The 288358-nt window shown below is 39.3% G+C and overlaps 3 protein-coding genes, 1 long non-coding RNA gene and 1 pseudogene across 5 annotated transcripts; 4 read left to right on the top strand and 1 right to left on the bottom strand.

Moving 5' to 3' along the window:
* The first annotated feature begins 3621 nt into the window (after positions 1-3621).
* On the top strand, positions 3622-62460 carry clmna (calmin a). 2 transcript variants are annotated; one of them, XM_088087419.1, is made up of 13 exons: positions 3622-4017; positions 40627-40688; positions 46091-46186; positions 46945-47028; positions 47839-47931; positions 49472-49668; positions 49920-50113; positions 50384-50466; positions 50579-52774; positions 54989-55167; positions 56979-57069; positions 57182-57243; positions 58391-62460. In XM_088087419.1, the coding sequence occupies exons 1-13, from the start codon at positions 3933-3935 to the stop codon at positions 58512-58514; spliced, it is 3546 nt and encodes a 1181-aa protein (XP_087943545.1). In that variant the 5' UTR covers positions 3622-3932; the 3' UTR covers positions 58515-62460. The 2 variants fall into 2 exon arrangements, with proteins under 2 accessions (XP_087943545.1, XP_087943546.1); XM_088087420.1 differs by having other exon boundaries at positions 3623-4017; positions 50579-52768.
* A 2956-nt stretch (positions 62461-65416) lies between these two features.
* dicer1 (dicer 1, ribonuclease type III) lies at positions 65417-114410 on the top strand. Its single transcript, XM_042500226.2, has 30 exons — positions 65417-65554; positions 72565-72612; positions 73470-73580; positions 74109-74309; positions 75976-76138; positions 76301-76431; positions 78119-78253; positions 80726-80886; positions 81081-81249; positions 82540-83012; positions 83330-83462; positions 85248-85490; positions 85680-85834; positions 87197-87329; positions 87813-87888; positions 87986-88125; positions 90462-90641; positions 90763-90976; positions 91781-91934; positions 92041-92223; positions 92770-92875; positions 93649-93824; positions 95938-96688; positions 98581-98733; positions 101337-101972; positions 102124-102379; positions 104295-104563; positions 105887-106049; positions 106206-106281; positions 106815-114410. The coding sequence occupies exons 4-30, from the start codon at positions 74196-74198 to the stop codon at positions 106978-106980; spliced, it is 5709 nt and encodes a 1902-aa protein (XP_042356160.2). The 5' UTR covers positions 65417-65554; positions 72565-72612; positions 73470-73580; positions 74109-74195; the 3' UTR covers positions 106981-114410.
* A 68520-nt stretch (positions 114411-182930) lies between these two features.
* LOC148187564 (uncharacterized) lies at positions 182931-189099 on the top strand. Its single transcript, XR_015778666.1, has 3 exons — positions 182931-183069; positions 188492-188580; positions 188764-189099. It is a non-coding gene; the product is annotated as an uncharacterized LOC148187564 (long non-coding RNA).
* Positions 189100-215230: 26131 nt separating this feature from the next.
* gsc (goosecoid) lies at positions 215231-218678 on the top strand. Its single transcript, XM_042501496.2, has 3 exons — positions 215231-215727; positions 216567-216826; positions 218036-218678. Exons 1-3 carry the CDS (start codon positions 215412-215414, stop codon positions 218183-218185), a joined length of 726 nt encoding a protein of 241 aa, XP_042357430.1. The 5' UTR covers positions 215231-215411; the 3' UTR covers positions 218186-218678.
* Positions 218679-242413: 23735 nt separating this feature from the next.
* On the bottom strand, positions 242414-244659 carry LOC121953656 (uncharacterized; annotated as a pseudogene).
* Positions 244660-288358: the final 43699 nt, after the last annotated feature.

The raw sequence follows: 288358 nt of genomic DNA on the forward strand, positions 1-288358 counted from the left end.
GACACCAATGAAGACTTCATTAATCCACTGTCTGTCTGTCTGTCGGCACCTCTTTGCCTTGTAGCTTCACTGTAAACATGGAACATGTCTGTGTGTCTGGAAGTGTATAAACAGGCTTCACTAATATGATCCTCATTTCCCGTGTAGTGACAGTGTACAGAGAGCAGACACAGCTTCAGATGACCGCAGCACAGGAAAAGACGCATCGCAGTTCTTCACTTTGAAGCCTCGTTTAGCTGCTGTTTATGCACAAATTAAAGGAGGAGATACACCAAACCTCTGCTCTGCACAATATAATGACTTGTTTTTACATTATCCAACTTACATGTGTTTAGGAGGACTTGTTATGCCAGTAAAACACAGAACATAATTATGCTATGTCTTATATAACACACACACAAAAAACATTAGGATTTACTGTCAAAGGTTTTTATTTTTTATTTTTTTTAAATGTCCAATATACATGTATATTTTTTGACCCCGAAAAAGCCATCAGTTTATATTCTGTGCCTACAGGTCCCTTGACCAAGTTCAGAACTGCTCGGGGCCAGCTGACCATGACCAGCTCCCTCACTCTAACAGCTCTCCTGCTGCATGCATGTGGATACTCTGTGTGTGTGTGTGTGTGTGTGTGTGTGTGTGTGTGTGTGTGTGTTTGAGAAAGAGAATATTTCAGAGTGAAAAAAAGAATGGAAGAATGGAATTCCCCCCACAGTTTTAATAAAAGTCATTCTCTTCAAGTGTTCAGTGAGACATTATGAAACCAACCAAGATTAAATTTCTTATGTTTTAAACTCTTACAGGAAAATTAAAGTGGATCTCCTGTTTTACAGAATGTTTCGTCATGGTATGTTTTAATTGAAAAGGCTTAGACATAATGAAGCACCCATATATATATATGTATATACAGCTAATGATTTATTAGTGCATTTAGGGAACAGATCCATCATTATAATATTTTTTTGTGTTTTACAACAGAATTGGGTTCTGAATGGGTTAATCAGGCTGTATATAACCTCTCCATGTATACAGTGAAACCACCTGTTTATCAGCAGGGTCCCCCACATACTAAAGTTACATGTTCACATTTAGTAATTAGAATTATTTTAGTCACATTTATCTCCGCTTATTATCTGGTATATTTATAATGGCAGTTTACATGTTCACAAGTTCATTTGTTGCCTTTTAGTGATTTGTAATGATGATGATAAGGATCAAGTGTCTTTTTCCATCTATTGTTGAAACAGGAGTCAGTTGGTCCAGTGTGCCTGATGACATATTGCCTCACACCCCAGGACATTTAACATGTTTCAGTCATGTTTCTAACACATGTCTGTGTCTCTCCAGCAAGAAAACACTGGCATTATCTGTAGATTTGGAGCCTATTTCATGTACAGATGAAGAAATTCTGTCCATATGTCACACCTCAGCACAGTTTCTGACACTCTGAAGTCAAATATAGTTCTGACTGCATTCAGGAGAGTTCAGTTTTTGCTGGAGTGAATGAAGCTGTAGATTCTCATTAGGTGATCAAGACACGCACTGATCATTCTAACTCTTATTAACATCACACAAAGCAGTTACAGTGATTTAATGTCAGTCTCTCACGCACTGTGAAGACTAACTGTCATTGCCAGCATCACTTAATTTGTGTGTGTATGCATTCATGTGTGCGTGCATGTGTGTGTGTGTGTGTGTGTGTGTGTGTGCGTGCGTGTGTGTTTCATCATTGCAAAACACTATCTTGATGACACATATTGTAGTGGATACTACCCTACAGGCAGTTTGGAGTATTTTGCCAGGTATTTATACGTCTGTTTGTCTGTGGACAGATTTTTTCAACGCGATAACTTCACAACAAAACTCTACAGGTGTGTAGTGAAGTCGCTGTTTACACAGCAACGGTTTTTACATGAAACATTAAACTTTAGTTGTCGTGTACATCAGCGTTTTGGGGGCCTGAAAACTTTGAAACCGGGCTCCAAGTGTAATCATTTGAAACCACCACAGCATCTGTTGCGGTGTTAACTGGCAATGTGCAGATCCAAAGTTACACCACCAACTACTGGCCTGGCATGCATGCTACAGTATTTTTGGTTGTTTTCGCGGATCCACATACAGGAGGTTCGATTTCACAATGTTATATAGAGCCACGCCCCCTTGTTATTACAAGCATGGAGGACTGTGAGAAAAGGAGGAAGCATGTTTCAGTCTCTAAGTCACATTGATAAAATACATGCTTTGTGTTTGAACAGTCTTTAAAGAAAACACAAGAAGTCATATTACTTATATATGTCAAAAAATCATGAATCTTTTAAAGGTTTCTCAGATTTTTTTCAAAAACATCTTTCCTTTGGAATGGTTCTAAATCCAAAATATAACAGGAAAATGAAACTGGGAAATACGTTTCAAAAAGGAAAAAGCTGCTTTGATATAATTTTCTAATAATACAAATGGCTTATTGTGAATCGTATTTATTATGTTCACAGAATATTCATTTCAGGAGGTTCTCAACATACTGTTCTTCAGAAATTGTAATGGAACAATGTAATGTGTGTTGAAACATCACTTTATTCTTTGACATGGATTTATTATTTAAAAAATTCAAATGCGGCTGTCATCTTCTAAGCATGAAGCACTTTAAAAAATGTATTATAAAGTTTTACTAAATCATCATTAAATGATTAATAATATCAATAAACATTGATGCTGGTATTTATTTCAAATAGGGATGCACAATATCGGATTTTTTGCCAATATCCGATACAGTATAACAATTGATTTGGTCAATAACCAATAGTGATATCGATATATCCACTTATCAACTTATTTTAGTGATCATAGAGTCTCTTCTACAGTGACATTAACATCATATTATGCATACTCTTATCCTGATGTCCCACCAGCAGATGGAGACATGAAATACAATGCATTTACTCTATGTAACATTCATTCACTGTGCAAAAAAAGAAAAATGTATCAAATAAGGGTTGATGTTTTGTCCATGTACACTTTGTCAATAAAAAAAATACATATTTATTGGTTTGTAATGTCAGCAGAAATCATCATGTTAGTAGATTTTGATATTTTTATTTGCAATATTTTTATTATCGTAAATGGCGTCTATATATTTTTTATTAATTTAAGTCAAAATTAGCTACTGATACTGATACTGATACTGATGATGCGTCGATATCGTGCATCTCAACATTTATTTTTCCTTTAAATTAGGCTTCCAAAAAAAGTTGTGTGGGGTGTTTTCGTGCTGAAACAGTCAGTACTAATGCTGGTGAGTTCAAATAAAATTCTCTACATGAGGGCATGATGATGACAGTATTTGAAGGATGTCTCTATAATGGCTTAAATATAAAGCAAATGCAATAAAAACTGGGTTTAAATACATGTAGGAGTCCTACTTCTTCCTGCGCTGTTGATCACAAGCGTATGTATGTGTGTGTGTGTGTGTGTGTGTGTGTGTGTGTGTGTCTGAGAGAGAGAGAGAGAGAGAGAGAGAGAGAGAGAGAGAGAGAGAGAGAGAGAGGGGTGGGCGGGTCCTGGATCAGCTCCATCCCACCTCGGAAATACCAACCAGGTGCTGCGGCTCCTTCCTGCCCTGCTCTGCGCACACACGCTCGGGCTTTTCTCGCGCGGCTCCATCGCTCCGCCGCTGCGATGTGACGGACAGAAAGCCGCAGAAACAGCAGCCAGACACAGTGATCCCTCCGGTGTGCCCCCTCAAGCCCTCCGCCGTGTCCCCGGCTCGCATGGCTGTGTGTCGGCCGGTCGGACAATAGCCCGCCGCCTGCCCGCTGCAGCAGCAGGAGCAGCTTCTCCTCCTCCTCCTCCTCCTCCTCCTTCTCCTCCTCCTCCTCTTGCCGGGGGAGCTCTGAGTGTTCCTGCCCGGATCCCTGCAGCTCTCTCCGCTTCAACAAATGGCAGGACACGAGTGGGAAGACTGGTTCGAGCGGGAGGAATTTATCGGACAAATCAGCGACATCCGAGTGCAGAACCTGCAAGGTAGGAGCATCCTGCTGCTGTAGATCCTGCTGCTGTTTGCTGCTCCGTGGCCTGGCCACGCATGCACAACCTCAGTCAGTGCACTCTGCGTGGAGCGGTCTGCTGCTGGGGACCGTTTGCTTTCCGCTTTGGGGAACTTTGGTTAGTGTTTGGGTGCTTTTTCAGCACGCGCTGCGGTCCGCAGGGTCCCAAACTTTGTGTTGGGGGCTGTGAGAGGTGACGCTGTGTACTCAGAGAGCCGTCTGTAACTGCAGCGGCTGCACAGCAGCTCACACACTACAGTGTAACTGGCCCCAGGGCTGTGTGGAGCTGTTTCATTCATCAGGTGCACATGGACACTGTGTTTTTGGTGTCTGTTAGACACTCTGTCCCTGTGCTGTTTAACCCTTTGGAAGCTGGACAAATTGGTTTGATTTCTCCTTCAGCTTGACAGGAATAATTCCCCAAAAGAGCTGCTTAACATGAATTCATCCAAAATGTGTAAGAAATGAATAAAAAAAAATACAGGAAAATAACCTGAATTGGTATTAAAAACAGAACAAACTAAAAACAAAACAAACAACAGCAAAATTCAAAACAAACAAACAAACAAGTATATGCAAATGTATTTATGACACAACTGAAAATTTCTAATTATAATAATAATAATAATAATCTCTCTCTCTCTCTCTCTCTCTCTCTATATATATATATATATATATATATATATATATATATATATATATATGAAAAATCTGTTGCATCCAAACATCCAGAATCAGCATTACTGGCCAAGTATGCTTTCACATACAAAGCATAGGACTTTATTGCTCTCCGTGTGCATGCACAGAACACACATACATCTGAAAACAAGGAAAACAAAGCTGAACAAAGTGAACATAAACATATGACTGCCATAAACACTGACTGCTGTGTAGCTGCAGAGTGCAAAGGCTGCTGGAATCAATGTATAATGATAATTCAAACAGGTTGCTTACTTTGTGCGATAGATGGATATGACTGTATACAGTTTGATGGATTATGTGGGACAGATGTCTAGCCTATATGTTTTGCACTGTGTATTTAAAGTGTAAGAATATGTAATCCACTGGTAAGATGGGCAGGCTGCTGTGTGTTGCAGGGTTATTGCACAGGGATGGTTCCTGACACTGTGGACAGTCAGATAGATTACATGCATTGCACATCAGTGGTATGTCTGTGTGGGCTTTAAGAGGCATGTCACATTTATTGGTTTTAGTCTTACATTTGACAGATGGAATTTGTCGTTATTGTTTGTTTTTATGGGTTTTATGTGCATGAAGACAACTGTCAAATCAGCAGCACAATGAAAGCATTAATATCCTCACATTACATTTGTTTGGCAAACCATTTTGGTCAATCAGCGACTTAAGTACTGTTGCCTTAAATCTCTTTGACCAAAAAAGAAAAAAGCAAATAAATGTAACGTATTGATTAGAGCTGTTTATTGGATGCTGTAATAGCTCCAGAAACCATATCACCCAACAGCTTTCCAACATCAGAACTGAGAGAGCTGCACGAAGCCGACAATTTCAGTTTCATTTAAGCAATATTACACGAGAGGGCGGCACAGTGGTGTAGTGGTTAGCACTGTCATCTCACAGCAAGGGTTCGAACCAGGGTTGGGGCAAGGTTCGGACCTTGGGCAAACTCCCTTCTGTGTAGAGTTAGGATGTTCTCCCAGTTGTCCCAGTTGAGTCCGCTGGCTGACTTGTGCGTTTGCTTTCTAGTGTGAACATGAAACTGTGAGCCGACCAGCTAGTTGGTGGTGATTTGTGATGGCCTCCTCAGCAGCATCCCTCCCTGCTCTGTAGCTGCATCATATTGTGGTTTATTTTCTGCTTTGGTGGGTGCAGAGATCGTTCTCTCTGCCTCTTCTTCTCTGTTGGATTTATTCCTGGATGACTGTAGGTGCAAGTTAAAAGAAGAAGAAAAAGTTGCTGCTTGATTTTGATGGACTAACACCAGAACCTGATGTTGGCTGCTGATGACATCAGTGAAACATTTTCAGACATGAAATTCCACTGTAGACGCTCGATATTCTGGAATAGGAGTTGACTGATATTGGTTTTTCAGGACCGATACAGATACAGATCATTAGTCGTTAATGGGACCGATAACCGATATTTTGAACCGACATGCATTCATAATAAAATCGAAAATCTTTCTGTCAGTATTTAGAATTTAGAATATAACAAACTCCAACACAAAACTTTGTTTTTTGTTACTTTTTTTGAATTAAGTCAAGTGGCAATTTAAATAAAGTTATAAATAAATATAAATAGCTCCCTGAGGTTTACAAAGTAAAAGTTCCTCCCATGCTGACACTCTCTTTGCACTTTTTAATTGATTAATTTTATTGGTAATAAAATTAATTTTAAATAAATATAAATCTTAAATTTTTTAAAATTTAATTTAAAGATTTAAAAATTAAATTCAATTAAACTTTAAAATTATATTTAAGATTTTAAATAAATTTGAATTCTGCATTTTTAATAAAATACCGCAACAGATACTCGGCAAAAAGCCAAATATTGGCCCCAAAAATTGGCCAGGCTGATAATCTGTTGACCCCTATTCTGGCATGATGTCACATTGTCTTTAGCCAGTTATTCATACAAGTAAGAGCAAAAAACAAAACAATATCCAAAACAAAATGTTACCAGAAAAGCAAGTTACATCACAGTATTTGAAAGTTTAATGATTCATTGGTTTATTTAGGAATACATTGCTGTAGATGCACCTTAGGTAACGTCCAAAGACTGCGGCCAAATAAGAAAAACTTGTTGAAGTATTGTTGTGCAATTTGCAGACCACACTGAAATACAAATTACAGGCAGACATTTAAACAATGAGCAACAAGTGTGAGATCTGCGCCTGGCACTGCTGTTTGAACTGGAGTGTACTGTAAGTTTGCAGAACAGGGCGTTTCAGAGATTAGAGGAGCAACAGCAACTGCTCTTTAAAGTGGAAGTAATTGATTTAATGAGACTGGTGAGAAAGGAGGCTTTGTTCAGCTGTAACCCACTTTACCACAAAGCCTGAAACAAGCAACAACAATATAGCTCCCAAATGGTCAAAACACGATTTCATATTGTTGGCACAGAATGCCAATAGGAATAGTGTAACAGCATGCAGAGGTGGACTATTAAAAACAAGCTGCTACTCATTGAGCCTGATAAGACAAGCATAGATAAGACACACATATCAGCCTTACTAAGGTGATATGGCTTATCATTTTTCAAGGCATAAATCATCTATTGAAATTAAGAGTTTGCGCCCTGTATTTAGCATGTCAGACTTTGTTCTGTGGATGTATTTTTTGCATTTATAATGGTAAATAATTTTGCACGATGGAGGTGTTCTTTAGTTTCAGAGCTAAAGTTTATCAAAATTGAGAAAAATAATTCCAGAGACTGAAAAAAAAAATCTGATCTGCAGCCAGGGTTCATTCTGGGAACAAAATTCAGCTCTCTGGACAGAGCCCATTGCTCCACCATCCACTATAACATTACTCCACGTCTTTTCTTCAGTTGGTGCTGGTGGACTATTGATGTTAGCATGAAGCCAGCAGGATTTTGCATGGCACTGGCATCTGTAATGTTGTTATTTAATAGGGCTGCAAGATTTTGGACATTTTTGTCAATATCTAATATGCTGATATATAACAACGTAATTGGCAGTTACAGGTACCAATATTGATGTATTCATTTTTTTTCTCACCTAATCTTGATCATCAAGTGTCTCCTGTAGTGGAATTAACATCATATTCTGCACTTATTGTGATGGCCCACCAGCAGATGGAGACATTAAAATACAATCAATTACAATGTACTTTGTGTGATGTTTCTTTATTGTGCAAAAATAGAAAAAAGCATGTGGGTGATGCAATTTAAGCCAATATTGGGCGATACCAACGATGTGCTGATATTGTCAGAATGTTGGCTGATTTCAATAGTTCATTTTAAAGGCGATATCAGCCGATACGGATGATATGCCTATATTATCGTGCATCTCAGCCTCATGGTTAGTTTTCTCTCAGACCTTTTCCACTCCAACTTTTCATTTTTTGATCCTTTATTATCCGTTGAATTTGGATTTTACATTCAGACAATGCTCTTTCTCTCTTTATCATTTGCATATTTCTACTTGACCTCTGACATTACATGGATGCATCTTCTTGAAGTGGTGTGGAGACATGACATTGGCTGGTACCACTGCACCTGCCACTATATGTAGGCTGATGACATTTTTGGGACTGTGTAACCCCTTATCATGTGGGCTGTTCAAACATCAAGTGGGCTGCAGCCAGCAGGTGGTTTCTTTTTTTTGCTTCATTATTTTTACAACGTTGCTAGTAGTTGCCTTGCACCCCGTCTGGTATTTTTCAGGTTTGCTTAATGGTCAGTCCCAACCCTAACTTCAGCCATTATCCAGCTAGCAATGTTTGGTTCTAAAAAAAAGTTCTGAGAATGGTACAATGCAGTGTTACAGTAATGTTTTTAGAGGCAAGTTTTCTTTTGGTTCTCAGAATGTTCTCACTAAAGTTAGAATAACATTCTCACTAAACATTTAAAAAAAGTAAAAAATGTTTTACATTTTCTTTTAAAAAAGGTTCTATAAACTCAGGCCGCGATAACGTGTTCTGAATAATGCTTTGAAAACGTTCTTCTTTTGTTCTTATGTAACATTGTGGGAATGTTTTACAAAAAGAACATTCTATGATTTATCACCTCTCATCATCACCATGCTAGCTGGGTATGGTCACAACAGAATAATATTAAAGGCTAAGACATAGTGTCAGAGAGGCACAAGAAGAATCATACAATCAGAAAAGTAACTAAGCAATGTGTGTTAATCTCTATCTAAAGTTTGCCAACATAAAATCAGACTACATAAGCTCCTGCAAGGCTGTAACAGCAAACCCCCTGAGTGTCCTGAACTGAGCAAGAATGTATTGGTATAATAAGTAAAAGTGCTTTTTCTTCTTCAAAAGTCACATAATCTCACTCTAAATATCCAAATCTTACAAAGGAGGATCAGTGTGATGCCTCTTAGCACTGTGACTGGCTGTACAGGCAGGTGATAAAAGTTCTCTCCCCCCTAATGGGTGTGAAACATGATAGAAGATGGATAAAGTGGTCTGCCCCAGTGTGCCATCAGCAACACACAGAAGTGTGTTACAGTCAGCTGTGGATCTTAATGCACCTGGTGAGCAACTGTTGCCCTGGAAACACACAACTCCGCAACACAATCTAGGTTTTGAAGTCTGAGACAACAGAGAAAAAATGCACCAGAGTGTGTTACTAATAACAAATGATATTATTATATTTCATGTCATATGTTTGTGGAAGAATTAAGTAAAAATGTCAGAGGTTGGTTGGTTGTTTTTCTCTTCAAATCCAGATTAGGTGGTCAGGTCAGGTGAGGTTCCTTTATTCGTACCCGTAGGTAGATTTAGGTTGCAGTAAGGTGGAATGTAGAGGGATTTAGGCCCTAAAGTCATTTGTGCATTGTGCTCTTGCAGTGATTCAATAATGAGTTTGATAGGTCAGATATAACCGCTGCCATATCTGTACAACAGGACAGAATTGAATATTTTGGGAGTTGTGTGGCACTTTGCAGTCAGTGGAAATGTAAGTGTCTTATTTTTACATTGGATTAAGAGGCAGTACGAGCAAGTATATTCCCTAAAAATGTGATAAACTTCCTAACAGGGCTGTGTGATATGACAAAATATACAAAAAGTCTTTCATTTCATATTATGCTATATTGTTTACTAGGGCTGTGCAATTAATAGAATTTAAATTTCGATTACGATTTAGACTTCCCTCTATTTTCAAAACAAGATAACTGAGATGAAACGGTTTTGTGCAGCATGATGACTAAAAATGCTGCTCCTGTTTTGTCTTTTATTTTGTAAATCAATTGCACCCTTTTTCATGGGTCCAAACAGAAGTTTCAGCTTTGGTTGCCATAGCCTCTCTGGTTGTTTTGAAATTTCTGTCTCACTTTGGTTTTAGACAGTGTGCACAGCAAGAGAGAGAGTGCGGGCGACAATAAGCACAAGCGGGGAGAGCAAGCGTGTGTGCCGGTACATCCATGGGTGAAAGTGACAGTGAGGCTAGCGGCAGGAGCAGAGGGTATGACGTGAAACGTGGCTGTGTAATGCGTCAACAGTTGAGGCTGTTTGTCAGAGGCCAATGAGTAATCATGTTGAAATAATTGTTGAATAATCGTGATTTCAATATCAATCAAAATAATCATGATTATTATTTTTGCCGTAATCAAGCAGCCCTATCATCAGCATAGTTGGAAGTTTTAACATAAGACTGTTCAATGTTACATCAGTGGAAGCATTTTGATTGGTTGGATGTGTACTCATCAGAAACGAAACTTTTGGAAAATCGATCTTGGTATGGAAAAATAAAAGCCGCAATTTTGCTTGTAGAAAATATGTTGCTGGTGTGAAAGCTTGCTTTGACCTGCTATAGGTTAAAAAAATGTTATGACCTGCGATTTAATTGCACGAAAAAAAGCGTCTAGTGGGCCTGAACTTACCAAATTCTCCTCTCTTTTCCAGAATGTGATGTTCCCATTTCTTTCTTTTTTTTTCCTCTAATTTTATCAAGTAAAATTGATACCAGGTCATAATCACTGGATGTAGAGTCCATTTTGATTCTTTTTACAATGTTGTGCTGTTAATTCGCGTCACTCTTGGTGTGGAAAGGTCTTAAGATTGGACAGAGGCAGCAGGAGCTAGTGTTTGTCCAAAAGAATGTGATAAACTTCCTACAGCATCTCCACAGCCTGTGCTGTCTCTGCAGGACTGTGTGTACTTGCATGAGCTTCAGTGCTGCGCATTCCGTATTGCCACTAATTTGAGCTTTTCCTGTGAACCTGGACGTTTTCCAACCACTCGAGAAGAATGCATATTGCTTTTGTCCGTATTCTCTGCAAGCGCTCACAGACTAGTCCGAGCCATCTGATGAGTGGCTGTGATCCTCTGCATGAAAAGTGGAATAGCGGGGAGTGCTTTAAAACAATGGCCTGGAGGCTGTTACATAACACCATGAGATGAGGAGAGGGGGAGAGCAGTTCCCTCTGCAGTTACAGTGCCTGAGCCCCTGAGCTCAACATTCCCACATCACACTTCCCACACATGCACACGCACACGCTCGCACACGCTCACACACACACACACACACACACACACACACACACACACACACACACACACACACACACACACACACACACACACACAGCCTCCCACCTGATTGGGATCCGGGTTTCTCGCTCTGAGAACAGTTACCGTAACTGCTGTGAGGTGGTACTGCTGTGTTCTGCCAGTTTCTACAGCAGTTATATCATGGTATAAAACTGGAGTGTGATTAATCGGTCAGAAAATGTGCATTTTTTTAAGATGACTGTATGACAATGTCATCAAGGTTATCCAGCCCGCTCTCACTCTGAACTCATCTAAAAACGTCCACTCTGTCAGCGCTTTCGGCATACGAGGATGACGCCAAAAGCTCACTTCCATGTCCAACCGGAGTGCGGCTATATGGCATCAGATGAGAGCGCACTTTGAGAGAACCAGTGGTGTTGCTATTAGGACAGCTGACAGCTGGACAGCACCGGGTGCATCCACATGCAACAAGCACAGGTGGTGTCACTTGAGACCACGGCTGGATGGGACTGATTAAATGCGCATGAAATGCTGAAGGGCAGAGTCATAATGCTGTAGGTAATGACGCGATATAAGGACGCGTGCACTTACAGGGCAAGCAGATGGGGAGGTGGATGAGTCCCACTAACACCTGACTTTTGTGCAGGACTCCAGAGCTCACTTTCCATGTGGGTGTGACTTTGTTTTTTTCCTACGCCTTACCATGTGCTTGTTTTGCCTAATCCTAACCATCCTGACAATCTGTGTTTGTTACCCTGTACTGTTGTGTAAACATAAGGACCATCCAGTGTCATCACACCATGTGCATTTGTTGACATCATGGTAATGGCATCCTGCAGCGTAAACAGCTGATGCTGAAGGATACCTTAAACATCATATGTAGAAGCAGAAGGTCACTGATAGAGTGGCACCATGTGACAAGTTTGGATGAGAATATGTAGTTATTTTGGCTTGCAAACTTCAAAATTTAAAACCTTGATGGAAGCACCTACTCGCTTGTGTGCCACTGTAAATTTATTGGAAATATTAAACTACATCAGAAGAGATGTCAAATAAATCAAGTATCCTGATAAAGGTACATTTGATAAAAGAGGAACTGACCAAAGTAGAACAGAACAAAAATGAAAGTTAACAGGACTTGATAGGTCGGAAAAGGTTGATAAAGACGTTGCCAGAATGTTTGTTTTTGATAACAGCGTGGCTCAGGATGTACTGTCCTGTACTTGACCTGTAGTTTCAAAGGCTTCCAGTGAACATAATGTGCATCATTGAAAATCCATATTCAGGGTTTTTTCTGGACACCATCTCTGCGTGCTGTCTCGCTCATTGACACTAATATTCCGCTTTTACTCCAAATATGACAATATTCTTAATGTGACATCATGGAAACAGCATATTCTGTTGGAATATTCCAAATTAGGCCTTTTTTCCGAATGTGGAGAAGATAATTAACCCCATTTAAGCAGATAAAAAGTAAGATAAAACAAGAATCACATGTATAGGCATATAAGATGCTAATAAAAGAAATAATGTCATATAAAAAGAAAGCCAATAAAAGAAACTCGAATTTAAAACTGGTAAAAGTGCAAAGTACATGGCAAAACTAAAACTGGACCACTATAATATGCAGCAATAACAAGTTAAAAATGTAAAACCATCAAATAATATTTTTTTAAAAAGGCTTACTTATAACAGTAAGTTTTGTATCTGTTGTTCTATCTGTGTCTCAGTTCTTAGCATGTTATTTTTAATAAAGATATTTTTATCCCAAAGAAATGTTTTTGTTTTTGAAAAAAATTCCATCTTGTACTCAATTAATATCTTTTTGTGTTTTCTATTAGTTACATAAGTGCTGGACACAAATATACCTGCATATCTCTCTATAACTTGCAAAACTAATGCCCTCTTTTCTGTGTGTGTGTGTGTGTGTGCGTACTTGTTGAGACCGTGTGAAGGTCTGTGCAGCCACCATCTGTCAGTGTGTACATGTCCAGCCATGTGCAATATACACCTCATATCTGTATCTATTCTGTGTGAAGGATTCCCTATAAAGCAGCATGCTGAACAGCAAACTGCTGGGTGTCAAGCAGAGTTCAGACAAGCCAACATACAGGCTTCTCCCACTGAGCTCTGTTGACTCTCCACTGTCTGAGCGAGGTTGTCTGCAAACAGCAGTGACACACAGCCTCCTCTGCTCACATTGAACTCAATGTGGCGTTCCTGAACATGCGCCCAGTCCCCCTACATCCAGCAGGCTGCATGGCACAGAGCCTCAGCCTTCACAAACTGTGCTTTGAGTTTCCTGGAGGTTTGTGAAGGTGGTGATAACAAAGGTCCCCATTTTTTAGTTCCTCCCCTTATTCTTTTTGGATGTCCTCTTTCAGGCCTTCCCGTGGCTAAGCTTTTATAGACAAAAGCACTGTCAAAGCAGTGGTGTTTTACAATTTTGGAATGAGATGGGGCTGGATTTATGCTATAGTAACATTACCACTAACCTGCATATTTAATCTAACTTGCCTTGATTCTTGCAGCATGTGCAGTAGCGAGGATGCAACAGTGACTGTCATGGTCAGCTGTCTGGTCTGTAGTCCAAAAGATTCAGATATTCTCTGGGTGCATCTTGCAACAGAAAAGTGATTTTGTCCCCTCTCTGTTTTGCACATGGTGCAAAACACTTTACCCCTGCTTTTGTGCAGAACATCAGGGAATTGTCTTGTTGATAAATGTGAGAGGTTTAACTTGCACATGTCTGCATCTTCACAACCAGAAACAAGGATGTGATTTTGATGGTATTATGCAGGCAGCTGTTATGATTGGTTAAACTCAGTGGAAATTCTGATGATTGGTCAAATTTGTAGAAAGGTTTCTGCGATTAGACAAACTTACAAGGTGGCAGAATTCACTGGGACTGTTTGAATTGTTGGGATGATGCAATGGCAACAATTAACACAAATTCAACCAATTCCTGAGAATTCCCCCAGAGGGACTGAAATGGGCTTCCTCTGCACAAACCCTCAGGCTGATATTCACTGAGAAACAGCAGAATTTGTGATGAGGCAGCACATGTTCCACACATTCCGTGACTGAAAACTGCAGAGTGCTGCAAATGAAATAGCAATTTCCATGTTCCTAGATAGCTTTTAAAGACAGCACTGTGTAAGATGCTGATGCGCATTCTGCAACGCTAGTCCGTATTCACAAAATAGCCCTAATGATTAATGAAGATCCTAACTGGCACAGTAATGGGGGTGTCAGTCCAAAGTTGCATAATATCAGTCAATGCAGTCATCTTATTGTATTTTATAGACATTTCAAAAATATTGCTCAAGTTTTGCACAAATCTGTAATGGAAACCTGCCTTTTGGATGACTTGCATCAAACCAACAAAGTTAACTAAATGTACATAAAATAATCCCTAACTGCATAATGCACCATGGTCATTCATGCTCATTTAAAAGGCACATGTAGGATTACCCTGTCAGAAGATAAAGGTTTAGTCAAATCGCAGTATCAACATGCAGATGATTTAATAGAAATCAATTCAGATGTACAAGGTACAAGGTACTTGTTTCACTTCATGTGCACCTGACTCAGAAAGAAGTCATTTGGAAATCCTGTTAGTCGACCATAAGTCATAACAGAAGAAAAATTACAATAAAACTCGGATGTCAAATACCTTGAATAGTGTTTCTGGATGGTGCAACAGACTAACCACCAGTTAAAGAGAAAGTATGTTCAGTGTGAGTTCAGTTGTTAACAGGTGTTATTAAAGGATCTGTTGCTACAGAGCTGTACTAGCATGTTATCCCCACAGTAGAATCCAAAGGACTTTATGCAAAGTACTGCAGCAGGCTTTTTTTTTGTTCCAGACTTTGCATGTAATATTCATTTGCTTAGACAAAGTAGCTCCAGCTCCTCTGTGGTGATGTTTTATAGTACAGAGATGGAAGTCTGTCAGAATCTCTTTCAGCCTCTACTCCCAATAATCAAAATACACCTATTAGCCACAACATTGAAACCACTGACAGGTGAAGTGATTGACATTGATTATCTTTTTACAATGCAATGTTCAGCTGGAGAACCTTGCGTTCTGGCATTCATGTGGATGCTTAATGACATGTACCAGCCACAGAAATATTGTTGCAGACCAAGTACACCCCCTCATGCCAAGCGTTCTCCCTGATTGCAGTAGTGCCACTATCAGGACAATATACCATATCGTGGAATAACCTGAGGAACATGAAAAAGAGCTCAAGTCATCAAGCTGGCTTCCAAATTCCCAAGATCCCAATCCGATGATGAAGCATCTGTGAGATGTTCTGGTACACCATATCGCAACCCAGGGGGCTCATGGATCACCCTGGTGCCAGACACCAAAGGACATTCCCAGAGGTCCTGTGTCATTGTCTCGACAGGTCAGAGCAAAGTCCGATCCAAAGAGACCCCACTGTGCATCTCAATTCTCAGTCAGATTGGAATCTGGGCAATTTGGAGGTCAATGTTATGCCTTAAGCTTTTTGTCATGTTCCATTTTCCCCCCGTCACCCTGTTGGTCCATCACTTTGGTGCAGAGTGAAATATCTCAACAACTATTGAATGGTTTGCCAACAAATCCAGCTTAAATACGTTGGTGATCCCCTGACTTTTCCTCTTAACTCCACTTTGAGGAGGATCTTTCTGGTTGAGTGTCTCGGCAACTACTGGGTGGCCATAGCATTTGCTACAAACATTCATTATCTCGGGAGGATAAGTAATTACTTCAGTGATCCAACTTTGCATCTAGTGCCATCATCAGGCCAAAACTTCAGTCTTTTCAATACTATACAGGCTTCTGACTATACCTGTGAAGCTAATCAGAGCACAGCTGTACTAATATATTAATATCAAGGGATTTTAAGGGTTAAATGAACAGAAAGTGATAGCTGCAACAGCAGCAAAACCACATTCAACAATCTGCAATTGTGTTTTATTGTATTATTGTGTTGTATATTGTGTTAAAAGTTGAGACAACATGTTCAGATTACATAACATGCATTCTCTCACTGCGAGTGATGAAGTGAAACTGGAGAGTGAGGTATAAAGTCTGTCTCAGTGCTCTGCGTAGGTGTGTTGATGTGTGGGCTGACAGGTCACATGGTGAACAGGCAGATGATGAATAAGCACCTGGTTTCTGAGGAGGAGGTGATAAGAGATCAGTGTCACCTAACAATAAGACACTGATGGTGCTACACAGATTCCGTTGAAGGTATACTTTTCTAAGGTATTTTCTTGACTTCCAAACAATGTGATCTTACAACAGGTCTTCACTTCCTGGTTTGCCTCTTTCCCACAGTGGCTGAACGCTTTATTTTGATGTCACTGACACATTTCTGAGCAGAATCTTTTATGAATAAGTGAAAAGAATTGTGTAGACAAAAGGCAGACAGAGTTAGAGGTATATGGCGCTGCACATGTGGAGACTAGCAGTGGTGGCATACTCTGTCCTGTTTAATCGTCTCTGTGTTGTCAGGAGTCCTCCTTAGATCACTCCTTTTATTGACATTTCTAAATTTTATTTACAATTTTCATTGGTTGACCAAGCTTACTCCTTTTATTGACACTTTTAGATGACTTTTATTGACACTTTTACTTAGAATTTTACAGTTGATTGGGACCGCTTTTCATCAAGTTTGTTGTCTGTAATGTTCTATGTGCCTTTTTATTGTATTTTTAAATTGTTTGTACCACCAACTGCAGATCAAATTTCCTCTGAGGGACAATAAACGCTCTGAACTCTCTGAGTTCAGTATTGAACAGGTATGCTGCCTCTGAAATAAAGTAAAGCAATGATCCGTCCATTTTCATAACTATGACAAACATCTGCGAGCTTTTATGTGCTTTCATCTCGGTTACGCAGTGTATTTGTCACTGTAAGTCACTGAATTTAGAGGGCAGCTAAGTAGGACGCTGTATATCAGATACACGCATCCACCTTAAATGATCTCTCAACATCAGTAAGGGCTGAATGGAGCTGGAGAAGATCCAAAACAGAATTGCCCTTTTGGGATAAATAAAGTTCTCTCTCTCTCAAAATCACAGACTACAGCTGACAGAAACCCTCATGATGTTAATCTTACTGTTACCTGATGTAAGTAGGTACTAAACTCACAGACTGCTATTAAAAGGTCAGACAGACTGGAATAAGATTATTTTAACAACCCTTAAAGCAATTAAAGGGGAACACTAGATGAGGTAAAAGGTTATTATTGCGGTTCTTATTGAAAAATATCGACCTTTACACATTTCACAGATAATGTCTACATCGTTGATAGATATGTTTTTGGCCCCAGTCCCAATCTGAGTCCCTCAGATTTTGTCTGCCAATACTAAGGGAAATGCCATATTCATATTGATCATTTGTCATGACTCAAAGACAGTATATGTACTTATCTGCATATGAGTGAAGATATGTTTTAAAAAAACAAACAAAAAAATGTGAATATAAAGTATGTCATCTTTAGACAATCGCTGATTGATTCTGATATTACATTTCAGCCAAAATGTTCCACCTGCATGCAATCAAAGCCTGCTCAAACATAAATGGTCAACATTAGACTACAAACAGAAACCAGAAAGCTTCCAATACCAAAATCTAGTCCTGTTTCCCAGGGATTTTGACTGTCATGACTAATCATAGACTGTTAGCAATTTTGAATGCCTTTTTTATGCATCTGCATTGGCAGGAGCCATAGCCGTCCATCCAGTTGTTGTGAACACGGTATTCTTAAGAAAGCATTGCGAGAAGTTCTTCAAATTTGGCACAAATGTCCACTTTGACAAAACAATAAATGTATTTGATTTTGGTGGTCAAAAGTCAACACCACTGTGACCTTGTGTCTGTCTTATTTTCATAAATCTCTTGAGAACGCCTAGAGTCAATTTCCTCAGATTTGGCACAAACATCCACCTGGACTCAATGATGAACTGATTAGAATTTGGTGGTCTAACATCAAGGTCACTAAGACCTCACAAATAATGTTTTTGGCAACTGAAAATTTGTTTCCACATTTTAGAATATGTAGCTACTTTACAGAAACTGTAGCATTGTCTGCTGCCATGACTACAAACGAGTCTGGACAGACATTGATGTCAACTGTAACTGCAACCTGACTGGTCTGGGGAGGCACACAATTGCAAGGCATTGATTGTAGTTTTTAAAATGCTTCTAAAAATTTCAAAAACTAAATGATATATTGATTATTACAGATGATTATAAAAAATAATAGGTTTAGAGGTTGCAAGGGGTGGGTGGTATATTGAATAAACTTGAGGTTTTGTGGCTTGTTTCACTTGCAATATATAAGAGGACTTTATCTTGAACATTGGGTCCAATCGCGAATATATAGTCACATTTTGCAACCACGGAGCACCGGTGCGACTTGCAAATATTAGTAATATATGAACTGGTGAGCTGTTAGTTTGTTGTTTGCTCACAGTGAATAAGTATCGCAATATATAGCCTTAAGATATTCATGATATTATTTTAAAACCATATCGCTCAGCTCTAGAAATGAAATCTTAAGTCTTAATACAAACAAGTTGTGACATCTCTGAACATCCTTTCAAGTATACACACCTTTACCATTAGGATTTAATGGGAGCAAATATTTCAGCTATTTTAATAGAGTATCTTTTTTCTGTTCGAGTGCATTGTGTCGTAAATTCCTGCGGACTTACTCCCACTATCCTCACCAAGCAGTTACCTGTAAATCCTTTAGAAGTGCTCTGAAACAAGTCAAAGAAGTGCTCCTTTTATAAAGACCACCCCCCCCCCTCTAAAAATACCCACTCTCTTTTTTAAAAGGTCAGTGGTTATATTGTGAGATAAACCTCAAGCGGTGGTGATGTAAGCCGGGGTTAGCTCGCTCTTTGTCTCCAGTCTATGATTGGTCTGGAAGGCTGGTTTTTATGAGCTGCAGGTGGTTCCACTGCTTGGTCAAAGAGGTGGCACAGTAACTCTACACTGGAGCTGCCTCCACAGGGTTAACAGCAGTGATGACAGGGAGCCATGTGCTTTACCACGCACTGTTTCTAAGAGGCCATGCTCTTGGTTGACCCGCGGCCCTTGGGGGCGTTGACTGAGCAGGTATCAGCAGTGCAGAAAAACACCCACCCACCAGGGATTGCTTTTCAATTTTCCGGCGATTCAACCTGAGCTGCTGTAACTCTCTCTCTCTTCCCTCATGTTTGTTTTCCCTTGCGGTCAGAAAAGCTTTTATGCTATCATTGCTTATGTTTTTCTGTCATTCAAAGGAAGTTAAAAGTGCACAGATAATGCTCAGTTTACCTTTGAGCACTGGCTGAAAACACATTTATTTTTCCACGCAAATCAACAGCCCCACCCATGGTTTTTGGGCCGGTTGCTTTTCGTTTCTGGCCCTCAAACTGTTGCTGCCCACCCTCAGGTGTTCTGTGAGCTTATCAGTTCAATCGTACCTATAAACTTCCTTTGATGAGCTGCTGCTCTGTGTAATCTGCTGGAATGTGGATGGCTGTTTGATGCACAATGACATCAGCCGGCGTGTGTTGTGCTGAGCTCTTGGTTCAGTCAGGAAAACAGTTGAGACAGGAGGTTTCTCAGAGGCGGTCTCTGTGATTTAATGTGAGGGATCAAACAGCTATTATGGCTTTGTGTTGTCTGTTAAGTGTGCCGTGTCTGCAGTCAAGTAGAAGGAGCTCAGAAGATCTTTGTATTCCACTGTAAACACACACCATCATATCCATCATCTGAGGATACGACCACACTTTATTTTCTTTGCCTAATCAGAGGCTGTGGGAATGTAGAGTCAGTTACATCATCCGTGGGTACCAGAAATCCATATTTTGGGAAGGAGGGTGAGCCTGGGTGCAGCTGAAGAGAAACAAATGAGCAGCCTTCACCTTAGGCCACGTTTAGACGAGAACAGCCCTACTAAAAACAGAAAAATCTTTCCTTTGTGTTTTAAAAAATCAGCTTTCACATGATAACATTGTTAGAATGATCCTCGTGTACATGGATCCCCCAAAACTCTGTAGTATGCATGCCAGGCTAGTAGTTGGTGGTGTAACTTCGTAATGACACACCATAGAAGAACAACACCTGCAAGTGTGAAGCTGTGACGTCACCATTGCATTTTCAAAAGATTAAACTCTGGAACTCGGTTTCAGAAGTTTGCATTTTAAGGCCCCCCAAAACCATGGATGTATTAAAGAAAGTCTGGATACAGCGATGGAGGCGGGGCCTTGTTCACCCCCATGAGAGCTGCTCATTGGCGCATGAAGCAGAAAAAGCTTTTTTTGGGGTATAAAATACTCAGATCAAGTGGCTCATGAGGCATACGCACTAGAGACTTCCGGGAGCTGGGTGTGTCTGAGCGGATAACTTCTGCCGGCAGAGCACCTGACTTCCCATTTAGCACTTTGCTGGCTTGTATGGCGGCCTAAAAAATGTTATCTTGCGGCTCTATCAGACTTTTCCAAATGTTATCGAACTGGATGACTTAAATCTAGATAGTGTAATGAGCAGTTTTATGATCCTCATAAAATTTCTTTTTACTTATTTACAGACATCTCTTTCCTGATGTATGTCATTGGGGAAAAGTTTTCTGGGCCATTGTGCATCACATGATCGACCCTGACGGTGTAATTCCACTTGTGGCCACTATGTAAAATTTGCATCAGAGCCTGAACTACTTCCTAGTGCCCTCCCAAAAACGCTGTTGTCATGTGAATGTGGGTGCATGTTTTTCATATAGTTAATATAGTCATATAGTTTCATATTGTTTTGAGAAAGAAGTTGAGAGGAGTCAGTCTGGGTTATTTGAAGCCATTAGTTGGCCATGAAACTGCAGGCTTTAGCTTTCAGCTATGGCTGTTGTTGCCTGGTAGAAACTAGGGATGCAAATTGTCAGCACTTTCCTTAATTGATTACTCAGTAAAATTAATGATTGATTAACATATTGTTATTTGAAAAAACAACATAAAAACGTTGTCTAGTTTAGACAATACCAAGCGCATTTTATCCCCAATCAAAGCTCACAGCAACATATTTCATATATTTTTGTTTTGACATGTTCGATTAAATTTTTAATGACCGACTAATCAATCAATGATAAATTGTTATCACCCCTAATAAAAACCAGTGTGGAAACAGTTACTTTGTTGCACAATCTCATGATTTGTATACATTTTTGCATTAACCCTTAAATCGTCTTTTTCGGGGTCGTATGCTGTTGTTTTTACCTCTCATGAGCCACAATTTGGAAACAGACATCCACATTTTCAGGTGTCTGTGTGTCACTCATCTCTGCACAATATTTTATGTAAATGCACTCTGACTGTTAACATATAAGTCAGTGGTTCTCAAACTTTTTTCTGGTGTGTACCCCCTTTAAAATAATTTTTCAAGTACCCCCTGACAAGCGCAAAACATTTTTAGTAGAAAAAAAAATAGGTGCGCTGTGTCATCAGTGTCTGATTTATTAAACAACATTGTAACTGAAAAACACTTTCAAATTTGGGGTTGCAACTTGTGGACATAATTCTCATTAAAACATAATCTTCTGCACATTTATGGTATTGCGTTGGTTCTGATATCGACTTCTTTGTCACTTGTCTCCGTGTTTTCAGCAGCATTGCTGCTACACTTTAACCCTGACTCCATTGTTTGTGCCTTGATGGCGGCAAGTAATTGATTGACAGGTATTTGACAGGTTGGGTCACACTATCCTGATTTGGGCAGGATGTTTGTTTAAGGATTTTGAAATTGAGTATTGAGTGTAAAATTCAGTTTATGAACTTAGATATATATTTTACTGAACTTTTTGTAATATTATTTTTTAGGAGTTATGTATAACTGCTATTTTTTGAAAATCTCACGTTTCCACTGGAGTACCTCCCGGTAACCCCAGGGGTACGCGTACCCCCATTTGAGAAACAGTGATATAAGTGGTCTCCCTGAAGCAGTATTATCTAATATGTAAACTAGTCTCTGATGTGTCAATGGAGACGTCCATAAATGTTATGTAAGGTTAAACTAAAGTGTTAAATTGCATGTGGTGATGGTTTCAGTCCACCCACACTAATGGAACACCATAAAGCATTACATTATTCTGAAGTAATTATCAAAGCCACTCTGAGAGCATACTCTGTCCTAACAGAAGCTTTTATCTGATATTTAGTCTGCTTCTTGTAGCTGCTGCTCTCCTAAACAATAAAGCGGCAGTGTTTCTGCGTGCAGAAAAGCAATTACTTTGTAAGAGTTAAATTTAGGTATTTATTGTCCTTTTCAAGGCCTGAGCAGCGTGTACTGATAATAGAGCGTCGGTGCTTTGGAGAAAAACAAGGCTGACTGAGTTTCAGTGCAGACAGTGTGTGGTCCAGGGGCAATGACATGAGGACAGGCACTTGGCTCAGGTCATTGACTAGTGGTTAAACAAACATGCTGACTAGATTACAAAGAAATACCACATTTCTGTTTTGCAGTTATAAAGATTCAGGAGGACTTTGATGACTATATGTATGTTCTTTTCTGTGCAAAATTCTCTCTTTACCTCATATCTGGGCCGTTTCCAGCTCCATCAACCCTCCACACACTTCTTCCAAGACACATTCTGACTCAATTTAACCCCAAGTCATGAAACACAAGGGGCGGCGTTGATGTTCGCAAGTCATTTAAGGCACAATACATGTAGATGATGACATATAAGATCCAGGAAGTCCAGTTTTAGTGAGACATCCATGAGTTTTTGAAGACCTGTAGTTGACATCATGCACAAACATATTTGTAATTTTTTTTAAATCCACTGGAAACTTCACTTGAAATAGAAAAAAAAACATCTGATATCAAAAGGTGAGTGTCTCATTTAGAGGTCATCTGATATTGGTTTTTCAGGGCCGATACTAATGCCAATAATAGTGCTTAATGAGACCTATAATTCATATTTGGAACCAATATGCATTTCTTACCAAGTTACTAATCATCCTTTTTTTGCCAAATTTAGAATTTGGAATATAACAAACTCCAACACAAAACTTTGTTTAAATGCCTTTAGCAAAGTTGGCGGGGCTGATAATCTGTTGACCCCTAGTCTCATTATGCATCCACGTAAATCTGATTGAAAATGAATAAATATAAAATCCATCACTTTTCTTTATGAAGCAAGGGAGCTGTGGAACAAGAAATGTCTGTATAGATTGTACTGCTCACTTGTAATGCCATATACTGTATGTCTTAGTGATTTGAAGATGTTTTATCAAAAACACTAGCCTATCACTAAATGTGAGAAAAACATTTTTACTTTTTAGTCCACTGAAGAGTGCAGCTGCTGCTCAGCCGCTGCCTCCATCACCTGCTGTTGAAGCTAAAGAGGAGACAATATTCAAATATATACAGCACTTTAACTGATAGTGATTTTTAAAAAAATTTTTAAGTGGCTTAAATATGTTTTGCTGCGACCCCGTCCAAAGCAGGACATCACTTAGCTTAGTGTTGTGGGAATGAAGGAGGAGGAGGTGGCATTGGTGTGACTTTTTATTTAAAATAAATATAAAATGCTACATTTTGATGCTGTATGTCCCTCACCCTAAGCCAAAATTAAAAACACAAGTCCCTCCTCAATGCTCAATGTTTTTAAAACAAATGCCTGAGCCACTTTTGCAGCACCCCTTCCCCCTCATAAATGACAAACAGTCCCTATCCCAAACCACCGAAGAGGCTGGTGCAGCGACTAGGAGCACTTGCAGAACATCTTCTTGCTCCCCTGTCTTCTGCTTTATTTTTTTTGTCCACAGAAGCTGCGTCGCTGCTGTGGTCAGCTTGTGTAAGTTTGTTCGTTTTTTGCACATTATGATGTAAAAAACTTTTTTTTAAAAAAAAAATTAACGTTTAAATGCTTGGCAATTTTTCTTAAAGTTTAAGGATTTTCTTAATGTTAGCGTTTAAACGTTTAGATGTAACAACCCTAATTTCCATTTATTAAGAAAAAAACACTACCCACCAAGTTAAAAGCTGAAATCTGGAAAAGTGGTAACATTGCTCAGGAAGACAGGTGCAGAAATGTATGTTAGTTGTGTTATGTTATCTGAAGCAGTGAGGTAGTTTAGATAACCTGGATAAACTGCTGGTTCATTTAGAACCTGTTGGATTTTGTGTGGCGAGCACACACCATTACTGAGACTCTTTGGAATACTCGAATCAGGACAACTCACACGCCTTGTGTATGTGAAGTAAATGTTCTGTGAAATTTCCAATTCTTCCCCATTCTGCGTTTTAACCTTAACTTTTTATTTGGTTTTCTCCTCTCACCCCATGACTTATTAACCCTTTCCTACAGATAAGCGTGGTGAGTAGCCTCAGCTGCACAGATGGTGATAGGTAGAGCTTATCTTTCAGTTTCCATTCCATCCAATCAGTTGTAGACATTTTCCAGTAAAATTGTTTCTTTATGGTTCTATTAACCTCTTTAACAGGTGAATGTGATTTTAGTCATGTGCCAGCATCAGTGACCACACACCTTTGCCCAAGTTGGTTTTGTTTGGAAGTCTTGATGATTGATTAACCATCCAGAGTCTTTTTGTCTCCTCAGTGCTCAGTTATTCTGTAAAGCATGATGCAATTAAGTTCTTAACATAACGTGTTTTTTTTTTTTAATTATTATTATTGCATTAAATGTCAGCTGACGTTCCTGTTTTAAAGAGGCTGCACCAGGCTGAGTTTTAAAATCAGGGTGAAGTGGTAATTAAAATGTGTTCTGCGTTTGTCACATCACAGAAATATGTATTGTTGAACACCTGACCAAATTTGAATGAAAAAATTGCCAAGTATGTAAAAGAAGGTCTCAGAATCATGAAAAAATGCACAGTATTCTCTGATCTGAAACGCTAGGGGTGTGTCCACTAGGGCGGGCACGCCCAATCGCGGGACTATGCCAGTTATGTTTCTCATTTTTATACTGCTACATTGTCAAAAAATCTTTAAACAGTCAACTGTCTCACTCCACAATTCAGCACTACCTAGTAAAGGGTCTTTGTAACGTGTTTTCAACAATCAGTTTCCAACATTTATGATGTCTTTTGAAACAAATCTCTGAATTCACTTTACCCGGACTTGAAAGCTTGAGTGATGATGCAGGTATCATTTAAAACTAAAATACCTAAGAAATCCAGGGGTTCATGTTATGCTAGTGTTCCACATTAGGCTAAATTTTGGCGATGGAAACATGGCATGGCCATTTCACAGGGGTCTCTCGACCTCTGACCTCAAGATATCTGAATGAAAATGAGTTCTGCGGGTTCTCATGAGTCTCCCCTTTACAGAAAAGCCAACCTATTGCTCTTCCATGCAGTTTTTGTCATTTGTATTCTAATCAAGACAATCTGGTGATATTTGCTTCAACTTGTCAATATGGACTTCATAACTATTTTATAATGCAAAACAATGGAATTGAAAATATGGGATTAAAATTGATCAATCTGATCAACTATTGAATTTCTGGGGTGCCCAATAGCTCCCCTGTTAGACCATGGATGTATTATAGTGAAATCTGGATACAGCCGTGGGGGCGGGGCCTCGTTCATTCCTATGAGAGCTGCTCAGTTGTGCATGAATCAGAAAAAGCTTTTTTTCCGGGTTTAGAAATGTATAAAATACCCGGATCTACTGGCCCATAAGAGCATGTAGAGATTAATGGCAGCCGAATGCGGCCGAGCTGGCAAGTGTGCCCAAGCTGGTAACTTCTGCCGGCGGAGCGACCGACTTCCAGCGCCTTGGCTAGCTTGAATGGCGGTCTAAAAAATTCAATGTTCCGGCTCTTTTAGACTTTCCAAATGATATCGAACTGGATGGTTTACATCTAGACATGGATAGAAGATGTTTCACGGGGGTTTTGATGCTCACAAAAAATTATTAACTGATTTACAGATGTCTCTTTCCCGATGTATGTCCATGGGTAAAAGTCCTTCTGGGCCAGAGGTTATCACGTGACTCACCTGAATGGTGTAATCCACTTTCGGCCACTATGTAAATTTTGCATCAACACCTGGCGCACTTCCTGATGGCTTGTCTTAGGCATGTGGAGAGGTTATGTCCTGGCAGCAGAAGCCACTGGTTTGACCTGTGGCTCTTTTCTGCATGTTATCCCCTCTCTCTCTCTCTCTGTCTAAATAAAAAGGCAAAAGCCAAAAAAAAACAACAAAAAATAAATTTGACAGTTCTAATGATTTCAAAAAGACTCAAAAAGCCTCAGCACAGCCTGTGCATTGTTTGCATTGTGAACAGTGATGACAAACGAGTAAGCTGATGATTTCTCTCCAAAGACGAGAGGAGAAAGAGCCTGTCAGTGAACTCTGCCGTTATGTAATACCTCTGGATGATGAGGCAGCGCAGTGAAGGGATGCCCCTGTCACAGCTCCATGAATATTTCAATAAAAGAACTTTCCTGTATTTTTCATACTCTAACTGTTACCTCTGGCTACATCCAGACACACACTCACAGTCGTGCTCCCCGTCTGATGACGATGTGGCAGTGGCACAAAGGGCCTCCCATACCAAACAATCAGGGGACATCTATCACTCGCTGTCTTTCATCTCTGCAGTCTGTGTTCAAAGTGAGCTGGGGTTTTGCGTAGGTGGTTCCAGAACATCTGCAGGCGTTCCTTTTTAGTGTTTTTTTTTTCCCTTCTCTGAGTGGAAGAAGTCGCCTCTGTGGCTCTAATTGGCACCCGGGTAGACAGAGCCCTGAGCTAGGTCGCTCTCAGTGAGACACTGTGGCACAAGAAAGACTGTCCTCCGCTTCCTTATGTAATTTCATTCAGACACTGGACTGAAAGCAGGGGAAAAGAATCTGAAAAGAATTTTGTGGATTTCAGGCTGTCACGGTGGACGTGATCTTGTCCTAAGTATTAAGTTATTTCAAAAACATGGGGAGAAGGCAAGGGGCAACTTAACTAGGCATACCCCCCCAAAACAAATAAAGTAACAAATTAAAAAAATTACTAAAAAAGTTCCAAGGGAATCACCTGAAAGTAAGTAGAAAAAAAGAGGTAAAAAATTAAGATGCACTAGAAAAAGTGCTGAAAACATTTTTATTTTATATATTTTATTATATTATTGAATAATTTTAAATATAAAATTATTTAAATCAATATAAAATATATTTTTCCTATTGTTTGGATATATTTTTAATAATCCTCCCCTCTTTTTAAAACCAAGTTTTAGTTAATTTTGGTATCACCTTTTTGTAGTTTCTTGCAATTTGTGGGACATTTCTTTTGCAGTTGGTCATCACTTTCTTCCACGTTTTTGAAAGAAATCAAACCAATTTGTTCTGATTTTAAAGGGTCAGTTAGCTTGTAAAAGGCAACAGCACAACAAAACTGATATTGATCCCAGTTTCAAAGAGTTAAATCAAGCCTAACCCATATATACTATATAGCCTCAGTCAACCCTGAGCTACAGAAGTATACTGGAGAATAAAATGCATACAGTGAGTCTTTGATATCCATTAATCCTCTGAGGTCAAACAAGACAAATTAACTCGTGCACTTTGGTCTGGATTCATTAGGCAGACACTGACTCTGACGCCACAAAGCCACACAAAAGACTCACTCATTGCCCGTCTAGTTTTTCCCTTTTACAGATGTGTGTTCATTTATTGCCTCCAGAGCTAATTGCCACTTAATTATATTTGCTCTGTGCCTTTGTGTCCTCCCCTCCACCCAGAAATGTAATAAAAGAGTTGTCATGCTAAACTTGTACTGGTGAATTCAGTATACTCAGCTGAGCCTGTATTTGCATGGCAAGAGAAAAGACCAGTTAGAGCCTAGAGTTGGGAGGAATCCATCAGCTTTTTAATGTTTGTAACCTGTAATCAAATAATAAATTGATTCAGACGCTTCAGTCAACTTCCCACATCAAACCCAATATGTCTGAATGCCAAATTAAAGAAGGTTTCTGTTACAGATTTGTGCAAAAATTCAACAATGTTTTGTAAATGTCAATAAAACACAATTGCGAGGTGACTACTTTTCCACTGATGTTCTGCGACTTCTCCTCTGGTTATAACATTCCAAGAAGCATGGTGATGGATGTTCAAAACATTAGCAGCTTTATTTCTATTGCAGCCACCACACTAGCTGTTATTTACAATCCAAGGCCACGTAGGTGTGTTATGGAGCCACAATGGAAAGGCGAGCCCTGTATACTTGGGAGTGGTCACATATGAGAGATTTCTGGGTGGTGATAGTCCACGATTTCACAGAGGAATTTAAGAATGTGATGACTAGGCAGTAATTAACTGCAGCATTGAAGAACAACAGGCAGAAAGAGAACAATTTTGACAACCAGAGGCAGTTAGACAGGCTAACACAGAAGGTGTGTTGCTGTGTCATTGGTTGCTGTGTCATTGGTTGCCTGTGATCATCTGGCAGGTGGCATGAGAAATAAATGACAGACCTAAACATGCAAATGTATAGTCCTCCTGACTGAACTTTTGTTAGAGCCTCATAACCATTTGTTTTTTTTTTTTAAACAAATGGTGCACAGCAGGGAAATACTGACTTCTAGCAGGCTCACCTCTCACTCACAATATCATTAGTGGAGTTAATCTGTTGTGTTTGAACATCCAGTCATTGGCTGAGAGCCAAACCACACTGTAGAGCTTATTACAACCATCATAATGGGCAACATAACCCAGATAAATGTAACCCTTGGGATCTGCTTTAATATTACACACACTCGTACCACTCTGTGCATAAAATGCGCTTTTCAAAATCAGGCTTTAAAAAATATTACACTTTTTTTTTGTTTTCAATCGTTGAGGTTTTTTTTTTTTTTTTTAACCATCAATCTTAATCATAAATATCAAATTTTCATAGATTTTCAGAACTTTAACCCTTTAAATCCCAGGTTTTGTCAGGATGCCACTATGTTGGAACCAAAGATGATTTTCTGTCACTATGTGATAGACAATCGTTTTTTTTGATTCTTGATTGTTTCTTGATTCATGTTTTTGGATGAACAAAAACCCAAACAAAACAAAAAACACTTTTTTTTCAATATACTACATGCTAAGTAGACTATTTATTTTTTTATTACAGCCTGGGATATACCAGTGATTAGCAGCAACACTGTTTTTTATACATTATTATTTTTAGTACATCTGTTTAAACATAAATGGAAGATTTCGGATATTAAACTGTGGCAGCACAGGAGGTGTCGCGTGAGCAGCAAGTTATCAGAGCAGCTAGTGCTTCATCTAGGTCTACAAAGGATGCCTACAGGCACAGTGTTGAGTGTAGGTCACCCTGGTTTTGGCAGCTCTCAGAGCCTAACACATAATCACTGTAATTATGCTGAGAGAACAGTGTAAAACAGCACAGAAATATGCCTCGGGTAGTGTGAGGCCTCCTGTGTAGACACACTGTTTGATGTTATCTCTCTCCACCATGGTCATCAAACATCAATGTTTTTCAGGAGAACGCTGTTGATCCTCTGTGCTGAAGGGAGTACTCTTGAGAGTAAAAGAACAAGTACAACAATCTAAAAATATGTCATTACATGTAGGTTATTTGTATTCAAACTACTTCAGTACAAGATGTAAAAGCAAAATGTACTTTAAGTATTAAAAGTCATTTTGTCATAAATGATTGTATATTATTAGGTTGTTAATGTGATACATTCACGTATAGTGCCTTGAAAAGTGGTAGTGTGAGCAGCATTTTAGAGATTAACGGCAGCTGAGCGCGGCCAAACGCAGCCGAGGGCGGCTGAGTGCAGCCGAGTGCTGCCGAGCGCGGCTGAGTACGGCCAAGTGGTTAACTCCTGCCGGCGGAGCGACCGACCTCCGGATTTGTGCCTCGCTAGTTTGAATGGCGGCCTAAAAAATTTAATGTACAGGTAAGTAATGTACAAATTTACATCCAGACAGGGATAGGGATATCATGCTGAACTAACGTGTAAGTATCATAAACTTGTGTTCGTCCCAGAGCTTCTTTTTGGCAATATTCGAAAATCCCACTCAAAAATCCCATAAGGTTTTTGATGAGAGAATTATTTACTGATTTACAGACGTCTCTTTCCTCATGTTAGCAAATGGGGGAAAGTCTTTCTGGGCCAGTGTGCATCACATGACCGACTCAAATGCTGTTATTCCACTTTCGGCCACTATGTAAATTTTGCATCAACGCATGCTGCACTTCCTGGGGGCTTGGCATGAAGCAGAGAAAGCTCTTTTTCCGGGTTTAGAAAAGTGTAAAATACCCGGATCTACTGGCCCGTAGAGCATGCATGATTAACAACAGCCGAGCGTGGCCAAGTGCGACCGACTGTACCCGAGCACTGACTCTGACTCACTGGCTCGCTCACACAGATGGCCCGACTGCTCTAAGCGAACAGTGCTCGTCCACGAGGATTCTTCTCATAGTAGCTTAGCTTATTAGCAACAGGAGCTAATCAGCGGTATAAGGACAGCGGTGCTGTTGGTTTTAATATTCACGTGATAATCATATAATGGCATGGTATCTGGTATGGTATATACACACACGCACACACACACACACACACACACACACACACACACAAATATACATACAACTTATCAGGGAATCATATTGTAATCACGACTGGAAAAATGAAATTTACAGAATCATAATGTGTTGTGCCCACAAAAATATAATAAATGGTGGTGCCTTGTAACATTGCCCTGTGTATTACTACACAGCTCAACTTTGAGTAAATATACTTATATATATGTTATATATATGCATAGAAATTATAAGTGCATACATATACATATATATATATATATATATATATATATATATATATATATATATATATATATATATATATATATACATACATACATATATATATATACATATATATATATATATATATATATAAGAAAAGAAATTGTGATCCCTCTGTCAGTCGTTTGGAGAGGCCCACTGATGAATGACTGAACTTTCAGCTTGTCAAGTCTGTTAAAAAGTTCTAAGAAATCTTTTTTTAAAACAGATTATCCTCTCCTGGTGTCAGCGGCTCCCACATGCACGATGACCTGTTTGATTCCAGGGTGGTTTGACAGCTTCTGGGAGAGAAGTCCAGTTATGTCACTGACCTCAGCACTTGGATAGCTGCATGTGATGATCCTGTCATTGTTTACAGCACTGATAGCACTGTCTCCCACAAGCAGGATATCTCTTGCCCTCACCTCTGGCACAGATCTTTTACAGCCAACAGTGTATGGATGTGTTGTAAGATGGTAAACATGATGAATTATGATTCTAAAATATCCATTACTAGGGCCGGCACCAGGCCTGTGTTGTGTCATGGACTTGTGCACGCGGTGGAGTCCCATGGCACATTTTTACATCTTTAGGACTTAATGTTTTAAATAATGGTTATTTAAAAATGTTTTCTGAAAAGTCAATATGTCTCAAAAAAAAAATTATCCAGTGATTTTACGACATCTCTTTCCCAATGTTAAGCAAATGGGGAGAAGTCTTTCTGGGCTAGTGTGCATCACATGACGGTGTAATTCCACTTTCGGCCACTATGTAAATTTTACATCAAAGCGTGGCGCACTTCCTGGGGGCTTACTTAAGCGCTACTCATTCTGTGGCTCACATTTCCAGCATTCCAGCACATTTCAACATTATCACGATATATTGATTATCGATTATTGTGATTATGGTAGCCAAATGAGTTGTTTTATATCAGCATATCGGATATCGGGCAATTGATTTTATTTTAAGGAAACCCTAATTCAGACTTTAATGAAATCTTAAGTTTTTTGTGCAATCACACTCTGATTTTTATTCTTTTGTTGGACATTCATTAGAGTTGGCAAATGTATATAACTGTAAAATCAAGCAAAAGTAGGAGGAAGGAAAATTAAGAAAATGAATGTTTGACTTTCACTTTGCCTACATAATACAGAGTTAGTTTTGTTCTTCCACTGTATGTCCAGCTTAAGAAGTGGTGATCACAGATTCACTGCAGCACATATAGGCACTGTATTGCAACGCTGCCATTTTCCATATAACATGAACAAAAAACATTTTGTGAGATATTATGTAATTATTGACTGTGGGGAAACGTAGTCAGACTCAGAGGTAAAACTGTCAATAACTTTAAGAGTGGCCTAGAATGTGCAGTTAAAGCGATGTCGTCAGCTGATGTCATTTTTCCAGGTTTAGGATCCAAAGCGGAGTTCTGGTTTCTGTTGAGGAGGGACCACTGAGTGCACTCCGTCGTCAGTGGTGTATGTGTTTGAGGCTTTTGTGAAAGATTAGGTCACCATATCCGGACTCACTCACAGTGTGTCCTTATGAGTTGCCATATTGTAAGATCTGCTGATTTATTTCATGCAAGTGGCCAAGAAAGTAGTCATTTTACGAGTCACTGCACTGTTGGATCTGGTCTCATACAGGGTTTCCTGTTCAAGCCAGTTGTACCTCAGTTTCTACCACACTTTGTTACTGGCTCTGGCATTTTTTCACTTAGAAAAGAACATGACCGCTCCCCATCCCAGAATGCAGCTCGCAGTAGGATCCTATCAGCACTAGCATTGAAACCTTTCCCATGATACCTATCCCTAAAGAGGATAGAGACTCTTTCACTAACTGTTCATTAGTCTTTGAAACTTGAGCGAATTGGCTTGATTTCTTTCAAAAACATGGGAAGAAGGCAATAAGCAACAAAAGGAGAAATTATTTAAAAAATATCAAAAAATTAGTAAAAAGTACAAGAACATCCCAGGTTCCCATGCATCTTTTTGTGAGATTTTATTCATAACCAATAACCCCCCGATCTGAACCCGAGTGGTGTTTTGTTATTGGACTTCTGTGCTCGCCACAGATTGTCCATAACAAACACCATGTTCAAGCATAAGGGTGTCCATATGCGCACTTGAGTAACCACCTGGTGTTGAGTTGGCTCCGATGGTGGGGAGGATGCCGGTCAGACCCGGCAGACCCAAATACATTGTGAGGATCTGCTGGGCAGACAGACATCTGTCAGAGTCTCCCGTCAGAGGGAGCTTCAACTCCCACCTCCTGGAGAGCTTCAACCATGTCCCGAGGGAGGCTGGGGACATTGAGTCCAAATGGGCCATGTTCTGTGCCTCCGTTGTTGAAGCGGCCGATTGGTGCTGTGGCCGTAAGGTGGTCACTGCCTGTCATGGCGGCAACATCCGAACCTGTTGGTGGACACTGGTGGTGAGGGGTGCCGTCAAGCTGAAGAAGGAGTCCTTCTGGGCCTTCTTGGCCTGTGGGACTCCAGAGGCAGCAGACAGGTACCAGCAGGCCAAGCAGAGTGCAGCTACAGTGATTGCTGAGGCAAAAACCTGGGCATAGGAGGAGGAGGAGTTCAGTGAGGCCATGGAGAACGACTTCGGATGGACGGCTTCGAAGAGGTTCTGGACCACCATCCAGCATCTCAGGAGGGGGAAGCAGTGCTCTGTCAACACTTGTGTATGGTGGGGATGTTGCTGACCTTGACTCAGGCCGTTGTGGATCGGTAGAAGGAATGCTTCAAAGACCCAAGACTCAATCCCACTGACATGCCTTCCAGTGAGGAAGCAGGGCCTGGGGACTCGGGTGTGGACTCTCCCATCTCTGGGGCTGAGGTTGCCGAGGTGGTCAAAAAACTCCTCGGTGGCAGGGCCCTGGGGGTGGACGAGATCCAGCCAGGGTTCCTTAAGGCCTTGGATGTTGTGGGGCTGTTCTGGTTGACACATCTCTGCAGCATTGCGTGGACATCGGGGGCAGTGCCTCTGGACTGGCAGACCAGGGTGTTGGTCCCTCTTTTTAAGAGGGGGGACCGGAGGGTGTGTTCCAATTATAGGGGGATCACACTCCTCAGCCTAATAAAAAACTGGCAACAGTGGTGCTTTGAGTTGCAGAGAACTTGTTGCTATTAGTCAAAGTTGAGTCAATATGTTTCTTGAAAGCTTGTTCATTTGGCATGGTTTACACGATAAGTGTTTATAATTGAAATCATTCAGTGTAATTATGTGGTTTTATCATTCTGTGATCTGTTGAAGCCTGCATTAGTGAATACTAGGGGTTGACAGATTATTGACCTGGCCGATTATTGGAGGCGATATTTGGCATTTTACCCATTGTCTGTATCTGCATTTTATTTTAATTATCACCAATAAAATGAATTAATGTAAATGTGCAAAGAATGTGTCAGCATGGGAGGAACTCTTACTTTGTAAAACTACAGGAAGCCATTTTTATTTATTTGAATTTTCACTTGACTTTATAAAGAAGTTTCAGGGAACTTGCTGTATTTGTTGAAAGTTTCAGTTTTGTTTCCACAATGCTAAAGGCAATAAAAATGTTTTTTGTTGAAGTGTTATATTCCAAATTCTAAATATTGACAGAAAGATTTTCTTTTTAATTGTAAATGCATATTGACTCCAAACATCAGTTATCGGTCTCATTGAGTGCTCATAACTGATATCGGTCCACACCTAGTGAATACCTAACGTCAACAACTGGTAATTTTTTTCCCTTTAGTTTATAGTGTTTTAGTTTGTAGCGATGATTATTTCAGTAATGTCCATGAACGTGCTGTCCATTTCATCTCTCATCTTGCTCATCTTCTTCCAGGCTGTGTCTCTCATTCTGTCTCCCTCATCTCTCCTGTTTCTGTCATCCTCTCTCTCCTCTGTCCTCTCTCTCCTCCTCCTCCTCCTCCCTGTGTCTGCTTCGACAAACATTCATGCGTTAAAGACTCAGCTACGCCTCTTGAATACCAACCCAACTCCAGCATTGTCTGACAACAGTGGGGGAAATTCTCTGTACTCAGGGTGTTCCCCTGTGAGGAAGCACTGCACGAGACACACTGCTGCGCCATTAACGGGACACAGTAACAAATCAGAGGCTGCGCCTTCCACATGCCACCGCTCCACAAGCAAGAGGACAATATACTCTGCAACCTTGACCCCCCCCCCCCATGGTTAGGAGAAATATCTTCCTCTCCTGTATCTGTGTGTCCTGTTTTACCCATCAGGCCTCAGTGAAGCAAACATGATTCCAAACAAACAATCAATACCATCAGAGCAGCCAAAGCTCTCCTCACCCATGGTGTGTAGATAATGCAGAGTTGGCCCCAGTGCCTCCAGTGAGCCACACTGGACATAAAGATGAATAACAGCTGACGTTGCTACCATGGTAACCTCTTCACAGTTCCTCCCGCCCTTTCTAGTTGCCATTCCCCCCATATACGTCTGCTTTCTGTTCTCTTGTGCTGCAGAGTCACTGTGGACTGAGCGGAGTAAAGCTCCTTCAGGACTCAACAGAAATGAATGGAGTTCTCCAAGGAAGTCAACAGTAAACATGCTGCAATCCTCCGCCCTATCCAGAAAGAAATAGCATCTTATTTCAACGTGTAACAATAATTACTCAAGAAAAATATGTACTACTTGTATAGTATATTAACTAAACTGAGTTGGTAAAAAACTGCCATGCTAACTTCCCTTTACCCTGTCACACTCACTGGTGAGTGCATCATTTAGTTATTTTATGCTGTCGTGCACAGACACAAAACAGCTGTCCACACCAAGAACAAGAACTAAACCTATAACCATGTGAGTATGCACATAGATGAAGAGTAAGATTCTTAAAACAGACAGTTGTCTTAAGACTACCTGAGGTAATGCCACATAGCCTTCCCTCTAACATTAGCTATTCATAATAGCGGTCAGTAGATTATCAATCTGGTCGATTATTGGAGCCGATATATGGCATTTTGCTGATTATCTGTTTCGACGTTTTATTTTAATGAACGCCCATAAAATTATTTGATTAAAAGGTGCAAAGAAAGTGTCAGCATGGTAGAAATTTTTACTTTGTAAACCTCAGCGAGCTATTTTTGTCTAATCATTTTTAATTTAAATTTTCAATTTGTAAAAAAAAATAATAATAACTTGCTGTACAAGTTAACTTTTCTTTGTCTGACTTTGTTCTATGTTTGTTCTCTAGTAGAGATATTCTTAATGTACAAGTTTGATGCCACTACAGATATATAGGAGATTTGATTTGTGTCAATCAATAGGCAGGTACTTAAAGTCATTTCATTCAATGTGAAAAGAATTTCAAACCCAGTTAAGCAAAGTCAAATACTGTCAAAGATGAAAAGGGAAAATGCTCAGATTGTATTCCTACAAGAGACACACCTCACTCCCATCAGAACACAGAACGGGATTTTCAAGGGTATATTACTCATCCTATAAACCAGGCTGTAGGAGAGGCGTAGCAATATTAATATCACAAAAGGTATCTTTTGAACAATTGTCAGAGATAACGGACAAGGACGAGAGATATATAAAGAAAACATGGACGGTATTGTGATAACATTATGCAACATTTATGCCCCTCCTGGAAGTGATTTTGTTTTTTATAGAAAAATGTTTCATTTCATGATAGCGGCCACAGGAACTGTCATATGTGAGGGAGAGTGGAACGTTCGTCTTAACCCAAAACTAGACTCATCAAAAAATTTAACTGCTACATCACTGCATAGAAAAATTAATGTTGTAATTACAGAACTGGGCATATTAGATCTCTGGAGAGACTCTTACCCATCAGGTTGGGATTATACTTTTTACTCATGTCCCCATGACACTTATTCAAGAATAGATTATTTTTTTGTGTTAAAGAGGGATCGCTTTTAAATTCAGAGCTATGATATTGGAAATATTGATTTATCTGACCATGCGCCTCTCTCTTGCACTGTATATATTAATGACAACCTGGGTAAAACGTTGTGGAGACTAAATACAAGTATTCTCAGCAACCCAGAATTTGACTCAACTGAGAAGGGAAATTAAAACATATTTAGAAGAGAATGATAAGAAGGAGGTTGATACAGCCATATTATGGGATACCTTGAAAGCGGTTGTCAGGGGGAAAATTATATCGTACTGCACCCATCAAAAGAAAGAAAAACAATCAAGACTAACAGACCTTAATAAAGAATTAAACGATCTTGAGTCACTGTATAAAAGGGAACAAAAACCAGATCTACTGACAAAAATAAAGAAAATTAGGAATAAAATAAATATGTTTTACTCGCAGGAAACTGAAAAAAAGATGATATTTACAAAGCAGAAATACTACGAATTAGGCTCAAAATCTATAAGACTTTTAGCCAGAAAGCTACCAAAACAAAAGGAGGAAAACACAATATACAAAATAAGTGACCCAGAATCTAAAACTACAAAGTGTAAAAAAAGATGAAATACAAAGAATATTTAAAAAGTACTACAAGCTTTTGTATACGCAACTCCACTTAGAGGGTGAGCAACAAATTAATGAGTTTCTTACTTCTCTCAACCTACCTGTCTTATCTGAGGAAAAAAATCAAACATTAACAGCAGCGATAACTGAGGCAGAGCTAAAAAGTGCCATCTCCAGATTGAAAGTGAATAAATCACCTGGCCCAGACGGCTTTTCTACTGAGTGGTATAAGGTTTTTCAATTTGAGTTAATACCAACCCTACTTCAGGCTTGCAATACAACCTTAAAGGATGCTAAAATGCTCCCATCATGGAGTGAGGCAGTGATCTCAGTTATCCCTAAAGAGGGAAAAGACAAATTAGAATGCAGATCGCACAGGCCAATTTCAGTGCTGAATGTTGACTACAAATTATACACTGCTATCCTAGCTAAAAGATTGGAAAAGATTCTCCCCCAGCTTATACATAATGATCAGACGGGGTTTGTCCCAAAAAGATAAACACATGATAACATCAGACTATCATTACATATACTAAACCACATTTAGTGGAATGATTTCAAAGCCACCTTAGTCAGCCTAGACGCTGAGAAAGCTTTTGATTCAGTGAGCTGGCCTTTTTTAATATAAAGTTCTTGAAAGATTTGGCATGCGCAAAAACTTTGTAAGAGGCATTATTACGATATATAGCAAACCAACGGATAAAAATAAATGGATACCTCTCAGATACTGTCATTTTAGAGCGCAGGACGAAACAGGGATGTCCGATTTCACCATTGCTGTTTGCTCTCTATATAGAGCCCCTCGCACAATGGATAAGGCAGACAGGGAGCATCGAAGGTATCGGCATAAATGGAGATGACCACAAGGTGGCCCTATACGCCGATGATATTTTGATCTTCTTAAAAAACCCTGTTAAGTCATTCCCTGAATTAATAAACCTTTCAGAAAAATTTAGTAGATGTACAGGATACAAACTAAATGTACAAAAAACACAAATCTTGGCTTTTAATTATACACCCTCAAAACACCTTAGAGAGAAATCGGTCTTAATTGGGATAAGACCTCTAGAAATATTTGGGAATACAGTTACCAAAAAAAAAGATAAATTATGCCCCTCTCTTAAAAAAATGAAAGATGACATATAAAGATGGAACTCCATTTCCTTCCTCGGTCTTAGCCATAGAATTCACTCTTTAAAAATGAAAGTCCTTCCACAATATCTCTTTCTATTTCAAGCACTTTGTGTAGATGTTCCTTCAAAAGAATTTAATGAATTGAATAAAATAATTTCTAGATTTAGCTTGCAGGGTAAAACAAACCCGGGTGAAACTTAAAACTGTAGAACTCTCAAAGGAGGAAGGAGGAACGGCCCAGAAAGACATTGAACTATCTATAATGAATGATCCTCTTGTCCATGCTGTATTGGCTCACCAAAGTCTGGGAAGATATATTGATAATTTGAAAAACCTGTGGATGAAAGCCCAATTACAAATCTGTAATATGATAAAAGGAGAATATAAACTTGATCAAAAATTACAAATACTTCAATGGTGTGCTTACGATCCTGGGTTCATGCCTAATAAAATGGATCATAGGTTTACGGCTTGGATCCCGAAGGGAATAAAAACATTATAGTCCCTAACAGAAAAAGATAGATAGATAGAACGATAGAAAACATTAAAAATAAGACAGACTTTGATGATCCAATATTGAGAGTATTTTGTGATGCTTATAAAAATGTCACAAATAAAGATGCTATCTCTAAACTTTATAAAGGCCTTATGATAATGAAACCTCACTCTACACAATGCATAAAAGAAAAGTGGGAAAAAGAAGGTAACTTTTCAATATCAAATGAGGACTGGCTGTATGTGTGTAAATTCCATGCAGTTACTCACATGTGTGGCGTGAGTTTGGGTGGAATTGTTCTGTACGTTTTTTGTCACTCCGAAGCAGAAGGCACATTTTACTGGAGGGGACACTAGATGTTGGAGACAGTGTGGGTTTCAGAAAGCCAATCATTGGCATGTTTTCTGGGAGTGTCCAGTGATTAGAGCTTTCTGGATAGAATTTCACAAAGCATTAAAAAACATACTCAAAATTAACTTGTGCTTGCAGTTTTCCATACTTTTCTTAGGACATGGTGATTTTCAGGCAAAGCGCTCTGATAAATATATGTTTGGTATCCTAACCTCTGCCTGCAAAAAAGCCCTCATAAGGCGTTGGTTCCTTCCTGAACCCCCCACAATTCAGGAGTGGATAGATGTAGTAAATCATATTTACAGTGTGAATCACTTTATTTTTATTGTGAATCAGAAAATGATTTGGGGGGCACCCAGCACCGAATTTTGGCCCCCATGCCTTAAGTTGAGTATCATTAGCAGCTTTATTTCTATTGCAACCACCACATTAGCCGTAATTTTTTCCAATCCAAGGCCACTTAGGTGTGTTATGGAGCCATAATGGAAAGGCGAGCCCCTTATACATATGGGAGTGGCCACGTATGAGGGATTTCTGGGAGGTGATAGTCCACAATTTCACAGAGGAATTGTGGATTCAAAACTTCCAGATGATCCGCTCGACTTTTGAAGATTTATGTGATGCAATAACAGCTCTTGTAGCTCCTGCTGCATCATGAGGGAGCCAGTTCCTACTGACAAGCGCATAGCCATAGCATCATATGACCTAGAAAAGCCAAGAAACGTGTTTCCATTGCAGTTTTGCAAAATATGGCTTTCATGAATCACCTGAAATACCTCCTCATGCAATGTACTTACGCAATAAATAGGAGTTTTCTGGAAATTACGCATTTCCATTGGGTGTATTTTATATTCGCAATTTCAATTTGTGCAGTTTGAGGGTTAATGCAAACCCGCCTACTGACAGTAGTCTGAAACTGGAGTTTTGTGTCACAGTGTTTAATGTGTGAGTGTCAGAGATGGAAAGATAACAGTGTTACAATTCTGTGTGTGTGTGTTTGTGTGTGTGTCCCATGTTGTGTCTTTGCCATGGTGATACGCCTTTGGCGAGGGGTGATTCATGCTTGCTTGCATCTCTGATGAGCTCTGTGGCCACGCCGGCTCGAGTTTCCTGATGACTGAAATCTTTTTCTCTTCTTGTGTTGCAGTTGAGAGAGAACTGGTTCAGAAGAGGACCTTCACCCGATGGATGAACCTGCATTTAGAAAAGGTTTGTTGAAAGCTTTATGAAATGCAGAGAATACACAAAGAGGGGAGACTGTAATCATGGTCTCCATGCTCTGTTATTACACCTTTTTTAACACCTGGGTGGAACAAGACAGTCTCTTTTATGGCAACTCTGACCAAATTCCCATGGTAGCTCCATCTTTACCACAGACTACATCATAAAGTAAAGATTGTCCCGCCACGCTTTCTGTAAGTGTTTTACACTGCGGCGCAGCCACATGCTATACATAAACAACTGCTGCAGTCTCTCCAGCTCACTCTATGAATTATACATGTGTATGTGTGGAGCTGCCTGTGTGCAGCATTAAACTATCATCAGGCTGTTAAGTGTTAATCTGAGAGAACAGTGGCAATGTTACAGGTCTAGCTAGCCCAAGGTGGTCGCTTTCCTCCTCAAACTGCCACCCAGTGAGCTGCTGCATGTGAACAATAGCTGGGTGGATGAGGGGCCCCTCCTCTGCGCTGCTGGTCACAGCTTTGGGCCAAATACAGAAGAAATCCCCCAAGGTAACCAGTGACAGGCCCGTCAATGAAAGGGACTAAAAACTAGGCTTCTATGGAGGCCCAAAGGGGACTGTAAGCTAAATGCATAAATATACCACTGTGACAGATAAATTCAGAGATAGATGAAGACAGTACTTTATTAATCCAGGTGTAAAATTTAACTACTAGAGCAGTTTACGCAACACAATACATAGATTTAAAAAAAATAAAAATAAAAAAAATAAATATTTAAATCCAATAAAAAATTTTTGAAGGGGGTTGAATGGTCAGTGAGTCCAGGCTGATGTTATGTATATATAAGATATAGTTTTGTCAAAACTAAAAAACTACATTTTTAATTTTAAAATGTAGCTAAATATTATTTTATAAATATTATACTTATAAATGTAGCTATATATATATATATATATATATATATATATATATACACATTTTTTGTTATTCGTAATTATTTAATTATTTATTTATCCTTTTGATGAAATAATACTTTATTTACGCTAAGACTGTTCTGTCCCTTTTAAAATTCTATTTTTCATTTTATTTTATTTATTACAGTACCAACAAATAGATTTTTACACAAAAAAAAAGGTTTTGCTAAGTACATGTCTTGGTCACAATTCTTTAAGAAGACAGAGAAGGAGGAGTCCTCAAAATCTTAGTTTGTGGTATGTGTTTATATAAACAAATTAATGTTTGCCAAGATACTATTTTGAAGTTATTTGACATACAGGTCAGGTTGATTGGTGACTCTAAATTGCCCTTAGGTGTGACTGTGAGCGTGAACGGTTGTCTGTCTGCGATAGTCTGGCGACCTGTCCAGGGTGTACCCCGCCTTCTGCCCAATTACAGCTGAGATTGGCTCCAGCCCCCCGGCGACCCTTGTGAGGACAAGCGGTTACGGACAATGAAATGAGTTATTTAAACTCTTAAATATCAATATTATCTGCTCAAAATTTCAATATTAGTCAGGGTATAACATAACATGGTTTGATTAATCAAAACTAATATCATAATATGCCTTTGAACAATGTCGTGGCTATACCTGAGTGGCCCATCTTCTTAGAAATGTATAAAACAAAAAAAGCTCTTGTAATCTAGTAATAAATAAATACAAACAAAAGCTGAAATGGCAGAGAAGTTACCTTGGTTTCATCATTTTTAAATGTTTGTTGAAAGCATGAGTTACAGTCTGGCTGACATGGTCTGATGGAGGAATATTGTAAAAAGGCTCAGTGACATTAAACATGTTGATAAAGCCTGTGCTTTCCTCTACAGAGCAGTGCGCTGATGTAACCTGCTGTCGTGTAGCAGATGTGACCTACTGTTGTTTTGTTTTTATTGTTGTTGCTTTATCATGATAGATGCTACGGGACATGTTGCATTCAGTGCTATAGTTTTCATTTTAAAATGACATAACATTAGATTCATATGATGTAAAAAGCAGCTGTCTGCAAAGTCACCAAAACATTCCAAACCTAAATTCTAAATCTGGGTTTCAAACAGGGGACGTAAGGCGAAGATACAGTGTGAGGTGAAAATGATGGAAAATCAGTTGTTGTAGTTCAGCTGCCGATTTGATCCTCTTATCAGTGCAGTTATCAGCTGCAGCAGCCATGGCTGCGACACACGACTCATGGCGGCAGTTATGATGCTATAAAAACCTCGGTGCTGGCTTGCTGCTATTTGCGTCATAAATCATACTCCCTCGAGTCAGGTCAATTTCATTTATAAAGCCTGTTCACCTCAAGGGGTTTCACAATCCACTCAGCATATGACACCTTCTGTACTTTCACCCACGATTCAGATCAGGAAAAACTCCCCAAAAATGCCTTTAACCCTTTAAAACCTGAGCAAATTGTTTTGATTTCTTTTAAAAATATCAGAAGAAGGCAATGAGCAACTGTAATCTTTCAGTCAGTCAATCTTAATTTAGTCTCGATGGATCATTGAGAGCAAGCTCACATTTTAAATCATGATGAGGAAAATGCATTACACAAAAACAAAAAGTGCACAACTACACAATTGAAATAAATTAAAATAATTAATATTTAAAATGAGATCAGAAAAGATTTTTAAAAAGTCATTTAAGAAAGCTGCAACTCAACAAAATTGCCCCAAAATTAACCAAGAAATCAGTAAAAAGGTAAAAATAAAAAACCTGAAAATAAGTAAAAGCAAGAAACAAACAAACAAACAAAGATATGTATAAAGAAGGAAAGAAAGAAAGAAATGTATAAAACAAAAAGAGACAAGAAAATGACCTATGATTATTTTTCTTTAACATAATTTTAAATATAGAAATAAAACAACAAAAAATATATTTCATTTTTTCATAAAAAAAAAACAACCTGAAAATCAGAGATTTTTTTTTAAAATAAGGAAAAGAAAAGAAAGAGAAAAACAAAACAAGGAAATGAAATGGTAAAAAATTTGTAACTTCATCAACCTAATACAAAATTGAATTGATTGTTATTATTATTATTATTGTTATTATTATTATTATTATTATTATTATTATTATTGTTATTATTGTTATTATTATTATTATTACATAGAACCTTTAATAACATAGTTTTACAATGTACTTTGATAGAAACCCTTACAGTGAATAATGGGGAATAATGACCAAAATGCTGCCGTCAACACGAGTAGCGCTCACTGCAGTGAGTCTTCTCACTGACAAGCGTGAGTTACTCTGAAAAAAATCAGCTCTCAAAGTGCTTTCCAGCCCGAGTTACCAGGTATTGCATGGTTATAAAAATTAAAATGTAATTAATTCATTAGGCCCCAGCGTATCTATCTATCTATCTATCTATCTATCTAGTTTATTTCCCTGGGCTTTTATTGTGACATGGTTACTTTTACTTCCTCGTCACGTGAGCGCCCTGATTCATTTCTTCACTATTGTCCAAATCACAAAAAGAAATGGACATAAACAAAATTCGACCATTATTTTGAAATTAGTTTTCTCTATTTTAGTTTCTGACCAAACACTGGCTCATGGAAAAATGGCTCTGAACTTCAGTTTTCTCGTTTTTCATGCAGTTCAATCCCGTCTTTAAACGAATTATACTTTCATACCCTGACCACCCAACAGGTTTCACTGATTGTGAAAGGCTTCTGAATGCAGCACAGCAAAAGTGATGTTGATCCAGGCTCTGACTGCAGTTTCTTCTATGTCGTCCTTGATCCTGCACCAGCAGATGTGCAATATATGTCAAGTTTACAGAAAAGTGTAGTATCAGTCAGTAGGATTCATGTCAGACAAACCATAACTATCAACTGACTGCAAGGTCATTATGAAATCACAGTAATGGTGTCACTGCCTGCCAGTTCACCTGTCCATTTGCACATGGTCTTTACATCACTGTGTTTACACTGCAGACGCTGTAGTTTGATGCCTGTCTCTGTTTTCAGTCGCTGAGCAGGGGTGAGTCCGGGTGAGCAGAGTCTGAGCGTCTGATCATATCTTTTGTTTTCTCTCACACAATGAGCCTCTCTTCTCTTACTCACTGTTTGGCCCCACATCAAATCTCTGACCCAATAATAAACAATCATACATTTGTCTTCTGTCATATTGGAAAGTTCCAGTCACTTCACCCCCCCGCCACCGTTCACCCATCCACCGTATATAGACAAGTTGACAAATGCCTGAGTTAGTAATCGCTTGTTGTGATAACAGGGCTAAATGTTGGCTCGGGCTGTGCATGCTGTGGGTTACTGACGGATTTTAGATTGAAGATAAATCTGCATAGTTTTCTCTTGTGTCAGCTGGTAGTGTATCTGACTATGCTGAAATTTCTAGGGCTGCACCGAATGTCTTTAAATATTTTCTTTAATAGTTTCTTGCTGAGGTTTTTCGCAGAAAGCTTTTCAGCAGAATATTTTCTCAAAATGTTTGACTTTAGAACACACTGCAGTTCTTGGAAACATTTAGATCACAAAAGTAATAACAATAAGGGCTACACGGCATTGTTTTTTTTATTATTGCAGATATCCGATACGCCGATATGTAAACACTCATTTGGCTGATAACAATACAGATATTGATATGTCATTTTTTTTCCCAAGCTAATTGTAGTGATCATCAAGTCTCTTTTGCAGTGTAATTAACATCATATTATTCATACCTTTATCATGATGGCCGACCAGCAGATGGAGACATTAAGTATGATGCTTTTCAATGTATGTAATATTCAGTCATTTTGCAAAATAAGAAAAATACTATAACTTAGGGTTGATGTTTTGTACATGTTCAATTTGTCAGTAAAAAAATTAGTTTGTTGGCTGATTCCAATATTTAATTTTAAAGACAATATCTGCTGATGCTGTTGATATTATCAAGCAACCCTAGTGACAATCCTACAGAGCCACCATTGCAATCTAATTCTTCAAAGAGTATAATACTAACAATACTTGTGCAGTTTATTTTTTTGTTTTTATCTTTCAATCTTCATCTGCAACTGCACAGAAATACAGAATGAACAGACATTTAAAAAAGAACAACGTTGTAGCATTTAAATGTTGATTCAGAATCCCAATGTCAGCATCATGAGTGAAGCTTTATAACCATCTAATCGGTACAGCTCTACAAATTTCCCAGTATAAACATCTCTGTGTATGCTCTTATTGTTACTAAAAGTGTGCCACAGTGATTTTTCAGTGGCAGTGATTTGAAACAGACAAGTGGTGTTTGTGGTGAGCTGAAGAACGTGTTTAAAAGGAACGGCTGCACAATGTTGGAATTTAGAACTAATTGTGCCCACTGTGTTCTTAGACAGATACATTTGCACTTGTAAATTTACCAAGTGTTGCAGCTCTAATTCTCACCTCTCTTCTCTCCCTTCTCTCTCTTCCATCTTTCTTTCCCTTCATTTTCAGTGCGACCCACCCATCGAGGTCCATGACCTTTTCCGGGACATACAGGATGGACACATCCTCATGGCCCTGCTGGAGGAGCTCTCCGGCTGCAAACTGGTGAAACTTTTTTAGTGCCAGATCATTTGTCCACCAATCAGCCAAAACATCAAAACCACTGAGAGATAAAGTGAATTACATTGGTCATCTTATTAAGATGCAATGTTAGGCTGGGACACCTTTGGTCATGGTATTCATGTGGAGGACACATGAGACGTACCACCCGCCCAAACATCATTACAATCCAAGTACAGAAGGACAATGCACTATGTCACACCACAAAAACTGCTCAGGACTGGACTGTGAGCAAGGAATGTGATAAATAGCTCAAGGTGTCGACCTGGCCTCAAATTCTCCAGATCCCAATATGATTGAGTATATGTGGGACATGCTGTGATGATGGTGAGGCCTCCTTGGATCGGACTCGGTTCTGAACTGTCATTGCATGAGCACAGGATGTCTGTGGGGTGTCCTGTGGTGTCTCGCACCAGGGCTCCACAGGGCTTATTTGAGTCCTGTGGATTGCGAGGTGAGGTATCAGTGCATCCAAAGAATTCTCTTTTGTATTGGGATCAACAGTGTTTTGGCGGGGAAGTATCAAATGGCATTAACATGAATGCCACAACCAAAGTTTTCCCAGCAGAACACTGTATTGTAACAAGATGCTCATCGTTATTAAACTCACCATTGGTTATAATGGTTTGGCTGATCGTTGGCCTACTCATATTACCAGCTTCTTCATTCAGCATTACTGGTATTAAGAGGGGTTGTGTTGATTGGAAAATATAATACTTTTATTGTTCTGAATGATCCTCCAGCTTCATGGGTTCAAGAAGTCCTCCCATCGAATTTTCAGACTCAACAACATTGCCAAGGTCCTGTCTTTCCTGGAGGAGAGAAATGTGAGTGCCACAGCAGGTAGCATGAATGACTGCAGCTTGATGGGCTGTATTTTTAGCTAGGCTGGGGCAGTATATCGTGTTTCATACCTTGATGCCTTCATAAAATTTCACTAGGGTAAATGGTATGTGCCAGTATAAGTGTGTGGCGCTAACAACCCCCACTCCACCCCTGACGGTGGGTGCGCTACTGACTTTCAGCCTTTGGACTCATCAATGCACAACACAAAATGTTAAGAAAAGTAATATTCTCACGCTATTTTCTTTATTAAATTGAGAAATACGACTGTGCACCTTTTGACTTCAACTTCTCTCGGTCACAGAAGACTGACGAGGCTTAGTTGCTTTGTTAATTCATCATAAAACATATTTTCTTCAAATAACAAAAACAAAATAAACCTCAAACCATCTTGGTTACTCTTGCTAGTTATCCAGTTGATAAGTCCACTTTTCCAACAGACACCAGATTCGGTTTGGTCGAAATAAATCCTTAATTTACCAAGTTAGATGTAAAATACACAGTCTCTGCTGTTGTTGGGTGCCGACTGTTCACAGTCCTGTAACTTCTGCCTCCACCTCTAGATACAACTGTGTCTTTCAGCTCCTTTAGCCTGTTCCACCAGTAGAGGCCAGAGACTGGGCTCTGGTGGTGCATGCTGTGGACTAAATACAATGTGTTTATGAAAAGAGAAGCACCTATATTTCAGACGATATTGAAAAAAATACCTTTGAAATTTTTAAATACCCTAGTATACTGTAATACCGTGATACCGCCCAAGCTTACTGTTAGCTCATACATCCATGTGTTCCCAGGTAAAGCTGGTCAGTATCGATGCAGCTGATGTGGCCGATGGAAACTCCTCCATCATTTTGGGACTCATTTGGAACATAATCCTCTTCTTCCAGGTAATCTCATTTTCTCTGCCATTTTTTAAAAAATATATCCTCTCATTTAATGTCTTTATCCTCTCTCATCTGTACTTTAAGTTTCCATTTCCCCACCTTTCCTTTGCCTCTACTTTCACTCAAAATTAGGTCAAGAGTTAGAATAAAGTGTCTGCTTTACAGCATTTGGACTTTCCATTCACAAAAGCCCATCAAAGTGCAGCTCACTGGGTAGTTTATGTAATACTCACTGCGGTTCAATGCGTTGGACAGACACCATGAGGAAACAATTATCTATGCAGTTCACACAGACTGTCCTCTCATTGTGGAGGCATTCGACTGTATTAAGCCGTCTGCACTGCCAGGTCTGAGCTGGGATGAATGGTATTAATGTGTAAGATACTCTGATCTTCTTTAATGGCCTCAAAGAGGTTCAGTCATTTAACAGCTCAGAGGAACCAGAGTGTCCTTATAAAATGAAATCATCCCAGTTGAAATGAATCAGAACTAATAGCTCATAACCTATGCCTTACCCCCAACCATTCACCAGTTCTCTGAGTCTAACTTTACTCTGTTGGCTTCAAATTGATTGCATTGTTCATTGATTGGAAGTTCGTTAAAAAGTACTAATGTTGGGGCGTCAGTGGCTGAGTGGATAAAGCAGGCGCCCCATGAATAAAGGCAGTGTCCTTGCCACAGCAGCCTCAGGTTCAACTCCCACTCAAGGCCCTTTGCTGCATGTCATCTCCACTCTCTCTCCCTCCCTCACACTGTTGATCTGTACTATCTAATAAAGGCTAAAATGCCAAAAAAATACCAAAAAAAAGTGCTAATGTTAAACATCCCAGTAGGGAAACAAATTATGGTCTTGTGCCCCTCAATCATGGAATAACTGTTTGCTTCCAGTAAGTGTGGAAATGCCTGTCTCAACCAGTTGATGTATAAAAATATGAAGATCTTGCATGATGGCATGCACAAAAAACCCATTTTGGTCAACCAGTTTGAGATACACCTTTGTCACCAGGGATTGTAGTCTTCAGTCTTCAAGTCTGCATTAAGAGTTACTTTCTCAGACTTTATAAAGCTCTTTCAAAGCCACACAAGACGTTACATGACTGTTTTCATAGGCTGAGTAGGATAACCATGACAAGTAAACTGATCCTGTTCTAGGGTCAAAAAACTTGTTCAGCACTGAAAAGATCCTCTGAGTGCTTAAAGGGCTTTGATTCTGCATTAATGTTAGTCATCTGTTGAACTGATAACATTGTGTGTCATGGCCATAACCACGCTGTAGTAAATCCTTTTATTGACTGAGCCTTTTACCTGTTTGACGTCTTTTCACAGAATCTTAAGCCAGAACAGATTCGACTTCATACCTGCAATAGTTTCTGTTCAAAGTCAGTCTTTTTGTGGGTATTGTGTATAAGACATAGTCAGCATTATACACTTGGATAAATAATCTGCAGGAGAGACATTGATGCATTTGATACCCAGGAGTTGAACTGATGGAAAAAGCAGTTGACTAAAGGGAAAAAGAATCCAACTCTTTGTCTCCTTTTAGATTAAGGAGCTCACTGGGAACATCAGGAGCCAGTTCCCATCCACATCCAGCCTTTCGTCCATCCCCACCAGCTCTGACTCTGACACGTCCTACAGCAACCCACCCTTAGACGAGAGAAAGTCGGCATCGACGGCCATGCGAGAACACAGCAAGGCCATAAAGAAACTGCTGCAGTGGGTACAGAAGCGAACACGCAAGTGAGTTTGGTCTTTCAATAAAAATGTTTAGATCTTCAAAATTTGAAAAAATATAACAATTTCATAGTATTACAGTGTTTTCCGGTGAATGTATGGTACATAACGATGGACTGCAAGCTCAGCTTCACCAAAACAGTAAGAGGGGACAAGCATAACTTTCATGCTTCCTTCTCCACTAGCGTGTCTGCGTCTTAGAGTTTGTTTGGTGGTTTTATGGACCGGCCATGATCACTGAATTTGTCTTGTCATAGGTATGGCGTGGCAGTGCAGGACTTTGGGAAGAGCTGGACAAGTGGTCTGGCCTTCCTGGCTGTCATCAAGTCCATTGACCCCAGCCTGGTGGACATGAGGAAGGCACTACTGAGGACGGCCAAGGAGAATTTGGAGGATGGTTTTAGGATAGCCCACTACAGCCTGGGTATCCCACGCCTATTGGAACCTGAAGGTAACAAGAAAATATCTATTTTTACATATTTTTTTGTACCAGGTTGTAAACAGGTTTATTTCTGCTGTAAAAATGTAAAGTGGTAATTCAAGGAATTGCAGTTTTTGGCACTTGCACGTTGGCTACATCTGCTCAAAACTATAAAAAGGCAAAACCAGATGTGCATTTTACAGAAAAATGACACATGGTTTTATTTAGACATGTAAAATTGCCAACACTGAAAGAAAAAATGCCACTGAGGTACGTGTTCTTTTTCTGCCCCATGCCCAGATGTGACCATCAATGCACCAGATGAGCAATCCATCATGACGTATGTGGCACAGTTCCTGGAGCACTTCCCCGGCATAGAGGAGGTGAGAATGATTTCTTCAGATGACATGTTTGACGTAAACTTTTGGCAAAACAATACGTTCTGAACGTGATCACAGATAAACTTCTGCCAACTTCTTTGTCTCTCTGTCTCAGCCTGAGGAGCCCAGCCAGCTGATTGAAAGGAGTGTCTCCATGGGCCGACTGAACTTCCATGACAGTGACTCCAACCACATAAGAAATGGCGCTCATCGAAGCAGGGTGAAGGAGAGGTCCTACATGTACCAGAGGGCCTGTGCTCATCCCCCACCCAAAATCTTAATTTCCTCCATTTCAGAGGACAGGAGCACAGTGACACACCGAGTCAGGCCAGCAGCAAAACGCTCGTGGTCCAGTGAAGACGTCTTAGCAGATTCCCCCGACATGGAAGACATCTCCAGCAGTGTGGCTGAAGAGCCTAAGGACTCTGCCAGTGAGGTGTTAACCAGCTCAACCTCCAACTCCCCAGTACTGTCCTACTCTCACTTGCCCACAGGCTCATCTGCGCCAGAGTCCGTAAACACTGAGTCCATAATTGGTGACTCTGCAATCAGCTCACCGGACTCCTGGGTGGACAGTGAATTTGGGATGACGCCAGAGAAGTTTTGTGAAAGCCGAAGTGACAGTTCTTTATGTGACAGCGGAACGGCTTGGGATGTGTATCGTGCCACCCCTGTGGAGGTCACTCCTCTTGATGAAGGATTTGTCCCATCCACAGAGGATAAAGCCATCGATGAGCAGTCCCTTTCGGAGTCGTATATTGATGAAGGGATTTACTCACTGAGCTCACTGGAGAGCACCCAGGAGAGAGTCCAAGGGCATGCTGAGAAAAAGCAAGCAGAAGTAGAGAGGGAGAAAGAGGCAAACCTTGAGATGTTCAACCAGGACATAGATCAAGGAAAGGTCCCTGATAATAGCAAAGCGGAGAATACAAAAGAAGTAAACTCTAAACAGATGGATATGATTCAGAGCAAAGAGCCTTCTTTTGAACTGCATGAGGCAGAAATACAGACCAACTCAGGTGTTGAAAACCACCTTGAAAGCAATAAATCTAACCAGTCCCAACTCAAGCAAACTGGAGAACCGGAAAGTTCAAAGAAAGCTGTGGACTTTGCAGGGGGTGCAGCAGATCACGAAGGAAAAATAAATGGCCAAACTGAAAGTCAGAAAGGGAGAAATAAATCTGAGGAGTTAAAAATGGAAACTGAATGTCAGAAAAAAGATTCTTTGTCAGAGGAGACCAAAGCAGAGTCAAGAGAGGATTCAGAGATCTCAAAGAAAAAGGACACAGGAATTGTAGAAAAAAAAGATGGAGCAAGTGAGGGAGCGCGAAGAGTCGGCCTAGATCCTCAAGAAAGCTTTAGCTCAGATACTTTAGCACACACACATCCAACAAACCAAGATGGAGCTCCAAAAACAAGTCTGGACCAAAACACGAGTATAAATATTCCTTTGATCTCTATTTCCGGTGAGCCAGAGAAGCAGGACGAGGAGGAGATGTGTGACCCAGAAAGACAAGACCATGCTGAGGATGATGAGGTACATCAGGCAGAGAGAACTGACTCAGATGTCAACAGCCCGCAAAACTTACATGACTTGAGTTGTAACTCCAGTGACAACGCTGACAAAGCCTCTGTTGAGATTCCTTCCTCCCTGGTATCAGAACATGTTGAACTAAAAGCTTCCAAACAAAAAAGGGACACAGAAAGTGGACATTTGGATGACATCAGTGCATCATCCAATGCAGGCACAAGAGATAACATGGAAATAAGCGAAGCCAAACAGGAATGTCAGTCCCCTGATCATGACTTCCAAACAGGTAGCACTGAAGACTTGATTTCTCAGACTTCTTCTACAGATGCTAAATCTCAGCCTGTGAATACTGAACAGGGTCCAGATTCAACTGGTCAACCAGATGGACACCAGGACAAACTGGTTGACATCTTTTCTGACAATGAAACAGCGACCACACAGGATAAAACATCAGATCCAGTCAACTCGAAACTAAATGGTACAACAGGAATTTCATGTAGCCTGTCAAGAGACATGGACTTGTTTTATACAGACTTTGATCAAAATCCTGCCACAGAGGATCTAGTTGGTGACCCTATCGAACCCATGGATCTGTTCTACCCTGATAAAGAGGAGCCCATGTTCACAGAGCCACCTGACACTGAAATGCAGAGTTGGCCTTCAGTTTTGAGTGTATCTGCTCTCCAGCCGGCACCAGTTTCAGAGATTCAGTCTGACCAATCACTCATCCTGCTGGATGAAGACTGCAGGAATGGAGTGGATTCCAGTGACAAGGTGAATGTGAGTCCAGTACCTCACGACAATCAGACCATTTCAGTTTCAAATATAATTGGGCTTTTTAACAATTCTTGGTTTTTCAGTTTAATTTCAGTGTCGTTTTGGGCCATTTATAGGTGAGTCTTAGGCCCCATTTAGATGAGAACAGCCCCACTAAAGACAGAGATTTTTTTCTTTGTGTTTTTTAAAATTTTATTTTTTAAACCTGCGTTCATTGTGAAAACAATCCTCGTGTACACAGCTCCGCAAAAATCACCAAAACGCTATAGTATGCATGCCAGGCTAGTAGTTGGTGGTGTGACTTTGTAATGACACACATGCGCATAAAGGCGTTCTTCTAGAGAGGAGTGAGTATGAACAAACAAAAAGACGATGGCGAATGCACGCATGAGAGCCGACAGTGTTAATAATTTCAGTAGAGTCAGCAGCACAAACACAGCTCTATAGTCCACCATTGTTGTTATTTTTGTCCTCCTACTTGCACACTTGTCTGAAACGTAATGCACATGCACAAAGTGCGGCTGTCTTAGTTAGTTATTTTAAAATATTGGTTGTGAGTGAATCTCTCGACAACTTTTGGACTGATTGCCATAAGATTTGGTCCATATATTTATGTTACCCACAAGAGGAATTCTTCTAACTTTAGTGATCCCCTGACTTTTCATCTAGCGCCATCATCAGGTCATAATTCTAAGTGCTATATCGTAGGCAGCTGGACTTGCCTGAGTTTCTTGAAAATGAACAGACACTGATGAACAAACAATCCTAACCAGTCTGTTGGAACTGAAGAAACCTCTTGGATGAGAGGTGAAACATCTTCAAGAAACGCAGGCAAGTCCAGCTGCCTACAATTTAGCACTTAGAATTACCATAAACTGGATGACTGAGAATTTTCACCAGTTTATCAGGTTGAAAAATCCATTGGTCTAATACTTTGGTTTATGACCAGATACGTGGAAAAACAATTAAATTCCATCTCACCCTAATTTTTTTAAATCTTAACTGTTAGGGGTCCATACTCAGCTTTATTTATGTTTAGCATGTTTGCTCAAGAATGCACTAAACTTAGTAGATAAATATGGTAAACTATACGCTGGCACCATTTGCACGTAAACATCTTTAGGTTTATTGGTAACTCCTTTGGAAAAAAACTGTACTTATTATGATTATCTATTTTCAGTTGGTGGCCTAAAAAGATTCAGTGAACATTAACATAAAAAAGATAAAAGCTGTAAATTTTCACATTTTAAAATCTAAAACAGGTGAATGTTTTGTAGTTTTACTCGTACTTGATAAATAAGTTCATTGAGTACATCAAAGTTAAATCAAGACAAGTCTTAGTTTTCTGGGTAGCTTTGCTGTGTTTTTTTCTGTCAGTGTAAAGTAAGTGACCTGTGTGTGTGTGTGTGTGTGTGTGTGTAATGTTCCAACTGCCCTAACAGGAACATGAAGCGATGTGACATTTCACACTTGCACAATATTTCACCTAATGACCAGATGAGCTGACATTTATCAGCAGCAATCACATCATTCTGTTCCTCTGATGCTGCTTTAGGCTGTCACTGTGATACATACTCATGCTCATGTTCTCTGTATTTATTAATGATTTATAGTAAAAACCGAACATACAAAGTTAAACCAACAGTGAATGCTGCTTGAAAACTGCAATTAGCAGTTATAAGTAGCAGCAAGTTAACATGACAATTCACAGAAACAGGAAAATGATCTTAACTCCTGTTTGGGCCGTTTGTGTCTGGTGTTTTTTGTGTGCACATTTTTTTTTTAGATTAAAAGTCCATACGTTTCAACAAATAAATGTTCAGTCAATAAAAATGTCACACTGTGATAGACTTGTATACATTTCAACTGGTGCTATGACATGTGGGTGGCTCAGATGTGCACACAGCAAGAGAATTCTGGGTTATGGTTACAGATAATACATGAATGAATGATTTATGACATTTGAATTGCAAAAATTATCCTAAATAAGGATTTTTTTCTTTCTTTCTGGTATTATTTGTGTGTGTTAGTCTAATTTGAAGAAATTCAATTTAGTCCAATATCAGTTTGATTAACATGTTTAGATGTATTTTAAAAGTCCAATTTTAATCAGACTAACCCAATACTTTGACTTTTTTTTCTAACATCATGTAAACAAACTGACTGTTGAGGCTGTTCGGACAGCAGTTGTTGAAATGTCTTTCTCACTCTTATAAGGTGATCCCCATGACCAACGTGGAGGCTGACAAAGTCTCTGAATCCCAGGAACACTGTTTGCTGCCCGGAGAGAAGACAGGAGGACTCAGGGGTGCTGATGCTCCTGCAGACGGCAGAGATCTCAATCAGGCTGAGCAGCAGAGTTCAGGCTCTGCCAGGGAAAACACAGAGCCTGTGAGGTAGGCTTTCTATTCTTAGGCAGCTCCCGGGTACATGAGAAACACAGTGGACCCTGGGGGAAAGCAGTGTTATGGCAATGGATGGGACTGCTCTGACCTGCGCTCCCTCACTTTGCTCAGATATCTCCTTAAATGTACTCAGCACAGTTATGTATGGAGGCTGCTGATGGGAATGGAGACAGGCCTTATGAGGGTGGAGAGACTGCAGTATGAAGAGAGGGGATCAGGGTCACACACATTAATGTGGTCCAGTTAATTCGTACAAGAGAACCTGATTCTGTTGATGTTTAGCAGTTTAATTAAAATTATAATCCTTCAGACTGTCATAAATCAAACCCTAGTTTTCTCAGGAGTCGGAGGAGACCAAAACAGAGCTAAAAGTGAGTGAATGTTGGTGCCAGATACACTACTACAAACAAATGTGAATGTTGGTCAGTTTGCTTTAACCTTTTGAAACCAGAGAAAAAATATCTTGATATTTTTCAAAAGCCAGAAGAAGAAATAAGTAAAAAGTACAAAAAAACTACTTGAGAATTAGTATTGAAAAAACAAAAACAATGAAATTGCCTTAAAAATGTATTATATTATTATTCATTATAGTTTTTCCCTAGCTTTTTTCTTTTTTCCCCAAGATATTTTTCCTAGATTATTTTTTTCTAAATTTGCTAAATTCTTGCAATTCGTGGAACATTTCCTACCATAAGGGTGGATGTTCGATCCAGACACACAACCACAAATAAAAGCTAATGCTGGTCTGTCTCCTGGATGCTTAACCCTTTGAAAATGGAAAAAAATATCTTGAAAAACATTGAAAGAAGGAAATGAACAATGAAAGAAGAAACTACCCCAAATCAGTAAGAAATAAGGAAAAAGTACATAAGTTATTTGAGAATTAGGAAAAAAAGTAAAGAAAGATAATTTAAAAAAACAACAACAACAAAGAAATAACATGGAAAATGCTCAAAAGTATAAGTAGCTTATAGTATAACATCATTTTAAATATGTAATTATGGCAAATATAAATGTAATTATAAATTTTTGTCTTTTTTTCCTAGATATTTTCTTTTTTTAAAGTTTAAAAAAATAAATAAATAAATTTGCTTACGCCTTGCAATTCATGGAAAATTCCCTGCCAAATGAGTGAATGTTGGAACCCTAAAATTAACAGAAAATAATTAAAAAGTACAAGAAAATTACTGGAAAATTCATTTGAGTTTAAAAAAACAACAAGTAAATTAACTGTAATAAATGCTTTAAAAATATAGTAAATATGTAACATAATATAAAATATGTAATTATGATAATTTTAAATATAGTTTTTCCCTAGCATTTAAAAAAAAATAATTTTCTAAATCTACTAAATTCTTGCAATTTGTGGAACATTTTCTACCAGTTGCTCATTGCCTTTTTTCCCATGTTTTTGAAAGAAATCAAATCAAAATGCTCTTGGTTTAAAGGTTTAAATACTTGTGAAAGGCAACTAAAAGCAGCACAAGGATGTCACTCCAGGTTTCAAAGGGTTTAACAGACATTAGCTTGCTAACATGTTCGCCATATGAACTTTATAAAGCCACAATATGTCAGACACTTGAGAATTTCAGCTTGTTGTGAATTTCAGCTTGTTGTGAATTTCAGCTTGTTGTAAAGTTCTGTGGCCACAAAAATGGCAAAGTAGCTTTTCAGTGTCGATTTTATATTCTTATTATTTGTTAAAGGTCCACAGTCAGAGTATTGAGAATGGCTTTCACCGTTCATTTCCTGTTCCTGCTCTCTCCTGTCAAGACCTCAACTAATAGACTGTGTGTTTTCAGGTGTGACAGTAAAAGTTCCGGCGGACACGATGAAAGCCAGATCCCTCCAGTTCTCCGCCACAGAAAGGGAGCTCGCTTCACTCAGTCCACGGTTGGTTTGACGCTCCATTTCCTCCTCTGTGGACTGATTGCTTTGCTTGGCTGCATGTTCTCTCTGATGCTCCACACTGACGCTGAAGCTTGTGTTTCTGTACCACTCACAGGACAATCAGACAGCTGGGACTGCAGCCACCAGACAGGCTGACAACACAGACTCTGATTTCTGGTAAGATCTCTGCTCCTCTTTAGCTACGTGTACTAAACCAGGCTTTCACGACTTTTAAGTGAAGAGTCATTTATTAGTGTTAGTCAATGAAGTATGAAATTTATGACTCATATCAAACTCAAGTCATTTTTTTTTTTTTTTTTTTTCCAAGATCCCCATTAGCTTCTGTTTTAAACAGTAGCTTCTCTTCCTGGGGTCTCCATTATAGTCATTTATAATAATTCATTTACAAGATTACATAAATACACGTAACGCAAGGTAATGTAATGTAAGGTAAGGTAACGTAACATAATGTAAGGTAACGTAACGTAAGGTAATGTAACATAAAGTTACGTTCATACTCACAGTTTGACTAAACACATTACAACACACAGCAATCAACCCAAATTCAAATACTGTCTAATATAAACAGCAGCTCTACAGAATAATTTATCTCTATAACAGTTGATAAAATGACCGTCAGCTGAGCTTTGGGTTGGTGTGCCAGGGCCTTTATGTGTGCTGGGAGATTTAAAACCAAATAGGAAGAACAGCGACAGATAATGTCCACAAACGACACAAAGATTTAGGAGCTCCTCACCCTCTGAGCAGAGGATGAGATCAGCCGCCATATAACAGGGACTGTAAATGACTGTTAATGCAATGTTTTGCCACTGTTAATGTTTATAAAGTGCTACCAACGCACAGCAGTACAAAACAGTTTATCCCTGCTTTTGTGCAGAACATCAGGAAATGATCTTGCATGGTCTTTAGCAGTCATTTTGGTGAATGTGAGATGTTTGTGTTGCACTTGTCTGCATCTTTAACCAGAAACAAGGAAGGAAATTTGGTGGTGTGGAGGGACTGCTATGATTGGTGAAATTCATGGGAAACCATGATCATCAAATTCATGGAAAAGCTGTGGTGATTGGACAAAATTGCAAGGTTATGTAGAACTCACAGCGAGTGGTTGAATATACGTTAATTGCTGTGATCGTAACAACCTGGAGGGATTGTAAAAACAGGTTGCTACACTTGCAAACATTATATTTACTTTTTTTTTCCTTTCATGACCTTTTTCGGACCTCTCCCCTTTCTTTCTGTGTGTGTGTGTGTGTGTGTGTGTGTGTGTGTGTGTGTGTGTGTGTGTGTGTGTGTGTGTTCATAGGTGGAATGAGAACTCAGAGCTCTATCTGCTGTTGCTGCTGTGGCTGCTGCTCTACTGTTTCTGGCTGCTGCCACAGATGGACCTGAAGACACTGCCCAGCCTGCTGCTCAACATCAACCACTGAACACACACACACACAAACACACACACACACACACACACACACACACACACACACACACGCACATAGTTACAGAATTTTATCAAATATGTAAACTTTATTGCACCATCACCAAAAAAAACATGCACACAAACACACACGTACAGCTCAACTGCCACTCCACCTCCTCCTCCTCCCTCTTCTCCTTCTCCTCCTCCTCCTCTCATCACACTGACTGTACTCCCAAACCAGTGAAGGCATTTAAAACATGTTGTGTTTCAAACTATTACAGCTTTTTAGGTTTCTGCTTTTTAGCTTTTGATGTGGCTTGAAGTAATCTGTATGACAATGTGTTAGGGCCTCCGCTGGGGAAAATCATGTCTGAGATTTTAAGGAAAAACACTGCAATGTTTTGAGTTAAACAACACTGAGAGAGTCAAATTGTTATTTTACAAATAGAAAAATGATAATATTACAGTAGCCTAAAAATATAAAGTGAAAAAGTGAATATTTTGAGAGGAAAAATGTGTTAGGACAATGAAGTATTCATTCTTAGAAAAATAATGAACAAGGGCAATGTATTACAACACAAAGATGTAATTTTACAAGTCATAATGTATCAAGAATAAAATAGTACAAGAATGAAGTAATCATATTTAATAAGTTAAATTATAAATTCAAAGAAAAAAAAAGTCACGTTAAAGGGGGAAAAAATATTACAAATTACGTTTGGTTTTATGAAGAAAAAAACTATTTTGCGAATAAGTCATTCTATTTCAAGAGACAGTGTCAAGTCAGTGCTATGAAGAGAAATTGGCATTTCTACAGAAAGTTCATAATTAACACATTGAATTCCTTATTCTAAAAGTGTGACCTTGAAGTCTTTTAAGTGCTCAAGGCATGATAAATAGAATTTTATTAATAGTTTTTCTAACATTTCATTATAAAATCTCAAAATAAATAGTGACTTTTTTTTTTTTAAATAATCTACCAAATGCCCATCGCATTATTATCACACAAATCAGGACAGCCAATAGAAGAAAAGAAAACATGGGCTATTCACTATTTTTTATGTCACAATACACATTTGCGCAAAAATGTCCCTAAATCAATGATGATGGATCATGGGTTTTTTTTTTTGTATTTTTGTTTTGTTTTTTTTATAGTAAAATTGGTCTTAAAGTTCATTCCAATTGGCATAAAAAAGTCTTAAATTATTTGCCTTAAGCTGCAGGAGCCCTGTATAAGAAATAACTCATTACTCCTTGTTAAATCGAGACCTTTTCTAATAATTTGATTTTTTCTTATTAAAATAATACTTTAGCTCTTAATATTAAGACATTTTTTTCTTGTAAAGTTGTGACTTTTTTTTTTTTTTTTAACAATTATTGACCATTTAATCATAAAGGAATGGCTTTATTTGTGTGACACAACATTGTTTTTCAAAATATTGCAATTTTATTCTGAAAATCTACTACCTGTGGTCCTAACATTGTGTTGGAGTTTTGCTCCTGTTTAAAGACACGACAATATAGAAGCTAGTGGTTTATTGCTGTGCAAAGCCGACCGAGCTGAGTGACACTGTAGGACAATAAGACTGTACAGCATTCTGATTTGTAGATAGAGATATATATTATGGATTTATCTGAATAGCCATTTAACCCAGATGAAGATGATAAAGTAAAGGTACTTTAGGCTGATCATAAAACTGGAGATAGCTGATCTGAAGCAGGACAAGTGAATATGAGAATATATATGATACAGATGTGCTTTTTGAGCATATGTACCTGTACTATTTTATGAAGTAGAATTCTGATCTGTTGCACTTTGGGAAGGTACTACAAACTGCCAAAGATAGTGGTGGAAGTGCTCATACAGAAAGGACACAACTCACCAGTATGGAAATGTTTTTAACCCGCAGAGAGTCCAGTCTAACTCTTGTACTCACCCCAGCTCTATATTGTATAATAGTTGAGGCAGATTATGTATTTGTAATATTTTATGGCTCATAATGGATTTTTAAAAGGTTTTATGACAAAGATATGTTTTATGTGACTGCTTGAGCTTGTCCATGGAAAGAGAATGCTTTACAATGAAATATCTTTCTAAATGTTATTTTGGAACAATGTCTGTAATGAAGCACTATGACAAAGTGAGCATCCTTCGTTAGATCATTCTTCCTCACCAGCCGACCAAGTCTCTGTTTACTCTGGATATTAATACAGCTCCTCCGTCCCCTCACTGAAGGGCAGCAAAAAACCCATTCACTCCAGCTCAGTACAAAGTGGGTCAGCCCTATCTATGGCACACTGCATCAGAGTCATGTCTGTGTGTGTGTGTGTGTGTGTGTGTGTGTGTGTGTGTGTGTGTGTGTGTGTGTGTGTGTGTGTTTTTGTACTTTTATCCTTGTGAGAACTAGAGCTGAGTCCTAATTTCATACTGTTTACTAACTGCATGCAGTGTAGTCTGTATGCTAATGGTCCTGGTACTCTGTTTTACCAGCACTATGAAAAAAAGTCCACCTACTTTTGTACCATCTGGAAATTATGCAATCTGTGCAGCGCCAGATGTCCATCAGTCTTTGAAATACCACTACCTTAAAATTGTGTGTGTAAGCACAGTACTTGATGAGATGTATTTAGGAGGAAGAACTGGTGTAATTAACTGACAGAGTTGATATTTTGAACATGAACATGATGCAACCGGATCAAGTATTTTCAAGTAAAAACACTTAAGTCCAAGTAAAGTCACGAGTTGTTCGTGAAAAAGACCAAGTTGCAAGTCTTTTTTTGTTTTATTTTTTGTTAAAAAAGTCTAAAGTCATCAAAAAGTCTGGCTAGAGTCCAAGTCATGTGACTCAGGTCCATGTGGAAACATACTTTTTTAGTCTGCATATTGACTGATCTGAAAAGTCTACACAGTTAGTATTCAGTATGGAAACACAGCTTAGTTTTACAGCCTGTCATTACTTACACAAGGGCTCATTCAGGTTTAGGTTGTTACCTGCAGTGTTTGATAGTGGTGAATGGTGAATTAGAATCTAAGCTAAATTAATGCTGAAATTAAAGCAGATTCATATATTGTTTGGATGGTGACCAAACCAAGCTGGAGATAATGAAATATGTTACACCCTGTTCACCCTCGAGATCAAAGCATAATTGTTTCATGATGATGACAATCATCTTGTGATCCCAGAGAAAGAATGAAGACAACCATTTATTTTATGACCTAATTTAGAGTTAAGATTAGCATTAACATTCATTAGGTAACTATTACATATAATGTATAATATTATTTAGATAAGAATTAGGTCTGGATTAGAGCAATATGTAACTTTATGTTTGGAATTGAACCTCCTTTCAAATTCAAATAACAATAAGAGTTAGGTTTAAGTGACTCAGTGTGCAAGAAAACATAAAGGTTTGGATCTATTTCACACTGACACCCTTAATATATTTTATTAACCCCTGCTCTTCAGACAGCCTGAGTCTGGTGCTGCTGGGTGACATCACCCGTTGGCCACAGTCCTAAAACACATGGAAGGCCCTCAGAGGTCCCTCAAAGGTTTGGATCTATTTCATACTGACACCCTTAATATATTTTATTAACCCCTGCTCTTCAGACAGCCTGAGTCTGGTGCTGCTGGGTGACGTCACCCTTCGGTCACAGTCCTAAAACACATGGAAGGCCCTGGGATAGGACTTAAGGAAAGACAGTTTAAGGTCGTTACAAGGATACAGTAGACTTTGTGTGTGTGTGTGTGTGTGTGTGTGTGTGTGTGTGTGTGTGTGTGTGTGTGTGTGTGTGCGTGTCCAGTAACCATGGCCACAGTACCATCCCAGCCACCCCCAACCACCAAGACACTGAAAGGCCTGACCTAGTAAAAGAATATTAGCTTTTGTATTGGAACCTCATTTGTTGTAATTGTTTCAGCAGCACCAGTCAAGTGCAATAAAACCCTTTGTCTCTTGTTGTTTGTGTTTTGTTTTGACTTCCAAGATGTAAAGTTAGAGTTAAAAATAAGATTGAAAAGTAATGAAATACATAAAATGCGAGCCTACATATTGACCATGTTGTAAAAGTTTGTTTTTTATTTAAAGTTTAATCAATATTTTACATAAGCTATGGCACAAATGACTGTAGCACCTTTTCCACTTCACAAAAAACAAACAAGCAAGCTAACAAACGCTTTTTAACCCTTTGAAATTGATGTCTTTCCATGGGAAGAAAGCAACGAGCAACACAAGGAGAAGTGATCCAAACAATTTGCAAGAAAAAAGTACAAAAAATTCCTTGAAAAATAAGTAAAAAAAAAATAAAAAAAAATGTATATATATATATATATATATACACATATATATATATATATATATATATATACATATGAAATGGGGAGTAAAAACAAACTAACAAAGAAATTTCCCAAAGGTGCTTAAAAAATTATAAGAATTCTGTAACATAATTTTCAATATATAATAAAAATCTCATAATATAGTTTTCCCTAGCTTTTTGAAAATAATTTTCTATATACACTCATTTCTTGCAATTTGTTGAACATTTCTTGTTGCTCGTTGACTTTTCCTCCATGTTTTTGAATGAAATCGCACAAATTTACTCAAAGGTTTATAGGTTTAAACAGTTGTGAAAGGCGTCTGAAAGAGCACAAAAAAGTCACTCCAAATCATCCCAAACGTGGCATGATTGTTAATTCTGTGGTGATGAACATATAGGGACAGTGCATTATGTTTTGGGTAATGTTATATGTTTCCTATCATGCAGTTCAGTGCTAACTAACTAAAATAATTAAGCACTGGCCAACTTCTAATCCCAGTAACAATAGCACTAAGATAGCATCGTCGGCATGTAAATGTCTTGCAATAGCTTGCAAGTTAAAGCAATAAGTTTGTGACTCCAAGAAATGTATATTATACATAATGGTTTGATTTTATGAAATAAATAATGGCTATGCAATGCACATTATGACTGACATTACTTGTGATGTTTCTCAGGACTTGGTACGCTGTTGCCCTCTATGTTTGCCTCTGGGGAATGCGCATGCTCAGTTGGAGGAATCGCAGATCGATTACTCTCCCTGAGACCTGACTGTGACCTCAGTTTCAGCACTTTTGGATTCATACCCATAAACTTGGATTCGTGCTCACAGTGAAGACTTCGTAGTAGTAGAAATGTGAGTTGTATTCATAAGACTTTGCACTCAGATTTTACACTCCTACTCATAAAAACAATCCAAACTCAAACCCAATTTCACAGATTCATGTACATTACAGCAGAATTTTGTGTAAAACAACTTTTTTGAGATAGAAATTGTTAAAATTACAAATAAGAATGATTAATTATGGCTACATCTTTTTGACAGCTATCTTACACCATTGAAAAAGAGTTTTCTCTGCTTCATGCCCCACTGAGCCATGGATTTATTATAAATCTTCACATTTTTGCATTTTGTGTTGGCCACCATACTTCCACATGCTTGGCACATGATAGAAGTTGCAGTTCTGTTCCTTAACCTCTAGCTGCCACTAAATCTTACACTGGACCTTTAAATGGTCCTAGTAGTTTGCACAAGTATGTGTGTATTATTTTGTTCTTATATTTGTTTTAATAAAAAGATATGTAATTTATAGCTCAAAAAAAAAATTCCAGATTTGATCTGTGTATAGGCTATAAGCACTTCAATGCCATTAGTTAGGAAAATACAATATGATATCTGTCATAGTTTTATCTTAAATATGGCCTTAAATCAAGTTTATGGTCGTGTTTTAGTTCTGTCTCTTCTGCAGGCTGTGGAAAGGATGAAATACATTTTTCATTTGTAAGGAACTTGTTAGGCCCAGTAACTCAACAGAAATGCCTTTTTGTAGTAATGCCGCCACCTAGAGGACATCATGGAACACAGTCAACAACTTCAAGAGGGCCGAGCGTGTGCTGCTTCGCTGTAGGTATGTCCTGACCCTGTTAGGTTGGGGGGAAACCCTCTGTTCTCTTTTTATCTGTAAGTGTAAATGAAAGATATGTTCAAAGTTGTAACTTGTTGACAATCACAAAAGATCTTCCTCAATATCTGATTCAAATAAAATTCCTTAAAATGTAGAATTAAAAATTCTGGTGATGGAGGTGAGGAATAACTTTAACAACCCTACACACACACAAACACGCACACACACACACACACACACACACACACACACACACACACACACACACACATACTGTCATACATATAAACACATTACTCAATTATTATTATTACTGCATCACTAATATCAAAGCATATAGATAAAGAAAAGTTTAGAAAAAACAAAGAAAATAACCCCTCCAGCAGAAAAAAGGCAAAAATATAAATGCATAAATGTTGTATATTTATACACACACACACACACACACACACACACACACACACACACACACACACACACACACACATATGCCTTTTTTTGGAAGGGTAATTTTTTTATAAAGTTTTATTTATTTATTTTCAGGTAATATGCTTTGATGTTTGTAATTCAGTAATAATAATAATAATCGAGTGACGTGTTTAATTTTTATTCTCTTTTTTTATCTGTTACTGATATATTTAATTTCAGTGTTTGTTATTTACCTAAAATCAGGTTGCTCATTAATCTTCTGTAACTGATGCTTTTGTGCAATGAAAAAAGAGATTTGCATTATCATTTAGAAGAGCTGCTAAATTGTGCTTTTGCTGCTTTCAAATAATATAAAATAACATTACAGCCTTCAGAAGTAAGTCAACGGTTTGTTGTATAGCCCCTGATATGAGGCCAGCGACAGTCCAGACTCTCAACACATTACGAAGGGCAGGGATTCACGTTCACTTTAGTTCCACGGCGTGCCAGATTGCGTCGGGCGGTTACGCAGTTTACGTTGATGTTTACGCACAGCAGAGGCCCGGGTGAAAGGAAGTGGTCCCACCGTGAACAAGTAGCCACCAAATCGGGACAGCAAGAGTGAATGGCAGTGAGGATATCCTACGAATTGTTTCAAGGGGTTTTAGCCAAGACTATCAATTGAAAAACATACATCAGGTGAGATTATGTACTGAATTATATGATTCATCTTTGCGTAATAACGTTACTCTGCTGCATGTGTTGGCCTCGCTAGCCGTTAGCTACCTAGCTAGCAGGCAGGCTGGCTGACATGGTGATGGTGCATGGTGGCTGCAGTCACTGTACAGACGCTGTGTTGCGTTTACACGCTGCACATTTTGGATGAAGTCATGTTTCACGTTAGATCTGTAAGTCACACCATGCAAACACATCCAGACATAACTGCATGTCTTCGGCCATTAAAATAGTGCAGTTAATAAGTGGTTCTAGACAGGCGCGAGCCGTTTGATTTAACATTAGCTAGCCATGCTAGGTTCGGTTACCCTGTTGAACGCTGCCATAAGGTTTCCATTGCGGTTATGTGGGTCTTTGCCCAGTCGGTAACGCGTTTTACTCGGCTAATAGGCTGTCTGAGACATTCTTTGTTTTTTTTTAATCTGTGCATAGTCTTTTTATAATCTAGTATAATCTAACATAAACAAGCTAATGTGTCGTACGGTAACGTTAGCGCCCAGTTGTTTGTTAATGGAAGCTAGCGGTTCATATTTGACCACCAGTAATGAGGCCAAGGACCTCCTGAGGCTTTGTTGCTCTTAAATGTGCAGATAAAAACAAGCAGTCACCAAATATTTATTAAATTCGTTTAACATTATGGTCATGTGTATTGACTCAGCTAGTTATGTTTAACGCCAATTGCTCGACATAAATTCAGCTGTTTACTTGCTAACTAACTAATGTTAGTCACATTGCTCTCTAATATTAACTTTAGCTTAATATCTAAGTGTTCAGCTAAATGTTTTTTTGACACAGATTTGTTCATGCCTACAGTTTAAGAGAGGAAGCTGTTTATGTGGTGGAAACACGAATGTGTGATACTGTGTGTTGAGTTCAGAGGATTGTAGAAATGGTCACACTGGCCCCTGTCAGTTGCGTTAATGACAGCCACTGGGTATGGGGCTATACAAGTGAATTATTCTGGCTAATGCTGTGGACATTGTGTCCTGCATGTATGTCTTGCTCGTTGTCAGAGACCCTGTCCTCTGTCTGGCAACTGCAGCCAGCCTGGTTCAAAGCTGTGGGACGATGGCAGGTGTGTTGTCATGTCAATATGAGCTCACAGGTTTACAAGTTTCAGTTACTCAAAAGTGACATGAGGATCAACCCCTTTCAGATCAACATTTTGTTATAAATGTTCTTGCAATTTGATATGTCAATGTCAGATTTTAAAACAGACTTAAGTCTTTTTATTTTTTTGCACTGGCATACTAATTGGGACCTAGCATAACATGTACACAGACTATGCATGATGTCAGGGTAAATATCTTAACACATGAAGACGTGAATGCATTTTACACATAGGCTAACTGATCAGTTCTGATGCAATTCTGTTTCATAGTCATTTTAGGAGCAAAATGTGGTGATTGTGCATTTTTTAAGGCCATGTTTAGACAACAACAGCCCTACTAAAAATGTAAAAGTCTTTCCTTTGCGTTTAAAAAAAATCCATGTTCATATGATAACATTGTGAGAATGATCCTTGTGTACATGGATCCGCAAAAACAAAAACGCTGTAGTATGAATGCCAGGCCAGTAGTTGGCGGTGTAACTTCGTAACGTAATGTAATGACACATCATAAAAGAGAGGGCCTGCGCATAAAGGCGTTCTTCTACAGAGAGTTGAGTATAAACAAACAATTAGACGAAGGCGAACGCACAAACAAGAACCAACAGGAGAGTCAACAACACAAACACAACTCTGTTGTTTGCCATTGTTGTTATTGTTGTCCCTATACTTGTGCATGGCTATTTGTCTGAATTGTATTGCGCATGCCCAAAGTGCAGTTGTGACTTCACCGTTCTCACAGGATCCGTGCATTGCCAGTTTGCAACAGCATGCAGGGTTTCCCACACATTTATTTATTTTAGGCAGCCCCAACACAATTAAAAGCTCTGCTGTCTTAAATAGATTTTTTGTTTTTGGAGCTGGACAGTTCATTATGAGCGTTATTGAAATATATATACCATTTGTTTATGCATCACACCTCCTGGAGCATAGACCTAACCGTGGGCACAGATGAAGCAGCAGAACGTCAGACACTTATACTGTATTTGTGTGTCGTATGTCAGTAGAACAGCAGCAACATACCAATAATAAGAACAGTGATATAATTGGCATCCAACTCAGATCATTTTTTATGGTATGGGGAGGGTAGTTTTCAATTTTATTTTATTTTTTTGTTTCAAGATAAAATTCCAGCAAAATGCTTCGCCTACAAAAATATGTAGCATGTATGGAAAACAGAATGTAAGAGCCAAACCTCAGAAATGACATCCTGTCCACTTTCCATGTCTTCCTCTAGTTGTTTTATTGAAATAAAGATAGGCAGCAGGATTCTTTAACAGTAGCATTAATCACAGTACAGTAGTCTGGATGTGGCTAAGTAGGGCGAGTGGGTTAAAATGGTGGCTTTTCTCGAACATTAGCACTTGGAAGTGGGACACCGTTGTATCTCGATGTGATCCTGCACATCAAACTGTGATGACACCTGTCCATGCTGCCTGCTGTCTGTGCAGGGGGACACTGTCTCCACTGATTATATATCAGTTCTTGCTGTTGCATGATTGGTCCAGACAGAGTTGATGGTATCTTTTTTTCACTGGATTTATTTTTTCTGGAACACTTTTGGTGGCAGCAATTTAAAAAAAAATCAGGTGACCCAAAATTCTGGTGGCAGCATATTCATTTAAAACTCACCAGTTAGTTCAAGGCAACAATAAATTCAGTCAGGTTCCACAGAATTATATAAAGTGGTATTGGTAATATACTTAGGGGCTGTTTACATGGCAACAGTTCTTGCATGAAATGTTAAACTTTTGTTGCGATTAGGCCTTTTGTTTACACGACAACTGTGTTTTGGGTGCCTGAAAATGCAAACGTTTGAAGCTGGGTCAGGGTTAGTGTTAGTGTAATCTTTTAAAAATCTTTTGAAAACACAATCCCTTCAGTCGCCATGTAAACTGGCAATGTGCGGATCCTTTGGGAACAGTGACGTTGTGGCCACGCTTCAGACATGTGCGCGGCGTTCTTCTTTGGTGTGTCCTTACAAAGTTACACCGCTAACCACTGGACTGGCACGCATACTGCAGCAGTTTTTGCTGTTTTTGCTGATCGTTTTCACAATGTTATCACACAGTTTGTTTTTTAAACACAAAGGAAAGACTTTTCTGTTTTTAGTAGGGCATGTTCTCATCTTAATGTGGCCTGAGTAGTGCTAACACAAAATGCTTATATCCCAATTTGATATTGTAATGGTTCTTGGGTGCATTAAATGTACTGGCATATTTAGGTATTGGGATTTTACAAGTATAGTGTTATGATATCACAGTTTGTTGTGTTTTTTTTAATACTAGACCACAGAACAAAGTTGAAGTATACACTTGTAGAGACTGGAGTCCAGGAGGCATAGTTTCAAAAACAACGCACATCTCATGTCAGTCTGTCTGACTTTTATTTCAGCGGTATCATATATGCAATGACAATTGTTCACTTAACTAATATTTTTTATGAAATTACCTGACTTTTCTTGACAGTTTTATTCCTGTGAAGCACTCTGTGTGAAAGGGGCTCATATAAAATAAAGTCTGCTTTCTTACTAAAAACTGTACATGTACAATAGAAAAAATAAAAAGTAATTTTTGAAGTACATTTAAAGTGCCACATTTAGCTGTCCCTGCAGTGTTTTCCATATTTGATTTACTCATAAATAATTTGCCCACCTCCTTGCTCACCTCCGTGCTCAGCTCTCTCTATTTACAAATCAGACCAATTAGGTAGATTAAGCATCGTGCAGTCCCTCTGCTTACACTGCATCTAGGAGGCTATTTGCTGGTAGGAGAGTAGGCAAAAGGCATAATTTAGTTTAGCCAATGAGGACATGTTCCTGGACCAACTTCCCACATTGTGATTCTGTACCAACATTGCAGTCAACCAATCACAGCCCTCTGACATCATCAGTCTGCTACTGTGCTTTTGGCACATCGTTTTTATAAGTCACTGGTGTTGGTTCCCTGGTTCTGCTAAGGCTTTTCTCTCTTTCTGTCTGTTTCTCTCTTTCTCCCTCTCTTTCTCTCTCTCTGTCGCTTGCTCTCTCTCTCACAGAAGACAAACACACATGAAGCAGGGCTTTTGCAGGGCTTTTGCAGAGCTTTTGCAGAGCTTTTGCAGAGCTTTTGCAGACCGTGATTATGTAGTCACATTTTGCGATCATGGAGCAGTTCTGCAATTTGCAAATACTATTAATATATGGACTGAAGAGCTGTTAGTTTGTTTCCAGCTTACAAAGAATAAACCATCATGTCTAACAGCCTTGTGGTAACAGTCTGACTTAATGAGTGGTAGTGGTGGTTGTGTGAGCAGATGAGTGTGTGTTTGTTTTTGCAGAGTTCCGATTATGACTATTCAGTCACATTTTGTGACCAAAGAGCACCAGTGCGTCTTGCAAATATTAGTTATATATGAAGTGTAGAGCTTTCAGTTTGTTTCCAGCTTGCTGTGAATGAATTGTAATGATTAAAGCTGCTGTGGTATCTGTTTAACTGTCTGCAAATGCTAACATCCATCTGTTGACCTGAAACTTCAAGCCCACAGCAAAAACATCGACACTTCTGGCAAAGACGAACCAGGTCTTTCAAAATAAAAGCACCATTGCTTTATTTAATTATAGCAATACCTTGTTTAACTTCCTTTAACCATGCTTTATTAAATGTTATTTGAACAGTTGTGTATGTAACTTTATTCTATTTCAGTAGCTACTTTATAGATTGCTGTTGTCTTTGTGTCTTGTGGGTAAAGCAAATTTAGCAGCCAATTCCATATTTTACCAGCATTTGGCGGGTGGCTGGTGCTAATTTCCAACCTTGGAGTTCACTGACTGAATTGTAGTTGCTGTTCAAGCAGCTGAAGGTCCATTTTTTCAGACTGTCTGCTATTTTCTGCTTTCTTGCTTTGGCCTTTAAAAAACAAATAAACAAACAAAAAAGTAGATATTAGTTTTATCACTTCTGTTATTTTTGACAACTGAAACACAACTGACTGACGTTTGTTTATCGGTGCTCTTTAGTGACTAATCATGATAATAGTACTGGTGATACAGGTATGTTTTCATTGTGACAGTAATGTAAAAGTTGTTGACAGTCGATGGTGGCATAATAAGTCTTACCTGTAGGTCTTAATCCTTTTTGAATTTCTCAAAATGGGTCCAACACGCCCAGATAATGCGATTGGAAGTAAAAGTATTCCATCACCTCAGTCTGACTTTAACTGGACTCGGCGTTCTGTGCATGCTCCTAGTTGCTACGCCGGCCTCCCTCTGTGGTTAGGGATAGGGACTGTTTGTTACTTATGATGGGGTAAGGGGTGCTGCAAAAGGGTTAAAAAATGTAAGCACAGGTGAGGGACTTTTGTTTTTAATTTTGGCTCAGGTGAGGGGCATACAACTTGAAAAGGTAGTCTTTTATATTTATTTTAAATAAAAAAAAAGTCACATTCCAGCCCCCCTCTTCCTCTGATATATAAATCACAGTCGCACATCATGTGGGATGTGGGACCCGGTCTGTGTCTCATAACCTTCCACAACAGCCGATGGAGGCAGTGGTAGAGCACCAGCTCCGCTGTTCAGTGGAGTAAAATGACCACATTTCTCAGTGGAGACTGGGGTTTTTTGATGTAACAGCTCCAAATCCCTGTTTGTAAAGGCTGTCTTACAGCAAGGTAAAGCAGTGAAAATTAGGGCTACACCTAACGATTATTTTTTATTGATTAATCTAACAATTATTTTTTCTATTAATTGTTTAATCTATGGATTATTTTCTTTATTGATGTAACTATTATTTTTCTTATAGTAAAATTAGTGCAAATTGAATAACACTATAATGTTCTCTAACAGAAATAATTATAACTAGGTTTCTTTCTGCATCAAAATACTCGGGCGAGCAGTGTGCACGCTCTGACTTGATAACATGAGCGCCGAAACAAAAAACAACACACTCAACGCTGCTCACGCTCTCATTACTCGCGCTGTGTGAAACGGTGCGACACGACGTAAATCGACATATTCACGTAATCGATTAGGTCAACGCGTTGCCCCAGCCCTAATGAAAATATTTTAAATATAGTGTAGGATACACTTAAACTAATATTGTTTTTTTAAAAACATTTTTATGTGGCTTACAATAATCAATTATGGCAGAGTTTGCTCAGCGCCGTTTGATTATATGTATGTGACATGGTAGTTTTCTACCTCAAAGTTATTGTTAATTGACCGTTTTGATTGGGATTTGGTCTATGGCACAGACTATAAATAATATAGGTTTATAGCAACTAGCTGAAAGGGGGCATATCTCTACCTGCTGTGGTGAAGTTGGACATACTTCATCAATAAATGGATTCTCCCATGGTACTTGTATACTGGGACAAGGACAGTACTCCAATTAAAGGCCTTATCGAGCGCTAACCGTAGCTCGACTAAACTGCATGGAAACATACGGATTGTTCTGGTGTACTGATTCAGTTGTGCTTCTGGTTCCATGCATGTCTGTGTCAGAGAACTGACTTCACAGCAGTTTTTCTTGGTTCTTGGCTCAGACCAACAAATCACCAGTTTAGATTAGCTGCTTGACTGAAGCTCCTCAGATGAGCAGGATGTTTTTAATTAGCAGTAAATTTGAGCTGCTGCATTATTTTAAAGACTGTTGTGTTTTTCTGCACCGAGCTGACTGCTGGGATTGGTTCCAGCTGTGGGGCTTTGCACTACTCACAGTCGAGGCGTGTGCTGTGGGGGCGAATTTGGACTGTGTCAAAAAAGTGTTAAAAAGCTTGTCATTAGTCTGGTGATGGATCCTTGTTCCCTCTGCTCAGCGTTCCCTTCATCAGCATGTGGCACCCAGCAGCACCATACCTTTCTTATTCTGCTCTCTGCTTTGTTTTGCAGAGCTGGAGGACCCGCTCACAATCCCTGCCACTTCCTGTCTGTACAGAGGTGAGATGCTTAACCTGTGTGTGTGTCATACTATCACGGTATCAGCACTTGAGTAACTGAGGCAGTGTCTTTGGAAGCCAAGATTACTTTCATGCTTCCTCTACATTTTATATTCATTGTGGAAGAGATTCTGGAGTACTGCAAAACGTAGAATAAAAGACTAGCCCCAATTAAAGGCCTGTGGCAAAACTTTTTGACAAATAAAGACCTGTCTCAGTTAGAGTCTGGTTACCATGTAGTTCATTTTTATAGAAGTTCTTTGGATGTTTTAAACCAGGTTGTTGGCTACCTGCCGGAGATAATATTAGTTAGCTGCTTAGATCACACACACAAATATGTATGTTTTAACTTTTGTCAATGCGGACATGCTACACACATCATTAGCTTAGTAAGATTCTCTACAATTCAGTCATTCGGTAAATTTTACTGAAACCACGAGCACCAAAGAAGACAGTATTATCGACAGTTAACAAGAAAGATGCAAAAAAGAGATTAGTGGATGTAGGAGACTATTCTTAAAAAAAGATAGGGAAAATGTCCAGTGAACTACATTCATAATTATATATTGAAAATTCTTACAGAATTATTACAAGTTTTAAGCTTTTTTCCCAGGTCATTTCTTGCTTTTTTGGTGTGTGTGTGTGTGTGTGTGTGTGTGTGTGTGGGTGTGGGTGTGTGGGTGTGGGTGTGTGTGGGGGGGTGGGTGTCAAATTTTCAGGTAATTTTTTGTGTTCTTTTCACAGATTTCTTGCTAACCTCTGGGTCATTACATATACTATTATAAAGACTTGCATACCCCTGTGCCATGTTTGAAATGTATGTTTATGTGCTGTATTCTCTGTTTTATGTTTCCTCAGGTCTGTTTCCAAGTGCATGTGGGGGAGCATCAGGAGTTGATTCAGAGATATTTTATCATGAAGCCCAGATTAAGTGTTGTCTGCATATTCAGAAAGTCTCACTTATTACCTGTAAGTATATTATTTAAGGCTTTTGTTTTTGTCAGCATTATTTCAGTGTGTTCTGTATTCACAGTACAAGAAAATATGGTCCAAAACTGATTAAAAAAAAATATATATATATATATTTTTTTTGTTTGCTTTATGTGACACAGATCTGGTTTTTGTAGAGTAGTGTGAACAGAAAAAAATCACATTTTTCCCAGTTAGAAAATAAAAGCAGTTTATGAGCTTGGGAAGTGGATGAAGAAAGTTCAAAGATCAAAGTAGCTAGCCCTTAAACCTGTTTAAGATAGTCAGCACCAGACTAGTTCACTGGTTAAAAAACATTGTTCCAGTCACTGTCTCTAGCTATCTGTGCCTGAAACTTCTTGTCAGGGGTTGATGTGATTCATGTGGCTGTGGTTTATCTTCTCCACCCCGGCTTTACTGATGTGGTTTTAAGCTTCTTTAATAAAGTTTGAGACAAAGTGTCCAGTGTTGTATCTGCAGTCTACATTACATTGACCCAGTGTACGTTGTCCCATGTCCCCCTGCCAGTAAACTTGTAAAAAGAAGAGGATGATGATATGAGATAAAGAGGACGACTGGAGGAGCCCAGCCCCCTCACCTCCACCTCTTTGAAGCATGGCAGGCCTACAGCTTGTCACCCCTGCCACTTCACCCATGGGGCCTTTCTTTGGTCTGCCGTGGCAGCAGGAGGCTATCCATGATAACATCTACACACCTAGGAAATATCAGGTAAAGTGGCTGCCATATCCGGTTTGAATCTTCAGGGTTTCTGTGAGGTCTTAAAAGTCTCAAAAGCCTTGAATGCAGAATTCCCAAATTTAAGGCCTTAAAAAGTCTTAAAATGGTCAACATCATTTTTAATTTCATTTTTTTTAAGCTTGTCCTCTCACATTAATGTTGGTCGTAAGGCTTCCTGCTGTGTTTTGGATGTTACAACAGACAGTCCGTGATGGTCAGTGTTTTCACTTTGATGCTCCGCACACATCTGACACCTGTCCGCCAGCCGTCACCCTGGCTCTCTCATCTGTAGGCTGAGGCGACGGCATTGGTGGCTGAGCACAGAGTTCCCGACAGTACAAGACAATAACCTTTTATCTTTAGATCCATAAAATGTACCTGTATTCATGTATATGTAGGACATTACTACAGACATCCCTGTTGTCCTCTGCAGTGTCCACTGTGACAGCAGATGCTGTTTTCAGTCATGTCAGTGATCACGGTGTTTTAATGTCCAGGGAACGCACCATGTTTCTGATAATACTTCACTTTGATAATGATTGTGCCATGGATCAATAATGTGTTCATTCATCTCGATGATGACTAGCTGGTGTTTTATTGTCCAGGGGATGCGCTGTGTGTTGTGAAAAGTTTATTAATGCTAGTCGCCATTTTCCTATCATAAATATCATGTATATCGTGCAAGAAGACTAAATCCAAATTTGTCGATAGTTTCAGTAAGTTAAAGGAAATCATTAAAGCTCTTCTCAGAAATGGATTTCACACTCAATCTCAATTTTCTTTTTAGGCCCACTTGATATGTGGATGCTCAACACCGGCTGTGACATTTGTATGTTTTAAACAAAGACGCTTTGTGAAGCCACTGAGAATAGTTGTGATTTTTACATCTTAAAAATACTCAGCTTTTTCATTCAGTTTTCCAGAGTTTTTACCTACTCACTGTGCTTCCGTTCAAGTAAGAATGAACAACCAAAAGCCATTTATGTGAGTTTGTTTAGAAGTTTTGGGACTCTTAATGCAACAAATTAATATCTTTTTCATTTAATGTTATTAGAGTGCAGACACATGCCTCACAAAGCTACATAAATCACATGTGCATGTGAGTATTGATAACATGTTTTATTAAATTCAGTCATTTGGTAAAGAATTATTTCTAGGGCTACTAATCTTAAGTTGGCATTAAATTTAGTTTAAGGTGGTATTAAAAGTCTTAAATTTAACCTTGACAACCCTGGGGGTACCCTGGTCTTACACTGACCCTCACTTTCCTCCTGAAGTGTCTCATCTGACTGGCTGGTTTATTAAGAATGTGTTACACTTTGAGAGACATTGACAGTATTAAACTTACCATACTGCATAACCGTCATAGTCTAAATATGTTTGCTTTCTGAAATGAAATGTCAAGTATTTTAAAAGGTAGAGTTTGGATGTCTGGTCCTGTTGACATCTGGAATTGTAATAATACACAGGCGGCCTGCCTTGGAGTTTGATAAGCAGGGAAAACCCTGCATGCTCAAGCTAAAGTGTCAGTATTACAGAGAAAAGCAACAAATTCAGGGCTATTCATTGCTGTTGTTTTGTTTTCATGGATCAGTTATGTATTTCACTTGACCCTTTCCTTCATCAGCTGACTGTGAACCTGTGCTCCCCTCCACAGGTAGAACTTCTTGAAGCAGCTCTTGAACATAATACTATTGTCTGCTTGAATACTGGCTCAGGGAAGACCTTTATTGCAGTACTTCTAACAAAAGAGCTCTCCCACCAAATCCGTGGAAGTTACCAAGAAAATGCGAAGAGGACTGTTTTTCTGGTGAACACAGGTACGTGTTGTTTCTGTGGGCTTTCGTGTGTCACTTTTGTGTCCTCTAAAATACATTGAAAACATGTTCATTCACCCCAGTCATTGTTCATTGAAACTGTGATTTTTATTTGTATTGACTTTGTCCAAATGTTTTACTGTTGGTCTGGTGTACGTTCTCTAGCTTTGTCTGTGGTTCAGCAAGCAGCTGCAGTCAGGACTCACTCTGACCTCCAAGTGGGAGAGTACACAGATTTGGAGGAGACCTCAGCATGGACTGACCAACAGTGGAGTCAAGAGATAATCGAGAATCAGGTGAGAGCATCATTCTCATCAACAATATTGGTTCTCAATAAGTTAACATTAACTTATTACTACAACCCCAGTTCCAAAAAAATTAAATAAAAAAGAAAGCAATGATTGGCAAATCCTTTTAGACATGCATTGAATTTAATACAGTAGACTACAAGTACAGTTCAGAGAAATTTGATGCCTGAAACACATTTCAGAAAAGTTGAGACAGCAGCATGTTAACCCCTGTTTGATATCACCTTTTCTTTTAACAACACTCAGGAAGTAAAATTCTTTCCCATTTTTTTTTTATGTATGACTTCAGTTGCCCAACAGTCCTGGGTCTTTGTCGTTGTAATTTGCCCTTTATGATGTTACACACATTTTTAATGGCAGGCAGGTCACTCTAGGATGCCCCTTTTTACACCTAGTCATGAAACTATTACCTGTTACCAATGAATGTGCTTACTTGTGGAATGTTCCAAACTGGTGTTTTTTGAGCATTCCATGGTTTTTCCAGTCATATCTTGTCCCTGCCCCAACTACTTTGGAATATGTTGCAGGTACCAAATTCAGAATGTATGTATTTGTACAAAACTAACAAAAGTTATCAGATTGAACATCAAATATGGTAATGGTAAATGGACCTGCACATGTATAATGCTTTTCTTGTTATATATGACCACTCAAAGTGCTTTCACATCATGAGTCACATTTACTCATTCACACACACATACACACACTGGTGGCCAAGGCTACTGTACAAGGTGTCACCTGCTGCTCAGTTTTACCCATTCATACACATTCACAAACTGGAACAGCCATCAGGATCGAACCACCAACCTTGCGTTAACAAGACTACCCGCTCTACCTCTGAGCCACAGCCATTCTATTATCTTGTCTCCATACAGTATTTAATTGAATCAAAGAGGATTTTCAGATCATTGCATTCTGTTTTTATTTATGTTTCACCCGGCATCCCAGCTTTTTGGGAATCGGGTTGTAGTTTTATGCTTAAATGTTGTGACTGTCTCTAAGAGTTAGGTAGGTCAGGTTTAATAGTAGCCCCAGGTGGTTATTTAATACAAGCAGCATAGTTATAAGGAGCAATAAGATACTAATGGCCTCCACCCAGTTACAGCACAGTAGAGAGCACCATACTCAAGCAGCCTCCACTGAGTGTTTCATCCAAGTGGCCTGCTAAACTCTTAACATACCTCCCAGTCTTATTTGTCATGGTAGAAATCTTCTGTTTAATGTCACAAGATTAATGACTAAGAGTGTTTTTGGTTCTGTTGTTGTGTGGCTGAGCCACAAGCCTTCAGGACAGGAGCAAAGGGAAGTGTTAAGTTGACAGTCAAGAACTGCACAATGCAGTGTGTTTGGGTTAGACCGCAAACACATTTTCCGCTACCCATGTGCTTATCTACATTACAATTATGTTGTATGTAAATTGGAGACAACACTAGATTTATAAAGCATTGCATTATTATCCTGTGTCGTCCTTTAGATATTGACTCATCAAATGAATTCCGACGTGCGCCAGCTGACAATGTATTACTGCGGACTCATGAGTCACATGGTTGACTCAAACTTAGCAGTTATTTGCACCTTCATCATCAATGCCATCTCATTGACTGTCTCGTGCTGTGGTCACTGTTGACAGTGATATCCTCCTCCCTCCTGTCATTCTCTGCTCTCTTCTCGACAGGTGCTGGTCATGACTTGCCACATATTCCTGCACGTCCTGAGGAATAAAATCTTACCGTTGTCTAAAATCAACTTGGTGGTTTTTGATGATTGTCACCTGGCCATCACAGACCACCCTTACTGTGAGATAATGAAGGTGAGATCTTGGTTGCAATTTTTTGTGTAGTGAATTTACGTTTCTTAGTTTGACTGACAGTTCTCTAAGAGAATAGTGTATGACTTTTTTCTCTCTCTCTCTCTCTCAATTTTTTTTTTGAATTCAGTCTGCTTTATTGGCATGAATGTTTGTAAAACAATATTACCAAAGCCTCAGATACAATTAAATGATGATATAAATTAATACAAAAAAATCAATAATGATATTCAAATCAACAGCAGTCCATTGGATAAAAAAATAGATGCATAAATAAAAAGAGCTAGAACATTTTGTTTCGTGTGTGCGTGCGTGTGTGCGCGTGTGTGTGTGTGTGTGTGTGTGTCGTATGTCTACTGTATATAGATGAAACGCACAAAAAAAACAAAAAGTGAGACATGCAGGAGAAATGACGTCTAAACGTCATGTCAGGTTGTTGTTCAGGTTGTCCTGTAGGCTGTGACATGTACCCACATACCTCGCTGCTTCTATGACACAGACACTGTTCTCCATCAGTAGATACTGTATTTTTGTCTGCTCAGTGAGAGCATCGAAATCTTGGCATTTACATTTCATTTGTGTGAAGAACTTTGTTCTAATATCATCATATGTGCTACAGTGTAGCAGGAAATGTGTCTCTGTCTCCACCTCTCTCTGTGGACAGAGCTGACACAGCCTGTCTTCACGAGGCAGCCATGTCTGTCTGTGTCTGTTACTCTCTATAGCCAAGCTGGGACCACTGAGTCTGTACACAGTCAATGTCTTTCTCAGTTTCTGATCAGGCACGCTGCTCAGCCAGCCACCGTGTATTGTCTGTTTAGAGCCAAACAGCAATAAAGTTTGTTTTGAGTATTTGTGATGGATGTCCAGTAGTTAATGTAATGTTCTTTTTCTTCAGCAATAATTTTGTTGGGCCAGATCATCAACTCTTAACATACCTCCCAGTCTTATTTGTCATGGTAGAAATCTTCTGTTTAATGTCACAAGATTAATGACTAAGAGTGTTTTTGGTTCTGTTGTTGTGTGGCTGAGCCACAAGCCTTCAGGACAGGAGCAAAGGGAAGCGTTAAGTTGACAGTCGAGCACTGCACAATGCAGTGACTCTTCTCTATGTTTTCCTCTTGGCAGTGAAGAGTTTTGTAGTGATAGGAGTTGGGGTTGCTTGCTTTTATGTGTTCGTAGAATTTGATGGCTCTTTTGTGAATCTTAATTAAAAGGGGAAATTGTCCTAATTCAGCCCTGCAGCCATTTTTGGGCGTGTTCCAGTGGACTTTGAGGATGCTCAGTGTGTAGGGTTTAGATTTGGTGTTTGTCCCATTTTTCAAAGTCTTGATTTACAAGAGGACCCCATACCTCACTATCATACAGTATTATTGGTTGGATTATGGATTGTAATATTTTGAGCCAAATTCTGATGGGTATATTCATGTTTGAGGACTTTTTTATAGCATAGAAGGCCCTTCTCCCCTTGTCTCTGAGATCATTCAGGGCCAGATTGAAATGTCCTGTAGAGGTAATGTCTAAATATGTGTAGTTGTGTGTGTGTTCGATGTCAGTTGAGCCAGGCAAAAACCTGTTTTGGTTTCCCTGACATCTGGGTCGTTTCTGGAAGACCATAACCCTAGTCTTCTCCAGATGAACTATCAGGGCTCAGGTCTGACAGAAGTTTACAGATGATCCAGTTGCTGTGTAAGGCCTCTTTAGATGGAGCCAGCAATATGAGATCATCTGCAAAGAGCAGGCATTTAATCTGTGAGTCAGAAAGGGTGAGGCCGGGGATATCTGATTGTTCTGGTGATTTTGCCAGATCATCAATATAATTATTAAACAGGGTCAGGCTGAGACTGCAGCCCTGTTTCACCCTTCTACTTTGGGGAAAGAAATCTATTTCCATATTACTGATTTGCACAGCACATTTATTATTTGTATACATTGTTTTGATTATATCATAGATTTCCCCCCTACACCTTTTTCATTTAATTCCAGGGATAGACCATTATGCCAAACTGAATCAAATGCTTTTTTGAAATCAACAAAACAACAGAAGATTTTCTTCTTGTTTTGGTGGACATGTTTACTAACAAGGGTGTGAAGGGTATAGATATGGTCTGTAGTTCTTTGTTGTGGTGTAAATCCAATCAGAGTCTTGCTCAGGACATTATGATCTCTGAAGAAGTCTTGCAGTTGGCTGTTGAGGATGCAGCAGAATAACTTCCCCAGGTTGCTGCTCACACATATGCCTCGGTAATTGTTTGGGTCAAACTTGTTTCCATTTTTAAAGATCGCTGTTATAATTCCTTTGCTCTAGATGTCAGGGAAATGTCCAATAGGATAGGATAGGAGATTACTGTGGGCCGAATCCAGTGTTATAGTACTATACAGATTTTCAAAGTCTCCACTCTCTCTCTCTCTGTCTCTCTGTCTCTCTGTCTCTGTCTCTGTCTCTGTCTCTCTGCTCTCTCTCTCTCTGTGCAGCTGTTTGAGGGCTGCTCCTGCAGTCCTCGTATTCTGGGCCTCACAGCCTCTATCCTGAATGGGAAGTGTGACCCGTCAGAACTGGAGCAGAAGATCCAGAATCTGGAGAGAATCCTGAAGAGCAACGCTGAAACTGCCACCGACCTTGTGGTCCTGGACAGGTACTACGGGCAAATATATGTATGATCTATACCAGGACTCAACATCTGCATCTGTGGCTGAATGTGTCCAGTTTTGATTGTTACAGCTTAACATAGCAACAAGTGATTTCACTGAATCCAGACTGTTCAAACAGAGAAGGAAAATCAGCTTTGTAAACCACCTGATTAATGTATATCTATCTCTTATATTTCAGATACGCCTCTCAGCCCAGAGAGGTGGTGCTGGACTGCGGCCCCTACGTGGATAAGAGCGGCCTCTCTTCCTGTCTGCAGGTGGAGCTGGATGAAGCGCTCCACTTCCTGAATGACTGCAACATATCTGTTGCCAGAGAGGACCGCGATCCCACGTTCATCTCCAAACAGGTCTGAGATGCAAGCAGTCAATGTGTTTTAATTTTTGGTTTTCTTTCATTATAATTATTATAATATTTCAAAATCAGATGTGTATCCATATGTGTGTGTATAATGACGTACAAACACAAATTTCCTTCCTGTGGGTGTTCTTTTTTTTATTAGTGAGTGCAAAAGGGCAGTACTAAAAAAAACAATAACAAAAACAGGGTATTGATAGGCAACACATACATGGGGGTAGGTTGAGACAGAAATTTAGACAAGGCCAGACAAGACAAGAAAAAACAGGAAGAACGAACAAAAACAACAGCAAACATACTAAGACGTGATCATTAATCATTGTCATTAATATGCAAACCGGATATTTTGCTTTGGGTGGTTATGAAGGTCATTCATGTATATGTGTTAAGGTGTTTGCGTGTATGCAGCTGGAAAAGAAAGAAGGCATTATGGGTGTAAATTTTACAGCACACCAATTGAACAGGTGTTCCTCTTTGGAGTTCAGACTCAGCTGTCTGTGTGAAAGCACCAGTCTGCACACAGAATCAGGATCTGAATGCTCTCTTTATGCATGCATCATCAACAGCATGATGATACAACAACACAGAGTGATCACAGTTTTGGGAATGACTGTATTTTGTGACGGTGATGTTTTCAATAATTTTGGAAACAGAGATAATAAGGAAGATTGCCAAATGGTGTTTAGTAAAGCAGTACAGGAAGATAACTATTGATCCAGTAGAATGTCTGGGAGGACGGCTGTTGTGGTGCAAGAGTAAAATGGTTAGAAAGGAATTAAATGACCCTACTGTTTCTACCGCACGAGCGTGTTGCTCTGGCCCATTCTCACTGTTCATGCCCGCTCTCCTCCTCTCTACACAGCACTGAACGACTGATATGTGGAGGGGATTTAAGCATAAACTGGCAACAAGTCATTGAGTAGATTGTGAAAATGGGTGTTTTGCTGGGTGTATGCATGTGGTGAAACATGATATAATTGTCAGAGTTTGCTCAAAAGCTTTTGTTTGCAGACTTCTTCACTTTATCTTACTTTTTTTGACGTTTTTGAAGTTTTAGCAGCCACAATGCTTGTGTTTGACCTGTCAGTGATGCTATGATGGTTCCTGGGCTATCAGAAACTACTGCCCCTGGAGCATAGACTGTTTAGAGGAAATTTGGGACAGGGGCTAAATTAAGACCTGTTTTCCTTTCGTTAATGTGTAGTTGATGTTGCTGGAAAGTGACTGTAAGTGAGGAGAGATCAAATGAAACTGCTGCTGACAGTGTGTGTGTCCTCTGCAGGTCCTGAGTGACTGCCTGGCTGTGCTGCAAGTGCTGGGGCCCTGGTGTGCAGATAAAGCAGCAGGTATCATGGTGCGGGAGCTCCAGAAGTACATCAAACATGAGCAGGAGGAGCTCAGCCGCAAGTTTCTGCTCTTCACCGACACCATCCTGCGCAAAGTGCATGCCCTGTGTGAGGAGCACTTCTCTCCCGCCTCGCTGGACCTCAAGTTCGTCACCCCCAAGGTCTTACGGCTACTCGAGATCCTGCACGAATATAAGCCCTTCGAGCGGCAGCAGTTTGAAAGTGTGGAGTGGTACAACAACCGCAACCAAGACAACTACGTGTCCTGGAGTGACTCTGAGGACGAAGATGAGGACGAGGAGGTTGAGGCCAAAGAGAGGCCTGAAGCCAACTTCCCCTCACCGTTTACCAACATCCTGTGTGGGATCATCTTTGTGGAGAGGCGCTACACAGCTGTCGTCCTCAATCGGTAGGCCTGTTGTCTGTTTGCACTGTGCTCTGAGGGCTCTACTGACTCTACGCAGAAACATTAGCTGTACTTTACATCAGTTTTTGTTTTACTTAATTGTTGGTGACCATGAATGTGAAGAAACCATTGTCCCTTTTTGCCTAAAACGTAAATAACAGAACCCAGAGGTTCCTTGTGAAGCTTTATACATGTACAATTATTTGCTTATTGTTAAGAGAATGATGAAGGTCTTTCTGGCTTTGTGCTACTGCAGCTAAAGAACCTCTCAAACGTTACTGATGTGTTATTACATCACACTTTGTGTGTTTCTTCCTCAGTCTGATCAAAGAGGCAGGGAAGCAGGACCCAGAGCTCGCTTACATCAGCAGCAACTTCATCACGGGCCACAGCATCGGCAAGAACCAGCCGCGCAACAAGCAGATGGAGGTGGAGTTCAGGAAACAAGAGGAGGTATACGCACACATCGTGTTGGACAGTGAACCGACGGAGACACAGGTTTAGTTTAGTTTAGTTCAGTTCAATTGTATCGCATAATAGAAAGCACAATGGGATAAAACATATAAAAAGTAAATGTGAGGGTGTGGTAGAAACCTGCGCTGGCTTTTATAAAAAACACACTCAGAAAATATATGAATACTAAAATACAAGCAATCAAAACATCAATACATTCAGATGCTAAAAATTGGCACAGTATAAGTATAGGGTTAAAAAATAAAAGTGCGAATAATCATTTTGAATGTGTGAACATCAGTTCATAGAGGGATCATTCTTGATCCAAATAAGATGTTTTTGACAGCAGAGCTTTTCGAAGTCTCTTTCTGTACATAGACAACGTAACAGAAGAATCCAGTAAATGAACATTTTCATTCCATAAGACGACTCCACAATATTTGACAAAAAACTGACCACACGAATGGTTATACAAAGGAATATGAAGATTCTGAGCCTGTCTAGTTCTATAAATATGGAATTGATAATTTTACAAAATAGTATCTAAAAGTATAGGGTAAATCTGTAGCCTTATATCTCACTTTAAAGACAAATGCAGAGATTTGAAGTATATTAATGTCAAAAATATTCAACAACTGCAATTTATAAAAGAGAGGTACACTTTATACAACAACTTTAGAGAAGGTCGCTAATCTAACAAACTGTTTCTGAAGCAGCAGAAGTTTTATAAAGATGAGTGAGAAATGTACTCGCCCATACAATATTGCAGTATGTTAAATATAGAAAAATCAATCTATAATACAGTGTGAATAGCATGTATAGTGTGCAAAACCTCTGATCTTTCTAAGAATCTCGAGATTTAATGACTTTTTTGCAGACAAGACAAACCTGTTCTCTTCATGAAAGCTTGTCATCAGGTCTCTCTTTCATATTGTCATTCACATTAATGTCCATGTTTCAAACTCATGCTCGCTACAGCTAATGTCGAGTTTGGATAATATACAGCTTCTGGCTACCACAGAACTTTCCCATGGTACTCAGTCATTGTCAGACACTACACCGTTTTTTTTTTTTGTTTGTTTGTTTTCTTTTCTGATACTGGTGCTAAAACAAGACTTTTAAAACACTTCTGGTGCTTAAACGGTGCCTGGATCGATACTGAAAAAACAAAGGACAAAGTCGATACAGAACAGTTTTTTTATTGCAAAGGTAAATTTGAACTTGAATGATATATTAACTCGTAAAAGTTTAAAGTGTTCTTAAATATATAATTATGAATAGCTACAAAATACAGTACATTCACATCATTAATAAAACTTACTACTACAATAATACTACAGTAATATAACAAAACTGTTGTGTAAAACTGTTACAGTACTAGTAACGGCAAAATAAACTTAGAGTTGGGCTCAATGATTGTCTCTAACTCAGGAGATTCAGGAGCCAGACGTTACCAAAATTCAAAATCTAATCGTGAACAAAGTCGATGGCTATGAGGTTTGTGTTGTTGTTGTTGTTTTTTTGTTTTTTTTTCTGTTTTTGTGTATTTTGTGGTTAATTACTTGTTGGTACTGAGGAGAAAACTGCAAGAAAGAAGTCCTACTAAGCAAAACAAAAATTCTGAACTCAAAATGATATGGGAAGCCTGTGAATGTTCTAAATGTTTATCTGTTGAGTGATGATTTTTATCACAGCATATAACATGGTTAGGAAAGCATTTCTCGACCTGTTGTCAAGGCAGTATCAAGACTCAGTCCTGTTTGCCCCCCTCTGTCTCTCTGACAGGTTCTCCGTAAATTCCGGGCCCATGAAACCAACCTGCTGATAGCCACCAGCATTGTGGAGGAGGGCGTGGATATTCCAAAGTGTAACCTGGTGGTGCGGTTCGACCTGCCCACAGAGTACAGGTCCTACGTCCAGTCCAAAGGCCGAGCTCGAGCGCCCGTCTCCAACTACATCATGCTGGCTGACAGTGAGAGAACCAAAGCCTTCGAAGAAGATCTCACCACCTACAAGGCCATAGAGAAGGTGACCTTTTCTCTTTATCTCCTCTGATTTAGTCAGTAGATTATTATATAAATAACATAATTTACAAAGTGTGAGTGTTAAGTTAGTTTCTGATCCTGTCTTTTGAGGAGGTATGTTAGGAGAAATAATATGTAATAATGGAAAGGGAAGAGGGAGGTAGTGAGGATGATTTAATTTGACTTTGAGCAGATCTTGAGGAACAAGTGCTCCAAGTCAGTGGAGGTGAGTGAGTTTGAAGTGGAGCAGGTGCTGGACGATGACAACATCCTCCCACCCTACGTGCTGCGATCTGAAGATGGAGGTCCCCGGGTCACCATCAACACAGCCATCGGACACATCAACAGGTAGGCTGATGTGTCTTTAAATCCTCAATTCATGAAACCTACAGAAGGCACTTCTTAATAAAAATTACGAAATGGCATTTTTGCTGAGCCTGTCACTTCAGGAGTAGCTTTGCAAACACAATGACTGAGCAACAACAAGGCGTAAAAAAACCCCCAAAAACTGCCCATGTTTCCTTTAACAACAACAGTGTCCACGGCAAAGGCAAGTAAACAGAAGAAGACAGATGACAAAAAGCGAGTTCAAAAAGAGAGTTAATTTGAGCCCTAGCTGGCGTCGATTTGAATCCCTTCAAGTCCTTACTACTCTCCACCTTGGGAAAGCTGTTTCGATGTTTGCTTTTCTTATCTTGAGCTTGCTTTAAGAGCCTGGACACCAAACAGACCTCAAAGGACGAGCAGCAACAAAAGCCAACCGCAGCGTTGCCTCACTTCGTAACTAGGTGGGTTTCCATTTACCCACAAACTGCACAAATTAGAATTTTAAATATAAAATATGCCTAATGGAAACACTTCATTTTCTAAAAAAATTCCATTATTGCACAAGTTTTCATGGTCACATGAGGTGGTATTTCAGGCAATTCAAAAAAACGATATTTGGAAAAACTTTTTGGCTTTTCTAGGTCCCATGATGCTATGGCTATGTGCTTGTCAGTAGGAACTGGCTCCCTCATGATGCAGCAGGAGCTACAAGAGCTGTTATTGCATCACATAACTCTTCAAAACTTGAGCGGATCATTCAGAAGTTTTGAATCCACAATTCCTCAGTCATCTCACAATTGTGTTTTATTGAAATTACAGTAATATTGCTGATGTTTTGCGCAGAGCAAGTCAGAGTTATTTCATTCACTGATGAAATTTGCTGTATTCAATGCTGATTCAGCAATTGGCGAGAAAAAAGCAGACAAGACACACCACAGCGACATGGGCGACAGACGCTCATCAGTGGCCCAACATTGACCGACGGCTGACTGTGGGCTTGGTGTGTCAGGGCCTTTAGTCCCACTTTTTAGTTTCCTTTTCATTGTTGGTCTTCTATTGTTTACTTGTCTTTATGCTGTTGTTAGTGCAGCGTGTGACTGAGACAGCGTTAGAGAGTCTTTCTGGCTCTGACTGGATGTTTTGATTCAGGGGTGGTGGATTCTCGTAAAAGCCACTCTGAGCACTGGGAGGAGCCAGAGGATCCTGATTTTTTTCGCAGATTATCTGTTGCATGCACAACATTCAGGATATAGTGTCAGCAAATATGACAAAACATGTTTTTTCATAAAAGAGACCTGCTTCAGCTTTTAGAAAAGAATGCAAAGAAATATACAACAGCTTTAGAATGGGGTTTCTTAATGTGGCATTTGCTCTGGTGCTCAGGTATTGTGCTCGGCTGCCCAGCGACCCGTTCACCCACTTAGCACCCAAGTGTAAAACTATGGAGAAGCAGGATGAACGCTTCCAGTCCACGCTCTACTTACCCATCAACTCCCCTCTGCGAGTTCCTGTTAAGGTGAGGAAGAGCAACAATATTTTGAGTATTTGGTCATGGTCAAACACATAACCTTTTAAAACCTTTTTTTATTTCCTTCATGAATACTGGAAGAAGTTACAACTTACGAGTTAAAAGAAAAATTGCCTGAAATTTGGCAAAAAAGGAAAGGAAAAATGTTTAACAAAAAGGAAAAATGCTAAAAAAAACCACCAAAATGATTAAAATACAATAGTTATTACTTATTATTGCAATAATAATAGCAAATGCAATTTTTTCTCTCTTTCTCTCTTAAAACTCATTTTCTGGTCATTTTTTTCCTAATTCCTTGCACTTTGTGGGACATCTCTTGCCAAGTTTTTCATAGCCATTTTAGCCATGTTCTCAAAAGAAATCAAAGGTTTAATTGCATGGAATAAACTTCCCAAGAAAGCTCCCTCCTAGGATTAACTGAGAATGAATCCTATAACGAATTCTTGTGTTGCTGTGTCTCTGTCTTTCCAGGGTCCTTCAATGAATTGTGCCAGACTGGCAGAGAAAGCAGTTGCACTAGTATGTTGTGAGAAACTCCACAAAATAGGTAAAACCAGAACTGAGATTTAGCAAAATATTGCAGCCTCTTTAGAACTTTTCCCTGCAGATATTTGAACTTGTCTGTCTGACCTTCTTCCCACCAGGTGAGCTGGACGATCACCTGATGCCAGTGGGAAAGGAGACGGTGAAGTATGAAGAGGAGCTGGACCTTCACGATGAGGAGGAGACCAGTGTACCAGGCCGGCCCGGCTCCACCAAGAGGAGGCAGTGCTACCCTAAAGCCGTAAGAAAGTCATTGTGCTAGAGACTGAACATTGGCACGCTTATTGTACAGAAATTAGTATGTTGTTAAGTGAAAAATGCTTAGAAATGAGTCACTGATATACTAACATGAAAACAACCTCACAAATAGATGTGCAGTCGTATCATACTGCAGCATAATGTGTAGTTGTGTCCCCATGAATCCTCACATTTCTGTCATCTCTTGGTCTCCAGTCATAAATTATTTTTAGGTTAAAATCAGGATTTACCAGTCAGTCATTCTCAAAATAGACAGTAGACAGTTTCAGTTTTGACTTGCATTACGAAAGTTTTAACAATATGTTAAAGTTTGCTCACTGTCAACCTTGCTAGCTATAAAGCTAACTAAAGCATGTCTGTAAAGGGGAGACTCATGGGTACTCAGAGAACCCTTTTTCATTCAGATATCTGGAGGTCAGAGGTCAAAATGGCCTTGCCATTCTTCCATCGCTAAAATTTAGCTTAAATTTGAAAGGTTATTCCGACCCCTTACTGAGAAGCTAGCGTGACATGGTTGGTTATCGCTGCATTCCACAGATCATATAGTTTCAGATCTTATCAGTATCATCACTGTAGCTTTAAAACTCAACTCAGTGCAGCCTCTTAAAGAGGGGAATGTCAGCTGGTAATTAACGCAGTTTAAAAGAATTAAAGCATAAATTATGGACCTCAGTCACACAGCAATTAATCCGTTAATGTTGACAGCCCTAATTTAGATTTTCTCTCCATATTGCTCAGCACTACTATACCTGATGTACAACAATTCAGTTAGCTGTATCACACTTTCAGTTTTGTTTTCTTTTCATAAATAAGTTCGACTTTCCTTTGTACAAACCTATCTTCCTTAATACTTTGTCAACATCCAATACAGGCCTTCTATATGAATTTTTAGGTGAGATGTTGATACATGAGACTATATTTGAACTTTAGATCACAATGACAATATTGGTCATCAAAATCACAATGAAATACTTTCCTTCAATAGTTCCTATACATCTTGATGTGTTTACACACATGTCTGTCTCTCAGCAATAAAATGATATAAATGTCAAGATGAAATTAAAGCTGCAAGCGGCGATGAACGGGCCCTCGCACTCCCATGTATGTCGGGGTAGTGGTGGGACTGCAGCTAAAGCGGTTGTTCATTTCTGTGAAAGTCGGATGATATACGCAAAGAGTTTGAACCCTGGAGTGAGCTATTTCACATAGTGTAGTACTTCCAGTGGCAACTAGGTGACAGCGGACAAGAGACAAATTCCATGTTATCTTTGTGTACATCATTTGTTGGTAAATATCATGTAAATCCAATGATAATTGTCCCTCAAAGCTTACTTCCTGTTGCCAGTAGGTGGCACTATTATGAGCAGTGAATATAGCCATACAGATGTGTTCAGGATGGGACGCTAATAAAACCCATGAGGTCTCAGGCAGATTGGACAGTGTACACCAGAGTTACAACAATGTCCTGTTTTCTTGCAAAACATCAAAACTGTAAAAGTTTTGCGCGGACCATTGATAACTTTCAAGTGGGAAGGTCTTAAGATCATGCAGACAGAATTACAACTGGATCCGATTAAGTGTGTAGGCCAAGTTGATGAAAGTTTAAAAAAACGTTATTTACTGTTGCCAATAGGTGGCGCAATCGTGACTGGTGAATATTGTTATACAGAAGTGTTCAGGGAGGGACCTTTATCAAACGTTTGAAGTTTCAGGCAGATCGGACAATGTACACCAAAGTCACAACAATTTCCTGTTTTATGGTGAGACATCAAAATTGTATGCCACATAACTGGAAAACCGTAAAAGTTTTGTACAACACTGTGATAACTTTTCATCACCAAGGGGTTGAGAATGGACATACCAATACTGAAGTCGATCAGATGAATCCTGTAGGACAAGACAGCAAAAGTACGAGGCCCGAAATTGCCAAAAATCAGCACAAAATTCAAAATGGCAGACTTCATGTTGCATTTGGGGGTGGGTCCAAAAGGCTTTTTTGTGCGTCTAGGCATGATGCAAATGTGTGCTGAATTTCGGAATTGTAAATGGAACCAGCCATTGGGGCTACACATTAGGAGATGCTGTGGAGCCATTTTGCCACGCCCGTTTCTGAAACCACCAAAATATGAAATTTTTTTCAATGGGCCAGACGAGCGTACCAAGAGTCATGAGTTTTTGAGCATGTTTAGACCTCCAAAAATGCAATTCATTGGAGAGAATAATAATAATTCCTTGCATTCCAAGAGGTTCAATAATAATCCAAAAGGCTCTTGTAGAATTTTGTGAAAAGTCTCTCCATTTGTGTTTTGTCCTCTGCAGATACCAGAGTGTCTGCGGGACAGTTATGCTGTCCCGGAGCAGACCTACTACCTATATGTGATAGGGATGGTCCTCACCACCCCTCTCCCTGATGAACTCAACTTCCGTAGAAGGAAGCTCTACCCACCGGAGGACACCACCAGGTGCTTCGGCATCCTGACTGCCAAACCCATACCTCGAGTATGTCACCTGGTTCCACCTTTGTTCCATGTTTTCACTCTTTAATTCACTTGCTAAAAGATTGAAATGACTCCAGCAGTGTGCTCTCGTCATTGCCTACGGATGCTTTTCTTCTGTCCAGATCCCCCATTTCCCGGTGTACACTCGCTCGGGTGAGGTGACCATCTCCATCGAGTTGCAGAAGTCTGGTTTCACGCTCAGTACCGCCCAGCTCGACCTCATCACCCGCCTGCACCAGTACATCTTCTCCCACATCCTCCGCCTGGAGAAACCTGCACTGGAGTTCAAGCCCACGCTGGCTGACTCGGCTTACTGCGTTCTACCTCTGAATGTTGGTGAGTGAGTGAGCGATTGAGTGACTGAGCAAGTGAGTAAGTGAGTGAGCGAGTATGTTAGTGAGTGAGTTTGTTTGGTTGTTTTTATTTCTGTGTCATCCCCCTTGACAAGACACTATAACAATACAAAGCATGCTTCACCTTCTGGTTTTACAGATATCGGCCAAAAAATAGATACATAAAGTAAATTAAGTCACAAATTAATATATTACCAATATTCTTGCAAAAAAATGAACAAATTGTACTGTGATTTTTTTTTTTTTATTTGTATTTCACAGATCAGAGTTTATCCTGATAAGGAGCTTGTTTTCTCCAGATAATGAGCTAATCTAAATGCTTCATGTAAATAACCACATATATCATTGTACATAATCCATATGTACTAATTCAATATCTGTTTTTATGTTACTAAACAAAAATGTGTGCAGTTCAACATAAACAGAGCAGGAGAAAACAAAATTAAACTCATTTTCTGTACCAGTCAAACAACACATACGACAAATCCTCAGTCCTTCCTCTGACTTCATAAACCGTCCACTTTCAACCATCAGTAGTAAAATACCAGATCTCAGCTGAGCACACAGGGATCCTAAGTGTTTGCAGCTTTGGTTAATTCCATATATCACCAACCCTTTGCTCTTTATACTGAGTCAGTATATATTCTCTGAACATACAAATATTAATACAATCAATGTAAGTACAAACAATTAGTCAACCTTATTAGATGACTTTTTCACCTTATGCGCTGATGCTTAATAGTTTCCTTCCATTGTGCTCTCTCTGCTGCTGCATCGGCTCGTTCAGTTGGGGACTCCAACACGCTAGATATGGACTTTAAGTTCATGGAGGACATTGAGAAGTCTGAGGCCCGCACTGGCATTCCTACCACTCAGTACACCAAGCAGAACCCCTTCACTTTCAAGCTGGAGGACTACCAGGACGCCGTCATCATTCCAAGGTACCACTGCACCCTGTGTGCATACACTGACTGTGTATACTTGCCTCTGATGCATGAGGAACAAACTAACTCCGTAACGGACATCACACTGCTCCTCCTCCCCCAGGTATCGTAACTTCGACCAGCCTCACCGCTTCTATGTTGCCGATGTGTACACAGACCTGACGCCGCTCAGTAAGTTTCCTTCACCAGAGTACGAGACGTTTGCTGAGTACTACAAAACCAAGTACAACCTTGACCTGTCGAACCTGAACCAGCCGCTTCTGGACGTTGACCACACCTCCTCCAGGTCAGCAGAACAGCCATCATGACAGTTAAATTAAGCTGTAGATCGCAGACTATTTTCTGTTAGAAAGCTGTGTTGGTTTAACTGGGAATTTTTTCAAAACAAAAGAACAGGCTTTACACGGTTTTTAAAAGGGGAACTTCATTCATTTCACACATCAAATTGTGTTTCTAGTTGTTGGAGAGTTTATGTTGTATATGTGGAAAAAGTTGTATAAGGCCATTAGTCAGTAAAAAGGAATGCACACAGTCAAAAAGATATCTCTGGTTCTGCAATTATGACTTTTTTCAAACTGTCCACTGTCAGTTTGGCAGTGTTATAGGAATACAAAGAAAAATTTGTGGAGTACTCCTTTTAAACACTTTCTCAGAATATTTGAAGTCAGTCACTGAGCCTTGATCTTTTCTTATGATGTAATTAGCATTCAACACTTTTTCAAGCACTGTCACACAGTCACATTGTAATGACAGCACTTGAGCATGCCTCTTTGTGTATGAATTGTATGTGGACATGTGTTAAGAATGGGCTCTTGTTTTCTTGTGCTCTCAGACTCAACCTGTTAACCCCTCGGCACCTGAACCAGAAGGGCAAAGCCCTTCCTCTGAGCAGTGCAGAGAAGAGGAAGGCCAAGTGGGAGAGTCTGCAGAACAAACAGGTACTGGCTGCTCCTGATAGAAGCACTGTGCTGAAAAATGTTATAATTCATTGAGACCACTCTGTTGGGCTCTGGCAAAAAAAGCCACACCTGGCATAACTTTTGCAGCATTGAAATACAGCATCATCAAATAACAATGTGTTAAAGGGGTATGACTTTCCAGAGTTGTAGAAACAAAACTGTCTCGGTGTAATTAAGTGCTGTGCAGTGATTCGGTGTCCGATAAACATTTAAACTCACGGATCTGTTAGTTAAACCTTGGTTCACCTAACATACTGTTTGTCATTGCTGTTTTAGTCTGAATACCTACCTAGACTCTAATCCTTCAAATTCATGGATCTGTTTGTTTAACCTTTGATCGATGCTGTCCACAATTTGCCTTTCTCCTTACCTAATTCTATAGATCCATGCAGAATGTTAAAATAGTAATGGTCATTTGTCCAGTTGCCTGTCTTTGTTACTGCCGTTTATTATTATAAAAATTGACATAATTTTACTAAGGTTACTTTTTATTTCATTTTTGACCTGTTTTCATTATGGGCATTTCTAAGTTTAAAACTTTTTAATACGGACTGATCAACTAATGTATGCATCTACAGTGATACAGATCCAGTTTATTTACTACCTGAAAAAAAACAACTGATGAAGTCCTGATTTTCCTCTTTCAAAGTGCTGCTATTGGTATACATTTAGCTGCTTTTTGTCTGTGTGAGTATAAATGAGTTTCAGCTCCATCAGCTTCCATACATTCTGTACTGTGCTGTGTTTGCCAGATCCTGGTTCCAGAGCTGTGTGCCATCCACCCCATCCCGGCCTCTCTGTGGAGGAAAGCAGTGTGTCTGCCAAGCATCCTCTACCGCCTCCACTGCCTTCTGACGGCTGAGGAGCTCCGAGCCCAGACAGCCAGTGAAGCTGGAGTGGGAGCCCAGACCCTCCCGCCTGATTTCAGGTCCCTCTCACACACTGTACACTACACAACACACAAATTCAGTGTTTAATAAAAATGAGCCACTTTAAGTTATTTTTTAATGTGCTGAATCCGGATTTTCCATCGTAGTCCATTATACTCTACTGTAACACTACAGTTGCACAAAGGTAAATCATGCAGAATTCCCACTTGTGTTAGAATGCAATATATGAAGAAGGGCTACAAGATTCTCGCTAAAGTGTGCATCATGATTATCTCCCTCAGACTTTAGTGATCACAGTTCTCTCACGACTGTTACTTTTTCAAAGAAAAATGTTTATTGCACTCATAGACACTGAAGTGAGAGAACACATCTAAGATACTTGCTGTCGAAACGGGGCTTTAAACAAGCAACATGAACATAAAACTGTGCTGACTTAAGTCCAAATATCAAAGTGCTCGACTTAAACTTTAAAGGTTTTTTGTAACAGCAACAAAAAACCCTTAAGTCTTATATTGTGTCTCTTAGTCTAGAACATCAGTGATAAACTTAAATACTGCTGAATATAGAAAATAGAATGAAATGTTACAGCTTTAGAATAACTAACACATACACTTACCGTTATATGATGCACTTGTTTTGAGTTAGGCAGCTGTAAAACAGTAAACCTTTAATTTCCTATAAATTCTTCACAATAAAAGTCCCATGTTGTCTTGTTAATTATAGTTTCTATTGTGGATAAGCCAAAATAGGAAATATTGGTTTTCCATCTGCAGTGGTTTTACAAGAATCCTATTGCTGTACAAACAGCAAAAGAGGGGAGAAAGTAAACTTCAAACTACAGAGATTCAGTTACAAGCTACAAAAGTTCTGAACACACCTTTAAGCTCTGGGCTGCTGCACAGACAGGAGCTGAGTTGCAACAAGCTTGTTGGAGGGAGACGGCTGTCAGCTTCGGCTCGGCTAGTTTGGGGTCGACATGTGTACAACATGATAAATTACACTTATTTGAAAGATTTTATTGCACTTACATTAATAAAATGAGAGGTTGTTAACTCAAGTACCTGTGCTGCTGGTTGCGTTGCCCTCTCTGCCTTTGTTCACTCTGCCCACTGTCTGTGCATTGGTGAAGCACAAAGTGACAGGAAGCACAGGAAAGACTCTCACACTGAGCTAAAATGAATCAAGTGCATATACACTAGTTAAATAACAGAAATATATATATATTTTTTTTTTTTCAGAAAGGTGGGGGAACCCATTATTAGAGGAAACACCTAATAGCGATGGGGATTGTTCCACAGCAAAGAAGTCAACACATGAATGCAGCATGAATGTATAGATTGTTAGTAAAAAAAAAAAAAAAAAAAATCACGAAGCCCTTTTTTGAAGTATGCTGGCAGTTCCTCCTTGCAACTGGAAACACACCTGCTAAGTTTATATAAAATTACTTCTGAGATTCCTTTGCAAAGTGGCTGTCGTAGGTGGTTCATGTTAGTTAAATACTGTCAGTGGTATGTTAATAATACACTCGGAGCTCAGATGTTACATGAGAGAGAGCCGGGTGTGCTTCCGACTGCTTGTCAGCGGTTGTGACACTTAAGAGTTGTGAAGTTAAAAAAACTCAGACCGTTACAATAATCTGTGTGTGACTAGTGCTCTAAATTAGTCTGTTAAATTTTGTTGTGTATCTGAAAAAGTAAGTGTCCTTATTGTGAAAAATGGTAAAACTCACCTGGTCTGTGCTGCAGGACAGAGCTCCACTCAGGGTGAGCTGTGGGGGCTTATGTGTTTGCGTTGAGGTGCTGCTCACACTGACACCAACATGGCTCAACTCAGTCAATTAACCCGTTAATAACTGCTGGGATAAAATGAACATTCTTGTCAGCAGCAGGATCACAAACACTCAAATGGCATTCTTCCTGTGCAAAAAAAAAAAAGAATATCTGAATGCCTAAATTGAAAACCAAATTAACAAATACCTGAATATTTGGGTCCAGCCCTTGGCACATCAAAACATGCCCGACACACTACTGACAGGAGAAATGTAATTTTGTATTTTTTTTTTTGGTCTCCTCAGATCTTAATCATTTGTGTGTAAACTTACCCAAAATAGTTTCCCAACATACTAATGTAAAGCTGGTGTGTATGCGGCAGGTATCCAAACCTGGACTTTGGCTGGAAGAGATCCATCGACAGCAAAACCTTCATCTCCTGTCCAGACTCCTGCAGCGAGGACGGGGAGGGTCACTGTAAGCACCAAGAAACTGTAACCCCTGACCCCACTTCCCTGACAAATCCCAGTAGTCACCACTCTCCCCTGCCCGAGCAGGGGCCCCGCGCGGCCCTGGAGCCGGGAGAAGCCACACGCACGAGGAACCTAACCAACGGCACTGCCCTAGTCACCAACTGCGATGACGACGGCCACCAAGATGAGCACCTTCACCAACACGACAATTGCCAACGCTCGCAGCCCGGCTCCCCCAGGCTGCAGAGTCCTGAATCAATACAAACCACTACCTCAGTTCCTGTGCAGCCCTCTCACAGCTTGAAGAAGCCCAGCTCCAGTCCTCCACAGCCTAGTGATGAATGTACACCAGGGAGGACCTCAGACCACGCAAATAAAGCTACCTCAGTCTGCAGCCGGGCAGCCGCAGGTCCCGATGCCCCCACAGCACCTTCTCCTCATCCTCACAGAGCCCAGGCAGGAGACTCCCCTAAAAGCCTGGGGCCAAACCCAGGCCTCATCCTGCAGGCCTTGACCCTGTCCAATGCCAGCGACGGCTTCAACCTGGAGCGGCTGGAGATGCTTGGAGACTCTTTCCTCAAGCACGCCATCACCACATACCTGTTCTGTACCTACCCTGACGCTCATGAGGGACGCCTTAGCTACATGCGCAGCAAGAAGGTGAGCACACACTAAGATGCTGTGACCAAGTAATCTTACATCCTTATTTTTGGGCTTTTATCAGTGGAAGGAGTGTGCTCAGTTGTCATGGAGATTCCATCCTAAGGTTACAGTAAATCTCTGAAAACATCTAAATGAAGCAAACTCCTTCAGAGGCTTTGGCTGTATCAAAGTATTCAGGCATATCGTGGTATTAAGAAATCCAGACAGTATGATTTTCAATACTTTCAAAAATACAGACGCTCCTCTTTCTATCAGACTCATGAGGAGATGCTGTATTGAGGACGTATATTATCAAGTGCACATCACAAGCAATAAGAGGTCATGTAGGTAGCATCGCACACTGAAATACTGTCATATACTCTGTTCACAAAGAATGGATTTCTGCCACTGATCACACTATGAATTGTACACCTGCAATCACTATCTCACCATATATATCACTATCTCATGGTCTGATTGAAAAAAGATATTACACTAATGATACTACACACACTTTGCCTATAAAGTGGAGTGCTGTTTGCCGCCGCACTGCCAGTAGCCATGGCTGGAGGCGTTTCGCTTTCGGGTTGTCTGTGTGTCCGTACTATTCTTGTGAAGGCTATATCTCAAGAACACCTTGAGGGAATTTCTTCAAATTTGGCACAAACGTTAACTTGGACTCATCGATGAACAGATTGTATATTGGTGGTCAAAGGTCAAGGTCAATACGACCTTGCACTCAACTCATGTTCGTGAAAGTGAGACCTGAAGAAGACCTGGGAATTTTTTCAGATTTCAAATGTCCTCTTGGATTGAACAAAGTGATTCGAATTTGCGGTTATATAACCACACAAAAACTAGTTTTGGACAGAATTCAATGATATATTATGACAAAATTTCACGAAAATATCAAATAGAATATGATGATTAAGTGATGGTATTTTATATCCAAAAGGTCAGTTCTGCTGTGACATCATGATTCTCTGCTTAAACACTTTTCTGGCCATTACTCAGCAACTTAACTCAGGAGCAGAAGCAATGACATTTGGTCAGAACCTGAGTTGGTGACACCCTGAAACTGTGCTGATTGTAGAGATCTTTTGTGTTGACCTGACCAACAAGGTGCAGAGGTAAACCTCAAAACTTTGCAAAAGGAATTTGATTTTGGGAATTTTAGGTGTTACACACCTACACACACATTTTAGGTGTTTATACATGCATCTCAGTTTCCACCAACTGTTCTGAAGATGCTAATAGTTTCACTGTAACTGCAACTGTTTGAGATGATCTTTGTAATTTGTGCTGTTTTTGCGTTGAGCTTATCTCCATAGAAAGGTGCCAAGTTTGTGCCAATTGACGATTCAAATTTGTGCACAGGAGCACCAAAAAGGACAGGCAAGGCTATGTATTACACCCTTTATGGATGCTTTGAAAATTTCACTGTTGACTTTTGTCTTATTTTAGCAGGTTTAGCTGCTGCAAAAGCCACACAATCTTTAGTGAATTTGCCCCTCACACTTGTTTTTATGGTTCACTTATAGCATATATTAACATTCTTTTTAGTCCTTCCTTGTGGTAACTCTATTTTGTGTTTTATATTAGTTGTTTTGGAGTTGTATATTTTGTTTTTGTATTTTTGTTCTGTGTTGTCTGTCTAACTTCTGTTGCTGCCTGTTTCGGCCAGGACAATCTTGAAAAAGAGATTTTTAATCTCAAGGTTTTTCTGGTTAAAGGTTTAATTAAATATGCACACTGTACTACTTTACTAATGCAGCTTCTGATTGGTCACCACTCAGTTCTCATTGATCTCAGTATCTAAAAAACAGTTGCTGTTGTATGAAAGTAAACTCCTCTAAGGCTGCAGTGTGATGCTGATGATCTGGACTCTTTTGTACTCTGCTCATGTGCAGGTGAGCAACTGTAACCTGTACCGTCTGGGGAAGAAAAAGGGACTCCCCAGCAGGATGGTGGTGTCCATATTCGACCCCCCTGTTAACTGGCTGCCTCCTGGCTACGTGGTCAACCAAGACAAGAGCGGCACTGACAAACTGGATTCAGAGGAGGTCAGTGCACTTCCTGCTTCTCTCTGTCTTTACACTGCTAGCTGTGTACACCTGCGTCTGCAGAGAGCTGAATTAGGGTTTAGCAGGGGGTATGTTTAAGGGTCAGTCCTGAGACTTTGAAAATGATGGCACTAAGAGACGGGCCATTCACAGTGTGTAGTATATTTTGTTAATTCCTTGATGCACTCATGTCTGCTGTGGATGTTGTCAGTGTTATGACAATGTCAGGCCACTAGAGGGCAGGCTTCCCCCTAGTCTGGCAACACACCTCTTTGTGTTATGGTTTGAAGTCCCAGCGCGTTCGACTCCAGTTTCTACTTTATATAAACTGTAATTAATGTAATAATAAGAAAAATAATAGCTATATTTATATAGCACCTTTAAGAAGCAATGTTTACAACGTGCTTTAACAGACAAAGCCAAGGCTGGAACTCAGGGAATAATAAACATCAATAATCAGGCCAAACAGAGTTAAGTCTAGAAAAGTCAAACAAAAAGGTAAGAGCAAAATGTGAATACAAAAGGAACACAAGAATAAAGCAAATGAAGGAATAAAAGTCATAAAACAGGCAGATCTCAAAAGGCATTTAAAGTACTGAATAAATGATGTTTTAGAAAGAATAAGAATAAAGGTGATAAAAATAATATGAAAAATAATATAAGAAGACAACATAACAGCAGTGGGGACAAAACAAAGATAAGAAGATAAAAACAGATGAGTAGGAGGTAGATGAACATGCAAATAAATTAAAACATGAAAAGGTATAAGAACAGGACATAGGGATAAGGTAAGGACAAATAGAGGGAGCTGCAAAATGAATAAAGGAAGAGAGATTAAAAAAATAATAAATTAATAAAAGTGACAGCACACAAAAACAATTTGTAAAATTGGGTTTTAAGAAGTGATTTAAATGATGTCACTGATTCTGGGAGCCTAATCTCCTCAGGCAGGTTGTTCCAAAGTCCTGATGGCAAAAGCACAGTCACCTAAGTAAAAGTAAAAAAAAAAAAAAGATGTGTTCCTACACTGAGATAATGATAATATCTTTATGCAGCACAGTTTCAGGTGAAGAAGCTGCCAACTTATCAAGTTAATCATAACCCAGTCTTGTAATACAGCATTGCATACACAGTCAGTGACTTACAAAGTGCAGGAATTAATGTTTTTACGAACAAATTAATGTTCCCCAAAGGGTCACAATAACATGAACAACACCTGTAGAGTTGATGTGATGGTAGATACCATGAGATATTTTGACATACAGTCAGTAGTATCACAGCAATCATTTCAGACTCTTTGGATCTGTGGGAGCATCGAGCCAGTGGGGGTAAGGCTGAAGGAAGACCGTGGCTCAGGAGATAGAGCAGCTGTCCATTAATCAGAATATCAGTGGTTCGATCCCCAGCTCCTCCAGTCCCCGTTTTGAAGTATTCTTGGGCAAGACACTGAACCCCACATTGCTCCTGATGACTGTGCCTCTCTGAGCAGCAGAGTCAGTGTAGTCAGTGTAATGGGTGCAGCTAACAACTTTTATCATTAATGATTTATCTGCGATTCGTTATTTAATCATTGTGCAGTAAGTGTCAAGAAAATTGAAAAAGGTGGAAAAAAATTCCAAAAGCTTCCAAGACATCAGTGTCTTATAGTGTGATCAAAAGTCCAAACAATGGGGTGCCTGGTGGCTCAGTGGATAGAGCAGGCGCTCCATGTATAGAGGCTTCGACTCCGGCCTCAGCCCTATATGTCATTCCTTCTCTCTCTCTCTCTCTCCATTTCACACTTGTACTGTCCTATCGATCGGCAAAAACGCCCAAAAAAAATCTTTAAAAAAAAAAGTCCAAACAATAATCAGCTTACACTCATAGAAAACACAAACAAGCAGTTGAGCTTATAGAAGTTGATGTTACAATCCCCTAAAATAATCAGCACTTGAGATGTTTTAAGTGGGCAGAGGTAATCATTAGGGTCATTCCCCTGAGGGAAGAGAGGAGACCAGAGCAAGGAAAACCAAACTGAAGCCGATAAACTATCTAGGTAGTATTTAGGGATCTGATCTGACTTCTCCGATCAGAACGGTGTGTACATGTTACACGTGTTACACGTGTTACACGTGTTATGCATGTTATACGTTACGTGGGAGCGGCTTCGTTTGAGGGATTTCTGGGAGGTGATGGTCCACGATTTCACAGAGGAACTGTGGATTCAAAACTTTCAGATGATCCACTCAACTTTTGAAGAGTTATGTGATGCAATAACAGCTCTTGTAGCTCCTCCTGCATCATGAGGGAGCCAGTTCCTACTGACAAGCACATAGCCATAGCATCATGTGAGCTAGAAAAGCCAAAAAGTGTTTCCATTGCAGCATTGAAATACCACCTCATGCAAGTGTGAGTGTTTTTGTGATAAATGGGATTTTTTTCAAAATTGACATGTTTCCATTTGGCATATTTTATATTCGCAATTTCAATTTAGAATGGAATGGAATGAAAACCCACCTTATAACACCTGAAAATAACTCTTTAGGTCAGTTGTTAATCATAACTCCCTCTTTGAAATTTGCTTTTTCCTTGAACTCTGCTTTCCTCGTATGCATATCTTCCAGGCCAAAGATGAGCTCCTGGCCAATGGGCAGTCTGGAAATGACTACGATGAAGACGACGACGAGGGTGAGGAGGTGGACGAGGACGGTGAGCTGTTGTTGAAGGACGAGCCAAAGGATGAAGTGAACATGGAGGACGATCTGGAGTATTACAAGGAGCACATCAAGTTCATCGACAACATGCTGTTGGGCTCCGGTGCGTTCGGTAAGAAGATCTCCTTGAGCGGATTCCCTCCCTCTCTCACCCCGACCCCAGGCTCCTCCCCCGCCATGGAGTCTCCATACGAGTGGAAGGCCCCCAAGAAGCCCCTCCACCCCACCACAGCTCACTACCACTCAGAGCCGGTACCCAGCGGGCCCTCCGCCGAGGAGTTTGACTACAGCTCGTGGGACGCCATGTGCTACCTGGATCCCAGTAAAGCCGGAGAGGAGGACGACTTTGTGGTGGGGTTTTGGAATCCATCGGAGGAAAATTGCGGCGCCGAGCTCGGCAAGCAGTCAATATCCTACGACCTACACACAGAGCAGTGCATCGCCGACAAGAGCATCGCTGACTGCGTGGAGGCTCTGCTGGGCTGCTACCTGACCAGCTGTGGAGAGAGAGCTGCCCAGATGTTCCTCTGCTCACTGGGCCTCAAGGTGAGTATGGACCTCCCACACTGTTCTGTCTCAGTACTGCATGATTCAGCACCATATACAGACAAGTGGCAAATTCAAAGAGATAAAGGGGATGTCACAAGTGTGGCCCCGGGGATATGCAGGTATTCAGAGTTGTTTCTGATGCCTGCAGGTGTTGCCGTTGGAGAGAGGGGCCCTGACAGGAGTGGTGGTGCAGAGCTGTCAGAGCACAGCCATCGACCTGTGCTACGGCTGGCTCAAGATCCCGCCCCGCTGCTTGCTGGACCATCCTGACGCAGAGCGAACTCTCAACCACCTCATCTCCGGCTTCGAGAACTTTGAAAGAAAGATCAACTACACCTTTCAGAACAAGGCTTACCTCCTGCAAGCCTTCACCCATGCTTCCTACCATTACAACACCATTACAGGTCAGACTGCACCTCAAAGCAGCAGGGTGGTTTTTCACTGTGTGCTGTACAGAGCAGGCTGTTTCAGGTGTCACTTACACAACAGTTCAAAACATTGTGTTTGGAAATCAGAGATATCATTTGGGTCAAAACAATATTTTTTTAATGATATTTTTTTGAAGATTAAATGGAATATGACTGATGTTGGCAAATATTGGAAGTGGGTAAATTGGTTCCACTGGAATTGGTCAATGCATGTTGTTCCCAACGTTGGAACGACAGGTGGCTCCATTGATGAGACAGTGGATTGACATGTAAGGGACAGTGTTCATTGGGCGGGTCATCTTACAAAATATTATTTATATGTGTATATGTATGCATATATATATATATATATATACACACACACACACACACACACACACACACACACACACACACACACACAAAAGCTATTTTTTCTGAAGTTCTTTAAAGCTTGTGCTGCTGCAGTTAACTTCTGGTTGGACAGCACTACAGATGTTTCATGGCAACTCATTCACACATTACTGAAGTGTGTAACAACAAAGACACTAATTCACTTTAAATTTTGCAATGACATTTAGTGAATAAGCTGTTTGAAACTAGATAGAAGTTACCAAGAACTTAGAGAGGACTTTACACACAGATCTTGTAATGGATTTATAAATAACGGTTGCAAATACGGATAATTGCAAGGCCAATTTTCACTCTCATTTTATCCCTGGTGTGATTTTCACTTCTGACATGGAAAAGTAGGGAATTCAGTTTTATTGATTTTCAGGTCTGGTTAGGTATGAAAAGAGTGTGAGGGAGAACATGGCGAGAGTATTTTTGTTTCCAAACTATTGCCCCAATCTTATGTTCTATAATAAATAAAATTCGAGTTTCTAAAAAGAAATTGATCCCACAGGCAGAGTGCTTTTCATGGCATTTGGAGCAGGCAGCCAAAATGTTTACCACTGTGTGAGAGAGTGCTGCCAGAGCAAGCTTCATGTATTGAAAGCCAGGCAAGATATATGGTGTGTGAACACACACACACACACACACACACACACACACTCCTACACACAGCTGCCGCAAGCCTGTCTGTACGTCACAGCTCTGCTCCAAGTGCCTTCTAACTGAACCAAATCCATTTTTGCCTTTAATTGATAGGAGAGTTGTTGAGCATGAGAGAGACAGAGACAGAGACAGAGACATGCAGCAGAGGGCTAAGGTTGGAATTGAACCCGCAGCTGTTCCAGCGAGGACACAGAGTCTGTACATTGAGCACCCACTTTATCCGAAAAAGTCAGGCTTTCTAACATGGGATTCTGTTGGAGCCAGCCTCAAGTGGCCATTCAAGTAACTGCAATGATGAACTGAGCAGTGTACATATATTTATTTCCCACTCCTAATGATCTGGTCTAGCTCCAGAAATACAACATCAGTAAGTGGCAGCAGAATTGGATTTCTTTAATAAAACATGGAAAGAGAGCAATGAGCAACCACACAAAGAGGTAAAAATAAAAAGAATACCCAAAGTTTTTGTTCTTTAAAATAATTCTATTTTTTTTTTGATAATATTTAATAATCCCTGCCTAATTTTCATACCATTTTCTTCTCACTTTTTACTAAAGTTTTGCAATTTGCTAGACATTTCTGGCCAAGTTGCTCATTGCTTTTTTCCTTCGTATTTTTGAAAGAAATGAAACCAATTTTCTCAGGTTTCAGAGGTTTAAATGTTTGTGAAAGGTGTCTGAATCAAAACTGATGTCGATCCAGGTGTTAAAGGGTTAATCATGGTGGGCTGCCACAGATGAATGAATGTTAGGGAAAAACTTCATATTATCCATTGCAAGTTGGTGCTTGATATGCCGTGCAAATACTGATTCCACCTCAGCACGTGTCTGACTGTTGTTTGTTGTCTCTGCAGATTGTTACCAGCGGCTGGAGTTCCTTGGTGATGCAATTCTAGACTACCTCATAACAAAGCACCTTTATGAAGACCCTCGGCAGCACTCTCCCGGCGTGCTGACCGACCTGCGCTCAGCACTCGTCAACAACACCATCTTTGCCTCTCTGGCTGTCAAGTACGACTACCACAAGTACTTCAAGGCCATCTCGCCCGAGCTTTTCCACGTCATCGACGACTTTGTGCAGTTTCAGCTAGAGAAGAACGAGATGCAAGGCATGGACTCTGAGGTGAGTCCTGTCCCTGCCACAAACACAGCGAGCATCAGGACTGAACAACAAAGCCCTGTAGCAAGAAACCTAATCTTTGCTGTGATTGTTTTTTCCCCCCATAAAATAATAGTCAGCATTCACAAAGATCTGCCTGAATAAGAGGGCTGTCAGCTTGTATGAATCTGTTTCATATTCCAAAGATTTCAGCACTGAGGAGAACATGCAGTTGGCTTTAATTTGCCTGGAAAGGGTTATCATGGCACCAGATCTCCTCTCTTTCTACTGGAGAGGTACTCGAATGCCTCAGGACAGCAGGCACATACACAGACACACTGCAAATACAACACAAAGAAACACAGAGTAACAATAACACCATGAAGCTGCCAATGTAGCATGCTTTAAACTGTTACATGTAGTGGAGTAATGAAAAAATGATTTTCATTTGAATAAATGTCTGTTAAAGCAACATTATGTAGCTTTTCCACCCAAAAATAGCAGTTTCAAGGTTGATCTAATAGAGCACTAACTGTCAACAGAGAGAATGGCGTCCATCCCACTATATCAGAGCGCCCCCGTCGCCTGCTTTCAGCAACATGTAACTTGGCCAGCGGAGTGCAGTTCTCTGGCAAGCAGTGCATACAGCGCTACGGCACACACCAGCCTTAAGCTAAAAAGATCTTGTGAACAGTAAAGAAAGTTTGGTAACAGTTTCTATGGAGACCATTTTTATAATGCCTTATGAAGGCATTTATAGTGAATTATAATACATTCATAATGCTTCATGACTACACTCCCACTACACACTTACTGATGCACTATATCAACAGTAATAAACCATTATAGATGTAACTTATAATGATTTCACAGTGGTTAGCAAGCTACCTAGCTACAGCATATAGCATACTCACTGCAGATTTTTAGGTCAGCAACAGTTTCTGTCCACTTTTTTTCCTTTTTGAAGCTAACAGTGTTGCAAATAGTGACTCTGAAAGTTCTCCAGTCTTTGCAAAATCTAATTCTGTGACTAAAAACTCTCCGACTTCTGACACGTTGTCTTTAGATGTCAGACTTCAGTCTTTTAGATGTATTTTCATGATTAGGCTTAACACCAAGAATGAAACATTATGATGAAGCATGAATTGTTATAAATGCACTCATATGTGCCTCACTTTACTTAACACATACAATGATAACTCATGATTCCTTTCTGGACTGTTATAGCACATTATGAGTACTACTACTACAGTAAATTGTTGTGTGTGTATAGATGAGTATAGGTGTTAATAATGCATCACAAGCCCCATAAGTCAACCTTGTTTGTTTGTTTTTTTTTGTAACCAGCTGCGACGCTCTGAAGAAGATGAGGAGAAGGAGGAGGACATCGAGGTCCCTAAGGCCATGGGGGACATCTTTGAGTCTTTAGCCGGAGCAATCTACATGGACAGCAGGATGTCATTGGAGACAGTGTGGCAAGTGTATTATCCAATGATGAGGCCACTCATAGGTGAGGAGCAGTAAAAGCACATTCTATCAATTTACTTTTCAGCCATCATAGTAGCTCATTCAGGTCAGCAAACATTCAGGACTATAACCAGCTCTGTTGATGAATTGAAAGTGATGATGTTTTGTTTTTTTACCTCAAACTCCATCCCCTCTGCAGAGAAATTCTCTGCCAATGTGCCACGCTCTCCTGTGAGGGAGCTGCTCGAGATGGAACCAGAAACTGCCAAGTTCAGGTAGGAGATCAGCAGGAAGCTTCATTCAAAGGCTGCTTCTGCTGTGACATGTATCATATGAAAGAGGTTTATGTCGGTTTTCTCTTTCCTGACCTGGACAGTATTCATTCTAACAACACAATTTAAAGGACAGGCCAATCGGAATGGACTTAACTCAGGGGTTAATACCATTGAAGTTCAAAAGTAATTACGGGTGCATGTATAAATATATATATTTTTTAAATTAACAATTTGAACATTAAATATCTCGTCTCTATACTGTGTTCAATTGAATATAGATCTAACAGGATTTTTAAAACATTGCATTCTGTTTTTATTTACATTTTACGCAGCCTCTCAGCTTTTTTGGCAATGGGTTTATACCTTACAGTGAATTTATCAAGACAACAGATACATTTGGAGGAAGCGTTTAAAGAATTTGCATGATATGTGGAACAGGAGGAACTGTCTCTGATATCAGCCTGTTTCAATCTTCTGTTAGGGAACATACGGAATTTTCTATATGAAACCCTCTTATTTTCTTCTATGTGCAGCCCTGCAGAGAGAACGTATGACGGGAAGGTCCGGGTGACAGTAGAGGTCGTCGGGAAGGGCAAGTTCAAAGGAGTGGGCCGCAGCTACCGGATCGCCAAGTCGGCGGCGGCGAGACGAGCTCTGCGCAGCCTCAAAGCCAATCAACCTCAGGTCCAAAACAACTGAGCTCCTCCTCCGAGCTCTCAGCATTAGCACCTAAGCTATTGACGATAACGGAGAAAAAAAAAAGCGACATCAGATTTCCAACACAGCGCAACGCTAGCCCTGCATCTTCAGGCTGCGGCGGCACAACCAAGGCAGCCAGGGAACACTGTGTGGAGACGCAACAAAAGAAGCAGACTGATCTGTCAACAGATTTCACTTTTTTTTTTTTTTTTTGCGCAAACACAATCTTTGCTTTCCCTCTCTGCTTTGTGTAATCACATGAGTGCTTTATTAACGTTTAGCAAAGTGTTTAAAAAAGAAAAAAAAAAGGTCAGGTTGCAATGTCTATTCCTCACCGTTTTTTTTTTTTGTTAACCTCTGTCAATGAGATGAGGCTTATGCTTATTGTGTAGTATTAGATTGTACATAGTTCAATCAAAGGTGTAAATCAAAGTATGTAGGAAGAAAAAAAAAAACAACAAAAAACGCTAAACTCCTCAGCCTGTGCACTAGTGCCAGTCAGTTTTAAAGCGGTTTTGAAAACGCTAATGGCAGACCTGGCTAACAGATACCACTGGAGCAAACACCTGGTGGCACTTCTGTCTGAAATCTGTCTTGAAATGGTATTCTTAATCATTTTTGCACTTATTCCATTAGGGTCTGTTACTTTGAGAATTGTGTGGTCACATTGACACCAAAATCATATACGTAGCAAAGTATATAAATATATATAAAAAATAATAAGATACATGAATGATATTCTTGGCCTTGGATGCTAAGGCTCACCCTCATATCCTGCAAAACGGATAGGAATTTCAACATTCCCAGTTACTGTAATTTAAAGTAGTTTTTAACCGCACTTGAGGTTGCATGTTCTTGTAGCTTATGTATAAACCATGACAACTGGATTGCTTCTATAAATGTTCTAAATCTATGGGTATATCTAGAGCGTGTGAGAGCGAGATTCGACGTTAATGGCATTATCTTGACGATTTGGTTTAACATGTTTTGATACCAAGAATGGATGGAATTAGTCATTCTTGCGCACTAAATGTCTTTCCAAAGGAGCGAATCATCCAGTTTTGATATAAGAAGAGAAAGACATATCACAGGTTCAATATGCTGCAGACTTTTCTACATTGGATACTCGTGTAAGACACAGAATCTTTTCAAATACAGTCTTTGTGAAAAAGGCCAATTCATTTCAACACACTAGTGTTCTTCACATCCCGTACCTACCAAAGCTATAACAGATGTGACACTATGAGGTTGAAGTCGATTCCTAGGGATAAGGATACCAGCCTTTTTTTTTTGTGGTTTCGATAAATTTTGCTTCTCGCTAAATGTCCTTTTTTTCTCATCAATAAGCCCTTTTTCACTTGAATACCTCAGTTAATTGCATGCATTTTCTTGTCTTTATTTTTTTTTTTCTTTTTTTGTTTGGTGCTATGTTTTTTGTATTAAGCTTGAATTTCTCATCTTTTTTGCACTGTAACTATAATACCTCTTTATTTGACCTTTTTTGGAATGATTGGAAATCTGTTTGATTCAGTTGTCCCGTTTTGTCAGCCATCACGCTGCAGAGGAGAGCTGCGTTGTCGTCTCTTCCCCCTCCCATAATACTCTTGAGGTTGACACTGGGGGGCAGGAAATGTATTCTCTGCACATAACTTCTTTTTCCTCATTCACTAGGTATTTCATTAGTTGAGAATCTGTTTTTGAATTTTTGGTTTTAAGCAAACAGAGGAATGATTGATCAGATGGGTAAAGGCTTGTAGAGGTAATCAGATTGCACTCTTAAACTTTTCTGACATTTACTCCAAAATTTAAAGGGGAGTATACTTGACTTATTTCTTTAAAAGGGTTGGACAAGACATGTACCTGTGTGGTTTGTAAACTGTGTTAATATAGCTATCTGAAATCAGATTCACAGTCATGTAATCCCACCCACAGGTGCTTCTACCTCAACACACAGTGCACTCAGTGTTCATTTGTGGACAAAACTGCAATTCAATTCAGTAACTCTCGGACGGTGACATACTGTATTCTTTTTACTGTGATAACTCTATTGTCTATGTCACATTCAGTGAGTCGACATTCCCTCACAGTGATTTGCGTTTCATGTCTTGAATAGAAACAAAACTCAGTGCCTTCTCTGAGGGAGATCAGTGTCAGCTTAAAATAGATTTTAATTAGTTGAATTCAAATTTGAGTTAACGGTTTGAGCCAGAGATCGCAGGAGTAGAGATCTTTTCTGCCTCATACAGTCCCTCCAGGATTTCAAGGGCTGACTTGTGATTGTTGCGGCCTGAAATGTCTGATCTCACGGCAGCTTTTCTTAAAAACCGCAATATATTTTGCGGTTTAAATGCGCATTTTGTAATGAAATTGCGGGGTACAGGAAATATGAGCCGTGTGCCGCTAACAGTTAGCCTTGTCAATTTGTGTCTGTGACTCCAGGCACAGAAGTTATTCCTGCAGCAGTGGTCTTACGATAAACAGAGAGAGAGAGAGAGAGGCTTAGCGAATCAATACACTGTGCGCAGTTCTGCCATGAAATAAGAAGCTGTAAATAGTCAAATTTGAAGAAAAGTTAGAGTATGCACAGAAATCACAGGGATTGGCTTAATTTTAGTTAATTTTTGCGATTGCAACATTTTGAAATCCTGGAGGGACAAATAAGTCTACACTTTGGGACCCATGAAACAAAGACTTGAACTGAACTGACCCAACAGCAGTTGAACCCTCAACATTTGGCACAAGGTCCAAAAAAGTAGCAATGAAAGAGTCTCATGCTTTATCCAAAGCTGGATTATCAACCCAACAAAGCAACAAATGCCTGCCTAAAGGCCCCAGAGACTCCTGGTTCTCTATGTGGTATCCATAAACATAACACCAACTAAAGTGATGGTGGCCACCTGCGTTATTACTCAGGACCCCGTGTTGTAGAGGTGGTCTGAGTCAAGTTTTATGGCCTCCAACATTTCAGCTAAAAGTGTGCATTTTCCTAAATAAGGGTGTCTAAAGAAGTCACCACAGACTGAATAATAATTGATTGATTCATTACGAACAGAATGAAAGGAAAGGAGGTCAGTCCGGGTCCCATAAAGGCTTAATCCGGTCGTGATGGTGCCTCCAGTTGGTTTGAAGCAGGCAGTTTATCCAGCTCCCAGATTTGTGAATAAATTACTTCCATTGGCTTGGTTGACTTCAGCATTGCTGCAGGGTTGACAGTTATCATTTGCTCATTATATATTTTGGCATGATGAAGACAAAGTCAAGCTGATTAGAGACTGTTCTCAGTTCCTGTTGGGTCCACAACCTTCGGCTAGAACCAGAATAGATTGGCAAGTTTAACCTGAGAGCCACTTAGGGTCAGGGACTTGGGCTTCTCGTTAAAAGGCCAAGTATGGATGAGAACAAAATGTCAGCTAACAAGTACAGCTACAAACTGCCACTTTTAGATTTAGCCTTTATTTGTTTCCTCTTTGGCTTGATATGGTTAAAAAAATGTGATGTTAATACCAATACGTTTAAAGTCATACTGATATCAATGGAGCACTTCACTGACCTAGAAAACCCAGTTAAAAAAAAAATAATTATCCAGTCGAATGATACCTGCATTTGATGGTTTTTGCACCAGGGGTCTGATCCTGGACTGTCCTGACTCTACACTGGATCAGCAAACTTTCTGTTGCTGCCATTGCCGGAGCTGCTCTCATTTAAAGTATTAGTATAACTTTAAGGGTACTGGTATTTGTACAAGTATCGCATTTAAAACAGTACCCAGCCCTACTGGAGAAGTGACAATGCTACTTGATACTGGGTTGTTTCAATATCCGGTCCAAGTGTTCTCAACATCCCTCAATCAGTACGTTTGCATTCACAGTTTAGTGGACTACAGTCCTTGTCCCAGTATACAAGCACTTGGGTAGAATCACTTTAACAGAAGTACATTCAAAGCCATTACAGAAGGTGGAGATATGCCCCTTTCAGCTGGTTGCTGTTGGACCGTCTTCTGGGTTGACCTGTTATCAGACAAGTTAGCAAGTGGCAAACAGGATACATGTAGAACAGTGTAAACATGGATACATTGTCAGCGCTGTACATTTTGTATGTACTCAATGTTTTACTTGGTACCTTTGTCTTGCATTGTTAACTTGCTTTCTTCTTTTGTTTTTGACGGCTTTCTACCACAAATTTATACCGTTTAATTGAGCCCAGTGCTGGGACTATGCAGCATGTGCAGAATGCCTAGGTCAGTTCAGGTCCGGTTGAGTTGTATACATGAAAGAGTAAATCGACCCCCTACTGCATTATCTAGGTGTTAGCCTTACTTTGAGAAATTCGCTGTCATACAGTTTCAGTCAGACTAACATGGACATGTATTTTAAAAGTTCAGTTTTAGTTGGACTGACACACTATTTTGACTTTTTCCAACGTCATGGAAACATTACAGCTCAGAGTTCATGATGTTCACTTTGAATTTGTTGAATGGGTTCATGTTAAAGAAAAGCATCCATGTAAATCTACTCTTTTTGGGGACTTTTTTCGTCTGCCTGCAGCTGAACTTCTCCTCCGATCTCTCGTTAGGTGCCATACTTTTTTATATTTTGGGTCTGATAGTTAATTTGGGGAATTCTAAAGTGTGAATTGATGAAATCCCTCAGCTCAAATCAATGTGAACTAAGTTATATCATGAAACTTTCGCACATCTTTCTACAATCGGTTAATTTAAAAAGAGTGCAATTTGTCATTATTTCTCAAGTCTACCGATGTACAGGAAACCATTTAATGTGGGATGTGCATTTAAGATTTCCCCGTTAGAGAGATGTTGTCAGATTTGGAGTCACACACCTTCCAACACCTGTCTGTAGTGCACACACACAGACACACACACACACAGCCATTAGTACTTTTCCACCCATTCAACCCGCTACTTGTGTCCAGGGGGATGAGGGAGGGGGGATTATTAAAAAAAAGAATGTGAAATTACTCATACAGTGCCACACCCACTCTTTTTTTGTCTGTGACTGATGAAATAAGGATCACAGTTAATCTTCTCAACATCCAACAGCCTTGTATTTTTTTTCTTTTTTTTTTTAAATCAAGGACGGAGGTGTGTGTGGTAGTGCTGAAATTGAGGTAGTCCTGCGTTCTTCAGAGCAGACTATGTTTTTTCGTACTGGCAATTTGTTTTTCTTTTCTTTTTGTACATGTAGCACAATTGAGCATTGCACTTGGGCGCCATACTTTACCTCATGTCAGAGTGTGAAAGGGAGTGAACGATGGAGGAGATAAAAAAAAGAAGTGTATATATGATGCCGTATTGTTAAAGAGGACTAACTTGTGGTTCAGGCTTTGCTGCTGTTTCAATTGCTGGTATAACGAACCTATTTAAAAAAGAATAAAGGGCTACGGGAGGGGAGAGTTAATGTGCCTGCATGTTATCATCTGACTAATACACTGTAAAAAGAATCTGCAATTTGGGGCTAAAATGTCTGGACGCCACTTACAGACGTCTTGCCTTAAACAGCTTTTTGGAAACAAGCTGTTAGTCAAACTAGCACGTCCAATCATGACTTGAATGATGAACTGACACTCTTGGTTTAATTCTCCTCTAACTACCTTGATATGGACATGTCATTAGAGCGATTCTCCCAAGCCTCTTTTCTCCTCCGAGACAAACCTCCCCCAGCCCTTTATCACGAACTTGAAGGAAAAATCCACTCAAACTGGCTTCTGTACTTTGGGATAAATCATTGCTATAATGATATGTCATCACATGTTGCAGAAGTGTTCACACTTGCTTTTAACAAGCCTAGCCTACTACGACACCAGTTTGTGAATTCCTTTAAACTGGGGCTGTCACTTTTATTTGAAAAAAAAAAAGTTACTCTTCTGATTTGGAACTGTAACTGAAGCATTTATTTGCTATGTATTCAAATTTAAAAATTTAATTGTGTAATTGTAACAGGGCATGCCTTGTACTTGTACATTTGCGTTTTTGGACTGCTCTTTAGTCTGTCGTGTTTTTGTAAAGTATAAAATACGTTTGGAGGATTCTCTTTGGAAGAACCTTTTAAAAACTCAGACACCTGAAACATGACAAAGGACCCTGATCAGATAGTGTTCACTCTTCAACAGTAAAATGCTTGTCTAAAAAGTTTCACCTACAAATTGAATTGAAATTACACTCCACCTACTGGATGGTGGTCAGTCATTTGGAAAAAATGACATTAGGCTGATTCATAGTAACACAAAATCCTGATCTTTCCAGCGTGACAAAGGTCTCTTCTGTTAGGTTATACAACAATCAGCCACAATATTGAAAGTACTAACAGGTTAAGTGATAGATTCTTCTGACTTGTGCTGGGAAACTTTTGGTCCTGGCATCACCCATGCAAGTGCACCCTCTCATGGAAACAGCACTACCTAGTGGCAGTGGCTCCTCCAGCAGGACAGTGCACTATGCCACACTGCAAAAACTATTCAGGAATTGCCCAAGTAAAGTGACAGAGAGTTTAAGGCATTGCTCTGGCCTTCAAAGTCCCTAGATTCCAATCCAGTTGAGCATCTGTAGAATGTGCCAGAACCCCAGGTTTGATCCACGGTGCCTCATTGGATTTAACTTGTCTCTGACCTGCCAAGGCAAGGACAAAGGACATCTTGAGGAGTTGTGTGATGTGTGGCACAAGGGTTTTGGCGACAGATCCTTTGAGTTCTTCGGGTTGCAAGGTGGGGTACAGGCATGCCTCTGACATACTCTATTGATTTGGGATCTGGGGAATTTGGAGACCGGACAAACTTTGAGTTCTTGATCACATTTGCCTGGCCATTCTTTGGCATTTTTTACGGTGCATTGTTGCATGGTGGGTGCCGTCATTGGGTATTGTCTGTGCCATTGGGGGGTGTACTTGGTCAAGTGGCATTCAAACGAATGCCAGAACTCAAGGTTTCCAACAGTAGTCTTGTTTACAGGTGGATTTTTCCTTGAAGGTTTTTATTGTGATCAATCTTAACAGAAAACTGAAATGCCTTTGATAAACAATGAAAGTGGGGAGACAAGATATTGGTCTCACAAAGCCAGCATAGAGCACCGACAGTGACTGTTTGGGGGACGGTGGATGGGGTGTGTGGGGGTGTGGGGGGGAGCGTGGTCACTGAGCAGCAGAACACCAGCAGAGTGGAGCTGAACGGACGGAGCGATGAACTGTTATCAGTATGGGGAATTATGGGCCATCACAACCTGCAGCAAATGTTTAAGGGACATTGGAATAGAAATTGAACTCCTCACTCATACTGTATACCGTGCTGCAGTGGTTTGCGGTCTGCACCTTATGGATCACAAATACCTTTAATTTTGTTTTTTGGGATTTTTTTTTCTTTTTCTTTTTTTTTATAATTGTAGCCCAGTATATCTACAATAAAAGTAATGGTATGGTCATTCACCTGGGGTCCTGTTGGGGTTATTCAGTGTTTTGCATCTACTGTGTGCAGTGTCTCAGCAACTGGCAATGTTTTAATGTAATCTGCTCAAATATGGGGACTCATGTTCCCTAGACCATGAAGGTGACAGTTGATGACTCCCTCATCCTTTGTTCAATGCCACTATCGGGCCCAGAGCTTTTTGAACATATTTTTATACCCCAACACTAGTAATAGTAGACAGGTTTCCATAAACCTTCAAATTGTACAAATTGAAATTGGGAATATAAAATACGTGGAATGGAAACGTGAAATTGGAAAAAAAAAAAAGCTGCTACAAGAGGTGTTATTATATCACATAACTCTTTAAAAGTTGAGCAGATTATCCAAAAGTTTTGACTCCACAATTCCTCAATGAAATTGTGGCCTATCACTCCCAGAAATTCCTCATACGAGGCCGCTCCCACATATAAGAGGCTCGCCTTTCCATTATGGCTCCATAACACGCCTATGTCGCCTTTGATTGGAAATTATGATAATTAGCTATAAACATAGTTTTCTTTTTTCCCTAGACATTTTCCCTGGCTTTTAAAAATTAATGCTCTACATCTAATAAATTCTTGCAGTTTGTGAAACATTTATTACCAAGTTGCCAGTTGCCCGTGTGTTGTGGAATTGTGTGTAATGAGGTCTGGTAGTTAGAGGTCAAGGGTGACGCAAGAGGCTCTGTACTAAAATGGATGTTTACAGCAAACAGTTTGAGATGTAAATGGGTTTTTTTGTCTATTTTGACACCTTTATTTACTAGTTGAAAGTGGAGATGAATGACATGCAGTATAGTTCTCCCACCAGACACCTTCCAGGTATGTTGCAGCTCACGGTCACCGGCTGCAGGAGTGCCACAAGAGGATTCACCTCACACCTCTGAGCATGTAAGTGTGACTGATCTGGGTTTCTTCTCACTAATGTGATGTATTGATTATTTGTAGTTCTCTACATGTTTCTGAGCACTTCTGGGACATTTTTCCATGTTGCTTTAGAAGTTGAGAGCTGTAGAATGAGCAGGTAAGTGGGCCCTGAGTTAAGATAGTTTTATCAAACTGCTGTCTCCAAGTTAGCACTAAACTTAGTGCATTAATATGTGTAAAAAGCTACAGATTGGTTTTAATGTGGAGTTTAACAGTGTCCACACATAACCCAGTTTAAAATAATGTATAAAAACACAATTTTCACCAGGCCCAGGGTGTTCAGCAGGTGTTTACATGGGTAACTGTTCATTTATTAAGATACTTAATATCTATTTTTTTCCTAGTGTATCTACCTCTTTTTTCTGTAAATACTAATGTAGATATTTATAATAATAATAATAAACCTTATGTATAGAGCATGTTTCATACAAGGAATGCAGCTCAAAGTGCTTCACAATAAAAGAAGTGCAACAAAGCATAAGACGTGGTGAGAAACAAGATATAAAAGTCTAAGTAAAAAGTACAGAGACCAGTTAAACCAGTGCAAATAGCAGAGTTGAAAGAAAGAGTTACATTAATTAAAAGACAGACTAAATAAATAGATTTTCAGTTGCAGTTTAAAAATGTTTACAGAGCCCGTTTCTCTTATGGCTTTTAGAAGGCTGTACTATAGTTTTGGAGCGTAGTTTATAAAAGCCGCACTGCCTAATTTCTTGTGCATATGATTGTATGATTGAGGATATTAGGACATTAGGGTCTTATCTAGGACCTCTGCTGGGAGTTGTGGCTCTTTTTGTATAATTTCCAGTGTCAATCATTATATTTTTATTGTAAATAAGACAATGGTTGGGGGGGGCTACCTGATACCTTATTGGGGACCTGATTTGGTCCACGAGACGTGAGTTAAGTATCACTGCCAGAGGGCCTCTACCTACAAGACGATTCAGCTAGAACAGCTTAGGCCCTATACCCACCAGAGGGTCCAGTCAGTTGAGTCAAGGGCCTCTACAAACCAAACAGACTGGCTAGAACCACTTCTGGCCTCTGGGCTGGGATATATAAGAACTTTGACAACTGTATAGAAGATGTTAATTCAGTTAATAAATATTAAATACAACATGTTGTCCCACCGGTTACAATTGTGACATGCATGCATTTTCACCTAATTTTCCATAAAAATTAGAAAAAATAATGATTGATTATTTCAGAGGGTTACTAATGACACATTAAATGGGATTAAATTAAATTAAATGAGTTAAATCTGAGCCAAGAACAGTGCAGGGGCATGTAATGTCAGGACCCAGATGTGCAAGTTTGCAAGACAGTATATCTCTATTAGCTTTGGGGCCAACTAAGATTATTTCAGTTTTGCCATCATTCAGCTTTAAAAAGTTATTACTGATCCAGTTTTTTTACAGCAGCTATTCCAGTGGTTAGGGAGTAAAGGGTGAGATCATCGCCAGGGTCTAATGAAATGTATAGCTGTGTATCGTCTGCAGAGCTATGAAAATTAAGATTATGTTCTCTGATGATATTTCCTAGGGGCAGCATAAACAAGGAGAAAAGAAGTGGACCAAGACAACATTGAAAAGCAAATCATACTTATCTGATGTGTAAGCTTCAATAGATCCCAAAAAAATTACCTACAATGTAATATTTGAACAAGCTCAAAACAGTCTCAGACAGCCCAACCCAGTTCTTTAGGTGATCAATGAGAATACCATGATCAATGGTATCAAAAGCAGCACTTTCGTCCAAAAGGATAAGGACAAAGACCTTACTGGCATCAGTACTAAGCCTGAGGTCATTACCAACTTTAATTAGGGCTGTCTCTGTACTATGGTTAGCCCGGAAACCAGATTGAAACATTTACGCCATTTTCAACCAGGAAATTATTAACTTGAATGAAAACAACCTTTTCAATTATTTTGCTTAAAAAATGAAGATTTCATATTGGTCTATAATTACTTAAAACTTCTCTGTCCAGGTTTGTTTTTTTCTCAGTATGGGTTTTACGGCTGCCATTTAGAAGGCATCTGGGAAAACTCCAGCTTGCAGGGATGTATCAATAATAATCTTTGACAGGCTTAAGAACACAATTAAAACATTTTTTAAAGAGTGTGCTGGAGACAGGGTCAAGGCAGCAAGTAGAAGAGTTACTCTTCGACACAATTTTGCAAGGTTCAGACTCCGAGATTCTTTTGAATTTTGGCATGATCATCTTTTTTTACCCCACAGAATGGCAGTCATAGCTATGAGGATTTCTGAGAATGTCTGCTCTAATAGAGGACGTATGATCACTAAAAAAATTGGCAAATTCATTACATGTTGCAGGAGATTCCTGACTGAGAAGGTCATTATCTAACCTCGGATTCAAAAGCTGATTTATACTGTAGTAGTGAATAGTATTTTTGAATTGCCAACACTCTCTGTTATCACCTTGGAGAAATAAGCTCTTCTAGCAGACTGTATAGCAGTGTTAAAGAGGCTATTTTGTCTTTGTATATATTGTAATGGACTGCTAGTCCAGATTTCTAGCATTTTCTCTCAGTTATTCTGCATGATCTCTTGACTACAGACATAGTCTCAGGCGTACAGAGTCTGTGATCCATGGCAATGGTTTTCTTTGGAATTTCTCAATCATCCTTAATGGGGCTACAGTATTCAGACTATTAAGTAAATATAAATTAAATGAAGCAACCATCTCATGTAGTGAGCCATTTATATCAGGTAGATGTGCTTCAGAATCAATAAATCGCTTTTGAATGGTAGCTTTATCTATGCGTTTTGTTACTGGCAAATATGCATCAAATCAAACACATAAAAGGTCAGATACAGTTAAATCAGTCACCAAGGCATTAATAATGTCACAGGCATCACCAGGTCAAGGGTATTCTGAGTGAGATCTAAATTTTCTAGAAGGGCTTTGAATTCAGTAGTTGTGGGATTAAAGAGATATTTTATATGGATGTTGAAATCACCACAAATAACAATACTGTCATAGGTCAGTACATTAGAAGATAAAAATTCAGATAATTCACTGAAAAAGCATGGATTGGGTTTGGGGGGACGATAAATAACCCCCAAAGCTTAAGAAATTGGTAGTGGAGAGTAGACTGCATTTAAAGTGTAATTTTATAAATAGCAGCGATACCACCACCTTGACCACATGGTGTTGCCAAGCTAAAGCAGTCATAGTCAGCAGCTTGCATGCATTTAGCTAGGTTTAGCTAGGTCTCTGTTAGGACCATAAAGTCAAAGTGTCTAGCATTAATAAAATTATTTAGAAAAAATCTCTTATTTAACGAATACCTTACATTAAAAAGAGACATTTTAAACAAAGGGGACTGAGGTGGTGAAATAAGGGATAACGGTTTTTAGGGTTAAAAGATTTTTCCAGTCAACACCCTTGTCAGTGCGCTGTAAGTAAGGGGTCCTAGCAGTTATAATGACGGGGATTGGGAGCTGAGCATTTGCAGCCTTATCATCGGGTACATCATCAGTGTGGTGGATGTAATGCGGTAGGTGGCCAGCAGAGGGTGGTAGTACTTGAGGCGATCATTTAGATGGCTGTGCAGAGCGTGAGCTGGTGGCCTATGAGAAGTGAGTATTAGGGGCTGGACATGTGTCTGTGATAGTACACAGTCATGCAAGTCGGCAGGACAGGGCATAGTAGATTACGTTCGTGTCATCCCGTCTGAAGAACGCAGAGCGCTGCCAGAACAGATTGAAATTGTAAATAAAACCAAAATTTTGACATCTACATTGACCCTGAAGCCACTGATGTAAACTAAGGAGCTTACTGAAACACATAGAACCCCGACCCAGCGTTGCAATGGGGCCTGAAATAAAATTGCTCTTCCCACTGGCTTTTAAAAACTCAAAAAGCCCAGTGAAGTTGTATTTCATTAGTTCAGATCATTGCTGACTGGTGTCATTGGTGCCAATGTGAACAAGGACTGCCTTATCAGATGGGTGGTTTTTGAGAAGTGTGGGGATAGCATGAGCTATGTTGGACACTTTAGCACCCGGGTAGCAGATGGATACGGCTAGCTTGGACTTCACATCTCTGATGATGGAATCACCCATGATCGTGTCGCTGGAGGTGTTACTGTAATCTGTGGAGTATGGAGACCTGGGGAGCCATGTACTGCAGCCCTGCTGGACTTGATATCCCCGTGAGCAGACTCACCCCGGCGATGCCTCGCCAGTGGACGGGGGTTCCTTTGCGATCTAGAGGACACAGCACCGGGATGGGTGTTGCTGTTAGCTGGTTAGGAGTAGACAGTGTCTGCACAATGCCTCCTTCAGCAACTGCCGCTATGCAGAAGATTGGGGTCCCGGTTGGGGTGCAGTTGCTGATGAGGAGTGCTCCACTCGCAGATGTGATGGGTCAGCGGAGGAAAATCATCCTCATCCAGGATATTAAATTCATTTGCTGGCAGGTCGGACAGCTAGCTGGGCTAGGGTGTACCAGGGAAAGTGGAGAGGCCAGGTTTTCCAAGACTTGAAATTTATTTACAAGGTGGGGGAGGCTCCTGAGAGAGCGGCTGGAGGTGATGTGTACCCCGGCGTGGCTTGCGGCTCGTAACCTGGATCAAAGGCTCTGGGATGGAAGGAGTCCATGAGGCTTGTTTCTTTGGTTTCGTCCCACGGCTTAGCCATCCATCCTCTGCCCAGATAGGGAGGCCCAAGGAGTGGGACTCTTTACCTCCAGACCATGTAATAGTTGAGCCGTTGTCCCTGGCTAGAGCTGTATGGTCCTGGGTGCAAGGATGCCAGCTCCAGGATGAGCTTGTCCTTCTGCTTGCGACTGGCATGTAGTCTGGCAATGTCTGTCTTTAGCTGAACTAAGGTAAGACTGACCACACACACAGCCATGGTTGTTGTTCAGACTGGGATTCTATTCTCTGCTGTCCTTGGTGGTTAGCTAGCTCCCGTGCTAACGCACCGGCTGGTGTGCTGGCGGTAGACTCACGTGTTGCATGCTGTCTCAATAGGAGACTAAAAACTAAGATTACAAGCATTCGATTGTGAAGATACTTAATAATGTGAAAATACTCAGTTAAGGCAACAAGGATCTAAAGGTGTAGCATGAAATATTGTTTAAAGACTGGATAAAACTGATAGTTCTGGCAGAGCATCTGGCTGACCATTTCCATATAATATTGTGGCAGATAATTTGAGTTTGGGTATGCAGTTGTATAAATATATAATCATTAAAGTGTAGGTTTAAATCAATAAGGATTAAACCTCTGAAACCTGAGAAAATTGGTTTGATTACTATTGGCTAAAAAGACAATGAGCCACTTGGCAAGAAATGTCCCACAAATTGAAAAATAGGTTGATATGTTCTTAAAACTATATTTAATAATTGTTATTATTATGATTGTTCTGAACTGTTTTATCTTCATATTTATCTATTATTTATCTATTATTTTTTAATCCACAGTAATTATTCAATCATATTATTATTTATTTATTCATTCATTTATTTTTATGTATTTATTTATTTGTTCTTTTTTTTTTTTTTTTTTTTTTACATTTTTTCTTGTCTATTTTGAATTTCAGCTACATTTCAAGTATTTACTTGTAATTCCTAGCTTCTTTGCACATTTTCAAAATAACTTGAGCCTATTTGCTGAGACTTAATTACAATTCAAAGATTTGAAGAAGTAGTGAAATTAAATCATTTTTATTTCTTCTCACTCCTTTTCAATTAAGTCAACCAAGTCATCTTGTGTTTGACCATTTATTTTGCTTTATGATTTCCGTTGTCTGTAAATAATACTTTTATTTCCTACTTTTTGTTTGTACAATCATTTTTCTATTTATCTTTTTTTACATGTTTGAAACAAATTTTCAAATCAAATTAAACCTTCAAGCTCAAAGTATGATAAAACAGAAGCATCCTTTAACATAAAACCTAGAAAACATTTAACCCTCTAAGACCCAAATATAGAAAAGCTGGAATTTTTATTTATTTATACTTTTTACCTTTCAGATGTTGTTTTAGGAGGCCTCTGATGCAGATATTAAAGAGCTTTTTTTTGTGCAAGTTATTAGAAAAATGTTGTAATATTGCAACATTGGGTTGAGTTGGGTTGAGTTGGGAGCAGATTTTCTGTATTTGTACTCACATTGTCTGAACAATTCAGAACAACTAACGGTCCATAAAGATCTATATAATTAATAATAATCACACATTAGTCATTTTTTTATGAAGTCATTTATTAAAAAAAACATAAAAACAACAACAATTAAACAGGATAAACTTGTATTTAAAAAGGTTAACGCTAGCTTTTTCTAGATACATCTTCATTTGTAGTGATAGTCCCAAAAACAGTTTTTTTCCCCTGAAAAGCAAAGACGAACATCACACTTGCTGCATTGCGTGTTGGTGTATCCTTTATTGCAGTATCTGCAGCGTCCTTTCCCTGTCTTCCTTAGGAAATGTGCAATTAGGTCCTTACGTACATCCAATGGGGGATGTGCACATTTCTTGGATGGTCTCTTCTGAGCATTTAGCTTCCTGGCTTCCTGATGTTACTGTCTGTGTTGCTGGGCTCCCTTTGCCTGAAGATGGTTATCCTCTCTTTGGAGTTTGAAGTGCTGTGTTCACCAGGATGAGAGAGGATGCTAGCTGTGCCTGAAACTGTCCCCTGTTCATTGTCTCTTTGCTAGACATGCTTTGCAGTCTTGTTGTAGGCACCCACAATGTAAGGCCTCTCAACTTCAATGTAGGTTCTGGTGGCTTTGTCCCAGCATTGAATCTTCTGCACAGGTTCAGGTCCAGCAAGATTGACACAAGTGTGATGCCCCTATTGTCATATCATTTGACAGCACAGATGTTGTAATTCTCCTCCACTCTGATGTCATAGCTTCCTCCCCTTTTCTTCAACCTCCTCTTGTCTTCAAGGTTACAGCTGGTTAGGCGCACCTGCCTTGCTGTTCCTACATAATAAATTCCAGGATCGAGGAGCTTCACTAACAATGGAACACAGGTGAAGTAGTTGTTCGCATAGATCTTGGAGTTCTGACCTTCTGGAAGTGTGGAGACAAGCTTCATCACAACACCACCAGACAAACCAAGTTCAGATTTGGCTCGTATTCCGTTGACACTGCCTTAGTAGACATGGAAGTCACACATCATGCCAGAGACTCCAGTTCTCACCCACACTTGAAATCCCCACGGGTTTGGCTTGCCTCGCATATATTGCTTGATGCTGCAGAATTTCCCCTTGAAAGGAATAGTCATCTCATCCACAGAGTTGTGCTCTTCTGGTACCACCTGCAGGCAATTCTCTCCGAATGAATCCAGCCATGGTCTGAGTTTCCAGAGTTTGTCTTTCCTTTCTGTCTCCGATACTGTCAAGTTGTTTACAAAATGTAATGACATCAACAGAGATTGAAATCTGTTGCATGGCATCACATCAGCAGCAGGGGAGTGCTGTGTCTTTGTCTCCCAATACATACGGGTTTCAGCCATTTGTACTAGGCCCATCTTCAGGTACATTTTCTCAATTTCCTTTGCAGTGGTGTTTACAGATGTTCCATGTATTTGAAAGCTGTACTCATTTGTGTTTTGTGTCAGAGCCTGAATCATGTCGTCGGACACAAACTTCTGGAAGTACTCCAATGGTGTGGGGAGGGAAATGTCATCTCCTGTGATATCCAGACCAGAGAAATTAGTGTTGGGACTGATGAAACCATTTTTTCAGCCAGCGATACCTGTCACAGGGCATGGTGTGTTTGTTTGGGGCTCGATGTCCACATAATCATCAGCTGGACAGTCCGTGGGTGGTTGATTTTCTTTGTCCACTTGTCCACAGACATCTTCATCTGAGTCTTCATCACTCTCATCAGTGTCATCTAGTTCCATCTCAATGTCAATCTCCATTTTGGATGACAGCAATCACATCCTACACATTGTATCGTGGCTCTCTCGTTGCTGGTGGCATTCTGAAAATAAACTGTAAATAAATTCATATGTATGAAGGCATATGCATTCCAATCACTGGCCATTAAGTCACACAATACTACCTAGACAGCTTATTATGCTCTCTAATTATCAGACTAAAAGGAATATATGCATACCCCCACTTATATGCACACCCCACTTTCAGGAACATTTTCACCTTTCCCAGAACAATGCTACAAGAACCCCCAAAACCAGATATAGTGGTGACTAAGTAAGTGGCTATACTCTGACTACAAGTGGATATTCTGTAGCAACAATGATATATGTTTTACCTTAGTTGTGTTCATTTCATGTTAAACAATTTTGTGTTTGGGTTAGGCCTCTTGGTGGACAAAGTCCTGGAATTTTAGGTCAGTCTGATCAAATTAACTACATTTTTCAGAGATAAAACTTGTAATCGGTCAAATTTGACTGGAACACAACACAAGTGTTAAAGTATGTATACTGTCCATGTATAAAGAAAATACTCTGTTTCAGGCAATATTGTAGTGGAGGGAATACATCCTGTTTGTGCCCACTGCAACAAGCCTGCTATTTTGACTACCACACTCACCCAGTGATGTAGAATTGCAACAAAAATATAACAAGCTCTAAATGAAATTTGATGAATCTATTCAACAATAACTACATATGTACATGTTCTAGACATTTTACTTACTTGAATCTGATAAATGCAGTCCAATGAAACAAAGAGATGTTGATCGAAGGAAATCTTGGGAGGTTGTGTGAGTTCATGGCCATAAGGCTATCCAATAGCATTGTGAGACTGAACAATAGGACCCACTAACTATGTAAATGTGGTTAAAAAAATTACAGATTGTTGTTTAGGAAGGAAGTTACGCTGTAATTTTGCAACAATGGGTGTTATAGGGTTAAGACAACACGTGCAGAAATAAGACAACCATAATGGCTAGTGTACCTACACTGTTGCAATGTTCTGATTATGTTTTTCTCTCTCTCGATGCTTCAGGTCTCTGTCCTGGTGGCCTGCTGTAGTTCTCAGGACAGAAACCTGTTTTTCACTCCCTCAGCTCAGAGTGAGCACAGCCTGCCCCTCATCAGCTCACTTCCTGCAGTCTGCTGGCTCTGAGGCTCATCAGCAGCACCCACTATATTGGCTCCGTCTAAGGATTCTGATGACTACATACTGCTGCAGCTTTAGTGGCCCCTGGGGACCAAACAGCAGAATCAGGTAGAGTGCAGGTTTACCGAGGATCAGGTTTCTGGACTAAACACACTTACAGTCAACTCATTTTTCAAACTGTAGCCTGTGATGCTCATTTGGCATTTGGAGTTATTAATCATTTACTTTATCAAAACTCAAGTCATTATTGTAAAATGTTGTAGTGAATGTGAAGGTATGTGAAGATAAGGACATTAAAACAAAAACATAAAAACAATGTTATCTAGTATTAAAATGATAAATAATGAACTCTGATAGATAATCTGGCCTTGTGCTGCCCTGTCAGAAGGCTCCATGTTGTCTATTGTGATTAATTTTAAAAAGTGAGGAAAACATTTTGTGAAAACTATGTTTAGAAAAATGTTACATGCATTTAAAATTATGCAACAAATTATTATTGTTATTATAATAATAATAATAATAATAATAATAATAATAATAATTATTATTATTCATTAATTACATGTTTTAAGAACTTCCTTCCTTATTCATTTTTTTTACTTTCTTTTTTGCTAATTGGTAATTGTTTTGTACTGTTGTTCTGTTGTCTTGTTTTGTTTTCTACTTTCATGTTAATTATTGGATAATCTCTTCTTCCAAGTTGGTCCTTGCTACCTTACCATTTCTCAGCTTTTCATGCCCATTCGACTGGTTCCGTCCAGCCGCATTCTCATGTGACTCTGCCTGAGGGCGTTGCACATGGACGTGCCTGGTGCCTTTCGGATGTCTGCTAGTGTACAATAACAACACCACAGGTTCTGTCCCGTCGCATTTTCATCTGACGCCTGCCAGCTAGGTTCCAGTTGGACGTTGGAGGTCGTTTTTCGTGTCAAGCTTGTATGCTGAAAGCACTGACAAAACGACACTTGTCTGAATCAAAAGTCCTTATTCCCTTAGCCCCTGGTCCTCCCCTGATTCTTATCCCTAGTCGTCACATTTTGCCACTTTGTCAGTGGACTTCGGCATCTTCATACTCTGCCCTAGGTATCCCTCTGCATCTGCTGTTGATGTTCCGAGACGCTGCTACTGACGCCTAGATGTCAACACAAACACGTAGTATTACGCTACACATGGTAATATTTAGGCAACAAAAGCACATGGCATCCAATGCCAGGATGTCAACAAACACACATGCTTGCATGGATGGTTAGGATTAAGCAACAAAGACACATAGTAAGGTGTAGAAAAAAACATCACAGTCAGATAGGAAGCAAACACCGGACTCCTGCATGAAAGTCTGGTGTTTATTGGACCCAACCACCACTCCTCCCGCTCGCCCTGTAGGAACCTTTGTGCTCCTTATATTATGTCATTAGCAGCAGTGTTTCAATCTGATCTTGTCCAGCCGCGTATCATGTGGACGCAACAGGTTCCAACTGGCAACATTCTCAACTGACCCCACCCATCCACGTATCATGCTGCCATGCCTGGTACTGTCAGTCCATGTGGCACAATATTATAACACTGCAAACTTTTCTGTTCGGCCGTGTCCTCAAGCTGACACCAACCAGCAGTGTATCATACAGCCACAAAAGGTGACTTTTGGAGTCGGGATCTCACGCCGAAATCACTGCATAAGCGGCATATTTGAGGACTTTGGAATGACAATGGGTTGGACCTCTCATAGTCATCAGGTGCTCCCACTGTGTGTTGTTTTAATTCGTCCAGGTTAAAAGGGCTAGATGAGGGAAGTAAGGTGTACTGAGCTAATTTCACAATACTTTCTTTCCCTTCTGATTTTTTTCTGTAGCTTGATGACTGTTTTTGTCTCCAGCTTTAGTTGCTGGCTTCACTAGCACCTGATCTCACAGCAGCTTCCGCCTCCAAAAAGAAAACCTGCACAAACCAGAAGTAAATGAGAATCAAGCTGTTGATTGAAGCCTTAGACAGTGTTAGCGAATAGGAAAATGAGCTGACGGTGCCCGCTTAGCCAGATAATCAACACAACGTCAACTTTGTGCGGCGCTGCGCCCGCTGCTGTTTTTGTTTGTGCAGAGGTTGCTGTGTGGAGACGTTCACCTCCCTCCGCCCAAACAGGTCCTCCTCCACCCCTCAGCTGTTTGTCCCCTTCCCCTCCATCTGATGAGACGCAAATATTGAAATGAGGTTTGGGCGTTGGAGGCTCTGGTAGCAGCATGAGAACGATGGGAGAGGTGCGACATAATTAAAATATCATTTCTGCTCCTGCTCGGCTTATTTCCATTCAGCATTACCACGTCTCCACAGGTAAATTGTTCCCTGTACTCCTGCGATGATGGTAATGAGCTGTGGTTAGGTCTGACACCACGTCTCTTTGATTTAACCTAAATGAGAAATATGCCATCAATAGGGGGGACTCAATCATCACGACTTTAAATATGATATGAGCCCAGCTGAACTAGAGGGGGTGAATCACTGTACAAGCATGATATTAGGCTGGCTGATGGAAAGGGATACTCACACCATCAGAGGTTTGTGTGTGTGTGTGTGTTATCACTTGAGTCATGTCAACTCTCTTGGAAGAAAAAAAAACCTTATTATGCAGATAATAATATGTCCAAAACATATCAGCTTTGGTGTCGGCTCCAGACTCGTCCTCACAGACCGCAAGCTGTCACTACATCTCACTCTCTCTGCAGTTCAATTAATCATGTGCGCTTCATTCAAACACGAGGAGAAATATGATTTGATCTCCTCCCACAAGAGGTGTACTAGAGTGTGCAAGGACACTTTAAGGACTCAGAGCTCTCAGACTCTCCGAGGTCAAAGCTACTTCTCAAGTTTTAAAGACTAATGTGAGCCGATCACACGAAGAAGACAGAGGGATGAACCAGGCCGTTCTCGTCAAATACCACTACTTTTACAGTGATTTCGGCAAAAGATCACAATGCCAAAAGCCACATTTGGTGTCCATGTGATGCACCACTGGACGGTGTCAGCTGAGAATGCAGCCAGACAGAACTTGTTGTGGTGTTTTTATACGCTGCCAGACACCTGCTGCGTATCATGATATACCACAGGATGGCGTCAGGTTGAAAAACTGCCAGTAACAGTGTTTTCTACACCTTACCATGTGCCACTTTTGCCTAATTCTGTAAAGGCAGTCTATGGGGACTAACTGTGTTTTGGAGCCAGACTCAAGTGGACATTAGAGAAACTGCAGTTTTTGGCACTTTTGCTGTGGCATTATTTTTCAGCCTTATAAAACCTGATCAGACCACCTCTTATGATGGCAATTGTCTTGACTTTAAACATTAGAGGCACGCACACACACACACACACACACACACACACAGAATAAAATGCTCCAAACGTCTGTCCAAAAATTACAGGGATTTAAACAAACAATTGCAGTTATGACTATTAAAAATACTGCTGCATTGGTAAAAAATTTCACAAATTGATGTGCAATTTATTATCATTCCCAGACCTATACATCCAATAGAAGACCTTACCCATGACTGTTAGGCACATTATATGTGTTTTTTTATTGTTCATTTTATTGAAAAATTTGGCTGTTTTCATGCACATTATGGCAAGATTGCTTATTTTTGTTAAATCAGTGAATTTCCAGCTCAGCTCCTATAGTAAGTCTAAAACACACAGTGGAAACAAAATTGTTACCACAGCCATCATAGCAAAGGCATGCAATTTATCATGTCTGGGTGTCATTCTGGGCTTTTGCCTTGGAATTTCTCAATTTTACTATTTTGCATTTGAGAACATCCTTTTTTTAATTAATTAATTATTTTTTTTAATCATATTTGGCATATGGAGAAAATACATGCTATTTCCACTAGGTGCACTGTCCCAATCAGTGTAGCTACAAATCATTGCCACCGTCATCATCAAATCTAGTTGGCATGTAGTATATTGAAAATAATTCTTTTTGTGTGTGTTGTTTCTTTCATCTAAAAACATAGTTGCATCATGACAAAAAGCTGGAATTTATAGGGTTAAAATTCTGAAAAATAATATTTGATATTTATGATTAGGACTGACGGTTCAAGAAATTAACTCAGTAAAGGTGGAAAATCATAATGTATAATACTTTTTTAAAACTTGATTCTGAAAAACACATTTTTTGTTTCCAAAGCGAGTGTGTATAGTATTAAAGCGGGCCCTAAGGGTTAAATTGAAACACACTGACAGCATATTTTGGATAATATCAACAATATTAGCAAGACTTTTGACATTGCCTGTAGCCATTTGATCTATGGATACAAACATTTGTGCAGCCTTAATTCATGCTTGTGAAGATGGATTACAGTATTCAATTTGCTTCTTAAATCAATCCAGTTTGAAGCTGGATTTTGGACACTTATATAGATATTTATCCCCTTAGATAAATAAAGTTTAGACCGAGTTTAATGAGCTGTTGATATTAATTGTGACACCAGAACTGGTTGGTTTTTAGCTCGCAGTTGTATTTCATTTGATGTGTTCCATGACTGACAGTTTCTAGTCTCCCAGACATTAAAAGGCACGTACTGCATTTTATTACATCAACTATCTGATAGCAGGCTGGCACGGTGCCTGTGTAAAGGAGCCCAGCTTAGCTTTATATTTCCACTCTGTTAGCCTCTAATTATTAGTCATTAGTAACTCAAGACGAAAATATTAGCTTGATTGAGCCTGGTGCTCTGAAGGCAGAGCACGCTAACAGCAGACATGCATTATTAGAGGAGAAACTAAGTCGAGTGATTGTTGTGTGCTTTGAGTGTTGGACCACAGCAATTGGCGTGTCGCTTTAAATTAGACACTGATCATGTCAGGTTCCTCCGTCTGAGTATCATGTTTACGCGGCAAATCATGAAGCACCACAGTAGAGGGATTGGCACTGACGTTAGGAGGATTTTATTCTGTGTGTGTGTGTGTGTGTGTGTGTGTGTGAGTGTGTGTGTGTGTGAGTGCCCTTACACAGTGAGACGATCTCATAAAAACAGACTTTGAGTAAATAAGCACTGATTGTAAAAGGGAGATTACATATTGCCACTTAACAATTATCTTGTACTTCTGATAACGGTAAATCTATCTCAAAGAGTTATTTGCATTGAAATACAAAAGAATACTTTTATATTATTGTGCCTTTATGCCATCTTGCCTTTCTGCATGTAACATAGACTTGGCTTGCCTTTAAGCCGCCAGCGCCAAAACAGTGTCTGTATAAGTAGAACAACTGCCAGGAGCAGCCGGTCGTCATTCAAACTTGTTAATCTGCTGCTTTGACAGTGCTTTAAGTGTAAGATCACAAGCCAAAAGCAACCTTTTGTGTTCACATTAAAACACCACTGGACACGGGGAAAGGATGAAATACTGTTGGATGATGTACTGTAAGGAGTGCGAGGCCGCCAGTAGGGGATGCAGGAGGAGCAATGGATGAGTCCAACAAACCCCACAACCCAACCAATCCTGGACTTTCATGTAGAAGTCCAGTGTTTGCTTCCCGTCTGATTGTGATGTTTTTTCCTAAGCATTACCATCTACCTCCTTCCACTAATCCAAACCATCCATGCCAACATGTGTGTTTGTTGTCAAATCCCGGCGTTGGCTGCCATGTTCTTGTTGCTGCTTAAACATACCCATGCGCAGTGTAATCCCGATATGTGCTTGTGTTGACATCACAGTAGCAGCATCCTGAAACATAAAGGGCAGATGCAGGATACCTAAATGTAATATGTAGACATGAAGGTCTACTGCAAAGTGGCAACATGTGATGATTTAAGATGAGAACATGGAGTCTCACTTATGTGTATTTCACTGTGTTTCTGGAAGTAGTGGAAGTACAGCTATGTAAGTAGCCCAGTATACTTTTGGTTTGCATTCTTTTAAAGTGCTATGGGGCACAATAAGTAAGACTAGCAACATAATTTTTTTTTTCATATGTAAATATAAAAAATCTATAGCTGTTTGGAAGTACGATGTGGAGTATGGAGGTGTTTAGTTGATGTGGCTGCGAAACGTAACACCAAAGACCAAGGCATTTGCCCATTCAGAGCTAGTCTCTTAAAAAATGCATTGGACAACATACTACGTTTTTGATGATTTTTGGACATCACACTAAACTAAGACCTTTTTCATGATTTTTGGATATCTATGACGTTTGTGATGATTTTTTTGACGACATACTATAGTATGATGTTTTTGATGATTTTTGGACATCATATATACTATAACGTGCTAGATGATTTTTGTATGACATACTATACAATGAAGTCTCTGATGATTTTTGCATGACACGCTATGATGTTTTTCATGATTTATGGACGACATACTATACTATGAGGTTTATTCGGATTTTTGGACGTATTTTTTTTGATGATGATGATTTCAATTATATTCTATAGTTTGATGTTTTTTGAATGATTTTTGGACATCATACTTTAGTAGGATGTTTTTCATGATTTTAAATGACATTCTATACTATGACGTTTTTTTAAAAAATATTTTTGGACAACATAGTATACTATGACTTTTTAAAAATGATTTTTGGACTTCATAATTATGAATAATTATGACTTTTTTTGGATGATTTTTAGACATCTAGCTATACTATAATGTTTTTGATGATCTTTGCACGACATACTATACTATGATGTTTTTAATTATTTTTGGATATCATACAATGGTATGAAGTTTTCTATGATTTTTGTCCGACATACTATACTATAATATTTTTGATGATTTTGGACATCATACTATAGTATGCCATTTTTTTATGATTTTTGGAGGATACCTATAATATGACGTTTTCGTGGATTTTATGACAACATACTATACTATGATATGCTAGATGATGTATGGACGACATACTTTGCTATAACGTTTTAGATGATTTTGTTTATCTTACTATATATGTTGATTATATATATGTTGATTTTTGGACATACTGTACTATGATGTTTTTGATTATTTTTGGACATCATACTACAGTATGATGTTTTTGATGACTTTTGGATGACATACTAAACTATGATGTTTTTGATGATTTTTGGATGACATACTAAACTATGATGTTTTTGATGATTTCTGGATGACATAGTATATCATGACATTTTTGATGAGTTTTGGACATTACATTATATTATGATGTTTTTGATGATTTTTGAACATACTACGGTTTTGATGATTTTTGGACATCACACTATACTATGACCTTTTTGATGACTTTTGAACAACATATTATTGTATGATGTTTTATATGATTTTTGGACGATATACTTTACTATGACATTTTTCATGATCTTTGGACGACATTAAATACTAGTATGTTTTTGATGATATTTGAACATACTTTAGTATGATGTTTTTCATGATTTTTGGATGACATTCTATTCTATGATGATTTTTATGATTTTTGGACGACATAGTATACTATGACATTTTTAATGATTTTTGCATGGCACATTTTGCATCAACACAAGTGCGCCATGTGATGATGCAAAATTTACATAGTGGCCGAAAGTGGAATTACACCTTTTGAGTTGGTCACGTGATGACACTTGCCCAGAAAGACTTTTACCCATTGACTAACATGGGGAAAGAGACATCAGTAAATAATTCTCTCGTCAAAATCCTTATGGGATTTTTGAATGGGATTTTCGAATATTGCCAAAAAGAAGCTCTGGGACGAACACAAGTTTATGATACTTACACGTTAGTTCAGCATGATAATCTTCACAGATGAACACCATTTTTGTATGTTTTGCCGCGTAAATGAAATCACCAGAAGTAAAAAGAAATTGTTAGGCTATAAACAAACTACATCGTGGTTGCATGACGTAAACGTCACCACCTCAAATCGTTAAACTTCACTGTAAAATCATGTCAAAACACAATTGAAAATTATTATAAACAGATAAATCTACAAGCTGGAGTGTGACTGTTGCTGTAAAGCTGTAAAGGGGGTGAATTTATATGTCCAATGTGATGACATCTAACATCCCCGACAAACACTGTAGTCCGATTTAGCCACTTGTTAGCAACTGCCTTTTTTAAGATGTGTAAAACCTTAGAACTTCAAAAATTGTGTTTGTGCGGACGTATTTTATTTTGTAGAAAAAAAACATCTAAATACCTCAAGCCTATATAAACCACATACCTTATTTATGGCATTTTACCAAAAACCCATTCAAAAAACCCATAGATTTTAAGACAAGGGAACCGGAAGTGCTAAAAGGCTAACGGACTTCCGTATTTTGGGACTCATTACTTCACCACCCTACGCAAGCGAGCTGAGGTGCTAATCCGGACGTCGGTCGCTATGCCAAAGGAAGTTACCCGCCCGGCTGCACTAGGTCGCGCTCGGCCGTGTTCAGCTGCCGTTATCCTCTACTACGCGTGCTCTATAGGCCAGTAGATTCGGGTATTTTACACATTTCTAAACTCATGCACCTGTATAATACATCCATGGTTAGTGTCAGTACCATGGATGTATTATAGAGTAGTCAGTCTGTACCTGATCCGTTCCACCTGTCCGATCTGTTCCTTGCATGCACAAGCTGTCCGCCATTTTGGACAGCTCCATACGGCAGCCTCACTTTGACAGACAGGTGTCTCCAAACTGTGAGTACTTATATGGAGAGAAATAATGATTGAAAACCAGTTTCCATGCTAACAGAGCTTGTCTCAGGAAAAAAAATGAAGAGTAGAAAAGCAAAACGTGCAAGAGTATAACTGATTATTGATAGATGAAAACAACTTTAAAAAGAGGTTTGCAAGTGAGGAGTTTCACAACAAATATTTCATAATAATACATTACAATAATATCATATATATCTACACATGTATTTATTTATTTATTCATATATAATCATAATTATTGTATTATAATATGAATTATATATATTGAGAGTACATCAGTAACTGCTTGGCCAATTTTGAAATTTTATGGGTGCCTTTGGAGGTTAGGGATGAAACACCTGTTTGTTCAAGTGGGGCTGCTGTAGGTAGTTGTCCATGATGGTGGATTGCTTGCGCATTTGCAGAACGGATCAGGCACCTACTAAATGTTGACATCTGACACACCCACCCCAAAACCTCCTCCTTCTTTGCCTCCTCCAGCTCCTTCACCACCTGTTTGTTTGTTCGCCCCAGAAGGCCTCGGGGGGGAGCCAACTTCTGCAATTTACATTACTTAGAAGGGAAACAGCTCAGCTGCCCTCAAGTCAGTCTGATACAATCAAACAAATTAGCCTACTTAATGCAAGGTCTCTGTGCAACAAAACTTTACTAACTTTTTAATGACTTAATTGTTGCAAATAACTTAGAGTTTCTTATGGTAGCAGAAACTTGGTTGTCCCCTGCCAGCTCTGCTGTTTTACTGGAAGCTTCACCGCCTGATTTTAAACATTTCCATCTTCCTCGACCATTTAAAAAATGCGGTGGTCTAGCTTTTTTTTTTTTTTTTACAATAACTGCTTTAAGTGCTCTCTTATTTCTTTTGGCAATATTATCTCATTTGAAGTCTTAAACTTTCTTAACACAGGTCCTGTTCCTTTATTATGTATTTTGATTTATAGACCACCATGCCACAACAACTTTATTACTGAATTTTCAGAACTCTTATCCATTTTGTTATCCAAATATGACTGAGCGTTTATTCTGGGTGTGTGTTGTCCTTCATACCCCATGTCTAGTGAGTTTCTTGATCTAGTAGATTCTTTTAACCTGGTTCAATCTGTTAAACAGCCTACACATTCCAAAGGTCATATTTTAGACTTGGTTCTTTCCTCTGGTCTCTGCCCAGAAAATATGGAATTAGTGAATGTCTTTGTATCAGACCACAAAGCAGTCATTTTTAAAGCTCCGCTGCCTTCTTCCTCAATTTTAAAATCTGACTGCATCATCAAGTCCCGTACTTTTGGTATACTATGCTGTCCATATTATACTATGACATTTTTTATGATTTTGGACATCATACTATAGTATGAGGTTTTTCGTGTATTTTTCGACGATATACTATATACTAACATTTTTTTTGTATTTTTGGATGTCATTTTATACTATGATTTTTTTAATGATTTTTTGGACATCATAATATACTATGATGTTTTTTTTAAATTAATTTTGGACAACATAATCCTATGTTTGATATGATGTTTGGACAGCATGCTACACTTTTAATGATTTTTCACGACCTACTTTACTATGATGTTTTTTTTGTACAACAGACCTTTTTAATGCTTTTTGGACGTCATACAATACTATGACATCCCGTATGGTTTTTGGACATCATACTTCACTATGAGGTTTTCATGACTTTTGGATGACAAACAATACTATGATTTTTTTTATGGTTTTTGTAAGACATACTATAATATGATGTTCTTTAAAACAAAAAAACAAAACAACAAAAAACATCATAGTCTAATATGCCAAAATAATCATTACAGTATGGTATGTCATCCAAATGCAAAAAAACCCTCTTTCACACTATTTAATTCCTATTTTCTCAATCTTTCCTTAACCATTTTATTAGGTTGTCATTGAGACATAGAAATAATCTTAAAAACATGTTTCTCTTTTGTCCATGAAATTTAGCTTGGGTTTGCCTAATCATTTAGTACTGTCACTCTGTCTGGTGATAGGGTTAGATATGTCACATTCTAACTCCAGTTTTTAAAATGTGCTCAGGACCTTTGTTCTCCCATTCATGCTCTCCTTATGGTCCCAGAACTGTCCTCTTGCTGCACTGTTAAGGCAAACACTAGCCTGTAACCCTTGGACATTGTTTATTTTGTAGAAATATTTCTGACCATGGAATGTCGTGAGCACTGCAGAATCGGAGACAGCATGACTCCAAATTTGTACCATTTTATCCTCAACAGGCTGAACTGTTCATAAAACTAAATCACACAGGGAAGCCCAGAAATCTGATTAGCTGTTAACAGCCGATGACTGCAAAAAGTTAAGCTGTGGACATCTTTTCTTGGCAATCCACGCGTTGGCTGATCTCCCATGGTCACTGAGCTCTGTGGAGTATAACAGGACTCCCAGCGACTTGTTGATAAAGTGTGACATGTTGCTTAAAGTGTGAGTAAGTCATGAAATGGACCGTGAAGGGAAGGCGATGGAGACTTACTACATTTTTACCTCAAATACAAAAACTGAAGGTAAACCCCTGGAATTTGGGTCTTGCTTGTGGTGGCTGCTGAGGCTGATGAAGATGAGATGGAGGTATCGGTCCAGATGGTTCTGCTGAGCGTCTCAGCGACATTGATACCACCATAGATAAGCCGCAGCATCTCCTTGTGCAGCGAAACCGCAGCAGTCCACGCTGAGCTGTTGTGATTGGTAATACGGTACAGCTGTGACCATGAAATCAGGACTTAGCGTAATTAGTCACTTTGAAGCAGAGATTTAATACCAAAATCTTCGACAAAATACCAGGGGATCTGGTGCTACTTAATGATAATCTGATATCCAAGCCTCTCGTCTCATGTATTTTCCTTCTTAACAACCGTGCCATTTTGGAGCAGAGAGATGGGACCTGGGTTCCATTTGGACCGTCTGTTCACGAGCCAGACAGAAATGCCACGGTGCAATACCCTCAATTCCTATTTGTATGAGGGAGCCCAATATGACACATGCACTTTTTGAAAGAAAAATAAGGAGCATAAGTATAATATTACAGTGTTATTAGGGTGGCTTTTCCCCTGCTGTAAATACCTCTGTGTTGGCCCCATGCAGCTTTAGCATTGAGTTGACTTACAGTGGTATATTTGCATGAGAGCTTTTGACAGATGGCATGCACGCAATAGAATTCAGGGTGGTGAGACATTTATTTTAGTGCTCTTTTGCTTCAAATGTTTCTTTATTGTTTTAATGTACCAGTAAATCGTATATGGCATTTTGTCAGTTTTAAACATCAAAGTTGTGCATTTGAATATTTTATTTGTAACAACAAATCAAACGACTACAGGGGTAACTCAGGCCAAGTTTACACGAGAACATCCCTACTAGAATCTACTAGAATTCTTTCCTTTGTGTTTCTAAAAAAATCAACGTTTGATTGATAAAATTTCTAAACGTTCTGTATTCAGCGCCACAAAAACACGCTGTAGTATGCCAGGCCAGTAGTTGGCGATGTAACTTTGTAATGACACACCATAGAACACCACACACGCGCAAAGTGCAGCCATGATGTCATCCGTTCTCACAGGATCTGCACATTTCCAGTTTACACAGCCCAGAAGGGGTGGCGTTTTCAAAAGATTACACTTTGGAACTTTCAGAAGTTTGCATTTTCAGGCCCCGAAAACGTCATTGTCAAATGACTGAAAGGCCGAACCCCAACAAAAGTAATTAATTTCATGCAAGAACTGTTGCCATGTAACAGCCCATTATAGTGATAGTCCTAGAGAATTACCAAGTTCCCTTTAGCTCAATACAATTTCATAGGTAGCCTGGCTCCAGTCCTCTGAGTTGCCGCCCACATCTCTGATTAGTAAAGCGATTCAAAGAGGTTGCCATATTCATGAAAAAAGTCTGCTTAAGTAGTTCGACCCCTGGCGCTGTGCTTTGTGCAGGCTGATTTCAATTGCTACAGCCACTGAAATATGACAGCACCTGTAGCCTGGAGAATAGTGACATGGATAGTTAAGGTTTCTGATTTTCATCCAGCTCTGTCATGGCAAAATGAGCATAGGGTGGCATCTATTTTTTTAAACATCCATAGTTCCCAACATTTTACATAGTATATATGGCAGTACTTGTGTGCACCACTAATGTGCTTAGTATCATTCTTTGTTTCATCTCTAAATCTGGAGATTTTTGCTAGTAAGTGAACACAGAGCAGCCAGAGCTCTTCATAAGTTCTTTTTTTCCTCAGCAGCAGTTTGTGATTCATAGGGTGGATCTGATCCAATTAGAGTTGATCAGATCGATGGATGAGAGGAGCAGCTGCTGCAAGTGAATCCAAACTTACAGACCTACTAGATTGAACTGTTAAGTTCCATTTTCAACGGGCTGATGTTCTGCTGCTCCACCTGTGCCCAGAGTACACTTTGCTCTCTGAGCAATGTGGTGCAATAAATAACCCCAACTGTATATATATTTCAATATTTCCACACCTAATGAATGATCCTGATGCTGTTCTGAGCGAAGAGCTCAAATAAACCCGTCAGCATTTCACTTTGTAAAACTGCATTAAAGTGCAGATGGACAAAATTAGCAACTAATAGCCAAAAATACCAATACCCAATACCTGATACCCAAAAAGGTAACTTTTAGAAAAGATGAAAGAGGGTAGTTTATTTGCACATCAGGGCTATCAAAAAAGACACATTTGATGTTTTGTAGTATAGCCTTGAAATCACTGCTTGTCTTTTCCTTGTGTACTTTTTCTATGTATTTTCTTTGTAATTTGTAAAATGTTGATTGTCAACTGTTTTACCACCCTTAGTGGTTCAGATGGTTAATGACACCTGTCACCATAGAGCTCATTAACCTGCTGGTGTGTCCAGTATAAATATAGGGGTGGTTTCATCTTTTCAAACATTTGACCTGACAAAGATCCAAGCAAGTTTGAAATGTTTGAAATAAATTTGTGTGGCATGGACTAAGTGTGCAGGCATTACCTTTTTCCTCAACCTTTAGTAAAATGCCAGATTTTTTCCCAACCTACAGGTATATTCAGAGTAAATAATGGACTTTCATTTATCAGAAGGACACTAAAGGCTTTGATGCGCCAAACTGACAATCGGCCATCAGTGCATGAGTAGAAAAACGGAAGAGAGGAGAGTTATCAACAAACTTGTTCTATAAGGTGAGATTGTTTTACTTTGGTCATTGAGATCTACAGCAGAAATATTTCTTAATAGTTTGTGTTTTTGGTAAATCTGTTTCTTTCAACATTGAATTGTATTGTTAATGTGCCAACTGGCTAACTAACTTCTGTTGGTCTTATGGTTTCCCTTTTTGAATAAATACAGTCAACTTCTATGGAGAGTTATTTTCTTTCACACAGGCGCAGAACATGTTGATTGGCCATCATTCAAATTTTGGCAGAGGCATTGGCACAAAAGTCTGTTTTCAGCACCACTTCTTTGACGTCGGTTTGGTGTGTCTAGATTTTAAATGACTCCAAATGAAGGCTAATGTTGCTTTGTGTCTGTTAGATGTATAAGTAAGCAACTGTTGGCTAACATGTTAGGGTTGAGAACTTAAAGGTAATAATGTGGATGTGTTTTTTAATATGAATGAATGAATGAATGAATGAATGCAGCTTAAAAGCATCAAAGACATATAAATAAAAGAGCAGTGATATTAAATGCTAATCATTTTTTAAAAAATGAGCCATGCAGATTTTTGATTTATGATTTTTGTAAAAAAAAAAAAAAAAAAGACAAGAAATGTGAGTTGCTCAAATTCACACAAAACTCAAGCGGAGTTTAGAATTTTACAGTTCAAATTTTCAAAAACAAACAGCCTTGTTTGGCCTCTCTGGGTTTTTGCACTTTTCTCCTTTTGGAGCCTATCAAGATAAATTGTTTCAGACAAAGTAATCCCTCTAAACTCGCAACTGGTTGTTTGTGCAATATCCCTAAACTGCATCAAAGCTAATTTTGCCGCCAGTGACTCTCCACCAGCGCTGTAAGCTGAGAACCCGCTGGCCGATGATGAGGCATAAACGGACCAAATCAAGGCTCCACTTTGGGCTGAATGGGCTCAGGACTCTCAGCTTTCACCCTCAGCTGTTTAATGCCTTCCCGGAGCAGCCGAGCCGCAGGCCCTTAATGAAGTGCTTTCAGAAGGAAAGACTTTTCAGGCTTTTCAGGCCTCGCAGTGCTCCTAACAACCCCCCTTTGAGTCCAGAATAAGAGAATTAGCTAAGCCTTGTCCAGGCCCTTGCCCACACCACCCTGCACAGCAAACCTACAGACCCCCACAGCACCCTTCTCAAATCCTCCGTCCCATTCATTTTCCCCCTCTGGTGCTGTCCATGTTTAATGAAGCTGTGATATATTTATGGCCAGCCAAATCTCGCTCTAATCCCACCCCTGATAATAACAGCCCGGTAACTGTTTTCCTTAAACATGCTTCATGAGCACTGGCTGGAGACACACGAGCCCCGGCTCTGTGGATATTACTCACTAACCTAATTTGCACTTGCTGTGTGTAATGCACACCGATGTACAGAGGGAGGGGAGGTAGCACAACAGGTCAGTGGCAGGCTGCTGCAGCATGTGTGTGTGGGGGGGTGGAGGCTCTAAAAAAAAGGGGGTCCTGTTTGCGTCACTGAATGGGCACCTCGAGAGGTTGAGGGGGCAAAGGCAACAACAGGGCTACCTCAGCGAGTAACGAGGTGTTGCTGGACCTGCTTTTTAGAATCGAATTACATCAGAGCTCATGAGAGCCATTGTAAACATGAATGCAGCGCGCTGTGCTCCAAAACGATATTTGAGAGAAAACAATAATATGCCTGTACAAAAATGACGTAAAGGCATTAATACTGTGTTTTAAAAAACATTCTGAAATTTCTGTTGGCAGAGATAAAGGTGATTTAACATTTTATTCTCCACTATAAACAAAAATGTAATAGACATAAACATGTCGCTACTCGGCCAGAGCTCACACTGCTGATAGGATGCAGAGGAGATTTTGATCGACTTTTAAAGCAAGTTTAAAGCCTGCTTTAAGGACACAAACTGGGTTAAAAAGGCTCAATTAAGACAGATACCTGAGTCACATAGCTGAGTTTAACCTGCCATACCAACTAATATTATATAATTGTTGCAATCACATATCAAACAAGATCTCAATGTTTCAGAACAAGTGTATAAAGTTTTGTTGGCTACTTTAATCTGAAATTGATGATTAAATATTTGCATGGTCTGGCTCCTTCTCTGTTTGATGTATTGGTCATAAGAAATCAGGATTGTAATTGAGTTAACACACAGGCCTCAGTAAATGGAAACTGTCGCATTCCAATGTGCAAAACCTCATTTGGACAATCAACCTTTTCTGTTACTGGAGCAAAACTTTGGAATAGTCTACCCACTGAGCTAAAAATGCAAAACAATTTTATTGCTTTTAACAAAGGTGTGAAGTCATTACTGAAGGAGAAACAGCTTGTCCTCTAATCAGATGAACGGTGGTTTGATCCCCGGCTCCTTCAGTCTGGATGTCAAAGTATTCTTTGGGAAAGATGCTGAACACCACATTGCTCCCTGTGGCTGTGCCATTGGAGTGTGATTCTGTATGAATGCATGTTTAAAAAAACAACAACCAAAAAACACAGGTGTCACCTTCTACGGTAGCCTTGGCCACCAGTGTGTGAATGGGTGAATGTGACACATAGTGTGAAAGTACTTTAAATGGCCCAATGACTAGAAAAGTACTATACAAGTTCAAGTCCATCCATTCCATACGACCTACATTTTCTTCCTCCAGGTTTTTACATACCATCTCCAGCAGTCAGAGATAACTCATAGAACCATAGTTACATTCGTAACTCATGATTTGATTGAGGGTAAAGACTGGTTCAAATCTGTAATTTAAATTAAACGTCAGAAGTGAAGGGGGGAAAAAAATGATAGTAACAGTCCGATTTAAAGGGTCTTTTACCAAGATGATTAGGCTAAACAAGCAAACAAACAAACAAACAACAAAACAACAAATTAACAAACAAACAAAAGCAACACGCCTTCATTGGTATCTAGCCATGCACATAGCTTTGGTTTTGAGTTAGGCCTGTCCTAAGATCTCTGCTGCCGCCCCAAAAAAGTAAGATGATTAGAATTTAGTTGCTCCCTAATTTGCTTTAATTTGGTTGAACTGGTTTAATGTGTTTAAATCATATTAACCCAATTAATTTGGCTAAATCAGACCCATTTGTCTAGAAGGGTCTAATTTAAAGGATTTCCCTCCTTCCTTTCCTTCCTTGTCTTATTTTTGTGAATATGGTTATCATTTTTGATAACAAAAATTGCAAATGAAAATTTACTACAATTAAAAATACAGAATATGTTGAGAGAGAGAGAGAGAGAGAGAGAGAGATTGTATTTTATCAATAGAAATAGAGTTAAGAGAAAGAAAGAAAGAAAGACAGAAAGAAAAAACGAAAGGAAGAAAAAAAAAGACTGGTCAAATTTAAAAATAAATCATTTCAGTACAAGAGGTGAATCTCTGGAAAAAGTCAAAAAAATCAAAATGATTTTCTTTTCCCAAACTATCACTGGTTGTTTGTCACTGCAACTACTTTTGTTGGATGATTTATTGTCCCAGAAATGAATGCAAAATTATTTTCATTTAAAGACCAATCAATGCTACTGATATAATGATTATATAATAGCATACACCCTTTCAAAAAGCAAAGAAATTTTAATTCTTAATAATATGCAGACACTGGGGCACCATGCCAGGTAGCTCTCCTGGAAGCTGACCTGTAGAGCCGGTGTGGCTGAGGCTGTGTCCTCGCTGTAGCAGCTGTGGGTTTGACTCCAACCTGTGGCCCTTTGCTGCATGCTGTCCCTCTCTCCTCCCACTTTCACACTATAGCTGTCCTATCAAATAGAGACAAAAAGCCCCCCAAAATAATAATTAAAACAATATACAGACCCTGGAGTTGGAATATGAAAAATATATCTATTAAAATATCCTAAATAAAAATGACTTTTTTTTGTTTTTGTTTTTACCCAGCTCATTCAGTTTAGGTGCTATGAAAAAAAATCTTAGGTGCTGCATCCAAGCACAATAATGGTCTGCTAAATTATTGATAACATTCTTATGTACCAACAAGGGCAATATCCTCCATATATAGACATGACCTTAATACTTTTTGCTTACCTTGATAAACTGACAACCTAATTATTGTAACTGGTTGTTGTCCATTTGATTTTGTAGAACTATCATAGTAGTAGTGCAGTGTACTGGTGTACATGTATGTTTAAAGGTGTACATGTACTGTGTGTAGTGTACTGTGAAGATGCACTTTTAAATGACATTAATGGGTGTGATCTCCCTGAGAGTTGGGATTGGTACTGTGTCCTGCAGAGTCAACCTGTCCCAAAGTCTCAGTAATGAAGCTGCTGGTGTAAGCTGTTCTTGGAACCCTAAAACATTGTAACCCAAATTTCAAAAGAAAAAGCGTAAAAAGACCTTGTTTACAGTTAAGGCTGGACATGGCCTGGTTTAGAGTTTAATTTAAGCCTGATTTAAGGTGCAGGGGGTTCTTTGATTCTCAGAAGGTGAAACGTTCACACCTGAGCTGTCAGTGCAGTGAGAGCGAGCGAGCGAGCGAGCAGCAGCTTCCCCCGCGATGTCAGCACTGGCAGTTCGGACGCCTGAGAACTCCCAGAGTCCCTCTCTGTGGACTGTTGGTGCCACTTCAGGCATGCTGTTTATTTTCACCGTTTCACACAAGAATTTTAATTCATTTCATCGTCCTTTCATTTTTCTCGGTGACTCTGACCGTTGTTTAAGGATGCCTCCGCTCCCTGGCAATTACTGTGTCAGGAAGAGTGAGCTTAAACATCTGCAGCCGCTGAGGGAGATTTAGCTGCATCTATAAAGCTGCTCCGTCTGAACCCGTGCTATGTGTGGAGCTCTATGCAAAACACTCATCTCTGTGAGCATCAGAGGAGATGGACCGATGGTGATTTAACCCTTTGAAACTTAGCAAATTGGTTTGATTTATTTCAAAAACATAGACAGGAGATGGCTGAAAAATTACCCAAAAAGCTACTAGAAAAGAAAAAAATTACCTCCATATAAGCCCCTAAAAGTGGAAGCACAAAAACAAACAAGAAAATTACCTAAAAAATGCTGAAATAAATATTCATGTAATGTTTATTTAAAAGGGATACAGCATATTAATGAAAATCAGTTTAAAAATCAAATGTAAATATGCTGGACTTTCCAGGACTAGTAATTTACACCCGTAGTCCCTTGGCAGGTAACAGACGATAGAAATACCAAGAAAGAAAGATGGGGAGAAAAAAAAGGAAATCAAACAATTCATACAGAGGACAAAAGTGCATATGTATACTTACTTTTTCTATAAATAAATATTTTTTTGTTATTTTTTTTCAGCATAATTTTAATATAATCTATTATAGTCATCCCCTCTTTTACTTTTTGCAACATTTCTTGCCAAGCTGGTCACTGCCTTTTCTCCTCCATGTTTTCAAAAGAAATTAAACCATTTCAATCAAGTTTCAAGGGGTCAAATTGCCTGTGAAAGGCATCTGAATGCAGCACATGAAAACTGATGATCCAGGTTTTAAAGGGTTAACCTGGTGAAATACATGAAATTGTGTCAAAAAATGCTTCTTGAAAATAATAATAATAAAAAAAAGGTCTTACCACAAAATCATGCTGTTTGGCTTTTATCTGCAAAACAACACCTCCAGTGAAAATGTTCTCTTATATTTGCAGAGCCACGGCCAGAGGACTGAGTGTGGATTAGCATTCTTAGCTGAGAAATACCTCCCTATTACCCTTTTACACTGTGACAATTTCTGGGGCGATGCTTTCGGAGTATTTCTTTGTTTAAGCTCTGTGCCTCTCCTATAAGAGCGATTCAGCCCGACGCACATGGGCAGTGTCAGCCGTAATTAGCTTTGACAGGGGCATTTAGTGGTTGTAATTCAAATCTAATTCAGAACATCTTAACCCTGAAGTCTGTCAAGACGCTTGAAATGCACTGGAACACGCATGGTCCCAATCAGCTCTGCGTTTGTGTGGCAGCACGTTGATGTGTCAACAAGGCCAGTTAGAAAAACAGGCACAGAAAACTCATTTACAGTACAGAACTGGATGGGTTGAGTGCAGCAGAATGTTGGACTGTTTAAATCCCCCCACAGGAACATAAATACTGATAAATCTGCTTCAGATTTTGGCCCTGCCACAGTGATTACCTTTAATGCAGGAACCTTTTACCTTCATACTTGGTGCCACCTTTTGAACTCGTCTGCAATACAACAAAACATCATCTTCGCTTGTGGAAAAGAAAACACACGGAGGTCTGGTTGAAAGAGAGGAGCAGGGGGGATAGTGGGAACAGGGCTGACCTTCTGTGGAGGAGACTCCCAGACCTTGAACAGCTCGGAGCTTTGTAATCTGTTTGAACTGCACATACAGCACTTAGCCTCCTGCAGGGAACACTTTGCTGCACAGTCAAGAATTGAATTTGGTAAATAATTATACTTTTGTTTCATTTTCTGTAATCCTCCTCTGCTTCCGTCCCAAAGAACTCCCAGATATGTGCCTATGTATAAATAGGTGCATTCACAGTTTATTTTGTCCGCTAACCTGGAGACAGATAAAATGTCTTTAAAGGTGGCTACTGTGAGGTCAATCGAAGTGCACGCTTCATTTTAAGTTTACAGGGAGTACTGTGGTTGAAGCATGTTTAGCCTTGGCTTGGGTTGAATGAATTTAGAAGAAACTGCATACCATTTTATGGAAGCTAAGAGGGGCCAAAACTGTGAATGAGCCAATTGTAACTTTATAAGGAGAGTCCTATCATGACATTCTTTAAAAAGGACTTTCCCTAATGGTATGCATAAATGGTATGTATAAAAAATAAATAAATAAATGGAAATTCTTTTACAACAAAAATAATAATAACAATCACATTGGCAGTTGATATTTTAAAATTTCGCTTCTGCATGCCTGAATGAATTTCCAGCAAAACACTAAATAAAGAATGTAAGTAAAATAGGAATATAATTAAGATTCCCAACATAACATCTTGCCATTCTATGCTTAGGCACTGTCAGCCAATATAAACTAGGCAGCAGAATTCTCTAAAAAAGATGAAACTCCTAATAAAAAGACCTTCTATAAGTTATGAGGTTGATTGGAAAATATTGGGGTCATGTTTGGTTAACCTAGTGACAAACATCACTGAATATTGTGGCACACACACACGCATATATATATATATATATATATATATATATATATATATATACATATACATATATATATATATATATATATATATATATATACACACACATATATATGTATGTATATACACATACACACACACACACACACACACACACATATATATATAAGACGCTTTTTGCTTCTGTACATAACAGATAAATTACTGTGTTGTGATCTGTTAAAACATTTGGGAAAAAATATTTAAACTGCATCAAATTTATTAGGCCAAATCCACAATACCAACGTATTATCTCCGTCTGCCTGCCTCTTCTATAACATCCACAAAGCTTCACTTCTTCCTTCACAGCATCTGTCCATTTTAATTACAGCCTACCTGAAAGCAGCGTTGTGCCTGCTGCCAGTCCCATCCCTCATTCAGCCAGGACAAATCCTCTGCCAGATGACTCCTTGTAATTTTCTTTACAGTGAAAACAGTAAGCAGAGATTCAAAGAGCCGGGGAAAGCCAGCTGTCGGACAGCATGCATTTAAGACGGCATATTTGCATTTCTCCCATAATATAACACTTCTGTTAAGTGACACATGATTGATGATGGGGAGCGAGGTGGCTTTTCTAACCCCTGTAAGTGCTCTAAAAACAAATTAAAGCTTTCATCATTGTAACACGTCTATTACAAGATGTGGTAATAGCCCCTCGTTCTATCAAATTATTTGTGTGCCTAAATAATTTTGAAAAATTAAACTATTAATCATCCCCGAGAGCATCTGACAAAAGAGCACGGCGAGGGCCCAGTGGAACGTGCTGGGCCTATTCACAATACACTTAGAGGTGTTTATGGCTTACTTTGTGAAATGGGTGTAATTGCTTAATTGCTCATCTGTTGGTGGCTGTGGTGTTTCAGGGTAAAAGTTACCGTCTGACTTGAGTTTCAGCGGAATTATCCAAAGTAAAACCAAATGTTCACTTTGAGGTTTTCATTGCTAATTTGAAAATGTGAATGTGTTCGTAGGTTTTTTTTCTCTGCAGCGCATAGAGGGTATCGTTCAAGCTTGAGGTGGCCATCGCCAAATAAATTGCCGAGCCATACATGAAAGAAAAGAAAAGAAATTCACAACTAGATTTCCTGCCTCGTGGCAACAGGGCTGCAGGCCTAATACCTTCCTTGCTTAGTAACGTAACTCGCAAGATCGATTTCCGGAACATGCCTTATCCCGGCAACAGTCTGTTATGGTACAGTAAGTAATATATCCACTTCAGCTCGGCTTGGAGGAAGAGGAAAAAAAAAAGCAGAGAAAGTTAACACATGGAGGTAAAGTGGAGGTGTCGCTCTTCATGCTCCAGCAGCTCTCAGAGACGTTCATGGGCAGAGCGATCCGCCGCCCGGCCGCCCCGTGCTCTTTGTTATTAAGCAGGTCCAAGCAAAACACAAAGGGATACTGTGTTTTTATATGAGTAATGCATTAACCTGCTGAGGAAAAGTTCATGTTAAACGTATGGGCTCGGACAGCACAAGATTTATGACGATGGCTGCAGAAATTATGCTTTTCTTCCCCCCAAAGGCACTTTAATTATGTAATTATTGCCAGCTGCTTTTCATTTGTGGTCACCGTTAATTGGGGCCTGGGGTCCGCAGTTCAAGTGTTGGGTCTCTCTCTCTCTCTCTCTCTCTCTCTGATAAGTCTAGTTGTCCCGGGGCTGTAGCGGTGGCCTGAGATGATTAGCCAAATCCTCAGCAAAACTCATTTGTTATTCAAGCTTTGCCGAGCAGCCTCCTGCTGGGGCCGAAGAAAGAACCCTGGAGCCCGATTTCCTCCACATCCTCCGCTCCTTATCCCTCCAACTCATCAGCAACAATTGTCCTCAAATAAGAAGCAGCAATATCTGTGTTTGCTTTCCTTATTAGGCCCCCAAATGCAGAGAAAACATATGAGGAGCGGGGAGTCGCCACCCGATAATCTGAATTCCACTGTCACAGTTTTTTAAATTTTTTTTTACTTATTGCTTTAAGCAAACAGCAGGGTCAAGTCAGCTGAAGCTGATAAATGAAGCCTCGAGGTCTGACCGTTATCTGGCTGCCACTTTTATCTCTCTGTTGAAAAAAATGAGGAAAAGAATCAGTCAGACTGTGTTCGGTGACAAAAACCTCGAGGTGTCAGCTTTTCAGAGGGAGGAGACATTTTGTGACAGTGTTTGCCTTTTTTCCTCTCTTATTTTATTTTGAATTTGGGTTGCAACGACCTGAAATGTAGTGATGCAGAGCAGAAGGGTAACAAAACCTTTTTTAACAACATGTTTATTTTATTTATGATACATATTTACCTGTTTTGGCGGGGCTTTTGTAATTATTAAATAGTGTAATGGTATTAAATTACATTATTACATTATGTTATATGTATTTTGCTGATAGTCTATAATATTTAAAAGAAAATGGGCTAAATGGCTTAAAGGTAAACTGCAATACTAAACTTAAAAAAATAGTTTGTATAATATACATGTATGGATAGATGTTCATGTGAATATGCATGTTCATAAATCTATTTATATATAATATTAGATATTTATTTGAAGATAATATCCATTCTACTTCAATTTTATTTATGAAGCCATCAAATCACAGTGTGCCTCACAGGGCTTTACAGCATACAACATCCCTCTGTCCTTTGACTCGCACTAGCAAATAATGACTAGCAAATAAGGAAAAACTCCTCAAAAGACCCTTTAACAGGGAAAAATATAACTATATATAGTAACATATCATAAATCATGATTTATAAATTTCCAAACTACAGGCAAACGGTATTCATAAATACCATATGACATTTCAGAAATGGTTAATATTCATGCTGCTGGTAAATGTCAGTGTATATAGGTTCTATGTGTAGTCCCCTAGGATCTGTACTGGGCCCTAAAGTTTTTGATTTTATATATTGATTACAATTAATTCATGTTTAAAATGTTGAAAAAAAACAACTGTCTCAGTTCTGCTCAAAGTAAACTACCTGTCGGTTTTGTGTGTGTGTGTGTGAGCGTGCTTGTTTGTATTCTGATGTGTGCAAAAGGAAGTAAGTACTGTGGTTATATAAGTTGTTTCTCTGTCCTGCTTCTCTTCAGTCATGGAATTCTGATACTTTGTTACAGATGTTGGCTTATAATTTGTCTGACTGTTTGTTGGAAGTGTACACTGATGTGATTTAATAAATAAATAATAAAAATAAATACTTCTCTGTGGTAAGCAACATTTCATTTATTTATTTATTTTACACCTTTTACTGCCCTTGCTTTATTTTATTACAGTCTTTCTCTGCTTGTTATTGTGCTATAAATTCCCGTAACTGTAAAAAAGGATACATTGCCGATTTAGCATCCAGATCTGATATAATTTATGCTACAAATAAAGGGAAATAATTTATATTTGAAACTAGGCTTATAGTCAGCAGTTAAAGTATCACAATCTTAAACTGTAATTCATCTCCCATTGTGACATGAGATCAGGAATTTATTAGCAGCTGAAAGTAATTCCACACAACAAAATAGGACCAAGAGGGGATGATGAAAGTATAAAGATAAAAACAACATCTTAGTTACATCGAGGTCATGTTCTTAGTATTTTTTTCTTCTTCTGGGAATTCAGGATTTATTATGACCTGAAGTTAGAGCACATTTATACATTTTATTAGGCCACTTTAAATATCTTAAAATGATAATATTTAAATTTGACTACTTTCAGGCAAAAAAATAAATAAATAAATAAAAATGACTAAATAAAGAATAAATAAATTTGTATTTCATTCAATTTAGTATTTATTCAGCTGAATGGAGAGCTTTAAAACAACATTTAGACCTTCATGTTAGGAAATAAAATTTTCACACTGTGGTAACATTTCCTAATAATGTTATAGAAAGTGTTCTGGAAAGAGGTTATGCTCAATATGTGTTTAGTACAGAGTAAGACAATGCTCTTACATAGCTCTTTAAGATGCAGATTAGTTTCCTGTGTTGAGAGACATTTTGGGTTATGTGCAAATACTTCAAGTGAAGAACTAACCATATATATAAAATATGAAAAATCCATCCAGATAATAGAGTAAAATGTGGTAGGAGCAGAGGAGGCTGTGACTCATGACCTGGGTATATCTGATACTCTCTCTGGAAGTGTAAAATGTGTAAAAGGTAAAAGTAAATGAGGCCAGTCTGTACACTCACATAATGCAGTATCATTTGTTCACACTTACTGGAAGCTGCTGCAGCATGATGTGAACTGTGAAATGGGGTCATTATGATATGAATTATGAGGCGTGTTTTGCACCTCAAGGGCCCTATGAACTGCTTAAAATCTGAATAATCATACGCTATATGTCCATGAAAAATAAACAACTTTTTAAAAAGTCTGCAAGTCAACAAGAATGAAGGAAAACAAACAGACGAGACAAATGACCCACATGGTGTCTGTGAATGGTGCCAGCAGAAAACAAAATGACTTGTGCCGGGGCTAAGTGCTGCCATTTCTCTGCGTCTGCTCCAGGCCCCGGCCAGCCAAACAGTAAACCACCTGACACTGAGCGAAGAGGAGCGTCCCGCCGGCCCCTCAACTGTCACACATGTGAATACCAATGTTTTCTTTCTTCCCATGAGCTATTGCATCCATTTGACACTCAAACGGAAAAGTCAACAATGAAATAAAATACATATCTCTGAGTTTGTGTGTGTGTTTGTGCAATGGTGTGTGGGAGAGCTGACAGCTCTGACAGGGGCTTGATATTTTACTCATGGAAATGATGCCCTCACCCAGCCATCAGTGTCACACAGTCTCCCTGGGTGTCCATCACAGGCTTTGGAGCAATAAAAAAAAATCCAAAAGGAGGGAAAAAAACATGTTGTAAAAAGGATGTTTTTCATGTTTGGAGTGCCTGGCCGATTGGCCTGTCAGGGGGGGAAGTGGTGAGAACTGACACACATGTGATTACCTATGCATTAGGGGAGATGATAAGGGCCTTACAGCTCCAAAGAGCTGAGAAACATTAAGGCAATCTAGCATCGAATGCATTACAGTATAGGACTGTTTATCTGAAGCTTATGTATTCCAGCTTTCATAATGCTGTCTGCACTTGCTTTTCACCAACACAAGTGCTGCATTGTGAGGCTTTCTGCTCTGCCTGCTCTCCTGAAAAATATAAAGAGCCATTTCTCAACAGTTGCCAAAGTTTGTTGAGGTTATTGCAGGTTAGAAATTCTGCTGCTTTTGTGCAAGATTAAGGTTTGTTTTTAATTTAAAGCTGCACTAATCAAAATTCTTAAGTAAACTTAAATAAAGAACAATGTGTGATAGGCTTGGTGCGTAGTGATAAATCTACAGAGCTGTATCACCAAATGGTTCCCCTTGGTTCCATGGAGCTTTTTAGTCTGTTTTACCATATTGTTGTAGTTATATGATCCGCAACTTTACCAATTTGTTCAGTCCGACAGCTCTTATCAATCTTGTCACCAGTCAGGCTGTTCTCACAGTTTATTTGTACATTTTTCTATGAAAACTAATGCACCCAAATACATAATCATGAGCCAGTAATCTGTGTATAACAAGCTCGTTCTCACTCCAAACTCATCAAATAACACCGCTCTATCAATTCTTTTTGCATAGGAACGTGACGACAAAAGCCAACTTCCACGTCCACCTAGAACATGGTTGGCCGGCGTCAGATGAGAACGCAGCTAGACAGAACCAGTGGCATTGTTATTATACACCAGCAGACAGCCAGACGGCACCAGCCGTGTCCACATACAACATGAATGCGAGGCGTCACTTAAGAACGTGGCTGGAAGGAGGGAATCAGTCACATGCCTGGTGTCAGGTAATAATGCTGTTGGTTACAACTCAATATAAAAGGAACTAATGTGCTTTTAGGGTGAGCAGGTGGGTTGAGAGGTGTACAGGTCCCACAAACATGTGGGCGTCTGGAGTTTGCTTCCCGTGTGGATGTGCATTTTTTTGTTTTTTTTCTGCACCTTACCATGTGCCTCTTTTGCCTAAACCTAACTGCTCACGACTTCGTTGCCTTATCCTAACCATTATAACAGTCATTGTAACAGGTTGCCACATGCTGTTGTGTAAACAAAAGGACCATGCAGCGTCATCCCACCATGTACATTTGTTGACACTGTGGTAAGGGCATACCAAAAACTGCAGAAGTAGATGCAGAGGGTCACTGACAGAGCGGCACCATGTGACAAGTTGGGGTGAGAATGTGTTGGGTGGACACATAAATCTCCTGGTTCAACATCATCACACAGTGGGCAGTGCTTAATGTGAAGACCCCCTCCATTTACATACAGAGAGATGCTCAGTGGCACATGAAAGCCAAATTGGTTCAACTGCCATGTATAAAATTACTTGAATGATCCTGGGATGATCGGCCCATAGAGCAAACACACTAGAAACTAATGGCAGACAAACAAGGCCAAATGGAAGTAACTTCCGGTGATTTAATTGCGTGGCTCTTCTTAATTTTAAAAATGTTATTTGACAACATAGATCAAGTCCTGATAGTGAAACAAGTCATTTTGCAGGACTTGTGACACTCAAAAAATGTATCCATTGATAAAAAAAGGGCTTTTTCTTCATGTAAGTCAATGGGAGAATGTCTTTTGGGGCCACAGGACATCATGTGACAGAGTAATTAGACTGATTGGCTGCTATGAAAATTGGCTTCAAAGCTTGGTGTACTTCCTGGGGGCCTGGTCACTTTAGAAACATTGATATGATACATATGAAACATGCAAATGTAGCTTTGTGGTTTGCTGAAACATACAATACCAACCTTTTCTTCTGAAGACAGGGGCTCTGTGGATGCAGATCAAGAAAATTGGCTTTCAGGGGCTTTAAGACCTTGACAATAAACTGTGCTAATTTGAAGATAGGAAACATAGGCTTTATAATAATTTCAGTTAGAGTTAAAATTATGTTTAAAAGTTTATGCCAGAAAGTCAACTAGCCTCCAACTTCATCGTTTCTCAGATACTTTTTACCACAAATTCAGCCTGTCGAGGAGGGTCTCCTCTGCAGGCTGTGTGCTCTTAACAGGCTCCATAAATCACAGTAAGCTTCAGGTATTGAGTTACAGATGGTTCACTTTAGGTTGAAGGTTACAACGGGTTTGATGAAAATTTGAATCGCTGGATCTGATTGGGGGTGAGACACTGGCTGGGTCGACTGAATATGACTGCAGTGCAAAAAAAAAAAGAAAAAAAAGTAACACTGCACCAGAAGTCTATCTTGTTATTCTGAGCTACTCACCCTCAGGCTTGAAAGGTGGCTGTAAAAAGCTCAGCAATTTCTCACAGCAGCAGTGGTAAACTTGAATTCATGTCATTTACAATGGATTCCAATTACAAAAACGTAGGTGTGGAGCCCTCAGGGGCACGTCAACTGGCAGATACAACTTCAGCTCTACAATTTTGGGTCTGAAAGTAAATTGTGACCAGCAGAATAGTCCAGAAAAGGCTGATTTATAGTTGTGTTTAGGCTCTGTGCCCTAGCCATTGTAAGCATTGAAAGCATTTATACTTGTGCAGTCTGTGTCACTCTGCAATTACACCTCCAAAACACTAGCTGGCAGTAGAGTTTCTATTCGCTGTGTGAAGTTTCTGTACAGGGCTGTAAAGTCTGATTGATTCAAACACATAAAACATAACTTAAAAACAACTAGTTAAAGTACAAAATCCAGCTCCGCTATTTCTCACAAAGTCCGCAGACAAAACATATCTTTTGCAAGACACATTTTTCTCCCCAAAAAATACAGGCTAATGTCATTAGCATAAGCCTATGATATTTTACATTAAATACATTGGCCTAGCAACTAGCAGAGTGTTCCTCTACTCATATGTAGCCCAGAAAACAGAAACATTTAAGAAAGGTAACATTACAATATAACTCACAAGGTTCATTATATGTACAGAATATTCTTTATTTATCCAAGTAAAGAGTCTCATTGAGATTTAAAATCTTTTTTTTCAAGGGCCACCTGGCCAAGAGGGAACCATAAAACATTGTTACAAAAATGCCTAAAATATAAGCAAAAGCAGCTAACAAACAGTACAAATAAACTAAACACAAAAATCAGTTTATAAATTGATTCATAGCTACTAGAGAAATATAGCCCACAGTATGCTAATATTATTAGCACAAGCCAGTGACAATTTTCATTGCATAAATTAGCATAGTGCAGGGGTAGGCAACCTGAGGCCTTTAAGCCCCTCTCCAGTAGCTCCCTGTCTACACAGTCATGGAATAATAATAATTATTTTATTTTATTTTTTTTTAATTACATTTTTATTTCTAAAAAGAAAATCTTACAGTCTCCAACTGTAAAAACGTGTGCGTAAAGATTGAATTAAACAAAACTAAAACAAAACAAACAATCTTAACAATTCGTCAACTACATTGTGCATCATATGTTGATGACTTGGTGCAAACTTTCTGTGAAACTTTGCTGAATCTTATCAAAGGCTAGCTCTGGATATCAATTTTTTAAAAAGCAAAGTCTGGGAGGAAAATAGAAAATTTAATAATGGGTGGACAGATTTGTTTGCCTTCAGGGCCAACTCTGCAAAGTTACCAAATAATCATAAATAGTCCACTTCAGTGAGCCACCTTATGGTAAAACATATAAATGAATGCTCATTTTCACCTATTAGTGATGTTGGTAGGCCAATTGAAATGCACTTGGCTGCATTCCCTTATATGGCTCAAATATGTTTGGCGGCTTCAAAAATATTTTCTTTTTCTTTCAAAAATGACTCTTGATCTGAGTTTTTCTCTACTCATATGAAGCCAGGATCATACACAAAAAAAGTAAAATTTCATTGTGTGGGGGCTTTAATGTTGTCACAATTTATTTTATTCTTTTCTGGGAAATAAAAGTTAATAAAGGTTCTGTTTCTGAGGGAAATGCAGCATACAGATATAAACAGGAGGTTTGCGTTGGCGTGATGTCACATGTAGTAACTATTCTATGACGGTGCACACTTGGCAAAGAATAGCTATGTATCTACGCAGAGCCTATGCTGCAGGTGCCTACAGTGTTGATTCAATGCAAAGCTATAAATCCTTAAAAAAGAAATTCCTAAGATAAGGGTGATTTGCTGGTAACAGTTGTGTTACTTGCCAAAATGTAACTGTTGCTGTTACAAATGAATGAAAATGGCATTTGTGATCAATGTACCTTTCACACAGCCCTCTGAGAGAAGAGAGTGGAGGACTGTAATGCTTGTCCACAATAAATAATCAGGATTTGGGAGCTTTTTACACAAAGGCTGTGTGTTGTTCCTGGCATTAATATGGGTTAAATTAACACTAAATGTGAAAATAAGCCCTGTAAAAATGAAGAAAAAAACACTATAAAACACTGAGCTATTTTCATAAATCCCTTTATGCACTTCATTTTCTTTGGTCGCATATCAGACGCATGCTCATGGCAACATATTGCTGACGCCTTTTTTTTAAAGTTCTGCATTAGCTTCATAATGGAAAAAAGGATTAAGTGTTGTATGAAAAAACTAAGGTCTGGTTTCCAGCAGATATACGATCGCTCTCGCTGGGATTTTTCTATCCACTTAACCAAAGCTTTTCAACAAGCAGAGTTATCAGTAATAGTCCACATATCATACTCATACACAGTTGGATTGTGAACATGGTGGGAGAGGGTCATTTAAAGGGAGCATTAATCAAATGGAGGTTGACTTGTGCCTGATGGCCATTTCCAAATACCTCATTAAGATTCCTCAGGACATTTGGACTCGTGCACAGATGTTTTAAAAATTAGCTTCCATGCAACTTGTGAAGCTCACTTTCCCTTCAAATGGTGGTTTTTAAATGCTGATTGTCTCAAAATGAGCTAACAGGCGGGGAGTGTACCCCGATTTAGCAGCTTGAGACTCAATAGGCCAAGTCTGGGATATTTCTGACACTTGCTTAACTGAGTCAGGAGAGAATGTGCCTCAGGCTGTAGCATTTTGGGCATAGATATTTCCCTACTGATGATGGCCCATTAGTCAGATCCAGGGGCGTTTCTAGGAATTTAGGGCATTGGGGGCTTGGCCCAGACCTCTGTGGGCGCGGACAATCCTCCTTTTTGATGAACAACCAACAATTATTGCGCCCAGTAGCCCACCAAAAAAAAAAATTTTTTTTTTTTAAAAAAGTGTTTTTTTCCTTTAAAAGGTTTGGTGATTTAAAAAAAACTTTGGAACATTTTTTTTCTTAAAAACTTCTTTTTTTCTTCAGAAAATGTTTGACTTTTTTTTAAAAAAAAAAATGTTTGGCAATTTTTTTCCTTTTAAAGGTTTGGTGTTTTTAAAAATCTTGCCGATAGTGTACAATTTTTTAAATTCTTTTTATTTTTGGGGTCATGTTTTTGGCATTTCTTGTTTTCTCTGAAATGTTTTCTTTCAATTTGAAAGAAACAAAGAAAAATAAAGAAAGATGGCCAAAGAAAAAAAAAGACTGATGTCTTTTCAAATATTTGACAGTCTTTTAACACATCATGTAACAGGAATTCTTCATGCATTTCCCCCCAAATTCATTAGGGAGGCTCAGGAAAAAAAACACTTTTGAGAAGGTCAAAAAAGCAAAACATAACAGTCCCCGGTAAATAAAGAACAGTCACTTAGGCCTATTATTGATTTTTAAATGATAGATAGATAGATAGATAGATAGATATTTGGGGCTATTTATAACACATTATTTTTAGAATTATTGTGGGCTGAATCCTGGGATGCACACACCGAATGTGCCACCGCTCAGGTCATCTTTGGATCCCACTCAGAAAAAATACTTAAGTCAGGCCGGCCCCTCACTCTTCACCATGTGCTGAGAGAGTCTTGCCTTGCTCTGTTCTCACTCAAATGAAAAGTACCTTTGTTGGGAATTAATGTTCAAAAAAAGACAGGGCGGTGGAAAAAAAAAAAAAAATCAGAGAAGGAGGGGTGGGGGTCTTGATTTTTACAAAGTCCAGGACTCCAGAGCTAAAAATTGGGAAGAAATACCCTTGATAGTTCATTTTATGAGGGGTTTGAAGTCCTTGTCTTGTAATAATATATAATGCCTGCCTGGGTCATCTGCAGTGAAGCGGCGGCCGTGACCTGGGGCAATTACAGACAGGCATCAGCGAAGCCTCTCTTTAAGTCCCGTCGCGTCTGAATTCTCCCGACAGTGCATATTACTCTGCTGTCAGGGCACAGCCACTGCATGCGTTTCTTGGGGCCAAAAGCCTGCAACTTGCAAACGTTTGGCTCTCTTGAAAACTGCGGAACATTATAAATCTAATAGGGAGAAACACTCCGGCTTAAAAAACGGGGGGGCATGTGTCACAAAACCGCCCTCGCAATGCTCGACTTTTGGAGTCAGGGCTTCAATTCCAGGGAGATAGAAGGGGTGGCGGGGTCTGCTGGAAATCTGACAATCATATCGGGTTGTTTTAACTCGCAGGCATGTTTCTCATTTGCGTTGCAATTTGTTAATTCAGCTAACACTCTCATAAAGCATGGCTCTTTCACTCTGAAGGTGTTTGCCAAGTCGATGGTGGGTATTTGGATTGGAACACTCCAATAAGTGCTGGTTTGTTTTTTTTTTCCTGCTTGCCATTGCACCTACTTATTTCGGGAAGGAGCACTTTTTCAGACGGTGACAAAGGTTAAAAAACTTTTTTCTAAAAACCCAGCTGTCTATATCTGTGTGGCCATCCTGCACAATTTACACCATCCCCGTCACGCCACCCAGCGAGCATGACAGAAGACACGGTCGACTCATTCTGACAGTAAACGTATGATCCCTGTTTTCAATCCTAATCCTTGCAGATTTATTGGTGCCTTCCCCTGTGTTCATCCTGTTTTTTTACTCCCCATTCTCCTGTTCACCCTCCGGCAGGAACTTATAAAGGTTTTACAGGGTTCAGCAGCTGTTTATTAGCTCCAGCTGCCTGACTCCATATACTTTTATGGGATAGTAAGGATCTTCATCCTCAGGTCACTGTGTTTCAGCAGGCGAGGTGAGCCATCAGCTGCGGTTATGTAACAAATAAGACCTATTATAAAACTGTATTCTGAAGTTCAATAAAAGTGGACAACCTGTCACTTTCAGCTGCAGTCTTACAGCATTATGCACTTTGGAACAGAAATCCAAATTTGAAAAGTTGAAAGGGTGAGTCAGGAATTATTATTTAGATTCCACATTAACAACAGACCACTTATGCTGTAAATGTTTAGCTGAAACATTTTTGTGTTTATTATTTATGACAGAAACTCATCTTTTGGTTGTACCGAATAACTGCACACAAAAACAACTTCAAAAATAGCAAGTTTCTTTCAACAGTTGCACTTTTATAATTACAGCTACCAGAATAAATAACCATAAATACAATTTTTGTCCAAGTTTGGAGTGTTTATTTTGGTATTTCCTCAGAGCTCAGGCTAGACTTGATCGTGTAGATCATCATGAAGCTCTGAGTAACAGGAGCTACTTCTACCTGATAGAGGAGTCTACAGCTCCTCATTTTCAACATTATTTCCTTTCCTCTCATAAATAAAATGGTCCATTGGTCTCTGCAGACCATCCTGGCTATTGACAGTTGTCAATAAAGATTTATTTGACAGCTTTAGAGCAGACACAGACATCCCAAAAAAGAAATGTCAGGCCACACACACACACACACACAACTTAGCAGCACCAACAAGCTAGCTGGGAATAAGCCATACTATACCATTGATTGAGTGAGAAATAAAGCACTGTTTTTGTCTCTGGTTCGACTTTGCGAGAGCCAGACAGCAGCCCACCAAAACTTTTTTGTTCTTTTTTACAGCCTGACCGATACTATACTTTTGAGGCTGATGCCGATACTAATGCTGATATTGATACATTGGCCGATATTTTATAAATAGATAGATAGATACATAAATGCAATTAATGCAATTATCAAAACATGTTCTGTTAAAAATAAACTTTTTGTATTTTGCATTTTGGTATAAGCCAATACTTTACAGGAGATTTACTGATTTCAGAATATTATTTATGTAGGTGACATATTTACATAAAATGATGAAAATCCAACAATTGTTTGTCATGGGATACAACAAACATTTCATCTGTAAATGGTGGTCATGGTGGTCATGGTGGTCATGGTGGTTCACAGTGCTCGTGCATGTAAATCTTCTGAAGTGGAGTTTTGTCTGATCAGAGACAATATTAACTCAGTAAGAGCTATTTATGAAAGAGTTCGCCCACAGGTCCCCGTGTTCATGATTGTGTGTTTATCACTTTGTCCTGCTCCTTGTTCTGCAATGATTGTATATTTACGTGTGTACTTGCCTGTAATCTGGCGGTGGATTACATCACACCCCTGTGGTTTTTCAATTACTCCCAGTGACAGGCCCGGCAGTGGTAATGACCTGTGAGAGCTTGGTTCTGCTTTGTGGCTGCGCGGGCCCTCCGTAAACCAGTTTGACTTTGGGTGTCTGTCAGAGCCCGCCTGTATTTACACATAGCTCAAACAAGTGGGGGTCTGCGCCCCGTGTGAGGTATTCTGGCTCTCACTGACAAGACCAAGGTTGCCTATTTGCCGCTGCGCAGCCCTCTCTCAGACATGCTAATACCAGGAGGCTACGCTGATGGAAAAGGATAATAAAGCAATTTCTTTGTCAACAGCCAGGCGCGGATGATGTTGAGCTGTTGCATTTGGAAAGGAATGCAGATTTCTTAAGAGCTATCGTTCTTTTTCCTCGGGCCTCATCAATGCTAACGCCCCGGCCCCTATGCCCCAGAAAGTAATTCAGATGAAGTGGTTCCATTTTGAGCCTATCCATCCCCTCCCATCCCCGTCCTACTGATTTGTAGGTAAATCATGGCTGTCAGTATAGTAGCAACCCTGATTAAAGTTCAGGGGTTTAATAGATCATTTTAAATAACCCCCAAATTACTCCCCTCTCCCCAGCCGATCCACCTGGACCCCTGCCCTGGGTGCATGGCAGTTTTCAGCCGTCGTGGGGCGAGCCAAGTCCAGCCTCGTGGTTCCTGCCTATTCCCCCAGGATGGTGCGCTGCAGGCCTAGACCAACATTCTCAGCTGTGTTCAATCTGCTCTGAGACAAGCTGGCTATGAGAAAATGCAAAGGGAAAAGGCACTTGTGCGCACGCACACGTACACACACACACACACACACACACACACACACAGGAGGAGAGACATGGAAAATCCTGGACAGTTAGCGCACTTTGTTCACTCGGTTCAGCTGGAATCTGTCTAGAAACACCCTGACACACACACACACACACACACACACAAACACACACACACACACACACCACCTTCACCCCCACAGCTCCCCGGGCGACTGGAGTCCGTTCCAATTAATCGTGTTTAACCATTCTAATCACACTTTAGCACATTAATCCTATTTTCAATCCAAAACACATCTGAGGCAACCGGCATGTGACCCACTCTTTTTTTTTTGTTGTATTTTATTTTTTTATTGCCACTGCAAATCAGATGAAACCCAGAGGTGGCTGCGGGCCCCGGCTTCAGCCTGCACTCTCACTGAACTTCACCCCCCCACCCTCAACTCATAGGTAGAATTTATAGCATGACGCTGATGCCTTCACTCAAAATATGTCCCTGCAGAATTTAACAATTACCTCCGGTGAGGTAATAAGTAAAAGGCTCGGTATGAGGAAGTGCAGTTTTTTTCTTTTTCCCTGATTAGGTTGTGTTATTGTGTATCGTGTGGATACGGTCCCAGTATCTTATCAGTTTGACATCCTAAGTCACCAAGACAGCCAGATAATTTGAGCCCAATCCATCTGCGATTGGAGCACCCCTGGAGGCTGCGCATGATACTGTACACTCTTAGAAATACAGGTGCTAACTAGAACCATATATGGTTCTATGGCTTGTCCCTGCAGGAGAACTGGAAACATTTAAGGGGGATTTACCTAAAACCCAACATATAGAACCCTTGTAATGAGTCCTAAAACCCAGAAAGCATTTCTGAATCTCTGGTTCTCTCGTCTCAAAGTCAGTGGGTGTTTTGAATGGGTTTTTGGTTAGACGCATTGAATACGGTCTATAACACAAGCTGAGGATATTTTCCCGTTTTGTTCTACAACATAAAATATGTCAGAAATACCCCATTCATGAACTTTGAAGCTTTTGTGTCTTAGAAAAAGGGACTGCTAACAAGTGGCTAAATGAGACTAAAGAACGTCATATCAGTGTGACGTGACTGTAGTGTAGTTTGCTTTAGCCTAGCATTAGCTTTTTACTTCTATAGGCTTCAAAAACCCTGACAGTGGTGATCATTTGTAAAGATTATCTTACTGAATAAAACATGTAAATATAAACATTCGTTTACCACAGAGCTAATTTTCCACAATAATCCAAAATCCAACGGAAAAAATTGAATAGACTTTTTGACAAGGGAAACAGGACGATGCTAACTGCCTACAGAAAAATGTCGACCCTTTGGCACTCTATAAAGGGTAACACCTAGAACCATCTGTGAAAGGTTCCATCCAGAACCCCCTATGAGAGGCCTTATGAGGGTTTGGTTATAACTAGAACTCAAATTATTAGATGTCCTTAGTTAAAACTATTGTCAAATAGCTGTGGCACCGTGATGATATTAATTTAATATTAATGATAATAATAAGAAACTTTTTTTGATTGTTTAAATACATTTTTGGACCATCAGATAATTGTTTGAGTTCCAGGGCTGAGAAACAGTGTTATATAAGTAATGTTCTTAACACCATGCAACATTATAGAAATTCAAAACCATAATAATGAGCCCACACAACTCATGCTCTTGTAATACCAACACAATATAATATAAAGATCCTATGTAAGGTCTGACAGCCAGTGTCTTCTGCTCCTGGACTCCAGAAAGTGAAAGAGAAAGTGTGACGTGACTGTAGTGTAGTTCGTTTTAGCCTAGCATTAGCTTTTTACTTCTGAGGATTGCATTTAGGCTTCAAAAATCCTGACAGTGGTGATCATTTGTGAAGATCATCTTGCTGAATAAATGATGTGGATATAAACATTTCATTACCACAGAGCTAATTTTCTGCAATAATCCAAAATCCAACGGAAAAAATTGCATAGACTTTTTGACGAGGGAATCGGGACGATGCTAACTGTCAGGGTTGTCTACAGAAAAATGTCATCCCTTGGGCACTTTATAAAGGATAACACCTAGAACCATCTGTGAAATGTTCCATCCAGAACCCCCCATGAGAGGCTCTACAGAAAACTCTTCTATGGTGTATGGTTCCACCCAGAACTCTCTCAGGGTGTTCTGTTTAGAACCTTTCCACCTTCTAAGGGTGCTAACAAGAACACATCCAGGGAATTCTACCAAAACCTCTACTTATTCAAAGGGCTTCATCTATATCCCACCAAGAAGGTTCAAGTGAGAACCCATTTACTTTCCAAGGGTTTCATACAGTGGCGTGTTCAGATGCTTTTTTTTAATTAGGGATTCTAATACAAACCTTTTTAGTTTCTAAGGGTTTAATCTAGAACCAACCCAAAAGGGTTCTAACAAGAACCCTTTCTTATTCCAACTGAGGGGGGCTTTAAAAACAGTATTTCACTACATTTCCCATAGATCTATTTACCACTTACCATAGTTGGAACTCTTATACTTGCAGTGAACCCTTGATGAACCCTTTCTTTAAAAAAGGGTTCCTCAGAAGCAAATGGTTCCGAGTGGAACCTCAGAACCCCTTTGAAACCTTTATATCTAAGAGTGTACCTACACTCTCATTTAATGCTCTTGGAATACATTCGAGCTGTATAATTTCACTGTGGATCATCTGAAGGCTAACAGTTATCAAGAAGAGGGAGGTTGTTGTTCTGTGAAATTACGTCTTTGGGGTCCTAAAAGGGGGAAAAAAAGGGGTTTTCTGCCTCTTTCTGTGAAGACATTCACATTGGCAGCAGTGGAGGTGTTTAGCGCCCCCCAAGGTCCCTCCTGGAAAGCCACAGAAAAATCGCAGATCTAACCTCTCCTGGAGCTCTTAAAATCTTGCAGCCAGGGGTCCTGTAAAAGGTGCTGGTGCATTGATAATTGAGCCCTGCAAAGCAAACAAAGCGTCAGAAATGGCGTTTTAATGGGCACTTTTCGGGGGCTCACGGCAGCACGGGTAGAATGCAAGAGACATTAAGCTAATTGAGTTTTAGAGTCGATGTAAAACTGGCAAAGAGTGATATTCAAAATTATGAAAATAAACAAAAGGGCTACTCATAGGAAAACAAATGGCTTGGAAGCTGAGTAAACTGAATGACATCACTGCGGCCCAGCTCAGCATGTGGGTAGAATGATGTAATGGGAGCTGGAGCTTGACTTCTGTAACCTTGGAATCATTTAACCCCCCCGTAACCCAGCCATACACCCCGCCATGGCATTGCTCCCTGAGACATGTTTTAGTTAATCAAAGGTTCATTAGTGCAGAGAGTCAAGCCTTTAACTGGGACTGTTAGAAACAGGAAAAAACACTGTGATGGCATGACAAAGCCTCCTCTTAATGTGGCTAATGGTGAGAAAACAGACATTAATCCACAAGGAAGTGGGAGGGCCAGTAGCTGCAAGCCTTCTGCATAATCTCGTTAGATGCAAACACACCAAGTCCAAGTCAACAGCTTCTGTCTGCTGTGTGTCTGAGGTCAAACTAAGTGCTGACACAAACAGCTGGTTGTATTGTAGGCAGTAATGCAACTATTGTTAGGCTGTGCTTCCTGTGTGATGAAAGGTACTTCTGATGCCAGTATATGTATAAACAGTATACTACCAACGATTTTTCTTGAATCCTGTCAACTGTGATCTACCAATATGATGACTTTACTGGGCACCTGTCTGTCCCTTCCAAAACCAAGACAAGTCATTGTGGCAGAAATAAAACCATTTTCTAATCTAATGTTTGGTTAAGTTTTGATGAAAAAAATAGTTTGGGAAAGGTCATGGTTTTGGTTCAAATAATGGTGTAAACAACGTTGGGGAAATTGTACTGGTATGGTTGAAGTTATAACACAGTGAAGGTTTGAAAACTTTCATGGTGGTTAAAAGAAACAAACACTGACTGTTTATTAACAGAAGCCAAACGGTATGTAGTGAGCAAACTAAACGGGTGACACCAGTTGGTCTTACCAGCCCAGTCTCATAGAAATTTGTAAAATGTGCAACACATTCAAGTTTAAAATTTAATATTAATGGTAATAATAATAAGAAACTTTATTTGTATAGCACCTTTCAAACAAGCAATGCAACCCAATGTGCTTTACAACAAAGAAAGTACATGCACCAAGTGCTTTACATGAACATTTTCTGATTGTTTAAATACATTTTTGGACCATTGGATTATTGCTTAAATTCCAGGGCTGATAAACAGTGTAAGTAATGCTACTGCAAGGTCTGACACCCAGTGTTTTCTGCTCCTGGACTTCAGAAAGTCTGATAACAACAAAGAACATGGCTACTTAATATGCAGGATGGCAATTCTGCATATTAACTAATATTATATTGAAAGAGTAAATAGAGAGTGTTGAAATGTGTCTTTTCACTTAAATTTAATCCAAGAAACAATTTACCTATCAAGTCAAATCTTCCCTGTTGAATAACTTAGAGGGTTTTAGTAAAATCACCCAAAAATGGCGGTGTTATACATTTCTACAAACCATAAATAAGTTACATTTCCACATTGTTATTAAGTGGATACATTTAAACGTTACATTTGAACATTGCTGGGGTTAATATGTGTTTAGGTTTAGGCACAAAACACTTCATGGACAGCCCCACGTTTCGGCTTAAAATACCCAGTTTTGGTTGCACAATCCCTGCTGGAAACAACGATTGGCTAGGTCACAACCAGTTTTGTTGTTTGTTGTTCTCTAACTGTGGTTTGCAGCTTGGGAGGCATCTTGCAAAGGTGACACTCTATCCTCTCCACCTCCCAATGGCAAGGTCAGCTCATATACTACATCACTTTAGAAACATTGAGATGATACTTCTTAAATGTACAATGAAAGGAACATATTCATGGTTTGCAGAAATGTACAATGCCATTCACTTCAACATTCACTTCTGATGACTGAGCTGAAAAAGGACATGAAGCATTTGTTACGCAAGTAAGAATATATGGCCAAAAGTACACCTGACAAATATCAATTGACTCATTTAGGCTGATTAGTCGATAACAATAATTTGACATTCCATTATGAATTGTATTAAAACCAGGTGTGTTTACTTATTTATCTTTACCTGGGGAAAAACATCTGTGCTTTCAGTTTTGTCAGTCATCTTCATGAAAAATAAAAACATCTGCCTTTTCATGCATAATCTATTGCTCTAAGTAATAAAGATAAAGGTCCTGATATATTTGGCAACAAACTCAGTAAAACAGTTCTCCTTAACAATACATTTACTTAATTTAGCATGGGGAGTCATTTTCCTTTAAACCAAAAACATTTCATATGATTCATTTTGCTTTACTATCTCTATTTATTAGGGAACCGAATGGTGCGAGGACCCTTTTGGAATGCAAGGAATTATTATTTTTTTTATCAAATTAATTGCATTTTTGAGGTCTAAACATGTTCAAAAACTCATGAATCTTGGAACACATGTCTGGCCTGGCAAAAAAAAATCGTATTTTGGTGGTTTTGGAAATGGGCCTGGCAAAATGGCTCCACAGCGCCCCTAATGTGTAGCCCCAATGGCCAGTTTCACCTGCAATTACGAAATTCGGTACACTTATGAATCATGCCCAGACACACAAAAAAGCCTCTTAGACGCACCCCCAAACCCCCAGGGTTGGCCATTTTGAATTTTGTGCTCATTTTTGGCTATTTCGGGCCTCATACTTTTGCCATCTTGTAATACAGGATTAATCCAATTGACTTCAAATGTGGTGTGTCCATTCTCAACTCCTTGGTGATTAAAAGTTATCACAGGTCCATGAAAAACTTTTACGGTTTTCCCATGGCTTGGTATACAGTTATGATGTCTTTCCATAAAACAGGAAATTGTTGTAACTTTGGCGTACATTGTCTGATTTGCCAGAAACTTCATAGGTTTAATAAGAGTCCGACCGTGAAAACATCTGTATGTGAATATTCACTAGTCTTGAAAGCGCCACCTAGTGGCCACAGGAAATATCAATTTTTTTAATACTTTTATGAACTTGGCCTACACGATGAATTGAATCCAGTTGAAATTCCATCTGTATGATCTTAAGACCTTCCCGACTGAAAGTTATCATCAAATGTACGTGCAAAACTTTTACGGTTGTCCTGCAAGAGGTGTTGAATTTTGATGTTTCGCAACAAAACAGGACATTGTTGTGACTCTAGTGTACATTGTCCGATCTGCCTGAAACCTCATAGGTTTTTTAATGGTCCCGCCCTGAACACATCTGTATGACAATATAAAGCTCATTTCGGCCGCTTGTACCCGCGATCTTGTTCTTTCAGTCAGTACCCAAAGCTCGTAACCATAGGTGAGGGTAGGAACGAAGCTTGACCAGTAAATCAAGAGCTTTGCCTTTCAGCTCAGCTCCCTCTTCACCACGACAGATCGGTGCAGAGTCCACATGCAGATGCTGTACCGATCCACCTGTCAATCTCCCGCTCCATCCTTCCCTCACTCGTGAACAAGACCCTGAAGTACTTAAACTCCTCCACTTGGGGCAGAATCTCCTCCTCAATCTGGAGAGGGCACTCCACCCTTTTCTGGCTTAGACACCCTATGACTCTTATATCAGTAGAGCACACAGATATATCAGCCAATATTTTATTTATGCCATAAAATATCATGTTGCTGTAGATTCATACTGTTTGTGATATTGCAGAACAAATTAAGGCACAAAAAGTTGAGTAATGTATCGTTTTGGCAAATAAATCAGGTGAAGTGGTCCCGAAACAGGTCAAACCAGTATCGACAGATGAATCAACACACTGCTGAAACTGAAATTTCTCTTACCAGTAAGATTTGATCTCATGATCTTTCATTCATGAAGCCAGCACCTTAACTCTCAGAGCTAATCCTCCTAGCACTTGGTGACATTCTTGGTAGGCAAAATTCAGTATCGGTGAAGACGTTACTTAAAAAGCACAACTTATATTTTGGGTTAAACTAATGAATGAGGCGATATTTTCTTGGAACAGATACAGAAAGTGCCAGACGTCTCTACTGATATTGATTTCAATATCAGTAGAGACATCTGGCATTTTTATATATTTATATAATTTATATATATGTATTTTAAGATGATTTTGTGCTGACTTTATTTACTGAATTTTCCCTGCCAAGTATCTGTCTGCTCTTTTCATATAAGGGTCATATGGACAGGAAACAGAAAATTCAGTATCAGCAGTGAAGTATATCTAAAATTGACAGACATCACTGCCGACCTTTATTAGCAGAGCAGACAGATATTAGCCAAGATTTTATTTACATAGTTACAAAGTGCTTCACAATACCAAACTATATAGTATCATCTTAAATCTTACATTGTCTCTTAAAATATATATAATTTTGTCAATAAGACAACCCAAACACTTCACCTGATTTATCTGCCAAAAGGATATGTGACATATAACTGAGTGATATATTGTTTTATCCGATAAATCATGTGCAGTGTTTTGATTGTCTTAATGAAATTCATTAATTCATTCTTTTATGGTTTGGTCAACAAATGATGTACACCAAAATTACATGGAATTGATGTGCCCTCCGGTTCCATCTAGTGGGCGTTGGAAGTACTATATCATGTAAAATATTTTATTCCAGGGTCCAAACTCTTTGCATACATTATCCAACTTTCACAGAAATTAATGACTGCTTTAGCTGGAGTTCACCAGTGCCCCGACACACGTGGGGGTGCGAGAGCCTTTTTATCACTGCTTGTGGCTTTAATTTAAGTTGTACTTCATTTCAACAGTGAATGTATATTCACACAAAAGATCCAAATCTCACCCTCTAATTACACGAGAGTTTACAGCCAGCAGAAAGTGTTTTCTATTACTTTCAACATATTAACGTCAAACAAAACTTTCTGATTAATCTGACTGTTCCTTTGTTTCTGTCCACTAACTACAAATGAGAATTTATTACTTTTTCCAAATCTGAGGGAAGTGATGAAGCTGCCAAAATTCCCCTGTTAAATGATTTGATTCACCATACAAAGGCAGGACAGTCAGTCAGCAGACTTTAGTTGAAGTCTGAGCAGTGTGTGGAGACATTGCTGTCCTCTGCTGTGAACTGGATCTTTTCTCATGCTGTCTGGACCTGGGTCTTTGTTTTGGGAAGATCCCAGTCAGTGTGGTCACAGACCGCTCCTGACCCTTTTCTCCACTTAAGCTTGGACTCATGACATAATGCCCACTGCAGTGCTGCTGGTGCACATGCTGCTCTGCGGTGCTGGATCCTGGACTCCTGGAACACACTTCCTCTCAAATGTATTCTAAACTGTCCGCCACGCTGTGAGACGTCCAAATAGAAACAGATCTGGTAACCTTTGTTGGGTCATTGGCCAGTCGGCAGGAGTCACAGTGGGAAAGAAAAGCAAGCACTCACTACTTGTGGTCTACTTGACCCAGACCAGAGAAACAAGCAGGCTTTTTTTGGGGCTGTTAGCTCCACCCCTCTATCCCCGCCAGACCATCTAGGCATTCAGTGTTCTCTGAGATTATCATAAGACATACTGAGAGATACCACAATATTGCATCATAAATGTACTGCACAATATACATGGTGTTTAGTATGTAACTGAGGTTGGCCACAGGCAATAAAACACACCCTTGCTCAATTCAGGACATGCACGAGTTTTGCTGCTATAGTCGTACTTTTTCTGATATGACCAGAAGACGACTTTGTATTTCCGAGGGCTAAGAAGACATGACCCTTGCTATTCTGCCTGATTCTGCCTGTAATTGGTTTACCCTGACATTCTTACCCTAACACTAACCATTGTCACTCCTCTTGCCTGAACCTAACCTACCCAATCAATGAAGGCAGCGAATACTACCCAATCAGAGGGAGTATGGTGGGCATGCCTTCACCATCCTAGGAAATGTAAATTCGTGTCCAGAAGGGTATGGTGGCTAATGTTAGCAGAGGTCGTCACCTAATAGTGACATCTTTACAGCCAACATCAGCCAATCACATAACCCAGCAAACATTAAGGTGTTGAATGACTGTTGTTTGAGTGATGTTTGGGACATTACCTGGCTGTCAGCTTTACATATTTCCTGAGCATCCCAGAATTAAGCCATTAACTTGACCAAATAATCAACTAATGTTAATTCACACAAGATTAAAACTACAGATTCCTGGGTGAAAGTCCTGAGCAATAAACACTATACTATATATATCTATACATTACGTTACGTGACTTTCTAGCAAAAAGACCCAAAGGATAAATTCTCCTATGTGCAAGGAAAAACAACCATTTCACAACCAAACAAATAACTTGTCAATAAAAAGTTGTTGGTTGTAAAAATCGCAGTACGATCAATAGTTTTAAGACAGAGTCTGAATGGACCGTTATTGGACATGGACACATCAGTCCATCTTCCACTTGATCCCACATAGTGTCTGACCCAGACCGTTTTTGACCAGAGATAATGACTTGTCGCTGTGCTGCTGGTCTTAATTGACAAAGACTTTGTAAAAAAAAGTAGAAATATAAGACAAAACACTCATTGGGGAAATGCCTTTGTAAAATGAACCCTAACTTTTGACAGAGACATTATTAAATCATATTGGAAAAGAATAAAGATTGATTTAAAAAAATCTTATAGCAAAATATCAGGATGGAAATTTTGGTTTTATATATTGGTTTATTTTTATAATTTCATGGTTATATTATATATCTAGTCTCTTTTTTAAATTTCTGTTTTAAAGTTTTTATTCAATGCATTATTCATTTATTTGATTTTGATAACATTTGGCCTCGATACTCTTCAGTTTATAGACTGGATTATTCTTTTTTTTCTCTACAATTTCATAGTTATATTATAAATTTTGTCTCTTTTTTTCATTTTTTTGTTTTAAAATTTTTATTGAATGCATTATTTATTTATTTCATTTTGATCTTCTTTGGCCTCCATACTCTTTAGTTCAGTGTCGTAATTTTCACTGCATACCAAATCCTTCACATTAGACTGACAGTGCTTGGTCTCTGATTGGGTCTTAGAGGAAATGTAGATCATTCTCACTCAGTCTTCAGGCTGAGAGAGATTCATGCAGAACACTGCTGACAGCAACATTGTCACTTGGTCATTTAAATGGATAATGTCAAATGCTCTGCACTTTCTCAACTCTGACTCTGTGAAATATGCACGAGCCGAAAAAGGTTTAAAGCGAGCTAAATTTTCCCACTCGGCAGCGGAACAGCATGAAAAAAACTTCTATATTAACTTAACACATGGTCTGAGAATGACTCTTTGTTTCCTCCCTTTTCCACAGCCACCACTTAAAGCTGTGCAGAATAAATAAGCTGGCAACACGAGGAAACACTAGAGAGACAGAGTGTGTTCTCTGGAGTCGTGCCACCGCTTGGTTGTCAATGTGAATGTAAGTAGGCCGCAAGTGTGAGCAATCACTGGAAATTATATGCTTTTAGAGGGATTTGATATAAAGGTATTAAGCCAGTCTGAGATGTTTGGCAGCCCAAATCGATGGGAATTATATTCATGGACATGATATGCACCACAACTGCGGCTTCTTGTCAATTTCATCGTATTGCACATTTTCCGACTGTTTGTGAGTGTATGAAGTGGATCCCAGCAGATTGGTGTAATAGGATAAATGCGGCTATGGAGTGGGCTCGGGCCGGTAAGGGCAGCACATGGTAGGTGGGATGGAAACTCTACTCCTCAGCCCGTCTCCCTTTCCCAGTTCCTCCGCTCTGCTCGGAACGTCATTGGAAACTTAAGAAAGCCCCTAACAGGCTGCTGAAGGGAGGATGGTTAGGATGAGCCCGCCCGTCTTCATTTAGACTGCACTTTTTTTCGCTAAAGGCCTCCATGATGGGGGTGAACGGCGAGTTAAAAATGATGTCTACTACATTTAGCATACGGGACGCTATGGTTCAGTCTACCATCAACTCCCAGTATGGCCAATTGCAGTCGGCACACAGCCATGCAATCAGGTCCAAATTTCAAGCTCGGTTTAGTTCAGCGTCCTGCGTGGTTTCTCTGAGCACGCAATACCAGGGTGTTATGACAGTACACTCGTGGTTATCGGGTCATGAGATGTAACTGAGATGGACCGGGGTGTCCGTGTGTGAGATCACTGCACAGCTGCAGAAGTGATGTGCTCCCGCAGCTCTACATCTGATTGGAAATGGTCAAACTCAACAACGAAACTCAGCCTGCCTTAAAACCTCAGTGTCTCCTCCAACTGCTGGCTAACATGCTTTAAAAAAATGTAAGTTCTCTGCAGTGTGTTCAGGTCAAAGTAAGCACCACTTGCTTGTATCTTGTCTCTTTATTTCCATTTCCAAAAATGAATGCTACAAAACAGAAGGAGCATAAAGCATGGCCATTAACTCTGGATCATACAGTAAAAACAAGTTTTGTGTCATGTCCCAAGACAATGTTTTCTTCTGAGGAACTTGTATGGTCATCAATTAGCTCTTCATAACATGGATTGACATCAGTTTTATTGCGATGCGTTCACATGCCTCTCACGTGCAATTAAATCTATGGAACCTGAGAGTTTGATTTCATTTGAAAACATTGGAGAAAGTCAATGAGCCACTTAACAAGAAATGTGCAGATAGGTGGAAAAAAAAGTGTAAAAGGTAATAAAAATGTGACTTGAAAATATGCTGTATGATGATTATTGGATATTATATAAAAACGAAAAAAAATTTTTTTTTACACTTTCTTCAGGTCGTTTTCCTCTTTGTTTTTACCTTTTATTGCTTATTTTCAGGTAATTGTTTAGTAATTTCTTGCAAATTTTTGAGCTGTTTTTTGTAAAGCTGCTTATTGTCATCAAAGTCGAGCTCATTTTTTGGTATATTTTAGGTAAACACAAATATCTTAAGTTAGTTTTTGCTTAACTGAAAAAAGTTGGACTTATGCTGTCAAATTGAAACCCACACATCACAAAAATGTTTGGAATTTGTGTTTTGGGTTTTATTTTGTTGTTGTATAACCCCATCAAACTGAGGTCAAAATGTTTTCCATAAATATAAAAAAAAATATCTTTTTACTAGCCAACTTTCTGTCTGCAGGATGCTAGCAATATGCAGACATTTCATGGAAGCACAACTGAGCACACATCAAAACAGCAGTAATGCTTCTACATCTCTGTTCACACTGGATAAAAATCCCACTAACATTTGCTAAAACCTGCCTTTTATATTTAATGGGGAAAGTTACAATCGGCATTCTCTCCTGGGACAAGTGACAGGTTTTATTAGCAGTAAATCAGCACAGAGGCTCCATGTGACGATCGGGAGCAAGTGAGTAAAAGGGTGTGCAGTGTTTAAAAAGGGAGTCAGGGGGTGCGGTGGCGCTCCTTGCCATCCGTTAGTTGAGCTCATTCTTGGTAGTGACGGCCAATCACCTTGCCTTCTGCTACCAAGAATTCTACCAAGATTTAGCCAATCAGCGCTGGTATGCTTGTATCGCTGTCAAGAATTGACTGCAGCCATTCACCTTCCTGTCTGCTCACCAAGAATCCTGCCAAGAATTGGCAGGATTCCTTTTAACCAAGAATTACTTTTAACCAACATTTGGGAAGTAAGTCAACCTTTTACAGCCTTGCTGTTGTCATTACCAAATAGCAAGTGTTTTTATGTATGTATATTTGTTTTTTTGATTGAATGAATAAATGAATCAATGACCCGTAGCTCAGTGATGTTGATGACTTGCTTGCTAATGTTATCTCTCCCGTTAACTTACTGTAGCTCTATGCAGCAGCTTTCAGCAGCTTTAAGACTTCTTACTAAAGTCAGATCAGCGAGCAACGTCAGAAAATGAACATTCATTCATAAAGAGGTGTAGGCTACAGAAACGTGTAGTAAAAGTTACCGTCCTGTCTCGTTTCTGTACGGGCAATTTCATTTGATGTATATTCATTGAAAATGTATGAATAAATAGCATAGTGAACGGACTTGTAGGGCAGCTCGCGGCCCTTTGCTGAATGTCATCCCCTCTCTCTCTCTCTCCCTCTTTTACGCTAATGATCTTCTGTCCTATCTAATAAAGGCAAAATGCCAAAAAATAATTTAAAAAAAAAGGAGTCAACAGGTGAACTCAATCATGATAATCAGCAGTGAACAAAGAGTAAAATGAGCCGATCTATGCTGAAGAAAGAGGTGAGAAGGCAGTGATAAGTGAGGAAAACAAATCTTAAAATAAAGACAAAAATAATAATCTTAACCCTCTGACACCTGGATTGACATCAGTTTTCTCATGCTGCATTCACATGACTTTTTACAAGCATTTAAGCCTTTGGAAGGTAAGCAAATAGGTTTGATTTCTTTCAAAAAAACACGAGGGGAAAAAACAAGTTGATCAGCAAGTTGTCATGAAATGCCTCGCAAATTGCAAAAGAATGTGTAAAAGGTGACATGAAAATGAACTGAAATTAAGCTAAATGGAGAGACAGAAACATTAGAAAATGATATCTAATTATTATAGTTATATATTTCAAATTTGGTTACCATTTAAATATATACATTTACTATTATTATTACGCAAGTGAAGTTTAGTTGTTTTTTTTGGCTTAATATTTGTAGATATTTTAGTTGTTATGCACAGGTGTGCACTGTATGTTTCCCTCATATGTTATTTGCTGTTCAGTTTTGTTGTTTTATGCATTTAGCTCTGTAGAACTCTTTTATGTCTTCAAGTTACAAACTATTGCTTTGTATTCCAAGCTTTAAGATAAAGCCCACATTTTTAAAGCTTGTGCATCCTCATGTCAAACTATCCAGCACATTTCGAAGTTCTCAAATACTGCCACATTTTGGGGGATTTCAGTATAGCCAGAAGCAACCTTTGCTCTGCCGGTAATGACACCAAAGGCAATCTTTTGCAGCTGTATGCTAACCATCTGTGCCTTTGTAGGGTAATCCCACCATGTGCTTTTGTTGACATCCCATCCCGACATAGCGTGGTATGTACCTTATCATTAAACATGTCCTTGTATTGTGTCTCACTACCTTCAAAACATTCTGACAGTATGGCATCATACAATATGTATTTATAAACTTTATGCAGTGGCCATAGGTTTGAATCTGACCTAATTTAAAAAAAAAAGAAAAAAGAAAAAAGAAAAGTTAAACAAAGGGATAAGAAATAAAAATTGGCAAACAAGATTTGGGGAAAACTGCCTCAGAAACTATTATAATTCTGTAACATAATTTTAAATATGTAATTATGATCATTATACATATAGCTTTCCCCCAGCTTTTAAAAAAATATTTTTTTAAATTTACTAATTTCTTGCACATTTCTTACCATACTTGTAAAAAGCGTCACTCCAGGTTTCAAAGGGTTAAAGGGTAAAAACAGGCAAGAACCAAAAATTCAATACAACTGCCCACTGTATTATATAAATGACAGGGAGTATGGGGAGCACCTCATAGGATGACAATCAGTTTTTAAATTCTGAAATATCTACATGCAGTGATCACATTTCCTCCCTCTTAAAATGGAAGATCTCATTTAAAAAACATTTCTTACAAACTCTGCCGCGGGGAAAAATAACAGCAAATGGAGTAACTCTGACCACGTGTAATGAATATGAAACAAATTAAGCATTATGGCAGTAGGTATGCCCCTCTAATTCTCTATCTCCAATGCATCTCCTCTATCAGTCCAATCTAATCCAGCCGCGGCCGAGGCCAAGAGCAACATTCACTAAAACGAGAGGCGCATGTTTGTGCTGATGGCGTATTCATAAGGCACGCTGGACAAATGAATAGATTTTTTTATTCATTACTGACATGCTGTTATCAAATTCTTATGTTAGCTACGTGAAGCTGACATGATGCGAAAGCTAAAATGCATTTGTGGAATTACAGCGGACGGGCCGAGCCATTACTCTAGATAACAGATAGCCTGTGCCTGATATGCACCTCCAACTTTCATTTCTCGCTCTGAGACTTGAGATTTCCCCAGCCTCATGTAGGGATAAGAAACTTTTATATTGCTTGTTTTGACATATGAGTGTGTTCAAATTGCCTGCCGATGCAAAGCCATTTGCCTTGTCAGAGGGTTTGTAGCTGCACGGAAATGTATTTACTGTCGTGGATCTGGTGTGACTTTTCATCTCTGAGGGATATCATGGAGATGGAGAGCAGAGCTATTCCTGGTGTAGTCTTTTACCTTAGCTTACATTGTTTGTGTGAGAGAGTGTGTGTATAGTAGAGGAAACTGTCTGGAATTTTAATGTAAAATATGTAAAAAGAAGAAAAAGAATTACTTTTTTTAAATGGAAATTTCAACTGTATCTCATGCTTTACTTCAGTCAATGGAGTTTGCTCAGTGTGTGTTAGTCATGTTAGTCATGATGGTCACCAGGACAGTTAAGCAATATGGCAATGAAAACTACGATGGTTGAACATGTGGTTGAAAGTTCTGGTAAAGAGTTGTTTTTACTTATTTATTTTTAATGAAACAGCTATTTCCAAGGTTAAAAACGAACTTTCAAGCTCCACCTCAGAAACTAAACTACAGTAGGAGAAACTGGGTGTGGTTGTAACAACCGAATGGTTGCAATAGCACCACTTTCTCCAAAATAGAATAACCTAAAAGTCATATTATGCATTTATTGTTCAGCCAATTCTTTCCCGATCTTACATGTGAAATGTCATAACTATGACAAGAAGTGTGCAGATTATACAACCAAAACACTGACTTTTTAGATTCACGATTTTTTGGGATCAAGTCTATATTTTAATTTGTACTGAAACTGTTAAAGTTAAAATGATAATGGATTAGATTAAAGAGTAGTTACCTGTTTAAAGTGAGAGGCATTTCATGTTTTTCATTTCAAACCACTGTGCTGCTATAGCTAGCTAAACAAACACTGGCAGGGGTTGTATTGTAGTTGTATTTTAGACTCACTCTATGTGAGACAGGAAGCATTTGGCAGATTAGCAAGATAGACTGTGAAAGGAATTGGCTACGAGTGTGTGTTTGAGGTTTTTTTTGCATATGTGAGTGTTTTTGTCTTTGGATAATTTTTAATTCCTCACTCTTGTTGTTACAACCCTATTTGTGGTGCAGGTTGAGACAAAAAGTGTTACAATCATACCCGGTCTCCCCTGCATCAAAAAGAACAATAAAAGAAATAAAAATCAGCCACTGATATCCTGTAAGAACATCTTTAAGCCTTTTGTACATTGGAGGGTAGCTCCAAAACAGTGTTAAAATGCCAAACTTTAAAGCAGAAATAAACATGTTTACAGCCTGGTACAAAAAATGGTTTAGGACTTTGTAGCTATTTTCAACATTCATGACAACTGTACAGGGGGTGACTTTTTTATAACTCACCTGTTTACATTTTATTAAGGCCTAAGCCAATTTTAGGGCAGGGCCACTTGAGTGACAGACTGTTTGCAAAGCGATGATACAGTCTGTGAGTCAGATCCACCCCTCACTACTCCACAGTTGATCCTTCTCGTCCAAATATGATCACCTCTGGCTCCAAAAAACCCAAGATGACAACAAGGTGAAAATGCTGAATTCAAGGTTTCCAAATGGAAACCATTGCGATCATTGTGGCTGCATCCATTATTTATAGTTCTACAGTAATTTATACATGCTTTTGACTAGAGGCACTGAAGTCACAAAAATTACTTTTTTATCTTGCACACACAATTGTATCTGGTGCCCATAAATTATCTTTAGCTGGAAAATTAGATTAAAATTTAAAAAATAATATTTTTGGCACTTCAGGGACTCCATACTCTCCAAATGTATTCAACCATATAGTTAAGGAAGCCATTTAAGGTGTACTTTAAGGTGTAATACAAGGAAACTTCACTGATGATGTGTTTTTCATGATGATGATTTCTCATTTGTATCCGGAGCAAAAACAATCGGTGAAAATTGAGAATTCTATTAACATTCCATTATATTAAATGAAGAGTGAGGAACAAAAAAAACTTGAAGTCTATGAATGTTAATGCTTGTATTGATTATGTATTAGCTCTCCTCGCCCTCCCTCCTTCTCATCAGAGCCAGTCATCTCACGCTCTATAATTATTTTCACATGGACTGTGAAAAGGCAGGCTTGATCAGCCGCCCTCGTCTGTCACCTGACGCAAGACAAATGAGGGAGCAGTTCGTATGCATGTACATTTCTGCAGCGGCTATACAAAGCCCATACATTAAGCCAGCTAGGTTCACTGCGAAGGCTAGACGGCTTTATTCTCCTGCGGGGGAGTAATGATGAATTTAGTGGAACATTCTGAGTTACAGTTCAGTTAATGTGAAAGCTGGACAGGACATGATAAAAAGCCATACGTTTTTATTTAGAGGGAAATTAAACGGACTGTCTCTGACACTGTTCATGATATCACAGTGAGATGTAGATATTGGCATCACTTTTAGACCCATTAGCTCAGAAATGAATTAGATTATGTACAGATACAAAGAGGTCAGGAAACATACAAATTAAGACACACATGTACATGATAGCTCAAATAAAGACGGACAGAAGATGAGATCTTTAATAAGATATAGATAACAGAGACAGTGCAAGACCATAAATAGTAGATGTACAGATGATCTTGTATATCTAACATTCTCTAAATTCACTTCAATGATGAGCATTAATTGGAAAAAATGATAAACAATAAAAAACAATAATGCTGCAGCAGCAGATGTAATGTTCAGTGGTATTTTTGGACCGTAGCTCTGCTTTTGGAAATATTGGGGCCATATATTTAAATGGCAGATATACATTCCACTTTATATTCATTTGGCCTTTCACAAGCATTTAAACCTTTGAACCCTTAGCAAATTGGTGCAGTTTGATTTTAAAAAATCATGGGGAAAAAATGCAATGAGCAATGTGATGTGAAATGTTCCACAAATCGCAAGAACTAGTATATTTAGAAAAAAAAAAATTTATAAAGCTAGGGAAAAATGTTCAGTGAAAAAGAAAAAAAGCTAGAGAAAAAACACACACATAAATACACACGATAAAAAAAAAGATATGTCAAATCATGTGATACTGTCTCTCAATTAACAATAAACAACAATTATTGTTATCAACTATTGTAAGTAGGATGGGAATACATATGCTTAATTTTTCATTTAAAAACAAATGTTTGTCTGGTCTCAGGTCTGTTTCCCAATATGCATGTTGTCCACACAGTAAAAGCACAGGTGATATCAATAACATTTAAATTTCCCAGTAAACCCTGTCAGTGTGACAGAGAGCCTGCATGCACAGCACCAGGACACTGTTAACTGAAGCAGCTAAATGGAATTCAGCCAGTATTCATGTCATGTTTTACACCTGTGCTAACTCTGCCGTCACACGTCAACATGTCTGCTGTGAAAAAGCCGACTGCTGACAGAGTATTTCTCACTTCACTTTGTGCCGTGATAAATGTGTCAACAGTGCGGGACAGAGAGGGCGCCCCTCTGTGTTTGTCTGTGGTAACTGCAGCAGTTAAAAGGAGAAAACTAAAGCCAGGGTGAATCTTTTTAATTTTAGAAACAAACAGTGAAACTTTTTAAGTGAAACAAACAAAAACACAAACAACACAAAAACACCGGGAAAAAAAGATAATATTAGGGGAATATAAACAGGGGAAAATCAGAAATAAAATTTTAAAAAATATATTTTATCTCGGTTTGCTTACTGAGGACACAAAGGTCCTCGATATTGTGTCTGAAAATTTCATATTTTAATGACCTCAAAAGAAGTTCTGTATTCTGTAATTACACACGATTTTAATATGGTGTTTTTTTTAAAGAGTAATTCAGGCTACTCTTTAAATTTACTTTATTTTGTTATTTTGTACAAATATTCTATTGAATAAAAGATAAATTCAGTATTTCTCAATCATATCATAGTGGAAGCCCTTGAAATACAATTTATGGAGGTAAATTATATTAAGAATTTATGGTTAAATCAAATGTCCGTTAACAGCATAGCAGTAGATTTGGGGGGTTACAGGTCACACATCCCCCACAACATTAACATCATATGCATTTGCCTACTACCCCTATAATAAAAACATGAGAGTAGCAGAAGACTTTTATTTTGACAAAATGAAACACATTTACAATATAAATTTATATAGGAAAGGAACAAATTGATGCATAAAAGTACCAGAATGCAGGATAATTGATATTTAATGTTTTCTTGCACCCAAACCCACTATTTGGTGATTGTCTCAGCTCCCACAATGTGGGGTTGCACTGGGGGGCTTTGTTAATGTTTTTGAAAAAAAATAAGCCAGTTTGCTCATGTTTCAAAGGGTTAAAGTCTGGGTACTGAAATAGAATATATATTATAATGTATGCATGAGTGATTCTGTCTTCTTTTGGAGTTAATGTCTGTATTTCTTTCCTTTTTTTGAGATGTTTCACATTTTGTGTCACCATTCTCCCATCCCGTGTCACTGTGATGCTAAACCATCAGTGGTACCATCTAACATCGGCTGTACGTCTGATTAACATCCACAGAAGGAGAACCAACCCTGACATTAAGTGTTCTATGTTGTGTTTTAGAGAAATACATTAGTTCTTAAAATAAAGCAAATCGAAAACAGCAACATTTAAGAAAGTCATATAAGCCCCAATAGTCCACAACCACATACACACCCCTTCCCTCCCTTCTGGATCATTCCGATCATTCCTGCAGGCTGGCTCTGAATCCACACCAAGCACACAAGACATCTAGATCTGTGAGGTTTAGTAACATGGCGGCGCTGGTCGGACCACCCGTAAGGATCAGATAAGTGTATGTGGCAAATCTGGCCCGGATCAGCATGGCACTTGGAATTACATTGATGGAGCCCCCCCTCCAATGCCCTACAACCACACTGTTCCCTTGTAATAGATTTCAGCGGGTTTTTTGCTCTCCTCTGCGCTTGTTTATTATTGTTCCAAATGACAAAGTGCAGAGTTTAGGGTGGAGGAGTTGGGCTGATGGTGGTGGTGGTGTGGGAGTGTGCGCCTGTTCTTGGTTTTCTATACTTATGAGAACCAAATGTCACGTCAGGGATCAGGAGGAGAGGAAAATCATCCAAGGTGAGGAGATGAGGCCTTCACAAGTACAGTGATACAAATGTGTGTGCGTGTGCGTGTACGTGTGCGTGCGCCACAGAAAACCAATCATCTTCAAACTGGAATCCGCCAACTGTCAGTCGACACTTAGAGGGCTGAGTTTTAGCCCCACAGCTCAGGAGGTTTATGGGGTTTTAAAAGCCACATATCCTGAAGGTGCTATCTGTCCGCTCATCTACCTGTCCTCAGTCTGACGGGCAATTTGCTACAGACGACAGCTGACCCCCCCAGCTCTATGTATGTGTGTACACACACGCCTGAGTGATGTGAGTGGGTAAAAAAGGGGTCAGCAGTCACTCTCCTTGTCTATGGCTTCGTGCCCCCTTAGACCAGCTAACAGGAGCTACACAACAACCAGGTACTGTTGGGTACTCCTCTGTAGAGGTGTTATATTCTACATGAATCCTTGACTTATATATAAGTATAATGTAGTATAATGTAGCAAATTGCGATATTTAAGTGATATTTTGGAAATGCTGATAGTCAAGTCAATTTTATTTATAGAGCCCATTATCACAAAACATGGTTCGCCTCAGAGGGCTTTACAGTGTACGACATCCCTCTGCCCTTAGACCCTCACACCACCCAAGGAAAAACTCCAGGAAAAGAACCTCTGTAATGGAAAAAACAAACAAACAAAAAAAAAAAACAAAGGAAGAAACGTCAGGAAGAGCGGTAGAGGATGATGAGGGATCCCTCATCCAGGAGGCACAGACGTGCAATAGATGTTGTAAATAACAAATGAAATACAATTGTGGCAAAAAGGAAAGCGAAAGAGAGAGGGGAAGAGAGGCACGGTAATAATGGAAACAGATGCATGTCATATTACAATAACGATAGGTGTGAAATTATTAAATGCACTCTATGATGATATTGTAGGTGTTGATAAGAGTCTCATGCATATATTTATAGGGAGGTGTCCAAAGGCATGATCGTGGCATCAGCGCAACCAGGAATAAGACCACGATCAAGGCGAGCGGGGGGCACAGTACCAGTACAGCCACAACATGAGTACAACCAAAGGAGGGGTCACAGCATCAGCACAGCTATCACTACAATAAGGCACAGCCAGGGTTATGGCCAGAATCCAAAAAAACTAGGAAACAAGGGAGCAGGAATGCTCCAGAGAGGCAACAGGATTAGTGTGGTGCAGTTCAACAGACCCAGGCTCCGTAATCGCGAGCCCCAGGTGGTGGCAGTCCTACATGGCTATCATAGATGCAAGGCTAAGCTAAACTACTGAGGCTAAGCTAACAAACGGCTATCACAGATACAAGGCTAAGCAAAGCAGCAAGTGTTATGAGGTAAACAGACATGCGCGATTTTCAGGTGGCGGGAGTAAGAGAAGGAAAAGGAGTTTAGCGTATCATAGAAAGTTCCCGGGCAGATTAAACCTATGTCAGCCTAACTAGGGGCTGGTAACCTGAGCCAGCCCTAGTTATAAACTTTATCAAAGGTCTTAAATCTACCCTTAAAAGTGAAAATGGTGTCTGCCTCCCTAACCGAAACTGGAAGATGGTTCCATAGGAGAGGAGCATGGTAACTGAAGGCTCTGGTTCCTAACCTACTTTTGGAAACTTTGGGAACCACAAGTAACCCTGCATTTTCAGAGCGCAGTGATCTTGAGGGCTGGTAAGGAACTATGAGCTGCGACAGATAGGATGGAGCCTGACCATTTAGAGCTTTGTAAGTAAGGAGGAGGATTTTAACTTCAGTCCTGGATTTCACAGGGAGCCAGTGCAAAGAAGCTAAAACAGGAGAAATATGGTCCCTTTTTCTTGGTTCCCATTAGAACACGTGCAGCAGCGTTCTGCACCAGTTGGAGAGACCTAAGACATTTCATGGGGCAACCGAATACTAGGGAGTTACAGTAATCCAGCCTAGAGGTGACAAATGCATGTACTAATTTTTCAGCATCTGTTTGGGACTGGATATGTCTAATTTCTGCGATGTTACGCAAGGGAAAGAAAGCAGTCCTTGAAGTTTGTTTTATATGGGAGGCAAATTATAAATCTTGGTCAAATAAAATTTTGATGTTCCTTTTGTCTGAATTTTGACATCAAGAAATAACGGCTCATCCAGGCTTTTACGTCCGTAAGACATGTCTGAAGTCTAGATGGCTGATCAGTTTCATTTGGTTTCATAGATAGATTTATTTGTGTATCGTCAGCAAAACATTGGAAATTTATAGTGTTTTCTAATAATGTTGCTTGGAGGAAGCATATATAAAGTAAAAAGGATTGGTCCAAGCACAGAACCTTGTGGCACTCCGAAGCAGACCTTAGTATGCGCGGAGGATTGATCATTGATGTAGACAAATTGGGAACGATCTGTTCTGGTCTGTCCAGTAAGATTTTAATGGTCAATGGTGTCAGATGCGGTACTGAGATCTAAAAGGATTAAAACAGAGACCAGACCTGGATCAGAAGCAATCAATAAGTTGTTATCAATTTTTGCTAGTGCTGTTTCTGTACTATGATAAACTCTGAAGCCTGACAGAAAATCCTTGAATAAAATATCATCTTAGAGAAAGTCACAGAGATGATGAGCAACCACTCTCTCAAGGATTTTAGAAATAAAGGGGATGCAGCATCCACTGCTGAATCAGATAGACATCTAGAATAGTAAGTCTTGCTGAGAGGCTTGTAGTAGAGTAGTAAAAAATTGAAAGTTATTAAATAATGGTCTAACAGAGCAGGATTCTCGGGGAAGACTAATAAATCTTTAAATATCGATGCCGTATGCAAGGACAAGATCTAGGATGTGACTGTATTGGTGGGTGGGTTCATGTACAGACTGACTGAATTGAATCCAAAAGCGTGGAGAAAACAGAACTAAGGCTATCTCTCTTAACATCCATGTGAATGTTAAAATCCCCTATGATAATTACTTTGTCTGATTTAAGCACTAAACTTGATATAAGCTCAAAGAATTCAGATAGAAATTCAGAGTATGGGTCGGGGCGCGGTACACTATAACAAATAGAATTGGCTGTAGAGTTTTCCAGGATGGGTGAGAAAGACTAAGGAAAAGGCTTTCAAATGAACTAAAGTTTACGTGCTGTTGTGTTTTACATTGCTATTTTCTCTGACATGCTTCAACTGTGTGTGTGCATGTATGTGTGCTTGTCTTTGTTCCACAGTGCAGCTCACTAGTGATCAGGGCCTGATCACTCTGATTGTGAGCAGCTGTGGGCTGTGGGCAGAGTCTATATTAATGGCTGCATGCCCTGGTCAGATCTCTTTCTGAATCTCTGCAACCAAGACACCTTTTTGTTGTGTTGAGTAAATAAATGTTTTTTCCTTTTGCAACTAGCCCGGTGTGTGTGTCCCTGTATGTTGTGGCTTCTGAGCCAGTCGTAACATAATGGGGGCTTGTCCGGGATCTTTGTTGCTTTGGTGAGTGCATGTGTTTGTGCCCCTGGGCTGTCATTTTTGTTTTGTTGGTTTACTGGTGGGTTTGTGCTTGTATCGCCACATGAGGTAGGTCCTGTTTTTTGGGCTTGCCTGGTTCAGTGTGCTTGCAGGTGTTGGAATGTCCTTCACCACTTTTTTGTTTTTGTGCGGTGAACCCTGAGGTGGCCACTGGTGTGCCCAGGGGAGCTGACGAAGACTAGGTGAGGTTTACTTAGGTTTCTGCAGTTTTAGGTAGGGAGGGTACTGGGTGAGTTCTAGGTTAGGTTATTATGACCTGTCATTGTTAACCTAGTGATAGCATGTGGTGGCACTGGCTGTCTTCACGCATTGCATGAAGTGTGGGTTGTGGGAGTTGGGGCAATTTTCCTTTTTTTTTGCTAGGCTGTGGTTGTGTTAGTGCTCATGCATTTGTTTCATCTGTGTGAGCTTTGTGCTTGTGTGGTCATGTGCTTTTTGCTGGGACTGCATTTGCATGTGCTGCTTTCTTCCTTTGGTAGTAGTTAGTACACGCTTCTCTGAGCTTCTAGCACAGTCAAACACCCATAATGTAAATGTTAAAAAAATGGTGTCTGTCCCCCGACCACTTCATTTGTTTAAATCTAAAATTCATAAAAAGGAAGTTGTACACAAAAATCTCATAAAAATTAATACATCTCCTGTCAAACAGCATCATAACAGAAGAGTTAAATGCGGACTCTTGTTAGATCCCTATCAACTGAACCTCTTTTAGTCTGATTTAATATTGGATAATCATATTGATTTATTATGCCTCACTGAGACCTGGCTTTGTCCTGATGAGTACGTTAGCCTGTATGAATCCACTCCTCCTGTTCATATAAATCGTCACATTGGGTGCGACACTGTCCAAGGAGGGGGAGTCGCTGCTATTTTCCTTAGTCTTTCTCACCCATCCTGGAAAACTCAACAGCCCATTCTGTTTGATGTAGTGTACTGCACCCCCGGCCCATACTCTGACTTTCTATCTGAATTTTCTGAGCTTATATCAAGTTTAGTGCTTAAATCAGACTAATTATCGCATATTATAGTGATAGCCTTAGTTCTGCTTTCTCCACGCTTCTGGATTCAATTGGCTTCAGTCAGTGTGTACATAAACCCACCCACCGCTACAACTACACCCTAGATCTAGTCCTTGCATACGGCGTCCATATTGAAGATTTATTAGTCTTCCCTGAGAATCCCGCACTGTCAGACCATTATTTAATAACTTTCAATTTTTTATTACTCAACTACAAGCCTCTCAGTAAGAGTTACTATTCTAGATGTCTATCTGATTCAGCAGTGGCTAAAATTAAGAAACTGATTCCTTCTGCTTTGACATCATTACCATGTCTTACAGCGACTGAGAATACTCAGTCACTGTATAAGTCATTCTCAAATTGATTGTCTCATTGATAATGCTACTGGCTCACTGCGATCAGCTTACGACTCTGCTGCACCTTTCAAGAAGAAAATAATGATACAAAGAAAATTAGCCCCATGTTTTAACCCCCAGATCCGCAAATTTATACAAACATTGCAAAAATTTGAAAGAAATTGGCGTTCAACCAACCTCGGAGAGTCCCGTTTAGTCTGGCTGGACAGTCTTAAAATGTATAAGAAGGCCCTCCGCCATGCTAGAGCAAACTATTACTCATCATTAATTGAGGAAAATAAAAACAACCCCAGGCTGACTCAAAGCTCCACAGAGCCTTATATTCCTTTGGCCCTAAGCAGTGATGACTTTTTTGAGTTTCTTCAATGTTAAAATTTAACTATTCGAGATAGAATCCATCCCCTCTTGCCCTTAACTGACCTGACCCTGGACTCAGGAAGCTTGGATATGGCAGCAAGACCTGGAATTGATTTGGACCACTTTTCCCCCATTGACCTTCGCTGACTCTCTACTCTGATTTCTGCATCTAAGCTATCAACATGCCTGCTAGACCCCATCCCAACTAGGCTACTTAAGGAAGCTTTACCCTTATTAGACAATTCTTTATTAGATATAATCAACGCATCTTTATTAACAGGCTATGTACCACAGTCATTTAAAGTAGCTGTCATTAAACCTCTAATAAAGAAGCCCACTCTTGATCCTGAGATTTAGCCAACTATAGACTCTCCTATAACTATAATCTCCCCTTTATTTCTAAAATCCTTGAGAGAGTGGTTGCTCATCAATTCTGTGACTTTCTCCAATATAAGTTTATTCGAGGACTTTCAGTCAGGCTTTAGACTTCATCATAGTACAGAGACAGCACTAGTAAAAATTAATAACGACTTATTGATTGCTTCTGATTCAGGTCTGGTCTCTGTTTTAATCCTTTTAGATCTCAGTGCCGCTTTTGACACCATTGACCATCAAATCTTGCTGCACAGACTGGAACAGTTAATTGGCCTTAAAGGAACAGCACTAACCTGGTTTAAAGCTTACTTATCAGATCGTTGCCAATTTGTTCACATCAATGATCAATCCTCCGCGCATACTATGGTCTGCTTCAGAGTGCCACAAGGTTCTGTGCTTGGACCAATCCTTTTTACTTTATATATGCTTCCTCCAAGCAACATTATTAGAAAACACTATAAATTTTCATTGTTATGCTGACGATACCCAAATATATATGTATCTATGAAACAAGATGAAACTGATCAGCTATGTAAACTTCAAACATGTCTTAAGGACGTAAAAGCCTGGATGATCCCTAATTTCTTGTTGTTGAATTCAGACAAAACTGAAGTTATTGTACTTGGCCCCAAACACCTCAGAAACTCCCTTTCTAACAATGTAATTTCTCTAGATGGCATTACCTTGGCCGCTAGCACATCTGTGAGGAACCTCAGAGTTTTATTTGGTCAAGATTTATCTTTTGCCTCCTATATAAAACAAACTTCAAGGACTGGTTTCTTTCACTTGCGTAACATTGCAAAAATTAGACACATCCTATCCCAGACACATGCTGAAAAATTAGTACATGCATTTGTCACCTCTAGGCTGGATTACTGTAATTCCCTATAATTCGGCTGCCCCAACAAATCACTTAGGTCTCTCCAACTGGTGCAGAACGCTGCTTCATGGGTTCTGACGGGAACCAAGAAAAGGGATCATATTTCTCCTGTTTTAGCTTTGTTGTACTGGCTCCCCGTAAAATCCAGGATTGAATTTAAAATCCTCCTCCTTACAAAGCTCTAAATGGTAAGGCTCCATCCTATCTGTCACAGCTCATAGTTCCTTACCAGCCCTCAAGATCATTGCACTCTGAAAATGCAGGATTATTGTGGTTCCCAAAGTTTCCAAATGTAGGATAGGAACCAGAGCCTTCAGCTACCATGCTCCTCTCTTATAGAATCTTCCAGTTTTGGTTGGGGAGGCAGACACCATTTTCACTTTTAAGGGTAGACTTAAGACCTTCCTCTTTGATAAAGTTTATAACTAGGGCTGGCTTAGGTTGCCTGGACCAGCCCATAGTTAGGCTGACATAGGTTTAACCTGCCGGTAGGTAGGTGTTGTGTTAGTCCCCACTGCTCTCTGACCTTTATATTTAAGCCCTAATAGCTGATTAGTGAGCCTAGTTTCGTTAGTGTGTATATTCCTGAAGCACAAGTTTCTTGTGCTCAGTTGAAATCCCCGTCCATGTGACGGGGAGGAAGAGGAGGTGGCAGAGCTTTCGGCCCGATCCGGGGTGGTTTTGAGTCAGTTCAGACCTGCCACTCTGGCTTTGCTTCCTCTCTCTTTCTTTCTTTTCTATTACTGCTCGCTGGCGTTCATATTTAAGTCGTAACTGCTAATCAGTGACCCTAGGATCCTCATTGAGTGCTTATCCTTTTTGCTGTTCACCACCTTGGGTCAGTTGAACTGCACTACGCTAATCTCGTTGCCTGTCCAGAGCATTCCTGCTCCCTTGTTTCCGAGCTTTCCCGGATCCTGGCCACAAACCTGGCTGTGCCTGATCAGGCACCAAGGTACTAATTTTATGTCTAAAGTGTTTGCCCCGGTGTTGAATGTGCTATCTGTTAAACACCAGACCTCCATTGCCTACCATCCAGAAAGCCAGGGGGCACTAGAGCGCTTCTACCAAACACTTAAGACTATGTTGTGTACTTTTTGTCTTAAAACTGACAAGGAATTGGATGAGGGAATACCCCTCCTGCTTTTTGCCATCAGAGAAACTGTTCTAGAGTCATTGGGTTTCAGTCCTGCAGAGCTGGTGATTGGTCACACGGTTTGAGGCCCTTTGAAATTGTTGCATGAGCAAATGGTTGGAGCCTCTCCTCCTGTCCAGAATGCGTTGGACTATGTCAGCTCCTTTAGAGAATGTCTTCATCGTGCCTGTGAGATGGCAAACGAGGCACTGACGATCTCCCAATGTAAAATGAAAGCTCCCTTTGATAAACATGCTGTCCAGAGAGGTTTTCAACCTGGGGACTCTGTGTTGGTTTTTCTTCCTGTGCCTGGGTCAGTGCTGCAAGCTAGGTTTGCAGGCCCCTATGTGGTTGAGCGAAAACTGAATGATAACGATTATGTCATTTGCACTCCTGATAGGAGACGTAAAACATGTGTGTCATGTGAATATGCTGAAGCCTTATGTTGCCAGGTCTGGTGACTCGGTAAACCACCTCTGTTAAAGTCTTGCCTGTTGCACTGGCCTCGGTGTTGCCTCCCTACTCTCCTCAGAAGGATGAATTGGTGATTCAGGATGCTCCAGTTCTGTGTGCACGATTGCAGAATTCCGAAGTGCTGAGTGATCTTGAGACTTATGTCTCATCTGTCAGGGTCCCGTAAAAGTGATGTTATGGGGTTGATATTAAATCATTGTGCACTTTTTTTCCGATGTCCCTACTACAACCACAGTATTGCAACACAACATTGATGTTGGTGGTTGTCATCCTATCAAGCAGCATGCTTACCGCGTGAATCCAACAAAAAGAGCACAAATGCAGAAAGAGGTTGAGTATTTGCAAAGGCATGGTCTTGCTGTCCCTTGTTCCAGCTCCTGAAGCTCACCATGTTTGTTAGTCCCTAAGTCTGATGGAACACCGCACTTTTGTACTGATTTAGGAAAGTGAACGGCTTGACCAAACCAGACTCCTTCTTCTTCCTCGTGTGGAAGATTGCTTAGATAGAGGTGGGGCTGCTCGCTATGTCACAAAATTGGACTTACTCAAGGGTTACTAGCAAGTGCCCTTGATGGCCCGAGCATCTGAGATCTCTGCCTTTGTAACTCCTGACAGTTTCATGCAGTACACAGTCATGGCATTTGGGATGTGTAATGCGCCAGCCACCTTTCAATGCCTGATGCGGAAGGTGCTGTCTGGAGTGAAGAACTGTGAAGTATATCTTGATGATGTTGCGGTCTATTGCACTGATTGGAAATGTCATGTGGAAACCCTGTCCTCTGTGTTCCAGTGTTTGCAGAATGTGAGATCGCCAAGGCTACCATCACCTACGTCAGCAAAGAGGTTGGTCAGGGTCAAGTGCGGCCTGTAGACGCCAAGGTAACAGGCATTGCTGGGTTCCCTGTTCCCACAACTAGGAGAGAGCTTAGTTGATTTCTCGGCCTAGCTGGCTACTACCCAGGGTTTTGCCGTAACTTTGCATCTGTTGTGTCTCCTTTGACTGACCTCCTCAGTCCCACTAAGAGCTTGGTCTAGGATAAGCAATGTGATAATGCTTTTCAGGCTGTGAAAAGTCTTCCTAGTAGCTCTCCAGTGCTGTTGGCTCCCAACTTTGCTGCGCCATTCAAGCTGGAGGTTGACGCGAGTGGTACTGGAGCTGGTGCTGTACTGCTGCAGGAGGATTCTTTTGGCATTGACCACCCGGTCTGCTACTTCTCTAAGAAGTTCTCTGCAACACAGTAAGTACAGCACCATTGAGAAGGAAACCCTTGCCATGCTGTGGGCCCTCCAACATTTTGAGCTTTATGTCAGCACGACTCCACAGCCAGTGGTGGTCTTCACCGACCACAACCCTCTGTTCCTGAATCGCATGTACAGTAGCAGGCCCAAAACTTTAATATTGACATCCATCACAAAAAGGGACATGACAATGTTGTGGCCGATGCCCTTTCTTGTGTGCCTTAGGATGACATCAAAACAGCTGTCATCTTAAAGGGGGGGGGCATTGCTTGCATTGCTATTTTCTCTTACATTCTTTGACTGTGTTTGTATATGTGTGCTTGTCTTTGTTTCACAGTGCAGCTCACTGGTGATCAGGACCTGATTACTCTGATTGAGAGCAGTTGTGGGCTGAAGACAAAATCTATATTCATGGCTGCATGCCCTGCTCAGATCTCTCTCTGACTCCCTGCAACCAGGACCTGTTTTTGTTGTGTTGAGTGTCATTTTTTTGTGAATAAATGTTTTTCTTTTTGCAACCAGCCCGGTGTGTGTGTCCTTGTATGTTGCGGCATTTCAGCCAGTTGTAACATGAACTATAGTTTAGCTTAGCTTTAGGGTGAATTGCTAAGCTTGAATCAAAAATAGCATTGACTCCCCCTCATTGGCCAGTGTCCTGGGCAACATGACTATTTATATGACGAGGAGGAGTGGATTCATTCAGGCTAACGTACTCATCAGGACAAAGCCAGGTCTCAGTGAGGCATAATAAATCAATATGGTTATCCAATATTAAATCAGTGACTAAAAGAGCTTCGGTTGATAGGGATCTAATGAGTCCGCATTTAATCATCCTGTTATGATGCTCTTTGACAGGAGATGTATTCATTTTTATGAGATTTTCTTGTACAACTCCCCTTTTATTTTAGATTTAAACAAATGAAGTGGTTGGGGTACAGACACCATTTTTATAACATTTACATTATGGGTGTGTCTGTGCTAGAAGTTCAGAGAAGCGTGTAAGACTGACTCTGCACCCTGGTCCCCACTCTGGGATGTCACGGCTTTGGGGATCTAATAAACTCGGCCAGATTCCTAGATAGGAGAGCAGCTCCATCCAAAATGGATGTCATGCCTCCAGATAAGACCAGGTTCATTCCAAAAAGAATGCCATTTATTAATGAAGCCCACATCATTTGCTGGGCACCACCTCGACAACAGCCGAAGTAAGGAGCAAGTTAGAAGATTAGCTGGGAATAGCTTGTAGGAACAGCACAGAGACGCTACCAGAGGCACAGACAAAGATGCACTGGAAGTGAGGTATCATGCTTACCCGCAGTACGTCAGCACCTCCAAGAACAACCCAAAAACACAATTGCAAGATGACTGCGTTTCCATTGCAGGCACCACACTAGCCGTCATTATTTCCAATCCAAGGCCACGTAGGTGTGTTATCGAGCCATAATGGAAAGGTAAGCCCCTTATACGTGGGAGCAGCCACATATGAGGGATTTCTGGGAGCTGATAGTCCACGATTTCACAGAGGAATTGTGGTTTCAAAACTTCCGGATGATCCCCTCAACTTTTGAAGAGTTATGACATGAAAGAACACCCCTTGTAGCTCCTGCTGCATGATGAGGGAGCCAGTTCCTATTGACACTCTTTGTACAACATGTGACCTATAGAGCGTTTCCATTGCAGTTTTGTGAAATATGGCTTTTTTTAATCACCTGTAATATCACCTCATGCGAGCATAAAAACTTTTTTTTTTAAATTGATGTTTACATTAGGCAAATAACCCTCCAATTTGCGCAGTTTGAGGGCTAATGGAAACCCATCTATTACGTCAAAAAAGAATTCCACCAGCTTTACACATAGTCAGTTTACTAATCATGAGCAGAACTATTCAGCCAGCCTAATATCTACTGTGGTTCTTGAGGAGCTTCATTAAGTCTGATTAAATAACCCTGATGATGTTATCAGAGTTATCTCCATATGGGCTACAAATGAGAGTCTTTGTTACAAACTAGAGGGTGGAGTTTCAAAGATATTGTTTATCAGACAGGGAGGGGCCAAAAAAAAAAAGAAAAACGCTAATAAGTTGCATTATGGAAATAGAGGTTTTATTTGATGTTGTTGTTTTTTAAGTTTGGCCAGTACTTGGGGCAGATTTTCAGGACTTCTTGGTTTCTGCTGATCACTTTTCCTTTAATATGTGACTTTGAGTCTCCAAAGTTTGAGTGCAATATTAAATAAAAGCCTGAAGGCCCCTTTAAGTAGTTAAATTAGCCCCACTTTGAGGCCAACCAGCTGTAACAGTAAAAATGCTGCATACATGAGTGCATAATCAGTAAAACAATCCAGCAATCCAATATATATTGTAACATTCTTGAAAAAGTCATTGTTAATGAGTAATTTTATTTATTTATTTATTATCAGGCACATGATGATACAATACTTCTATACTTTTACTTACTTCAGCACACTTTTGAATATAAATAAAAATAAAAGTTTGAATATGGGCCTGGAATATATATTTTAGGATCTCAAAATGTCTCTGCACACTGAGACCAATAACACTTGACTCAACACGTAAACATGTAAAGATTATCTTTACAGAAAAAGACACTTAGTGTCTGGATATAGGACCTCCACTGGGTTCGGTCTTAGTAGGAAATAAACAAAAACCTTGAAGTGCAGTTTGGCTGCTCTGTGTTCTATTTGCTAAGCCTCTGTGACTTTATTCTTGCAGTGCATTATGGTTTGAGGTTGCGGCTTTCACCAGTAGCTTGTGATCATCTTCAGCACTCTTTAAAGTTAGAACAAGTATATTTTATTCTTCTCAATTACAAAATGTTTGTAGCATAATGGTAAACTGGATGTAAGACATGAAGTCCATGGGTAAATCTTTTCTCAGGATTTGTTTTATGTTTTCTTACCTATTCCTCAAATATGACTCCAGTGTTGGCAAGTCCAGGGGTAAAGGCCATGGGTCTGATCTCCTCACTAATCTGCTATATCATATTTATTTTATTGTTCATATTTTAAATGCATGCACTATTATTACAATTAATGTAATTATTGTTATAATAATATTAGAAATTACTAACAGTACTGTTATAAAGCTGTTGTTAATTTTGATTTTGAATTTTCATATCGGGATGGTCGATATATCAAAATTATATTGATATCATCATAAAAGTAAGGATATTGTCTTAGATTTTGGATATCGTTGTTTAAAAAAATGCGTTGTCTTTTCCTGGTTTTAAAGGCTTCATTAAAGTGAAGTGATGTAATCTCCTGAATTTAGCAGACTGTTGTATTATTTGCCTTCACCAAGAGTCAGCACCAAGAGTCAACCCTACAATATCATTGCAATATTGACATTGAAGTATTTGGTCAAACATATCCTGACATTTGACTTTCACCATATTGCCAAGCCCTAATTTCATAATCGTTATTTCATAATCTGCATGTATTTTTTATTTATTTTTTATTTTTTTTTAATTTTTGGTCTCACCTAATATTTAACATGATACCGATTATTTATTTATTTATTTATTTATTTATTTATTTATTTATTTATTTATTTATTTATTTATTTATTTATTTACTTGTTATTTATGTTATTTTTTTTGTTGAAAACAGCTGCTGCAGACATTAGGTTGGTATTAAACCAAAACAGTACATGTTGTCTTTATTTACACAAAAACAATGAGCTAAAAGCTGAAAGAAACAAGATTAAAGCTTTGTAAAGCAGAGGGCAAATGCAGAGTGATTATTGATTCTCTGTGGATTTGTCACTCCAACCGATTTATCCATAATCATTTGATCCACTGTTAATAAAACAATATTTGTTGGTGTAGCTTTAAACTTTCCTTATAACACTGTAAAATCTGAGAAGTCGATTTTACTTTTAAAAAAAGTAATGACATATAACTATTAGTCTTAGTTTGATTGTTAAGTTTACTTAAAATTTAGTTAAATTTACTCAATTTTGTGAACTTGTTGCAACTTTAGAAATGTAAAGTTAATCAGATCAATCTTTCTAAGTTTTAGCAACTTCAGTAAACAAAGTTTACTGTACTGTACATTCGTATTCTGCTAATTGCAGATTAGTCAGTCATTTTTGTATCTTCTTAAATATGTTGACAAAACCAAACTTGCAGATCTACAAACTTCATCACCGGCAAAACCTTTTTTTTTCATGAACAAGTTAAATCAGACTAACTTGTTTTACTATGGCTGCTAACACTTAGAAAGATCAAGGTCAGTTGATTTGACATATTTAAGTTGCAAAAACTTTACAAAATTATGTGAATAAATCTAAATTCCAATCCTTTGAAACCTGAGCAAATTGATTTGATTTATTTTTAAAAAACATGGGCAGAGGCCAACAATTAACTTAACAAGTCAAGCCCCAAAATGAGCAAAAAATTACTTTAAAAAGTTATTTGCAAAAAAGTTTCAAAGAAAATACGTGGAAAAATGCAAAATGCATGCAAAAAAAAAACTAAGAAAACAAAAACAAACAAGAAGAAAAATAAAAATAGAAAAATATATTTAGTTAATACATTTTGTTATTTCTGCAATTCATTTTGAGATATTAAATTATTATAATTGTAAATACAGCTTTTTAGACATTTCCCCGATTGATAATTTTCTAATAATCCTTCTGTCTTTTTTAAAACTATTTTTTATGCTTTTTTTGTTTTTGTCAAATTTTACTAATTTATTGCAATTTGCTGGACATTTCAAATGAATTTGCTCAGGTTTCAAAGGGTCAAATAGCTTGTGAAAGGCGTCTGAATGCAGCACAAGAAAACTGATGTCGATTTAGCCCCCCCACACACACACACAAACACACACGCATACACAGCTGGCTTTAGCACTTTAAGACGTTTACTCTACAGCCGCCTCTATTGTCAGATTAATTACGGGGCTACTTATTAGTCCATTCTAATTGAGATGGGATTAGGCAACTCCACGGCCTCCAATTGGCTTGTCTCAGTGTTTTTCAATGGACTCCACTGAGGAGGCTGCCGTTTGCATTTGTATTGACACTCCACTTTCTCAGTGCAGCCCTGTATGCGACAATAGCTCATCCTGACTGGATACACAAACTGAGACTTAAAGGATGATGCAGTCAGTGAAATAGCAGTTTTTTATTTATTGATCAAACATGGAAAATATGTTTTTTCAAAAAGTTGTATTTTTCTGCAATTGCTAGTCACAGTAAAAGGAAAATATATCTGGTTCATGGAATATGTCTTATTCATCCCAAACATTGTATGAACTCGAGCATAATTAAATAACTGTGAGTCTGAGGGGGAATCAAAGCGCAACTTGATATACAGACTTCAGCAACAATTGAATTTTCAAAAAATCATCGGTCACCACCAGAAAGTGGCCTGAGTCTCTTTAGGAGCATGAGGAAACTTTATCCCAGCGCTCCCCCTCCCTCACCTGGGCAGGATGCTTGGATTTCACCGCTGATTTAATAGAAATGAAACAGGATGGATTTGAGGATATTTCATTAATCTTTCTTCTCTTTCATTGCAGAGGAAATTAAGGCGAATAGAGTTCAAAACAGATTTTTTTCCCTCTTTTCCCTCCCTGCTTGGGCTAAATTCTGCCAAGGACTATTCTCTCTCTCTCTTTGTGGAAAGTTAATACCCAATTAACTGGCCAAATTCCTGGCTGATCCCTCTGACTGAGTGGATGTGTATTCTGCTGCAAGTGTAAAGATAAGCAGAAGGGTTAAACTACCAGAGACTTTCTAAAGTCCTTCCCATTAAAATACTGAAAACAAGCCATCTAAAACACTGAAATACTCAACAATGATATATAACATAGAGAGGTCAAAGCCCATGATAAATGTTTGGACATATTTTGGTGGAAGAACATCATTTACTTACATAAAGTAGCGATACCACAGTGTAAAAATACTCATAGTTTTACTCATGTTTTTCAAGCAGTGCTAGAGCCAGACTGAACATGGTGTGATCATACAGGGACATTTGAAGGTGACCCATATGAGTTTATGAAACTTTTTGTTCACTCTTTTGTCATTGCATTGTCTTGATTTTATTTTAATAGCTGGACATTCAGTGGACACCGTTTAGGAAGACCTTAGGAAGTAAACCCAAAAGAAACTAGTGTAGAAACACAAGATTATGATGTACAGTAGGACAGTCTTTTTGAAGGCCTCATTGAAATTATACCCTTACAGAGCCTGCTGAAACATAATTTTTGAAATTCAAATAGGCCTATTATTTGTGTTTTAAGGAGCAATGAGGATTCCTACCTGGGTTTGGAACAGTCGATTAGCTCTTTACCCTTGCAGGGCTGCTGGAAAGGGTCGTGGGAGTTTCCCCATCTAGTTTGCAGGTGTGTGGTGTACTTAGAGAAAGCTTACGACTGTGTCCCATGGGGAGGCTTGTGAGGGGTACAGCGGGAATACAGGGTTCCGGGGTCGTTGCTTCCATCCGGTCCCTGTTTAACCAAAGTGAGAGCTGTGTTTTCACACACTTGGCACAAAGTCAAACATGTTTCCAGTGGGTGTTGGACTCCACCAGGGTTGTCCCTTGTCACTAATTCTGTTTGGGATATTCATGGACAGGATCTCAAGGCGCAGCCAGAGGGAGGAAGGTACGGGATGGAGGACCTCGGAATTGCATCTCTGCTCTTTGCAGATGATGTGGTTCATCTGGCTTCATCACATAGTGACCTCCAGCATTCATTGGGGCGGTTTGTAGCAGAGTGTTAAGTGTCCAGGATGAGAGTCATTACCTCCAAGTCTGAGGCCATGGCGCTCTGCTGAAAAACTGTGGATTGTCCCCTCTGGGTTTCGAAGAGAGTTACTACCCCAAGTGAAAGAGTTCAGGTATCTCGGGGTCTTGTATACAAATGAGGGTATGCTTGTTGGTAGAGAATCAACACTCTGTGCTCAGGGCTGAGATGAGGCTGCTTTAACCACTGTTAATTTTGTTTCACTGTTAATCAGGTTTTCCATACAGTAGTTAACCCTTAACTATACAATGAAAGGATGTTTGCAGCCTCTAGCAGCAGATGTAGATTGAAAAAAAATGTTTTAATTCACTGGGCCAACTGCTGGAAACTTTTAAAGTGAAACATTTACTTGTAATGTTACTCAGTGCATGAGATGATGACGTGAATCCATTACCAAACCCTAAATTTCAATTTGACAGCTTTGGCCACTGTTTTTATTGTCTCTCTGGATGACAGGCACTTTTTGTGATGAGTGGATCTTCAAAAATGTATATTAATTGCAACCACATTGTGTGAACTGCATTTGTTCAAATCCTCACTTGGAGAAAAAAAGTGGAGTTTTGTCGTTCCAGAACACTTCAGTAATGCTAAACCCCTGGTCTTGCCTGATAAGGCATCAATACACAAATGTGCTATTTATAAAGATGCCATAGAGAAAGACTCTCACTCCAGCCTGTAACCTCATTATGTGGATGATAGATGAAGTGCGGACTTCACTCTGTATCACCAGTGAAAACATAGAATACAGTGAACGTTCCTGGATGAAGAAGTGACTGACAACATCCCTGCCCACATGCAAAAGTTCTGTCTGTTGGGGAAACACTAAGGATCGAGGGTCTAGGGTCTGAGTACATGTTCGTAGGTGTTACTGTTGGTTACAAAGGCACTATACTGCAAGCTTTTGAAAAAAAAAATCTCTCCAAAGATAGACCTTTTTTTTGAAGAGTAAGCTGTTTAGCCAAAAATAGCTGAGAAACTGCTATCGGCAAACCCACCAAACTCCATTTATGTATGTTCGTACATTAGAGTGTACAGATCCAGTATAGTTTCACATCTAACTAATGTTAGATGAGTTAGTGTTTGTTGCAAAAGTAAAAAGACAAATCGAGGTAGCTTCTGTGAGTTTTATGCTGATTCTGTGAATTTGAATGAAGTGTGTTAAATGATAATAAAATAATTGTTTATTTAAATGGAGTCTGGAAGGTATGGCAATAGCAATTTTAGGGGCTGTTTCTGGCAAGACTAAAAGGATCTTATGTTTTAACAAAGAGGTTTATCTCTATATCTCTCTGGCCTTTCAATAATGTTGCAATAAAAATAAGAGCCTGTCAGTGGCAAAAATAAGCACTTTCAGTGGAGGTAAACAGTTTAGTGGATGTTGACAGTTCCTTCTAGAACCTTAGAATACAGCCTGTTTTGCCTCTGCTGGCTGCAGAGCTCTTGCCTAATTCTGGATCAGTTTCAAAAATTGTTGTCTTGATTGGTCACTAAGGCACAAAAGCATGGGATAGGGTTAAGGTGGAAAAAATATCAATGTTAGTAGCATAAGTACTGGTACTTTAAACTCAAAATGGACATTTTCTACCTTTTGTGTGGATCCAGTCAGTGTTGATGGTAAATAATGTGGATTGAAGCAATACATTCCACAGTGTGTGTTGTTGTGACCAAGAAATCTGAGTTTGCAGCTGTAAAATCTGTTGTTCTTCCTGAATCCAGAGCCATCATTTGATGTGACAGTGATATAGCTAGAGGCAGGAAGAACAACAGGCTTGATTTCAGCTCCAGGAAGTTCTCGATGCTTTTGAAAACAGAACTTCCTTGTGCTTTCTTATGTACTGCAAACTTACTGTTTCTAACAGTGAAATTAGCATCCCAAAATATGAGTGCAGAGGATGTTATGGATGAACATACATTTTAAAGTGTTTCAGGTGACTCAGATTTTCAGCTGCAGCTGCATTTCTTTAAGCCAGAGTATAATGTCAAGGCTGAAGAAATGCAGCAGATAAAGCCAGGGTTTTCAATAACCTGAGCTGTCGAGAGCAAAGAGGGACTGTTGGTGCCTTTGCTCAAACTGCCCTCTGATGCCAACAGAAACTAAATCATTTTGCTGCAGTGCGTTTCAGTGTGGGCAGTTTTTGTTGGACGCTTTCGCAGCAGCTAGGGGAGTCTCAAAGTAGCCTGTGTGTTACCATGCATGAAAGTTTAACTCCTCACTCAGGACCCCAAAAATAAACTCAAAAACACAACCAAGACCAGCAGCATCAAGAGGACAGATGACAACTGGGTGAGTGTTTGTCACCTAATGCTATTAAAAGCTATTTTTTTTTTGAGTTGCCTCATAGGTTCCTACCCTCCAATATGACCCACTGGAGCATTTCCTAAATTACACCCCTACCGGTGATTGACATCACAGTTAAAAAAAAAACTGTAATACGGTGTAATAATGTGAAATAGTCACAGTTACACCAAAAGTCATTGGTTATGGTGGGATGTTGCAGCCTGTTACCATGATGTCAACAAAAGCACATGATGGGATAAAGCAGCACAGTCCCTATGTTTACACAATAATGCAGACTATCACAATGGTTAGGATTTGTCAAAGAAGTCAAGGATGGTTAGGATTTGTCAAAGAAGTCAAGGGTGGTTAGGTGGTTAACCCAAAAAAAGGCACATGGTTAGGTGTAGAAAAAAACCACACACATCCACACAGGAAGCAAATTCATAACTCCTGCACGAAAGTCAATTGTTTATGGGAGTGACGTGGCCCGTGCATGTTGCATGTGGACGTGCCTGGTGCCTTCCAATAACAACGCCACTGGTCCTATCCGAGCATGTTCTCATCTGACGCTGTCCAGTTGCATTCCGGTTGGATGCAGAAAGTGCCTTTTTGTGTCACACTTGTATGCCGAAAGCACTGACAGAGCGACGCTATTTGACGAATCGGAGTGAGAACGGGCTTAATAAGGATGTAACATCATTTGTGGGGTGCTTATTTGTATGATATCATACCAGGTGTTGTGCATGCATTTTCAGAGGATATCATATGACCAGTTCTATGAGAAAACACTGGTTCAGACTACACAGCCTTTGTGTTTTTATTTGGTTACCTGCAGAAATAAATGTTTTCACCAACCATAGCCATAGGCATGTAGGTATCATGCTATGCATCCTGGTACATGAAGGCACTGCCAGCATGACTCTGCCTGCAGAACTCCATCATCCATTATTTGATGTCCACATAAAAGGTAGTAATTCATTTAAGTTCAGTATTTGAGCAGATTCCATTCCAAAGGTACAGTCTCTCTTTCTCAGTTTCATAACACATTTAACTGCTGCTTAACTTTGTATAGTTTTACAAGTATTTTGAACATAAATGTTTATTGTCTCTCAGTTGGAGTGGAACTTTGTATGTGCATTTGCTTATGCTGTTTTGCATTAAAGCATTTGATTGCGGGATGAGAGTCATTCTCTATGAAGCCTGTGGTTTACAGACGCTGCACATCTCTGCTGTTTCCTTTGTTTCCTGACTGACAGAAAAAAAAACTGCTTGTGTTTGGAATTTTTTGCTGTTTATTCCGAGTTGTATTATCTGCATATCTCCCAGGTTTTTCCAATAAATGCACATTAAATCAGTATTACATTAACCATAACATCACCCAGTGAACTGGTTGGAGGCTATCGGTAGAATGCCCCCATGCTTATTGAATTACCCGAGCTGCGATAGAAATCTGCAGCAGTTATGTGCCAATAACAACAGGCTAAAAGGGGTCTAATTTGGGAGGGTGCGGTTTAAGATTGAGTAAAGTTTTAAAGCATTATCAGGCGTTGTTTACTGCAGGAGATATGCTCGCTGTAATGAAATGTTCTGTCAATTTCAAGCACGAGGTGTTTCAAACGGGGAGTGTGAGTTTCATCCGTCAAACACAGACAGTGCTGCTTTCTAATAGGCAGTCGTGAAGAGATATTCACATGCTTTACTTCAGTAAAAGTAAAATTGTACATAATTAAAAGTAAATGAATATATTCAGGAGAAAGTACTTGTGTTAAAAGTAAAAGTACCAAGTGCAGAAAAATCGAATAAACACCCCCAAAACTCAAAGTTTTAAAAAGAAGCTAATTAAACTAACCAAATTAACAACTGTTAGAAAACTTGAAAAAAAAATAATGCAAAATTAAATTTCAATTGTTTAATAATTATTATTTCATTATTTAATTTAATTATTTAAAAACAATAGAAAAAAACTTCCCAAAAATAAAGTCATTAAAAAAGAATAATGATAAAAAACACCCAGAATGAGAAAGAATAAATAAATAAATAAAAAATTACTTATAATACTAGGTGACATAATTTATGACAAAACATCATTTTTTATTAACTTTATGTGCAAAAATTTTAATCTGTAAAGTAACTAAAGCATTTATTTAAATGTTTTAGGTAAAAAGTACATTATTTCCCTCTGAATTGTAGTGGTTTAAAAGTATAAAGTGACATGAATAGAAAATACTCAAGTACAATACTATTACCTTACATTTGTACTTAAATACAGTACTTGAGTAAATGTACTTACACTCCATCACTGCTAATAGGATCTGCTAAATACCCATTTCCCAAAATCAGTAAATAAATATCTGCACAGCAAACTGTATCTGCTGTGTTTTCTTTGCATGTGATTAAAGTACATTGCAGTGATTATTTGAATTACCCCAAAACCAACTCAGTAATTGAATTTTACACAGATTCTTGCAGTAAAAGCCTCTCACTTCCTCTCTGAGAGTGTGCTTGGAAAGGAAGCGGGGAAATATGGAAGTTGACCTTGTAAACTCCTGGGAGCGAGCGGCGAGCCAGAGAGCTGCAGGGCAGAGCTCTGACAGTTTTCAGCTGCGGGGGAATGTTGATATGTATTTCCAGGATTATTAAATTATGTATATGACAACATTTCAAGGAGTGTGCTGCATTAGCTTCAGCTTTATGAGCACAGCCTGGTCATCTCCATGCTCCAGTTACCTCTAATGATGGTAATTATTACATGGCTTAACTGTAATACTGGATTGATTCTCAGGCTCCTGAATAACCCCTCATGCCCCCCCTTCTTTAGCAGCCCAACAAAGGCCGCCTCGCAGAGGGGTCCCTGGAGCAGGCTGGCAACCCTGTGTCAGTGTTTCTGTCGGGGGTTAATACCCAAACCGTATAAAGATGGGATTAGGGCCCGGGCTTACACAACGAGGAAGAAAATTAAAAGTTTGGAGGGAAATATGCGGCTAATTCCATTCTGTCATCAGTGGATATTAAAGATATTTAGCCGCGCTGTCAAATTATTTGTAAATCACAATGGTGGCACTGTTAAAATCAGCTTTAATTTCTTGGGGCAAGAAGTGAGCAGGGAGTTTAAGTGGAGTATTGTCTCGTATCAATCCCTCCTAAGACCTAGAGGTTTTTAAAGGATTTACATCATGCTGTTGAAAAGAATCTAAGCATTTCCTCTTGCCTGATTTCCTTTATTTAAAGAGTGATTGCTCTGTTATCTTCACTTATTATTATTATTATTATGTGTCTTGTGTATTTAGACATTTCTTGAACAGATATCTATAGAGAGAAATATACAATATCAATGCAAATTTACCCAAACCTTCATTGAAGGGTCTGTCCCCCTGTAGTGGGTGGACTGGGCTGTTTGGCACCTGTACTGGATTAATGGGGGACCTCTGCCAGTAGCTCAACAGAGTTAAGCTTTTAGATTGAGTTACACAGAGGGGTGGGACCCATTATGGCCAGGTGCTGGCTAGGTAATACCTCCCAGATCTCAACAATCTGGTTCTGTTTCAACGCTGCACTGAGCTCCCCTTCCCCTGCTGCCCTGGGTCTTGGTGCTGTGCCATCACACTTGGTATGTATCAGGCAGACTGAGGCAGAGCAGGCAGGCTGTGAATCGCTTCGGCCCCTTGCTCAGGAGTGGAGGGAACTCACAGCAGACTCCTGCAGCGCACCAGCACCAGCTACACTAAAGTTCAACATGTCTAAGGCCACGTCTAGATGAAAACGGCCCTACGACAAATGGAAAAGTCTTTCTTTTGCATTTAAAAAAAAACACGTGTTCATATGATAACATTTTGAAAATGATCCTCATGTACACGTATCTGCAAAAACAACCAAATGCGCATTAGTATGCAACTATTTAGTATGTAACTTTGTAATGACACACCATAGAAGAACACCATGAAACTGCGCATAAAGGCGTTCTTCTATGGAGTAAAAACAAAGAAAAAGAAAATGGTGAATCCATGCACGAGAACCAACAGCATGAATAGCTTTAGTAGAGTCAGCAGCACAAACACAGCTTGGTAGTCCGCCATTGTTATTACTGTTGTCCTACTACTCACACACAGCTTTTAATTGTAATGTTCATACGCTAATTGAGGCCGTGACATCACCGCTCTCACAGGATCTGTGCATTGCCACTTTACACAGCGACAGAAGAGTGGTGTTACTCAAAAAGTTACTCAGGAACCTGGTTTCAAACGTTTGCGTTTTCAGCCTCCCAAAAGGTCAAATTGCAACAAGAATTAAATGTGTCATGACAGAACTGTTGCTATCTAAATGTCCCCTTAGTTTGAACATATTGTGTATGAACATATTGTGCAATCAGTAATTCGCCCAGAGTAAAGTAAAGTATTTATGACTTTCATGATATTGGTATGTGTTTGGTATGGTGACTTTATGTTTGTGTGCTAAAATGACTTTGTGATATGCTGCAAACCAATTTTCCCACAGGGACAAAGAAACATATGTCAAACAAGCACCGGACTTTCATCCAGGAGACCACTGTTTTTGTCCTGTGTGAAACCAAAAGTAAACACTGAGTTATTTTAACAACATGAATTATTATGTCTTCACATACATATGATATGATATGCCATGTTACGTTACATTGGTAACAAACATCCATATTTTAAGCTAAACCATAATACTTTTCTCAACCTTACCACAAAGTTGAGGCACAACCGTGACTGTTTTTCAGTGTCACCCAACTGTTTGATCCCTGGCTCCTCCAGGCAACATTTTGAAGCATCCTTGGGCAAAATACTGTATCCCAAATTGCCCCCAATGCTGCATCATCAGAGTGTGAGTGTGTGTGAAAGGTTACTGAGCAGCAGTTGGCAGCAGTCGGCCACCAGTGTGTGAATGTGAAATGTAGTGTGAAAACGCTTTGAATGGTCAAAGGACCAGAAAAGCATTATATAAGTGCAGACCATTTACCATCTTGTCCAAGAGCAAAAATAACAAAAAAACAGTAAAACCCAGGAATCAGTGGGTACTAACAAAATAAGAACCAATCGTATACACAAACAAAAACAAAAGGAAGTTTGTTAGTTTATTACTTCCTGGACAAGGCCCATTGTTGCACAAAATGTTAATTTTACACTCAGGTCAGGCGGGCCCCCGCTTCCAAAGCGTGAAACGAGCACAGTTGATACTGTACATCTCGGTTTGAAACTGCGATGAGAACAGATCCTAGATCAGCATTGTGTGATAGAAGTGATTGCCACCAGCCCTGGATATTGTCCACATCTGGGCGATATACCAGAGCTACTGGAAGCAGAAACACATGGTGAAATGCAGCTGCCCGAGAGCTGCTTTATGTCTTCATGTCACCTCTCTCCTCGTTCATTTGCTGTTGGAATCACTGATGGCCAGTCCTCCATGAAATACTGATTTTTAAAAAAGACCAGAGCTTAACATTTAGTGTGTTCATGTTTGAGTTTTCTACATTGTTGTAAATCACTTGAAAAAAATGGAGCCCATAATCTTGGTGTATCAGTGAGTTGGACTAATTTGGCCCAGGCTGAAATTTCTCAAAAAGAAATGGATGGATTGCCATAAAATTTGATACAGCCATTGAGAATCCACAGATTATTCAACTGATAAGTGAACATCTGACTTTTCCTTCAGGGCCACTATGAGGTTGACATTCGTGCTTTTGAGTTAAATGTCTCAACAACTATTGGATGGACTACTATGAAGTTGGTTTCAGACATTCATGTTCCCCTGAGGATAAAGACGAGCAATATTTGGTCAACAAGCGCAAGAAGCAGGTACCATAACATCAAGATATAAAGCATCAATGTTCCAGCAGCCTTTATCAAATCTTTTTCCACCTTAGCCAAGTGTAAAATTATTGGGATACTTTTTTTATCACGTTTTATTTTCTTTCTCTTTTAAGCCTTAGTTGGTAACTTTTATTTTAAAAAAATAATTGTCAATATTTTCCAAAACTCTATATTTGCACAGCACTAAATGAGCCATACACTGTGGTGAAGAAAAAAAAAGTCATACAAACGAACTACACTATGGTCGCATGATTTAACAACACTGCTTTCCCCGATCTGGCTCAGGTGATGAGGGAAGTAATGATGAATAAATAACTGGGGATGAAGGAAAAAGGCAAACAGAAGTGAGTTTATTAACAAAAGTGGTGATTTATTTACAAAAATGTAAGCAATGAAAGTGTGCAAAAGAAAGGCCTTCAAAGCCGCAATCAAATTATCTGCTTTTTCCAACGCCTAATTTTAGTGATCATCAAGTCTCCTGTGAAATGGAATTAACATCATATGATGCATACTCTTATCATGATGGCCCACCAGCACATGAAATTTGATGCTTTTAAGTGTATGTAACATTCATTTATTGTGCAAAATATGAGAAATACTTAGGGTTGATGTATTGTACATGTTCACTTTCTCAAAAAACAACAACAACAAAAAATCAGTTTGTGGTATGGGCAGAAATCAGCATGTTGGCTGATTCGGATGTCTCATTTTGAAGCCAAAATCTGCTGATACTGAGCAGATATTATCATGCATCACCAAATCCCCAACACTAAATCCACAATTAATGTTGAAGCGTTTTTAAATAAAGAACTCAACCAAAAATTTAGTTTCTTCAGGCTACAATCCAACTCATAGCACCCCCACTGGCCCACTAGCACTAATATTCAGCTTCTTCTGTCCTTATATACTGCCTGCTCCTAATCAGCAGATTAACAACAGGTGTGCTCAATCACTCTGCATGGTGAGGAGGAGGGAGTGTGGGACCTGGAAGAGCACACACAAAAAAAGAAACAGAGTCTAGGGCTCAGCCACCTTTCACCTGCAATAATCCCTACCAAAACAAGGCAAAAAAAGGGAAAATAACAGAGCAAAAACAGGAAATGAAGAAAAAAAAGTTCTGAGATAAAATAAAAATAATAAATATAAATAATAATCATAAAAAAATATTTACTTTCCCTTTTCCCTTTTACTTTCCCACTTTCCCTTTTAAATCTAGTAATATTTAGTTAATTTTGTGATGTTGAAACGTAAAAATTACAAGTTTAATTAAATCAGTCTTTCCAAGTTTTATCAACTTCTGTAAACAAAGTTTTCTGTGCTATATATCTGTATTCCTCTTTGTCATGATCAAGTTAAGTCAGACTAACTTGGTTTACTGAAGCTGCTGACACTTAAATTTTAAGTAAACTTAAGTAGATATCAATTAAACATAAATAAAATAAATTAATAAAAATATAGTATATTAATAAAATTAATAGTTATATTTACTTTCATTTATCGAGGCAATTGGTTCCCAACTCATCAGATTTTACAGTGTAAAATAAGGAAAAGCATAATGGAGTGAAAATGTACATTGAAGTGTTAGAAGTGATGGGAACTGGATGTAAATACGCACTGAATGCCTGTTTCACACGCTGCCGTGGCAGTCCTCTGTGGATATGTTAAAGACCTTTCAAAGTGCTGGGCAGTTTGTGTTAAGACAGGCCTGAGGTTTAAATTCTAATGTGTTCAATCCATCCTGGGAACGTGGGCGCCGGCTTGTTTTGATAGAATAATTCTAGGTTCCATTATGTTCCTGCCACAGCCTGCAGAGCTGATTTGAATTTCTTATAATTCCAAAGTGTGTTAAGTAGCACCTCTGTGAAAAGATGGGGACCTTCTAATGTGTAAATGTGTTTCTGATTCCTGACATGACACACTGTCAGACAGCAGTGTGCGTATATATGTGTGTGTGTTTCCTTGAACGTGCCACATCACTGCCTGCCTGTAATCAGTAATTACCAGGATTGGCTGATGGATTCTGGTTATAATGAATGATTGATGACCCCTGAAAGAAAGCGGCCGTGCCATTTCTGTCCTCTGACAACATGACATTAGCACTGAATTGAAACCATTTAAGTAGAAAATGACTGGGCAGAGGCATGACTGAATAGCAGGTGAAAATGGACACATTTGCATTTGGCCCCTCTCTTTGAATGCTCTGTATATTCATTGCAAATCTTAACTCTCACTGCTGCAAACAGCTCAGAGCTGTTCATAGGAAAATCAACCCAGACTGACTTAAATGCTTCTGAAGTGCATTTCATTCACAAAACCAAAGGAAATGATAACACACTCATTTGTTTGTGCTATTTTCATCTGTGCAAACCAAAAAGTTATGTAAAAAAAAAAGTTTAAACTTTGATATCCATTTTTAGTGGTAACATTTATACAAACCTTTTACTCCTTAGTTCCTGTTCAACCTAAAAAAAAAAAATTGAATTTTAGGTTGACTAAATTTGAGAAGCCCAGTCGAGATATTTTTTGTAATGATTTAACTTGTCTTCTCAAATTCCATCAACTTAGCCCAAACACTAGCTTTAGTTTCACATTAAATAACTTTCTTGTTCCCTTTTCAGTGTTTTTTTGATGAAAAGTGGATCTTTTTCGCTTAGTGATCTTAATTCACCGTAAAAAAAAAAAAAGTAATAAAATGAATAAAATAAATAAGTTGTTAGAACTTCAAAAAAATAGTGTGCAGGCTGCTTAAAAAATTTAAGTTGACTAAATTTGAGAAGACAAGTTGAATCATTACAAAATTACCTCAACTTGTTCTCTTAAATTCAGTCAACTTAAATATGTAAGGCCGCCTGGACACTAACTTTTTTAAGTTAAAACAAATGTTTTCCTTTATTTTTTCATTTAAGTTTTGGTGACAGGAGATAACAGACTTTTAAAAGCTAGTGTAAACTGAATTTGAGAAGACAAGTTGAATCATTACAAAATTACCTCAACTTGTCTTCTCAAATTCAGTCAACTTAAAACTTTAAGACAGCCTGAACACTAACTTTTCTAAATGAAAAGAAATAGCTTATTTTTACAGTGCTGCTACATATTCAAATGAACACATACTGGCCAGGAGGAGACTCAAATGAATTGAAAAGAGATGCAAAACAACCACAAAGAGACAAAATTACCAAAAAAAGACAATTACCTTACAGAGACTCAAAACGACCACAAAGATTTACAAAATCAATAAGATGCATTGTAAAAATCAATGCCAAGCAACTATAAAAATAGTATGTCTTGTTGCTATGTAGGACAAGGGAAGGAGCCTTTTTTGGATATCTGTACCCAGGTGTGTCTGATGATCCGCCCCTGGATTTACAGATGTAATAACTCATTCAGATTACTTCTGTGATTCAGATTGATACGATGTATTTTATGATAGGCCATATAAAAAGTGAATGACACTGTGTCTGTATCCCTGTGAAAAGGCATGGAAGAACGGTTCATCAGCGCCACTTGTTCTGCAGTGAGTGGAGGCCTTTAAGTGTGGCGATTATAACGTTTACAACTTAGTGAAGCTCATGTGTGAAGTCCATGACTGCTGAACAAAAACTACATTCTGTGATTCACGCCCTTTGATGTGTGAGGCAGACATTACATGTGTGGTCAGGTTACAGGCACTTTGTGGTTTTGTTTGAGAACCAGACGCTTTTCATGGGCTAGTGGTGGGAATGATGGGGGGGGGGGGGCAGCCTCCTTGAACTGTAGCAAACAGCTCTGAGCAACACATGGGTTTCATTGGAGATAGTGAACACAGCCCTGGCCCCATCCAGCAACTGAATCTGACATGCACAATAAATACAGATAGCTGTATTGTGTGTGTGTGTGTGTGTGTGTGTGACTGTATCAATTTATGTTTTAAACCGTGGGGACATTTCGGGTTAGGGTTAGAACTAGGGTTAGGCAAGGTTAAGGGTTAGGCATTTTGTTAGGGGGGTTAGGATTAGTGTGTGTGTGTGTGTGTGTGTGTGTGTGTGTGTGTGTGTGTGTGTGTGTGTGTGCCCACGTGAATGCGTGCTTGTGTGAAAAGATGGGATTGAAAGAGGTCCATTCATCGAGCTCTCTGTGTCTGTGTTCAAATACACAGGAAGTAAATACACACACACACACACACACACACACACACACAGGCCTGTCTGGCACTGCACCCGTCTGCATGTGTAACTGTGTATGTCTATCACTTATGTGCACGCACACACACACACACACACACACACACACACATACACACAAAACAAACTTATTTAACATTTACAAGACCTCAAATACACACAGGCACATCCAGTCCAGTTAGTGGTTTGGCCTCCACTAGTATCAAGAAAAAATCTGTGTTACTTTTACAGCTTTGGACTTTTAACATCCCTCTCATTATGTTTCAAATGTTGATGTTACCACTAGGTGTTCAGTGGATTTAAAAAAAAAATTTCATTAATTTTCCAATTAACAAACTGTAGCTGACATTTCTTTAATGCTGTTTATCATGACCTAAATGTGCTTTCTTAAAATGATATACCAACCTCGAAACAGTCAAAAGTAATGTGCAGTCTTCAGTAGTCAGGCAGATACCCTGGTCATCAGTGACTACCTTAAAAAAAAAAAGTCTGCATATACCTATTTTTATGTACCAGTACCTGCACAATCTTTACTAATGTTCTGTCTGTCAAATTTTACTGTACATTTCTACTGCTTCATTATTCCACTGGCCATTTGCCACCCATGAAAGAGGTCTGTGGACTCGGACTGATCAAGGTTTATGGTTATGGTTAAGGTTTTGATAAATAAAATTAAAAATAAATTAATAAAATAAAATATTGTCTGTTTTCTATTTGCTGTATGTACCACCCACTTGATTCAATAAAATTTGAAATATAAAAATAACATTTAGTTATGGTAAGAATAAAAGTAGGGCTGTTATTTTATTATTATTTTTAAAAAATCTGTTATTTGCTGAATTTGTCAAGTTTTTTTTTTCAAGTAAAACTTGTCCGATTATATAGTGTAAAACATGCCAATGTTATGGATGAATGAATGAATGAATTGTTATGGATGGATGAATGAATGAATCTTTATTTCTAATATGTAAACAAACATACAAATAAAAGCCTTACAGCAAGTGCAATGGAAAAACACACACACACAAAATAAAAGGGCCTATCCAAAACCTATACATATACTGTATCTCAATTACAAACACTAAAGCCATGCAAACTTAAATATTACATGTTCAAAAGGGAGTAGAAAGAAGTACACATTTATTTAGTCTGACCCCTATATATAAATTCACATTCTACATAAGCGACAAAAACCGACAAAACAAATTTCATGTGCAAACCTCCACGATATGAACAATTATCCCAGTTTTATATACAATCCGATACAACCATCCCAGTTTTGTAATGTTTTTTTTTGTGATTTTGTGGTTTGTAAAAACACACAATGCCAAAATTTACTTGTGGTGACTGGTCTGTAAGAGGCTCAGTGACAGCACTTCAACTTATTTTTGATTGGAGGAAGTTGAAGTGTTACAACTGACCCCACTCTGCTATCTCAGACATGCATTGTTCCAATTATCTGCCCTTTGAGGGGTTAAATAGGCCATAAATACAAGAATAGCCTATCTATCCATCTATCTATCTATCTATCTATCTATCTATGTATCTATCTATCTATCTATCTATCTATCTGTCGCTCTGTGTGATGTTGTGATGATGTAAATGATTTAGTGGGATGTAAAAGGAGCTCAGAGTGAAAGGCTGGACAGCCCTCACCATGTATTTATCCCCTCTCTGAAGGATGCATTACCAAGTCGGCCTGTTTTATTTGTCGTATTTAAACAGGTTTTACAGATCAGGGCTCTGATATATAAAGATGCATCTGCTATTGTGGCTTTGTGAGTCTTCAGCCTCCATCAGCCGCCTGATTGACGCTTCTATTCACCTATAAGTGCTGCCTTTGCACCGCTTTTCCACCGCTTTTATTTTCAAATGGACGTTTCACTTTATAGCAATCCCTTTTGACTCGCTCCTTTCACTGCCACTTGGAGGTAGAAATATAGAAATAAATGTGAAAATAATAACAGCATATGGCCCCCTCTCCCACTCTGCACTGGGCTGGAATCACAGTGTGACTGTATTACAGAAAAGGCTTTTCAGTATCAACAACAACATCTTTCCATATGAAAAGGCAACAACAACAAGCGGGGCTTCTGTCACATTCACGCATGCAAGAGAGGACAGAAAGTCATCCATGTGTGTGATTACACACCAAATATAATGTGTCATGTTCAAATGTGATCCACCTGTAAATTATGAGCTGGAATGCAGAGAGGGAATACAATTTAAATTTAATTTTAAACCTAAAAATCCTGTTTTGCTTTTCATATTACCAAACGTGTATGGAGTAAGCAGAACCTAAGGGCTGCTGACTGCTGAGCACCAATTCTATATTCTGTACTGCTGCCTTCAGGGAAAAGAGAGTCTTTTTGACCTTTGATTTATGAATATTTAATTTTTTACACACAATGTCTGATACCATGTTTCTGCCTAATCATTCTAATGTTGCACTTTGGATTGGGAACAACATTTCAGGAAGTTGAGTCATGTGGAAAAACCATAGGCATTTGCATGCCTCTCTAAAGAAGTATGATTTAAGCAGGGCTGGGAAAAAAGGCATCAAGATATTTTCCGTAGCAAAATTGTATCAATACACAGACACTAAGTATATTATTATTATTATTATTATTATTATTATTATTATTATTATTATTATTATTATTATTATTATTATTATTATTTATGTTGCATGCAAATTAAATGTTTGGTACACTGTTAATTATTTCCAATATTTTCCAATAACTGTAATATTTCACAATAAATTACTGTAAAATTACACAATAACTTATCATGAAATTAATGTGACTAATAGCCAGTAATTTCTTATAAATGTACAGTCAAACATTTTACAGTGTATCTATACTGCTGTATTATTTTTACAGTAATTTATTGTATTATATGTTGCATCCTCTAAAGAAAAAATTCCCATCATCTTCATATCTGTATCAGTGTCATGTTTGCAGTAATTTATTGTGACGCATCCTGTAAAACCCTGGAAATAATCACAATACCTTTTTTTTTTACTGTTAATTATTTTCAGGATTTTACAGATTTTCACTGTAATAGATAAATAGATTACTGTAAAAAAGACATAGTACCTTACTGTGAGACTAATGCAACTAGTGGGCAGTAATTTATTGTTAGTGTACAGTCAAACATTTTACAGTGTATTTATATCACAGTGCTTTATTGTGAAATATTACAGTTAAATTCTGTAAAACCCTGGAAAAGATCTTTGTACATTGTTAATAATATCCAGTATTTGTAGGATTTAACTGTTATATATTACAATAAATTACTATATAAATGTTAAAGTAATTTAGTGAAAGTAATGCAACTAGTAGCCCGTAAATTATTGTAAATATACAGTCAAACATTTTACAGTGTAGCCCACTAAAACAATACAATCTATTGCTTCTGGCTTCTTCTCCAGCAGATACATGTTGGTGCAATAAAAATTGTGGTAGTGTGATGAACAGGCTGAAAATGTTATCTTATTAGATGAACACAAATGTATACAAAGATTTTTTTCTTATTTGCAGCTGAAAAAAAGGTAATAAATCACTTATTTTGCAATGTATTACCACAATACTCAACATAAAGCAAAACATTTGAAATCAAAATAGCATTGTATCATGACTGAAGTATTGTGATATTGTATCAGGGGCCTCTAGTGATTCTTATTTTAAGACGGTTAATTTTAATATTATTTTTTTAAATTGTTATTTTCCATTTGTGGTCTTGAGACAGCATTGTGCAGTATATTACTAATGGAGATGTATGCATGAGGTAAGGTGATACTCAATGTTTTTGTTATAATATTGAGATAAATAATAATGGACACAGGTTTATTTAATGGTGAAAGGGTTTGAGGGAACCTGATGGAGCAGTTCAGGTCTTTTCCTGCTGATAGTGGGGGCACTGAGGGAGAACAGATCAGAGAAGCACTTAGAGGTTTCACCACTAGAGTCAGCACACATGGAATTTGCTATTTTTCACAAAGTAAGAGCAATATTTGCTTTCTATAATGGTAAAGAAAGCATTTCTTTGAGAAACAGAGCATGTAGGAGAATTACACATAGCCATACAAACACTAATATACCATTTTCAAAATCAGAGTGCAGTGCAAAGGATGTGAAGCCTGCTTCCGTCATGACCACAACAGCTAGCTGAGATTCTGCAGGGTGAGAACACAGCAAATGAAGACAGAGGTTCATAAAGTGAATTTGAATGTGGAAATATTAAAGACAGTGTCATTGGTATGTTATACCACCACTTTGACACTTGGACTTGTTTTCACTTATGATTTATTATACTAATATGGCATATATGTGTAGATTTTTACGAGGGGAGCAGGGGACTTGTTACCCGAAGTGTTGAGAGTGTGCATAGGACTTTTATTTCGACAAAATTAAAGACATTGTAAACAACTGATGCATGCAAGTCAAAATATGGTGGACAAAAATTTACCAGCATGAAGGAAAAAGTTTTACGTGTTTGATGTTCCAAATGACCCCCCCCACCAATCTTAAAAAAAAATAAAATCTACACCATTGACATGGCACATTGCACTGAGGTATCAACAAATAAAATAAAATAAAAGGGTGTGGAGGGTTGTGTGATTTCTTTTTAAAGCCCGTTTAATACCTAAATAGAGAACATCAAGTAAAGAACATTTTAAAAAATATTTTAAAAAATAGGAGGCTAGGAGGCCAATGTTTATGCGGGATCATCGTGTTTTTTAACCACAATTTAAAATATGCTAAATGAATAGAGTTCTCATTTTCGTGCAGGGAAACAGGTACATGGAGTTCATCTGCAGAGATGCAGAGATGATTGAAATCAGTTGCTTCACCGCATTAGTGTTGGACAATAAACTTCAAATTGAGCTGTATGAGTGTGTGTCCGTGGCGCGCTAATCATGTGCCGCATCTTCAAATCACAAACTTATCTGTCAGCCTGACGTGAGCATGTGTTAAAAGCCCAGGGAGCGCTAAATGCAATCAGCGAGTCCCATTAAGGTCTGAACTGGGAATCCACGTTCCTCCACACCAGCAACACACACACACACACACACACACACACACACACACACACACACACACACACACACACACACACACACACACACACACACACAGCAGACGACCTCCAGCACTCAGCGCATGTTGATTAGCGGTGTAAATATGCAATAAGTACTCTTTTTCCAGGCTGAATGGAGGCGATAATGGCTCGTTATCTTATCCCGGTCAGGGGGGAAATGTTCGGCGGTGTTGACCCGCAGAGAGGGAGCTGCTGCCGGGGAGGAAACGCGCTGATCTGCTCCCCGCGGAGAATCGAGCGGACGGTGGATAATGAGATGAGTCCCAGATATAATGCTCAGCGGTTTCTGTCTGACATGAAAATACTGTTAATATTCATTTACTCATGGGGGGACGGCAGGAGGAAAAACAAATAAAAGCCTTGATTAGAGTTTTACTGCACCTTTACGCACAAGCTATCCATCCACAGGTCAATGGGTTACTTTATTAACTTTACTGAGAGCTCATTCGCATGACTCGCTAGTATAAATTGCTGTATTAGTAATAATAATAAGAAATTACTCCACAAAGTAATTGCCTTATAGCACATAAAATACATCCCTATAAATTCGTTAGGATTATATATATATATATATATATATATATAGAGAGAGAGAGAGAGAGAGAGAGAGATGTGTCACTGATAGGCCTGGACGTTTTGAAATGTAGTAGCATTTATTTTGAAATAACTAGCTATATGAATTACTTTATCGCACAGCCCGCGTGCTGTGAATGTACCATCAAATAGCTTGCTATAATCCGAAGATTCCAAACCTGCAGACAATAAATATAAAACCTCCTGTAACCTCACTCACTTTAAAATCTGATAAGTTGATCTTACTCAAAATAACAATTTAAACCGATTGCCTTAAAAAATGGATATAACTATTAATTAATTAATTAATATTAATTTATATTTACTTGATATCTAATTGTTACGTTTACTTCAAATTCAGCTGTATTTACTTAATTCTGTGCAGGTTTTGTTACTTACAAACTGCACGTGAAATGATCTTGTCCTTATTTGGTGTTAGCAACTTCAATAAAACAAGTTAGTCTGAGTTAACTTGATCATGGCAATGAGGATTTTACCAATGCTGGAATTAGGAAATCTGTGAGTTATTTTTGTCAACATGTTTAAGAAAATACAAATTTCATTGGCTAGTATGCAACTGGCAGAATACAGAAAAATAGCACCATAAACTTGGTTTACTGAAGTTGCTAAAACTTAGAAAAACTGTTTCAATTAAACTTAAGTTGCAATAAATTCACAAAATTAATAAAATATTGCTTAGATTTTACCATGAAAAAGTAAATGAAATAGGCCTATAACTATTAATCTTAATTCACTTTACTTACTTTATATGTAATTGTTAACTGTATTGGAAATGTAGCTGTATTAACTTAATTTTGTGACGTTGCTGTAACTTAAAATGACAAGTGAAATAATCATGCTTTTAGCAACTTCAGTTAGTCAGACTTAATGATCATGACAGCAAGGATTTCACCAATGTCAAAGATCTGTCAATTCTGTCTTGTTAGTTTGCAACCAACAGAAAAGCACAGTATACCTACTTGGTTGACAAGAGTTGCTAAAACTTAAAAATGACAAGTTTATTTAAATCAATATTTCCAAGATGCAACAATTTAAAACGTAAAGTTACTACATTTTAAGTAAACTTAACATTTAGATATAAAATGACTATAAATTCAGGCTTTTTCTTCAAGGCAATCGGTTTCCAATTTTTTTTGTGTAGTGAAATCATATTAGTGAGATTATACATTGCTGGAACTATAACTGAATATTATGAGCCAGTTAATACAGTTCTTTATTTTGGGGTGTCGTTTTGAGATTTGAGTCTTATTTCATGAGTTGGTGTAAAAGGCCCCATCCGCCCCCTGATTGTAAACACTAATGTAAATTTGTTCCATAGATTATGTTGCCTTCACTGACAAGGAAATAATCGGATTACTCTGTGACCCTGCAACAGGGTTCCCAAAGTCTGCAAACAGTGCGGATTATCTTAATTGAATTAATTCTCAATACACAGATATGTGGCCGTTCACACCGCGAATCGCAGCAGCTGATCCCAGAGCAGCCGCTCCGCCGTGACGTCAGCGGGGTATAAAAGCAGCCCTGCTCTCAGCTGGTCCCATTAAAACCAGTCTTCGAGACGAGCCCGCGGAGCACGCATGCAGGGGAGAAAAGTAGCCTCCGGAGTGATCATGACGCACTTTTAAGAGAACTTTTTCCACGGAGAGAAACATTCGCAGTCAAGGACTTTTTCGCCCTCACCGAGCAGTTTTCACTTCAACGAGTTTTTCCATCTCCGAGCCGCCGCGCACCGGTGTGATGCCCGCCGGGATGTTCAGCATAGACAGCATCCTGTCCGGCCGGCCGAGCTGCAAGGAGCCGCTGTTGCTGCACCGGAGCGGCCCGGTGGTGCTGTCCGCCGGCCTCACGGACTCTATCTACACCGACTACAACGGACTGTACTCTGCCACGTGCGGCCCCTCTCCCCCCGGTGTTCAGTCTGTGAACGGGACCAGGATAGGATATAACGGCTACTACTACGGACAGCTGCACGTCCAGGGAGCCGGAGGAGCGCCGCCGTGCTGCGGCTCTGTGCCCGGCCTCAGCCCGCAGCAGTGCCCCTGCATCCCCGCAGGTAGGAACCGCTAACTCTCGCTCTCTTTATAGTTTGAAATTAAATTTGGTTACGAAACTCTTCTCTCAATAAATTACTACATTATTTCCCCCCTCTTTTATATGTTTAAAATGCATCATATGTCGTTTTGTTCGTAAATAACATTAACAAGAAAAGTAGTTGCAGACACTGTGGTTTATTTTTTGCGCTTTGGTCTCATTTTGCGCCCCGAATTTTAAGGGAATAAAATGTAAAAGGCTGATTGCGATTCCACTAAACTTTACTTGTAATGCTTGATATTTTCACGTCTGCATTTTCACGACAAACTACCACGCAAAGACAAAAATATAGTTTCTAATCCTTTGCGTAAAAACAACGACTTGCAACGTTATTTTACGCACGGACTAAAATTTGATAAATTGATTCCAACCAATCAGAAATATTTAAATCTGATGTGAAATGAATGTGTGATGTCTTTTATGGTTGTTAGATTACCTTAGTGCTGATGCGGGTTTCGTGTCACTGACGCGTTTTTCAAATGGTTGCTTTACGCATGAACTTCACTTGTGTGTATAAAGGAAAAGACTGTTTCAAAGGCTAAATCCGCACACACCTAAACAAAGTTATTATTGTTGTTATATTTCATGCATGAGCAAATATTTACCTGCGTAAAAAGACAAAGCTAAAGTTACACATCTACGCGATTTTACTCACCAGCTGTAATCTGCATGTGTACAACCCAAGCCAGCGTTTCCAATCAGCAACATTACTCACGCGCTCTGTTTATGTGTTTATACTCGCTGTGGCAGTTGTTCAAACCTCCCTTCCTCACCCACGCGTCTCTCTTTCTCGCCGTGCAGGCTACGACAGTCCTGGTTCGGTGCTCATCTCTCCGGTGCCGCACCAGATGATGTCCTACATGAACATGGGCAGCCTGTCGCGGACCGAGCTGCAGCTCCTCAACCAGCTGCACTGCCGCAGGAAGCGGAGGCACCGCACCATCTTCACCGACGAGCAGCTCGAGGCTCTGGAGGGCCTCTTCCAGGAGACCAAGTACCCGGACGTCGGCACACGGGAGCAGCTGGCCCGCAAGGTCCACCTCCGGGAGGAGAAGGTCGAGGTCAGAGTCGCTTTGACTTTTTATACAGAGTTAGACAGCTTTCATTCATCCTGTCACTGCGATGATTATCATTGGTTTTGGATTCAAAAGAGGCCAAATATCATTCACATGCGCTCATTTTAGAGTTCCGTTAATTGTAAAACGAGCAGGAACATTACAGTAACAGACATATTATACACCAGATTTAACAAGACTCCGTAACGTCTTCAGTGTCATAACCAATTGGTTGACTTATTATTATGATTATTATTATTATTATTTCCCTATTTTAGTCTTTGTTAACACGAACACATTTTTGGGCAATTACTTATCACATTCATAGGCCTATATATCTTTGGTTATTATTACCGAGAAGTTTTGATTAATATACTTAGATTTTTGTTCCGCTCTTCTGCAAATTAACGACCAATAAAATTCGTCGAGGGAAAAAAACGAAAAGGGGGAAAATTAAATTTACTTAAAGTGCACCTCTAAGCAATAACAGGCGGTGAGATATTTCAGTGATAGATTTGTTGCGTTGTTTTTGACAGTGCAGTTTTATTAAATTACAAAAGGATGGGATTCATCGCGTCTAGAGCTTTGATTTGCGTTATTTTCGATGGAAAACCACATGAACTAACCCAATAATGTGATTTAAAAAAATTATAAGTGCTATAAATAATAATAACAACAACGTTTACTATTATAATATATGAATTGTCATCATACTTATTATTAATAGCCTATTATTGGTTACAAAACTGAATGTTAAGGGTCCGTTTGAAGTTTTAGTTTTGACGTTTTTTTAGGGCGACGATAAATGTATCACAGAATTATGTTTTTTATTTTATAAAAAAAAAAACAAACATAAATAAACAGGCTAAATAAACGCACTCTGGCGCCCTTTGACGTAAAGGTGTAATTTTTTTGGGCTCTATGCATATGGGAATGAGACATAATCTGTTAAACACCGGACAATGCCACTTATCAACCTTGCTCAAAATGTTCCAATGATTTAACTACACGGGTAATAAATATACAATAATTAAATCATATTTTGGGGTTACTGTTTTTCGTTTTAATGTTAATTCTGTAAAATGGAAAAACAGGCAGGCTCTACTGATGTAACCGAACAGTAAGGCAAAAGAAAAAAAAAGCCAGAGAGAAAGAATGACAGAAAGAAAGGAAGAGGCCTTGACATTAAAATTGTGTTTTGTTTTCACCACGTAGGTTTGGTTCAAAAACAGACGCGCCAAGTGGAGGCGGCAGAAACGCTCTTCATCAGAGGAATCAGAGAACTCTCAGAAATGGAACAAATCCACCAAAACATCCGCGGAGAAAACCGAGGAGAGTAAAAGCGAGGTCGACTCGGACAGCTGAAAACGTGTGTGTGTATGTGTGTGTGTGTATAAATTTATGTGGACTCGACGGCATGCCGGTGGTGTTTGACGATGAAACGTATTGCCATGTTGCACAGTTGTACATATCTACATTTTATTATGGATCATGTGTCCGCTATTTATATTTAATTTAAGTTTTTTTCTTTTTTTGTAATGTTCCGCGCGCCATAAGACGTGCCGTCCGGAAGACTGACCGACATGTCTGAATATATCGTAATATTATATGTGACATTTTTGTGGATATTAAATGTTGTAATTCTGGTCGTTTTTTTTCTCCGTTGTAACAACGGCCGCAGCGGGGAAGAAACACGCGGAGACTGTAAAAAAAACCAAACCATTCTGCTGCAGAGCGCAGCGCCAACACACAGCTGTTGTGACAAATATCAACATTTTTATGGTATTTTATTTTGCAGAAATAAGTCAACCTGCGTAAAAGGACAGCGAGTATTCATTAAAATATAAAGGAAACATCATCAACATGTCTGACTTTTTCTTCAGGTGGAGACACGCTGACTGTAATTTTGAAAGGGTAGATTCGAAAATAAATGTCCCTTTTTTCTGAGCTCCCACTTTAAGAAAATTAATTTACAATCACAAAATGTAAGGCATAGATTCTTTTCAAGGTAGCGCATATTTTATTTATTTATTTATTTTTATATTATAATTGAAGTAAAAGATGATTTAACATCAAAGAAAAAATGTGGAGGAACCCAAAAATATTTATTCTAAGTTACTGAAATTATCATTATTACTATTATTTGTTAAGCAGTTTGGAGCTTTGATTAACTTGGCCTGTTGTACTCTACAATTTAGTTTTTTAAAATTTAAAATAATAAACAGGTGTTGGGTGTTTTATAGGATGATTTCAGTATTTTTTTATACTATATATTTTTAAGGCAATTAAAAAAAAGAAATCCTGTTTTTGTGTGTGATAAGAAATATTTACATTATACATTCCGTAAATCAACATTGTGGAGAAGGCCTTGAAATAACATTTAAACCTTTATATTGAAAAATACAATTTGCAGAAAAAACAAAAAAACAAAAAAGGTGGAGATTTTACTTTACATATAAAATCAAGTCATTCTTCAAAAGAGGTTTTAAATCTCACTGTGACTTTTATAGGATAAAAAAAGGATATATTAATAAAATAAGACAATCCAATTAAAAATCAAATTAATAATAACACTCAATATATAAAGAAATTTTTATTTAGTGTCAAAGTTTGCTGGATGGAGGGTTGCATTTGGGGGGCTCATAATGACCTCGGTATTGCTAAAATTCTAGTTACGGCCCTGCAAATAGTACTTATTTCCTTTAGATAAACTGATTTGTCTTTAAAATGCCCAAAATCACACGTCACCTAAAAAAGGGTAAAAGTGGTGTCTACAAACTGAATATTTAGTTTGAAAATTAGCCAAAACAACTAATAAAAACAGGAAATCTTCAGGGCGGAGAAGCAGATCTAGTTTTATTCCCTAATAAATGGCTTACACAGCTATTTATTACTTTTTTTTTTACCAATTAATTTCCTGATGAATTGGACCCTGGGTTTTAGTGCTATTTAATATAGTAAACCGGTCTTCATAATGTCAAAGCTGCATGGTTATTTGCTGTTTAAATAGCGTGTGAATGTCAGCGCTGAGTGTCAGAAGATTCTGATGGACCTCTGACTTTGAACACACTGCCGGCGTGAGCTGTCCTGCCTCACAGTTTTCCACCAAACACTCCAGAAGGTTCAGACCTGTGTGCTCTGTGCTTTCCATTCAGTATGCTCACAGTCAGACATATAAAACCACTATATAACTGCTCACTAACACGGAACACAGGAATAATCAGACACTTAAGACAAGGTGGAAATACTAGGTTAGATCCAGTAATATGATGGCTGATGAAAAAAAATGGTAAATAAAGCTTAGAAACATAAATCAGTATTAATATAAATATAAATTTATATAAATATATATCAAGAACGCTATTATTTCAGCTTTCTGTTCATCATACAACCTTGGCCAGTTCAAAAACACCAAGCATAAGCTTTTCAATTCTTTTCAATCACTGCTAAATCACATACGTACGTCTTTTATGTTTCGACGCCAAAACAAATGACAAGTATTAAATATTTCCTCTCGTATGTTATTTTTGACAGCTGAAAACAGCATTCACGGGACCATGTGAAACGAAAATAATAGCCACATTTTGGAATTGTTTTCGGGATTAGGATTCAGTATTTGTTTCCTTTTGGAATTCCAATCAAACTAAAGTTTTTTTCATTTTCTACACGAGCTGTTTCCATCAGAAGGCGTGTGTGTGGCTGCAGTGTACGGCCTTTTTTAATTTTTTTTTTTTTTTTGGATGGGCTGCAGTATGAAAAGCAACACTTCAGCCTTTGTCCCTGTGCTGTAATGACCTGATTTTCACAATTCTAGTTCCATACCATTTTCAACGCTTCCACAGGTGGAATTTCAGCTCACGTGAAAGTCCAAATCACATTATGACCTGACACGATAAACAAAAGTCAAAAAGCCGAGACTTAACAGAAGAGTACAATTTCACAAAATCTCGATTTATAACTGGAATTTCATTTGGTTATTAATGTGCGTTTTTAACAAAAAATAAATATGTATAACCCATAGGCAGGGGAGGGCAGCTTTTTTTGAGTAGCACATTTCATGAAACAGGGCAATTAAAAGTGTTTTACAAAGCAATAAATATAATAAAGGTCAATAAAATTAAAGAGATTAAGATATAAAAGGTAACATTAATAACCAAATGATTTTTTAAAGAATTAAAATAAAAATCACCATTAAAAGTAGCAAAAGTCCAGACAAGAGGTAAAAGGAAACAAAGTAAGAATTGATTGCACTACAAAAAATAAAGAAAAAAATAGAATTATATCCAACTTAAAATAATTACTTAAATCAGTAACAAATAAATGAATAACATCAATTTTTTTAATAAAGAAAATCTGATTTACACAACTGCTTGAAAATTGAGAAAACATTAATTTAAGCTGTACTGGTTAAAGTAATTATTCTTTTTTCAGTGTATCAGAGGTCCTCATTAAAAGTGTTGCACTAACAGATGGCTCAGCAGCTGTTTGAGATGGAGAAAATAAATGACTGATTTCCAGCGTGTCCTGATGCTGCAGGGAGGAGGAGTGCAGCCTCCATACTTTGTGAGGAACGACTGAATGTTCATTTCAGCAAATGTGGAAAACAGTCAAGTACTGGAATTTGGCACCAGATTCTTATTCTTGTTATTGCACTTTGTAATCAGATATTTCTGATTTAAATCACTATTTAATACAGTATGTTATTCCTCAATGATCAAGGACAACTGTTTGTGTTAATCTCGTCAGACCTGAGGAGGGTCTTCTCTAACATTTTTTTCGTACCCGTCAGCCACAAAGAAATAAGTAAAATATCACAAATACTATAGTGGATTTGTATTTTTTTAAATTTTATTTTAAATTAATGACAGATTTTGCCATATTAAGAGCATGGGGAGCACAGCAGTGTTTTTACAATTTTGGTATTTTTAATTAACAAAACTGTTGAAGTTCTTTCATCAATTTAGCAGTTGTCTCTCTCTATATATTTGTGTTTCATCTGCCTTTAAGAATATTTGGGCTTCGTAGACTTTCCAAACCCTCAGAGCAAATATGTTGGTCCCTGAAACCATCAGGTCATATCATAATACTCGTTTGCGTTCAGAAACTGACTGATTTAATCTGGAGGCATCTCCAATGCATGTTAACAAAAAAGATCTTAGTTACAGTCGCCTAACAGTCTTTTCTGCAGCTTTCAGCCTTCTATACAGTTTGTATTATCGACATGAACACAGCTTATAGTTGTCATCCTAATATATAAGCATTGGACTTGCTGGCAGTATCACTTGACAGTAAGGATGTTTATAGCTTTTTTTCTTTTTCTTTTAAGTTTGTAACAGCTTTATCCTTGGTTGACAAAAAAAAGTGATGGATTGGTTTAGACCCTCCACTATGACACTTGGTTATTTCATGCACTTCCATATGCTTTGCACTTTGCTTTAAATTCAAGAATTTGTTCTTTTATTGGCATTCTACCTGTTTTATATGACACCACCTCCTATTAGCTTTCTATTTGCATTTTACTTCATTATTTATGAAATAGTTTGTTTTTGTTCATGTATGCAATATTTGTGTTCTAAGTTTCTCAATGTTCTTAATTTTGGTTATGTCATAAGGGGGTTTAGGGAGGGGCCACATGGGTTTTTAATATTTTATTTTTATTCTGTGAATCTTTTAATCCAGGAAGCACTTTGAGCTTAAACTTGAAAAGTGCGATTTATTATTGTTATTATTAGTAGTACTACTACTACTATAGGTATCATCATTATTATTATTATTATTATACTATAATATACTGTGACAGTCTGGTGATCTGTTCAGGGTGTACCCCACCTCTCCCCCAGTGACAGCTGGGATAGACTCCAGCCCGCCACAAACCTGAAAGGATAAGCAGTTATGAATAATGAATAAATCAATGTTAATGAATGGATACTTTAAGTTAGACTGCAGTTATACATGTCTATATGCTGCTGATGAATTGAAGTTAAGAGCTAAGAGGATTCATTCTAATTTTTTTCAAAACCTAGTGGTCACAAATTTGCTATTTGCTTATCAATGGTCTATAACTGATCTATAAAACATTAATAAAGGATTCTACAACCATTAATAAAGGTCTTTACTCCAACTTACAAACCTGGAAGTCTCACTAGAAAGTGCTACCAGTGATTGCATATGGGGTTTTGAGTTCTCCAGGTTATGAGAGTCTGGGAAAAAGAAAGTAGACCTTGAGTTTAAATTTGATTTGATTTTTATGTTATTTTATTTTATATAACCTTAATTTTATAAAATTAAGGTTAAGAATGAGCTGTCTTGCTTAGTCTCAAGTGTATATAGTTGTGGATGATAACACCAGCGTGATGGTCACTGAATTTAGGAAATTTAAAAAAAAAGAAAAAAAGATGCATGTTTACAAATGAATATTTAAAAGGTTAAATGTTTGTCTTGTGTAAGGCTTTAATCTCTCAGCTGGCAACTTTTATGTTAAAACTGGACATTCAGTGGCAAGTTAAAGTCCACTTAGTAACTCGCAGTGGTGCATGAAGTACCTGAAAGGCATATTTAAGTAAAAGTACAGATTTATATACCAGAAAATGACTTAAGTGGGTAGATGTTTAAGCCACCTATTAGAATATTACTTGAGTGAAAGTTTTACTTGAGTTGAGTTTTAAAGTATCTGATATTTACTGTACTTAAGTGTCAAAAATAATTTAGTGAAATTAAATTTACTTAAGTACAAGTAGATGTTGTTAATAAAAAAAGCATGCGGTTTGAATTGTTAGAATTATGAAGTTTATTTCCTGGTACCACTGAAGATAAGATTATTATTATTATTTTTTGCAATGTCATATGTCCATCTGTCCCCTCAATCCTTCCTCCCTTCCTACCCTGTTTTGTAGTAAGTAACAAAGATGCTTAATGGAAGTTAAAGTACATATTTTATTTAGGAAATGTAGTGAAAATTGACAAAAATATAAAAACATACTCCCCAAAATACCAAAATAATGTCATGTAATATTACTTTATTACATTATATTTGAACAAAGTGCATTTTCATTTGCTGAAACTGAAAAAAATGGATGCCTATTACAACAGACACAGAACCTAAAGGGTTCAATACGCACTCACAAGGTTCATGCTCATTAATAAATTACATATGTATGATATATTATTATTATAAATCAATTCCTAAAATACCAAAGGCATCACAGAGGTAGGCCTATTAAAACACACACTATCACCACTATAAAAGCTGATGACTTCTGATGTGCGCGTTGTGCAGTACAGTTCTCTACAGCGTGACTGCTGACAGTGTGAGCAGCAGCTGGAGCTGTGTGCAGTTGTTCCTGATCCTGAGTGATGTGTGAGGATCAGATGGGTGCAGACACACAGGCTGACAGCTTCACTCTGATCTCTGCTTTATTCTAATGTGAGCTGACGGCACAGCGCTCTGCAGCCTGCACTGCGAACCAGAGCTGCACTCAGCAAACACACTGTGCCACACAGCATCTACACCACTGTCTCTGCATTCAGAAAGACAGCAGCATGTGGACCACTGTCTCTGCATTCAGAGAGACAGCAGTATGTTGACCACTGTCTCCGTATTCAGAAATACAGCAGCATCTGTAATCTGCATGAAAACACTGTCCTGTACAGCTTAATACTTTGGGATTTAATGGCACGTTTTGCTTTTTATTTGAAGTAGGTTGCAGTGCTGCTTAACCTTTTTAAACCTGAATCAACATCTGTTTTCTTGTGCTGCCTTCATAAGTTATTTTTCCCTTTGACAAACAACTGAGCAAATGTTCTTTTAAAAACATTGGGCGAAAAAACACAGACTAGCTTGGCAAGAAACGTTCCACAAATTGCAAGAAATCTTAATTAAATTTTCTGAAAAAAGGGGAGGATTTTTAGAAAAACACTAATAATTTTATATTATGTTACTATATAGTTTTTTTCCTGGCTTTTCTTCTTTTTTGGCTATTTTTTTTTCAAGATTATTTTTGGGGGCTTTTATTGCCTTTAAGGGCCAAGAGCGGACTTGAACCTGTGGCCGCTGCCGCGAGGACACAGCCTCTGTACAAGGGGCACTGCTCTATTCACTGAACCACTTGGCAACCCATTTATTTTTTGTTATTTTTTTAACCATGTCCTGTGAAGTTACTTGTTGCTTCTGCCCTATGATTTTGAAAGAAGTCAAACCAATTTGCGCAGGTTTCACATATGATATGGAATTGATTACAGTGTAAGTTTGAATACATTTTTAAAATGCATACTTTTTTTTCTCCAGGAAGTTTCAGCCAATGAAATACAGCTGAGTTTACAAAAGCCCAAAGCTGCGTCAGTGTTTGGTCATTACTTAGTGGTAAATTTGCTTAAGAATTCGTAATGCACCAATAAAGCACCGCTGCTGCAGATGTCAGGGCCTGACGGGGGCTCTCGTACTTTACCTGATATTGAATTCCTGTCTTGTTGAGGAGCCATTTGTTTGAAGAGGCCATATGATCATAATAGTCAATTTCAAAGTAAATTTTATTTATAGATCCCATTATCACAAAATATGATTTGCCTCAGAGGGCTTTACAGTGTACAACATCCCTCTGCTTCATCCGTTTATAGGCGTTCAAGGCTGATATTCCAAAATAAATTAGAATGTAAACAAAATATCTTTAACTGGGGAAGTGGAGTCAGGGCCCACACTTGCTTATTGGTCCAGTGAACCCATACAGGTTAACCCATTCCTGCCAGTGTTGCTGTAAGTCCAGTGAAGCAAAACTAATGATAGTGCATTTGATAATTCAATGAGGAAAAACAATGAGGTAAATTGTCTCAAAAGCTGATACAAAGGACATCACATCCACCATGCTGCAGCTGTTTGTCAACTGTTTTAATAATTTTAATATTAAGTATGACTAATATGCTAATTTGACATTTAGCATTTTGGCTGCCCAACATAGATGGCATACTAGGCTGGAAGCAGCAGTAAAATACCATTATTTAAAAGGACACTGCAGTTTTTGATTAAACTCCTTATCATAACAATGTGATGTGGGTAGTATGCGTACATGAACTGTGGTAAACTTCTAAACAGCAGTCATATCTCACTGCTTATCTCCTCAGCAGAAACTTGCTGGATGACACATTTTGCGTCATGTAACACAGTGGTTCCCAACTGGTCTACTCACAGGGTCCAGATTCCTCTGTCCGGGACATTTACATGGCAATGCTTCTTACATGAAACATCAGACTTCTATCGCTGTTTGGTCTTTCATTCACATGACAACAGCGTTTTGGGGGCCTGAAAATGCAAACTTTTGGGACCCAGTTCCAGAGTGTAATTTTTTGAAAAGGCACCTTCTGTCGCCGTGTAAACTGGCAATGTGCAGATTCTGTGAGAACGGTGAAGTCACGGTTGCACTTTGCACATGTGCATTACATTTCTGAGAAACAGCCATGTGCGAGTAGGAAGACAACAATAACAATGGTGGACTACAGAGGTGTGTTTGTGCTGACGACTGTACTGAGTTTATTAACACTGTCTGTTCTTGTGTGTGCGTTGACCATCGTCTTCTTGTTTGTTTTTACTCACTCCTCTGTAGAAGAATGTCTTAATGTGCAAACGCGTGGTGTTCTTCTGTGGCGTGTCATTACAAAGTTAAACCGCCAACTACTGGCCTGGCATGCATACTACAGGGTTTTCAGGTTTTCTTTGTGGATCTGTGTCCATAAGGATCATTCTCACAATGTTATCATATAAACTTGGATTTTTTTTTTTTTTTAAAACGCAATGGAAAGACTTCTCCGTTTCCAGTAGGGCCGTTCTCATCGTAACGTGGCCTTAGTCATTTGTTTAAGGTCCACACATTATAAATGACCATATGTTCCAATTTAATTTAACAAAATGTGGACACATTGGCTTAGAGTACAAAGAAGCATATTTAAGTGCACTGTTTGCTGGTTTTACGAGAATTTGTGAACATGAAGTGGGGGCTATATGGTTTCCTGTATTGTAAAAACATGGGCTAAAAAAGTTGAGATCGTGTGGTAAAACTAAACACCGTGATCATATATAAACCTGGTCACTAGGCAGGTTTCCATTAACCCTCAAATTGCAAAAAAAATGAAACAGCGAAAATAAAATACATCTAATGGAAACATTATTGCATCACATAACTCTTTAAAAGTTGAGTGGATCATCTGGAAGTTTTGAATCCACAATTCCTCTGTGAAATCGTGGACTATCAGCTCCCAGAAATCCCTCATATGTGGCCGCTCCCACGTATGAGGAGCTTGTCTTTCCATTATGGCTCCATAACATGCCTACAAGTCCTTGGATTGGAAATAATGACGGCTAATGTGGTGGCTACAATAGAAATAAAGCTGCTAATGTTTTGAACATCCATCACCATGCTTCTTTGAATGTTATCACCAGAGGAGAAGTCGCAGAACATCACTCAGAGGAAACACAGTCATCTTGAAATTGTGTTTTACGGATATTTTGAAAATATCGCTTAAGTTTTGCAAAAATCTGTAATGGAAACCTTCCCACTGAGTTGTCTGTTACTCTCCTCAAATGTTTTCAGAAACATGTTTGAGCTCACTGCAGAGCTGTAATTCCAAATTGTTTGTCACCAATCACCCACCATATTGTTTCCTGTCAATAAACGATCACGCCAGCATTACGTCACCCACTAGCAGGAGTGTTTAGATCCAGTGGAGTGCAGTGCATCCCGGTAGCTGTAGGTTTTCTACCTTTTAAGCAAAAGCCAGTGCCACTGTCTTTTTTCTCTTTTTTCTCTGGTCATGTGGCACCAATTTTTAGAAAGTATTTAGGTCTTTCTGCACAATTTGATGCATCTTTCATGAAATACTTAGTTACAGCGTTAATGTCGTAGTCTGTTTATAGACTTTGTGTCACACTTTTTGATGGAAACTCAGAGTGATTTACATTTTCTGTCACTTTCCATTTAACTTTCCTTAAATTTTGCATATCATCTGCAAGAAAAACCAGCCTTTCTCCAAAAAAAATTTCCAACAGCAAAGATGTTTTGGAAAATGTGCATTTACTGTCTAGATTATGTGTTCTACCAACAGAATGAGGAAACATATCTGCCTAAAATATCTAAGTGTGCTGCTCCTAGAAACAGTGAGAGAACAAGTCAACCACATATTGATAAATCAATCAATCAGTCTCCCAACATGTGTTAATTAATCTTAAACAGAATATCCTCAGAGGAGGAGCGAGCTGTGCTTGGATCAGGAGCAGAGCGAGCTAACAGCAGGCTTCTAAGGTGACTTTTGAAAAACAGATTAGAGCTGGGGCCAGATCAGGCTCTCTGAGATTTGGCATCAACACAAACCATGAAAACACACCATCCCTATTAATTCCTTGTATGTACAGTGGTGATTTATTAAGTGCTTCGCTACACAGCACCAGTGCAATCCACAAAGCCCACAGCCAGAGTCATTAATCTTTTTTTTCAGCAGCAGTAATTTTCTATTTCACAAATTTAATGCAACTCTGGCTTTTTTTTGCAAACCATTATTTCTTTGACCTTTTTATGAACAGTTCCCAGCACTTGGAAAAACAAAGGTGGGGTCCAAGAAAAATTAGGTATTGAGTTAACTTTCAGAGTAGATAAATCTCTCCCCCTTTTGCAAGCTTTTTTGAAAAAAAAGAGAAAGTTTTAAATTTTTTCTTCTTTTTGCGGGTGAGCTGCTCTTACGTAAGCCCAGCTGATGATGCAGAGGCCTAATTTATTTACTCTTTTCTCTCAAACACCTCCACATCTCACAGTGTCAGGGGCTGTGTGTGTGCGTAGTGGGCGGGTGGATGTCTCTGAGCGACGCTGTTAGTGTTTGGGGGTCTGGAGAGTTTTAGCAGTCATGGATTTGGCGGCTCGACTGACAGCTCTTGGGTGGATTCCCTGCTCTAAAGATAGACAGGGGTGTTGGCTGCTCTGTGGTCCACGGCCAGAAACATTTCGGAAAATGGTCTCCCTCATCACGGCCGACTCTCGGTCATAAACGAAAGCTAAGACAAATAACGCATATTTTTACAAATGTAAACTTCCTCCTATATTATTACCATATTTCAGTGGGATGACGCGTGGTTTTGGAGTGTGTTTTCGTTTTTGTCCATGACTATCTTTCTGGCCTCTGGATCTTTCCAAAGAGGCCGAGCCTTGAGGCCGCATTAGGGCTGGATGGATACACAGATACGCATAAAGGCATGTACAAATACACTCTTGCTACCACAGCCATCTAAATGCCCAGCATGTGGCTGCAGTCTGTGGAGCTGCCTGCTCAATCCCTCACCACCCCTGGCATCACATCCATAGAGATTTATGGAATTAAAAGTGCTTTTTGATTTTGTGATTATTTTACACAAGACTTAGCAGTTTTATCTAAAAGTCAATGTAAATGAAAATAAGAATTGTTGCTCAGGTACAGAATAAGCTGTTTATATGTACATGGGGTGTGGGTGCTTGTTTATGAATGTGCCATGTTGCACTAACATGTTGTCATTCCAATTTTTCACACGGTGCCGCTCTGTCAGTGACCTTCTGCATCCACTTTAGGCATCCTTTCTGTTTCAGCTGTTTACACTCTGGGATGCCATTACCGTGATGTGAACAAATGCACATGGTGGGATGAAGCTGCATGTCTTTATGTTTACATGACAGCACATGACAACCAACGAAGACTGTCACGATGGTTGGGATTCGGCAAAAAAAAGTGAACTGCAAACTTCCGGACAAAAGTCAGTTGTTTGTGGGACCCAACCACCTCCCCACCCACACTATAAGCCCACTCGTGCTTGTTATATTATGTGGTTACCAGTCGTATTATTTTGTGACACCATCCCTCAGCATTTCATGTGCACGCAACCGGTTCCATCAAGCTGCATTCTCAACTGACGCCAACTGGCCATCCATTGACTTATACGTATTAACGACACCAGATTTGTCTAAACGCGTTCTCATCTGACATCGTCCAGCCGTGTTCCTGTTCGACGCAGAGGGTGGTTATATGGAGGTTGTATATCACAGTAAATCAGAATCAGTATCCATGCAGACTGGATGGACCTCAGTCAGGCCATGTTTAGACAAGAATGTTTCTACTAAAAACGGAAGTCTTTCCTTTGCATTTAAAAAAATCTGTGTTCATATGATAACATTGTGAAAACAATCCTTTTGTACACGGATCCATAAAAAACAACTGAAAATGCTGTAGTATGCATGCCAGGCCAGTAGCTGGCAATGTCACTTTGTAGTGACGCACCATAGAAGAACAACACCTATATGCATGAAGTGGGGCTGTGATGTCACCGTTCTCACAGGATCCCTGCATTGCCATTTTATACGTTGACAGTAGGGAAGGCATTTTAAAAGATTACACTCTGAAATGCGATTTCAAGAGTTTGCAATTTAAGGCCCCCGAAATGCTGTTGGTGAGCGAAAGGCCAAACTGCAACAAAAATTTTACATTTCATGCAACAACCGCTGCTGTGTAAACGGCCCTTTAGAGTGTGTAAATAAGTTCACTTTTTATTTCAAGGTTTTCTTCATGAACTTTAAATTTATCTAAAGTGATTATTCACATTTTAAGCCACTCTCATGCAAGGCTGGCAAACTCTGGAAAAGCATCATTCTGTTGCAGTATGTCCACCAGACCTGGAATATTAGATCATCTTTGTGTTTTATATGAAATCTACAAACTTTTTCAGATAGATTTTTCTTACTCTCTCCTGACCTCTGTTGTACCATTTCTTGTGAGATTTCCTGCTCAAAGAAGAGATGAAGAAATGTACTTAGATTGCACATGCACCCCCCACAAACACACACCATACTGAGCAGCATGGCAGCGCTGCTTTACAAACACTCAACTGTAAGGATCCTTTTATTGGCCGAGTTAGCGCCCACGAAAGCTCTTAACTACTGTAATGTTCTTTCTGACCAGCCGTGTAATTACACTGCCTGTCACCACACAAATCACAGCACACCCGTCATCTGCTGACTTCAATTAGCCACCCCCCCTCCCCAGCACCCCCACCCGGCTGCCTTAAAACCACAGAGGAACCTTAAATCTGAGGAGCTATAGTGCGGGTCAAAGCCCACCGCTGCCAGTGCTCACTGATCTGCGAGGTGGAGGAGGTGATCGTAAAGTCCCTGACAACCCCGAGCTGAGCCGCCCTCCAGGGGACAAGAGCTGCACTGTAAAAAATATCAAGGTACTGCTACATGAAGAAAGATTCGTTCTCAAATGTGTAGAGTTGCCTAATTAATTTACCACAAATGATGCTTTCTTAACATCACTGCTTTGGTGGCATTTTTTTGTAACATGAAAATCAAGTTGTAGAGAGAAACTGCAAAAGTCATGTCAGCTTTCACTTTTGTTAGAGTTTTATTATCATTGGCAGTGCAAAAGTGCATATTGATTGAAAAAATCTGCACTGCATTACCACACAGTAATAAACATAAGTTTGGGGGGTGGGTTACTATGACCCACTCAATGAAACTGAATCTTAACTTATTAAGGTTTGAGGGTTCTTTTTTCTAAACTGTTTTTTTCAGGAAGTAGATTGTTGTCTGGAATTCTAAAGCAGCAGTTCAATCCCCAGATCCCCCAGTCTGCATGTTGAGGTATCCTTAGCCATGATACTGAACCCCAAATTAACTTAGAAGCAGGAGGCAACTTGTGAGTGTGAGTGTCAGTGGGTGAACGTGGCATGTAGTTTTTGGAGTCGAAAAGAACAGAAAGGTGCTGTACCATTACAAATCCATTACCATTTCATTTTATAAATATACACTCATTTTAGGGCACCCAGTGGCTCAGTGGATAGATCCGGTGCCCCATGTATGGAGGCTAAGTCCTCGCTGCAGCGGCCGCAGGTTCAATTCCAGCCTGCGCCCTTTGCTGCATGTCATCCACTCTCTCTCCCCATTTCATGCTTCACCTGTCCTATGCAATAAAGGCATAAAAAGCCCCAAAGAAATCTTTAAAAAATATATATACACGAATTTCAAATTTGATGCCTATGACATGTTACAAAAGAAAAAAAAAAGAAAAAATGTCCAGCATTTTTGCATGCACTATATATGTTATTTTTACTAAATCTTAAAATGGTGTATCTGAATGTTTCTGCACTCTGTATTCCCTAAACAATTTTAGAGTTGCAAAAATCGGGTATTCCTAGAAAACTAAGACTCTTGCGGATTCAGTGTTCCCAATTTTATTCATATATGATGATGATAGCCGCCACATTGCATTGTAGTGAGACCTTTTATTAACTTGACCTCATTATATAAAATGACCTGTTGTGACCTCTAGGATAATCAAAGCCCCATGAAATTTTACAGGCACAAAGTGGAGACCTTTCTTGATAATATCTTCTGTGGGAAATATAATTTCCATCTTTGCCAGAAATTTGTTTTTTTGCCCACTGTAATGCAAAGAGGTGGTAAAAAGGTATGATACAAAATAATTTCCATTATTAATTATAAATTGTATATATAGAGAAAGAGTTTTCTGGCTGTTTTTTTCAAGGGTTGGGCTTTACAGAGGTAACAACACACGGTTAGAGCTTGGGAACTGAGGACATTAATATGTAGATTAAGTTTTGACAGCAAAATTCTTTCCCATTCTTGATTGATATGAGTTCAGTTGTTCAACAGTTTGAGTACTCCGTTGTCATGTTTTCTGCTTTATTAGGCATTACACATTTCAGTGGTAGACAACTCTAGCCTAGTAGCTGGTTGTCAGTCTAGTAGCTTTACTCTCTGTAAACGAAGCCACACTGTTGAAACATTGGCAGAATGTGTCTCATTGTCTTGCTGGAATAGACATGGACGTCCCTGAAAAAAACTTCATCTTGATGGCAGCAAGTGTTGCTCCAAAACCTATATGTAGCATCCATGATGCCTTCACAGATGAGCAAGTTATCAATACCATGGGCACTAACAACCCCATACCATTACAGCTGCTTTTGAACTTTGCACTGGTAACAATCTATGGACTTGTCAGACCACAGCACACTTTGTGTCAGTCCATCTTAAATGAGTTCGGTCCCAGAGAATCGGAAGCCGTGTTTCTCGATGTTGTAATATCCTTTATACAGTCATATTGGTTTTTAATGCAGTGCAACCTGAGAGAAGTTATGTTTCCCCAGAAAGCAAAACCTGAGGGGCATGGGTCACAGTTTGGGAAAATAACAAAACACAGCACATGTACAAGAGGGTGAAGGCAAAATGGGGCCCTTTGGTTTGTAAAAGGTGATGTAGGAATAAAACTCCCCACAGCCACCAGCTGATTCTATCAAAATGATAGACAAAAGAATCTGTCCCAAAACCAAAGTAAAGTGTGAGTTACTGAACAGGGGGGAAACAAAATGAAGGCAAAAAGAAGAATCACTCTTCTAACACACACTCAACTCAGATTTCCACTAAAAACAAAACTCACGGAAAGCCAACTGAAGGTGTTGACTCTCTGGAGACACACAATATAGAACCTCCCAGCAGGCTGATTACTGCAGCTGAGGAGAACATCACAGCTGCACCCAATAGCTCCTGATAAGCAAGGAAACCTGGGAGCTAGATTTTGGATCACTGTGAATCCCTGTGGATCTCGGGCTGAAGTTCCCGGTCATTTAATATTTCAGCTTTGTGTCCTTATGAGCAAAGATTTCACCAGATCACTGGATCTTTTGATGATACTATGGCTTGTAGATGGTGAAATCAATAAATCAATATGTTTGCCCACATAGTTTCTTACAAAGTGGCCATCTTTAGTTGTTAACAGCTAAGCCTTTCGCGGCTAGTAATAGTAATAACTTTATTTATATAGCACCTTTAAAAACACAGTTTACAAAGTGCTCTTGCAAATAAAGCAAATCTGAGGCAGTAAACTCCAGAAGATGTCCCTTTCATACCCATCGATGATACTATCAACTGTTCTTGCAGACATCAAAATCAGAATGTGTATATATTTCACAAAAAAACCCCAAAAAACAATACAGTTCTTATTTATTTATTTATTTATTTTCAGTTTTAACATTAAACATCTTGTCTTTGGACTGTATTCAACTGGATGTAAGTTAAAAAAAGACATGCAAATAATTTTGTTCTGATTTTATTTATGTTTTAAACAACATCTCTACGTTTTTGCAATTGGAATTGGGGTTGTGCTACCACACTGCATACTTTATTGGATCATTTTCCCTAAATTTGAATATCAGTGCCTTAAATGTCAACACTGCATCTTTTGCTCCTGACAATATGTGTTAATTTTCTACCAAAACATTTTTAAGGGATCTCTGGTAACCATAGCAAAAACTTCAATCAAGATCAAAGTTTCTAGGGATGAAATTAACTTGACTCTGGATACTTTAACAATACTATAAGTTTAATGTTATGTACATGTCTGAGAAAATGGAAAAAAATGTAAATAGCACATTAGTGGATTTAGAAATTTTTTTTAGAACTCTATTTATAATGATTATAATTACATGGTTAATTTTTTTTTTTACAAAAACCTTTAAAAAAATGTCAAGCACATTTTCCCCAGATCATTCATGTGTTCTAATAATAATAATACTAATTACTTTTATTATTATTATTAATCAATTAATTTACTAATTTTCTGGTAATTTTCTTGTACTTCTTACTAATTTGTTGCTTATTTTAGGGTCATTTCTTCTTTTGTTGCCCATAAAAGGCATTCTAGGCATTGTATGAATTTATTAAATGAGCAGAGGAAGATGGCTACAAAAAAGAAAAAAAAAACAAAAAACAAAGTCAAATTCCCAGACTGCAGTGAAGATGACAAACTGATGGTATGTGACCATGGCAGTGAATAAGGAGGTGACTCGGTTGCACCACGCTGCTCTGTGGTTTTATAGAACTTCTGTTCTGGAGGTCTTTAAGCCTTGTCTGGCTCTGCCTGGGGGGGTATAAAATGTTTGCTGTAATGGGCTCATGCCAAGGCAAACACACATGAATAATCTAGATGAAGTATACCTTTCAAAACACGTGTCCACCTCACCCGCCCTGCATGATGTGCACTGCAGGCTGGGGTAATTGTGGTTTTTCAATTGGTTGGTGATGGAGAGCGGGGTGAGCATCTACTGGGATGAAGGTCTGACCACCTATTACTGGCTCAGGGTGAAGCTGAGGCTGCAGGCCCAGGGGATAGGGTGTGGATTAGGGCCTGCAGGGGGAGAGTAAGGCTGAAGGACGGAGTGGAAGACAGAGAAGGGAGAGTAAGATACTTAGTGATGAATAACGGGTGGGAGGTAGACTGAATAAGCAAAATGAGCTGTAATTGTTGCTAAACACTGGATAAGCTACTCATTAGCAGGAGCAGGAGAAAGGCCAATTTCATTTTGGTGAAGATTCTCAGTCTTCCAGGTCATGCTAATTCTAGGTGCTAAATTGTAGGCAACTGGACTTGCTTGAGTTTCTTGAAGATGTTTTGAAAATGTCTGACCTGTGAGAATGTCCTCAGTCGGAACTGAAGGGACACAAAACTCAAGAAACTCAAGCCAGTCAAGTTGCCTAAGATATAGCGCCAAGAAAGACAATTTTATTTACTGCTTGAAGCCTCCTGGAGAGTGTGAGATGCAGCTACACTCTCCAACATGGACCTAAATAAACTTACACAGACACAACATCAAGTTTGATGTATGCAGACTGTTTGATGACATCACTTACTGAATTGCAGGCTACAACCTACATCCATCGACATCAGTACGCAAGAACAAAATGTCCTCACTGTGTGACATCCATCTACGCTGCTGTATTGCTTAGAGAAAAATGTAAACAAACATGAATGGAGCCCTTGCTATAGTGGCATTTAAGTGTCACAAAAAAGTCAGAGGAGGAGGAGATTGTGGATGCAGTCGTGGCTGAGGAAAAGAGGTCACGCCAGTCTTGCAATGAGAGCTTGGAGTAAATATTAGCATCTACGAGCTTTTAACAGTGTGGCACTAATTGGTACATCATTTCATGCTGCATTTCTATTGTGCTCCAGATATCCTTTTGTCGATGATCTGGGATGCCAACACCAATATCAAGATGTCAACACAAGCACATGGTGGTATTAGGCTACAAAAGTATGTGGTTAGGTACAGGCATCAAAAGCACGTGGCAACCAACAGTGGGACATCAATGTAAGCACATGCCCAGGACCAATCCCTCTTGCCCGCTCTTTAAGAACTTTCCTGCTCCTTATATTATGTTATTACTGTTGGTGTTTCAACAGCGGCGTATCATGCAGACGCTCTCCCAGCTGACATCACCCTACCCTATGGCGTGTCATACAGCCAAAATCACTGCAAAAACGGCAGTATATAACGACTTCGGAATGAGAACGGGCATGTTTTGGATTTTTAAAAAATGGTTTTGGGGGCACAATCACGACTGGAGAAGCAGTGGCCCCTCTCTCAGTTGTCCTCACCCAATGCAACAAGCTTAAGTTCCCTGTTGGACTTAAACTGGGGACCTTGCAGTTCTAAATCTGCTTAACCAACATCATCTGCCTGCATTAAAAATAGAAAAAATACAAATAAGGAATGAGGAACAGCCCATATTCAGTTGATTTGCAGGGTAAGCTGATTTCTGACATTATGGGGAGCAGCAAAATCTGGCGACATGTCTGGACTCTCAGGTTCATGTTTGGGTGTTGGGGTGTGTGGGGGAGTTGTAGGTGTACATGCCCTGGTGATCTGCAATGGAATGTTTGCCCCAAGTTCAATCCCACCCGCGGGGGATTTCTGGCTCTGTAGCTGCTGCTCACCTCTGTCGCCGACACTATCCAGAGAACTTCAGCACAGCACCACCTGAAACCTCCAGCAGCCAGCACATTTATATCACCCTACAATGTCAACCCATCCTGCCCCACTTGCCCCCACCCAATCGGCACCGACTCACAGTAGATCGCTTGTTTTTGACCCTGGAGTGCCCCTCCTTTTCCTCCTCCACTCTGTCTCCTAGTTGCTGAGAGCAAGAGGTAAATAAAACAATGTGTGGATTAATGATCAAGTGATTTGAAGGCTGTGTTCTTCCAAGGGCCAGAGCAAACCGCTCTTTATTTACCCAAAGGATAAATCAAAATTATGGGCTGTATCAACAATAGAACTGCGCTCCCCAGGGGGAAAAAAAAGATAGATCATCAGTGGAAAAGCGCGCTATGAATTACACAAAGTCCCTTCTGTCTAGTTATCTGATAATAGCTGCTCCTTCACACGCAACAATATGACAAACTGATTAATCCAGGTTTCCTGTTAAACACTCAGAAATATGAGAAATCCACTGTGGATTATGTCGCATGGTCAGGAAGGTGGGGGGAAAAAAATCACGCATTCCGCAGTTTGATATGATTTTGGTCAGTAAATAGAAATTTTACTTTGATCAAGTTTGGGAAAGAAAAAAAAAAAGATCTGTGTTGATTTACTAGTTTTTCTTTTTGTTGCTTTCTACCACATCTAATGGTCATCATCAGTGGATGGTATTTTGGTCACTTGAGAGCAGCTGATCAGAAGGTTCAAGTAAGAGCACAGTAACATTTTGCATCCTCACATGTAAAAGTTATGTAATTATGTTCTTTATTCTCAGATTTATCACTAGATATTTTCACAATGCTCTGCTGACAATGATGTTAGATTGTCTGCACTTTATGAATGTGAACCATGGAGCTTCCGTTCTCTCTATCTACCAAAAATCCCATAGTGGTGAGAGAGTGGTGACCGGGAGCAAGTGATATAAAATCATTTTGACTTGGAGGCAAGTTAACATATTTACAAAATTTCAATGTGTCAGCCACATAGTATACAAATGTAACATATCCATTGTTTTCAGAAACATACAATACGAACCTTTTTTATTTTTCTTTTTTTTTTTAAGACTTGGATGTAATGTATCAACACATTCATTTATTGGGTAGGGAGGTGGGGGTCCTGAATAGACTTGTGTAAGCCCTGCTTTGATGTATTTTGTCTTCATCTTTGGTGCCATGTGGTTGTTGCTTTGGTGTTTGTATTTGCTGGGAGGTAATTATTGCATTTCATTTATTTTCTGTGAAATATGCTCTCATGAAACTAAGAGAAGTAAATATTCAGCTAACTCCCCCAGAAAAGTATTCATTGTCTCCCTGTGTTTGGGACACTGCTGTCAAAACTTCCAAATATATCAGGACTTCCAGGACTATTCCTGTGTCAGAGAGAAAGGCTTGTGCTTGCGGATTCTCTATATTTAGTGTTGAGGGCAGCGCTCAGTGTTCCCTATCTTTCAACATGTATGTCGTACACAGCTTCCCCCGGAGCTGCTGCTTCACCCAGCAACAGCTGTATCTGCTTATGGCCGACATGCAGGGAGTAGATCCTAATTGACTGTTGCATTAGATTTGCTTGTCAGGCTGCCAGCTCCTGCTTTAAACAGCTAGCGGGCTGTTGTTCAGAGCTGAGGAGAGCGCTGTGTGAGCGGTGTGAATGCAGACTGAGTAACACAGCACAGTCGGGGGCTGAAGTGTGTTAACTTTGGCAGAAATGTGTGTCTGCACAGGCTGCTTCTGCCCTCTTGTGGACTCAAACTGCAATACAAGGAGAGAGCTAAGATGGGGAAGATGTAGTTGTGCCTTTTTTGTGTTTCTAACAATGCACTTAAAGGGATGACACAAGAAAATGACCTTAAAATCAATATTTTAAAAAAGGGGGTGGCAGAAATAAATATATTTTAATGTTTCTTTTTTAGTGGCTTCTTTTCAGATATTTTTTTCCAGAATATTTTTGACAAATTTCTTGTTAATTTTTGGCCATGTCTTGTAAAGTTGCTCATTGCCTTCTCCACATGTTTTTATAAGAAATCATACCAGTTTCTTCAGGTTTACAGGGTTAAATACATTTTAGGAGCACTTTTTTTTAAAAGGTCAAATCAGTGTATCACAGTTGTTTTCAATTTGACATTCAGTTTATGATATTGCATTTACGCATAAGTATTCTTCAAAATTGTTTTGAGTTCGTTGTTCATTTTTGACATTTTTCCTTTAACCTACTTACCTACCCACTGTGCCACAGACCTGCTAATTTTGTTGCAATCCCTTTACCATATATACAGCAGATATTTATAAAATAATATACTGTAAATCTGTTTACTTAATGCCTCTTTCAGGCTAAAGCCCAACTAATGGCTGCAGTGTTTATCATTACAAGTGTTGGAGTGAACAAATGTACAGATGACTCTATTATTCTAAGAGACTTCAGTCGTCAGTTTGGTTCAAACAGATCATTGAAATGCACCTGGAACCTTTTAACCAATCACACATTTGGATGATGGGACAAAATATAATAAGTAAAAGACTGTTTCTGAAATAATAGACTGGATAATTGCAATTACTATCCAGAAAGCAACCTCATTTCTCCTCATTAAAGCCCATATAATGATCACAAAGTCTTTTCCAAAAGCTGAGATATCTGCCTAAGGCCAAGTTTAGATGAGAATGGCACTATATGCTTTGGGTTTTAAAAAAATCTGCGTTCATATGATGAGAACAATCCTCATGTACATGGCTCCGCAAGAACAGCTGAAAACGCTGTAGTATGCATGCCAGGCCAGAAGTCTGTGGTGTCATTTTCTGATGACACACCACACAACACCACGCGCCTGCGCATAAAGGCGTTCTTCTACAGAGCGGTGAGTACAAACAAACAAGAACACGATGGCAAACGCACACACAAGAACCAGCAGTGTTAATGAACTCAGTAGAGTCAGCAGCAAAACCACAGCTCCCTAGGTTGCCATTGTTGTTATTGTTGTCCTCCTACTCGTCCATGGCTAATTGTCTGAAACGTAATGTGCAAAGTGCGGCTGTGATGTCACCATTTTCACAGGATTTGTGCATTGTCAGTTTACATGGCGACAGAAGTGGTTGCATTAAAAAAAATTAGTTTGGAACCTAGTTTAGAAAGTTTTTGTTTTCAGGCCCCCAAAGTGACGTTGCCGTGTGAACGAAAGGCCAAACCGCAACAAAATTTTAACATTTCATGCGAGAACCGTTGCCGTCTAAGTCTCAGGTTGCTTTGTTGGTTTTCTAGACAGATGACATGATATCTACAAAGTCTGGTGTACTCTGCCATCAGCCTCCATCCAGACTGTGAACTGCTATCAGAGCTGCGACTCTGTGAGGTCTCCACATCCTCTCCTTCACCGCTGTGAGAAATCAGCAGAGTCAGTCCTGACAGACAGCTGGTTTACAGAACTCGTCAGGCATTAACAGATTTGATTCGTACTGGAAGAAGAGGGGCCTGCGGGGGATATCGGGGAGGTCCCGAGCCAAGAATCCAGGCTGACTTTGTGGTCATGGTCAAGGAAAGGTCCATGCTCTGATGTCTGATTTAGGCCTGTGAGAGACTTTTGTCTTGTGCTTTTCAGCATTACATGTCTTTACCATCAACATATACATATAACATATAACAGGAAATTGGACCAAGGGCAATTGAACTTATATTTAATTTTTTTAGTAGATAAATGTCAACATTGCTGTAACTGTCTCAGACACAGGCTTATTAATGCATTTATTTTATATGTTTCAGTTATAAATTCATCACCTAGAGGTCAGAATTCCATCAAAAAGTCGTTAAAAATGTGATAAATAGGGTGTTAAAAAGGGTATAAATGTGTCTCAAAGGTACTATAAAAATGTTGGTTAAAAAATGTATTGCCTGTTATGTCAGGTCTTAACTAAATGCAGACACCCCGGTGCAGTTGACGGCACTGTGGGAATTGTGATGTTATGTATTGAGGTCATAGGTTCAGTAGCATTGTGGGTAAGAGAAACATGGCTGCAGTCAATGAACGTACGACTTCAAAGGAACAATATTCAACACGTGGTCTAAGAGGTGCATATGGTTGTTTCAGGTGTATGTATGATGTTGTTGTAATGTGCCTTACATTGACACTGGTGGTGCATTTGGGTCATTTTTGTTTTATTTAAGAACATATATGAAATGCTAATTGGATTGTCTAATGATTGACAATGGAATGAGAGTGAGTGGAAAACGTATCTTTTTCAAACTTTAATGACCTTTTTTTTTTTGTTTTCACGGTGTATGCCGACGGTGTTGAAATGTCAGAGGAAGCAAAGACAAGAACAATTAAATCATTAGAAAACATCAGTACGAAGCATAGCCATCAATTCTTTGAACCGGTGTAGCTACAAATGCTATGATTCATTTGTAATAGTTGCAGTAGGTAGGAAACACTACTTTCAGGGAAAACATGACATTGATTATAAAAAGGTAGTCACACTGCAGAAACGTCATGCTCATGAGATTCAGAATGAGATTCAGTTGGGGTATCGGTCCTTGTTGATGAGGTCAGCCGCAAATTGGAAGAAACAGTTTTTGTGGTGAGAGGTTTTGCTTTTGATATACTGCAGCAGGGAATGTTTCAAAAAGTTTGTGTCCGGGATAGAAGTGGTCGGCTGCAGTCTTTCCTATCTGTCTCAGGTTCCTGAAGGTGCACAGCTCCTGGAGGGATGACAAATTGCAGCCAATCACCCTCTAAGATGAGAACATGACACACTGCAGTCTGCCTTTGTCCTTGGCAGTGGCAGCAGTGTACCAGATCAGTGAATCCTCATTGAACGGTTCATATGGTGTCCCACAAAAAAGCACACACAACAGTTTGTATGACATCCTATGAATTAGTACCCCATGAATAATTTTATTTCCTTAACAATTTGAAACCTGAGCAAATTGGCTTGAATTCCTTAAAACCTCCTTTTTAATCTTACCAATGTGTTTTAAGTTCAAAGGTTTAAATACTTGTGAAAGGTGTCTGAAAGTAGCACAAGAAAAGTGATGTTGCTCCAGGTTTCAAAGTTGTGAAAAAGAAGTTGTGTAATTAATGTTAAGTTACGGACATTAGGCTTTAGGCAATTAAAATTACTGTGGTTAAATTTGGGGAAAAGAAAGACGGTGATGATGTTCTTTAAAAGTCAAAGTTCACTCAAGGTTCACACAACTCCGAACACCGTTCTCTTAGGGAAAGTCCTGTGTTTTGAGACTCATCCACCACCCAACTTGCCACAGACCACTAAAGACAGTATCCTTGTTTGTTCCTGTCAGTGCATTCATTGGTCACATTATCATTTCCTTCAAAAATACATAGGTTGTGCACAAAATTCCTGACTCCTGATTATGTGGGATAGGTACAAATTTGGATGATGTACTTTCCATAGGTATGTCCAAAATATTTATTGGAAAAGCCTGACCATGATGATGGAGGAGGTGAGGATGGACTCAATAATGGCAGACTAAATATGCACCATTAATGATCATTGATTTCTTATTAATCAATTATCTCTAACTTTGATATTTTACGATTTAATTTGTTATAAACCCAATCAGAGAAGTAACTTTCAAATCAATCTAGAGATCTCACTCAGCTGTTTTTACTTAAGGCTCATTGATAGAATACATCTCTTGGATGCTCTTGAACACATCATCAGTGATGTAACCTAGGGTCCTAGGGTGTTTCGGGTCTTTCAACATCAGACACCCTCGCTCAGGCAACCCAGCCATGGTTGATCAGACCTGGCTTGTGTTCAGGTGGTATTTGCTACCCCCCATGAATCTCCTCTCCTAATCCAGAGCCATCTTGAGGCTTTCTCTGCTTCTTCTGTGACGTTCTTGATGGCTTTTCTCCTCTCCACTCCAGTGATGCCCAGTGCATTCAAGGTTTTGTAGAGTGCTTGCCCCGCAAACCCTCTGCAGCCAACCTCGGTGGGCGTTCCCTTAGCCTTCCAGCCCTGCTTGCGGCAGTCGATGACCAGCTCTTCATATTTGGTCCTCTTTCTCTCGTGGGCCTCGTCCAGACTGTCCTCCCACGGCACTGTCAGCTCCATCAGGATGATGTTCTTCGTCTCCTCTGAAACCAGGAGGATGTCTGGCCTCAGGGTGGTTGCAACAATGTGCTGGGGGAACATAAGCTGTTTCTCCAGGTCGACAGACAGCTGCCAGTCCTGTGCACTTGCCAGGAGTCCAGGTGGGTTCCTGGCTCCTGTGGTTCTTCACAGCTGCTCACCAGCCTTCACGAAGGCGATTGCCTGGTTGGTGGGACGGGACCGTCTACTGCTGCTGATGATTCCCACGCTGATGGCTTCCACGACTGTGGCGCCAGGTGTACTGACCCTGCCCAAGAGTACTGACCCTGCCCAAGAGCTACTGGACAGCAGCTCAGGATGTGCTCCAACGTGCCCCTGCCTGGGCATTGCAGGCAGTTTGGAGACTCTGTTTTGCCCCAGATGGAGAGGTTTGATGGGCTGGGCAGACTGTCATACACCGCCTGGACAAGGAACATAATGCACTGTGGTTCTGCCCACCAGAGATCTGTCCATGTGACTTTCCGGTCGATGGCCTGCTCCCACCTTGTCCAGGCACCCTGCTGCCCCAGACCAACAGCTCTGCTGGTCCTCCGCTCCTCCACCTCTGCCCTCACTTCCTACTGGACCAGTCTGCGTCTCTCCTTCCCCTTGGCCTTCTAGTACTGTGGCGTTGGAAAGGTCCCCAGACCAGCTCTACCTCAGGTCACTGCTCCAACCAGGACTCTGTGGCGTATCCGCGACTCTGTTTGCGAAACAGCGTCATCGGCTCTCCACTTCCTCCCGGTTTTCACCTTGACCTTGGGCCACCTTGGGGTCACTGGAGTTCCTATACAACATCACCTCTCTTGCCCTTGTCACCTTCAACTCCTCCTCTAGTGACTTCAGGGGCAGCTGAAGCTTGGTGTTGCGTTCATTGAGGGTAATGCTGCTGAGGCTCCTAGGCAGTCCCAGCCACCTCCTGAGGAAGCTGCTGACTTTTCTCTCCAAGCCTTCTACAATGGAGATGGGAACTTCGTAGATAAGCAAAGGCCAAAGTATCCTAGGCAGGATACTGTGTTGGTAGATCCAAGCCTTGAACTTTCCGGGAAGCTCTGACCAGTCCATTGCTCTCAACCAGCTCTCTAGCTCCTGACAGGTTTCCTGAACAAATGCTGAGTCCTTCAGGCTGCTGTTAAACACCTTGCCAAGGCTCTTCACTGGCTTTTCGGAGACAGTTGGGATTGGTGTCCCTCCGATGCTGAAGCAGAACCTGTCCATGACTTTGCCCCTTCTTCAGCACCAGTGACCTTGATTTTGCAGGTTTGAACCTCATCCTTGACCATCCAATCAGTTTCTCCAGCCCTTGCAGAATCCACCTACTCCCTGGTACTGATTCGGTGGTAACAGTCAGGTCATCCATGAAGGCCCTAATTCTTTCAGTTAAAATGGTCCATTACAAGCTCTTTGGGTTATCAACAATAACTTTTGTTTCTGTAAATCCTCACTGCTGTTGATGTTTTGAAATGCTACTAGGTCCAGAAAAAGATTTCCATTCACTTCCATTGTATTCAAATGGAGTAAAAAATCTAAGAGATACAAAACTCACAAACTGAAAAAACAACACGTTATCATCCCAAGTTGGTGCTTTGCGATGGAATTCCATGTCTACATATTACACTCTAGGTATTCTTCTGCGTCTGCTCATGACGTTCCAGGATGCCGTTACCATAATGCCAACAATAGCACATGGAGAGATGATGCTGCATGTGGTTATGATTAGACAACAAAAGCACATGTTAACCAAGGCCAGGAAATCAACAAACGCACATGCTGGCATGGATGGATAAGATTAGAGGAGGGAGTTACATAGTTAGGTGTGGAAAAATAAAATCACATTCAGACAGGAAGGGAACACCAAACTCCTGCATGAAAGTCTGTGGTTTGTTGGGCTCATCCACAACCCCTGCTGCCTGCCCTATATACACCATCGTGCTCCCTGTTGTTACCAGCAGCATTTTAATCTGATGTTAGCCAACTTCATTTCATGTGGACACGGCAGGTACTGTCAGGTACTGCCGGCGTATAGTTACACTTTGACCCCTACTGTCCAGCCACCTTCTTAACTGTCATCCAGCATCACGCATCATGTGGACAAGAAAAGCACATGGCAATCAATGCTGGGACATCAACAAACATACTTGCAAGCATGGATGGTTAAGATTTGGCAAAAGAGGGACCTTGTGAGGTGAAAAAAATAAACAAACAAAAAAAAAACCTTCAATCATATTCAGATGGGAAGCAAACAGCAGATTCCTAGGTGAAAGTCTGGGTTTGTTGGACCCAGGAAGTATTTGGAAGTATTTCAACTTTGTGCCATAAAGCAATGTATCATGCTGCCACAGCAGTCCAGCGGTGTATCCTAACAACATGAATGGTTCTGTCTGTCCGCTGACACAGCCATATCATACAGCCATGAAAGGTGGCTTTTGCCTTTAATGCAAAAATCCCTGTGAAAGCAGTTGGAATTAGAGAACTTCAGAATGAGAACACGCTGGAAAAGATAAAACCACTAGAGAGATGTAAGAAAAAATGTGTGCATTTTATTTGTGAACCAACCCTTTAACAATCAATACCCGCCTCAAAGTTAATATTTATGTATCATCTAACTTTTATGAATAGGGACTTACAATATATAACTACATGAACAGTTATATATTTGGGTCATTTAATTTTGGAAACTGAAATCAGAGTGTCCCTCATTATCTCCAAAGAACTGAGGCTGCAAAAGGTAACAATTATTCACACACCTCTGTGATGTTTCATGAACTATGAAATTCACTTAAAAAGCAGCTAACACACACGTATAAATATTTGACTTTGCTTTTCAGGTGAGTTGAGTCAAAGGGCAGTTGGCTTTGTTTAAAGATGGATGACAGGATAAGGGGAGACTGGGGGAGGTTCATAGAAGCTGATATAACTTGTAACTACAGTCATCACCAGTGACCCCAGAAAGACTGCGGTGTTGGCAGCAGCCTCCCTGTCTAATCTCCTCCTGCTAAGTGAGTAATTGGAAGTGAGAGCTTATGTATTTTTGTAATGAGCTGACAGCATATTTCCACTCCTTGCCCAAAAGGTTCGCCTAATCAACATGGTCACGGTGTTTCTCTGTTAGTGACAGCTCTCGCCACAATGGCCGTGACAAAACAAAATGTCAAGCCGTGGATAGATGTGTGTATATGCGCGCGCGTGTGTGTGTGTGTGTGTGTGTGTGTGTGTGTGTGTTTTGGGTGGGCTTCAACTGCTCCCCCAGAGCTGCATCAACATCACTCCCTCAGTCTGCAGTCTTGACATGATAGACAATTTACATGGATGTGGCATGTGTGTGAATGTAACCTTTATATGTCACAGCGAGCAAGTTCCCAGCTCCACTCACACCTCGACCTTATTCACTTGTGGGGACAGTTAGTGGCGAATTATTGCAATAGGCTCAAGGCCTTGAAATTTCAAACCACCTCTGAATGTCTATTAATAATAAAATAATAATAAAATAAAAGTTATGGAGGGTTAACATCATAAATCCTGAGTACTTAGTGGCCAATTTGTTGACAGTGGTGATATTTGTTGACACTGATTGGTCAGTTTGGTGTGACAGTGCTGCAGATTATGACCTCGGGCGTTACTTAAGAGATTTACTTATTTAAGAAAAGGATTTACTTTAAAAAAAAAAAAATACCAAAGTTATCAACGGTTTTCAAAAAGGTTCAAAGCAATGAACCGCCAGGTGCGAGTCATGTGACTCAGCCACACAACTCAGTGGCTGGTAGTGCTAATGTTAGCATGGTGCCTCAAGAGAATGGCATTAGCAGGGTCATTCCAGAGTCATATGGTTTTAGGTTCCCAGGGTCCCCCAGATTTATATGGCACATAATAGCAACATGACAGGGTTCTATGTTCCCCTATTCCCCATATTTTCACTTCCAGGTTCCTACATTCCCCAGCTCTAAGGAACATATTGGGAACATGGACAAACCTTTGTATTCTCTTAATATGACTTGGGTCAGTGTTGAAACGCAGTATTCTATAGAATACTCTATGGGGCACGGGTTTATATTGTTAAAAACTTGCATAAAATAGTAAATGATTATTTGAAAAATAATAAAAAAAATAAAGAGAACAAAAAAAGTAAAAAGAATAAAGATATGTAATACAGTTAATGGTAAAACAGTAGGTAAAAGTGGGAAGAATTAAAGGTAGATAAAATAATAAGTAGTTTTTAGTTAAAAAGAAGTGCACCAGAGAGCAAAGAAACAGGCAGGGGTAATAGGAATCTACAATAATGATAAAATATCTTCCGGCTTGCCCTGGTCTCCTTCGTGGTTGGATAAAATGTGATTTACCTTCTATGACTGTATGCAAATATAAAATTACATTTTTTGAAAATTTAAAAGATCATAGGAGACTAGCTCTGCTCTTTGTCTAGTTGGAGGGGGGGGGTTCTGTTTGGAGAACAGTTCCCAAAATATTTTGCAGTTAACTAATTCAGCAAAAAACTTTTGAAAAGACTTTTGGAGTTGTGATTACTGCTGTTTTTTCTACATATTAATTCAGTGAAAACACAACAACTAACCAATTAAGAAAGGAAAATGGGACTAACTGAGGATCAGAAAAGAAGTTTAGGGCCAGGTTTAAGTCCCAGTTCTAAACAGGTTAAGGTCAGGAAGGAAGTCAAAGTTCAGGTGACATATCCGTAACAACTGAACAGTCCCATCTACAAATAGGTCATGGTTAGGTAAAAAGACCTGGGAACTTTTACACACAATCTTACTCTTTGTCTGAGATGTCTTATGCACAAATATGCAGAGTAAGCCAAAGTTATTCTGTAGACAGAGATTAACAAGCAAGTGGCATGACGGGTCCAACAGACCCCGAACTTTCACGCAGGAGTCCGGTGTTCACATCCTGTCTGAATGTGATGTTTTTTCTTCACCTTACCATGTGTCTCCCTTCACTTGACGCTAACCATCTGTGCCAGCATGTGCATTTGTCGACATCCCAGCGTTGGTTGCCATGTGCTGCTGCTGTCTAAACATAACCATGTGCAGCACTATCCCACCATGTGCTTTGTTGACATCATGGCAGCGGAACATAAATAGCAGCTACAGAAGGATACCCAGGGTTTATTATGCTGAAGCGAAAGTCCACCGCAAAGCTGCAACGTGTGACGACTTGGGATGAGAACATGTTAGAATATAGGACCCTGGAAACACAGGGCCTTGTGAAAAAACATCCTGGGAATTTAGGACCCTGGGATTATTATGGAATCATAGGACTTTGGGAACCTAGGGCCAAGCCCAGGGGCCAATGTAAGGATTAAGTTGTTCCTGATGACAGTAACAGCAATTACAGATGTGTTTTCAGAATGCCTGCAGTGATTATCTGAAAGAAGCAAGAAACCACATATGCATGGCAATGTTAGACAAGGCTCTGTCATTCCTTGATCATTCTCCTCAGCTGGATCAGGACATTTTACACTCTGCTCTGCCTGCACAGTCACCAGCCATAAAAGATTCAAGTGACACACTGTTTAAGACATTATGATACTAAATCCAGCTGCATATAATATTAAATCCAGCTGCAGATAATGAATGGGAAAAAAAAACAACTGGCTACCAAACATGCTAGCTGTGCCATTGTCAGCAAGGAAAGTTATTTAACATAAAGTTAAAAAATCAGCAATGAAAACCAACAAATACACACTGACACTGTGAAAAATTGAAGAAGACATTGCAGTTTATTTAGATAAATAATACTCACTTACTTAATACCTAAACAAATTAAAAGTCATCGAAATCTGTTCCTGGTTAAAAGTGTCCTGTTATATTGTGAGACATTAATTTAATCCAACCACATACTATGCTATAAAAGCTTTAAAATCTTAAAACTAATAAAAGATGTGAAAAGACAAAACCTTCTAATCCCAACTCGTCACATGGTGCCGCTCTGTCAGTGACCTTTTGCATCTACTTATGATGTGTTACGTATCCTTCTGCGTCAGCTGTTACGCTCTAGTATGAAACTCACATCCACACGGGAAACAAATTCCGGACTCCAAACTTAAAAGTCAGTTGTTTGTGGGACCCATCCACCTCCCCTCCCACCCTATAAGTGCACTTGCGCACCTTATATTACATTGTTACTGGCAGTATTATTACCTGATGTCCTTTAGCGTTTCATGTGCAGGGAACCGGTTCTGTCCAGCCACATTCTCAACAAGTGTTGTCACTCATGTGCATTGCATATGGATTTTGCACGGTGCTGTCTGGTTGTTTGGCTGTCCAGCAGTACGACAAAGTATAATAACAACGCCAATGGTTTGGTCTGAGCGCATTCTCATCTGACGCCGTCCAGCTGCATTCTGGTTGGATGCAGAAGGTGGCTTTTGGCGTCACGCTTGTACACTGAAAGCACTAACAGAGAGGATCTATTTGACGAGGTTGGAGCAAGAACGGGCTGAAAAAAAGTTAGTAGTTTGTTTCAAATTTAGATAAACATAATATATTTATATTACATTTTTTAAAAAATAGAAGTAAAATGAGGCCTCTGTTGTTCAGGTTGAAACATGTTGATTTTAACACATTGCAAGAAACATTCCTGAACCCCGTGATTCTGTTAGAGCAAATGCAGTGCTTTTACATAATGCCATAAATCCAGCTCCTAATATGAATCAAATCTAATACAAGGTTCAGTTGTTTTTACAGCTGTTCCCTTTGACTCTGACTGTGTGTCTGTGTGTGTGTGTGTGTGTGTGTGTGTGTGTGTGTGTGTGAGAGCAGTGTGTCAACTCTACTGACCGTCATCATAAGTGCATGTTGTAAGAACAAGTTTTGTTCCAGCACAGAGACTCTTGACAGCTAAGTTTTTATTTCCTTGTTTATTTTATTTATATGAAACATTTCTCACTTGCACTGACTGCCTGCACACAATCCATTGTTCATATTTTGCTGCTTTCTGTTCTGTTTCATCTGAATCACTATCTCTGTATGACCTAAAGTAACCTTGATGATGTCATCAAGCTATTGGAGATTTTTTGTTTGTGTTACAAAAATCTTACACATGGATATGGAGTTGGGAAGACATGGTATTATGGGAAATGTAGGGTCCAGTTTTTCAGTTTGACCTCTGCAGCACAGATATTAACTATTCTTGTTTTTGTTTTTTTGTCACTTGAAAGTCACCCAACTTTATATTAAAAACAATTCTACCTTGCTTTGCCCCTCAGAATCAAGTTAGTGAAAAAAGTGAATTGTAATGAATGCTCCAGAGGAGCTACTCAATGGAGCTTGTGGAAAGACTGTTCAGCTCGTTCTCATCCCACCTTCTAAAAAAACACTACTTTTTCAGTGGACTTACATGTCAACATGACACGCTTGGTATCCTACTGCATTTGTTTTGGACATTTGGGGATGGCATGTTAATTTATGCTTGTTACATGTTAAGAATACACTTCTGTTTTCACATCAAATGTACAGTTTTTGGGCATTACACGCACAGGTTTTTCAAAATAAACTTACATCCGTCGAACACCTCATTCTAAGACATCTTTCATTAGGTTTTGGCAACAAAAGCATGTAGTTAGGTTATGAAAGAACATCATGGTTTGGCGTAAAATAAGTATGGTTGTTACTAACACCAGGTACTACCGTAGCATGCTATAAATTCTAGCACATTATGTTGCTTCTTAAATCACATCATTGACTTTAGGTTTAACATAGAAAATAATTTGTGGGATACTGCGTGAAAGTCCAAAGTTTGTTGGACCCATCCACCTCTCTTCCTTTCACCAGTGTCTCGCTTGTTGTGTTTATACTGCTACTTTTCCATGCCATTTTGGACAGCATTCGATACTATACTATGACTTTTTTATTTTGGACAACATACTGTACTATGACTTTTTCATGCCAGTTTTGACAACATGCTATACAACATGCTTTTCTTTTTTTTTTAATTCTACACTATTTTGGAGGAATTACTATTCTATAACATTTTTACAGTATTTTGGATGACATACTATACTATGACTTTTTGAAAAAGGTGTCTCTGTGCATTGATGCTTGACACTGACATCCACTGACAAAGTGGCTAGACTGTTATGTCAACTGTTGTTTCTAGGGTCAGTAATTAACTTTCAGGGACACTGCATGGTGCTGCCACTCTGCCATGGATAAATACCACCACAGGGAAGTGAGAAAATGTTTATTTTTTATTTGTGTGAGCCAACCTGTAACTCATGTGTACAGTGAATTTGCTGCAATGCTTCACACCAACACAATGAATCCCCCTCAAAATAACTTTTGAAACTCCCACAAGTAATTGTGCTCAGTCTGCAGCTGAAACTGGAGATGTCTGTGATTTCTTGTTGGACAGAGAATGCTAAAACCGGGAAATAACAGAGCTGAAAGAGGTGAAAAGCCAAGTGATACAAGAAGGGCCCTGTCTTTTAAATCTGTAACTCAAGCTGATGGGGCTATGTGGGAAATCAGCTTTGGCCGGGGGCTTCGCGGATTAGACCCTATCTGCTGCGCTCCCTCTAGGCCGACGCGCCGACCGCAAACTCCGAGCCTTGTATCTGCAGCGAGGAGCTTGGAAGGTGCATGAGAGGTCAGTATGGATTGCTTACGGAGGTGTTCCATTTAAAACGCCAAAACAATTTCCCCCTGACCTGCTGAAAGTCTGTTTTGGAAGCCCTCCTGTGCCACTTTACCCACAATGCAGTTCCTGACATGCGACACCGGTGAACCCACAGTAACCTGCAGTGGGGGTTACGTTTGGTCAGGATCTGCTCTAGGCCTCACAAGCTGCAAAACCGCGAGCAAGAAGGGACAAAATACACTTGTGTCATGAACACCAGAGACCATCCCACTGCGTTGCATATTTCCTGGAGTCATTACAATCACAGCCTCTCACTCTCCCTCCCTCCTTCCCTCCCTCCCTGTGCCCTTGCAGTAATCTGGAGCTCTGCAGCACGGGGCACCAGTCCATGCGTGACCATATGCAATATAATCAAAAAGTCAGCGCTGTGTTTTATACAAGCAATCAGAGCCAATCAGTGTGAGCTCAGTGTGTGATGGGGAGGTGGAAAAGGGGGGTCAGGGGTTGCTGGGGCCCCGGCCGAGTGTGTTACTCATCAGTCTCCCAGGCCCGGCGCTCTGTTTGGATTGCTGTGTTTGGATAAAGCAGATTGGTTTGCACTTAACCCTGTAATATATGCAAAACTATTCTCCTGATAATACTCTTTAAGCCTGGCCAGTCACCACTGTGGCAGATGCCGTAAACGTGGCACTGCTTGAAGAAAAATGGCACGTAATAAATTGTGACATGGTTGCCGGGAGGGGGGGTATGTCCCCGCAGACCCCAAACCATACACACACATACGCACACAAGCCTCGCCTCTATGATGTTAACAAGCAGGACATGAAATATGGCATTGAGATTAACAGATGCAGGTCAACGGGTCATGGAGCAAGCAAAGGAACTTTTACTGTACTGGTTCATCATGGTTTTCAAAATCTAAGTAACACATTTGGTTAAAGAGTAACTAACCCCCCATTTTTGGCTGTGTGTAATGTGAAAAAGTCTGGAAGGGGGGTTAAGGCACGCCCAACCACCCAGTCCTTCTGCCTCTTGATCCACAGCACCTCCCTGCCCCCTGCACACACACACAATGTAGTCAGTTGGTGAGAGGGCGGTGACGGGGCGGCGACGGGGCAGCAACAGGGCAGCGATGGGGCGGTGACAGGGGCATCGGCTGGAGATGAAAGCAGGCTCCTGATACCAGGATCAGCCAATAGCAAAACTTTAACTGCAATAGCAGTTTTCAACCTTTAGAGGGTAGTCACTATGCAGATTTATACAGAATATGTATTATTTTGATACTTTGCACTCAAATGTCTCAAAGACTTGGAACTGAATCAATCAATAACACTAGGGTACTAAATACCCATATCTGTTTTCAACTGAAAAAGGTGGTTTGGGTGGTTTTGTTACTCTTTAAAGTGTTAAAGACAAAAGTCACTGCACTGACCGAGAACAATTCACAGCAGAAAGCTGTCCCTAAAACTGCAGATTGTCTTTTTGAAATAAACAAAAAAGGGTCACTTGGAAAAATGCCATATAAAAGCAGATATTGGGAAAAGGGCATTTAGAAGTACAATACTAATATGAAATAAAAATAAACTCTTAACTGTTAAGACAAAATAATAATAATAATAATAATAATAATAATAATAATAATAAACTAATATTTTAAAATAACTGGTTGAGTTTGTTATTAAAATTACTTAAGCTATTTTCATGTTTCTATATTATAAATTATTTATAAAGTAAATTATTATAATGTATTAATATGTCTTTTTATATGTTAATAACTTTTTCATTGTACTTGGAGGGTGGAGGGTGTTAAACATTCTACAACTTTAAGATGACTTTTGGGTTCACAGCCTCCGGGGTCAAAGTCCTGCGTTTGTTATACACATCCACCACTCTGACCACCTTCGTGTTGCTCTTGATGCCACATGACTACATGAGCTCATTGCACAGGTCATGAGATCACAGCCTCTTGGCTTACGGTTACGTAGGCTATATAATAGCGCATTAATTTGTATAGGTACGAAAAGTGAATGAGAACAGGTTGTTTTTTATATGTAATTTTGTAGGTTCATATGACAACACCTTCAGATTTATATTTGACATAAAGCTACAGTTAAAAGAAAAACAAACAAAAAACAAACAATAGAAATACAGTGTGTATTCAAACTTATAGTTCACTTGGCTGCTTGGTGTTGGTGAATTATGCTAATCTGACTGATATTGTAGTTGTGAAGGGATCTTTCTCTAGACCTAAATGATAAAGCTTGTATTAATCTATATCTCTTTCAGTGTCAACAGATATCAGGAATTAACCAACAATGTGTCCATCTGTTAACCATTTTTGGCTTCCCTATTCTGTCTGTGGCTCAACTCCAGACCCACTGATTCTTAATGCAGATATTAATCTTTAAATAAAACTCACAAATACATGTAGGGTTTTTATTTTTGTTTTGTTTTGGGTTTTTTTTGTTTTGTTTTTAAGGCTGAGTCATTTCCTAAAACAATTGCACATGGAAGTTGTTTTAGACAAAGGGGTTAGACAGAGGGTTAACTAAGTATCAATATTTTTAAAACATATGGGCACACATGGATGAGATGTGGCTATGTATATATGATTTATTGTTATACCCTGTACAAAAACTAAATAAAAAGTTGATCAGAAAAAAATAAATGTATTGTGTATAATGTATGAATAAAAATAATGCCAATGCCTTTTTGTCATTGCACAGCTGAACAATAAAATTAGGTGTCTCCGGTGGTAAATACAGTATGCAGAAACTTCAGAAACAAGCAGACACATTAAAAAATATATACATAAATACAAAAACACTAAAGAAGTATAGAAACCAGGTATCAAATGCAGAAATTATACCATTTTTTTGTAAAAAGCACTGCTCTTGCCTGATTTATTGTGTAAATGCAAAAGCAACACATCCGTGCAGTCATTATGTACAACAGAGAAAATACAAATATCACTAATATTATAACCTGATGAGGGGAGATCATGAGGAGATGGTACTCTGGACGAAGACATCTAAAAGAGCTATTCAATAATTGCTGTCTGGTAGTCATCATGCTCCTTTTTATCAGTGTTCAGTGCTCAGAGGATGCTGTGAGAAATTCTGGTCATTGTAAATAATTTACTATTCATTTATATATTTATCGCGAGATCTAAGAAAAATACAGTCCTTTTATATACCTGTCATACTCCTATGATATATTATATATTCTGTTTTCCCTTATAATTTATGTAGTTTGTAAGAATGCATCTTTCTATGTGAGTACATTCATATTTAGCATATAAATATTTTACTGTATATCAGATGTATGTGTGTATATAGGTATGCATGTGGGTGAATGTGTATGTGTATGTATATATACATGTATATGCATATATTATAGATATTACTGGTAATAATTTAATATTTTTTTGAATGAGATAAATAAGGTAGAAGAAGGTAGAAGGTTGATTTATTAGTTCATTAGTTATTTTAATTTGTCCTTGATCATGCTTCATCTTCGGAGTTAAAGGATGAGTTAATTAAAATCAGCAGCTACTATGAGAAATCCATCTGGTTCTTTGGGCATGTTGCTGCTGATGGCATCATTTCCTGCAGTGCAGTTTTCAACTTGCATCAGAGTTTTTATCCTTATGGCTCCCAACAAGGTCCGTCTAACCAGTGTGATAGCTTGATGCTTTATAAAGGGTGTTAGGGGTTAACCATGACTCTGTGAAGATGTGCACAGAGCAGTCGCTGATTTCCCATTGCTAAGTGATTCTCAATCACATCTTATCCACTTTATTCTCCTGCCACTGGACATTAGCCAGAAGAGGCTTGGCAGAGGAGCAGTTCTTGGGCCAAGTCTGGTCAGCCTCGCTATGATGCCGGCTCTCCTTCCTCTCTTCGTCTGGCGTATGCCATTGGTGGGGATCCTCTGGCGGTCTGCTGCATCCAGTCCAAACTCCACACAACTTTTCCCAATGTTGAAAGGTGCTTCTCTATTGTAGAAAAGTTGTGCTTCAGCAGAAGGGGCCATGGAGTCGAAAAAATAGAAAAAATATAGCAAAGGATTTGAGGAGCTACAAGCTGCTGCAATCTACATGGGCTGCTGTCAATATAACGTTTTAAACAAGAATCTGTTTCTACAGATGTGGAATAAGTAGCTTATATTATGGCCAGACTTTTATTTTGTCTGTGTTTGTGTGTGTGTGTGTGTGTGTGTACATTGGTACATTTATGACAAGGGGACTTTTTAGTAACAGTTTAATGCTGTAATAAAGAGGTAGGATTAAATAAGTTTATACTTCTTTCTACTCCCCTTCACACATTGAAATTTAACTGCGGATGGAATTCATTATGTCCCTTTTTTTTCTCCCTTTCTCTTTTGTTGATATGGTTTTAACGACTGTCTTTGTTGTATTTTGCATGTACATCAGTTAATCGATGTACATATGGTACCTGTTCTCCCATGGTGCATATTGTATAATTTTATTGCTGATGTGATTATTCTGTTGTTTTAATAATCTAGAATGTAAGCATTCATATCAGCAGCTGACCCAACAGCACTGTAATGTATTTTATTTTACAGTGTTAAGAGTACAGTCACCATGGAAATGCATCAAAAGTTTCAGACATGATTAGTTTTTAAGCAGTGAAGTTGTTTTGCTGTATCTCAGCAGCAGAAGTTGCTTTTGAATGCCATGTTTGTGCAAGTGTTACAGATTATTGTCCATACAGCATCTGAGTGCTTCAGATTCCAGATTATTGTGTTGTGCAGAGTGAAGTGAACCAGCAGAGGGCAGCAGCTGACTGTGAGGAAGATGATGTTATGAAAACAACACTGTTAAATATAAGCCAAAGTTGTAAAGCTGTTAAATTCAATATATTTTAAATGGAGGTTTCATATTTAGATCAAATATAAATACAAAGGATTAAAATGTCTCACCTACTTCAGTAATAATTTCACTCCAGTAACAATATGGGGTAGCAGTATTATTGGATTATTGAATGTGTGATATGACAGTAATGAGGGGATTGTGGTGTGTTTGTGTTTAGTCTTTTGAATTAAAATATCTGGTCTCTCTGATAAAATATATGGTATAAACAAAACCCAGAGGGCTTGGCATGTTATTACTGCACTGCTTTAGACATGAGTTTTTCATTGTTTAGCTGCAGGGATCAGCCAAAGGCAGCCTTTAAACAAACTGTGACAGCAGCAACAAAAAAGCAGAGAGATCCATTTTGACTTGTTCAGTCTAAAAAAAAGAGGAACAGAAAACACAGTTTGATCTTTGGGAAAAAAAAGTCTCAAACTGTGGCATTCATTGTCAGGAGGGTCTGTTATACAGGCTACAGGAGCAGGCAGACAAGGCCGGCTGGTTGCTATGGAAACCAAGTGCTCATTGATTCTCTTCATATTGTAGCTGCCTCTGTCCTCAGTAAAGTGAAGTTTCAGATGGACTTTAAAAACTGTAAATGCTGGTTTAATCTATGAAATAACATAATCATAGTCTACACTGAGGTCAGATATATCTCCCCATATACTTCTGTGCATATGTTTCATTGCAAATGGAGAGAAGACTCTTAAATTACATGTTTAATAATGAAAGCCATAGTTATCATGTTTAAGAAATCATGTTGTTGATATCTGTTCAGAATTTGCAGTGTTACTAGCAGCATCCGTGACAGTAGCGTAACAATATGAGTTTTGACATTACAATTCTAGTCAGGGAATCAGCCAAAACATTAAAATGACTGGCAGGTGAAGTGAACATTGATCCTCTTGTTAAAATGCAATTTTCTGTGGGGAAACTTTGGGTCCTGGCATTCATGTGAATGCTACCTGACAGTCTCCCAAGCTCTGTTGCAGACAAAGTGCCCTTCCTCAAGGCAACAGCACCCCCCAATGTGGCCCCTTCAACAATGCGACATATCTCACACTGCAGAAACTGTTCAGGAATGGCCCAAACAATGTGACAAAGTGCTCAAGGCGTCAACCTCACCTCTAGATTTCCCAGATCCCAATTTGATCAAACATTTGTAGGACATGCTGCTACCCTACCTCACAGTCCGTAGGACTCGAAGGATCCACAGCCAATGTCCTGGTGCTAGACACCACAGGACACCCCACAGAAGTCCTGTGTCCATGCCTTCACATGTTAGAGCCAAGCTGGATCCAAGGAGAGCTCACCCTGGAGTGGGGTTACCTCTGAGGTACAGGCATGTCCCATGAAAGCTCAATCAGATTGGAATCTGGAGAAGTTTGTGGCCAGGTTGATGGCTTAAGCTCTTTGTCATGTTCCTTTGGCCATTCCTGAGCAGTTTTTGCAGTGGGGCATGACGCATTGTCCTCCAGGAGGGTCACAGATATTGGATAGTGACATTGCTCTGACGGGGTCCTTGGTCTGTTACAGTGTTTCAGTGGATGGGGGCGGCTGTGGCTCAGAGGTAGAGTAGATTGTCCTCTAATCAGAAGGTCAGCGGCTCCCCCAGCTCCTCTAGGCAACATGTCAAGTATCCTTGGGCAAGATACTGAACCCCAAACTGTTCCTGATGCTGCGTCATCAAAGTGTGAGTACGTATAAATGGTCACTGAGTAGCAGGTGGCACCTTGTACGGTAGCCTCGGCCACCAGTGTGTGAATGTGTGTGAGAATGGGTGAATGTGACATGTAGTGTGAAAGAGCTTTGAGTGGTCAAAAGACTAAAATAACACTATACAAGTGCAGCCCATGATGCATGTCAAGTGGCATCCTCACGAATGGCAAGACCCAAAACACTGCATCATTGTAACAATATTATTTGTTGTTTAATAACGTCACCTGCCAGTAGCTTTAATGTTTTGGCTATTTATACATATAAATTAAGTTATGTGGCTTATGCTTAAGTTTTATCTTTATTCTGTGAATTAAAACTTTTTTTTTTTTTTACATAAAAGCAGTTTGGAAAAGGCCTAGAACTTTTAGAAAAATTATAACTTTAGAGCAGTCCCAAAGGTACTAGTGTAAGTAGAGGAGAGGGGCTGGGAGATCTCCTCATGGACAGCAGATAGTCAGGGAATGCCTGACACTAATCAATGGATTGGAAAGTTCCTCGAGCTACACATGAAGCAGAGCAGGTGTGACCCTGTTAAGTAAAACTTAAAGCTGATACATGTTATATACAAAAAAGAAAGAAAAAAACACCCAACAGTGAACAGACTGCAGTTGGTTGGAATTTAAAATATATGTATGTATATGTTGACATCACTGTAATGGCATCCCTGACCGTAAACAGACGTGGAAGGTCATTGAGAGAGTAGCACCACGTGACATGTTGGGATGAGAACATATTGGGAGAATGTTAGGAGTAGCAGGTGGCACCTGTACAGTAGCCTCGACTACCAATGTATAAATGTGTCTGTGAATGGGTGAATGTGACATGTAGTGTGAAAGAGCTTTGAGTGGTCAAAGTACAGGTCCAGTTAACATTTACAAACACACTAGAGACAGTATCACACACTTTCATAACGCAACATGAGTGCAGTGCAGAAGTTAGGGTAGGTAGTTGACTAGGATATTTCTCTTTTTTCCTCACTCTGATCTCTTCTTTTCCCAAACCAGAGTGCAGTTACATCTCTTCAGGCTGCTCGCAGCAGGGAGTCACTGATACTTTTCACAAAATCTACATTTAAAACAGAAAATAGGGATTTCCAGTTGTCACTGAGATGTGTTTGATGTGAGATGAAGAGAAAAAGTGAATCACATTGAACTGTCTAACTTGTATCCAAATCATTTTGAAGGGATTTAGAACTTTCTCACTCACACAAACACAGAAAGCAGCCTGGATATAACACAGGAAGAGGAGATTAGTTCAGGTCACATCTCATTCAAGACACGCTGACAAGAAACTGGAAGGGTCTGAAATTACACTGATATGTGAGCAAAGTGCGTCACTAACAATGTTTAACTTTGTAATGACTGACTGCTAGCAACAGCTTTAAATCCATTCATCAGACTAAGTTGTAGTGGAAGGTCCTTCACCAAGCCACTGTAGAAGCTGAAACTCTCATCTCAACTAACAATATGATGGTGTAATTCGTGCTAGAGAAAAAAACTTTTGGATCAAACAAAGTGGAAATCCTGACACATTTTTATCCCAAGTTATCACGTTGCCCCTTTGCAGGGGACATCCATGTCTACATATTACACTCTAGGTATCATTCTGCATCTGCTCTTTATGTTTCGGGATGCCGCTGTCATGATGTCAACACAAGCAGTTGGCGTGATAATGCTGCACATGTTGACGTTTAGACAATAGCAGCACATGGCATCCAACGCTAGGATTTCAAAAAACAATCATGTTGGTACATGTGGTTAGGTTTAGGGAAATTTTTGTGTCTATTACTATTGTTACATGAGTGTTATTGTTAACATTACTGTTGCTGTGCACCTCTATTTCCTTTATAACATTTTGTCATCTGCTGTAATTTAATTGTTCTTAACGACATCTGTCCTGAAAGAGGGATCCCTCCTCAGTCGCTCTTCCTGAGATTTCTACCATTTTTTTGTTCTGTTATAGGGTCTTTTTTGACTGTTTTTCCTTAGTCGATGTAAGAGGCTAAGGACAGAGGGATGTCGTATGCTGTAAAGCCCTCTGAGGCAAATTGTAATAATGGGCTTTATAAATAAAATTGACTTGACTTGGAAGAATGCACGTAATTATGTGTACCCATTCAGATAGGAAGCAGACAGCGGACTCCTGCATCAAAGCCCAGGGTTTGTTGGACTCATCCACCACCCCTCCAACCAACCCACTCAGCACATTCTCACTCCAAACTCATCAAAACTCATCCACTCCAGTAGTGTTTCTGATCTATGAGCAAGACGACAAAAGCCACCTTCTGTGTCCAACTAGAATGTTGCTTAAATAAGAAAGTGCTCAGACAGAACCAGTGGTGGTATTATTATACGCTGGCGGATGGCTGGACGGCACCAGGCGCATCCACATGCAACACGCAAGGGTGACTTCACTTGAGAAGGCAGCTAGACGAAACCAGTTCCATGCACATGAAAAGCTAAAAGACAACGTCAGGTAATAACACTGCCAGTAACCACGTAATATAAGGAGCGCTAAAGGGCAGGTAGGTGGGGAGGTGGATGGTTCCACAAACAACTGACTTGTGTGTGGGAGTCTACAGTTGGCATCCCATGTGGATCTGTGAGGGTTTTTTTTTTTTTTTTATCTAAACCTTCCTGTTTGGGATTTTGTTGCCTAATCCCCATGATCATGACAGTCCGCGCTGTTGTGTAAACATGAGGGTCATGCTGCCTCATCCCACCATGTGCCTTTGTTGACATCACCGTAACAGCATCCTGGAGTGTAAACAGCTGATGCAGAAGGGTTCTTAAAACGTCATGAGTAGATGCGGATGGTCACTGACAGGGAGGCAACATGTGACGAGTTGGGTTGAGAACGTGTTGGCCCACCCTATAGGTGCCCTTGTGCTCCTTATATTGCGTATTTCCTGGCAGTGTTTCAGCCTGATGCCGCAGGTGTCCTCCAGCTATCCACTAGCGCATACCAACACTGAGAATGGTTCTGTATGACCAGGTTTTCACCTGAGCGGCATTTCATGCAAACACCAAAGGTGGCTTTTGGCATCTGGGTCTGCAAAAGTGGACCTCGTAATGAGAATGGACTAGCGGAAACATACAACGCCAACATTTTCTATTGGCAACAGAGATACTAATAGCTGTTGAAATGTCAATCGCGATTTAAGCAACAATGTAGCTAAAAAATTAAGTTGAAATCTATCAGCTGGAGACACTTCGAGTGTGCATACAAACCTGGAGCTGTCCTAAATACTAGCCGAGACAGTCAGTCAGCTCCTATTAGGTAAGAAAGTTGAATATCCCTTCCGTTATATCTTTAACGAGTTATGCTTGATTTATGCTGTGACACTTGACAAATGTACCCTCATATACTGAACATAGACATATTTAGAGCTGCCTTGGAGCTAGACTAGCTAGCTAGAGCTCTACAAATTGACTTGGCATAACATTGTATATGTCTGTTGTTTATTAGTATAAGATGAGAGTTCAATGTTTCTAGTTGCTAAAGTTTTAATTCTGTATTAACTTAAATCCACAGACATTCACATATAAATACTATCATTCTTCTAGCCAGATAGTTGCATCAGTGAAGAACAAAGCCAAACTTCTGTCAAAACTTTACAAAGCCATCTGAGGCGTCTATCAGCAGGGTTTGGTGAAGGTAGTTAAGTGCCTCGCTGAAATTTATCAAAAGCAGATGCTCAGAGAGAAGCAGAAAATAATTCATTCCAGCGCAGTGAAGTGAGGAAGGCAAGAGGAATGCATTCTGTACGATCCCCTCCGTCCAAATGAGTCTCCAGGGGAATCAAAGCAGAAAACACATTGTTAGACAATACGGGCTAACGACAGGCCTAAGAATATCTCTGCAGTAAGCATCCATTACAAATCACATCACAGAGAGGAGGGATTTCTGAGGACGTGGTTCCTCAGGGATTTTACATTGTTTCGGTGTACAGTCAAGTTTTGACTGTCTATGGATGCTGCTGAGGAAAACACTGAAGCACCACTAAGATATGCAATGCCAAACTTAACCCTTTGAAACCTGGAGCCACATCACTTTTCTTGTGCGGCATTGCAAGTATTCATATATTTGAACTCTGAGCACATTGGCTCGATTTCTTTCAAAAACATGGGAAAAGGCACTAAGCAACTGGATGAGAAATGCTACACAAATTGTTGTTTTTTTCTCCCCATTTTTTTCCCAAGATGTTTGCATCATTTTTTTTTTTTACATTTTCATCCAAATATTATTCATTATTTTCTTATCTTCCCTGTGTAAGGGAATTTTGGTGTCATTGCAACCCATAAGCTTTTTCATGATTGTTGCTATTAGTGTGATTTCCGTTATTGCCTTAAGTTCTTAATTTGGGGGGTAGGTGTGCTTGGATGCTGTGTGATTTATGCCTTGCATTGTCCTTCCACTATTTTTTTTTAATTGTAGATTTAGAAAATTATTTTTGAAAGAACTAGGAAAAAATGTCCAGAGAATTATATCTACAATGATCAAATTTGACAGTTTACATTTTCTAATCTGGTAATTTCTTTTTTTTCCACTTTGGTGTTTTTTTTGTTTTTTTTCGTTACAAATTTTTAGGTAATTTTCTTGTACTTTTTACTGATTTCTTGCTAATTTGGGGGTCATTTCCTCTTAAGTTGCTCATTGCCTCCGTTCATGTATTTTTAAAGAAATCAAGCCAACTTGCCAAGGTTTCATAGGGTTACATCAAACAATGTTTAAGTGTTGCAGACCACTTTCTCATGTGGAAATAAAATCATGAGGGTTTTACCTCAGTTGGTGTGCGCTCCTGTAAATTTTGATCATGGTGTAAGATGGTAAAACTCAGTGCGAGCTGTAAAACCTTTGCTTTACATTCAGAAAAAAATCAAACATGTTTAACTTTTTAGTTTTTAGTGTTGGCTCATGCCAGAAGGGAAAGGTCACATGCATATTGTGTCACGTTTAGGTAAGGCTGAACCCATGCAGACACAAGAAAATGTGAATTATGTGAAAGCAAGTTTTTGTTTTTTTAATGAAAAGGGAATGTCTGTAGATGTAAGGGGTGGTGAGCAGGGGTCCTGGCAGACGGGGTTGGGATTTTGTCCAGAGATGAAAGGTTGTGGTTGGAAAAGTTTTTCAGAGAAAGAGAGCCAGCGAGTGGCTTGGCAGTCTCGGCAAGGTGGATGGCTGGCTGGCATTTTTGGAGAGAGGAGAACAGGTGCTCAGTTAGGCAGGCAAATAAACTAAACTATTTAAATTCTCAGGCAAACAGGCAAGCAAAACTGTGCAGAGGCTAGAGACGTGTCTCACAACAAACTGAGCATGGCACAACTTGCACAGACTATGGCTCCATCCCAAACCACTCCCTACCCACTCCCACATCACTACCAAGTGTCACTCCAAATCAAGTCACTTCAAGTTAAGTCGAGGGCACCTTTAATGAAGGGGGAGGGTATAAAATGAGGGTGTGATTATGGAGGTGGATGGATGCTCTATGAAGCACATTTCACATATTTTAACACATTTTTATGTAGTTTACGCATGCATACAGGCATGGGCTTACTAGAAGTCAAGCAACCATAGGGACAAAGTGATATTCTCCTCTTTTTTTTTGTTTTATCTTTTACCACCTTAACAAATTCTGTGATTTTGATTGGGACTTGTAAAGTCAGCGTGAGGCAAAACAAAAGTGAAAGTGCTTGATCTAAAATACTTGACAAAGTAGACAGGCCAAACTCACATTTGTATGTTGTTTCCTCAATTCTCCTTTTTTTGTGAACAACTTTTTTTTATTAGTTCATGTTGAGAGACCAAACAGAAAATAAGTGTACACATATGGATACATGTAGTAACACTGATTTTGTTTAAAATATAATAATTAAACTTACATTAATTCATGTTGTATAATGTACACAGAAGTACCTAACATGCAAACCGTATGCAAACATGTCTATCCATGTATACCTAAACTTAATTTCATATGCACATAGATACACCTGCACCTGAGTATATCAACAACATGCAACTAGATCCACATACTTATACACATTACATGATCATATGCCACATGCGCATATTTGCACATACACACATGCATGGGCACATGCACATCCAGGTATCAGCAATTGGTGATTTTATAATCCTTTATACAATCTCCCTTCATTTCCCTCCCTAGTGAGTGATCCGCCCCGCACCCACCTGCCCACAGTTTACCCCTCCCTTCTTCCAGCAAGTGCTTTCGCAGTTAGAAGGGCTTCTGACCAGGACCTTATGGTCTTCCCCTTGGCGCCATGAGACTGTGCAACAGAAAGCTCTAAGGTCAGAATATCTAACAACAGATACCACCATCTCCTTAACAGTCGACTTTCCACTCTGCCTTAATTGGTTTGGGATGGCCCCTAATATGGTGAACCTCTGCGTGACGCGCAAAGAGAGGGAGAGTGGATAGGGGCCAGTTTGGGATTGAGCCTATTTGTAGTGGAGAGAAGGTGGCTTGATGGTAAACTGGTGTGCTGATTGCAGCTGATCAGGTGTGCTAGGAGCAGCAGAGTGACAGAGATCAAGAGAGGGGAGGGAAGAATGAGCGGACAAGAACAAAACACACCAAGCAAACCTTATTCAAATAAAGGTAAAACATGCATAAAAACCCAAACACACACACACAGTTGTGACATACAACTACAGACTGTCAACAAGCGCACATGCTGGCATGGATGGTTAGGTTTAGGGGAACGATGCACATGGTAAGGTGTTGAAATAAAAGAGAAATCACATTCAGACAGGAAGCAAACAGCGCACTCCCATATGACTGTCCAGGATTTGTTGAATCCAAAGCCAGAACTTACTTCAGTAAGAAATCTTAAATTTTTGAAATTATTCGCCTCTCATTTCCACCATAAAATAGTGCAGCTAAGCAACAGAGGCTGGTGGTGAGTTGAGGTGACAAAATCTAAATTGTAAAGTTTGTTCACATTGACAGTTTATCTTTACGGATTATATTGATGCCGAATCGATAAGAATACTGACAGCATATGGTGCCATTTAGCACTTGTTTCTAGAGGTATGTGATTTTGCAGATAAGCAAATAATTGTTAATTTGTCATATTATTTCAAAGGAGTTTAATGTAATATTTTTCACCAGAGGAGCAGGAATTACACACATACACACACACACACACACACATATATATATATATATTTAAAAGGTTTTTTCAAAGAATTTTCAAAGTCTTTTAGTATATGGTAGGAACAAAACGAACACAAAAAAAGGAAAACAAAAAACATGCATAATAGCAACGGTGACAGACAGACAGATTACTATAAATATAACTACAAATTGACTGCAAATGACATAGACACATGAGTTTCAGTCTGGTTGCTGGGGGGCCCTTTACATGTCTGTGCCCATGGATCCTTTGGCCCATGACCTGCCCATGCATGGAGAGGTTTCGACTTCGAGCTTTCAGGCACATTTGATTTGTCATATGTAATTGTGTGTTATTCCTTTGCTGGTGACTGCATCTCTGTGGAAATGTACACTGCTGTTCCTCTAGGTGGCACTAACATGTCACACTTGTACAGATCCCTCCCAGCACACACTTGATAGTCCATTTCCAGCTTTCTCACCATTATTATTCTTCACCAGCAGAGAGCCTCAGGCAGAAGGTGGAACTTTAATATGTATATTTTCCAATGGCCAAGCCACATTTAAGTGTTTCACAAACAGGGATAATTATTTGTGAATGGCGGATTGTGAGCACTCCCTACTGACCCCGTTGCCTTCAGCTGGCATGTGCCTCAGCCCATTCCACCGCTGTTTATTTGCCCTTCTGCCTGCGCCTCAAATCTCTCCTTTTGCTGGGGTTTAATTGCCGTGATCGCCAGTAGAACGAGGGAGCATTAAGACCAGTTAGGCCTGTGACAGCTGCTGAGAGAGTGTGAACACACTCACTCTCACAGATGAATGAGTATGTACAGCATCCAAACAGCCAAACAGTGATGGAGACAGGCCTCAAACAACTGGATGTCCAAATATCACCTCTAACCAGTGGGACATGGACAGATTCTGCTGTCCAGCTGTGGTGACGCTGCAGAGTGATGAGCACGCTTTGTATTCACCTGAGACATTGTCCATTACCATCCCACTGACACACTGACAGGTAGGTGCATGGATGGATAGATAGATAGATAGATAGATAGATAGATAGGTAGGTAGATGGGTAGATAGGTAGATTAATTTTTACTGGCTCTGTTTACGCATCACCTCTCACATGATCTCCTCACAGCCAATCGTGTTTGGTGTTGACTGAGAAGACTTGAAAAGTCATTTAAATACTTGTTTCCTAAAGTTATGAATTTAACCTATTCGTTCACATGATAATATTGAGCCTCTGGTATGATAATTTATCATTATCAATCTGGCAGCACTGCCAAGTACTCCTGTCAGTGAGAAGTGAGTGACGTCCCTCTGTGCTCCATGTCCCAGAAGTACAAACCAAAGTCATGTTCACTCTGATCTCAACAACACCCCTGTGTCACGTCATATAAAGGCAGGAAGCAACTGTCTGCAGTGTGGAGACAGCTGTTTGATCTGTCCTGACTGTCATGGAACTTGGACATTCAAGTATTGACTGTCTCTCTCAGTCATCCAGAAAACATAGAACAGTAGCTTCTGAATTATCCTTTAAAATTGTAATTTCAAAAGAAACTGAGAGCATGCAGTGACAGCAAAGACAGTCATGTCCTATGCAACATTTTTGATGTGATAATTAATTAAAACAGTCGTACAGCTGGAGAAAATAACAGTGCAGTAACCAGAGAAAAAATTTGGCATTGCACATTTCTGCAAACCACAAATAAAATAATAAAATAAAAATAAATAAAAGCTTTATTTCAATAGCACATTTAAAAACAGAGTTTACAAAGTGCTTTGACAAACAAAGCAACATGGGATCTATAGAAGGCAATACAACAACAGAAAGCCAAAGAGTCCTAGTGAGCACAAGCAAGACAAAACTAGGGTAGAGTTTGAATAAAATTAAAATTAAAGCCAGAGGACATATAATGCAAGATGCAAGATGCATAATGTCAATATAAAATAATCCAAACAAATAAACCAAAACCAACAAAAGCACTAAAAGCAATAAAACCACAAATAAAAGGAAATAAAATAAATGTAACATCATTAAAATAGGGAAAAATAAATAAAAATAAACAAAAGGAAATAAAAGAAATAAAAAGACAACATCACATAAAAGCGAGTCTATGAATTGAAGAAGTGATTAAAAAGAAGTCACTTATTCTGCAGCCTTATCGCCTCAGGTAGGTTGTTCCAAAGCCAAGGGTACTGACGGCAAAAGCACATTCACCTAAATTTTGAAGCCCAGAATTTGGAACAGCCAGAAGGGCCCCACCTGAGGACCTGAGGCTGAGAACTGGCTCATATGGGTCAACAGTTCTGTTCTGGAGCTTGGGACCAGACCCAGACGAGTTTTAAAAGTGATCAGTAAAATCTTAAAATCAGTTCTAAAATGAACAGGAAGCCAGTGTAGAGAAGTCAGGATTGAGGTGATGTGATGTTGTCTGTAAAAAACAGTGAGAAGTCTTACAAATATGTTCCATTTGCAAGTGTCATATGTATCATATCCACATTTCAAAACTGACATAGTATGAGCTGACTTTGTCATCTGCAGGTGGAGGGGTTGGTGGATGGCATGACACCAGATGCTTGCCAAGCTGTAGACCACTTATAGAGGCCAATCAGCAAAGTGCAAGGTAGATTTATTTTTGATTTTTTTTAAGAAAAAAAGAAACTAAATTAGTCCCTAAATCCTGCTACATCTTTTTGGCGTTGAAGGAGTAGTTGCAGCGGATACTTCTGTATCTTTTTCCAGATGGCAGCAGGGTGACCAGACTGTGGCTGGGGTGGCTGCTGTCCTTCAGTATCCTTTGGGCTCTGTGCAGACACCTCACTTCACCAAGGTCCCTGATGCTCTGTAGATGAGAACCAGTGATGTAATAAAACCAGTAGGATTTTTAGAGAGTCTAACGGGGGTAAAAGGAGGTGTGTTGTCCATCTTTAGATACAGTCTATGGGATATGTGCATTGCCAGTGTTTGATGGCGACAGGAGGGGTGGTGTTTTCAAACGATTACACTCTGGAACCCAGTTTGAAAAGTCTGCATTTTCAGTACTCCAAAATACCGTTGTTGTGTGACCGAAAGGGTAAACAAAAGTTTCATGTTTCTTGCAAGAACCATTGCCATGTAAACGGCCCCTTAGAAGTTTAAGATGTTTTTTTTAGTAACAGTTCGGTGGGGGCACCCACTAGCTTACCTGTTAGAGCGGGTGCCCCATTCTTAAAGGCTGTGTCCTCGCTGCTGTGGCTGTGGGTTCAGTTCCATCCTAGTCCCTTTGCTGCATGTTGTCCCCTCTCTCTCCCCCTTTCACACTATCAGTCCTATCGAATAAAGGGAATATCCCCCAAAAATGACTGTCCAGTCAACAGTTGTGAAAACATAAACATTGTGTGGTGTGTGACATAATTTTAGGGGCATGATTTTGTTTTTGTAAACAATGTTAAATATTAGAAAAAATACAAATGTGACATGAAAGAACTGACACAATAAAAGCATTTTATAAACTTGGGATCATGTTGAAGTGACAATCAGAATGTAATACTTGCTGATTTTTTCTGGTAAATATTGTACAAGTTAATGTGCTTTGAGTAATTTGGCTTTTAGATAGTTGCTGTCAGTAAACAAATGAAGATGCAGCCTTAAACCTGGTGATGGATCTTATAAAATTCCTCAGTGGGATCAACAGCAGAACAATAATTGTCTCACCGTCATCAACTTGTTGTTTGAAACCTCCACCAGCAGGCATCAATTCTCTGACTGAGGGTAAAATAATAAAGTGCACAGAGACATCACAACAAATGAGGAAATGAGGAAGTGACAAGAAAAGTGAAAAGTGGCATTTCAGCCTAATGACTTAAATATTACACTGAAGGAATTACCCGCAGAGCCCATCTTGTTTATTAGGACATGTTGACAAATGAAGCTGTGGGATGACTTTGCCAAAAATGGTGCAGTGGCGTCCACTTGTCCCTGACAGAGTGCTGTGCAGTCATCACTGTGATGTGTGTGCTGTGCAGAGTAAACTGGACCTGATGGCAAAGATGGTGACAGAAATTCAACACAGGAACTGATTGATCATTTGAGTTTTCACTGCATTTGTATATGAACAATTGATTTTTTTCTAAAGCAACCATGGTCTTATTGTTGAAGTCATTATTTTAATCAGTTTCATAACAATGGGCACATGAAAGTTATCATTGAAATCTGAGAACAGCAACATTGCAGTCATGGATTATTAAATGAGCACTTAAATGATCACTTATCCATCATCAGTGGATTATGATACACGGGGCCCCTGGGCACAAATATGCCCTTTTTATTAGCTATTCTGTGTCTCTTTGTGGTAGTGTTTAGCCTTTGCATTTTTTCCCCCTATTTGTAGTTATTATGAGCGTCTTGCGTTTGTTTTGCCCCTTTTTGAATGTACTCCTTCTCTTCATGGTTGTTTTGTGTCTCTTTGTGCTGGTTTTATGTCTGATATTTAATGTCCCTTTATGGTTTGTTTTGCCCCCTTTTGTACTTATTAACTTTTTCTTTGCTGATTGTTTGCATCGCTTTGTGGTCCTTTTGAGACTCTGCCTGTCGATACATGTTAATTTGAGTGACATTTTTCAGGTGAAGGCCAGAGGGGGCCACTCACACTTTTGACCCCTGAGCTTGTGCCCAGTAGGACCATTTAGGAATCCATCCATGGATCAGACAGGTGGCATACAACAGAGAAGTTTATACGTATCATCTAAAATGTTTTGGTTTTATGGCTTTATAAACAGTGTCAGTAATAGTAACTCATCCCACAGAGCACTATTAGTATAGTAGTTAAAAATTACAGTAAGTCGGCCTGTAAAATGGGATGGATGTTAACAGTGTAACCTCATTCTCAGAACTCATAATATCAGAGTAAAACAATTCTATAAGTATGTACAGGGTTTGTAAACAAGAACCAAGTAGCATCATAGCAGAGCTGTAAGGCGGTTTTGAGAATAGGGGCTAGACGTTTTTTAGTACATATAAATACAAATGTATAACACAGAATCCTCAAGCTACACTGCTGGCCCAACACATTCTTATCCCAACTTGTCACTTGGTCTCGCTGTCAGTAACCTTCTGCGCCTACTTATGTTGTTTTAGGTTTTGGCTTTGGGAATCCAGTGTGCTTCGTGAAATATTCCATTTACTAACATGCACTGCAAATTTGTCTTTGAGTTTATTTACAGTTGTGCAGAAAGGGGAACGTAAAATATCAATAAGTCCAACATGTTCTTATCTCAAGTCATCACATGCTGCTGCTTTACAGTGGACTTCTGAGTCTAAATATTACACTCTCGGTATCTTTCGACGTCAGCCGTTTATAATCCGGGATGCCGATCCAGTTATGATGTGACCTTTGTTGCAAATAGCTGGCTGCTGAGCTATTAATCTCATTAACTATACTAAAAAAGGCCTAATTATTTCCTGACTTGAACGTAACAGTTTGAACATACTGCTGGAAATACTAAAATTCTTGGAATTAACAAGGTAATTTCCATCTATTCTTTATTCAGAATTTAAGTGACAACAAAACAAGCGAAAAACAATCACAACAACATACGAACAGTGACACATACAATGAAACTAAAGCAGCAGTAACAGGGTCGTGGTAGCGGGTTGGTACCAGGGTCAACTATTAAGGGGGCAAGCCCATATACAGAGAATATAGCTGCATCAACCACTGAGCAGGAATGCCCCAGACCAGACTGAATTAGCAAATAAGACAACAAAATAAAACAACCAAGTTCTTCTTGGCTGTTAGCCGATACCAAAGGTGAGCAATGCCCATACCCATTTCCATCTCAGTAATTTCCACTAATAAAAGATTCTGAATATTTGAACCACACAAAGGGATCATCAGATAAAGATTTCTGTTAACAATGTGAACACAGACCTCTCACAGAGCAGTGATAAAAATATGAATGCACAACTCAAGGTGTCTGTGTGAAAAGCATACATGCTGCAGATTCAACACATTATTTTGCTGATAATTTGACTGAGTGTACCAAAGTGCTGCTTTAGCCCAGTCCCTGTCTGTATCACCCTGTAGATGCTGAAATCCATCCGTTTCCCCAGGCATTGTTGGGCTGTGTTGTTTACTCTCTGTCTCTTCCATGTCAGTGGATCACAGGCGACCCACTAAATCTCAATGTAATCATAATTGACGCACACTCAGCTGCACATAAAGCCTGCTTTTTATGAACAGCATCATGAAATGGTGAAATATTTTGTGTTTTCATGCCTCATAGAGGGCTTGTTGATCTAGAGATGTGGTTTCACTGTAAATCTTTTTTATTGGAGCTCTTGTATCATTAACTGCATGCTGTGAATTCTTTCATGCACATAAACCTGTTTGTTGCATCATCAAGACATTGATTTACAAAGGAATCATATCAGTATTTGACCTTGTTTTAGATCTGGTACATGTTTTTAGCTTTGTTACTGTTTTTTTTTTAATTTATTGTTTAACACTTTGTAACTGTGTTTCAAAAGGTGCTACATAAATAAAGTTATTATTATTATTATTATTATTATGAAGCGGGGCAACAAATGGTAGAAAAAGATTTTCACTGGTTGATTTAAGTGGATGTGAGTGACTTTAACCAAAAACTGAGTGGTAACTGAACGCATGATGTCATTTTAACCATTTGAAACTTGGACTGACATCCTTTTTCCTGTGCTTCCTTAGACACCTTCACAAGTATTTAAACCCTCAAAATCTGTGCAAATTGGTTTTCTGTCTTTTGAAGACAAAGGTAAAAAGGCAATGGACTGTTCCACAAATTGCCAGAAATTCATATATTTGGAAAATTATAGAAGTTAGGAAAAAATGTCCAAAAATATATCTGAATATTTATCATGATTATATATTTAAAACCATGTTATAGAATTCTTATCATTTTTAAACACTTTTTACAGGTAATTTTTTCCCCTAAATTTTGGGTCATTTCTTCTTAAGTTGCTTATTGCCTCTTACCCATGTTTTTGAAAGACAAAAAGCCACCTTGCTAAGGTCTAGATTCCTATCCTTGTTTCCTACTTGCTTTGGCGGTGTAAACTTTACCAATAAAGGCCCTCTGAGTGAAACTGAATTAAACCCCACCACAATGTGCCTCCGTAATGCAACACGCTGTTCAGTGTATATTTTGTTGGGTTTCAAGCAGCTCATTCAGTCTAAGTGTTTTTGTGCTGCTCTTTATTGGACATGGAATACCGAACAGAAAACACTCCTGGTTAGGCATTATACGCAATGGTGCCATATAATAAAATAAAATGCATTATCGGTTACTGAATCATGACAAGATGCCACTGGTCCAGTATTTTTGTACACAGAAATGTTAGAATGAGGATTATGCAAAAGAGCTCACTCAAATATTGGTAAGGACAGTTCCTCCCAAAATATTAGTAGGGGCATGTCTGTACTGTCCTACAATATTGGATGAATCCTACATTCTCTGTGAACATGTACATTTATTTAGGAAAGACACTATGCATGTAACAAGCTGAAACTGACATATCATCCAAAACTGATGCTATGGGTACCGTGAAAATCACTGAAGTGTAAGGACTATGGATCAAGCAGATGTTTTTGACAAGTTAGGAATGAAAATATGTTGGGCAAGAGGGAAGTTATGAAATACTGCCACTTTTGCAGGGCTTTCAGTGTAAGATCTGTCATAAAATCCACCCTCTGTGTTGGCATGATACACCACTGGATAGCAACAGCTGAGCAATGCAGCCCAGTGAAACCGTTTGCGCTGTTATTATATGCCAGTGGACAGCTGGATAGCCCCTGCCATGGCAGCATGATATGCGGACAGGCAGCTTGAGAACGTGCCAGGACTGAACCTGTTGCATCCAAATGATACCAGGCAGGATGGCACCAGGTTGAAACACTGCCGGTAACAAGGTAACATAAGGCATGTGAGGGCACCTGTAGGGTGGGCGGAGGTCCAGTGGATGGGTCTAACAAACTCTGGACTTTCATGCAGGAGTCTGACTTCGCTTCCTGTCTGAATGATGTTTTTTTTTCTTCACCTTACTGTGTGCTTCCTTCCCCTAATCTTAACCATCCATAACTTAGTTGTCTAATCGTAACCATCTGTGCCAGCATGTGCTTTGTTGACATATCGGCATCGGTTGCCATGTGCTTTTATTACTTAAAAATAAGCACCTACAATATAATCCCAATACCAACATGCCTCCTCATGCAGAGCAGATCTGCCAGCCTTAAACATTTTATAATGCTGTCTACCCCTGCATGGATTCCTCTGTCCTAATTGTATTTTTTGTATCAAGCCTTTGTTCAAAGAATCATCAATAATCGTTGCTCAGCCTTTTTGAGACAGAAAAATAACTTTGTGCTCTGAACTCCCTCTGACTTTAAAACTTGCTGCTAAGGATTGCTCCCAACTCAGTGGTAATTTCCTTATGACTTGTTTTTTTCCTTCTCCCTGGTTAATTGTTTGTGCAGGATGTGGCCCTGCTATTAGCAAATCCTCAAATCCCCAACAGTGTCTTTTCACAGGCTCAGGGGATGCACTGAGGCATGCTAATCCTTTCTCAATCAGTATGTTTGGAGGCGAGGAAGAGCTGAGCGTCGATAACCAAAGCCATCTCGCTCAGCTGTAGCAATGCTTCGGTGCCATTGCATAACCGAGACAAAGAGCTGCGGAATTTGTTTCCATGGCTAAGCATATTTACATGTTTTTCCACTGTGGACATAATTAGGTCAAATGTTTGTTGTTATAAGACATGTGACTTAATGACGGAGTGAACTCATTTAGCATTTCCAAGACGACAGTTTGAGGATTTGGCTAAGACAGATTGCCTCTGGCTTTCAATGCTGAAGTGGGTGATAGGCAGCATTAAACCATACAACTTATGCAAATAGAATTCAAATCATTCAGGAGTACCCAGACATGACATATACTGCTTGTCTTTGTTTCATTATCAACTTCAATGGGAAGCTTCAAACCATGAATCCTACTTTAGCTACCAGCATAACCAACCAACGCCACCAACAGTCCTTCGTGAAGTGAGCTACGATTCAGAATCATGTGACAAAGTTATCGATTCCATGTACTCCCTCGCTGTCACTGTGACAAATACCTAATGATTAACTCATCCTTATCGTTCAAATAGCCATAATCAAGAAAAATTTCAATTGCTGGTATATTAGACTACATCCATCTGGCTTTGGCTTCCTTAAGGCTGTCATGTTTTAGCTTTGCACAAATAATAATGTATTTATTGTCGCCTTTTTACCGATGATACTAAGAAGCTGAATGGAAGCATCACAGGTAAGAGGGAATGTGTCAGCATTAAATTCCCTTTTCCAATTATCATAAAGTGTTTGATGCACAAATGGGTTTTCCACCATAGAGCAAAGCATATGTTCTAGAGTACCTTCACTTTAGTTTTTTTTAAAAAAAATTTTTAAGATTTTGTATGCAAAACAAGAAGTTAAGGAGCTAATCAACTGTTTATTTAATGTTTAAAAAGTTGGCACATGAACTATTCAATAAAGGGGAAAGTGTTGAATTTATACCCTAAATGGACAATGTATCTCGGGAGATGCAAACTGTAATTTGGAACCTAAAAATCATGAAACTCTGTTATTGTAGCCCAGATGAATTAGAAAATAGCAATGAATAGTTTTATAAAACATTAATGTGTGCCTTCTTTTGTTATCCTGCACTTGTTCTGAATCTTTGCATTTTGCAGGATTAGTTTTGACACTTTGCAGTAGCACAATTTGTGTACAAATATATAGACATGGGATGAACTCCCGATCCAAATGTTCCAAAATCTGCTTGGACCCTGCAGTTATCTCGTTGAAATTCTTGCTGGTTTGGACATCATGGCTCTGAGACGCGATGTTGTTTCACTGATGTATTTGTTGATATTTTGATAGATTTGAAGTTGGATGGATGGTACTATGATGTAATATTATCATCAGCTAGCCCAGCCCCTTTACATAAATGTAACAGTAATGTTTACTCAGTGCTGACCTATTTCTTGGCTTTTTGAGTCTAATTTTAAATAGGTGATTTTACTTTTACTTGAGTAAAACATTCTAGTATTTTAGAATACTATGGACACAGGCGAAAGTGAATAGCAAGATAAAGCTTTGTACTTAAAACATGAAAAAATAAGAACCAAACAAATGCCCTACAGATTAAAAGTTCCAAACTAGAGCTGATAAAGACAAATCAATCCCTAAAGCTAACATACCTGGAGAATTGAACATTACACAAATTAGTGGTTTTGTGTTCAGCTTGTATCCTGATAGTATTATTCCTGTGATCGATTCCTGAAGGAGAGACCTTGTTGACCTTACTGACTTGATGGAAACACTTTGCTTTTGAGGAAGACTGTAGACTTATTTAATTCATCTACAGTGTTGCTGGATTGAAAGATGGACAGAAAGCTGTCCTGCATGTCGGCATGAGCAAAAACAATTAATATCACCAAACCGAACCCATCCTGCAAAACTCCTACATGAAATGTCACTAAACCCTTGCAAAAGCAAAAGTGATCACAAAACTCAGAAAATGTAAAATATCATATCAAATAACCATCAGATAATAAGCCCATTTACGCTATCCAGTGTGTTGACACATGTAAATTTATGTATAATTTACTTTTACTTTGTACTTCCACGTATCAGTGCCTAGATTCCAGTTTTTCCTGCAAATTGCAGCGATCCATTTTTCTCTCTTTTCTTCTCTTTTTGGCAGTCTGTAAAAAAATAGCTTCGACAATAGCTCTTCCCCATTTTAGATGTGAATTATGTGTTTTGATTGTTTCAGTTAACTGCTGTTTTAATAGAATTCAAGGCATACCATGTGTTTTGGGTTTTTTTTTGTATGTCTGTATTATGATACTAATTTAAAGTTAGTGTGTTTACAGAATAAAAAAAATGTTGATATTCTATCCCACACACTTTGTTCTTGTAATTTCAGACACTTGACATAACAGCCCACACATCTCTTTCTCCCTGTGTAATTAAAAGAATGCAAAGAAATACCAGATTCCTCATTAAACATCAGATTAGATATGTTTAATACACTTTTATCTATATGTTCTATTATTACATTATTGTTTTATGCTAGTTTAAGCCTTTTACAGCTGCGCACTTGAGGGAGGTTTGTTTTCCACTCCAGCCTACTTGTTAAGAGCTGTTGCGGTGCTGGACGAACATTTTGCTCTTTGAGGTAACTAAGGTATAAAGCTGCATTCATCAGGGAATGTTTGCCGGTCAGATTTGTGAGAAAAAACATTTCTTACACTCTCCATAACTGACCCTAATAAGTCACTGCAGTATAGTAATTGGTCCCATAATCTCCAAACAAAGTGCAGGTGAGTGATGTGTCGTCTTTGGAGATGAGGGAGTGTAGTCTGGAGAGTGATGGCCTATTTCTCAAAGTTGAAGATGATTCACAGGGGTTTCAGCTGTGAGCTGGTGACACTGAATACACCTGTATGATGAAATAGAGCTCGGCATTATGTGGCATACCTCTCATTTGTCTTTTTCTGTTCTTCCCTCTGGCTTGATTCTTCTTTCCCACCACACACCTATGTATCTGTGCCTTTTCCCACCAGTGAGAAAGAAAGAGTACTTACTTTCTGTCTTTTATTTTAGCTGCTTCCGCTGGATAGTGATGGGGATTTTGGTGATGTAATTTTGGTCTTGCTGTGGATATTTATGGTTTTCAGAGGATGAATCCTGCAAACATTATGTTGATCTCTCTTACAGTAAATATGGTGTAACATATTTTACAGTTGCGATGTGCTACCCATTGGAATTAATGATATACAATTAAAACAAAAACTCTTGCTCTTTGCTCATGGCCTGTATGGGAGAGCCAAGGTATGGGACTGTAAGGCACAGGTTACGTTTAACACCGCTCTCAAGCTGGGGTGTTGGCCAGAACACTGATTTCATCTGGGATGTGTTTTGAGAGGAGTGTGGGCTTGGCACAGGAATGAGGAGAACAAATGATAAGCAGGAAATATGGTTAAGCTTGACTGTATTTAAAGTGTATGGTTTCTGTCAACAGAGAAATGACAACAATAAATACACAATAATATAAAATAATATTACACAAACAGCAGTCCTTTAAACAGAAAAACAGCCTACAAAGTAACTTAAAATGGGAGCAAATAACACAAAACCCCATCTGGTATCTAATTAAAGGCTCCTGTTAGCATTTTAGCATACGGTCAGCTAATTTACAAGTGAAATCTTCAGTTAAAAATATTTACAGTACAAATACAGTTCGCCTAAGAACCAGGAATAAATGGTTTTGTTTGTTTGCTTCAATACAAACAGGTAAAAACTCAGATCAAGCAAGTTATGTCTGGTAACTAACAGTTACATTCACGAACCCACACCAACGATAAGCTCCTCTCAGACGACAGCTAACAGATAATAAAACTCACAACTTGCTTCAGTCACTCAGGCACGTCTGAGGCCCACTCAGGAAATGGGCAGAGCCGCCATCTAACGAGCACATGTGAGAACAGTGCAGACTTATGTGATGACATCACCACTACCGTCCACGCTTATCACTACCTTACAGCAACAGGTAAGTGCCACACAGTGCAAAACAGGAATAAACAATCCTAACTGATCACAATAGATTTGTGTCAGTCTTTACATTCAGTGTCAGAGCAGGATCAGAGCCTTTTGTACATGGCTATTGACAATAATTTCTCACAGCTGTGCCTTCAACTAGCAAAATACACCCACACTTAATGTATCATTTGAAATAATTAGTTGAATTTTTTTAACTATGTCTATACTTTTTGTTGGTCCGTTGTGGTGCACCCCAGACTGTCCACTGTGGGCTTTTCTCGTTCTATGGTTTCTGTTATGGTGAGACCAGGGGCTCTTGGATATTGGCTAATGTGACTGTGGTCCCTAGCTTTCTTTACATCAAAAGACCTAGTGACACAAACGAAAGGGAGTGTAGAAAAAGGAAACTTTTAAAAGACTAGTGTTCGTTTAGTGAGGGGGCACAAATTTAAGATTATGAGACTTTAAAACTCTTTGAACTCTGCAATGGAAATTGTCCAGTGCTTACATTGGTGTTTTTGCTTATGTTGATGTCACTTCTTAGAGTATCTTCAAATGCTTCATACTGCTAAAATATTTACAACTTAAGCTAAAAGGTTATTTAAGTCAGTAAACCATAATAGTTGGAAGAAAAAAATGAAATTGTGCTATAAAAAAATAAAAATAAAAATAAAAACTGATGTTTTTTCATGAGATTATACAACCATCTCAGTTTTGGACCTCTGCATTTCTAAAGCCCGCATCACAGCACTCCTCTCTAGTCCACTGGCACCATGTGAAGTTATATCTATATCAGGCTTTCCACAGAACATGTGCTCACGCACGTTTTCTCACCACTAGACACTGGGATGGACAGACCCAATTGAAGTTGTGGACATGGCCTATCAACCCCTACGGACAGGAAGCATTACCTCCTGCAGCTATGTGGACACTGTGGCAGCAACAGAGAGCAGGGTCCCAGTCAGTGTGTTGCTCAGTGATATGCTCAGAGCTTCCCTCTGAGCTGTTGTCATGTTTCAGGCTGTCACTCACTCCTGATGAAAGTCTAGGAAGGGACAGAGGGGGAAAAGCTGCCTGCATGACCTATGATAATTGGACATGGAGCACTTACGAGCCCTGGGGGAAAAAGGGGGAAGAAATGGAGAGGAGGAATAAAATGTGTCTGAGATTATGAGGGGAACTGTAGGGAAAAAACAAATGGAAAAGACAAAGAAACGAAAGGAGTAAACAAACTTTTTAGAAGGTGCAGGGTCAAAAAGATTTGCCTCGTGTCATAAATATGTGCACATTTTAGGCACCAGAATCTTGCCTCTGTTTCAATATTTTTTTTAACTCATCAAAATCAGCTAGTAGGTAAACAGACCGGCATGTTCGATGAAAGACAGACTAGATGACTAAATCTTTATAGTTTTAGTGACTGAAGATTGTCTCTGCTGAACCGCTGCTTTTTTCACTGGCTTTGTGGCTCCTTGTGCCAGACTATATATTCCTGTGCCAGCTCCAGGGAAAGGGAAAGTCCAGTTTTTTGTGACCCAGCCACCACACTAACCTAGAGGCACCTGGCTGCAGACATAGCTGAGGTCCACAACCGCAATAGGCATCTCTGCAGTAGCATGCACAAGAGTCATGGTGGACAGTAAATCACATGTTCTAAGCATCTGAAGTTGGAGAGTATGGTAGAAATGGAAAGAATATCGGGTGAAAATAGAGAGCGATCAGTGAGTACATTTTGGGAGTATTTCAAGCCAATTTGTTTAGTTTTATGGAGTGTTTTTTTTTGTTGGAATTGTTGTTCGGTAAAAATTAGGCAAATTTATCTGCCGTTTACAGGTTATATGAAGAAGAAGGATGCAAAGAAGATAGCATCATGGATGTATTATCTGCGCTGCTGATGAAGAACAGGAGAGTAGGAGGCCGTGCTATATTGTGCGAGACGCAGTCACTGAGCGGTTTAACACAAAATTAGATGGTATTTTATTTGAAGACTGAATTACAGTACTTGTGTAAATGTACCTGTACACTGCATCACTTTTTTTAAAATTATATTGTCATTTTAATAAACCATTTAATTGGTTTAAAGCGTGTTTTATTCTCTGTCTTTAAATGTATACATTCAGGGTCTTCCAGTTAGGCATGGCCTATTCAATTTTTTTATAAGAAAAATAAATAAATATATATACATAACTCAAGACAGTTCCAAACACCAGTGTGGACTGCTTGAGATCGCTTTCTTCTTTACTACCGCCAGAGCATTGGTCACATGGTCTTCCAAAATACATTAGTTATGCACAAATTTGTGTTTTAACATTACAGAGGAGATGTACAGATTCTGGTGCATTCCTTTTTGTAGGAAAAGGTGCAAACAGTGCATGAAAAAAGCCTGATTTAGAAGTTATTTCTGACTATGAACTCATAACAAGTTGCTCAGATGCATTTATCTCATCCACACTTATCAACAGATAATTCAGGGTCCCTTGAGTACTTTAACCAGCACTTTATTTTTTTATTAATATAAATTATAGAAATTTATTCATGCTTGATATAACCTTTTATCTATAGTCAGACAGGCTATCATCGCACTACATTGAACATATTGTAATGTTTTTCTTTGACTACTTACATAGCTGACATCAGAGACCCTAACGCATAATTATTTCTTTCTAATGACCTGCATTCCACTAACATTTTTCTCAACAAAGTAGGACCCAATTATGCCCTTGCATTAATATTCATCAGTGATGCATTCCATCTTATTAAGCATTTAGAGTAAATAAACTGTTCAGGATCATTAGAGATGAAATGTAAAGACAAAAGGGCAGTGGGGAGGCGGTAGAGAGGGGCTGTGGGTGAGTCTCTTGCAGCTGCTGATAAAGAGTATGCTCCAGCTTAAGTGGATTCATTATTAAAATGCTGCTTGGATCTCTTGTGATTCAGCAAACATTAAGATCCTTTATTACCTGCAATAAATCACATGAGGTGAATACAGACTGGCATTTTTCATCAGCAAAATATAGGAACGACACACAGATTGTGTCTCACATGAGCCATACATGACATCATTCATCATGGTGATGCTGAGACCACAAAATCCAGCAATGTTTTTCTATCTCTAGAACTTTCTCTACTTTGATTATTAAAAGCATCTTAATATTCTGTGTTTTTTTTTTTTGCTTTGTTTTTTACTGTTTTTCAAGGTCTACGTATACATTTCAATACAGCTGAATTGTTTGGAGCTTCATCTGGCATAGGAGAGACTCATATTCTATTCCTTTTAATCAGAGCAGGTTTCCCTCCCTGTGGACATAATTACATGGTTCATAATCCAGACCTGGTGCTCTGTAACAGGCTCCACATCACATCACACTGGTTTCTGCTTCACAAGTATGTTCTCTTTACCTTGACACAATCATTGTTGGATGCTAAATCTAATTATTAATTTGTAGGCACATTTTCATGGAGCATGCTATTAGAGACCTTGCATCCTCTTCGTATTGAAAATTGTGGCGAAAAATGTCTTTTCTGATGGAGACATGAATTGTGTCAACATTGCTAAGGCCAAAAAAAAGTGAAAAAGCATGCTGCAAAAGCATGTGATTACGTTTAGGCAACAAAAGCACATGGCAACTGATGCCAGGACGTCAACAAAAGCACATTTAGGATTAGGCAACAAAGGCACGAATGGGGGTTTATGGGAGATTACTCCGTTTTGGAGCCAGCCTCAAATGGACATTAGAGGAAGTTTTTTTGGCACTGCATTGACTTCATTTCTTAGCCTCGAAGGTTGCTGCTTGGATAAAGAATAACATATTGTTAATTTTGGTCTTTTCATGGATTTTGTTTACAGAATATTGAAATTAAGTATAGAAAACAACTGACCTGATAGTGTGTCATCCTCTGAGGACAATGAACATTCACACCAAATCTGGCCAGCAACCAGGGAGCATTACTATCCTAAGGGTCACAGGGAGGAAAACACAATTAACTTTCATTTAAATCTCATATCCAGTTTCATTTTCTCATATTGTTGGATTTCACATCCAATACATACATCAGCAATACATGCCAAATCACGCCAAGCCGGGGCTATAACAGTAAAGAGTTTCTCATCAGCAGAACGATGCCTTTCATCCCTTATCAGTCAGCCCTCGTGATAATTGAAGCCAGTGTATTATCATTCCTCAAGCGAAACCTATTGTATGGGACACTCCCCTGGATTTATATGAGCATAAGTGTGAAAGAAAATGCTGTCATTCTGCGAGGAGAAATAGAGGGGACAGCTTAATGGGCTGTTCCCTTGATGAGAAAGATGACTGTATGTCAGATATGCAGAATTGAGATAATTACAGGCAGGTGGATAGTTCAAGGAACGGCCAGACTGAGATGCACTGACAGCATGCCATGCGCTCCAATGGACCATGAAGGAAACTAAGAAGAGTGATGTCTTTGGTAATACGAGACATTTGATTCTTTGAGTTTTGTTCTTTTCAAGCCAAAGCCAAGGCCTTCTACTTTTTCTGAGTAAACCATCTCCCCCAGCCTATAGTTAGCTTAGATCCAGTACTGCAAAGAGTACTGTAGATGTTATTTTGTGGGAGACTGTTGGATGTTTCAATTAGGGCTGTCATCGTTAATGCATCTATCGTAATGCGATTAAGGTCCACACATAACACATTTTAATTGCAGTAATCATCAATCATCATTCCTGTATTAGGCTGACTTTTAAAGCTACAGTGATGACACTGGTATTACATGTTATATGTATGTTATAAGTTTTCCCTGAATAAACAATGGTTGATGATAATGATGATGTTCTCACACCAAAATCCTGACTCTGGTTTGTGGGACCCATCCAGCTCCCCATATGCCTACCCGATTAGTGCATTGTCCTTCAGAATTTCATGCTCACACCGTCCGGCTCCATCCAGCCACATTCTCAGGTGACGCTGCCTGTGTGCTTTGCATGTGGACACTGCCTTCTGGCTGTCCACAAGCATACAATAACACCATCAGTTCATTACAACCACACTCTGACGCTGTACAGTCATGTTCCGGTTGGACGTAGTGACAGAGCTATTTGACAAGTTTGGAATGAGAATGGGCTGGGAATCCAGTGTTAAATTTTGGCAATGAAAAAATGGCATGACCCTTTCCCTTGACCTCTTACCTCAATACAACTATACAAAAATGGGTTCTAGGGGTACCCATGAGTCTCCCCTTTATAGACAAGCCTGCTTTATGCTAGTCCCATGCAGTTTTTTGCTGTCAATGGAATTGAAAACGTGATTTGAAATTATCTTTAATAAAGATTAACTATTGAAATTCTTTTACTCATTATGATTTTAAAAAAATTTAATAGTTTTTGAAGTGTTTTGTGGATAAGCACAAAACATCTGTATGTTTGGCTGTGTGCAGCAGAAGAGAGAAAAGATTAAGAGTATCTGAAATACAAGTGGCTGAAGGTTCATAAATCAGCAAATGTGAAATGATCTACTCAATTTCACAGTTTAATGTGGCCTTGTTTTCAGAAAAAAATAACGGTGCCAATTTTAGAAAGTCAGTTTTCCCAGGGGGTACACCATATGTCTCCACCCTCCTCGTAATAGTTTGTCCTGTCCAGCCCATTCTCATTCTCAAGAAACACCACTTGGCCAGTAATTTTGGCATCAGACACAAATGCAAAAAGGCACCTTTCGTAGTGGTATGATACGTGGCCAGGCGGTGTCAGTTTATAACACAGCCAGGTGAGCACCTCTTGCATTGGTATGATAGGCCGTTGGACAGCGTCAGTTTAAAGTGCCAGTAAGGACGTGATATAAGGAGCTGTAAAGCCCTACAGGGTGGACGGCAGGGATGGTGGATGGGTCCAACAAACACTGGACTTTTCCCCAGGAGTCTGTTGATTACTTCCCATATGAATGTTTAAATAAGGGAAATAAATGTAAATATAAGGCATTTTACAGATGTGGTAAATTTATACTGAAAAAGACTATGCATGGAGCAGTGAAAACAAAAGTGTTTGAAAACACAATGCATGTAACAGGCATAAACTGACACATTGTCCCAGAATGTCAAAGACAGATGCAGGGGGATACCTAGTATGTATGTAAACATGAATGGCCACTGACCAACTGGCGATATTTGATGAGTTGAGATGAGAATGTGTTGGGTAGTCACTGTGCATATTCACTATCCCCTGAAGATGAGCCCCTCACATTTTTGGGGACTCTCTGACCTTTCTTGTAGTGCCACCAGATAAACTTTCAGTAAGCAGATGGTCAGTATATTCATTGATAGTCATTAAGATTGTCATGATTTCCACAGGATTAACTTTTTCCAGTCTGGGAATCAATACGATTTCCTCATGTGCCATTCTACAAATGTCTGCGCCATACACAAGTTGTCTCATAATTTGGTAAGTTGCTGTGCACATCAATTCTCCTGGAGGCTAAACATTTTCATTTTATGACCTCATGACCTTTCTCTGGCATCGCCCTCAACGAACGTCATAATATTAGTTCCAAAAAGATATTCTTGTTTCATCACCTCAAATGTTTTGATGGTTGAATGGAAAGAGACATCCTGGCAGTGCACAGAGTAATCAAAGCCGGAAGGTTGTGTCATCAGAGTCTCCTCTCCGATGTTAGACCTTTCTCATTGCCAAAAACCATCAGATAGAAACTGATGAAGCGGTACAATTATAATGCCCATTATTCCTCAGGCACAGGCCGTGCAGAGGGATTTCACCTCCAGACTTCAAATAGGCACTCTTTTATCCAGTGACATGTCTCCTGTCTCTCGGGGAGTTGTTACAAGCAATTATCAGTGTAACAAGGCAATGCAAATCTCTGGAGCCCCACATCAACATACTGTAATTAGCCAGTAATGTCGAAACATCGCTTTTCTGTCTCTAAAACAAGACTGAGGCTGTGGACCTTGGAGATCTTCACATACAAGCATAGGAATGTGGGGAGATTTGAGATAAATGATGCAATTTATCTTTTCGCAAATAGTCATGAATGCTAATAAGAGAGATGTAGGCAAGTTTAACCTGAGGCAATGCAAGAGGAACATGGGGGACTCTGAAAGATGTTCATACAGTCTCACAGATATTTCATGGAATGTGCATATTTCTTGGTGGAGTCCCCCTTGGGTGTTGTCTTTGTGAAATCTATAACTTCTTATTTCATGATTTGCACAGGAAACCAGTTCTTTAAATGAATATATATTTAGCTCTCTGTTACACTCTCACTCATTAAAATTCTCAATAAACACCACCTGTGACCAAAATAAGCATCCTCAGTGGACTCCCATACATGGCTAGACTATCAGTTTTTTTGGATGCAAACTGAAAAAAAACCAAACAAAAACAGCGATCTAGAGTGCACAAGCTCCCCCATTAAGCGGACTTTACTCATCACATGGTGCCGCTCTATCAGTGAGCTTTTGTGTCTACTTATGACATTTTAGGTATCGATCTGCGTCAGCTGTTAAAGCTCTGGGATGCTGTTATCTTGACTTCAACAAGTGTATATGGTGGGATGACAGTCCCCGGTCCTTATGTTCACATAACAGCAACCAACGCGGACAATCACAATGGTTAGAATTAGGCAACAAAGTCACAGACAGTTAGGTTTAGGCAAAAGAGGCACATGATAAGGTGCAGAAAAAAAAACAACTACATATCCACACAAAAGAAAACTCTGGACTCTTGCACAAAGGTCAGTTGTTTATGGGATTCATTCTCCTTCCCTCCCGCCTGCTCTATATATCCATTTCACTTTCGCCAATTACGTGATTACCAGCAGTGTCATTACCTGACACTGTCCTTCAGCATTTCACACGAACTAGACCGGATCCACCTAGTTACGTTCTCAGGCAACACTGCCCATGTGTGTTGTATCTAATAACAACGGCACTGATTCTGTCCAGATACATTATCTGATGCCATCCAGCTGTGTTTCTGTTGGGCGCTGAAGGTGGCTTTTGGTGTCACGCTCATATGCTGATAGCACTGACAGAGTTGATGTATTTGATGAGTTTGGAATGAGTCCAGGCTGGACATGCACCTCCCCACACATTACTACATGTTGTGGCAAAACAGACCCCCTGTTTATTTTTGTTAGCTGAAAAATTTCCCTCAGTAGAAACCAAATTTTCATGTAATTTTATGTAATTTTGATACATATTAACAAATTGTGAAGACAATAAAGCCACAAAATAGCATTTCAAGTTGTGTGATTAATCCTGGCCTCATATGAGGACAGTTCTAACATGTTGTAGCCTATATGCACAGAAAACTTGTCTGGTATAAGACAATTTATCTATTAACCTTTTTTGCTATTAACCAAATTTTGTTATGCTACCTTGATAAATGTTTCTGTTGTCCCCAGCTTCATATGAATGGGACAAAACTTAGCTAGCCACAAGGCTAAATAATACAATCTACAATGTCAGATGCTTTTGTTAAAAATGTTAGTAATTTGTGGGGAAAATGTGTTTAGCAAAAGACATGCATTTGGTCTGTGAACTTTCCAGGTTAAAATGAAGCAGAATTTGTACTTTTGTACAATCATTATTACTACTAGTGTTTTGGGGGTGTAACCACAGTGACACAGATATGCTACCATATACGTAGATTTAATTTTTGTATAAATGCTGGTGTGGACCACTTGCGTAGGGTACAGTGTAAGTATCTATCACCCTCGATTCCTTCCTTGTGATGTATGATTTTTGTGTTCTGGAACGAAAAAGGGCTGAGATGCAACTTTTATTAACAAAAATAATCCCAGTTCAGCACAAGCATATTTTGCTTAAACCTGAATACAGCACGTCTCTGTTACTCTCCTTCTCAAAGTGACGGTGCCCTATATAAAGGGTAAGTACAACAATTTAATGTTTAATAATGGTTTTTTTTAACCATTTAACCACAAAAATATGAATTAAATTATTGTCCTAATTAAAGTAAATTATTTAACTTGGCACACTAATATGAAATCAGCAAAAAATGTGAAAATGTTGACTTGAATAACATGTTTCAGGTCGCTACATATGCAGGTTGTTGTGTATATAGAGTACTTTCATCAATAGTTTTAAAGTTTTAGTCATCGGTCCTGAAGGCCAGAAAGACAAACTTTTACCAAAGTTACAGGCTTTTAGAACATCACAATCTGTAATAAATCTGGGTGTGATTTTTGACTCTGAGCTTACTTTTATCCCACACATCAAAAACACAACAAAAATTGGTTTTTATCATCTAAAGAATATAGCCAGAGTCCGCCCGTTTCTCTCTCAGGCCAGCACGGAGGTACTGATGCATGCTTTTATCTCTTGTCGTCTAGATTATTGTAATGCCCTGCTCTCTGGTCTTCCCAAAAACAGCATTTCCAATTTACAACTATTGCAAAACTCAGCCGCACGAGTGCTGACGAGGACCAGAGGGCGGGAGCACATTACACCGGTTTTAAAATTGCTTTATTGGCTCCCCGTGCGCTTCAGGATTGATTTTAAGGTTCTTTTACTTGTTTTTAAGTGTCTCAAAGGTCTTGGGCCTTCTTACCTAACTGAGCTGCTTTTACCTTATCAACCCTCGCAGATCCTGAGGTCCTCCGGCACTGGCCTTTTAACCATACCACAAGTTAGCTCTAAAAGAAATGGGGAGGCGGCTTTCAGTTACTATGGCCCCCGTCTGTGGAACAGCCTGCCGGAGAACCTCAGGATCACAGACAGTGTTGAGGTTTTTAAAAAGAGGCTCAAGACCCATCTTTTCAATCAGGCTTTTAACTAACTAACTAACTAACTAACTAACTATTTATTTATTTATTTATTTATTCTACTTTTTTATTTTATCTTATTCCACTGTTTTAGTCTCCCATTTATTTATTTATTTATTTATTTATTTATTTATTTATTTATTTATTAGCGGTTATAATCTTTAAACTATTTTACTGTGCACTTGTATTCTTTGTCTTATTTTACTGTTTTAGTCCCTTATGTTCTTAGCTTTTATGTTCTTTACCTTATTTTATTGTGTTAGTTTTTAGCTCCAGTGTTTCCTCATGGGGGCCTACCGGACTGGGAGTTGTCTCTGGTCCACCATTGGGGGTGCTGTACCGTGGACTGTTTCGGCCCGGGTGGCTAGAGGGCTCGGCATCTTGGTGCGGGCACTCCTGTCTGCCCGGGTTGGGATGGTCTCTGTGGCGGCGCCCCGGCGGTGCTAGACCGTGACCTCTCTCAGTGAGGTTGGCCCCCAAAGGTAGCTTCTCCCTCGCCTCAGGTCTCAGTGCCTAGCCATGTCTCTCTAGCCATGTCTCTTTAGTAACAGCTGGTGTGTGTTGGTGTATGTGTGCGTGTGTGTGGGTGGTGAGGGGGGTGTTCGGGTGCCTTTGCGAATAGTTGTGGGAATATCTACATAAATGTGTGTGTTTTGTTGCGTACGTATATGTGGGGGTGGGAGGGTCAGGATGTCTGTATTTTTCTTGATTGTCTTTGATGTTTTTCATTTCTGTTATTGTTTTTAATCTCTGTTAGGCACTTTGTGTTACTCTTTGTATGAAAAGTGCCATACAAATAAAGATTTGATTGATTTGATTGATTGAATAGAGGGCGCTGCTGGTCTACCTCTGCACTTCCTGTGTTACGTCACTGTTGTTGTGTTCCGGCACGTTGTGTTCACGTTGTCGCTGTCTGCAATGAAGCCTATT

The sequence above is a fragment of the Plectropomus leopardus genome, chromosome 14, assembly GCF_026936395.1.
Source record: "Plectropomus leopardus strain MGB_pleo_1.0 chromosome 14, ASM2693639v1, whole genome shotgun sequence".
Lineage (NCBI taxonomy): Eukaryota > Metazoa > Chordata > Actinopteri > Perciformes > Serranidae > Plectropomus > Plectropomus leopardus.

Coding starts and splice junctions, on each gene's coding strand:
- clmna (XM_088087419.1), top strand. CDS start 3,933: ATGGCAGGACACGAGTGGGAAGACTGGTTCGAGCGGGAGGAATTTATC. Junction 47,029..47,838: donor CTTTCCTGGAGGAGAGAAAT/GTGAGTGCCACA, acceptor ATGTGTTCCCAG/GTAAAGCTGGTCAGTATCGA. Junction 50,114..50,383: donor ACGCCTATTGGAACCTGAAG/GTAACAAGAAAA, acceptor CCCCATGCCCAG/ATGTGACCATCAATGCACCA.
- dicer1 (XM_042500226.2), top strand. CDS start 74,196: ATGGCAGGCCTACAGCTTGTCACCCCTGCCACTTCACCCATGGGGCCT. Junction 74,310..75,975: donor ACACACCTAGGAAATATCAG/GTAAAGTGGCTG, acceptor TCCCCTCCACAG/GTAGAACTTCTTGAAGCAGC. Junction 92,224..92,769: donor GTTGACCACACCTCCTCCAG/GTCAGCAGAACA, acceptor TTGTGCTCTCAG/ACTCAACCTGTTAACCCCTC.
- gsc (XM_042501496.2), top strand. CDS start 215,412: ATGCCCGCCGGGATGTTCAGCATAGACAGCATCCTGTCCGGCCGGCCG. Junction 215,728..216,566: donor GTGCCCCTGCATCCCCGCAG/GTAGGAACCGCT, acceptor CTCGCCGTGCAG/GCTACGACAGTCCTGGTTCG. Junction 216,827..218,035: donor TCCGGGAGGAGAAGGTCGAG/GTCAGAGTCGCT, acceptor TTCACCACGTAG/GTTTGGTTCAAAAACAGACG.